This window comes from Agelaius phoeniceus, chromosome 1 (genome assembly GCF_051311805.1).
Source record: "Agelaius phoeniceus isolate bAgePho1 chromosome 1, bAgePho1.hap1, whole genome shotgun sequence".
Classification (NCBI taxonomy): domain Eukaryota; kingdom Metazoa; phylum Chordata; class Aves; order Passeriformes; family Icteridae; genus Agelaius; species Agelaius phoeniceus.
Window position 1 is genome coordinate 19,895,562 of NC_135265.1, and position 218,464 is coordinate 20,114,025.

The 218,464-nt window shown below is 35.8% G+C and overlaps 1 protein-coding gene across 1 annotated transcript; it reads right to left on the bottom strand.

Annotated features, from left to right (window-relative positions):
* Positions 1–324: 324 nt before the first annotated feature.
* On the bottom strand, positions 325–217,628 carry MALRD1 (MAM and LDL receptor class A domain containing 1). The gene is made up of 36 exons (XM_077191926.1): positions 217,613–217,628; positions 217,095–217,262; positions 213,376–213,533; positions 206,789–206,881; positions 204,419–204,626; positions 196,779–196,925; positions 193,789–193,898; positions 189,982–190,149; positions 187,914–188,034; positions 176,242–176,394; positions 175,986–176,091; positions 174,361–174,728; positions 172,491–172,903; positions 157,962–158,049; positions 155,068–155,244; positions 152,604–152,781; positions 142,397–142,553; positions 138,893–139,003; positions 137,810–138,023; positions 134,029–134,276; positions 131,181–131,478; positions 116,795–117,040; positions 114,998–115,155; positions 93,117–93,297; positions 79,199–79,324; positions 74,776–74,937; positions 72,205–72,362; positions 65,349–65,550; positions 50,200–50,478; positions 46,830–46,955; positions 44,742–44,808; positions 11,583–11,665; positions 11,400–11,490; positions 2,979–3,054; positions 1,280–1,336; positions 325–557 (listed from the first exon to the last, which is right to left on the bottom strand). The coding sequence occupies exons 1-36, from the start codon at positions 217,626–217,628 to the stop codon at positions 456–458; spliced, it is 5,814 nt and encodes a 1,937-aa protein (XP_077048041.1). The 3' UTR covers positions 325–455.
* Between the last annotated feature and the right edge of the window lie 836 nt (positions 217,629–218,464).

Consider the following 218,464-nt stretch of genomic DNA (forward strand, 5'->3'; position numbering starts at 1 on the left):
TTGATTTAGTTTGAAATGTTTCCAATTTTATAAAGACTTTTGCTTCTGCATCTTGGAACACTAAAAGAGTTGGTTAAAATCCCTTTCTAATGCAAAATTGCAGAAATATTTAAGTCATTGTTTCTCAAATAATGGACATAAAATTATGATTCCTAAACATAAAGAATCTGGATTAGATTAAATATTTTATTAACATACTAGAATTTGAACTGTATGAATGTAAAATGAATTCATAGTTATAATTATCAATCTCTTTCTGCACCAAGAGAAATGACAGAAGACTATATATAATTATGGTTTATATACTTATGTATGGATTGCAGTTTCAATATAAATTTACTTTCTAAACATAATTGTTTTAATATGAGTTATTCTGTAATGAGTTATTAATTCATATTGCAAATACTAGAGTATCATGACACAGTTCCAGATTAACTATTGATCCTGTGTTGTGTTTAAGTTTTCAAGGAGCTACATAATTTTTCCATGTCTTCTGCTGCTACACCATAGAGAGGATTCGGAAAAGAAGTAGCATTCACATTTTCATTAAACGGATACTAAAAGAAAAAAAGATAGAATTAAATTTAAAATCCAAGTGATTCAATTTTTTTTTTTAATTCACATACAAATAGCTATAGATTCATTATAGAAGTAACATATTAAAGAAAACTATAAGATCTTGAAACATTTTTAGACCAGACTTTCAGCTGAATAAAGTTAGCATAGATCCACCAAAACAATTACCTACCACATGCCCCTGATTAAGTAATTTAACCTACTTCTGCATCTGTTTCCTCCACTTTTCCCTTGTCTCCAGAGCCCTTGCTCCAATATACATTTAGCATTATTTCAGGCAATCTGTGTACAATAGTGTAACTGCAGTGGGTCACTACTTTTGGTACATGGCATTGTGATTTCCTTTTATTCAAGGAAATGGTTATAATTTCCTTGATTGAAAAATTATGAGAAAATAGATAATATGAACCTTTCCTTCAGGAAAGGATTTCAGTAATTCTAAACATTTTCTTCAGCATCTACCCAGACTGAAACTTACTGCATTAGTGTATGGTGTACCAAGTAGCTATGAAGAGCAACACTACTAGAATTGTTATTATGAGGTCCTTGCCAACCAATTCAGCCCCAGTCATCTTTTTCAGATTTCCAGACGTGCTAACAGTAGAAGTAAACCATTGACTTTAAGTGACATTTTTCCCTTTCCTCTGTGAATGAATTTCCTTTACTAGTCCAACACACATCCTAGAAATATATTATTACATACCTCATGCCATGGAGAAACACTGATTTGAACAGCAGATGAGATGGCATACCTAGGAGACTATAAAAAGAAAAAAAACTGCTTCAGAATATTTTTAGTGAGCTGAAAAGAATATATTCTGCCCTGTGGTGCCTGTGTAACGCACTCTATGGATCCAAAATTATGAGGCAGTATTATGAGCAAGAGTAGAGCTATGCTAAGCCCACATGACTTTAGTGTTCAGGAAGGTTCAGGAGAAGTGTTCTTTATGAAGCTCAGAGACTCCCACAAGGGCATAACTTGTGAGTATTCAGCTGGAGACAAGAGCTTTTGCTCACATTCTGTCATCTCTTTTGATTGATGATACACCATTCAGATTTAAGTCTCATCAGACTTGGAGAAAACTCATAATGCCTGTTTTCTTTTAAAAAGAAGAATTTGTGCAAACATGTATTTTCCCAGTCTTAGAGAAAATAGAGGAAGTTCTGGTACATGGCTGAACTTCAATCACAACGCCTGGGGCTGTCTTCCATGAAAATGTCTCTCCTGACTCTGTGCTTCTGTTTTTCAACTTGCTATTAAATGAAGCCTGTCAGGAATCTATTTTAACTAAAATAAAAATGTCCTGATGAATTGGACATGATTGTGATGGGAATATTTCCAACTTGGAGCTCTCACAAACTCCAACCTATAAGTGAATTCATTTGTTCTAATGTCTCTAAAATCAGGTGTAAGGACCTTTTTACAAAAAGTAAATGGCATGTCAGAGTTAATCCTATTCAAAGCTGCAGTGGAATCTTATATTATTGACTGTGCAAAGGACAAGCTTTATTTTCTATTTCAAATCAAGCCTAGCTTTTTCAATGCTAATAAGGGTAGTATCAAAATGAGGGCAGGAAGGATATTTAAAATTTTTTTGGCTTTTTTTTTTTTTATTCCAAGGGTATTTGTCTTTTTTTTTTAATTATAAACAAAATATCAGAGATACCTTCATTTAATTCAATAATTTATTTCTTGTCAAATGTAAGGCATGATTTTTAGTTATTCTAATTTGAGAATTAAATCTTGCCTTTAATTCTTTTGCTGTAATATGTTCACTTTTAAATATATATTTTATGCAAAAATTTCTTTGTTACTCTATCACTTTCTTAATTCTGATCAAGAAAGGGTACTAGGGCAATGTGTGGCCAATTGGTTCTTTAGTGTCAAGGTGAATTTTACAGTGATGGAAATTGTGATGTATGTTTAAGGTACTGGGGAAGACTAAAAACTCCTTTATTAAAGCTAAGTGAGTGTGCAAAGGCAACTTGGTTGCCGAATCATGCATTTTGTGCTTTTATTGTTTTTGATGTGTTTCCTTTGTTGTGTGTTAGCTTTGTTGGATGGTTTTTATTGGGTTTTTTTTGTTTGTTCTCTAGATACAAAAGGAGACGAGTCCCAGTGAGTTTATTCTATCTATGTGTGGGTAAATATTTAATCCAAAATACTTTTTTTCCTCCAAATCTTCAGCCTATATTCATGATAATTATAAACACTGAGATGTCAAAACTGAGCTGATTTCAACTATTACTATGTTTTGAAAATGCACTGGAACTGATCTGAGTATTGAGTTAATTTTTAATTGTCACTTATTAAATAGCATTCTCTCAGGGATTACATTCTTTTAATGGAAAACTATTTGAGGACCATTTCACATTTTTCTGAACAAATAGAGACAGCTTACCTTTACTTTCCCAGATGATCTAAGGTCTTTGTACAATGGATTGGCAAATGAAGAAATAGCAGTTTTCTGCACTTTCCTTGGGAAGTCAAACAAAAAAAAAAAGGAACAAAAACCACCATATCACACAGGTCATCAAAGAACCAAACAGATTAAAGTTCAAAAGACTTGAGTCCAAAAAAATAGGTGGCTATATATATTTACAACTGAGCTCTACTGAAATTAATGATATTAAACCAATATTCTGGATAAATAATGTCTAGGTTAAAATAATAATTTTTCATATCTTGCTTCAAAAATATATATGCTTCTGGATGTGCATAGAACTATTTAGTATTTATAAAATGCAGGTATAGTTCTATACATTAAATAAAACATGTGATTGCCTTAAAAGTTGCATTCCTATAATTTCTTTGCATGGGATGAAATCATGTTTTTCCTGTTTTTTGCTATCAGGCTAACAATTCAGTGATTAACATGGTCTTAGGCTCCAAGTTCAAGAGCACCTTAGTTATTTCATTGTTATAAGTACTCCACTTTTCCAATTAATTGGGAAAGAACTTGCATTTTGGGTCAAAATCATCAGCATCAGTTTCAAAGCTATACAAGCTTTTTCTACTCATATCTTTTTCTACAAAGGCAGGAATAAATATTCACTTAAGGTATTGAAATGCAAATTTTTCACTAATTAACACAATGCCTTAAACAATTTATAATAGATTATTAGGACAAATTTTTCTATTTATGGATCTTATGTCCATTACCTCATCTGTAGGTTTAAAGATATGCTTTCTTGATAGAGGTCTTCACATGTCCTATTTCTTTCTCAGAGCACTTATGACCTGTGCAGTTAATCACATTTATTCTGCAAAAGCAGAATGGGCATGGAACATGCTGCCTAGATCTAATTTTTTTTTTCCCTAATAGATGACGAGTTGTTAGTATTCCACATCGCTTGAAATCACAGAATCATGGACTCATTTATGTTGGAAGAGAACTCTAAGGTCACTGAGTCCAACATTGGACTGATCACCACCTCGTCAGCTGGACTAAGTGCCATGTCCAGCCCCTTCCACCTCCATTGGCTCTCTGTCCCATGCTTAACAACCCTTTTGGTGAAGAAATTCTTCCCGATGTCCAGCCTGAAGTCCCCCAGCACAGATTGAGGCCATGTCCTCTTGTCCTGTCACTTGTTCCTCAGAGAAGGGACTCACCCCCATCTGGCCACAATCTCCTACCTCAGGTAGTTATAGAGAGCAGTAAGGTCTTCCCTGACCCTTCTTTTCTCTTTTCAGGCAAAACACTTCCTGCTCCCTCTGTTGCTCCTCATAGGACTTAATTTCTACACCCTTCACCAGCTTTGTTGCTCTGGACTCTCTCCAGCACCTCAATGTCTTTGTTATAGTGAGATGCCCATCAAATAGTAGTATTGGAATCATCAAAACTGTTTCAATACCACATAAAAAGCAACAGATGTATTAGTTAAAATTACTGAAGAATGAAGCAGAAGCTAGTCTTTGCTTCTGAAATGATGCATTTAGGTTTTTTGGGTTTTATCCACAGTTTTTATCCCTTGTGTACATAGAAATCTGCATGTACAGTATTCTAAGACAAAAATTTAGGGAAAAAGCTTCCCATCAGTCTTGATGATGGAGAAATAGATAGTTCCGTTAAAAAGTGTTTCTGTTCCAAAGCTGCTTCTGCAGGTGGTTGAAGCTATGTCTCCCTAGAATCTGATAGACAGGCTCTGTGTTACTGGGGTAGGCAGGACTGAGGGGACAAGAGCAGCCACAGGAGCACAGCCCATAGAGATGTTGAGAAGGGAAGCTGTTCCTCAGTGGGAAACACAGAGGCGACACACTGCATGATTTCTGTTGCAAATAGGTAAAAACAGAATGGCTGCTTGGGAAGAAGACACAAGTAAGGCACAGAAATATTCTACCTTATGAATTAAATCAGTGCAAGAAGCTAAGTTTGGATTTTAGACTAAACCAGACATGTCTCCCTAAAATTTTTCACAAAAGACTGTCAGAAAATAATTGCTTCTAATGCCAGTCTCATAATTTATTTTGATTACTTGACACAACAATAGGGAGAGCTGAATATTTGAATCTGTTAATTTTTTCATTTGATGTAATCTTAACTGTAATAAATAATGATATTCTGATTCATTTAGTTTGCTTAGTGAAGCAGTGAAAGATTATTTATATGCCTACTAAGTGTACGTTTGCATCCCAGTCCTCCTGAATGAAGTCCAGAAAATGTGTACAAAATTTTTTTTTTACTCTAATATGAAAGCATGGCTCACAAAATCTAAGGCCAGAAACAAAATTAGATGAGAAGTTTTTAAGGAGTTTGGCTCTGCTTCTAAACTAGTGCCCAAAGGGCCAGAATTGCATGCCTTAATTTTGGTGCCTCGTTGAGACATCACAAACCAACTGTATGGCCTAAAAGCATGATATGGAATTAAGCAAATCAGTTCTCCTTAGAGCCAGTTGAGACACTTCCAAAGGGCAACACAGGTCACACAATTCTCAGTGTGAACCACCCTTACTGTGCCGGTAGCAAATGGTAAGGACAGGAATTGGTCTGATTCTCTTTCATCACTCCTTTAAACTTGAGCAGTTAGTGCAAGACACATACACAGCTGATTTGGGCAAGAACATGCTGAGTACTTAGGTCTGTCCTGAGGGCAGGAGGGTGCTGAACACAGATCTCCAGCTTCCTCTGCAAGGAGGAGAACTAACCGGAAGGATACTGTGCCAAACTGTGGGCACCAGAATGCTGGCCAAGTTCTTCAACAACACGTTTTTGGTTACTGTGCTTAGTGCTGAAATTGGTCCTGTCTATGTCTCAAGCAATAAAATTGAGTCCAGCAGATTTCAAGTGTCTTCTCCCTCTAGATCTGAATCATGAAAAGCATATGTATTGGTGACTGAATCTTAGGGATAATGGCAATTTTATGGCCCAAAATATGGGCACTGCTTGAATTTATGCACCAGAAACTTAGGTGGAAAATGAACTTTCAAAATTTCACTCCTGTTCTTACAAACATTTTTTTCAAAATTCAAAAGCCACCTTGAATATACTACCTTATATAACTTATGCTACACATACATACACCATACATAAATGCGTACATGCATACATATGAATATGTTTATACATTCTTATATATATGGTTATCCCTGTTTGTGAATGCAGCAAGCAATATTTTCTAAAGGATATCAATAGATAGCCTTAACATTTCTAAAATATTTTCAAATTACTTAAATGGCCTTAAAGAATTTGTAAGAGAAAATTTAATCACATGTTTACACAAGTGCTGTAATCTATCAATTGGATGAGGTAGCAACTGCAGTAAAAAAAGTAAAAAAAAAAAGTAAAAAAAAAAGTTAAAAATACTCAAATATGTGTGTAAGGTAGTTTAGAAAGAACTGGGTTTTCTAACATAACCAGAAATACCACAATAAGAATGGAGAGAATTAATCATCTTAGGTTGAGGTAACATTAGGCATAGCTTTACTAAGCTCATCTGCATTCCTTAGTAGCAAAAGCTACTGCCTTGTCAGAGGTTTCTCCACTACAATTTCACAAAGACAGGAAGAAGTTTTATGCTCCACAAAATACCCTCCACTGCATAAACAGACTGCTGAGTAACATCATTCTTGTTAATGGAAAATTTAAATATGTAGATTTCATTTTTTTGGATGCAAGAGCTCATAATTTTGTACTTTTCAATATGCCTTTAAAAGAAAAAAACAAATCTTTCATAGAGAACACAGATTCTTAGTAAATACAGTACTGGAGGAATGCTTATCTGATCCATAACAACAATGACAAAGTCCTAGTCAACCAAAGATTTAATTACAATTAAGCTACTAATTAAAATAATCCCTTAAAAGAATTTTTATAGGTGTGCTAAAACTGCAGTTCTTAACTAAAACTCAAGATCTTAATTTCCAAAGCATGTCTAAAATCTTTTCAACTAAATTTAGGTTTGCTGAAGTAAGCTATATTTTGCATATCCCATGAAAGAAATAGGAGGCATAATGCAAGGAGAGAAGACTTTCCAAAAGCTGCATCTAAAATAATGTACAGGCCACTTGGATGTTTGATTTGACTGTTAATATGCTGTAGGGGTTTCCTAAGTCTGTTCTTTGTATCTTTTGAGTCACTTTGGGGAAGTCATTTTTTTTAAATTAAATCACTCCTTTGCAACGTTCATCTTTGTGATCCTGAAGGCTACAGACTACAGACTGTCTGTGCCTCAGTGTGTTTCCTCCTGTTTCTGTGCAGTCCTTCCTATGTGTGGTGATCATCAGATGTAACATTTCAGAAAAACTGAAAACTTCTGAGAACAATACCATACAGAGGAATAAATGGATATGGATAGCAGCATTGTACTAGTACAACAATTCCCAACCAACATTTATGGCTAATGCTTCCAAATTTTGGTTTACTTTTCCCCATAAAACTGCGCATTTTTCTCCCATTATACACGAACTGTATCTGTCTCTGTTCCAGTTCACAAGCTGAAAACCATTCACTAAATGTCATTATGCTGTCATTCTGTTTATCTCTTTGGGATGTAGGAACAGAGGCACAGCCAGCAATGACCTCTGGCAGCCCCTCAGATCTGTTTGGAGAGCTTCCCTTGGAATATACCACCCGTTCCTTCACACCAGACCTCCAGAAGGGTATGGTCTGATTGCAGAAAGTCTGGCAACAGAAACTGGGAATCATCATAATTGTAAGTAAACCTTAACTATGTAGAAAGACTAAAGCACTGAGCTTGTTTACCCTGAAGAAAGCAGCCTGTAAGGAGGCACGACAACTGCCTTCAAGAAGAGAAAAAGCTTCCTGCAAGGAGGAAGGGAGTGATCTGTTATTGCCCATGGTGAATAGGAATAAAATTAAATGATAAACAGACATATCAGCAGTTGGAAAATAACTTTCTAACAGCAAACTTCTTTCTACCCAAGGTACCAATATAGCCCGAGGATGCCATCAAATTCATGTTGCTAGAGGTTTTTAAATGTGAACTCAGGAGTGATACAATAGAGTCTGTGATGTGGCAGGATGAAAAATGGCCTCTGTGGGCCCTTTCTTTCCATGATTTTCTATCATTTTAAAATGCTTTCTCATAAGACCTCAGTTTTTCACTCTTTTGCCTGTGTGGCAAGATACATTGTTATATGCTTTGGAAAATTTGATGTTCTGTGTTCATTAAGATTGACAGAACTGATAATAGCTATGGTGCATTGGCCTTGCAGTGGATGGCACAGTTCAGGAACAGGAAGGAAACAAACTGAAATGACCCAGGGACATTGACTGATTTGGAGGCAGTAGTAAAAAGGCATAGCTTGGCTGGACAGAAAGTCACTTACTTTTCATACTCTCACATTTCAAATTAGAGTGAAGCATTAGAAGGCAGCTGCAAAAAAATGGAAGCTAAAATGAAGCTTTGCTTCTATTTGGTCAACAAGGACAGATGTTACTGGTAGAATGGAGCAACTGGCAACCTTCCCTTCTGGATTAGGGAACATCATCTCCATAGTGCAAAATGGAATGAGAGAAACTCACAAGCTTCTCTGATTTGGGGCTTCTATACAAAGGTTTCACATATCCCCAGCTGGGGACTGGGAAGTATCTGACATATCTGAATGCTGTCATGGCAATGAAGTATGCTGCTGCCAAGCCATGTAAAGCTGCTTTTGTCCATTAGGAAGTAAACTTGCATGGTGACTTCCAGTAACTCCCACTCAGTAACAGGAGTGATTAAAGCCTGCAGATCAGAAATTAAATTCTGCAAAGGAGAAGGAGATAGAAAAGGGGAAGCAGGGCATCCATTCTGGGTTGAAGGGAAGGGTTAAAGCACTATTATTGTTTCTGGAGAAGAAGAAGAGGGACAAATGTGATTTAGGTTCTCACTGCTGTTAGTGACAAATTTTTAGCTGGCAATCACCTGAGGGCTACTCAGCCTATCCCTACTGCCTCCTACCTGGTTTTCTGATGAAAAAAATGAATTGTATTAGACTCTTAAGCTTCTCCAGCTCTTGTGCACATTCCTTTCCTGTACTATTTTCCCTGAGACTTAGATGGACCTACACAATATTTTAAGATGTCATGGGAGCTAACACCTATAATTCCTAATGTTCTCCTTTGGAGAACCATCTGCCAGTGCCTGCATGGGTGGGTCTATACAGAAAAGCAACAGGACACTAACAGAAATTACATAAAAATAGCAAGCAAAAGAATTTATCAAAAGGTAGTAAATATGGCCTCAAGCATGTGAAAGCTTCCCTAGAGTGACTCTAGTGCCTAATGACTTTATGAAAACAACATGGCTCAGGAGGGCTAAAAGCAGACACAAGTGAAAATTAGCTGTAGGAAACTATAATTTATGTGCCAGTAAAATCCTCTCATTCATCAAATCCCTTGAAAAAAATCAGGAGTAAAATCTCATGCCTCTGTGTGGTGCTGTCACATTGTACATTTTACAGACTTATGCAAACACAAGTCACTTCTTATTATAAGCCTTATCCTAAAGATCCAAACTTCAGTACATTAACATTGGCTGCATTTTGACTTGTCATTTCTGATTATTGATTAAGCAGTTCAGGAATAATTTGCCTTCATTTACTTCTATGTTTCCAGCTGTGATTTTTGTATACCAAACCACTAGGTGGTTGAAGAGGAAGAACCTGGATGAACTTATCTTCTCAAATTCAAAATTTCAGATTTCATTGTTTTCACAATTTCAAAAAAATTGCCATTTATTAGCTAATTTTTTTCTTAGCAAGATGCCTATAAAAGCATTTTCACTTACATGTTAAGTATACTGTGACTGAAAACAAGGAAAATAAAAAAAAATTATTTGTAATGTGGGCAAAATGATTTGACAATCTCAGTTTCTAATAGCCAAAATTTGTAGCCACAAAAATTTCCATCATTAAAACTTACCTTTCTCAAAGCTTTAATGAAAACAATCAAGACCAGAATAAGCTTTGTTTTGTAAGCTTGTCTAATCCTCTCTTTCACAGCTCTGGTACTCTGCATATCAGAGCTGTGGTATATTCTTACAGCCATACTAAGAAGATCCTTATTCATCCCTGTTTTATACCTAATAGGACCACATTGCTTAGCATCATATTGCAACAGGGTAGAAAAAAGACTGCTATCTTTTTTTTGGTAGCATAATAATTATAAGAAAAGAAAAAAAAAATCTTTAAGTATAGATTTATGGGTAAAAGAGTTGTGAATGGCAGTGCAGTAACCTTTGAGTAGACATTTATGAAAGAAAAACATAGAGGGAGTGTTGAATGAGAGTACAGAAGAAGTAGTGGAGGAAACAAGAATATTTTAAATTAAAACACTATCAAACATGTTTTGAGAAATTAAACTCTTTTTTCAAAGATAAATATTGAAATCACAAAAAGAAAAATGCAGCAGCTCTTACAATACAAGTAATCTTGCCCTTCTGAAGTGCTTTTCTGTATGTGTGCCTTGGCAGGTTGTATTAATGTGAATGAATTAAATCTTAAAGCCCCGGGAAATCAGATAAGGAAATGTTATTCCTGCTTTCAAGAAGAGGAAGGAGATGTAAGGAAAGCAGGTGAAGCTATGCACTCAATTAACAGAAGCTCAACCAATAAAGGTTTCTGCTTCAACATTTTGTTCTGTGTCCACAGACAGCTCTACCCTGTCAGGGGAGCACGCAGATAGGAGATGTCAGCAGCAATAATGTCAGGACAGCAGTCTGCACAGTTTAGTAGATACTTTGGGAGATAACAACATCCCCAAAGAGAGGGAAGTCTATAGCAGAGAACAAGTTTAAAGGAAAAGAGACAGCTTTGAAGATGAATTCTGGAGAAGAAAATGAAGGGTCTAACAGCACAAAAATGGACAAGGAAATGTGCAACAGGAATTGCTGAAAGGGAGGAAGGGACAGTGCTAGGTACTTGCTGGCAGAGAAGGATCTAGCAGAATAAGTTGAGAGGCAGAGAAGCAATACAAGGGTTAGAGTAAAATAAACAGGCTGGAGAGAAAAAGCAGAGATTATTGAAGGAGAGAAAAAACAGAGATTATCAGATGGATGACAGGAAGGGCTTGTAAATATATCTGTGAAATACTGAATTGTCAGTTGAAGGCATATCCTAAAAACCTCTAAAATTTATGATTTAAGAATACTCATACAATGCCACAATGAAAACATTCTAGGCAATCAAGCCATTGCTCATTGTTTCCAGACTGGGGCCCAGTAAGGTCAGCTTTTGTTGCAAAGTTACATTTTCTGCTTAGTGTTTCATATGAAGACAGACTGTGGGGAGATTCAAAACTGAAACCAATTAACCTGGGTAGTTGGCCATTGCTCTGTGCCACATTTGTGTCTGCTAAATGCAAAATAGAAGCTTTACTTACATTTCTGGCGCTTTCTTCTTTGAAAGAAAATACAAGGCAGCAGCTGTAATTTTAATCAGTAAGAAACCGATACCCAATCCAATCCAAATATCTGCAAAATCAGAGCAATCCAAGACAAAAATAAGTAAAATGAAAGACTCAAAGGATGAATTGAAAGATATTACTTTCTTTTTACAGACCTACCATTTTGTAGGGGACTTGAAGTTGGAGGCTGAAGAGGCTTAGCACTTATGTGGCAACGGTTTCCTTTCCATCCTTTTCCACATCTGTGAATAAAACAAGAATTTTTGAAGAAGGGAGGAGAAAGGATCATAAACAGTGATGAGCATGGAGGAAAGGCCAAAGTTTTGAGCACTTTTGCCAGTGACTAAAGCTTATCCAAGAATCACGAAGAGCAGCATCAAAGTTAACATAATGAAATCTAAGTGAGAAATACACAAAGCAAACTAAGAGAGAAAAAATAAAACTAAGTTCAAAGATTAGAATTGGCTTCCTTTTCCATAATGCCATCATATTGTTCTCTCACAGCAAAAGAAATGTCACCAATTTTCATGTATCCCCCATGTGAGAGTTAAATACATATCTGAGTTGAGGGACTGAGACCCTAATATAGAGAAAGACACACAATTAGAATATGAGAAATATCTTTTTCTCCTGTCACCTAATTTGTCCCTCTTGTTTTTCTATTTTTTGGTAAAATGGTACCTCTCCAACAAATACCTTGTCAAAACCAAAGCTACACTTGAATGTAAAATTATTCCAAAGTTTCTGTTTGCTAAAATTTGGTCTTGATTTGAAGTGAGCAAAATATAAAATATCTGACACAAGCTTTGCTGTTTTGATTTACACTTGCTGCTTAATGGTTAATCGAATTCAACAAAAAGGTCTATATCATTTGTCACTTTAATTTGCCTCAATTATGCTTTTGTCTACTTGCTTTTATTGTGGCCTTCTGTCTCCATGAGAATGAAGGGACCCTGGACACCTAGGTGAGACACATGCAATTTGGGGAATTTCAAAATGGCTACAACATAAAGGGTTGTTCGGGGGATGGCCACACACTGGCATCTTAATTTCAGGCACCCCACTTGGTGTTTGAACTCCATCCTGAGTGTATTGATGGAATGACTTCTACCAGCTTTCCAATTATATGCATGGCTGGTGATTTATGAGCTTCATAAATTTTAAACATTTTTTAGAAGTGTGTATCAGGAAGAAGTGATGGTAGTAGTCCAGTTTCAGTCCTACTAATGCCAAATGCATGGAAAATTCTTTTCACCTATTATTTCTTTCTTTACAGTTTCATAAACTATTAATGTGCGCTGGAATGCATATTGAGATGCTTGCTAACTCTAACATCAGTTTTTTTTCCATAGTCACCACTTTTTAAGATGTAATTTTTAAATTTTAGTTGCCTCTCCTTAAATATATAGCATGAAGCCTCACATATACACAATTAAATCTTTTTATTAAGCTTCTTTAATTTGAACATGTGAGCGAGGACTTCATGCTAGTTCCATAGTTTAGCACAAGGTATTGCCCACATGCCTTATCCTAGCAGCTGCACACTGAGGCATTTCAGAGGGACAGGAAGGCATTTCAGAGGCACAGGAGTACTTCATTTTCCCAGAAAATGACTTAGGAGTGCTGGATGTAGGAAGAGAAAGGGTGGGGTGACAGGAGCAGCAAAAATCTGTAGCTGCAATGATAATTAGAATCCTTAAAGGATCAGGGCATGCCAGAAACCCGATCAATATCCCAGTTTCAGATATGACAGGAAGGTGACTTCACCAAAGACCAAAAGAGACTGATGCACAATTTATTGCAATTCAGTGTATGGTTAAAAAATTCTGGGCAGAGACTATGCCAGAAGGGAAGTACCAACTTTAGTCAAATACAGTGGGCAGAGGGAGATTTTATTTAACCCATTTCCACCACAGATGGGTTTTCTGTGGTTAAAGGGTTACCTTATTCAAAGTTACTAATTGATATACTAATGAATCCTAGCTTTAGAAATTAGAGCCAGTGATATATTCTGACATGCTAACTCTAAAGAAAAAATGGTATTTCAGCTGACAGCTCTGGCTGAGCTGGAGACCCATTGTATTCAGTGACTGAAAATACCTGGTCTCTTCAATCCTCCTTCTTCAGCATACTACAAAAAATCATGTTATTCATAAGCTGCTCTTTTATGCAGACTGATGATCTTATAAAAATGTCAAATTGCAGCTGGGCTGACACCAAGCTCTGTGGATCTATGTAGAAACATTGCAATCTGCTGGTAATCACCCATCAAAAGAACTTTCTGATTGCTCTCAATTGTATAATTTCCTTTCTCCCTGTTTGCCAGATATTCTGTTGAACTAGATATGCTTTTAACCAAAATTGGCCTCTTTCTTGTCACTGCAGGACTTACTTGGCTGTAAAAGAAAGAATAAGAACACAGATTTGCAGCTGTGCACAAGCACTACTCAGAGTGGCAAGGAGAGGTGCCATTTGCTGGTTTGGAGGCACCAGGACATAATTCACCTCAGAGCTGGTAAAGAGGTAGTTCTAATAAAGCAGGTGTGTGTACAGGTAGGACTGTAGGAAAGTTCTACTACACAGAAATATCTAAATACATCTTCATATGCTGTGTTTCCATTTATTGATGGAGTATTTCCACGTATTCATGCTATGTTTGAATTGTGGGTAAAAAAGTTAAGCATCTTTTAGTTTATCTTCCTATACACACAGGTTTTGTGCTCAGCTACTAACTCCCTTGGCTTGGCCATTCATTCCTCTTCAAATCTCTGAATGCTACATGACACATACCACTTAGGATTCTGATGTCAGACTATCAAGGTGTAATTTTAGCCAGTGAAATGATTTTCCACTGTGTCCATCTAGGTTGCTACTGTAAGTATCACTGACATTGGCTGGGGAAAAAAGAAAAGTGTAAAAATGGATAAAGGTAGAGCAAAGATAATATCTCTGGAACTTGGCTACTTATAAGGAAAAATTCAAAAAACAAATTGATGGGAAAAATGTTGTAAAGCATGAAGCATGGGGACTATTTTATAGGGAGGGGGGGAAAGAAGGCAAGAAAAGATGAAGATAGTAAAAACAGCATAGCTAATCCTTAAAGACCAGGATGGGAAAGGAGTGCTAAACTACAACAACAAAAAAAAGAGTAAATAAGTTGGTTAAGTGCTCCCACATGTATCTTCACACATTAATTTATTTTTTATTTTTAAACTATGATAGGGAATCTTAGCCATCGTCTCTGCCACTGAAGTAAAACATTCGACTGTCAGAAAAATCTGTAATAATTTGGAGATTCATTCAACCCTTTATCAGATTTTTTTTTCATTACTAACAAAATTCCATCTTCTCAAGTAAAAAAAAAAAAAAAGACAAGGGAAAGTAAGAGTTACAGCTAGTTTGGAAGCCTGCAACTTTCAGTGAGTCTCCAAAAAAACTTGGGAAAATTGCTCATTAATAGCTCTCAGCTGATACAAATATTGCCTCCGGCTTTTAATGAAGCTAAGCTTTTCTGTTCCCAGAATAGAAGGAAACTTGTCTTAAATATTCAAAACAATCTTGTTTCATAAATGTCTTGCAAGATTTTTTCCCTTTATATCTATCATCTCTATAAACTCCAGCTGACTACAGTGATAACTGATGGAGAACTCACTCTGTAACTTGAGAGGAAAGGATAGAATGAGATTTCTGGCACCAATATCTGCCAATAACTTAGATTAGAGAAGAAGAGAAGATAAAAGCTCTAGACCATGAAGGTAAATAAAGTATAAATAGTTTTTATCAAACTACTCCAGTTATTTCTCTGTATTAGAAAGCTGAGGTGTACTTTCAAAACAAACAAATATTTAAGGCATAGTCTTCTTTAGGACAGCTGGAGGTTTTGCTAAGAAATGCAGAATAAAAATCTTTTACAGGTTTGAAAAGGCTATACCACTACATATTATTTTATATTTAACAAAATCCAAAAACTATTGTAGGCAAAAAACAACCGATCAAACTAGTTGGTTAGAAGCTATGCAAAACTTACATGAAAAAACACAGAACCTATCATCCTTAAGAAATGAGATACATGTACCCCCTTCTCTGAGTCTGACTGTCCATGGCCTTCTGCCTGCACAGTCCTTTGCAGCAGTGTTGTTGTGTGGGTGTTGAAAAGATGTTCTCCTCATCTAATGACATTTCCTGTAGGCTTCACACTCTGTCCAATGCATGAAGACTAGGCAGTTGATAAAAAACTGGAAGAGTCCCTCTTTTCATTGAGGAATAAAATAAAAATATTGGGGAAAAAAGGTGGCAAGGAAAATCATGGTATAAGTTTACAATGATTTTGAGGAGATCGATGAGGTTTCCCTAGGTGTTTGTACTGGGGGCACAGAATACACAATCCTTTGCTTTTGCAATCACAAAATAATAGTCTCAACCCTCAGACTTCATTTAACTGTTACTGCAAAATTGTATCAGTGAATAATAGTAATAATACCAGGCATCTTTATAGGAAATCAAGTCAAACTTCACCTTGGTACTGTGCAACCCTTGGGACAATTGAATTGAATTGAACTTTGATTAACAGCACCAGCTTAGAGCAGCCTTTGCATACACCCAAGAGATGACTCCCTTAAGTCCAGATGATGAAGGAGAACACTCTTAACTACCCATCCACTGCTGAGCATGGACTGTACTTCTAGGAGGCTGATAAGCTGCTTCTTCAAAGCCACAATTACTCTTCTCTCTAATGAGAGCAGCCAGGGATAGGCCAATGCTGTTGTGGTGTAAGGACCTTAAGGATTACAGATCAACCATGTCTTCTGGGCTATGTGTTAAATCTTCATTAGCAGGGTAATGGGAATTTTGAAGAGCTTCCTTAATAATCCTCTTCTGCTATTTTATTTTTAAGACAGACAATTCTGAAAAGACTGAATTTATCTCTTCAGCCATGAAGCTGAAATTCCACATTATTTATGTACAATTAATTTCCTTGGACTAATGACATCTTGACTAATTAGCAGAACCACATTTTATACAAGTCTTAAGCTTAACTGAAATACAGATATAGCCATGGCAATCCTTTTAGACAGGAAACTCCTCCTAGTTGAAACAGGAGGAGCAACAGAGAAAGACAGATGAAATAGCACTTGAATACCTCCATCCCAGTGCACATCCTAATCTATCCTGCCTGACAAAACGTCTTCTGCTATTAGCGAGTTCTTATAGAAAAGTCACCCTGGAAGGCAGAATGTTAGCCCTTCAGATTTGCTTCCAGGATTTCCAACTCATTAATCCCCATATACATACTGGTAATGCAGAGGAAAGAACTTAGCATTGCCTGTGTTGCTGCATCCTGTGCCTGCAGTTGTGGCTCATCTCACTCAGAATGAAAAATAAAACCCAGACAAGGTGTCTGTTGTTTTCGATGTTCAGTCAGGGCATTTTTAATTTACAAGAACATGTCTGGCCAATACACTGCTTCATTTCAGAATATCAAAACACACCTCCTTTTCCTATTTTTATCTGAAAAAATTGTTATACAGAAAATCTAATCTGTTATGCCTTGTGCATATTCAGAATGACCAAAAGCTATTCAGCCAACTATTCAGTGTTGGTATTAATAGTATGTAGACAAGGGCAGTAATGTGTGGATGATTGTAGCTATATATTCCTCTGAACATGACTGTACACTTTGCAATATCCTTTAGAGAATGTTCTTATGAATCTGCTCCAATGCAGTGAGACAGGACCTTCTGTGTGAGCTCACGTTTGCCATTGCCATGTTTCTGATGCATTTGCTGTTTATAATACATTACATGGGGAACATGTAATGTATTATAAACTCACATGAGTGCTGACATTGTCTGGGAGCTGTGTCATGTATGCCTACATGGTGGACAGCTGCTCCAGGAGTGGCGTTGGATGATACAGGGAAAAAAAAACCCACCCAAACCACAACTCCAGCTTCTTGTGGGAACAGAATGTACACCTCTTTGCTATATCAGTGTAGAAGTTTCTCTGTTCACAAGTTTTTGCCACCAATATTGTGCAAATAAAGCTTCACTAGACTCTTGATGGAAACAGCAAGCCTTCATTCCATTATGAAGGAAGAAGCAAACTCTACTGCAGCAAAGTAGTTTCTGCACACACACACACACACACCCACTCCAAAGATCCTCAGATGCTGTAAACTCCCACTAGCCCTGCAAGGAACAACAGAGGAGCAAGAGCTCCCCACAAATGGCCGTAAAACAAAGCTGACTAAACTTCTGAACAGAATTATATAGTGTGACTCTGTATGGTAACAGAGGCCTGGAATTTGAGGATGTAGATATGGCTTCTCTTCTAAAATCTGTTAAAATTCATAAGTGGCAAATACAAATGAATCAACATGAAGGAGAGCAATATAAGGTATAAACAGATTCTAAAAGAACTATAAATACTCTTTGAAAAGATCTATGTATCCTCATAGATTTTCAAGGAAAGTAATGGCTCACTTGGTATCATAAAAGCCTGCAGTATGCATAATGAGTAAGATAGAAGACTTTTGAGATTACAGTGATTAAAGTCATATGGCAGAGTCTGAAAAGATCAGATTTAATTTACACAGAAGATGAGTGGGAGCAGATATGCTGAAGGTAAACAAAATGATATATGGTAAATGGAAGAAAAATCATGTGTTGCTGTCTATCTTCTAGAAAATTCAATCAAACTGAAAGGAAATACATCTTAAACTAATAATAAGGGATCTATTTGTCATGCAATTGTTAGCTGACCTGAGGGAGTCCTTGCCCCACAGCAAGTCTTAAAAGCCAAGAACTTAATGATATGTAGTAGAGAGAGCTCCTTTAATCAGAGAATGAAACTCTTTAGTGATTGCAGAGTCCAATGTGAAAACTGATGGCAATTTGGAAGAAAATTCATACATTGGCATCATTATCTTTTATATGTATCTTTTCTCCAGTGTGTGCTGGGACCTACTCCCAGGTTCCTAGCATGACATGCTGATTACTCATTGCTCTTATAGCCACAATGGGAGGTTCTAATTACAGCATGAGTTGAATAGCAGAATTGTTATAAGGAAGGAATTGTTTTGCATAGAGATACACAATGAAACTATGGTAACCAGTTTAAAGGTTTAGAGTGGCACTTAATTCTTCTAGCATTAAGCACCTGAAAAGGGAGGTACCTAGAGACAGTTTGGACAAACTCAGACTAGGTGAAATAAAGAGACCAGTCTGGACTGGGTCCTTTACCTGTGTTTGTAACAGTGTCACAATGAATAATTCTGACTAAATAGGTATGTTTAGCTTTTTCACAGCCAGGCAAGGAGAACAAAACTTTAATATTTGCTATGAAATGTTGAAACAGAAAATAAGCAACTTCTGGTTTTAGAATAAGAGCATGAAGGTGAGATTTTTATCCTGGACAACTTGTGGATGACTTCCTGTTATAGGTGCAGGCAAACCCTTTATTACATGGGGAAGGATAAATTCTTCCTCTAATGCCTGCTATTTTGAACAGAGAGGTTGGAAAATTTCAGAGCAAATATTTCTTCACTTCATGAAAAGGCTTATATTTCATGGAGAATTTGAACTTAAATATTAAACAAATTCTGTCAGAACCTGAAACTTGCCTGATCTGCCTGATTTCTCACTGGCTCCTAACCTAAACACTTCAGAACAAAGTAAAATTTTGAAGTTATTCTGATGAGAATTACACTGATCTGAAAAAGAAATTACTTTATTGTTTCCATAAATTCTTTCTGTTTCAAACCAGTGCCTGATAATCTTGAATGACAGAGTTTTTTTCAGGGTGTTTAATCCCATCATAAGTAAATGCAGGCTTATATGGAAATTATTTGCTGTGTCATTTGCTTTTGTGCCTTTAGAGTTTGATGAAATAGGCCCCAGCAGAATTCATTGAAGGTTGGTATGTGACATGCACTGTGGTTTATGGCACAGATTTATTCAGCTACACCAAAGAAATAGAAGTACATCTTACAGCAGATGGCCAGACCTGAAATCCACCATTTAAACAATTACACTCTTTTTTATGCTAGCTTTCCTCACTTTCTTAAATAGTAGTTTTCTGATAACAGATTTTTCATTACTATATCACTGAGTTAAAAGTTCCCATGGGAAAAATTATGAAGTTACTCCTGGCACTGAAGAAACAATTTGGTGCTAAATTCAGCAGGTAAATGACTATTCACCTAGCTAGATAATAAACAAATTAAAAGTTTTAGGATTTCTTAAAGAAGGAAAAAAAAGTTTTTTTTTAAATTAAATTTTCTCTAGGACAAAACCAGTATTTCAACCTACTTAAAGGTGAAACCACCAGCAATCATGTTGTTTAATTCTAACCGATGCTGACGTGAGACATCCACACAACAGAAACAACTTGAACCAATGTAGCAGGAACACTGATCACTGATGACTGGAGGTAAGAGTCCAAACAAAGCTGAGTCCTGAGTTTCAGCCCGCTGCTTCCAGAGCTGTGCTTTACAATAAGTGACCCTCAGAATACGTGATTTTGTCCATAAAAGTCTTATCATTTTAAGCCTGGATATACCAGGCTTAGTCATGTTGTGAACGAGAATCAGATTATGGCACTCTGTGAACACCGGGCTGGCACCTTGTCTGCTGAGGGAAGTTTGGTGCAAGCACTGCAAGTGATGTGCTTAGCATATGGAGCTCATCACTAATGAGAAAAGGGACTAATCTGCCCCTTCTTTTGCTCTAAGGAACCTTGGAGATTGAAGCATTGCACATTACCATTTGCCATATGAAGAGAAGCTGCCCAAGATGTCTGTATCATTACAGCAGCAGCTAAAAAGTGAAAAAGGTCACTCCAGAGATACACCTTAGCTTAAATCAGCAGACAGAAAAGAAGCAGTCCTTCATGCCAGCCTTCCTATCCATCTTGTTTCTAGCTCTTTCTTCCTCCTTTTTTTCTCTTTGTCCAATCTTCCATGCCTTTCTTTCTTTGACCCTCTTATGTTTCTCTTCTATTCTTTCCCTCCTTCCCTTTTGCTCTTTGTGGAACATGCATTTGGAGCTGATCTTTGATTTGCTCTTGAAGAACACTTCAAGTAAGGGAAGAATATAGAGAGAAAGAGGGCAAGAAGATAAAGAGGTAGAGAGACAAAACCTCCAGGAAACACATTTTACATGTCTGTGTCTCAAATATAGACCTTAGCTGCAACTTTTAGAGGGCTGAATAGAGATTAAGGAATGACCTGACAGAAAGTCTGGCTGTGCAGCTGTATTGACAGCTGGTAGCAAAATTATTTTTCTTTCAAAACCAGCACTGATTTCATATTTAGGCAAGATTAGGAAATAGTGCAATAAATTATAGAAGAGACCTGTTCATTTCACAGAAGAAAGCTTTTTGCTTAAATTACAATGCTTTGATAGAACAGATAGGGTTCTCTATAAGTAGAAAGCCTGATAAAAGGTCTGAATATATTTACAGGGGCTGTCGTTCAGCACAGAGACCATCCTTTTATTGCCTTGCTTTTGCTAGATTATGGGTTGGGATTTTTGGGGTGTTTTGCATATTTTAAAAATTTCTGTTTGTTTACTTTGTTTGTTAGGTTGTTACTATTATTATTGGGTTTGTTTTGGCTGTTAATTTTTTGTTGTTTGTTTCTTTTGAGCTTTTTGGGGGGGTGTTTGTTTTTTTCTGTTTGTTTTTTAATGTTTGATCTTATTGCTTTTAATCAATAATACTAACTAACAGTACTACCTACTCACTACATTATTATCTGCACTATAGCTAAGTAAGAAATAATAGATATTTATTTCAGTCAGCTCATGTATCTGCTTTTCACTGCAGTTTACCCTCTGAATGGTTTTCACGTGAATGAATCTACAATGTCCAGGTGAAATTAAATAGTTATTTTAAAAGCTTATGCCATGGAAGTGTTTTGACAATATTAAACTACACACTTGGCACAAATAATATAAAAAAAGTTTAAAAGTTATTTTCTTTCTTTTTCTGCTGCCCCTTTTCAGCATTGGTTCAGTCATTTTATCAGCTGAAATGGTTGGCTTTTACCAGAGCCTGCCAACACCAGGCATTGCTCCTGGCAGGTGGATTGTTGTATATATTGGAGATTATAAATCATTTTGTCATTCTGAGACAGTCATAAATGTATCTGCTTGCATGGGGGACAACACTGTACAATAACATCTAATTCTGCTTCTCACTGCTGTACAAAGGAGGTGCAAAAGAACAGACTAAAATTACATCAACAAGAATACATTCTTTAAAATGTTTGGCTTCTATTTCAAATGTATGCTTATATAAAAAAGCAAAACAAAACAAAACAAAAAAAAAGACACAAAACTTCTCTTTTTCTTATCATCCGTGTACCAGAGAGACAGTGATTTACTCTCTGAATTGCACAAAAGTCAGAAAAGACTTAACTTCTGCAATGAGTTCTACACATGCCAGTGTGGCTCACAGAAAATAATGCAGGGATGTTGTGTCTGCATAATTTGCAGGTATTAGAGATGAATTTCATAGATGCTTAGGGAATTCTCTCTCTAGTTTCTTGTTATCAAGTTAAATTCATGAAATCTTCACAGGAATGACCTTTAAACAATTTATGAGAACCTAAGTCACTTTAGATGCAATAAAAATAATTTCATCACAACCTTCCTTCCAGCTCCACATTCTCTTAGCGTTGTTATGGTTACAGAGTCAAGACTTGAGAATTTAGGAGAAGCTGGAACTGAGGATTCCCTTGCAATTTCAATTCAAACCCTCAGGTATGCTTGTTCAAGCACCTATTTAATTGGAAGATCACAAATTTGCCATGCACCTCCCTCCCAAATTTAAAGCTTTAATTCTGGTATTCAGTGTTTATCACTGCAACATGATTATAATCACGGAATACTACAGAGGTAATTCACAATACCAATTAAAATTAAAAAAAGAGCCAACAGGAATTGTTATTACAAGTACACTGTTATTACAAATAGCTAAATCATCACTTCTGTTCTTAGCATTTAAACCTTCAAACTTCAGCACTTAATACTAATCTATTTGTTGCTATGAAGAGAAATTTGAACTCCAAGTGCATTCTTGAAACGTTTATTGAGGAGAATAGATAGGTCTAAATATGGCTTATTTGAATTAATTTAATAGAAGAGTTAATTTCAACTGTTAAATTGTTAATTTCAACCTGGAACTTTGATGAAGCAAAATCTTCCCTGTGATTCACGTGTCACATATTTGTAATAATATATGGTAAGCTATAGCCAATGACTGAAAAATTTCTAACAGCATTCCAGCATCCATTCAAGAAAGTCTCTTCTTGGTGACAGCCATGGAATATGCAGTACAGATGAAGAAATGAGAACTATTCCCCTGATGTTAGCACTACTGTGCAACGAATCACTGTACATAAAACAATTCAGAGCAGCCTTTATGCTCCTTTAGCATTTACTGCCAGGCAGAACAAAAGCCTAGTTAGCCTGCATTGCTGGTCAACAGCCCTAACAGACAGAGGCAGTATCCAAAAACCTTTGAGATCAAAGAATCCTTGCTATGTTCTGTTTTTCTACTGATGATTTTATGTTAGCAGTTGGGACAAGGTGGCAGGGAGCCATAGCAAACATTCTGTATCAATAAGGGGCAGATTTACATTTTGTAAAGCCACAGGACTGAGGTGTTTATATAAGCTGAAGCCAGCTTTTATATAGCTGAAAAAGAGATTTCATTAGCCCACTTCTCGTCATCTAAGGACATTGCAATTTTTCATCTATTTGGAATAAGAAGTGTGTATTTTTTTCTGCAGAGTTCCTAGCAGATGATATTTTTTTTACTGCTCTTGAAACAGCCTGTTACAAAGCTGGTACAATGCCCTACCTTTATTCTTCAACATCAAATAGCTGAAAACCATGACAAGATAACTTACTTTCACAAATACCTTCAAAGAAAGAGAATAAGAAATGTATATATTGATGCACATCAGTTCCTTTTTTTTGGAGTAAATAAATTAATAATATATTATATTGTTACATATATGTTCTCAAATATGACCTGAGGTAATCAACACTCTAATGTGTAAAATGAGACTGAACTTATTTGCAAATGAAAGTTTACTATATTTTGAGTGAGATTAGACATTGATCATTTTAAGTTCTTTTGCTATGGTTTATATTTTACTAGAAGGATTTTTTCACAGGTAAAACATCCAGTAAAAATGATTGGCTATGGTAGCAGCTGTGTCTGCAGGTGTTTTCCCATGCACAAGTACAAGAGGAGACATGCAGCTGCTATGAAGCAGCAGGAGTCTGAGTCTGCCTCTGCTTGTCTAAAAAGGTGGAAAGCAGAGGAAAACATCCTGCATGATGGACTTTGGTTGTGAGCCAATGTTTGGGACTGAATATTTTAAATATTTTTTTAATATACAGCACAAGAGTTAAAAACCGGCATTTTCATTATTTTAAAATTATATCTCGATTTAAGAATTTAATATCTTAAATATTAGATTAGATATTGTGATTCTTAGCAAATATAATAAAACTATATTTTGCCAACACCGGATTTAATAATGACTAGTTTTTAATGTGCTCCCACCCATTCATACTATTGCTTTATTTCCATTATTAACTAAACACATCCCTTGGTTATTTCAAAGGTCTGTGGAAGCCATGAGAGATAGTCAGGTCTACAGTCAGGTCTTTGTCCCCTTTCCCCCTCACATCTCTGACGGACAATGTGATTTGCCCTAAGACAAGAACAGCAGGTGGGTATTGCAGGAGGATCTGTCTGATGCCCCCCCAATGAATGATTCCAGCATGTTCAGGCTGTGGTGATTGTGGCTGACTTTGGTGCACATCAGCCTGCCAGTGTGTAAAACGCTGCTGGAGACCGGGCCAGCTGTGCTCAGGAGCTCCCAGGCATCCTCCAGGTGGTGGAGGGACTCACTTTTGAACAGGTGAGTAAAAGCACCAAGATCCAGTCAAATACAGAGATAAAATTCTAAAGAAACAATGTAGGTGTTTTGTTGTCTTTAAACTGTGCTTGCTTCACAGCCAGAGCCAAACCTGTCTGTTTCTCCATGGGGCTGCTTCCAGTATGACCCTTCAGACTTGCTTGTGTTACTCACTGCACTGCCAGTATTTAGAGACTGCATTGGCAATAAATGTAATCATAATCATTCACATAATCAGGATCATACTTCTTGTGCCTGACTGAGAGTCTCTTCTCTATTACTTTGGAACAAGGTCTTAAAAAAGTTTTAAAATCACTCAGAGTTCCATCAGTTTAGAAACACACCTACATATCACCACCAGAGAGATTTCTCTGCTACACTGCCTGATCTTTGCATGTCCTTCTCCAGAGCTCAACTAAGCCAAATAAGTACAGAAAAATCAGCTCTTTGCTCAGGCTGACCTCATGAAAAATTAAATTAATTGACTTGAAGGACAGTGAATAATTTCCATTTGAGAGTAAAAGCTATTTGAAATGGTTCAGAGAACAAATGTTGGCTCAGGTCTCAAGCATACACATGACCTGCCACCCATCTCCCCTGGCTTTTTAATAAACTCTGAAATGCTTTGGCAGAATAGAAAGCCAAAAAATGAACTCTAATCTTAAATGCATTAAAATAAACAAACAAACGAATAAATAAAATATAATTATTTGGTTTTCAGCTGCTTATAATAAGTAAGGTTTCTAAATGGCAGTACATAAAGTACCTTTTGGGATACTATACAGCAATTTTCAAAGTTTGATTTCCATATATATACATTTGTAACATTTTATAGATATATAGATTTTCTGCTTTAAGGCGTTGGTTATGGCAGACTTCCCTTATGAGGAATTCAATTCATGTTTTCTCAAATATCCAGAAGCAAAAGAAAAGTTTATAATCCTATTGGTATATAATCCCAAACATTGGAGCAGTTAGGATTTCTGAAGATGGAAGAGTAAAAGTCCTGTTCATCCATAAGAGTTTACAGATTACAATATTTTCTGAGCCTCTTCACTTGATTTAAATTGGAATTCCAACAAAAAAGTATTTTCCCTAATATTTTATATTTAGGAGAGAAGATAAATACCACATGAGTATTTTGCAGGATATTTTTACAGAAGATTTATGAAAAAAAAAGTGAGGAAGAAAGACCAATTTACCAACCAAATGCCAAAATAATGACTTGTTCTAAATACACATGAAAAAGAACACCCATATCCCTGGTTTCACACAACCTAAATATCAAAACATTAAAACTACAGCAAAACAAGATTGTAACAAAGAATAAAACTGAATCAGCTATGTTAAGGGTCACAAGAAAAATCCAAGAATTTTAAATATGTGAAATGTTCTCATAAAGATTATAGCAATGATTCTATGAACATTCAAAAATGGCAACTGCCATTCAAACACAGAACATGTACTTGAAGGACTGGGGGGGTTGTCACAAATTTCAAGCAGAGCTCAAAAAAAGTCAAGGTCAAGTGCTGTAGTTTATACAGGTCAATAAATGTCTAACTCTGTGAAGGACTGTTTAGAAACAAATTCAAAAGTAAAAGGAAAAATTAGATTCAGGGTATTATTAAAAACTCTTCAAGCCTAACACAAATCAATTGAAAAACGTTCTATTTCAAAGTATTTGCTTTTGGTAAGACATGAGCAAAAAGCCGCCTAATTTATGAAGTCAACACTGGTGTAAGGCTGGCTGGCTTTTTCACTTTACATTTACAGATGGAGAGAAGAATATTTTCATCAGCTGAAGAATTGGTTCTTTTATTGTTTTCATGTTACTTAATACTACAAACTTCTTTTAATGTTTAAGAATTAATAGAAAAACAAAAATCCTGTGGGGCCAACATATTGGCAAGAGTGAGGACAGGATTTGTTGCAGGCATATACATATTGTAGAACCTGTATGAACATCAGTGCAAACTGAAGGATCCTCTCAGTTTTATAAACTGAGAACTGAGTACTGGGTTTTTTTTATTTCACCACTGGAATTTTGTAGTACTTCAGACTATCAGTCTTTTCTTGAAGGTTAAGGGTTAACTTGAGATCTACACTTGGTGTTCATGCACTTGGCGGTCTTGTGAATAAACCTTTATGTGATTTTATTTATTTTTGAGGTTAATTATTTTTTCCTGAGCTTGTCCCTAAGCAGTTCCGTTCCAACTCTTCTTTTATTTCTTCCTAAAGAAAGAGACTTTGAGAACTTACTTTCCATGAGGATTCAATAAAAGCAGCCTTCCTGTTGCTCTGGTCACCCACACAGCAAAAAGGAAGTTAAACTGTTTGCTGACATATCTCTTATGGTTTGGGTCTGAGCCTTTTCTCTTGAGCCTGCTGCCAAAGTCTGACTTGCACAGACAATACTTTGTGGGTGGTGACTTCACTGGGAATCCAGAGCCAAGAATTGGAGAAATGTCCTGTGTGCCATATCTGTGGTGGTTAGGAAGGCATTACTGGATCCACACTTTTAAAGTTACAGCAAATGTACTTATTTTGTGGTAACCATGCAGTGGAAGAAAGCCGTTCTCTGGCCCCTAAACTCCAGCATAGCTATTCATAAGGAAGGTCAGTAAATGCAGTGTTTTTCTCATGACATTTCATAAACATAGGGTTTCAAAGTGAATGTGGATGGAAAGGCAAATAATCCTTCCATTCCTTATGATCTGCATATAATTGTGGTTTGCCTGAACTGGCTGAAAGCTCAGAGTATTTGGAAAGATTGGAGTTTAGAGAGCTAATCTATCTGCATCAATTCCTTACTTACCCTTGCTTTCTTTGGAAAATACAGATGAATTTTGATACATTCATTGATAACAGATATGTAAAATCTATCCCAGATCAAGATGTGGCATTTCTATTAATATCATTGATATTTTCCTACAAGGAATTTAGTTTACAGTCATCTCTAAGGAAGCAGAAATGAACACATAAACTAGCATTTACATAAAAGTGAGTAGAAATTAAAGACAGAAAGATACTGATTTCTGTTTAGGATATCTGATTTATTCCTGCATATAATATGAGACATTATGAGCATAACAGTAAAAGCCTTATTGAAAGTTGAGCACTGATTCCAGGCAGAATAAATCATTCCAGTTTTGCTTTAATACATGACTGAAAATAATATTGACTGAATATTCTTAACTAGAGTCTACTCACAAACAAGAGTACTTCACAAATAAAGTCCTGCAGAATCTATTCATCAAACTATTATGAACATTTGTCATTGCCTTATTCTGACACTAGACTTCCAGGAGCTTCAGTAACATTAAAAAATAAATAGCAAAAAAGTGTACTGATAATTAATGTGGTTTTCAAATTTTTTATCTAAGTACACAGGTGCTCTGCAAATAATGTATTATGTTTTCACAGTTATACAAAAGGGTTTATTTAGCAAAAAGTGTTTGAGAATCAGAAATCTCTAAGTTTCTATAAACTTAACATCCATTTAGGTACTTAAAATTTACTACTGCAGTTCCTGTGTTTGTTATTATATCTGGGTCTGATTTCATCAAGGCAAATAAAAATCCAAAGTCCCTCTTATGAAGAGCTTGAAACAAGCACTAACAGCTCTGGAGGAGAGCTAGCACTATTATAAGCTTGTTGCTGATGAAGTCGTAGATGAAAAGGATGAACTTTATTAATATTTAAATGATATTTCATCAAAAAGCCTCTTGAATGTAGGTGGGATATGGGTTTTAAAATTACTTGTATGTTTTGGAAGACTTTATGATAGGGAAGCTGCACATCTTAAGCTCAGAAATCCTCAATTCCAGACTTGCACAATTACTTTCAGGACTGCCAGGCTTCATAAATCTCTGTCTGAAATTGCTGCTTGAACTGTCCTAAAAATAACAACAGCAAAAAAATATTTCCATGTGGGTTCTTTGTTGAAGAAGAGTGAAATTGGTCATAAGGAATGCATACACTTGGCACTGCTTTGAATACTTAGCTTAAATAATTTTTTAAACTAAAAAAAAAAAAAAAAGTGGTTTACAGTTTCTCTGTGCTTCCTGTTTCACTAATGCTACATGTTCTGGTTTTGTGTAGCAATATTTTGGAACTGTGGGGGGGCTGCAGGGTTACTGTGAGAAGCTGCCAGAAGCTTCCCCTGTGTCTGACAGAAAATGCCAGCTGGCTCCAAGACCGACCTGCTGCTGGCAAAGCTGAGCCCAGCAGCAATTTTCCCAAAGTCAAGGTCTGTTTGCCTGTGATGGTGGCTGGTGAGTGATGTCTCCCTGTCCTCATCTCAACCCATGAGCCTTTCATTGCATTTTCTCTCCCCTGTCCAGCTGAGAAGGAGAGTGATAGAGCGGCTTTGGTGGGCATCTGGCATCCAGCCAGGGGCAGCTCACTACACTACACCATGATATCAGCCACAGGTAAGAGTCTTCTGGCACCTTTTGTGTTTTGGTAACATCAGAGAGGATGCTGTTATGGGATGTTGGATGGAAATACTTTGTATTGAGGACACACCACATTCACAAGAAGAAAAGTTGTTTATTCATATTTTGAACCTCTCCCCTCTGTCATGTAATGTATACGTGTCCCTGATACAGTGATAGCCCAGGCTTGTATGGAAAGAAACAGTCAAAGAATCAAGACAAATATTCTTCTTTTCTAAATATTCCAGAAGTTTTAACTTGGTTGGATGGGATATTTTCTGTCAAAAATAACTATGTAGACACCTCTCTGACTAGATAGCATTTTTTTGAATATTTATAAAATTTTTGCTATTCACCAGAAAACTTTAAAATGCTTTTATTCTAGTAAAAAAAAAGGATTCTTTACCTTGACAATTTAAGCAAGAATAACACTATGAGCAAGAAAAATACCACAGTAACACTAATAAAGACAGTGGAGTACTGGAGCATGTCCAGGGAAGGGCAATGAAGCTGTTGAAAGAGCACAAGTCTGATGAGGAGGGACGAAGGGAGCTGGGCGTGTTCAGCCTGGCAAAAAGGAGATTCAGGGGAGTCCTTATCACTCTCTAGAGCTGCCTGAAAAGAGATCATAGCCAAGTGAGGGCCGGGCTCTTCTCCCAAGTTAAAAAGTGATGGGACAAGAGGAAATGGCCTCAAATTGTACCAGGAGAGGCTTAAGTTGCATATTAGGAACAGATTTTTCACTGAAAGAGTGGTCAGACATTGGAACAGGTTGCTCACGAAAGTGGTGAAGTCACTGTTTCTAAAAATGCTCAAAAAATCATATGGATGGGGCATTTAGGGCTATGGTTGTGCAGAAACATGGTGGCACTGGTTTAATGGTTGGACTCAATGACCTCAGAGGTGTTTTCTAGTCTTAACATTTCTTTGATTCTGTTATTCTACTCTCACTTTCATTAATATGTCCTTGAGAGGAAAAGATGAAAGGAGAAAAAGTGATCAACCTTCTAACTAAACTTTAATTCCATCACGTAATATTTAGCAAAGTCTAAGCCAATTTGAATTTATAGAACTAGGGCAAAATCTGCCTGACTTTTTAAGAAATATAGTTAATATAATTTAAATTGAATGCAAATTGTTCTCTCAGTTCCAAGGAAAAAGAAGAAGCTATAAATGAATGAGATTAGCCCATTGTATTAACTAAGGTTTTGGTTGGGGTGGGGAGGTTGTTTGTTTGTAGTTTTGTTTGCAGTTTTGTTTGTTTGTTTTCTTTTTTCCCAAAGACCTTGTGAACTATAAAGTACATTCTTGTGCCTGCTAAAAGGGGGAAAGCTCAATTTTGATTAATATCGCAGCACATGTGTACTTCTGAAATATCAACATAACTTTGAGTCTTGCAATCTAGCCTGCCTTAAGAAGTGAATTGTACAGTTCACTGCTGTGCATTTTTTGTGACTACTTGTGCATTCTTCATAGATATAAGAAGATATGTTCAAATAAAGATAATCTTGAACATTTGCCAAATAATTTGTTCCATCTTTTGCATGCCAATATCAGCTGTGAAGACTTCATACTACTGGAACAATATAAGTAATTAAAAAACAAGGCTAAAGACTGAAGAAAAAAAAAAAGTAAAAGAAGCTCAAATGTCAAAGGCAGGATTTTTGTCCTACACTTTGATTCTCTGGATTTATGAGGAAAGCATATGCCTAATTCCTTCCTGAGCTCAGTCCTTGTTTCATGAACATTTGGAATGAAGTTATTTTGGAAGAGAAACCTGTCTTCTGTTCAGTTAGTACAAACAGTATTGTTTAATTGTAGTCTACACTCTGTGAAGAGTGCAGACCTGTTAAAACAATCTATTGCTGTTGTTCTGCACTGGGTAGGGAACAGGTTATACTCTCTGTTTGAGCAAGCAGTATCCAAACATATTCCAACTGTACTTGCTAAATAAGAAATTATAGATGGAATTGGAATAAATTATGAAGGCTAGGAAAGCAGGGTCAATATTTAACATTTGATGCAGTAAGGAAAAGGGAGCAGAGACAAAAAAAGGGATCCTCTCTGGGGCTGCTTTTGAAGACCATTGACCTAAAAGATTTGTAGTCATCCAAGCAAGGAGGGTCAATGCTGCATAAACTGAGATGCATGATGTTGACAATTTGGGCAAAAAATTTAGTGAGATATGTCAGGTAAGAATGCATATAAAATGAAAAAAACTGGAAAGAATGTGCAAAGTACAAATGCAACTTGTACCGTTAGAAGTTCAGAGTGCAGAATTGCAGAGAGTTCTGAATGATTAAAGAAAAGGGTTTCTGGAAGACTTTTTTACAAGACTAAAATTCAAGTGACATTGACCTACTAGTACATATAAGACTGTATACAGAAAGCTGATAGTGTTTCACCGTCTTTTTCAAATATACAATGTTTCTGCCATATAAATTGTTGAACAGACAGAAATAAAATATGGTAAGTTCCATTGTTTTGGTCACATTCTCACACTTATTAAAATCTTACTTTGACCTTACTCTTTGATAGGTTTCAATGAAAATACAAATAAATATACAATTTTTAAAAGTTAAGAAAGAGTAATTTGATAATATACCGACTTCTATATTATATTTAAATGTACAATTGTGTTGTATGTTCCCATCTTGAAATGAGGTGTTCATAGTTCTGTGGCAGTATGTTTTTTATAGATCAGAACAAAGCAATAGGTAAATCACCAACTCCTGGGCTTACAGAAACTTGTATCCTGCTGTCTGTAGTACCAGCATACTGAAAAGAATTTTAAGGGCAGTAAGTTTTAGAAGGATAGCTGTAGAAGCATTATATATGTGTGTGTGTACATATATATATTTAAAAGCTAAATGAGGTATACTTGCTATACTTGCTATACTGGCTATACTGGTATAATATAGTTTGTGGTATTGGCTATACAGCTGCATGTTCATTTTTAGCTTTCTTCTACTATCCTATGATCTCTCAGAAAAAAAATTTCTCAGCTACTTCCATTAAATACAACACTCTCAGTATGTATGTTTTTGTGCTGATCTTATTAGCAACAAAGAAAGTGGCTTTACTGATATCATAAGGGAATTTCATAAATGAAAAAATGTTTGATGACACCTATTAAAACACTAGAACTATAACAATGAGTAGCTGCTGTGTAGCCTCTTAAAATGCATTCTGTCAAATCATCTCACCTTAAACTCTAAAAGCCAGAGGCAGGAAGAAAATATTTGTGAATTTTTATGACTATGTAAACATACTCTACTTTTCACACACTAAAATATTAACGAGTTTTAGGAGACCTTTCTTCCATTTTACTAAGTTCCCAAAAAAGTTCACATGAATAAAATATTGATTTGCAAAAGATAAAGAATAAAGGATAAAGAAAAGCAAGGAAAATAAAAGCTTTTTTCCTCATGTGTTGAAGTCTCTTAATAACTCCTGACTTAAATTTTTAAATTTTTTTATAGACTACAATATAAATCAAACCATGCACTTTAATTTACCTGAAAATCAATAAAAATCAGTGGATTGCAAAAGAGTACTTAAAATCTGAAAATGAAGCAACCAGAGAAAAAATAACTATTTTTAGACTGGAATTCTGCTCTGTGAAGAGCAAGCACTGGCTCTATGTATTACTGCTTAAAAAATGTTTTGTTCAGCTCCTAGACATAAAAAGTTACACTATCAGTTGCTTGCATAGGAAACTCAAGCATGCAAGGACTGCATAACACAGGATCCATTTTCTAGGCAGTCAACTTGTTAGCTCCATTTTTCAACCCTAAGGAATTTTCTTCAATTTGCACAACTTTTGCCACCAAACTCAGTTGAGCAGACATTTCATCAGTGGAAAATGCAATAGTTAATAAGGATGAATGGCAAAAAGATTAAAGAAAGAAATTGGAAAGTTCTAAGTGGAAGCAAGAAACTCATGAAGCAATAAAAATAATTTTCTAATATCGTAAGTTAATGACCCAGTGCTCAAACATACTTAATCTTAGAATTTAGACAATCCTTACTGTATAATCTCACCTAGCACTTATATTAAAGAAGTTATTGTCACATATTGTTGCCTCCAATACTGTTTTCTCTTCCAACAAAGGCACTTGTTGAAGTTAGCCTAGGTACAATGCATGTGTTTATACACAACTGATATATTCCTGTATCCAAGGAATTTATACAGCTGCCAAGGTACCCTAAGTATGTACAGAACTAGAGTTAAAAATGGAGAAGAAACCTTGGGCTTGATGACAAGTCTTTCTCTCTGACCACAGAGAGAGTCCAGAGGGTGAGAAAAGTCACAGTTTAGTTCAGCATAGTTGGGAAGCCATATGATAATTTGTTATCTAGGTCTGCTAATACAAAAATATGCATACAGCAAATAAAATATCAAACATCCTGATGAATTAGTTTTCTCATGCCCAGGGAAACAACTTGTGGTGGGTTGACTCTGGCTGGGTTACAGGTGCACACCAAAGCCACTCTATCACTCCCCTCCACAAATGGACAGGGAGAGAAAATATAGCAAAAAGGTTCACAAGTTGAGATAAGGGCAGGGAGAGACCACTCACAAGTTACTGTCAAGGGCAAAACAGACTTATCTTGGGGAAATTAGTTGAGTTTATTAAAAATCAAAATCAGAGCAGAACAGTAGGATGTAAAAGAAATCTTAAAAACGCCTTTCCCAAACTCCACCCTCCTGGCCAGGCTCTTTCTCCTCCCCTTCTAGTGGTGCAGGGAGATGGGGAATGATCATATTATCAGCTCATCACAGGTTGTTTCTGGCATTGCTCAGGGAGAGAAGCCCTTCCCCTGCTCCACTGACGGGTCTTTCCTATTGGAGAAAATTCTCCACAACCTTCTCCAGCCTGGGTTCCCATGGGCTACAGCTCTCCAGGAGCTGCTCCAACATGGGTCCCTTTCTATGGGATGAAGTCCTTCAAGAACAGACTGCTCCAGAGTGGCTCCCCCATGGGATCAAACGTCCTGACAAAAGAGCTGCTCCAGAATGGGCTCCTCTTTCCATGGGTCTGCAGGTCCCTGGCAGGAGCCTGCTCCAGTGCAGAGTTCCCATGGGGTCACAGTCTTCTTTCAGGCTTTCACCTGCTCTGGTATGGGTTTCCTCCATGGGCTGCAGGTTGATCTCTGCATCCCCATGGATCTCCCTGGGCTGCAGGGGCACAGCTGCCTCACCAGGGTCTTCACCATGGGCTGCAGGGCAATCTCAGCTCTGGTCTGGAGTATCTCCTGCCCTTCCTTCTCCACTGATAACTGGGTGTCTGTAAAACTGTTGGTCTCACATATTCTCACTCCTCTCTTCTGTTCATGCAATTACATCTATGTAACAACTTTTTTATTCCTTTTAGATATGTTATCACAGAGGTGTTACCATCTTCTCTGGTCGGCTCAGCCTTGGCCAGTGGTGGATTTGTGCTGGAGTTGGCTGGCATTGGCTCTGTCAGACATGGGGGAATCTTCCAGCAGCTTTTCACTGAAGCCCCACCTGTAGTGCCCCTCCCAGCTACCAAAATCTGGTTGCACAAACTCAATACACAGTTCATTTAAACCCAAACCTTTCTCACCTCCATCATTTAACATCTAACAAACATAAGCTCAGCTTCAGTTTACTGAATTCTGAAGCCTAGCTTGATGACTGATGTTTTAGTGGGTTTTCATGGCAAGGTTTTGGTATCTGCTGAATGGAGCTACAGGGGTGGCTTCTGTGAAAGGTTGCCAGAAACTTCCCCCATGTTCAATGGAGCCAATGCCAGCTGGCTACCAGATGGACCTGGCACTGGCCAAAGCTGAGCACATAAGGAATGGTGGCTGCCCCTGGGATGAGCTAACTGCAACCCTCATTCCTCATCCCCCTGCTCTGACAGAGGAGAGAGGAAGAGAAAATGGGGAATCACAAAATCAATTAGGTTGGAAAACACCTCTGAGATCATCAAGTTTGACCTATAACCCAACACCACCATTTTAACTAGACCATGGCACTAAGTGCCCCTTCCAGTCTTAAACATGTAGAGGGGCACCGACTCCACCACCTCCCTGAGCAGGCCATCCCAATATCCAATCACTCCTTCTGTGAAGAATTTATTCCTAATGTTCAGCCTAAATCTCCCCTAGAACAGCATAAGACTGTGGTCCCTTGTCCTATTGCAGAGTTAACCTAGTTATCATGGAGTCAAGGTGAGTCTGGGAATAGGGGAGGGGTGGGGGATAGGCATTTTAAAATCTAGTTTTTATTTCTCATTGCCCTACTCAGATTTGATTGGTAATAAATTAAAATAATTTTCCAAAGTCAATTCTGGTTTGCCTGTGATGGTAATTGCTCAGTGACCTCTCCTGGTCCTTATCTCAATGCACAAACTTCTCATTATATTTTTTCTCCTCTGTCCAGCTGAGGAAGGGAGTGAGAGAGCGGCTTTGGTGGGCATCTGGCACCCAGCCAGGGTCAGCCCACCACAGACATTTATTCCTGCAGTAACTCTGGTGTAGAGATCCACAGTGTAATAATTCTTGCATGAGCCACATCACCTTGATGTACTCCAGAGGACATTTCAAAGTTCGTTTATATCTTACAATCCAATACATATTTTTAATGAAAAATATTTCTGTACATTGAAAATATGACTTTTGCACCAGATGCAGACAAAATTATTTTAGCTTAAAGGTATGTGTACTTTTTTATCCAAAGGACACACAAGTCTCTGTGTGGGAACAGCACATAGTTACTGCTTCCTGCTTAGAGATGTAGCCTAGTAGCTGATTAGAGCAATAGCAAACATGAAAAGCTCCTTCCAAGCATTGAGAAAAATCCTCAGTGTTTGTATGTGTTTAAAATTAAAGTGAGTGGAGCTTTCCAGATCAGTCAACGCTGGCAAGAAAAGTTCAAAAGTTCTTAATTTAGTAGAATTTGCTGTTTTTAGGAAATCCCTTAGCCACCTAGCAACCGCACAAAAGGTATAATTCTCTGAGACTTCAATTCTCCTGACTGAACAAGAGGGAAAATTGCAAACGTGCAAGATAGCTTGATGACATTGTGACACCAGTGTGTCTAGTGGGTCAGACTGAGTAGGCCAAATGTCAGGCTGTGGCTGGTACAGAATACAAGATGTATGTCTTTTCTACATGATTTACACACCAGCACAGAGCCTCAAATACAGACCTCCGCCATTCCCATCTTTCCTGGCATCCTCAGCCCAGACCCATCTGCATCAGAGCGCTCATTTTAGTCACACTTTAAATTCTTGTCAACATGCTTCATGATATGGATGTTTTCCAGAAGTGTGCCTTACAGCTTTTATGGCACATTCTGTGTTGGATTAGGTGTATCCAACTGGCAGCCTCCAGGTGCCTCCTACGGAGAGGACTCTAACACTGAGCTGATTGGCATTCTGGACAACAAAGTCTGATAGGCAGACATGCAGGTGTAATCTTAGGGAGTGAAAATACTGGTTTCCATTCCAAGTGCTGCTTCTTATTTGCACTTAAATCCAGGAAGACTGAATTTGAAAAAAGATCATAACTCAGTCTAAGTAAGACTATCTGAACCCAGACTTCTAAATTATTGTTTGACTTAATATAATCCAAAAATTTAGAGCAATATTGTGCCTATGAATAGATATAGCCAGATGTTTTTAAATTTCTGTCAACAAAAGACAGCCACATGAATGTGAAGTAGGAGTGGCTGGAGAACAAGAATTTTGCAATCCTTGTTTATACTTCCTCAATTGTTCCCTTTTTACTCTCTTTTGAAAAGTATTTATTATTCTACTACTATTCTTTCCTGTTTTGAACAAAATGGAACAAAAATGTTTTGATTTAAAACTTTCTATCCATGTTTTCTATTTTTGAGCATCTGGTATTTGTAGGAGTAGCCTTTCAGGGGACCCTCCATACTTTGGCAAACATCCAATATCTAACATTAATTAACATTCTCCCATAAAAAATATCTCATTACTCAAAATACATCCTCTCCTACACATACACTTCCCACATACTAAGCTTTTCCTTACTGAAGACAAACCTATGGCCTGAATTTTAAATGTAATAAAGTCGAGAGTTTTGTGTACAAGTCATCCTGAGGTAAAGGTTCATTGTACTTAGTAATAATAAAAATCCAGCTGTGGTTTCCTACACCTTGCAGTTTCCTCATTTTTCTTTGAACCTCTTGAAAGAATGAATTGAAAACCAAAAGAGAAATGTAGGATATTTATCAGAGAGGTTGAATCCTTTCGGCATCTTTAGCATTGCTGATCCAACCGTTGCTGATTTCTGAGGAGAAATTTTTTCGTTTAATCATTATTGTAGGTCCAAGTAATTTTCACTGTAGCTACTAAATTACACCCTTCTCAATTAGATTATAGTATCTTCAAATTAAAACATCAATTATTTTGTTCAGACATTAAATATAATTCTCTCTCTGATCTTGAGAGTTGCAATGACATTGATAATGTAGGAAAATCACCCTTTATAATAAAACATGCAGTTACTTTTATTCCCAAAGCTGTGTTAGCACCTTTCAACTCCAAAATTTTGCAAGAAAAGGTTGTACAAAGTGTTCATCAAGTTCTTAAACTTAAAATTGTCCCATAAATTCCTTGCTGATTTTCTTTACAGGTAAAAATCTCCCTCCTCAGCAAACATATCATGAAGAGGCAATTTGAAAATACATAGTTCACAGTTTGTTTTCCAAGATGACCTGTGGGCCATATTTAAAATAAGAACTTCCACTATGATTCTATCAATGGGTCATTCAAGCAAAACTTTTTTCATTTGTCACAGTCATATTTCACCCCGGGAAAACAGAGAAAGACTATAAGCTACTTAGTTTGTTTCCAGTTTTAAAAATATCTTGAAATTTGTTTTTCTGTAAAAAAAAGACCAAAACTGAAGAGTTAAATGTGGAAGTCTGATTTGCATTTGAATAAAATGTTAGAGATTTCTAAAAGACATGATCAGAAATGTGTTTTGAGACTATCCTTTGTGTCTCTTCAGTTGTATTTATTTATTTGACTCTAACATCTTGTTTTCAATCACGTGCAGTCAAACTTTAGCAGTTGTATAGGGACAACCTTGTTTTAGTTCTATAATAAGAAAACCAGAAAAAGTTTCCTTCTGAAATCATTGGATTAAGCAATCACCTGATTCAGACCACTCACAAGAGAGCTTCACAGCATATCCCTGCCTCACTGCAGAAGGTGGCAAACTGCCCTGTGTATTCAATTAGGTATAACTAAGATAAATATCAGGGTTTTTTTCCTCATTTCTAGAAGTTGCAAATGCATGAAGCAGCTGACTTCAGTGTGATAAAGAGCTGACCTCAGGATCATACTATTATCTGTAGAGGAAGAAGAAGAGCAACACTTGAAGTAAACTCCTTCTAAATACAAAAGATAGCCAGTGTATGCCATTGATAATTGCTCAATGGCAAGTTTCTCACTAGATAAAAATGATTCATCCAACTGTATTTACTTTGAAGTCAGTTGGTATAACTAAATGAAAAAAATCCCAACTTACTAAACAAATTTGACATATATTTTTCTAAATGAAGTAACAGTATTTTGTAAATTCTGATATATGAAGGATTCAAAATATTTTACATTTTTTTTGTGTTGAGAAATGATCACTGAACATCCTGTGAGCAGGCAATCAGCATGAGAAGCAAAAGTTGTTTCATCCCAACTACTGCAAAATAGACCAAATGCTAAGATTTTTGCAGCTGAGTTTCTGTCGCATTGCACCATAATCCCCCTGGGATTTTCCTTTGGAAAAGGCCATGAAGTTAAAAACGTGAAAAACTAAAAGGCAAGAGTATTGTTGTATCAAGCATCTTGATTTTGTGAAAAGTTTCCAAATAAGAAAGGATTAAGACTGACAAAAACTTTAGGAAACAGTTTTCTGTAAGCAAACATTTAAAATGCATTTCCATCAATATATTGTGTATTTTCTTTCATGACAAATTGTATCTAATTTGTTCTGGAGAATAGATGTATTAACTTGTCTTCCTATTCCTAATTTTACCCAATTCAGGTAACCTGAATTTGTTACTTAATTTGCATCAGCATCACTTTTCAAATGAGACTTGGGTAAAGGAAAGATATGAAAAAAACCCTTCTCTTTACCAGCTATATATGTTTGTAGATATGTCTTTGCTTCCCAAAATCCAAATCTTAGCATGACATTTGTTTTCAGTGTCTTATCTTTTTGACTACTCATCACGGTTTTTGTGATTCATGGCTGCATCCTTATTTCATTGCTCCTCTACGTACAATTGATTTTCATGACTACAACTTTCCTGAGTAGCATTATCAATTTACCCATGTCCCCCTTGTTCAGTAAACCTAAAAGAAAATTCTTAGGGAAGAAGTGAAATCAGTACCAATTTGCTTTGTTTGAACCATTAATAATCTGCAGTGAATCAGCAGCTGCTATGCCAGCAATCCTCCCTCTGAGGTGGGAGTTTCTGAGAGGAGCAGGAGAAAATGTAGCTGAAATGGAAACTGCTTTCTTCTCTTTTTATAAACTCTCTTTACTCATGAATTGGTGTTTCTGTATCATCAGTGTTAAACTTCATATTTCCATCAAATCACATTCCAGATGTTTCCAAACATTTTATTTTCTTAGGCTGGAATACTATTATCACTCAATTTTCCTGACATCCAGTGTGATATAAAAACAATCCTCTCACTTTTAGTTTTTAAAGATAACTACCACCGTCAGTCCTCAAAATCCAGTAACGCAGAACAAGTAAGAGTAGATCCAAGGTCAAACACATTTAGGGAAAAAAAAAGGAGAATCCTATGTTCCTCACTGAAAAATATTGTCCAGTGAGGATGTAGGATTCACCTCCTTTGCCGTATATGATACTTAACTGGAAAAGGTATCGAACAGTTTACCAAGACATTGTGTGATGCTGCATGCCACTTGCAGGGCTCCTCAAAAATTTATCATCCTTACTAGAAGCTGGTATTTTGAAAACAAAACCAGATTCTGAAAAAATGTTTCAACTACCAAAAACACTCCCTTTTTTTTTAATTTTGTAAAATACTGTTTGCTACTGTACTACTCATGATTAAATACTTTGTTTGCAATGTAAAACAGATAATTATGTTAACATAATAAGCTCATTGCAAAAAATGACAAGGAAAGAAGTAAAAAATAGAGGACCAATTAACCTGTAGCTCTTCTAAAAAGAATAGACAAGAATTCCACTTCTCTGAATAAATAGTTACCCTGTAAAACCAATTCTTTTTCTAAAAGAAACAAAAGAGAAAGTAATCTTTACTTTTATCACATAAAAGAAAAAAAAAATAATTCCATTTCTGTATTTTGGGCCAAATCAGCATTTAGATACACAACTACAAAGACAATAATATTTAATTTTCTATTTATAATGTCTCCTTGCAATTTCAATCTCCACAGCCCAGTTAGATGGATGTTACATATTCTGTGAATTTAAAAACTGTTCAATGAAGATTTATTTCTAATCTTTAATATTACTGTTTAATTAAGTGAATTAAACTATTACTAATTAAACAATTACTTTTTCTTTTTGCTGAAGGATAGAACCTTCTTACAGTTCAGACAAGAATAAAAGTGCTCTCATATGCTCTTTAGTGCTACTCAGTGTAACTACTCTGAAATTTGGTATATTATGCTGAAAATATTTGTGTAAAATAAAGGGAAATCAAGCATTATATTATGTCCTTTCCAACTTAAACAATTATATTTTTAGTAGGGCCTGCAGAAACAGAGCCAGGAATACTGGTTTTAACATGAAGAAGGGTAGATTCAGACTAGACATAAGAAAGAAATTTTTATATTTAACTTTGTGAAATGCTGGAATATATGGCCCAGAGATGTGGTAGATTCACAGTCAGGTTGGATGGGGTTCTGAGCAACCTGATCTAATTGAAAATGAAACTACTGATTGTAGGGGGGTTGGATTAGATTAACTTTACAGGTTCCTTCCAACCCAAACCATTTGATGATTTGATGATGATTTAATATTTATTATATGTGAAGTTAAGTAAATTTTGAATGTGCATATATAATATGACTTTTGTCTAGTTGGATGAGAATGAAAAGCATGTTTGAACAGTCTGGTTTGGTGTTTTGTTTTTTTTTCTGTTCTCAGTGTTTGTTTTTTTTTTCTTTCAATACTAGTACAATCTTTGAAGCCTCACCCTTCCACTTTAGTGTGTTAGAACACACTTTTCCCAGCTTGCTTGTTCTCCTCTACATTCCTCTCCTATCTTTCCAGGAGTCTGTGGTCTCAGTTTAAAGCAAAAACAAAACAAACACAAAGAAACATTGGACAAGCAGTTGGAGAAGGCATACATATAATCAAAGGAATTATTTTGAAATCGGAGGATGGAAATTGCAAGAATTCTAGTCATTATTACTCAAATTATCATGATTTGCTGGTGCAATCATAGTAGCTGATTGCCAGCACCAGCCACTTGGCTGCACATTGACTACAGAAGAGACCTCAGTCAGGACAAATAGGACTCACATTTTGTCAAATGAGAGTCACATTTGTCAAATGAGAGTGGCCATAGAATTTCAGATTAAAGCTCCATCTAGTTTGGCAGACAAAGAAAATACCCATGAAATAGAAAGTACAAGACAAATGTGTTCTATATGCACCCCAATTACTCTCCTGACCAAATGGCAGAAACAAGTGCAAGTGACTTTCAAAGCTAACTCAAAAATACAAATACCAAGCAGGAGCAGGACAGCCATCAAGCTGTGTTTTGTTCAAGTAGGAAGATAACCATCACCCAAGCACCAGTGCCCTGCATTTACTCACATACTCTTACTGAGAGCATCCACCAGAACTAAGCAGTCACATTCTCAAACACTGGGCATCCCACTGGTGTTATTGCAGTCATTATGCACCAGCCTGGAGAAGCTGTTTTCAGTAGCATGAACAAAAATTACAGCAATCTGATACATCAGCTTTCTTACCCACTCCAATATATACTCAAATTTTATCTTGTATCCATTGCTTTCATTTCCACCAGGCCTACAGACGTTTCTTCAGAGAGGGATGTCAGAGCTCACCTTCCACTGCTACTGATCCCTCTTAGTTACATCCTCTTGAAAGACAGGATGGTGCCCTAAGTATTAACTTTATATATATATATATATATATCTAAGCTACACAGGTTCACACATGTAAAAACATACAGCATCAAAGGAACTGGAGAAGCACTAAATGTATAAAATCTACTGTCTGCTTTCAGTCTCTTCAAATAGTTCACATGTTAGAGCTTTCTTTTGCCTAAGCAGCTACTGCAAATTCACTGTTCCCATGCTTGCAGGTTAAACTACTGGAAGAAGCATATGCAGTCAACTACTTCAACCCCACTGCATTAAAACCACAGAAAAACTCAGCTGTTATCACCAGCAAAAATGTTTTCCAGAAGGTCTATTCCTTTCTATCAGTGTAGCTCAAACTAACCTAAAATGAGCAGCAATTTTAGTTCTTATTGGGACTTGATGGAACAAATGAAGCTTTGAGAGCTGTCCACTCCAATTTTTTGTTAAACCAACATTCTCAGGGAGGTCTGAGAATTACTTATAAACTCCAGACTCAGGTTTTGTTTTATAGAAACTACAGCACAATCATCTCACATGGGGGAAGATCAGAATCCATTTTGCCAGATAAAATCATAAGAAAAGGATGTGTTAACAGATTTTCTCCTTTTCCACTGTGTCATTGAATAGTACCAGTCAAACCCAGGGACTTCCAAGAGCACTTTGATCCCCACACACTTGCCTCTGGGTGTCTAGGAAGACTCTGTCACTTCTGTGCAGGGCAGTATATGGACTCTGTTCTTTTCAAGAGTCTCCTTGTTGTGGAACAGGCTTTCTGCTCTCTTGAACACTCTGCTTTTTCTCCTGACCTATCCTGCAGTCTAGAAGAACAGTTGCTCTCAAGGGAGGAAGATATTTTGAGCTAAAATTATCATTTATATTTCAGGAGACTTAGACTAAAAACTGAGAACTAAAAGGTAAAGAAACAGCATATTTTTCATGAAAATTTCTATTTTCGTTCAGTTATTTTGGGATTTTGGGGAATTGTTTGTTTGTTTCTGGTTCTGTATTTGTGTTGTTTTCCCCCTGGGTATTGAAAACTAAATACTTCTACTTTTTAAATTATTTCAGGTATATTTTTGGAGGGTTTTTTTTTTGGTGTTTTTATGGTCTTGATGTGGAATTTCAAAAAGTCAAGCAGAAGTTTATCTTAGTAATGGTTAACTCTCCTGTTATTATATATATATAAGTAATTCCTTAAAAATATTATAAAGCCTTGAAAGGTATTGATATCAGACTCTTGCCATTTGTAGTTCTCCAGCCACTTCCCCTACAGGCAGTTTTCAGAAAGCCTATTGCAACATGCACTGGTGTTCTGGCATTCTTGAGTAGAGATGACCAATTTCCACAACACAAGCAAGTACAGCTTTTGAAGTTTTGTTAACCGCCCAGTTAAGGATTTTTAGGATTTTTTTTTTTCTGTGCCTCTGATTGCCTGTGCATTGCATCAGAATTAAATTTAATATGTTTCTTACTGAATGCTGAGGCAAACTACCCTACTTACTAGTTTAATTTACTGTTTTTATTCCAACTGTCTTTTATTTCTGTGGGTAAAAAAGATTTGCTAGTTTGGGTTACTTTCTCTTGCAAGTCTGAACAGAAATTCAATTCTCGTAATTCTCTTGTACACTTGAAATCTCAATTACCCCCCCAGAGCTTTGCCCCTACAAGCAATTTTATTTTTGATCAATGATATAATCTAAATATTACAAACTTCCTATTGCAAATCCCTTTATTTTTTGCTGACTTTTAATTCTTCAATCTTTCCCTATGGTTTTTTGTCACCTTTCTCTCTATGTGTTCAAAAAAATTTTGAAGCAGGCACCTTGATGAAATTCCAAGATTCTTGCCATTCTCTGTCAAGAGACTGTTGTTCTCTGCTCAATTATAGTGGACATTTTTGGGGAAATCTGCAGATGATTAACAGTTTTTTCTGAGACCCAAATTGAAATACCCTATATGAATATCCCCATATTTTCTATGTTATATATTACATTTCTTCATCCAATCAAGGATAAACCTGTCTTGAAAGACAAATCAGGCTTATTAATGTGCATCTCCTGGCAACCAGGAGACAAACCTTAGCATCTAATCTTGACTAAGATAGCTACTGTGATAAAACAGTTACTTCTTTAGTAATTTGGCAAACTCTGGCAAGCTCCACTGAAGCATGTGAAGGACAAAAGCATGATAACACATACCATCACTTCCTTTGCATGTAGAAATTCTCCTCTAATTTCCCAAAGGGAAACAGTGATGTCTTGTGTAAATGAGTTGCTTCAGATATCCTGAGACTCTTTCTAATGGCTCATACATTCTACACCAGAACTGCATACATTATTTTTTTAACCAGAGAGTATTTCCAGAAAAAAATGAAAGCATATTTTAAACCCCTTTTTTGGGGGGGATAAGTGGAAAAAGCCCTTTTTTTTTTCCAAATGCCTCACAGGAAGATGAAGATAAGTATGTGGCCTGCTGTAAAATCTCATGTGAGGTATACACCACCCTGCTGCAAATAAGGCACAGAAATATATGTTTTGAAATATTGCAATGAAACATGAGACAGAAAACTTAGGGTGTCAGGCCAACAGGTTATCTCATGAAATGAAAGATAGAAGTTACATAAAATTCTATCTGATAAATAACATTCTTCTCAAAATGTGGTTTAACTCACTAAGTGTAAATAAAAATTGTGTAGACATAGAGAGACTTTTTAAAATACACTTCTACCAAATATAATTTCAATCCCTGGGGAGCAAACCACCTGTTTCAACAGCAGCTTTCTCCAAGCTCAAGCACAAGTCAATTGCCAATGAAACTTACTGGCATAATGGAATGTCATCTTTGAGGATGCATTTTCCTCCATTTTTGCAGTATTCTTCAGGACAAGCTGCAAACATAAAGGTAAAAATTGTGATTTCCCCCTCTTTTTTACTACATTTGTCATTATCTGATTTTCAAAATGGCAAAATATTCACACCTGTCCTTTTGAGATCTTAGCACTTCCAAAACTTCTTTTTTTCAGATCTGGACTTGGTGATACAAATGTGAAGTCATAAGAATATTACAAGCAATGGAGTGGTCTTGAGCTTACTGAAATCCTGATGCTGCACTTGAATAAGCTACACATTTTTCTCAAATGAGATTTTCATCTGACCCCAGAAATAGAATTTTTGCCACTGACTTGATTTTCAAACAACTGGAATATATAAAATAAGACCCGAAAGAATTGATCTAATATTTAATTAGTACCTGTCTACATTATTAGTAATAGGTTGTAGGTGTATAGGGCTGGTGAACAGACACTCTTTGTGACCAACCCTTTTCTTAAAGATATTCAGAATTTTAACACTTAAATCATAAGAACGAGGGAAATCAGGCTTTAAAAGACAAAAGGTGTTGAAGTACTTAGTGATATTCTTTTAAAACCTCTTGATGTCCCTTAATTTGGATTTCCATGTCATCACCTTTAGTTTTACTGAAGCTTAGTTTTACATTGCTTCAGCAAGAAAAAGCTCAAAATCAAAAAAGAAAAAATCCCCTCAATCTTCTTCAGTATGAAAAGAACTGGTAATATACTAATTAAACCTAAAGAATTTTGAATATATGCAAAAGGAAATTGTTTATTGCAGCATATAGCAGTGCTATTCAGTGTAGACACCTCCAGTGTCAGGATTAAATTTTGAAAAGTGCATTACTTACTTAAAGGGTCTGCTTTCTAGAAAAAATAGTGGAAGATTTTAAATTACTGTTATGCATGTCTACTAGTTTATGTTCTATATTCTTTTATATTTAATTAATTTCAGTATAAATTTCTTTTAATTTGAAATAATTTTTATAAATCAATTTACCAAGTATGAATTCTCTCATCATTATAGAAGTGATATTTTTTAATGTTGAAATATGATTCCTTCTCTCACATGAGCAACCTGGGCTTATGAAGGTGTCCCTGCCCAAGTCAGGGGCATTGCAAATTTGTGATCTTTAAGGTCCCTTCCAACCCAAACCATTTCATGATGCTACGAGAGATAGTGAACACAATACTTGTGGTCAAATTTCACTCCCAAAGAAACTTGTTGATGCCTCCTACCAATAACTGTTTGTAAAAACTTTAATTTTTAAATAGACATTTAATATATTACAATGAATTATATCATTGCAATGCATATGTGTTGTGAATTTTATCACAAAACTCAGAAAAATTATAAAAAGAGAAAGTTAAATTCACAGTGAATTCAGCTTGAGCAAAGCTGGCAGAGTACTGTCAGCACAGAACTGGTCAAGAGTTTATATCTGTCTTGAGGAAGAGCTGCAGTACCTTTATGTAGTTGAAAGGGACATTTTGAATCTAGATTAAATTATTTATACCACCATAATCTATGTATTTTTTAGATTTTGTTAATAAAAATCTAATTCACATTGAATGTGTATTATTGTCCTCTACTTATTTTTCTCCACCATTTAACTACTACAAATCAAACCTGAATATTTTGTCAAATGCACTGTGTTAAAACAAATGCTATTTAGTTTATTTTCTGACCTGGGTTTGTAATACACTTGGAAAAAAACAAACAACAAACCCACAAATAAGCAAGCCTTTTACTCAACAGGCTAAATCAAGGGACGTCCTAAAAGTATACTACAAAGGGTTGGGGTTTTTTTGAGCAATATGTTTATATGGTAAGAAACACCCCTTATGAAGATGTTAAGATTTTAAGTATACTATTAATCTTTTTCTCTCTCTCCACTTTCATCTGGGTCATGCTTTCATCAGGAAAATTCTTGCCTAATATAATTTGACAAAGTTTTAGCAGAGGAACCTCAGTCAAGTTTGAGGACTGCCAAAACACACAGTAGGAAATAACTACACATTCTTTGTTTCAAATGATATTTTTATGCAGAACTAAATACCTGAACAGCCAGATTCATCAAGGCTGGAATCAATGCAGTCTACAACTCCATCACAACGCTGGGAGAGTGGTATGCATTGATTAGTTGACGCACATAACAAAGAACCATCGGAACAATCTTTAATGGCTGAAATGAAAAGTAACATGGTTGTTATTATCAGCTGTATTTTTTTTCTCATAGTTCAAAAACTAGCAGAAAACTTGATTCATACTGTAGGATGCAAACTTGCATCTGTGTGACCTCTCCAAGCTTTCATCTTCAAAGACATGCAACTTTACTACTGAGATGCTAAATAAGTAAACAAATACAGAGCACAGATGGTGCAGAAACCAAATTTTCCCATGTAATATTTGTGAAGGAGTGTATACTGCAAAATCCCAAAGAAAACCCATAAAAAAGGTATCAGCAAAGATAATTAACTCTCATTCAGAAACTAGTTTCAGAATGATGGAATCAATTTGTTTACACATAATTTTAACACATTACAGAGGGAACAGTCATAGCAACAGACCAAACCGTTGAAAATTTTGCAGTTAAGGACAATGACACCAAGTTATTGGTGCTGAGGTAAAGAATATAAAAACCACATGGAGGCACTAAAAGCAGTAAAGATATAAAAATAAAAATATCCAATTTTCATCTATATTTAATTTTCCAGGTGCAAATTAAATCAGTAGAAGGCATAATGATATCACAGCCACTTTGAAAGTATAAAAATTTTAATATTTCATAGGTATTTAACACTTACCAAAACTACAAGAGATTCATTTTGGTGCACTACAGAAAACTGAGAAATGACTTTTTATTCATTGCTATTAGCAATTCAATTAGGTGGAAAAGGATGTTGGTCTGTGGAAAACTAATGTATACATCCCACTGGTGTTAATATGTTTGGTTTACGCCCTTAGTATTGTCATCAGGCAAATAAAAGATTAAATAGGTGAGATAATATACCCTCCACTAAAACTGTCAACAAGAAGAGAGCCAGCGAAGTAGAACATCTTTAACTGAAAAATAGCTCCAGAATTTTTTTGTTAAATGCAGCAAGTAACAAACTCCACTTCATCAGTAGGTATAAAACAGTCTTAGCATAATGTGGTACAACCTGACTGCTATGTGAACTCTACAGGAAATTCTGTCTGCATAAATTCCTAAGTCATGAAGAAAAGCATTTCTGTGGTAGAAACTGTGTTTTTAGTAGGGACTTGACCAATGTTTTTTGTTTGGTTGGGGTTTTTTTGTCCTGGCCTCCTTCAGGGCTTTCTCCTTAATCTCTGCAAGATGCATTTTGACAACTAGTCTTTATCACAAAAGAAAACTTTTGCTGATGAATTCCTGAATTCAGAACCCAGAACATTTTAAGTTCTACACTTAAATAAAGTGTTTTGTTTAGCACTTAAATGAATAAAATTGCTATGGGACACAAAATGGAAAGTGTCAGTAAATTCCTAAACTGAAGTTTTCTAAAATGAGCAGGCAGATTTGATCTGCACCAAGGAAAAGAATACCCATTTAAAATCTAAAAAAATAAATCCCCACTTTCAATCTGTGCTATTATTAGAGTACACATAGGTTGGAGTTACTAGCACAACAATCAATTTTATAGATCATGCATAAATTTCAGTAAAAGAATGAAATTTCTGAGATTTTTGCTTTTTCTCTCTGACCTTCCTCAGCTGACAAACTTCTATGGGTTTTCACCTGTTAAAAGTAGGAAGCTAAAGATTAAACACTGTGCTCTCATGGCACACACAGCTGGATCTCAGCACCAGCTGTGACACTAATCAGCTTTCCACTGATTTAATTCCAAACTAGCACAAATCATTTTCTTTTTGCTTTGCCTTCTTCTCTGCTTTGCTTTGCTTCTCTGAATTATCTTCTTCAGTGAAGAAACAAGAATTACTGCTTCTGTATTTCTATCTTATACTATCAAGGCTTGCATGTTTATTTACTATGAACCAAATTTTGGAGTAACAATGAAGTACAGACTTGACTAATTTTCCTTCAGACTGAGATACCCAAAGTTCTGAAATATCTATGGAGAATATTTTTTTTGTTGAATAGACCAGGATTTAATTTCTTCTTAACACCTGGGTTTTGTTTTGAAGTCAAAGCAGTAAAATAAACAAAACAAAGGAGTATCGCAGTTGTTTAGGTAATACACAAAATCATGGAAATCTTTTGGCTTTCAAATTTTGAGGCTCCACATCAGCTTCTGTGGTGTGGAGTTGGAAGGCACATGTAGTAGAATACAGCATGGATGTCTCTACCATAGGACAGATTGAGGAGGAATAAAGGTCAAATGAAGATTACCCATGAGAGGTTTATTTGAAGAAAGGAACATGCAAAATTTCTGCATGTCTTTGAGGTATGTAGAATTTAACATCAAAGTTATCTCCAAAATCATGTCTTCTGCCAACAAAACCACAGAGTTCACTTCAAAACAAAAGACTTACAGAGATAGTCTGTCAAATCCATGCCAGTTTGGTAAACTACTTTGCTAAATTAAATGGCATGTGTAGTAGCCTACATTTATATTTGGTAGATTTGATAGAAAATAGTAAAGAACACGAATTTCTAATCCACTGGAAAATGATATTTTTTAACAATATTTTTCATTCTGATAAGGATGAGAAAAATGTTAAAAAAGTTTTAGGGCATGACCGGTTTAGGAAGAAAAGTGTTTATATGTAAAAAGCCTTTTTTTTTTTTTCTGTGTAGCTAATTATTTTCAAATTCCTGGAATGAAACATTTGGCCTCAGTTCACCTGCTAATATTGAAACATTTTTAAATGGCAGACACTTACTTTTGTGTCTATTTGTTTCAGATGCTTCTCCATGGCATCTCATGGCAGTTACATTTCAAAGCCTATTGACCTTGTGTTTTGTTTGTGAGCCCTTTTCCTTGCTTGGGGTGGAGATTGCTGCTATTTCATGAACAGACTTGATTTCAAAATCCTTGAAAGGTCAGGACTGCCTTAAATGTTACTGAGTAACAGAATTGCAGAAGCCTAACTTTTTGTCATATCATGATCAGAGGTTACAGAGGCAATGCAAATGCAGCTGACTGATTTAAGGAAAAAATGTGGAAATGATTGTAAATATTAACGGAAACGCAATTGAAGTTTTTTAAAACACTTGCTAAATTATAGCAAGGAAATTAATATGCATAGGCAAAATTATTTAGAAATGTAAACATCTCTGCCATAATGCATTATATGTGACACAAATAGGGGTTTATTTGACAAGGGAATGATGAATTTTACACTAAACTTCACTGTGTTGATCTTTTTCTTTTCTGGAACTCAGGGAAGAAAGTTTGGGCGGGCGAGTGACCATTGCCATGACCAGCACCATGGATTTCACTTACGGCAGCCAGCTTCATCCTCGCTGAGGCGGCAGTCGGGCACCCCATCGCACAGCAGGAGGGACGGCACACAGCCCTGGGAAGGACACAGGAACTCTGCTGCCTTGCAGGAGCCCGGGGACGTGCTGGTGGTGGGCATCTCCATGGGGCAGCTCATCTCATCGCTTCCATCGGGGCAATCTTCGACCCCGTCACAGCGCGCAGCGAGGGGCAAACACCGCGGCACGTACGCGCACGGGAACTCGCCACCGCTGCAGGTGGGAGGGTGGGGATCCGCTGATGCTACAGGAGGAAAGGAATGTTCAGGGATTCTTTCCCTAGATTCCCTAAGAATCTTCTTAGGGATTCTACTTCTTTCAGTAGTCATTCATACTGCCTTTGAGATAGACAGGAACTGCTGGGAATGCAGCTGATTTTGGTCACTCAAAGCTTTAAAACAAAGGAACCCAACTTTTATAAAAACACAGCTCCTAAGTGCAAAACACAGTATTAAAAACTAATATTGTCTTGTTTTGTCTAATATTAGCTCTATTGTTGCAGCAATTTGCTTCTAAATTTCAAGTTCAGCATTTATTTTGATCCTATTACTTCTTTTGCCATGTACACATAAAAGGGATAATATCAAAATATTAATAAACCTTGTCTGGAAAGCCTTAAAATAACCCTCAAGTTATAATATTAAGTTAAATTAAGAAAAATATTTTTATAAAGTAACAATAAAAACTTTTACTGATCTAGTTTATTATTACTCTGACTCTTTAGCGTAGCTTGATGTGAAAGAGAATTAAATTAAAGTACTAGGTAGTCTTCCAGGATACAAGTAAAGAAAAATGTGGTTTTTATTTTTGAACTTTAACAAATTCAGACAGCTGACAAAAAATAAATAAATTAAATAAATAAATAAAAAATATATTCCATGCTTACTTGCATTGTGGAAGAAGAAGATGATGGGGAAAGCTTTTTGTGATCATGAATATAAATAAATTGTCCCAGACACCTAAGTCTGTCTTTTTTTCCTATGAAAACCATTACAAGTGAATTTTATCAGCAGAAGCATAAGATCTATTTGGGGAAACTAATTTCTAAGGAGCTGGCTGTGCTAATGTTGTGTTCTTTATAGCATCAGCATCTCCCAGGGAAGCAATGTGATGGATTCCTGTACTTTTTATGTGCAGGGAAAAGAGAAAAATCTCCAGAATTTAGCTCCCTACTTTAAATCTTTCTAGGTCAATTTGCAGCAGCTGAGTAAAAAATATAATATGATCATTAGAGACAAGGTAAGACAAATTTATGTCACTTCCTCTGTAAAAAACAGCAGAAGTTTTGCTGTTGACTTGAGCTGAGGCAAAGGAGACAAGCACAAAAGTCATGGGTAGGTTTCATCTTGTCTTTTGAAATGCTGCAAGCATTGTTGTCTGGCCTCAGATGTCCAATGTTACTGCTGCATTAAGCATGACACTCTGTAAGGGAGTAGGTGGATTGTGGCATGATTCTATGACTTTTAATCCACTGGTCATTATCAGTATGTTTGTGTATTCTGCAATACCAGGCTGGGCTTTTACAGTGTGAGGGCTTTGTTAAAACACGCTCAGTTTCAAGGATACCACCATCATAAATAACAATAGCTTTTTGTACAAATGAATGAACTGTTAATGCATTCAGGTGAACAGCATACCAGCATTATTTTACCATCCAGTTGCTTGTGAAGCGGCTGTAAGGAGAAAGAGCTCAAAGTTCTATTTAATACAGACCCTCTATAGATTAGAAATTTTTGATTTTCAAGTTGACTTTATATCAGAAAATCATAATTGAATAGCTTCATACAATAGAACATGCCTAACAATATTTCATGCCCCTAATTAAATGAAATCTTTTCATTAGAAAAATGTATTTGATTCACTGGCTATAATGTAAACATAAAATTACAAAAATTATTATTGACTTGGTGAAAATAATAAGCTGGTGATATTTTGTACTGTTTATGTTCAGAATTAAGCCATGCATATCTCAAAGATGTGAACTTTTACATGGGATTGAAAAGATTGTGATTTCATATGTGTTTTATAAATGTGTTAGTCAAAATAATCTTAATAATAATCAAAATAATTTAAATAAAATTTAAAAGGCTTATGGAAGTTGGTTTTAGGTAGTTGATAATAGACATTCAGATCATATAGTGGATTGATTTTGTAGATTAAAAGTATTTTAGATTTTGCATTTTTTTCTACTTTGGTACCATACTTTACCAGATAATAATAGTAACCCATGAAAATGCTGAATTTTTTTGTTGTATAGAAACTATATATAAGGCCATGATCTTGCCAAGATACTGATGGAATGTCATTGGGAGAACATAATTCTCTCTCCACTGATACAGAACTAGTGCTGTCAAATCTTGCACAGTGGAGTAAAAAGAAAAAATTATTTTTATTTTTAGTTTGTCTTTGCTCTGGGAAAAAATAAAAAAGTATGATTATATTTGAAGGTACTTTTTTTTCTTTCTCCTATTTCTGACCCTTTTCTCACAGTGCCTAGGGGGCATTTAAGCAGTGAAAATGACTTAAGCTGCAGTCAGTTCTATGTTTATACACATTCTTTTGTCCTTGCATAGTCCTGTGTTAGCTTTTCTGTATTTGCTCTGATGCTATGGAAATTAACTCCACACAGATACAATATATTTGACTTTGCTGTGGTTGCCTGTTTATGTTGCAGGAGAGATTGCATTTATAATACATTTGTGAGCATTTCTGACCCAGTTTAATTTCCTGTTCTTGATATGCTTATTCACATGCTTCTACCCAAATTTGTTCTGTAAACTGAAATCCCCTCTTAAACTCAACATATCTTGAATGTGTTGTTTGTTATGGATCTGGCCTTGAGTTTAAAATTATTTTCAGACTTTTGTAACCCTGATCAGTTTAGCCTTATGAGCCCAATCATATAATGAGCTTAGGCATGTAAATAATCCTGTGCCAAATTCAGTATTTAGAGAAATGCTTGAATGCTCTTTTTGAATAGGGATGATTATTTTTCTGTTGTTATTATTATTAATATAATTTTCCATTCTCATTTTCTATTACTATTTTATATCATTATTCCCTCTGATTGTTAGAAAATTATTTTTAGGATGAAGTTCTTCCTGACTTGCATAGCAATTATATTAGAGTGTGCAATATTCACCAAGGGCAGCAAAGATGTGTCCAGGTTGAGTTAGGTGTAAGGTTAACCAGGGGTTTGTTTTATATTTGCACTACATTAAAAAAAAAAATCTAAACTCATACCCTGAAATAAGTAAAATCCTTTTAGATCAGAACAGTGCATGAGATGAGAATGTACTTCAAAGGTCATAGGAGTATCCCTTGCTAATTAACTCATGTGATATGTTAATTAGTTCACATGCATTTGGTTTCAGATACAATAGAAAAATTGTGCTCTGGTTGCCATTCTATAAGAGGTTGTTATTTCCATGGTCTGCCAAAACTCTACCCCAAAATTCAATCTATTTTCTTTACATAAAGTAGTTTATAAATGTTTTTCCTAATTACAAATTAAATGTGCCTGGTAAAAATTTTGAAAATTTATCAAAACAATAATTTGTACATAGCTAACAACTAAAAAAAGCTAATTAAGAATATGCAAATGTAGAAAATAATTAACTAATTCCAACTGAAATCTCCAGCAACATTAATGCAAAACTAATTACTTGTATTCAAAACTACTGTCTATGTAATTATTTATTTTAAGCTCATCATTGAAGTATCTGCTACTGACACATTTCCTTTTAAAAAGTGGGAATATTCATTCTGTTTTCTTGCCACTGTGAAGAATTAAACTAAGGTGTTAACACTACAATGTGGTTTGCAGTGGAAAATGAGCTGGCACTAATGAGAGACTCGTCAGAAACACCCTCCATGTGCTGACTCACACAGTAGTACACTCACACAATTTAGCAATAAAAACTAACTTTAAACTTAGCATATCTGTGAACCTAATATTTTCCTCTTGTATGTATATATGAAAGTCATTTAACCAGCAGAATCTGAAATGAAGGCTTTTCAATGCAAATTGGACCATTTGTGGCCCACACATCCTTTCTGTCACTTAATATTGTTTGATTCAACAATTGCCTAGTACTGGCATGCCAAGAAAATGTTTCCCTCACCTTTTCTCAAATGCAGAAAAGATGTTCCCAAGGCAGCACTCATCTCCTGAGTGCCGTGTGACTCTCATTTTCAGACCACATTCAGGAGTGCAGGAGACATTGTACAGGTAACTTTTTTCAAAAGCATTATCTGTTTGAAACTGTTTAAGGATTTAGAGATAAATCTACTGAAAATTATGAGTTCTAAGGAAGACAGTATAAAAGCCTTAGCTTTTTGTATCCAGGCTGCATGCTCACTGTAAAGCACGACAAAAAATTGTCAAGAATTCAGTATTTGCACACAGATGAAAAGCAAACTAAAAAAAAAAAAATCAGCAAAAATAACCTCTGCACTGCAAAGTACTGAGTCTGAATTTGGATTCACATGAAAAACAGCAGTAAATTGTTGATGTTCCATTATAGCTAAAGAAATCATGACTTTTCAAGTAGAAAGCTGAGTACATGTCCTTATTTACTTTACTTTGCACTCAGTGTTTTATTTTGCACTTATTTTTACCTTGCATATGGCAAATAACCAAAATTAAAGAAAGGGTTTAAAAATGTGCATATAACATCTACATCATAAAAAAGACATTTTAATTAGGTCCTAAAACCTGACATTTTAATTTGGTCCTATGTCTTTTGAAACTTACTCACACAGCTGTGCTGGTTGAGTTATAATCTATGGACCAGAAGTGCAACCTCACATGCACCTTCACACTTTTATGAGAAGTTAAGTAGCTGAGGTAGATATAAAAAAACCATAAAAATCAGACCAGTGTTTAAAGCAAATAGAATTTGGTATGTACTGCATACCAAATTTGGTATGTACTATTTGAACTGCAATTACTACAGATGGATGTATCTGAATTTCATTGTTGTCAGATCAAGTAGGTGCTTTTAAATACATTTTTATTGCAATGTGCTACCATCAAACCATGTTTACACTAAATAGAGCTCACGAGCTGATGATTTTGGAGAAAAGAGCCTTTACAATATGAAAAGTTTTAAGTCAATGAGTGCTCATTTTCAAGGACACAATTATATATTTGTGGGATATGGATTTGTTAAAGGCTTACTGCTCTTTGATGAGCATTTTTTGTACACTTATGTTTGCTGTATTATTGTCTTTGTCATCCATGGAGGGCATGATCCTGTTTCCTGACTGTAAAGCAAAGCTTCACAGGTTGGCACTGCAAATATTTTGCTCATGAATCACAGGCATTCAGTCACAGAAAACCATAGAACTGCTATTACCCAAATGCTAATATAAAATAAATGTTTGTATTACACAGTCATTACCACAGCAAGCAGCACACAAACATGCTTAATTTGAATGAAGCAACACCTCCAGGCTATCCTCCTTTTTTCTGCCTTTCCTCTTCAAATACAAAGATCTCTGGTGCAGAGTAGGTCTCCATTTATATTTATATATCACCTGTAACAGTGAATTTTAGTTAAGTCTAATGGAAATTGCCAATAAAGTCAACACCTGGGAGCATGAAATAAAGTGATCACCTATGCTGTTAGGGAGCATCACCTCAGGTCTATCAGAGCTTGCTCTAAAGTCCATTTAAGTAAATGGGATAACTCATATTGATTTTAATGGGCCTTGCATCAGACCCTTGAAAACCAACAACCTGTCTGATATATTTGCATAAGTAATTTGCCTAGTGAATGTAATAAAAACAGTGGACCTATTAACTGTAGCTAAAAGAGGTCAAAAATAACTCCCTCCCATAGATTTCATTAGAAAAGAGTATAAATTAATTACGGGCCCAATCCAGTGCATTAATTAATTTGAAATAAATGTCAGTCCTCGATTTCAGTTCAATAAACATTGGATCAGGGCATGAAATCAGCCCATTCAAGGTGGCTGCAAGGAAGCAAACGTTACAAACATTATTGGACTGAAACTATACAAATACTTTAACAATCTTTCCATGTGTTTTTATCTGTTACAATAAAGCTCCTGTGGTTTATTTCCAAGCTTGTAAAAAGACAAAAAAATAAGGGGCGGGGGGGGCAGGGGGGGAATGAGTCTGGCCAATTAAATGTTCAATCCTCTTCCCTTCATGAGAAGACAGAGATATAGGGCAGGGTGCTGGAAAGGATCCTGGAGACCCCATGACAAAGCCAGAATTAAAAAAAGGCAGAACATGGCCCAACGACTTCAGATTTCTGTATGTCTGCGCAGAATTTATTTTAAATGGTTACAGTTTGCTAACCTACAAACATAATAGAAAACAGACAGGTTTACTGCCAGTAAAGTCAAGCTATGATCTAGTTTTCACTCAGAGAACTAATTCTGGCAGGAACACACTACCTGTGACAGGAATATGGCAACGTTTGCCATATTTCTGCTAAGAATATTCTGACGATTGCTAGCTATACCTGCTAATGTCATGGATTTGTTGTTTTGTTTATTTATTAGGAGCAATGACAAACTGGAGAAGCTGTGAAATTTTAGTCTTTGACAAAATGAAGTGGATACAATTTCTGAGATAAATGTGAGCTGAAGAATTACTCCTATTGAGGAGATGAGTAGGTTTTACATAGGGAAGAGTTTGAAAATTTTCTGCTCTTTAAGATAGCATCATGAAACCATTTCATTCCAAATATTATTTCTCTCCTTCCCTCCAAGGAAATATGTTGATTTATATGAATGAAGTTAGCAAGGAAAAGTATAATCTGTGTGATTTGAAAGTTTTCTGCTGTAAACAGATGGGGTTTGGAGGTTCAATATTAATGAAAGTATTTTAATACACTATTAATAAATCTGAAGAATTTTAATTTCCCAAAAGGCATGAGCTTGCTTCAGAAGATTTCAGTATTCCGGACAAGTTATAAGAAGGCAGAGAGTAACTGAAAGTTTTGGACAAAGATAGTATAATTATTAATTTAAACACACAACACAATTGCATTTAGGGATTGCCAATAACTATCCTAGTTTATACAGTGCAATTATCTTATCCTAAAATTATTCCCAGTTCCTTTTCTGTGAAATCCACAAAAAGTTTTGGCTTTTGACACTGGCTAGGTCTGTGCACTGGAAGGTACAAGAGCAGGCTGAAGAAGCTCTCTAAGGTACTATGTTTGGATCAAAATTTTTAGTCTTTAAATATGCATAAATGCCTTATCTCTGCCAAGCAACACGGACCTAAAGCATATAGTGATTGGTTTCAGGGAAATGCTAATTGACTAAAGAACCTATTCACAAATTTCCCTGATATCTCCAGTTCTCTATTACTACTCATTCTGCTTTTCTCTTCCCCTCCTTTGTTTCTGTGAGCAGTGTCCCCCTACAACTTCTCTCATGAATCATCTCCTGCCCTTGAGGAAAGCAACTCCATGAGTTTCTTCTTTCTCCCTCCCTGTGGAAGAAACTCCATGTGAGAGAGATTTCTGCTTCACTGCAAGCATGAGCAGACAAGCTAACAGTGATTCCCCTGGCTCTGCAACATAAAGAAATCAGAAGTTAAGTCTCCTCTACAGAGTTTTTCCCCATGATCTAACACTATAGTATTAGCAGTTCAGGCAGTTAACCCTTCCAGTATTTCCAGCACTTGGGCTCTGGGAGTTTCAGAGAAGGATCATAGACTGTCTAAGGTTTTGTCAGATGAGTCCTGTTCTGCTGGAGAATTTTCTGTGTTGTTTCATGCTCGGGCACACATGGGCACACTTTCACACACACACAGACACACAGGTTCACACACATGGACATACATATGGACACATGGACACATACACCTGCTCGCCCCTCAACAAGATTCTCTCTGCACTACACAGCTATTTTTTTGCACAAAGCTCAAAGAAACACCGGCTCCACCTTTTGGGTTGTTGTCTCTTAATTAGATAAAAATGTCATTTATGCTTTTCTTTTTGTGCTGGAGAGCATATAAAATTCTTTGCAAATGGCTGTCTTCTGAGCTGTTTAATTTGACGATCTCTGTCATGGGTAACCCAAACTGTCATTGTACTTCATATTGATCTCTTATTGTCTCTTTAAACCCCAGCACATCCAGAACCAGAATTGTGGGGCAGGTGGGACATACTGGTCCCTTTAAGGCCAGGGCAGCCAAGCTGACTCCCTTCTTTGCTTGGTGGAGTTTGCTGAAGATGGATGCTGCCCTTTCGAAAGGGCTTCTTTGGTATCTGGGCTTGCCACTGTAGCAAGTTGGAAGAGCAGCATTTTGCAATTAGAAACCATCTTTAGAGTGAATCTTGCAAATTCCATAGGCAGTGAAGCTTGAGCTGGTCCCATGGGGCTGGCTCCCCCTGTGTCAGCACCAACACAGTGGACACAGCAGTGGGTCAGGACATGAGCACCAGCAGAGTGCAGTGGACGGCAGGAGGAAGCGGAGGGTGGCAGAGCTGACCCCACACATGCTGGCAGTTCTTCATCTGCCACTAGGACAGCTCTGTAAGCTGCCACCTTCCCAGGAAGGTTCTTTTTGGGCATCACCATTTCTCCCTTGGCCTCCCAGACCATGGGCCACCTGGGGAGCATCATGTTGGGAAGAGAGCTGGCACCATTTTCCCTCTGTCTTTCAAGATACACAGGAACCATCTTGGGAAGGGTATGTCTGGCATTTTGGGTCTCTCTTTGCTCCTGTGGTATTCCTGAGATTTAGCAACTTTGTCTCTAGTGGTTATTTATTGGGGTTTTTTTCTTTTGCCTTTTGCTATTCCACTTGTAGGTAAATGGTATTTTTTCACTTATATCTACTAATGTTCATTCCTTATTTGTGGAAAGGGATTGGTTAAGATTAAGGGGATATAACTCATTTTAGAGTCTACTATTTAAATTGTCCTAATTCAAGACAGCTTGTCTCTAGTCTGTCATTTTAGGGTCTGCACAGGGGAATAATTTTGGCCATTTCATATTTTGCTTTTTAGGTCAATCCAGGATTTTTTTATTTTTTTGAGTCTGAAAACAATAATGGTTTGGACATTTCCAAACAACTAATCAAAATTACAGAAGCACTTTTTTTTTTTTATTCCATCTTCTTTTTACTTGTCAAGTAGATGACATTATGCAATAAGAAGTAGTTATGAAGGTAGTTATCAAATACTTTTCAAATATTTGGACACCATAGCTATATGTTGTTTAGAAAAACTCTTCATCAAGATAAGAAATTCTGCAGTCAAAGATACATCTGAAAAACATACACAGAGAACCAAAAATATTCAATTATGTCTCATCTCTGTGTTGGAAAAAGAAAAGAGAGCTCTGAGAAAAATAGTATTCAATAACGTGGTTAAAGATTATGTCTTTACATATAAACACACAGACTGATTTGAAGCAAATGGAAATCTGTGGCAGGAAAAGCAGCAGAGGTTTATAAACAATTAGGATTCGAAGAGTGTGTTTCATGAAGTGGGGATAAAATAGGGAGGAAAAATCTCAATATGTGGTTGAGCACTGGAACAGCTCCCAAGGGCAGTGGTGACAGCACCAGCCTCACAGAGCCCAAGGAGCATTTGGGCAATGCTGTTGGGCACATTGGGGATGGTTGGGGATGTTCTCTTGGGGACTCTTGGGGATGGCTCTGTGCAGAACAAGGAACTGAACTCAATAACCCTTGTGGGTTCCTTCCTACTCAGGATATTCTGTCATTCTATGAATATATATTGTGAGAAACAAATTATAACTAGGTAACACGTTATGACATTAGTATTTCCACACATATGTACTTTTTCTCTATGGTTTCTTATCTAAAATCACAAGGGGATTCATTTCTAAAGAAATGCTATTCCCATTTTTTTTCCTGAAAATTAGATACCTTCAAGATACCACATATCATCTAAAATTATAGTATTTTAGACTACTGATTTTAGAATACTGATTTTGAAAACCTTGACTCATTATCAGGTGATTATCTACATAGATTTTTATTTTACCACTTTCTCTCTTTCCACTATCTAGCTATTCAGAAATTGTTTTCAAAGTCACTATTCTTTTACTAAGTTATTAAATGAAAAAGTATTCGATTCTATCTTCATTCTGCTATGTTCCAATTATAAACAGTCATAAATAGAGTTTAAATGAGATGCCAGTTATAATGTTCATTTCCTTCCACCTTGAACAAAGAGAATGGCCTATAGCTCTGGTCCTTTGGACACCTTCCTTCTCATCTTGATGCTTGAAACTGTACCTATCACAAATTTTTGGTATGACTGCATAAATTCTGCTATTGTTTGGAAGTCAATGTAAATTATTTCACTCTGAAGGAACTTCAGAAGTGGGTCTATAGCATGCATCTATTGTGAGATTTGAAAATGCTTTATGGAGATATCTTAAGAAAATCCTGCCCACCACACAAAAGACTGAATCACCAAGGCTGAAATAAAGATTTCATATTTTTCAAGGCCTAAATGAGAAAGCACTAAAGCTTTTCTATTCATGAATGTAAGACTAGATTCATATAAGCAGCAGCAGCATATAATTTAATTTCTGAATATTAAAAATTTCCCTGATGTTAAAAGGAGAACAGATAAGTTCAAAGGGAAAGAAAGAACTTGAGGATCATTATTCCAAGACTACACATGGCTCAGGAAGACTGAATTACAAATGGCTGCCAATGGGAAATAAAACAGTAAGCATAGTTCCCCTTTTCTTATACTCTTTCCCTGACATCCAGAACTGTTGAGACAGTTTATATTTCTAGATGTACTTTTTCTTGCTGTGGCTGACCAGAAATTCTGAGTATATCTATCTTAAATTTGATTGAATAAAATTTCCTTTGTCACAAAGTTTTTGGAATATAGTTTCTTCTAGAAAACTAAGGAAAGGTGATCTAAAGGGATGGATGTTGCTATGTCTCATTCTCTATGATTTCTTATGATGGTTCAAATAAATTCCAAATTAACTTCTTCAAGGTTAGGTTTTAGGGTACTGGGATGCCTTTGTACACATTTTTAAAAATACCCTTGGGCTTAAATGTAAAGCTAAAACCTGTCTTATAATTCACAGATTCTGATTTGTTTCTTCTATTTGTTTTTTCACAGCAAGTGAAAGCTTCCCCAGTATAAGGATTATGCACAACCTTTACAGAAGGTTTAGTTTGTGCTTTGCTACACAGCAATGGGGAGACTTGGAAGAATTATGATATTTCAAAGCAAATGTTTCACCTAAGTGAGAGCTGCCAGCAATCACTGAAAATTTTACTCTACTTCAGGTCCTAAGAGGTAAATCTGACCCTTTTGTTGGTAACCTGTGTGGTGAAGTCAAGAATTATGACAAGATCAGAAAAAAGCCTCGACCCATAGCATCTGGGAAATGGCACTTCCTATATTCCCAATTCCACCACGGTGAGATGACACGGTGTTAGAGATGCCATGTCCTGTCTGTGCTGAATGTTCTGCACTATTTGAATTGCCCTTTTATCTCCAGTGTATCCTTACATAATAATATGTTCTACTGGAGACAAATCTTTCAGGTGAAAGGAAAGCTGCAGGGGGATGTGGTGGGAAATTTATAACAATGACAGTCCTTTCTCATGTGCTAAGTTTATAGGGTAAAGAGACATTTTTTGAAAAATATTTTATAAAGAAAGGAATATATGAAAAAAACCTCAGAAGTAAAAAGGATTTCAAAGTAAAATGATCAAAGTTGATAAAAAGTGGTTCACAAAACAGAAGAAAAGAAAGAAAATACTTCCGATACTGTGACCAGCTACGGGAAATAAACTATGCAGCAAAAATAAACTAAAAACAGTAATTAAGAAAGAGAGAATGATAAGGAAAGGTGAAGTAGAAGAATAGACACAGAAGCACATCCAGATTAATTTTATTCAAATTAATTATTTCAGTGAGCAATATTAGTACTGAACTGGTGATAAGCATGACTGATGGTGAAAAAGCAAATACTGTTTTCTCAAATACACTGGAGCCTCAGGCACCACATGATATTTGTACTTGTCTTTATACCCAAAATTCATCCCAAATATTAATTTCGAAGTATCAACACTATTCTTTTTGAATAAACCAAAATTACTTTAGCAATTAGTTAAAACAGTACAATTTAGAGGTATAAATTCCCAAGACTTGCAGCTAAATAGGGCCTAGCAGGTAACTTGACTGCATAAAAGAGCTGGAGCATCATTCAGTGCTGACTTTATACTGAGATTTACCTTCTTCCACTAGATCTCCACAAGCACAAATATTTCACTTGGGTGATCGCTGGGAGACATAACAAAATATATTTACTATTTATTTGTTTCTTGAGAATCCTGCTCCAATATGTAGAAGTGCCATTTAACTGAATTACAGCAAATTTTTCCATCTGGTTTATTTCTCTAGAATGAGTGGGAAAATATAGTATTCTGATTTTTATAAGCAGAATAGAGTTTTTTTATTAGGCATCTTTGGATTAATGCTAGGATATAAATTAGGTGTAGCAATAATTTTTAGAATTTCTGTAATGCCTCCTATTTCAGCTCAACTAGAAAATACTATGAGAAAGACATTAATGAACATAAAATCCGATTCAATACCTTGAAATTTCTGTTCCATCTGAAACAAGAAATAGAAATGTTTTGTAACTTATATTTTGAAAAAATTAAGACATAATAAAGTTTTGTGTTTTTTTAAATCAAGCTGTTATTTACAAATTTGAAGAAGATAGTTACAACTAATTAACAATTAAATTCTTTGGTCCCTAGGATGTAAAATAAGATCTTCACATAACTTCATTAGCAGAAAGTTATGAACCTTGAAAAGTGGTGCGACTATATCTCATTTAGCAGCTAATTCTGAACTACATCCAGTGCCACTGGCAGCTCCCTCTGCATTAGCATCAGCTGAAAGCTACTTCTGCAGTATCCTAGCTCGACCTAGCACTACCTTGACAACACCTTGCTTAAGTGTTCAGAAATATTCTTGGATATCTAAGAATTGTCATGGCTAATATGGACTGATTACTTAAAAGCATAAAGCCCACAACTGAATTAGAGCTGCTGGCAATGCTTTATTACTTAGAGCTCGCAACCTGCTAAATTGTGATTGCCTCCATTTAGAACATGTTGCCGCTTGAAACTCAAAGTAATTAAAGGCAAGCTGAAATATAATAATACAGAGAGAGGAAAAGAGATCTGCAGTAGTACAACTATCTTCTGAAAAGTGGAACACTACACAAAACCTGCACTGCAGGTAATACACTTTTCTTTTAGCTAGGTCTTTGAATAAACATAATGAGCAACAATCATAGCAGGACTGACAGTGGATTAGGTAAACTTTCCCACTGATTCTGTTACAGAAAAATGTTCTTGTTCAAATATCTACAGGACAGTGCTTTTATACTATTGCAAGGTAATATCTTCAAATTTTAGCATCTGAATATTTAAGCACCTCTCTAGCAACAACAGTTAGTAAAAAACAGCACCTCCTCCTAAGTAGCTCTTTGTCAAGAACAGTATCAAAAATTCAGCAGTAGGTTCTTTTTTTTTCCTAAATTGATGTGGTTTATTGTATTACATGGATTTTATGTATTTCTCTTGCCTCTTCACAAGCTCTACCAGACAAGCAAGGATTATTAAGGTAGGGCTCTTCCAAGGACAGTATGAAGCCAATCTTAAGTAATAGCACCTAGATATAGTTTTTTGTCTGGAGAGAAGATTATCTATCAAGTTGCAATTTATGCATGTAGATAAGGCATGAGTTTTTGACTTATTCAACAAACTGTAAGTAACCAATATAGCTCCGACAAATTTTCTTCAGGCCAAATTTATGATATATCACATTTATAAGAGCAACAGATTGTAATACAAGTTAGATACTTTGAAGTATTCTACAACTGGAAAATCTTTGGAGAAAAATAATGTAATTAGAAAATGTTGCTCTATTGAAATGAATTTATTTCTGTAGTTGTGATTATTTCAGAATTACAGGTACTTAAAATATATAATTTGAAAATTTTCCTATTATGCTATACTATGCATGAAACTGCCTATGTAATCCTTAAGATATGGCTAAAAAAGGTGATTAACGTAATATGGGTAGAACAAATGCCTGTTTATGCACATAGTCTGCAGCTCATTGAATTACATTCCAAAATATTATTTGCCTGAGCCTATTTAGAGAAAATAAACAAAACTCTCATTGAGCTCGAGACTGAACAAATGTCACCCATGTGAACATATTATTTCACTTGAAGCTTTAATCAGCATGTGTTTAATTCCTCCAGAAGGTGCTTATCACAATGAAAATAATAATAGAAATAGTTTCTTGAACAGCATGGCAACCAGGTCATACACAGGCTGTCCTATCTGAACAACAAGAGATATATTAATAAAAAAGAAAGCTTATCAAAGAAGAATTTTCTAACCTTCATATTGGCTTTTATTTAACAATAATAATTCCCAATTGTCCCTTAGTCATTAATTTCTGCTGACATTTCTATCACAATCTGTATTTGCATGTATACTGTTGCTTTTCTTCTAATATGGTATCATATGCTACATTTCATTTTCAGAGTAAACCACTGCTTTTCTCACAGAAACAAACAGGGCATTTTAAGACATTAGAATTATTTTTCTACATAGATCAAATACTTGTGTAGCAGAAGTGAGATTTTAAGTACTCAAAGAAAATATTAGCGAGGGAAATGTGGTACACATTTGTATTTTATGAAGAGCTCAAAGATAAAAAAAACCTAACAACTTTCTTTGAAAATAATTGTGAACTACTTTGATACTCATAAAAGTCTTTGATCCCAAATTAATATCTTCTCTGACTTTTTTCATACAGGAGAAAACCAATATAGTGGAATGGCAGTAGATTCCTCTCAACTGTGGTTCAGCTCCTCCATGCCAGTAATATTCTAAATTTCTATAATTATTTGTATGTTCAACTTCTAGCTAAAACACAAAACTGTCATCTATAAACTATGAGAAAAAAAAAAAAAAGTCAGATTTTGTGACTGTGAAATACACTGAAATACAAAATGCCACAATTTTCCTTGCCCTCTGAAAAGAGAGCATGTATGATATATAGTTGTGTAATAGCATACCTCCATCAATGCATTCTGGGGTGAAAGAAATATCATCAAGAGCAAATTCTGTGGGTTGACTCCACCCCACTTCAGCTTCGAAGGCAACTCTGAAAAGGCTGTTACTGGAGAGAACTACACTTCCATACATCCATTTGTTTTCTTCATTTCTACTAGAAGACCACATAAGGATATCCATTCCATGTTCTTCAACTGTGTAGACCTGTTGATGACAGAACCCAAGAGATGCAAATGAATCAGCATTAAGGAACAGGAGGGCAGCTTGGGGGAGTAACACAGCCCAAGTGCAGCAGTGCACCTCCTGTTTGGGCAGTACTAACCCTCCTAGATGTGGTTCAGATCCACTTCATATTGGTGATGACCAAATGTTACTGAGTACTTTTGCTAATGCTAGTTCAGCTTCAAATATAAAGCTACTGTGAAAAGAAAAAAAAAAAACCAAAAAAAACCCAAAAAAACCCAGCTAACCCAATCACTAATTGAAAAATCTACAAAGAGTCTCAGTCTGACATACAGAAGATAATGAGTAAAGACTTAACCCCAAATTCATTTAGAAATTGAAGAAAGACTGAGTAGGATCTTGAGCTATCCTTTCATGTCTAAATGGTGACCTCTTTATGGTTAGACTGAGTGAAGATTTTAGAGGTATAAATAAAAGACTTGGCAACTAGGGATTTAAGTCTGTCATCTGGTACTAGCCATTTATAGTATGGAGTTTGAGACATTCACAGAAAGTTATTGCAAACATATTCAGCAAATGTATGAATAAAAATACATAAATATTTAAATACTGAAAGCAAAAAGTATAGCAACAAATGAAGTCCCAATTAACCAACAACTAGTGAATTTATGCCAAGAACATGAAACTGGAAAATACAGAGGTATTTGCTTTTCCCACTCAGGTGTTATAAAATCGTCATACAATCTGACCGGTTAAAAAAATGAAAAAGAACTGCAGAAAAGAAAGTAAGCATATTCTAACCATTCGTGATGATAATTATTTCTTTAAGGGACTGAATATTATTATCAATATCCATCCTCTTCTCATCACTTTCAGAAATATAATTCTCTTAAACTAATTTTCCAGTGACCTTTAGGTTCATGATGCCAACTGAATTCCCCAGCTTAATAAGGGAACAGAAACCCTAAGGCCCAAGAAAGTCATGAACTTGAACCCATGCTAATTATCTGTGTAGTTCAGTAAGTTTGATTCTCCCAGTCCACCTCGTGGTACAAATAAGCTAAAAACCCAAATGGGACCCTAAATCCCACATAATTTGTAGAAATTGATGTGTTGATTAAAATATCTCTGATGCCTGAAAACTCTTGCAAGTTATTTTAATTTTGGAGTAAGGGAGGAAGAAAGGATACTGACACAAAGTAACTCAAATCAGGACCAAATTTTGTCAAGCTTGATCTTTGGTCACAGGACTGTGTAACAGCAATATCTTGTCACTGTCCTAAAAGCACACCTCTTGCAGGGCTAAAAGGACAGGTGTTGAGAAGAAATAGATGGTTCAACCCATAAAATAAAATTAAAAACTGTGTGTAACGGTTTTTCACATTACCAGGCTTTGAGGTCTTAGTAAGTTGAAATCCTTGATTAGAGAAACCCTTTATGTGAGGTTAGGACAGTGTTAAAGACCTGTGTGTGTCTCTGGAACCATTCACTATTTCACCAATCATGAAATAAGATAATCTTGATGATCTGGAATTTTGCAGCATATAACAATATTAGCATGGCTTTAGCTATAAGCAGTGATATTTACTTTTGGAAGGTAAATATTGAGGTAATATCCCTTTCAGTATATCTCATTGTTGAGTCTTACAGCTGCACAAATAGCTATTGGGGAAGTGGGAAGAATCCAAAACATTTGAAGACAATGCTAGCATCTTTCTTACAGGATACTTAAAGATTGTCTCATTGTTTAAAGCCAGATTTTTTTTTTTTTCCAATTCTTTTGGTCAGGTTAGTAGGAGAATTTTCTCATACTAAAAGTTTCAAGGCACAATAATTGTTTGAACAGGTCTGTCTATGTATAAAGAAATTTCATTGTGTCCATACAAAGTCTGGTCTCAGGTGCAGCAAGGACCCACTCTGTGCACATTCAGATCAACTCTGCAGCTCAAGCTCAGTACCAACAATAAACCAGTCAGGAATCCTGCTGTGTGCTCACTGGCCAGTGGGCCTGGAATGGCAGCAGATCAAACTGGGTCCTAAGTATGACATTTTGATGACATCAGCTCCTGTTCACATGGATGCAAAGTCATCTTACATGCCTTGTCTTTCTTTCCTTGAGATTTAACTTACACTTACCACACAGTAAGGGTATGCAGATATGTAATTACTAATGGATTAATTAACATGTTATGGCAATTTCTGTGACTCTGTCCTCAGTTAGACTAAATTTTAAACCTGGTGTACGACAATCACATAGGTAATTGAGGAAACTGACATCATTTCGTGTAAATCTCTAAACTGGTACATTGGAAATCTCAGTTGAGCGAGAACAGTCCTGTTTCATTTGTCATGTACCTTCCTGGGGTAACGCTTCAATCTCATTACTTGCCAAAGTACTCCTGAATACTTGAGTTCTCCAAACCTTTTTCTATCCACAACTATGCCAGGAAAGGGTTTGTGTTCTTAAATGTCATCTAAAAAAAGTTAGATGAAATTTCTAAAAGAATAACACATAACTGAAAATGCATGCTAAGTCAAATGAGATTAAAGGAGAGTTCAGAAAAATGAGAAGCCCAAGGACTCTGTTCCTTTAGCAGGGGATACAGGTCTTATTTTCTCTGAGGTTGTGCCCGGTGAAAGTGAAGAAACATAATAATATATCTTCTCTCCTGGGGCTACCCATGCCACTCAGTGTTTGAGCATCTTCTGGATCAGGAAGTACATCAGGTGTATACAAGACTTTTGCTGGCCTTTTGCAGCACATGAAAGGTCAAGCAAATTTTCATGGATAAGATCTCCCTAGATCCCTATAAGGGTACAACTCTGTGGTGCTTAATATCTCCAGCACTACCTTCCTGCACAGCATCCTATCTAAAGTGTGCAAGCTAGCCTGGTAGTGAAAACAATTTAAGATGTGCAGGAGAAAAAAGCTGGCAAGATGAATCCCACTGTATGGTATGTAATGGAAGAAAAGCAACCACCAAATACCAAACAAGTAAAAAAAACCCCAAAAACCACAAAACCCTCAAAACAACCAAACAAGAAGTTGCAGCAAAATCCCATTGAACAACTCTGTATTTATGTGTCGGATAAGATTGTTCTGCAGCCTAATCCTGATCTAGCTGATCCACGGAGAACAACATTCTTTAGAAAATCCTATTTACTGCCTTAAAGTCATGACTTAGTTCTAATTCAGTTTGAATGCTGGAAAGTACTACATTCCACCTGAATTGCCAAATAAATAAGAAACCAATGCAGGTCTGAAGAGTGCATAATAAGAGACGTATTCTCCCACCATTGACAACTTAGAGTCTTTAATTGCCAGCTGAGGAAACAGGAAAATCTTGAGAAAGAGAACCTGTATTTTCACTTCATTATGCACCAGAGACTCGTGTCAGCTGAGGAAAATGTCCATTGACTCCAGTGAATAATGATGCTAGGTTTTCTGCTTTACATCTTTAAGACTATGCTTTTGAACTCTTCATGTGCTCAGCAGTCATCATCATGTCTTCCTTGGACCGAAGTCTCACCAGAGACAGACTGAAATTGTTTTTAAGTCCACAAATCAGATTACAAAATTGAATCATATTCCATTGTCCCAATAGAGAAGCACTTAAAAAATTACTTACCTCTTTTCTCTATTCCTCTAAACCTCTGTTTGAAGTAATAAAAGTTTTGCCTAAACATTAGTTTAAAGTAATACAATACTTAGGTTTTTAAGTAAAAGTGATCTGTCTTATACCAAAATTTATTATAAATCAGTTCTTTTAGTATCAACAAATATGAAGGCAGAAAACTGATATATTACCTATATACATATTAGCTATCACATCAGGAATTAATTTCAGTTTTAATTCTCCACTGTATGAGTATGGCAGACTCCTGAGGTAAATGGACAAAGAAGCACAATAAACACTGAGTGTTTTCAGTCTAACTGACATATGATCAATAGAATTTCCATTGGGAAGAAACAGATGTGAAAACCACATTCATTTTTTGCTGAAACTGCTCTCCTACACCATTAAATTCAACAAAGTAGTCATAAGAATGCAAAGCGAAATGTGAGGGTTTTAAATTTACATTTGCAGCATAATGCAGCAACATTTGTTTGTATTAAGAGGCATTTTTGTCCAGAAGATATTGATTGATATATTAGACCAGGCTGGTATTTAGTGCTGGAAAACTCCCCTTTCAAATACTCTTACCAAATGCTTCCAAGGAAAGCTAGTGGGTTTGTTCTTAGTCATTACAAAGCATTTTTCTTCTCCTGTTGATTAATGATTGGTTGAAGTCCTGAAGCAGGAGTATTCAGATTTCTTTTAAATAGCATCCATTCTATGTTAATGCAAGAGTTGCTCTAAACATTGTATCTTTCTAAAAATAATAATAATAGCCCAGACTTTTGGTTTCCCTATGAACAAATTACAGTTTATGACAATGGAATTGTGAAATTGAAATGTGCATTGTGAATACAGAATAGAAGCATTTCAAGTTCCTTTTTCCTTTTCCTCACTGACTAGTTCCTTTTCTGAGTAAGAATGGGATTGTTCCTGTAACTTTCCACTATTTTGTGTAGTTCTACCACGTCTATTCCCTATACCATTACAATGTTCATTTTAGTCTTTCTTTTACTGATTCCTTGTATGCCATTTTAATCACACATCTTAGTATGTCCTTAGTATGCCCTGTATCTGCAGTCCTTTTATTTTTTTTTAATTCAGACTCAACCAGACAGCTGTCTTTTAGATAAGAACTATATCAGCTTTTGTACTGGTGTTATAATATTCTGGCACATTATTCAAACTTCCTACTACAGTTTGACTTCTTTCACCTCGAGTGCAAACTGAAAAAAAAAAAAACCTTCACAGAGCTGTTGTTTCAGAAGTTTTGGGCTGTTGATTTTATTGCTTTTCTTTTTTGGTTTTTTTTTAGGCTTTTTCCTTTTTCACTTGAATGGGTACAGTTAATTTATATTCTTGATTTAATAACAGCAACAGTTGATACTGAATAGCTTATTAGTTTGATAGAATAGTGCAAAATGTCCACAGAGGTAAATTGATTCTGTGATGAGGTGATATTCCTTGCTGAGTGCCTCAATCTGTTGTGAATATATTTCTATGTAAGAATACCTGTAGCAAAGCCATAAACAGGGAACTTTATTTGTATGTGGGAGTAAGACAATACTTTATGAAATGGAGGCAATTAGAGGAAATTAAACTAGTCTTCTTAAAAAGAAAAAGTCCAATTAAAAAGCAGGCTCTGGCTGTCTGCCTGCTAACTCACACATAGGCCACACACATCTACTTATTCACAAATGCTAAGTGTTCTGTGATGCTTGAAAACATTCAAAAGCTCCTTCAAAGGATCTCATCATCAATCTTGCATGCTGTAAGGTCCAGGATACTTGAATTTAAACATAGTTAATCATAGATAATCTCACAGTATTTCAGCTATCAACAGGTCAAAAAAGGAATTTATGTTTGCTTTTTACTGCTGCTTATACAAACCTCATGAAATACAGCTTTTTTTTATCCATAAGTAAATTTACAGCAATACTCAGAGTAATAAACTAGGTGCTAGAGATAAAATTGATATGCAAATCCCATCCTGAAAAAAATTACTAATAAAAAGAAAACAAAAAGAAAAAAGGTGGAATGAAGGATAACAATATCCTTGGGCTGGATGTAAGGAGAAGATAGTGGAAAGTTTACCCGTGGCACAAGTTGCCCCTAGAGGCTGAGTAGTCTCCATTTATGGACAATTTCAAGACTGGGTAAATTCCTGAGCCACCCAGCATCATCTTGTAGCTGACTCAGCTTGGAGCAAGGGGTTGGACTAGAGACCACCTGAGGCCCTTCCAGCCTAATTGCACTACAATCCCATGGAACAGTGCTATGATTATCTTTTCCAGTGGAGAACAGTGTGGTAAAAAGTTCCTGACTTAATTCAATGTCCAAGACTACAAAAATATTCTTGTTCACTTTTAACATGGACTAAAATATATTCTGTACTGACTAAAAAAGTTAAAATTACCTGTATTTTCAAAATTTTAACAAACCCCACAGACAGGAGTTTTTCTCAGGTCACTTAAAAAGGAGCTGTGCAGCATATTTATACAGTGAGTCACATGAAGTGACCTGTTTGCCAAGGGGTCACATCCCTGCTTGGACTGTTACTGGATTACTCAAAAACCAAAAGTGTACTTGTTAAGGATGCTTGGGGAACAGCAAGATGACAGTTTCATGGAAACTTGGGCTATAATTGTTAATAGAGTTAAATACCTTATTTCCAATTGTTTTAAAAAAATACCTTTCACACACAGTTGCATTAATATTTTTAAAACATATAATTTTAACCACTAAACATTAGAAATTTCTCTATTTTATGTTAGAGTGAATTTTGCAGAGAACTGTGCTACTATTGGGTAGGTTTTAGTATGCTAGTCACATGTGCAGTGTTTATTCTTACACATATAGTGAAAGGACTTCAAGTGGAACGAAAACTAAAGCAAAACTGTGACTTGATCTTGTCAGGAGAAGATTTGTCTAACAGCAGTAAGTTGTGATGAAGTTTTGTTAATATAAATTCCTGAGATTTTGCTAATCCTAGACACAAAAATGCAAATAGTACTAAAGCAAGTATTGTTATGCCATAATGGGGTAGAAGGACTTTTACCTTTAAGACTCCTGTTTGCCTTGAGGGAAACATCCAGAACCAGAAGCGAACTCTGCAGACCCCAAGACTAGGTGGGAAGAATTTTGTGGTAGTTATCCTTGCTCTGTTTCCTTCCTTCTGGGTGGATGAGTTGACATACAAAAATCTCTGTCCTTTACCTTAAAAACAAAACAAAACAAATTTAGGGTTTCTCAATAATATTTTATGCTTTGCTTTAAATTGTAAGCATTTTTATAAACACAGATGCTACTATTTTTTTTTCTTTTTGCCACATACATGTATACCGTACCATATTGTACGGCGATCTTCCTTGCTAATGCTTTGTGTATTTCACAGAATTTCAGAATAGCTTGGCTTGGAAGGGCCGTTAAAAGTCATCTAGTTCCAGCTCCATGCCATGGGCAGGGATGCCACCCCTGCATCAGGCTTCTCAGAACACATGCAGGCTGGCCCTGAACACTTCCAAGGATGGGGCATCCACAGCTTCCACACAAATTTTCTCCAGTGTCTCACTGCATTCTGAATAAAGAATTTCCTTGTAATTTCCTAATTTCTAATCTAAGTCTCTCCTGTCTCAGTATAAAAAGATGTCACTTGTCCTAGATGTCCCTTGTGCTAAACAGAATCATAGAATAACCTGACTTGGAAGGGAAGCACAAGGATCATCAAAGCCCAACTCCTGGCCCTGCACAGGACACCCCAAGAGTCACACCCTGTGCTGAGAGCACTGTCCAAATGTATCTTGAGCTCTGTCAGGCTGGTGCTGTGACCACTTCCCTGGGGAGCTGTTCCAGAGCCCAACCACCCTCTGGGTGAGGAACCTTCTCCTAATATCCAACCTAAACCTGATGGACTGATGGATATTTCCAAGTATTACAGGCTGTAGGCGATTCTGACAAACAGTTCCTCTGTAGCTAATGTGAATATATCTTGCCTGGGTAATTTAAAAGTAAATTACAAATCTGGATAATTTTGTAAACACTTTGCTCTAATTTTGTTTTCCTTTCGCTTATTAACTGTGTTTTTCTTACAATTGCTGGGTAATTTCACAGAAACAAAGAACTAATTAAATGAGAGAAACTGAAATAGAAAAACACACAAAATCTCCTTAAAAAGCCAGGGGCTAGTAGTTGTTTTGTTATCTCATTGCATCAAAGTAACAGCAAGGAAGCAAGTCAAACTACTTATTTGCAAGAAACAGCTTGCCTGGAACAGCTGCAGTAGTTTCTACCTCTACCTTGTCTGTTTTGTCCCTTTCCAAGAGGAATGTAAATTCCAGATTTACAGCCTGCGACATAAAGTGGTAGGAATGTCTGCAAAAACTGTGATTTGTGGTAGATAAGCAGTTCCCTCATGATCAGGTGAGCAGTTCCTGCAGCAGGTGCAGAATAAAGGAAAAGGGAGGATAAACAAGTTGGACAGAAGTTGGCTACAGCCACCCATGATAAGGTGTCTCTATTGATTTTGAAAAGATAAATTTAAAAAAAAAAGAGTCAAAACCTGGAGACGATGCTGCTCACAAACTCAAGAGAAAAACAGTAAAAATATTGATACTTCTGGATTGGATATTAACTATACTTTGCTGATTAGATGGAAATTAGGATAGAGATTCTAACTATCAAAGCTTCTGAAAACAAAGTTAATTACTTCTCAAATAGAGATTAGTACATTTGTGATGGAAATTAATGTCCCACCCAGATATATTGTATAATATAAAGAATATTTATTTAAATATTCATTTAATATTTATTATTTAAATACTTATTTAATATTTATGTAATACAATATCTAATTATGCTCACTACATAACACAGATTATTGTAATTGCCTATCAATTTATTTCATTCTCCTGACAATCAACAGGCATCGTGGTAGCAGTTTGTCAGGAATATCTTGAGATGAACTTCTATAATAACATTTCTGGCAAGCCAATGTCAGGGAGGTAAGTTAAATCAAGGCAGGAGCCTCAGGCATTTCACACACAGCCCCACACTTTGCTCCTCATCCTGCATATGGTTGAATGTTTTTATGAAATTCATTAGGAATGGGAGCACACTTCAGGAAAAGTAGATTATTTAAAATATTGACAAGGAGAAGAGTATTACTCTAGCCAGTTAAATTTCATCAGAGAATTCATCTTTTAATGTCAGAAAATGACATTACGTATCTGAAATTTGTTATTGGAGTTGAATAGAAAGGAATAGTACCATTTCAGTTGGATGAGACCTAAAATGATCATCTAGTCCAACTGGCTTATCAGTTCAGGGCTGCCCAAGATAAAGCATTTTGTTAAGGGCATTGTCCAAATGCCTCCTAAACACTGAAAGGCTGGGGGCACTCAACACCTCTAGGAAGCCTGTTCCAGTGTTTGGCCTCCCCACCTATAAAGAAATACTTCCTTCTGTCCAGTCTGAGCCTTTCCTGGCACAGTTTTGAACCATTCCCATGTATCAGCTGATCACACTGAGATGTGCTGCTATCTTGGCACTGATCCACATTTTTTGTAGGTTTTATTTAAAATTCTGTGAATATTTCATTTTCCCAGAAGTGATGCAGTACACATGTCAATACCTGGTGTGTGGTCAGTATGAGGATGTGTTTGCCCTGTGACAGCATTGTTGCTAATATTCCAGTCAAAATCATCACTAGTGTCTTGTGTTAATCCACATACAGTTGTCCACTCTTGATCTTGTGTTTCAAAGTTACAGCTTCCAGGAATGCTTGTGTAGTAACCTGAAAATACAGCAAAAAGTCAATTATCATCTCATCTCTACATAAAGGTGCTATAGTGTGCACACTAAAAATGGAAATGAAAAGGACTCTGTATGGCTAACACTGTGATTCCCTGAATTTCATGCATGGACATAAATAATATGTGATAGTTAATGAGGAAAGGAAAAGCTGATTCTTCACTTTTAGAGCAGGTATAAACTTTATTACAGATGAATGCCCATGGCAAACCAATGACTTCACCAAATTTAGTTCTTATCCAAGGTAAATGGAAAGAATGATTTCCAGACAATTAGCTAGAAAAACTGGACTGCCCTTCCACAGTGGCATTTTTCATAAGGACATGTTGGCCTTGTGAACATTATGTCTGATGGCAGCTTTATGATGAGGGATATGTTCTAGTGATTAGGACACTGACTAAATTTAGGAGGTCTGAATTAAACTGCTCACTTCTAACTCTGCTGCTTCAGGTTACTTTGGAAAAGTAGTTAATCAACAAAATGATATAAATAGGGTGTCAGATGAATCAAATAGCACCACAATCTCTTCTGTTGGCTCCAATACATCTTTTCCTTCATTATAAAGCAGAGGCAGCTACACAATTGCTGAGTGTGACTGTGGACAACACCTGTGAGGAGACTTCAGAAAAATGTTACAAACTATTAAACATCACAATCAGCCAAGCATTTTAGGTACAAGTCTGACTGTGACTATTCAGAATGGGTTTGAGGATTTAGACTATGTTCCTTTATCTAGAAATATTCTGCAATATTCAAATAAAAGTATTTATGTATCATTGTCTGTGTATAAAGGATATAGATAAAAATTGCAGATTTAATTTCCTCCTTTTAATCTGTTTGGTTTTTTTCCTATTTTCTACTTTGATGCTAAAAGAAAAACTGAGGCCATTCTTTATGAAAATATCTTTATCATAAAACTGCTTATGACCAAGGTCTGCACACACCCTGTAACCCTGTGGACTTTTGTTCTCTGTAAAAAAAAAAAGTGTCACCTTAGTTAAATGCATAAAACAAATATCTTAAAAGATGTATAGTTTTGATCCAATATAGGTTATTCACTGGATCAAAATCCTGTATGCTAGGGGGAGAATTAGCACTGTAATGTAGTTACTGCACTGCAAGGACTGAAGTGTCTCTCCTAAGCACAGATCTGCATTGGCAGTGTATTACAAACACCATGTAAGCCTAATAAAGGCCTAACTCCAACAATAACCTCACACAGAGGAAGAACAAAGGGAACCCATTATTTAAAAAAAAGAAAATACATTTTCTTGTGTATCTCTAACAAAATCAAAGTCCAAATCCATTTAGGATCTACACTAGTCACAATAGAATACCTGACCATTTTTTTACCCTAATGTGTTAGCAGTGCATTCAGAAGGCAATTATTAATAAATATTTATGAACAGTACTTACTGGGTTGACAAAGTCATGTGACCCATCTGCACCTGCTGGCTGATTTTTTTTGTGGGTAAGCATACACCCTATTTAGAAGCCAGTAGAAGAAAATTGCTCCATTTATTGGAAAAATTGCTTTTATTTCAATAATTCAAGCACTCCTCTAGTTGGTTCATCAACACTGAGGTTTGCTATTAATCAAATCTGTCTGTACAGTTGGCTGCAATTCATAAAAATTGAAACAGCTTTCAGGTGTGGTTTTTTCACCTCAGTACTTCCAGCAGCATATCGAAAGAGAATCAAAATTTTGCAAGATTGCCTGACTGGACTGAATGAAACATAGAGTAAGTAATTACCATGAGTTTATTAAAAAAAAAGTCCACCAGCCTACGTGGATGCAGTTCATTTTGTACAGGTTCTGTTGTAAATCCTGCATACAGGAATTGCTGCTGAGTAGATTATGGTCCATTTACTTCTTTGGAATTACACTTGTATAAAACTATAGTAGAATGTGAAATAAGCTCAGACCTTGAGCTCAGTGCAAAGGAGAAAACTGCAGACAAATGTGGCCATAACCAGTTGTGATGGGACAGGTTAGGCTATGAAGAGATTTCTCTGTGCCTGTTGTACTTTCTTTTCTGATTAAGCAGGTCCTGTTGTCTTTCCATTTAAAAAATCATGTTTCCATATCTAGGAGGCATTATGTGCCCTTTAATGTTGTTTATTCCCATCTATAAGATATATGCTCAGGGAAAAAGTGTATTTAAATATAAGGCATCATTTGTTGGGACTAAAATAGAGCAGAAAGGGAAATATACCTAGGGCTTATCTGAGTATTCTGAATGCCAGATTACTGTATATCTGCATTACACTTCCATAGAAACAGCAAGACTAAAGACTGATGAAAATATTTTGATGTATATACAGCCTTTCCATCAACAATAAAAGAATATTTCAGTCTATTTCTATGAAGAGAATATCAACAATTATTTTTTTCTTCCCTTGGAAAAGCTTTTCTTCAGTATAGCAAAGACAGTTTCTTTACTGTGATTCAAGATAATTTATGGCCTGAAATGTTCCAATCTATTATCTGACTAAGAAAAGAGTCCTTCCAGAAAACACAGAACAACACCCTCCCCCAGGAAGCTACTATATTCTCTAACAATATTTAGAGAACAAATCAAGTGTCTCCATAGTTTTCTGAATATCTTTACTCAACAGTTCACTTTAGACAGTAATTTAATTTAGTGTTTATCTGTTAGATCTGGAAAATGTTACAAGGGTGAGTTTACAGAGTATTTTGCTGCACTTACTTTGCCTAAGTCCTGAAAAAGTACTAAATCTTTATACAAGAAATACAGGTTAGCTGCTTAAAATCTATCTTGGACTCTACTTCTAAAAGCCTAGTATTCTTAAGTTATCATTCAATGTAAATTCATTTCCATTAATATGATTCACAAAGTTCACTGCAACACAAAGTACTACAAGAGGTAGAGATCGGAAATAGTGACACTATATTCAGCTTTTGTACTTCAGAACTGCTATTTTATTTTATGAAAGGGAGAAACTCCAAGTTAAATCTCCTATAGTTAGTGAGATTCAGACTCCTAGAATCTCCTATAGTGAGATATAGACATCTTAGCATCTTTTTTAGTAAGTATGTAAGTCTGTAGCCTGGTAAAAACATTATAATGTGCATTGTCCAATAAAGGGTCATTACTTTTGTAATCCTGTCCACTCGAGCATGTAGAAACCCCATGCAAGAAAAAAGGCCCTTGATTTTCAAAGGATCACAAAATATTGCCTTATTTCAGTGAAATACTTTCACTTCCAAAAAGGGTGAACATTGAATTGATGTGTGGATTCATTTACTCTATCTAGCAAGTTTACTTTTGAGCATACCTGCATTATGGCAGAATTTGACCCTCCAGCTCAAAGACTAACATTTGGACTCATTACTGAGCTGCATATGTGGACTACTTAATCTTCCTGCTCCAAATATCCAGTCCAGACTGTAATTGTAAATAAACAAAAATATGGAGCAGGAACAAAGGCACAATGCTTTACTGCTTCTGAGTTTCAGGCCTGAATTGGAAAGCCCATTAACTTGATCCAGATTTTCAAATGGAGCTGTGTCCTTCCATCTCAATCAGCCCCAGCAAAGAATGCCTTCAGACAAATTGTGTCTCAGTATTCATTAGGACTTAGGCAAAGATAAACAGACTCAATTTTTTTCCAACTGTTCTGTAATAGAGAAATGACAGTAAAATATTTTCATAGCTCTGAGGTAGAAGCAAGATCAAACAATGAAACTGTACTCACACTACTCAGATCACAAAGGCAAAATTCATTTGACAGGAAAGTCAAGTTTATTTTTAAGTATTCACCTTTTTATGGCACAATCATTCCTAAATGTTATTATACATAAGTTTTGCTTGCTTAGCTTTTCCATTCAACATTGATATTTCCTTTCAAAACCTTTTTCCATTAATAAACAAGCTTATTTTTTTTTCTCAGAGTTAATTTTTATTGTAACTCATTGATTTAATTCCTCAAGTATGTTTTTAATCCCTAAGCTGGTTTTGGCCTTGGTGTCAGGGGTTTTTTTGAGTATTTAACCTTTGGTTCTAGTTAGTTATACTTTTGCAAGTAAACCGTTCTTGAATACTTTTGCAGCAAATATCTCTAAGGATGTGAAAATATCAGAACTTTTTACCTGGGGACAAGGCAATCTGCTTGCGATCATCTTCTAAGTGAATCATCTTTATGAACTCACCTTAACTATACTACAGAATTTAAAGCTATAATTTTAATTGAAGATTAGATTAACACACAGAGATACTTACTGCAGTCAGCTTCATCTGATAGGTCTTCACAGTCTGGTTTATAGTCACAGATGAACTGAGACTCTATGCACTTATTCCCACACACAAAATCAGTGAGAGCAGGGCATTCTCTGGGATTCTCTCCAACTGAAACCAACAAGACACTTAAATCAATATTGCAATTAGATCAAAGGATGTTCTTTTTAATTTTTTAACTATTATACATCATGGCTTCAGGGTTTTACTGCTTCCAACAGATGTTATTTGGTCTCACTCTTTAAATGTTTTAATTATATATTTCTAGACTACTGCATTTGCCTTGCCCAAAGCTTCAAAAGTAGGATGTTTTGGCTGGAAGAAAATTGAATCCAGCATCAACATAACTGTTTCCCTGGTATATTTGTTGTAGACATTTATAAAAAAAAGGATTCTGTGAGCTGTTGAAAAGCAGACAGGCAAAAGGTTTTATTCTGCTCATAATTATATTTTTTTGAAAATAACATTTTAAACCAAAAAATTACTGTTATACACATTTGCATAATAAATAAACTTTTAGAGCCTTTATAAGACGTTTACCCTTTTTTTTGGTAGAGTTTAGACAAACTGCTGCTCTGATTGTGTGAACTGCTGAGAAATTTCTCTTAGGGTATGTAATATGCAAATCTGTTTTACAAAAATTTGAGTTCATCTCTGAAGGTGACTGAAAATCATCTCATAAAATGAGTGTAACTTAGTAGCTTGCACATAAAACATTGGGTTCAAGTCCAGAGTACTGAGAATCAGCCATCCCTAGACTCTAAGCCTAAAAACGAACTTACCTAAGTTATTTTTTAGTTCAGTGCACTGTATGCATAATTTCAGCCAACAGTAATTGAAACAGTTCTGATAACCCTAAATGCAACACTTCAAAAACACTCTGATAACCTTAGATTACCTTTCAGTCTATAGCTTCAAGTTCTGCAAAAAGATATTTAGGAGAATTTATTTTGACTGTATTCATTGTAATGTGTTTAATTTTTCCCTTTAAACGTAACTAAAATGTGACATATTGTTAAACACAGTCTGATCAGAACACCATGATATTTGCCTTTGTACAAGCCCATATTTCCAGAGGAATAGTTGTTGTTGTCTGGGTATTAATCTCCTCAAATAGTGGTACTTACTGAATTTTACAGACTGAGGAACTGCATTCTCATTGAAGCGGAATAGGAAAAGAGAACTAAACTTTTGGTTTAGTTTCAACATATACTCGAAGTAATATTAAACAGAGTGACAATACAGCAATAAAATGCAATCCATACATTTTAAATGGATAGTACAAAAAAGAAGAAATAAATCACTGCTAACGTTGGTTACTTGCAGAACCTCAATACCTAAATTTTCAGCTTTGAAATACAGAAGCCCATGTGCACTGACACACAGAAAAAAATCTTTCCAAACTGATATCTGTCTTGTTATTTTGTCTTTTAATTTTTGACTGTCAGTTTGATCTGATTAGTCACTGCAAACAAATTGCCATGAATGCCTTAAATAAATGAAAATCCATTGCTGCTTTTTACAGGCAATCCACATGGCAGAGAGCCATTAGCAGAGGAGCAGACTCCTGAGAAAAAAACTGACTGAGGCATTTGTGATGGTTAAGGCAGTTTTCACACCTCTCCAAAATGATGTGATAAAACCTGATTGAAGGTACCACCAAGAATTCATTAGTATGGCTCATCCTAAATTCTGGAAAGACACAAAATAGTTGAGGTTGGCAGAGATCTCACAAGACCTCTCTAGCCCAACCCACTGCTTCAGCCACCTCTAATACAGCAAGTTGGGAGGGACCACGTGCAGTTGGGTTTTGGATAATATCAATAGATGGAGCCTCTACAACCTCTTTGGACAACTACTTGTGCTGGGTGATCCTCACAGTAAAGTGGTTTATTGTGTTCACATGAAATTTCTTGGATTTTGAATTTGTGCCCATTGCCTTCTGTCAGTAGGCACTTTTGAGAAGAGTCTAAAACCCCTTTTTCCACTCTCTCCCTCTGCACTGGAAATGATGCACTGGAAAATTAAACTACTTCCTTAAGCCATTATTCAATGGCTTAAATAATGACAGAAATTAGGTAATTGCAGATCCATTAGCATACAGTGATTTTCACTGCATATGAAAGGATTCCATTATCACCATACAGGGGAGTGACTTTTGAAAATCCATGGCTTTGTGACTGATCATATTGCACAGCATTTCCTTATGTTATGTGATGTTATGTTACTCTATCATTTATATTTAGCACTAAATTACAGTTGTTTTTTTTAAAAAAAAAAGCAACTTTATAGTACTTCAAACATACCATAAACCAGCCTTTAATAATGTTATCCTAAAATAAAATGTGTGATGCCAACAGAGATAATGAAATTTTTTGTCTCAACAGATGTGAATGTCATGAACACAAATTTACATATCTATGAATTTTATCCTTTTGGAGTAAGACCTTTTTTATATGTCATTTTTAGGGGTATCAGGTTACATTTATGATAATTATGGTTTTTCTGCTACAATCATTGGCAGACAGAAATAAAATCCCTCTTTAAATTAACATGCTGGCATTAGCATTGCACAGGGTAACCAAACATAAATATAAATACCTCTACTTGGAATTATGGCATAAAAAATCAACTTTCCATAGTACATTCATTCTGGCCAAAACTCCTACCCCAGCTAAGAATTAAATCAAAACAAGAAATACAATGCAACTTGACCATAAAATGCAAGTTCAGTGTCAGCAAATCCAAAGCTAAAGACAAGTCCACACAGAAGTTGTAGCTTAGAAGTTTCATTTTTACAAGACATTCTTCAAATATAATAAAAGAAAAATCAATTTTATCATAAAAAAATACACTGAAGAACATATGGGAAAATATGTTAGAAACTACTTTGAACAAAGAAAAAGAGATACATTTAAAATATTATCTTGCCCATTTTTGCCCTCAAAATTAGAAGGTTGCCAAAATCCGAGTTTGTATCTATCAGTACTGAATTTGGAGAACAGTAACCTACCATCACTCCAGAGAGATTTAGTATAAAGCAAAACAATGTCTCCTAATGAACAGCTTTATTTTTAAGCTGGTTTTGGTTTTGGTTTTTTAATAAGAACAGAAGCTCCAACTAAATTTACTGATTTCCAGCACTCTTGGACATTTCTTGGACTAATTACTTTTTTTTGCATTATGTTATGGTCTTCTCCAGTTGCTCAGTCCAAAAATCTGTGGGATCTGAATAGTATATAAGATATGTTGCAAGTGAAAAGACCATAACCCATTCCTTTCCCAGAAAAAAAAAACATTATAGGCAACAAAAAATCACCCCAAACCAAAATAAAATAATATAGAATATAAAACACAAGTACAGATAAGAATTGAATAGCTTGTGGTTACAACCAACCTTCAGAGCAGCATAGAAATAACTATATTAGCAACAATCAATAGAGTAATTAAAACAGTTATTTTCTCGTAGATCAAAATTATCTGGGAGCAGCACATATACCCTTATAAATCACTTTTTTTCCATTACATTAAATACTTGGTGATTAGATTTTTATTAATTGAAAAAACAAAAACCAAAAAACAAACCCCAAAACCAAATAACAACAAAACCAATCTATTGCTATGGTATGGAAAATTTGAAATGTTTTATTGTGCCCATTTATTTGGTTTTCCCCGCAGAATTGCAGCCTTTCCAAACCAGGACACCACAAGAAACTAACGCAAGACATATTTTAGATGTAGCCAATGACTGCATGTTATGCAAATCCCTTCACCAAATGGAATGGCAGGACTTGAGAAGGAAAAAGCATATACAGGATATCACTTTTCAGTTAAGTACAATTTTGTATTCATGCAGCAAGGAGCCACATAATCTTCTAAGTAGTTTTTAAGAGGCCAATAGAGCTAGCTTGGCTTCTGGATCACTAAACCCTAAAAATAAGCATATTAATGATTGTTCCCACAGAACTTGCATTTACATACACTTGCTTTCCTTTCTACATATTTTGTTCTGGACAGTGCAATTCTCAGAATAGCAGCAGAGATCTTCCCTAGTAAGGATACTTCTCTGTGTGTTTGTATACATGCAGAAAGCACACAAGTGCGCATCATGCATACCACAAATAAATTGTCATAAGCTGGCAGCTATCTTTATCTTATATCCATTTCCAGTATATGTTATCTATGGAAGACTAACCCATATAATAGAGACAGAATTTATAGACATGACAAGATTCATTTGGAGATAGCTGATAAATAAAGTATTATTAACTGAGACTTTTTTTTCCCAATTACCAGGAAAGGCCTGACTAGGAAAGAACTCACAAAACCATTCTTTCCTTTAAGTTTGCAACTAGAGGACAGCAACAGGTCAGTGACTATTTCTCTGACTCTCTGAGTACAAGAGCTTACTTGTACCAATGTTTTGTAAGATGTACACATTCCTGTGATATCCATTTCATCTAAAATCACAGAAAGAGCCAGACAGGTCGAATATCAGTCCTATAGGCTATAGATCTTTATTGTTTGAAACAAAATGGATAAGGCCAAAAATATCTAAGTTTAATATATAGCACTAAATATCATAGATTTGGTGACACAGAGTAAATGTTTAAAAGACTTAACATGAAAGAAGCGATTGATCACACAGGAAGAGATGCTCTAGCATTACAGCACTAAAGACATAGGTTGTAGGAAGTTGTGTTTGGCCAACGCTTTGTGCTTTTGAAAGGCACAGGGTGAATTCCAAATTATTATGGTTCCTAAAGGCAGCAGTGAATAGGACCTTGAGCTGTTTTGGAAAGCAGGGTGTGCCTCAAGTTCAAGTGCACTGGGCTGCTGTTTAACAAGAGTCTCACTTCTGCTCTTCAAGAGAAACACCTGCACTCACTCAACAGTACAACACCACCATGTCAGCAGCATGAAATGAAACATAACATTAAATGTAAGCTAAATTGAAATCAGCCTTTTCTCCCACCATTTGTCTTTTTAGAAATTATGGTCCTTCCTGAGTAGAAATGCTTTAAAATTTAAGTTGAAAATTTGCCTTTCTATTTTTGTTGTTTAAATTGTATTGTTTAGTGGGAGTACTTAAACCACCTCTCTCCCCTCTTTCACAAGACTTGAGATATAGGAATTATCAAACATATTGTTGAAAATGTTATTTAATTAAAGGAAATTTAATTTGCAAGTTTCACCCTTTGTTTAAAGTGGAATTTATGAAATACACAGTCCCAGAAGGTTTCATTAGTCAACTGTTGTCTGAGATTTAGAAATTATGAAATGCAATTTTCATCAAGTTTTTTCATTTGCTGCCTGAATTGCTCAGTACTCTTCATGCATGATTTTTTTCAGAATATTAGAATTGTATTAGCAAACTTATCAATAATGCTTCTCTCCATGGATGACCTAGTAAATCTATTGCAAGGAAAACTAGATGCAGATGTTTCTGCTCAAGCAAACTACATGTAATTTCAAATAAAGTTCTTTTATAATTTTAAAACTATAGAGAAGTCTCCTCATGGAACAGATCACGCAAAAGGCCAGATTTAATTCAAAGATATGTTTTGACTCCAACATAAACAGTAGGTCTAACAAATTATATCGACTCTTAGGAGAGACTCTGACCTACGGACACAAAATTTGGCCAAAGGACTTCCCAAAGCTGTTCAAAGCAAGCAGTAGCATGCCTAAGGCCCCCGATAACCTGGAAGAATAAAAAATTTATTCACAGTTCTGGGAATGCAGAACTGCCTCTGGCTCAAGCAATACAAAAGATAAGAAAATTCTCTTTAACTTCTAGTGCTGATATCATGGAGTATATAAATCCACAGGAGACAAGGACAGAAGCTTTTATGGATAAAGACTGAAAGACCAGCTTTGGTATACAGTGTATCAGCAGCATAAGGATCTCATACTCATGGTACTCTTATATAGGGATCCACCATACTTTGCTTCATACCAAAGGACACATGAGGGAGAAGCATTGAGGCCTGAGCAATGAGGGTCTGGTTGTTTTAGGCTTTATCTCTTTGGAATCTGCAAGTGGTAAAAGAAAGGGAGAAGTGGAAATAAGGCAAAAAATCATGAGATGCTTTTGCAGAAAATCCTATTTCCCAGTAATTATGAACATGTTCAACCAGATAAAAGTATCTCCTGAAACAATCTGACATGAGATCTCTACTTCTTGGTCCTTTTCCCCCTCCCTGTCTGTCCTCTATCCTAATTCCAGTGTAGAGTTACATTGCACCTCAGAAAGTTCAGATGAATAGATTATTTTTAGAGCTTTTCAATCATATCTACGCTGAAATTGACTGTCAAACTATTGTTTCCACTGTGATGCAGAATCAATCAAAATTACTCAATCACAGCACTCTCCAGTTATCACAGATCTCTTAGAAGCATTTGATATGAATATTTTATTTTTTTAACATGAACTTGTCCTAAAGTTGTCCACAGGGGCTGTTGTGACAGACCAATGGAGTAGAGCACATAGCACAAGCTGCAATTATCTGCAAGTAGGAGACTCTTCCTCAGCTGAGTGCTCTCACTGTCTCTGCAGCATTGCCCTGAGATGTGAAATTCATCTTGGGTGTCACCTTGCACGGAGGTGTATGATGGGTTACATGCAGTTTGGCTGTACTGGAAGGGTGCTTACTTTCTAGAGTCATTTTACGTGAAAATGAACTCAGCCTGGGACAGGGGTCATTCTTCTAGTACCACCTTTACAGAGAAAGATTGTATACTAAAAAAAAAAAAAAATTGAAAGCCCATTCACCTCAACTCTATATATTTTAGTAGCCAAAAAAATCCTTCTCTTTTGACCTGTTTGAAATAGGTAGAGTCAAAAAAATCTACCACTGGATATGAAGAGTAAGCAATATGTGAAGTAAATGTCAAAATGATGGGATTTTAATTTTAGGCTGAAAGTCCTAGTTTACAGCCATGTGCTAGCAAACCAAAATATCTTTGGAGTCAGCAACTCTTCTTCAAAAGTTTCCCATGAGATAAACAGAAAACTAAAATGCCACTGAGGTCTCTTCGTGAAAAATGAGGCAAAAGTTATTTCTTGTTTCTCATATTCAAAATCTGTGGCATTACTTATAAATCTCTGAGAGCTGCAAAAAGGTGGTGAAGAAACCTTTTGGTTAAGCTCATGCATTTTTTACATAAGCACAAACAGAAATCCTAGTTTACAGATATGCCAATGGCTTGTGAACAATGCAGTAAAATCAAGACAATTCTGTGGTTTTCAAGCTGACGCCATATTTCCCTTTATTCCATTTTAATTTTTTTTTTCAAAGAAGGTTGTCTTCCCCAAATTCAGACTGTAAAAATTAATTTTGTAAAAATTAATTTATATTTTTCAAACATTTCTAGAAAGTCTTAATATTCAATGCAGTTTAAGCATTTTTGCATAACAGGACTTCTGCAGGAATTCATGCAGGAATTCCTGTCTTTCCCAAGTGTAACTGGCAACTCTGGCAAGCTGGGCTGAGGGAATTTCCTCCACATCTCTCCTTGGCATGCTGCCTTCCTCACTGAGTCCTTCCTACAAGGGCATGCAGAAGGAAATCCTCTGAAAGGCATCTGTGGCTGATCTTCACATTGCCAAAAGGGAGATTTTTTTCTTGTCTAGAACCAAATTGTGCATATCTGTACCCTCTGCTGAGTGCAATGTGATCTGAGTTCAGTAAATTTTCCCTCAAGTGATAAAGTATGTTCATGTTAATATATGTTACACTAAGCCAAGTTAAGTTAATGATACCAAAATTTCTAGACATCTCAAAATGAGAAGTCTAGAGATAAAATTTCTTTCTCTGTAATGAAGAAGATTCAGTATCTTGCAGAATATTTTAAATTGATAGCTCACAATGGAATCAGAGATTAATTTCCTTGTAAAGGCAAAATCCAAATATAAGACTAACAAAAACTTTATCATTGATTTCAGCGCATTTACTGAGAAGTTTTAGCCAGGTCGTGTGATTCCAGTGCCCCATGTCAGAATACCCTGACATTGACCTATTTATAAAAACAGGAGAAAGTCATCATGAATCATTAAAATATTTGAAGGGGGAAAAAAAAGAAAATTTAAAAAAACTGGGCATACATTCTGTCTGAACATCAGTGAATATCCTTAGTGACTAATTTAGGTCTGGCAGCTTTCTCTGTCTGAATTCCCTTTCCTCTCACTTCAGGGCCAGATTTGTACTGAATACTTCTATTATCAGAATTTGAACTTCTCTCAAGTATTTGAGAAGAAGGAATTAAATTCTCCACTAAATATAAAGCGTTGCATGATACATAGCTGAGGATTCAAAGGAAACACTGGCTTGTTTTAAAAACAAAAAAAGCTGGCCTACATACACAAACACTAGGATGTTTTAGTGATTGTCCCTCTGATCTGCAAAGCTAGGATGGAATTCTAATAAGAAAGTATTTTTCTACCAAGACTTTCAAAGCTTCTTGTTTATAAAAGCATGGAAGTAAAATTGTTCAAAGGATTTCAGTACCTTCACCTATGGTCTTTGCCATAAACAGTAGGTGAGAAGGAATACAAATATGTGAGGAGGAATACAAATATATGAGGAGAAAAGGAAAGAAAAATTTTACCATTAGGAAAACAAGCTTTATTATATTTTAAGGAAAATTTCTGTTCAGCTCAATTTGGTGAAGCAATTTCCTATTAATTGATTTTATATATTTTACTTTTCTTTCTTTTAAAAATAAAATATAATTGTAAATTTAGAAGAAAAGGTTGTGGAGTCTGATTCCAAACAGTTAACTGACAAAGATCACTGGAGCTGTAAGCGTTCTGTCTTATTCCTGGATCTCTATGGCACTGAATTCCCAGACTATGAAAAATTATATAAATCAACTGAACAGCAAAATGTTATAGAAATTTCTTTCAAATTTTAATTCAGAATATAATTCTCTTATTTTCATTCATCTTCCCTTGTTAGTTTTTCAGGTGGTGCCCTGGAATGCCAAAATCAGTATGTATGATGTGGCTGAGTCATGTGCATGTCCATGCTTATATTTGCTGTTGTGTTTCTGAGAGGACAAAATTCCTTTTCTTTACATTACAGATGCACAAAAATCAGACTTCTGGTAACAGCATGACTGAGAAATTGTGCTCTTGATTCACTATTATTTGACAGTGAGCCATCAGCTGGCAAAGCAGATCAATAGTGCTTGAAGTGTTCCTTAATGATAGCAGACTACATTATCATGAAATTCAATGACATAAGTGTAAAAAATAAATTTATCATTAGGGATTATTCTGCATGACCCTCATAGATATTTTATCTTTTATTAAGGCAAAAATGGAGACACTTTTTTTCCAGCCTGCAAATAACCTCATGCATGGTCAAAGTCAATTATTAAAAAGCACAAGAAATTATGACAGTAAAGCCCATTCAGGTCACATGGTCTCAATAAAGTTGTATAAAGAATTATTGTACAAGTAAGTGAAAAAAACCCCAAAACAAAACAGTACATCAGCTAATTTAAGAATAACTTTTTTCTATCTGTGATTTAATTTCACTATTTTTCATTTTTTAAAATTTAATCTGTAAAGTAAAATGTATCAGATTTGGAATTTAACCTATTTTTGTTACCAGAACATTCTTACCCTCTCAAAACCAACTCTTTTATATCTTTTTTTCATTCTATTCTTGACAATATATCCTAGAGCTCATATTTCCAATAAACCCACAGCTTCTTCTTGTCCTTCACTTCCATAGAAATTAGTGAGACTTGAAAATGAGCCTTGAAGGAAAGGGCTTCAGAAGCTGAGATCATAATAAAGTCATTTGTAGTATTCTACTGATAAAGAAGCTGTTGACAAATTAATTTTTAAAAGGAAATAGTGAAAAGATTCTCTGTAATCAGTTGAAAATCCTCATTGAAAATGAACTATGTAAATCACAGCTATGTAAGTGAAGAGCAAAGAATGCAGCTCGGTGCAGATACTCTTATGATGTATACAGCTTATAACACACTGTATGGAAGCAAGCTGAAGGAAAATACATGTAATAAAATAAGTATTTAGATATATTAAACAATGGTATAAATGTTGAATATTACCATACTGCAGAAAACCAATCTAATATTCACATGTAAAATATCACATGGGCTGCCTCTCTCTTCCCTTTTCACTGTCTCAACTTGAGTACATAATTGTGGCAAAGAGGCAATTATTTCATTGTGCTGACTGTAAACCATGTTCCAGGAATACCATTCAGCAGCTTCCAAAAGGACAGTCTGTGAGGAGGAGGCTATCCCAAAATATTTAAAAGCTCCAGAATTGCTTTTACTCTGGTTTTCACCACTAAATGCTGTCTGCTGAGAAGCAGCTAAAAATTAGAATTTTTCCCCCATGCAATTTAAGGCATTCTCATTTCAACTCTATTCTGTTTATTTTAAACCTGTTTTCAAGTTTTAATTATTTTCAATCTCCTAGTTTTTTCTGTGCATGTGATATTCCACTGTTTATGTAATTAACACATCCAGAATACCCATAATGTGTAAGATTTTAGTTTAAGAAAACAGGACCAAGTAGAAAATACAAATGTGGCTTCAGCTGCCCTAAAGGACCCTTGTCATACGTCTAGCCCAGCAATTCTACAGCTCCAAACACAGAGCATGGGTAACTGCTGTAAATCAAGTCAATTTGTTGATCAGAAACCCCTGTTCCCCATTTGCTTTGTATGCTGCTCTTCTTTTTGAGTTTGGCCACAGTAAGATTGTGTTTGCTGACTTTTAGCTTTTTTACAACAGACACAATAAAACTGTGAACTCTGTGCTGCAAAAAGTACAATCTGTACATGACATGCTTTCTCTATCCTGAATGCCCCAGGCTTGGGTCAGGTGGGAAATGTTATTTTTGAGAAACTGGCAAAATGTATTTTGTCTGTTTGTTCTACACAGGTAAAGAATCAATAACAACAAGAATGAGAAAGGTCAGACCAGGCACTTCAAGTCGTCATGCCAACAGGAAGGTCAGCATACCAAAAGCCTTGAGAAAATTAAGCAAGCAGGTATCAACTTGTGGAGTAGAAGGCAAAAAATCATATGCAGAGTGCAGAGCTGATGTGAAAGGCACTAAATGATTCCCTTTTAATGTTGGTTTGAGGCTAAGTGTCCTCATCCAGATAAGAAAATCAGGGGGTAGAGGTGAGGTGAAGCGTGATAGGGTATTGGTTGATTTTTTTAGTTTTTGGTTGTTTTGCTTATTTTACAGGCATGCATGTTCACAGATGCACGCAGATACAGCTGAAAAGAGAACAAATGATAGCCCTGTGGTCCTGCTGGGAAGAAAAGGCATAAGCATAAACACATTCCCACAGGATACATAATCCTAAACCCTAGTGATAACTACCAGAGATGCTGTAAGGAAATGATTCCTGAGTGTATAAAGACAGTACCCTATTAGAGTGCAAAAGCTATGACCATGCAAGTTACAACTCTATAAAGGATCAGCCTCTTGGGTCTCCAACTTTCCTAAATCAATCTTTAAAAATTTTTTATTGCAAACTATGTTTTAATTGTACATATCAAACTTCTATGAGAAAAGCCTTCTCTGAATCATCTGTCTTTAATTTTCTGCAAAATACACAGGAATATGACTGTGCTGAAGCTGTAGGGGATAGCAGTTGGAGCAGTTGGTGCAACTGCTTTCCCAACAGAGCTTCTTCCTGAAGCAGTGCTGTAAAACAAATAGTTGCTATAAAGTAATAAACCAAGTTACTTCCTGAACTGTTTCACTGCAAAGGTATTTTAATGCAAGACGTGTTATAAAACACTGTTAACATTCAGATTTGTGGGGTCATAGACTAAAACCAAATATAAATTTCAGCAATCTTAACATTTTAAGAGATTAAGGATCCTTCACCTGACAGCTTTCCAAATCCTTATTGAAACAATTTCCTTCCTTGCAATGACAGCTCTGGAATATTCCCAGTTATGCTTATATGATGTCATTTTTCAGGATGTTATATAATATGTGGACTTAAGAGTAAGAAAAAATATTTTTACACTATATTAAGAGATGCTGATACCATCTTTATTAACAGAGATATTACTTCTTCCTTAAGAAGATAAAATCTACTATTTTCATTTGCTGAATACCTTCATGAATCTGACTGTGAAATGAAGTGTCTAGTTTGTTGTAGCTCCAAAACAGAACAGAATCCCAGAAATGTGATTTAACTAGACCCCACTGGTATGAATTAATACACGTGAACACAACTGGCAACAAATTGCAAGAGAGACCTGTCGCAGACATCTTTCATGAAAAATCCTTTCTTAGGATTTTTCCTTGTGAGAAGCTGCAGTTTCAGCAACCAAAAGTAAACAATGGTTATCTGCTGCTGTGGAATGCAACAGGTAGAGCATGATTGGTCTCCTGTGGATGTTTTGATTTACTGACCACTCATAGCAGAGCTGGCTCTTGCTCTGTCTGAGACACAGATCTTTGTTATTCATTCTTGTCTATTCTTAGCTTAGCTAGCTTCTGAAGAAACCTTTTCCTTTCTATTTCTTTTTAGTATAGTCTTAATGTAACATATATCATAAAATAATAAATCAAGCCTTCTGATCATGGAGTCAACATTCTCGTCTCTTCTTCATCCTGAAAATCCTTGTGACCATGGTCACAGAGACCAACATTCACTTTGTTATTCAAGATGATGGATATTGATTAACCTTCTCCTACCAGGGCATCCTTACTTATCTACCTTTATTTTTTGGAGAACAATCACATGCACAGAAATGAGGACAATGAAACACCTCAAAAAAAAAAAAACCAAGGGGGTCAGTAATGCTCACATGCTTCATAGAGCTTTTAAGAGTACATCTGCCTTAGAGTTTTGTCAAAGTGCAATTTTGAAGAAGGTTCCAGACTGTATCACATTTCCATTCTTTGATTCATACAACAATTTCTGAATGCAAACCCTTCAGTTTTTAGATGAAACTAGAACAAGAAGTTCATTTTTCATACTTCAGTTGATGATGGGTACCCAGTATATGGCAGGAGATTAAAGCTTGCTCAAACAACTACCACAAAACTCATACAGTGTTGATATGTGGCATCAGCACCTTGTTTAACAACATCACTTATGTTGTGTCACACTGTTTCCTACAAGGTTAAAAACCACATAGTTTCCTGCTTTCCTGACAGAACCCATGATCTACATACTCAGCATTTATCTTCTTGGTTTTAGGGGTTTCTTTTGTTACTGTTTGTCTGGGGGTCTGTTGGGGATTTTTTGGTGGGTGGTTTTTTTTTTTTTTGGTTGTTGTTGTTGCAGTTGTTGCTGTTGCTTTTGTTGTTTTTAATAAGGGCAAACTGTTCAACTGTTCTTATTTTAGCCTATGTCCACAGAGATACAAATTAAATAGAATGTTCTCTGAAGGAGTCAAAAGTTTTATTTTGCTGACCTTAACACTTCAACTGAGCTGGGAAAAACAATATTGATAAAGGTTCATTTGTAGTCTTCACTTATTCTTATGGCAAGAGACTTTATAATAAAACACAGAGGCCACAGGTTTCACATAATATAATCTGACACAATTTATACGAAATTGTTATATACAGCATCACAGACTCAACAACTTACCAATAGATTAAAGGAAAGTCAAAATTACTCAAAACAAAATAAAGGAAACAAAACCTTAGTAATTTCTTGGATTTATCTGCCATAATTCAATGTGAGAACACCACACTAATGTATGTGCAGAAAAGAGTATCAAAATTAAAAGAGCAGAAACGATTTATTCATAACTGATTTTTTGAGCAGTGAAAATATTATGATAACAGTAAAATTATGATGTATTTAAAAATGAACAAGAAGTTCCTACATCTCATGTAGCATCCCTCTAGAAATTTTCCTCTTGAACTTACTTGTGGTGCAGTTGTGGAACTCTATGTCATCTATTGCTGCTCCTCCTCCCAGGTGTCCGGTACGAACGCCTTCAAAGATAATTTCAAAATTCCTTAGCTTCCCCAAGTGTATCTTGACTTTCTTCCACTCGTCACCATGAGTTCCTGATTCACTCCATATTTTCACAGTGCCATCATCAGTCTGAAATTTGAATAAATTATATATAGTAAGATACATGTACATATGGATTATCAAATCCAAGTTTTGGGGAAAAAACCCAAACCAAACAAAACAAAAAAGAAGACTTGAAGACAGCCAAGCAGTTGTGTTGAGAATCAGCAAACAGATTCCTTGCTAGGATAATAGGAAAGGCAGTGAAATTAGATGAGTGCTGTGCAAATAATGACCATCAGTAGCAGGTAAAATCTCAGTAGAGAAATTACTTTGTGTGTGATTGAACCACAAAACCATCCATTTTGTTAGAGTCGTATTTAACTTTATACAAAACTGTTCTTTGTTTTTAGAATATATTACTGGATGAAAGGCTTACTCTACCATTTTAAATTGTATCCATCTATCTTTCAAAAGTTGTGACAATGGTGATAAAGGGAGGAAAAGCTAAGAAATATGTGATAACCATAGATGTAGAATAGCTTATTTGAAGGTAAATAAGAATACTCTGGCTCACAAGTACACTAATATATTTTAAAGCTTTTATTTAGACCTTTTATCATACTATCTATCTGGCAAGTCAGAAGTAAACATGCTGCATTTTATAATAGCAGTGCTGGAATGCAGATGCACCAATTTTCCTTGCCATAGAGGATTGATGCATATATACAATGACATCAAAAGGAAATATTTGCCTGAGTTTTGTATATGTCTAAATCTTTTTTTCTTTGTGACTGTCTGAATAACCATCTAAACTGTAAATGAGAATTTTTTCCTACTCTTTTCTTAGCAAAAGCCATTAGCACTCCAGCTGGGGTTAAGAAAAACACTGAGAGATGCATCAAGCAGCTAAATGTAATGCAGAACAAAGGTTCTAAGACTGTTGTACACGAACAAGCAAAATCTAAGGAAAATAGAGACAGCAGTAAAATACACAGGGAAGAAAATTAATTACATTTCTTTATCCATGGTGAACCTGTTAGATCAGATTTATGTTAATGTCTTATGCATATTTATGATGAGAAAATGAATCTTGGTGCTGTAGATATTGTATTCTGAATAAGAAAGTGCAGACAAGCATGCACACAAATATTACATTAGTTTGTGAATCAGGGAACTCACAGAATTGTTGATATCTTTTAGAAGGAGGTCCTTAGACCTAACAAAGCATAGAGACACTTGAAGTGCTGCTTGGCAAGGCTGCTCTTGAAAATCATAATGAACAGTTGAGGAACTTTTGAAAACAATGGCAACTTTACTTTAAAATGCTAAACAGGAAAGAAAAAAAGAGGGATGAATTTCCATAACTTCATGTCAAGTCATAGATATCCAGCTGAATAACTCTATTTCTGCACATAACTAATGATGTTCAATCAGTGGTGATAGCAGCCCTAAGTCATGAGATCTGAGCATACAAGGACCTACAGATGCAAGTTTAGGCGTTGCTTCATCAGTTATGTCTCATTTGTTTAAAGCCAATGACACAGTTCATTAAAGTGAAAATAATATAACAAGACCTTAGTAGTGCTTTGTACTACTAATTCCAGAGTTGATGACAATTGTTAATGAGGTTCTTAATGAGTTTCTCCCAGTGAGACTCCTAACTCTATGTGCCATCACATCAGCAGTCCATTCTTTTAACAGACATAGCATCATAGGTCATCTCAAGTTGAAGAGGACCCATGATGATTTTCAAATCCGACTTCTTGCTTCTTGCAGAAGTACTTAAAATTAAGCCATGACCAAGATCATCACCCAGATGTTCCTAGAACTCAGAGATGCTTCTTGCTGTCATCACCTCCCTGCTGAGCCTGCTCCAGGAACCAACGACCCTCCCAGTGAAGAAGCCCCTTTTGGGCCTATAATCAGTGCAATTGAGGGGGACTGGAATTAGCATGAGTGTAAGACCTTGTGTAAAACATTTCAGTATAGAAACACAGCTTAGAGGGCTCTATATTAACACTGAGCTCAAAAAGGGTAAATACAGTAAATAAAGCTGTTTTCAAAAGTGGTAAAACAGAGTGGCAAATTTATTTTGAACTTATTCCTATTATTCCTGTTCATCAATAACTTATTTCAATAGCTCAGCTATGTCTATTCCATTGATTCTGATATTTTTCAACAGCCTCCAGGCAAATATTTCTTATTATTGGGGTAGTTTGTTCAGTCTGCAAACAACTTTCACCTATTCATGACATGAATAAAATGGATGGTTATGATGAGTTACATTTGGCCTGTTGTATCTCCAACATGGAATACAACACCAAACCTTAGAAAAGGTGCACTTTTAAACATTTTATCCATTTGTTGTATATGAATCCTCTTCTGTCTGCACTTGACAGCTGTTTGGAATACAAATAATTTTCATTAATATTTTTCATAATAAATCACTGATTAATTTTAAAAAAGTAGCTCAGCATTAGTGGTGAATTTAGGAAACTTAAAATGAAGTAGATTAAAATAATGCTGAATGACAAGGGACTTGCCTTACATTCATGCATTTGAGCATGATAGAAAAATTCAAAACTTTTTTCTATCTGAACATTAAACCCCAAATCTATTAGAAAATTAGATGTATCTAAGATTGAATATATGGAGATACACAGAGATAAGTATTTATATAAAATCTGGAGGTGTTAAATGTTATACAGTTATCCAGAGTATGAGGCTCATGTCTGCTGCTAGCTAGATTTTGATTGATCTCACATTTACTTATATTTAATTACATGACATTCTGTTCAGACTAACATTGTGTTTATCACATTGATTTTTGAGTAAAGGATGCTACAAGTAAGAAGTGATGGGGATCACACATTTCTTTAGAAATAACTACATAAAAATGTTGTAGCAATCAATTTGTATATGGTATCATAGCCATAACGTATCAAATCTTTATGCAATTTTAGGCACTGGGGCATTTTTTATACAGCAAGACAATGAAATATTTTTTGTTAAAAAGAATTTTTCTGGATGGAAACTTTATGGCAGCCTCCTTGTACTTCACAAACTACTGAATACGAGTACACAAATAAAATGCAAAAGAGACATCTCTCTTCTTGTCTGGGTTCCACAGACAAAAGGAGTTCCTACACCACAGCAGAGCTTCATAAAGCATGACAGGCTGATTTTTCACTTGCCCAGCTACAGCACTACATACCAGAATGTAAAGCATCCTCACCCAAGAATAACTGCATGAAGGCTGTTCTAATGCAGAGTGCAAAGTCCCTTCAAAGTCATAAGCCCTGCACATTGTCTGCATCAAACATCCAAGGGGAGGTGAGAAAGGAAGAGACAAGCAGTAAACTTGGCTTTCCTCCTCTCCCCAGGCCCAGGGAGTGAAGCTGGCTTGGCCCAGGGCTGTGAGATATACATTTCTGGATACGTGCTTGGCATGAGAGGATCATTGCTTTGCAGATTCCATTTAATGAATTATTGTTTTGTTTTCTGCATTCTTCAACCTTTTAATCTGTCTTGTGCTTTGGCATTTTCTTTCATATCTTTGGAATGTGTTTGCTTCTAAAACAAATACAAATATGGCCTGAGGTGGATAGAAAAATTATTCTGTGCTTTGACCTGCCCATCGCATCCAGAAATCCTTCGATCTCTTTCACTCTTGTACACATACATTAATGTAAAGGAGAGATATGTGAAAGAGATATATGACAAGTAGAAATATGCTCAGTGTAGAGGAGGCTGGAGGTCACAGTGTCACCTTTTCTCTGCTTTTCAGAGGTTATTCTTTTGCTGAGACCTACTTGTATTGAGTGTAGATTTCTCTTCAGCCTGGGCTGGTTGGTGACAAAAGGCCCAGCTGACCTCTGTGCTCCAACTGGTAGACAAAAAGTGGATCTGTGGGTTGACTCTGCTGGCTGTTGGTCAGGGCAGGAATCTCATTTTCCTGCTACTCCTCCAGAGTTTAGCTGCATGTAGTCTTTATGCAGACAGAAATGGTTAAAGGGAATTATTTGTTGGTCATACTATAAGTTTTACTGGATGACTGGACCACAGGATGCAATGGAACACATCCTAGATTTGCATGAGCGTTTCTTCTTTAGACTTACTGCTTCCCAGTATATGGTTTACTATTTATTAGTGCAGACTATCACCAGGCAATACTACTACAAAAAAGCTCCAGAAATTTCCCCAGAACATAATCTTTAGAACCTATTTTGTAATTCTGCACTTTTTAATTCCCTACACTCAACCTGGGAAATTCCAAGAGTTCAATGTTATTTCCAGAGCAAGTAAAAAAAATTGTCACTTCCCAAAAATACACACTAAGACTGCTAAAAGCAGTGTTTTTATTTAAGGCTCTGGAAAGTTATAATTAATTGCACATCACTGCCCTCTGTGGGTTGAACATAGTGAAAGGTCAGGCTCAGGTGAGGAGCCATCATTAAGGAAAACTTGACAGTAAAGGGCATTGATTTGCACAGTGGGCCCTAGACTTCCATTATGGCACATTATGCTGAGTCATAAACACTCAGAAAATGGCAGAATTAGTTCTAAGAAGGCCAAAACCTGATTAGATCTGCAGGTCTGTATGCCCAGCCCTATTGGAAAATTAATATTCATATTCAGAGGATTTTTATCTGCTTTCTGATGGTCTGAGGGGAATTATTTTTTAATGATTTCATTCCATTGCAATTCAGAATCTTCCTCATGCTTGTCTTCATTTGAAGGACAATCTAAAGTGTTTACAGCCTCTCTTTTGAGCACTTCAAGGGGGAAGGTACAATTTACTTGGCTCAATATTCTCCTTAATTCACCTGGGGATAGTAAGAATAAAGGAGAGGAAGGATTTATTTTTTTCTTAGAATTCCTTTTATTTTCTAGCTGAGTCTAATATTTTTTCTATCCATCAGAGACCACCATTATTCTCAAGGCTACATTTCTAACAGAGTCAGAACAATATTAGGAACTGACTCCAAAGCATGCACAAGGAGTATGTGATTTTCCATTACAAGATGTTGCAAAGAAACTTCCTGTGAATACACTTACTTTCTGAGCAATACAGTAAGTATTCCAGATGCAATTATAAAGATTTTTCTAGGAGGCAACCTTCTTAGTTGCATCTGCAATGAAACAGAAATGAAACACAGATTTTGTTCTTGATCTGCACCTCTCCTTCTATTCATATTCCAAGCTGGGTTCAAAATATTTTCCTGGTTCATTCCCATCAGACATTTATTTCAGCAGAGCAACAGGAAATGAATCAGAGCTTACCAAATGGATGGAGGCAATGAAAACATTTCTTAAATATTCCTGGACTCCTCAAACCAAATATACTTGAGGGCTTTTTAATCAGAGACAGAACATTTTCAAAAGATTCATAAAAAAATAATTTAATGTTTGTTATTAATACCTTTAAAATACTTTCCAGATTAACTGTATCAAAAGACTCCCCTTTCTAGATCATCTTTCAGACTTTTTAGAGAAGTAAAACACTTTTTACCTGCTTCTATAAAAAATTAGGAAAAACATCTCTGCTTTCAGTTTGCTTTGAAAACAGTATCTTCCTGAAAAGCTTTGATGATCCAGAATCTTTTAAACATGATATATGTTATCCAAAGCACAGAAAAATAGCATAGAATGAGCATAATGTGACTTTAACTGTCACTGCTCTTTTCTCTAGTTTTGGATGCATTGTTATCCCTCTGTTTTACAAGAGTATTTCAGGAGGGCAGTGTACTTTTCAGGTATTTATTCTTTGTTTAGGACGAAATGTATTTTCATGGTGTGCAAATGAATTAACAAACCTGGTTTTAATGCATTTTTATTTTCCTTGGTGTGATAACATTATTAAAGTCTTTTCAAGTAGTTTAAAAATTACGTACTCCATGATGAGCTGCATTCCTTCCCTGCTTCTTCCTTTTCTCAGCAAGGAGTGGAGAGCAGTCCTGAGTGCTACACGCACATCAAAGGAACAGGAGGTAGTAGGAAGAAAAGTCACACTTTTCTTTACTTGTCCATAATTTAAAGACCTTGTCCATGAATTTGTATTTTCCCAAGTCACAGAACAATTAATATCTTTGCTGACACTTCTAAAATCATCTATATACTTATTTCAGTTTCATTGCTTGAGAGTGAGTCCTATTTGGAGAAGGTTCCAAGCACTTTCCTTCTAGATTTGGGCTGATGCTACCTCTGCACACAGAATACTTGCCTAAAGATCTCACTTCCTAAGCTTTAGTCTCTCATAAGTAGCTTGAAAAAAAAGTACATTACAATACAATAAAACTGAAAACTGATGCTGTATAGCAAAATCTCTTAAAAAAGAGAAAAAATATTATTTAGTCTCCTTCATCTGATGTCATATTCACAGTATGAGAAATTCCATTTTTTTTCATTTCTCACTTATTTTCTCTTAAAATTTTCTAAAACACGGTTCTACTTGAAAACAGTAAATTAACCATACAGAGTTTGATCTTATATTTCATTCAAGCAAACAAAAGCTCTACATGAGCTAAATGGTCAGGAGAATCAAATTATCAAACTTATTTAAATGAATCAAAAAAATGCACTGAAGCCGATATTTGTTCATCCAAGACTTAAAATTCAAGCTAATATTTTCCTTCTGATCCTCTTCCCTATTTTCTTTGTTTCCTTGTTTCTTCTTTTCTCTCTTCTATCTTTCCTTCACAGTAACACAAAGAAAAATGAGAGCAGCCCACAAGGCCATGAAGATACGAGTTATGAGCGAGCACGGCATCCTCTGGCACACCTGTCAGTCTGACAACAATTCCATACCAACAGCTCCCTTAAACAACCCAGCTACCTTATTTTAGAGAAAGGCACATACTTGGCATTTTATGGGCAAGGTTGATATGCAAACAAGCCAAACAAAACATTTGTACATGTTGTCATTAATAATGTAGGAAAATCCGGGCACAGTAGTTGTTATTTATTACTCTGCCCTTAGCTAACGTTTTGAAAATGTGTCGCTCCTATTAAATAATTCTTGTAGTTAGTATTGCCACTACATTTAGAAAATTGCTGCTAATTATCTGAATGTTGAAGCTCTGCATTAAACACATAATTCCAAAATTATTGACTCTTCCTAGATTAGCTCTGAGACAAACAGAAACTATTTCAATGTAGGAAGTGCTTTTAAACTCAAAATTTATCTTCCATCACTAAGCTGAAGGATGCTGCAACATGCTCACTATGCATTCTGAATTTTTCAGCAAATTGAGATAGCAGAAGTGAAGAAATAACATCAAAAGAACAGGCAAGAAAACTGCAAGAATCTACAAAGTAATGTTTCGAAAAGGCAAGGACAAATTAGGGACAAGTATACAACAGGATGATTTTTACTTTAGGAATGTGGTACTGATGAGCTTACTCAAGCTTCAGTGACTTAAATAAGAATTCATGATGCTCAGCAATGAAAAGAATTCATTAAAAATCCAAAATATTCAGTGTTATATTATGGTAGGAACCAGGCAAGCCATTTAGTATGTCTCTGCCTTCAATAAAAAAACACTTAAAGAGTAAACACGAAGCTGATCAAATGACATATTGGAGAAATTATTTTATCCAGGCAACATATACATGCTACCTATGTACATCAGCATGCATGAAAATTTGGCTCCATTCTTAAGGACAACTTACAAAAATCACACAAAAAATTTAATTCTCACAATGCAGTATAGTAAGAAGGAAAACAGCAAGATGAAACAGTGACATTTCAGCTTTCAAGCCTTTTATTAGAGTCTGTGTGTATTAGTCTCAGTAGGTTTTCATAATAAGAGTTAATGACAAAACCCATCCAGCCAACCCTTTAATTTCCTCCTTTGTGTAAAGTTTTAAGATGATTTTCCTTCTCTGAAATATCTTTCCCCCAATTTTCATTTCCTAAATTATCATCACTATAATAAAGGACTACACATTTCAGCAAAAAACCCCCCCATGCATGCTAATGAAAAAAGCTAGATAAATAAGTGTACCACAGATTAAATTCCTTTTTTAAAAATGCACCTGTTTTGTTTGGAAATTTCGACTCTCAGTGAATTCCTCCAGAGCATCAAAAGGCATCAACCCCTCACCCTGCCATGGGTGCCAGCATTTGCAATATTTCTAGAAGTAAAATTCTGAAATAGTAAGACTCTTATTTTTTAATTGCTCAAAGTGATGCATTGAGAAAAGAATTTAAAAGATGCTTTGATAAAAAGGGATTGGAAATTCACCTGGAGACAGCAGTTAGTTTCAAGCAGGTATACATTGCAAGGAAAGACAATTAAATTGCTCATTAAAAAAGGAAAAAGTTACACTTCAAACCCACTTATTTTGGAAATCTGTAATGGGAAGGCAAGAATAATTTGTTGTTTTTCCTTAAATTAGTCTGTGTATTTCACTTTCTTATAACTTTGATTTATCCTGTCACAACTATTAAATCTAATAGATATCATTATAGCCAGCTTTCATTTATAGCCAAGCAAACTTTTCTGACATTTGCATCCTTTTACATTCCCATGGTAGTATTTCTATCAAATATACTTTTATGTGCTTAGGCTCTTAAAAAATATATCTTCATTTCATATGTTATCCTTACCAATTAGAAGAGAGAAATAAAACAACTCACTGTAAAAGAGGATTCATTAGGTACTTTGTACTACTTCATCCTCTCCTCATTTCCTAGCCCTCCCAGCCCTTCTTTCTCCTCAAGTGCATATATTTCTTCTAAATTTCCTGTCATGATCCACCTTTATTTGATTTTGGGTTTTAGATAGCTTAAGGGATATAATTTTGATTGCTTGGATGAAATTTTTTTTTCCTCTCAGTTCTGTTGCTAAGGCTTAGTAATAGTAAGCATTAAAGTCCCTTTATAAGACCATTAGCATTTCAAGCAACTTAGTTCTGTTTTGTCTCAAACCCTGTTACACCTTTGTTTTAATCACATTTTACAGATCTCTTTGGAATGTTCACATCTCTAAGTTGAGACAACTACAATTTTGTGGAAAAGCGCAGCTTTCAAGCTTGTTACAAAATTTCCTAAGATTCTGGACAACTATTACAACCATCCATAGTGCCAAACAGGGCCAGTGTGCTAAATGCTGTGCAATGATAGATTCCATGGATTAAAAAAATAACCTTACTTCTATGCACTACCTACACAAATGCAGAGCATATAGAGTAATAGATGTAACAGAACATTTTATGAATCAAGACCATAAAGTATTTTGCAGACATGAGGAAACCTCAAATCTGTCATGTTTTTCCTCCTATAGGGAGTATTTTGAATACCATACTGAAAGGTGGGAGGCAGAAGTCACTTTCTAAATTTCAGTTCTTTTTATGCATGTTTAACCTCTTTTTTTTTTTCTTTCCTTTTTTTTTTTCCCATTCATTTTTTTCTTTATCAGTTTGGATATGGACTGAGAGAAGGAATACAAGTATCTGAGTAGGAGGTGCATACCCCTAATAACTCTAGAAGCAGTGGTGACATCCATGACAGGAAGGAGGATGGCAGAGCACAGCCCCCTGAGTGCCTGGGGAAGTTCTGTGCTTACAGCCAGCCACAGTGAAACTGGGACTTGGGTAAAACTCTCACCTCAGCTCTGCAGAGCAGACCAGACACTGCCAGGGAGAGCTTGTCCAGGATGCCTTTGGGAGAAAAAGGATAGTGGAGGACCTTTCCTTTCACATGTCATGGATCAAAGTACAGTTTGAGTGACACAGTGGGCAGGCAGGACACAAGCTGTGCTGGCAGGACAACTTCTCTGCCCTGACACTTTGACAGATGCTTGCTGAGGTCAGAAGCATTCTATGCACGGTGTCACAGTGTTTACATGATCAGTTCCACGAAGTGGGAATTATGGAATCAACCTGTGTGAAAGTCCACTCAGCTCTTCGAAATGTGAAGATTTGTGCATGAAGAACTAAAGAATTATCACTATAGCAGCCTTGTAAAATAAAAGCCCCAAGGCAAACCCAATTCAGCTGAGCAAAGTATCTGGAACCTTCCAGAGATTCTGTTTGTTTTAGTCAGTATTTGAATTTGGCAATTCACCTCTAATAACTCTTTGATTCTCTGTATAATACTGAGTAGAAGAAGTAGGAAAACATATATTTACAGAAATTCTGGTGAGAGAAAAAGAAAAAAAAATCGATAAAATAAAGAAAAAAGAAGTACATATCTCTGATGTAAAAAAAAGTATTTAGGAAAAGTAAGGTTCTTTCATATATGACAATTTCATTAAAAGATTAGTAATAATTTTAAGACTGACAATAGTAATTTTTAATTCTTGTACACTGTCATTAAAACCTATAGGGTTTCAATAAATTTTTAATCTGTCACTTCTTCAAAGTGAGAGATCTGCAGGACAAGGATTGACATGAATATTCCTTAATAATCATCAAAGTGCATCATATGCTTTTTCAGATGTATGATAGAGTGATTAACATCAATCAGGTGTCATTCCTACTTTGATGCAGTGGGATGTTCTCTGGGATATAACTGTACTTCTTTCTTTGTGACATCTACTATACAGCCTATTTGTATTCTATTAGAATATTTTCAATTCAATTGTAGCTTTTGGGCTTGTAGAAACATAGAACAGATCCTCTGGGATATTAGATTAACTGGACAGCCTCAGGGGACCCAAAACACTGAGGCTGAAAAAAATAGTAAGTTCTTTATATAGTCAAAACTCAATTAAGAATGTTAAGCTTCACTGTATTGATCCTGGATAAATGAGACATCTTTAAGAGAAGTGTTTAAGTACTGTCTCTATAACATCTAATGGATACAGCTATTTATCTCAGAGAATTCCAAGGAACCAGGTATTTAATTTTTTAATCTGCAGTTATGAACTATATTCCCTAAAAATTGAGGGCTCTTATAACTGACAGATAGTCCTGTAATAAAACACTTCTCTATCCAATGGCCACCACCCAGTATGTTGAAGGAAAAATGAAGTTATAAATATGTACATATACATAGCATGGTAGGGATGTACAAGACAAAATTTGCAGACAGATTCACGAGATCTTGGTATCTGCATTGCCAGCAGCAATATTAAAAATTTAAGTATATGGCAACATTTACTGAAATATTCCAAATTCAAATATTTATCCAGCATTCCTGACGGTGCCCAGTACTGCTCACTGAAAGGTATTATATACACTTACAAGGCTACAGGAAGCTGTAGGGAAAGTAACAGCCACCTTTCCTCTTAGAGATGTTTGCTCTACAATGAGACAAATCATACTTAAAATTCCATTTGACATGGGGAGTAAAACAAAGAGAGATTAAGTGATTGCAGCAGTGGTTGCTCTGTGGACATCTATGACTTTAAGTAATAGGAATTTGTCCCACCCAGACTGGGACAAATTGCATTTTAAAATCTAGTCCTGTGACCTTAACATATTTCATAGGAAAAAACTCTCCCTGCTGTAGAAAGTACAGAGATCTCTTTCTAAGAAGTCTTTCCTCTGGTAACAGACATAATTTTCCAGGAAAAGGCAAAATGATTGATCTAAAAACAAACACGGGAACACATGTCAGCCACACTCCAATATATATAAAAGAATTTTTATCATCTTTTAAAACAAATACATAGAAGATTAAGGTAGAATAGGAAATTCTGTGGCACTTCTTTCTCTTCCATTATTATTTTTTTCTTTTTCAATCAAAATCCCTCAGAGATCCTTCATTTTTTTTTCCCCAGTGCAGCAACTATTACATTACCCACTTCTGCTTTATCGTTTCAGTAGCTGCGGTAACCTCAGTTCTCTGGTTCTACTTCACTTTTTCCTTAGATCTTGCAGACAGTGCAGAAGTTCTGTCTGTGTTTTCTAAATGGATTTATTCCCTGAAGCAAATAAGCACAGAGCTAATTATCAGAAGAGTATAAACCTTTTACTGTGCACTGAGGAAATATTGCAACATTTAAAAAGGCAAATCAAGAAAAATATAGCCACTAAGTGACAAAGCAACCCAAGAAAAAGAAAACTCCAAGGGATTTGTGGAAGAATGTACCTTCCCTACCACTTCTACAGTAGAAATTCAATCTCATCATGTCAGCTTGGAAAGGGATATTTCAGGATGATGATTAAGAAGTTTCTATAGCAGTGGCATCTTCTGCATAAAATCTGTAGCAGTTAAATTGGCATACTCAGAAAAATAAATTATATGCTTTAGGATATTTTGTTATCATTTACCAACATGCCTACTTTGGTCCTGCCACATTGTAATCTGTACCTTTTTTCTCATATGACCACATCTTTTGTGGATATTATTTATAAAACCATTCAGGTTTTCAACTACATGCAGTGAAAATTCTCTTGTCAAACTCTTTAATATTGCTCTTTTCTAGACACGTGGTGTTTTTGAAAGGATCTTACTGCACTTTTTTTGTCAAAAAAATCTCAGATCTAACCTGAATAAACACCTCATTTCTCTGTGCCACAAATCTTGGTACAACTGGGAAGGAGAGGACTGCAATTTTTATAGATATTAAATTCCAGAGAAACTGACTTTAACAAACTACACTTTTAACTATGGAAAAGTCTAAGATTAATTAATGTGCTGCTAGTGAGTCAGGGGAAGATTTTCATTAGCTCCAAATTCCTATCCATAGCCCACATACAATTCCTTTCCATAGCCCACACACTCAGACTGGGAAAAGAAAAAAAAGCAGAACTCTCTTTTAGTAACTTTTGAAGAATAGAGCCAGTATATAAAGTGTTAAAGAGATGAAAACCAACTTAAATAATTTTTGACTGCTAATAAACTCTTTGCTAACATACTCATTCTAAGCTCCCATTGAACACAATTCTGAACTGAATCACACTGTCAAAATGCTCAGAATAATGTTGTGCACTGCAGAATCCTTCATGTCTAATGATATTTCCATGCCATAAATAACAAGAGTCTTCTAGTGTTCGCTGATCAATGAAATGAATTAGATGCCTCATGTATCAAAATTTAAATAGTACCTCTTCTGGATCACATTGGAAATTCTGATTTAAAGAAATTTTTCTTCCATGCAGATCAAACTAAATTAAACTGGAAAACAGTAATATACTAGAGCTGTGCTATTCAGTGGAAAGCGTGAAAGGCAGCAGCGAGTTTCTGAGGGGAAGACCAAATAACATCTAAATATAGGCTGAAGATTTTAAAGGCATGAATGGCAGAGTAGCTTTATCATCCTGTCACTTAAAAGAAGAAGCACTTTATTCAGATGCCTAAATGAGATGGTATAAATGTACAGAAAACAAGGGTAAGCAAACTATTTAAAACCTGAAAGATGGTTCACATTTGTGCCTTGATTTATTGATTCAGCCAAATAAAGACTGAGTGCCTGGGCACCTGTAATTTCAAACAAAACACAGCTTCTAATAAACTGAGAAGTTAAGAACAAAGTTATACAAATGCATTAGCCTAATTTTCCACTGTGGTTTCATATGACCTTTCCATAACCTCTGTCTCTTCTTGCATTTCAGTGAAAGAGAAACTGACATTCATAAAATTGGATGTCAAATAATAATGTAAATTATTAATAATAAAACAGCATCCTCGGTATAGAACCTTATCTTAGCATTATAGTAAGAAAAGTGGGGTGACATGGTTTAGAGAAAAGAGACAATTCTGAAAGGAAATAAAAATAAGGTTACCTGCACTTTCTTATTCACCACCTTTCAATTGTTTTCTTTATCTAAGTTAGAATTAAAATAAGTTTAAAATATGTAATTGTATTTACATTCAATGACTGCTATGCAACAAACAAGAATGCTTTCCATTACACTTTTTTTTTTCTCTCTTGTATGAATTTGAAAATTAAGAAAAAATGTTTGGCTCATAGTTTTCATTTAGCATGAAAATCTGAGAAGCATGCACATCATGTTTTGTTAGATACAGTCTCAAAGGCTTAGTGCTGTTTGTTTGTTTGGTAGGTTGTGGGTTTTTGGGTATGCTCACTCTCTTCAGAAAACAAGACCCCAATTCTGCTAAGAAAATGCTCATATTTTGACGACACCCACTTATTCCTGGTTCACATTACAGCCCAGCATTGCAGCTAAATGTTAAACAACTCTCATTATTTTTTAATTCCATAAGATTTGTACTTTTAATAAAGATTTATTTATTAAAAAAACAAGCAAACAAAAACCACACAAATAAAAGCTCCACCAACTTTCCATATCTAAACAATGGAAGCCAAAGAAAAACTAGGATCACAGATAGATTAAGGCCCTCTACAAATCAGGTATATGGGAGCCAAGAAATGCAATTTTTAGTGTTCATCTTCTACTTGTAGTCCTCCTGCTGAAGGCAAAATCAAATATACCCTGCAGACCACACAGTTACACCCACATATTCCAGACTTAATGCAAGTAGTCTGTAACCCCTGATTTTAGTAATATTACTGTGTCATCTCTCACGACTACAGTAATTTAAACAGAAAATCATGTTAACATAGTTTATTCAGTTTTAAAATCAGTTTAAAATTCCTTATTTGAGCTCCCTGATATTTTTTAATCGCAGATATGGCCTGGTAAATCTTGCAGAAACAAATTACAAAAGAATGAGGACATGGAGAAGTGCTGAGGGAAGCTGGAAACCTGAGGAAACTGAAAAGAAAGACCTACTGGAAGAATTTGAGTCTACAAAAAGGAGAAACTGCTGTGAATGGACTATGGGATTTCCACAAGTGGGCAGGAAATTAATCTCTGAGCTGCAATGACCCTTTCACCAGCAAGCACCGTGAAGTTACTGAGTTGTGGAAGGTTTTGTTTGCATAGTAAGATGGTGGGAAGAGACTGGTGTCTCTCAAAGCTCCCCCTGCATTGACACTGTTAATCTCTGCTGCAAATAATACCTGCTCTCTGCAATGTCCTTGCATGTTAGTGTGTGCAATGATAAGACAATTCTACCTAATGCTATGGGGTCAACCTACAAACAAATACATTTAGAGATTATTGCAAATGTAAATATGCATACTTAAAAATTCCTAGTCTGACTCTCACAGGAAATTACCAGAATCAGATCCTCCCATAATTGTGAAATAAATCATGGCAAATACAGAAACACAAGTGGTTTGGGGTGGTTTTGAGGTTTTTTGTTTGTTTGGATTTTTGTTGTTTGTTTTTGTTTATGGTTTTGGTTTTTTTTGTTTTGTTTTGGGGTGGTTTATTTAGTTCGTTGTTGTTGTTTTTCTTTTTGTTGTTGTGGTTTTTTTCTTTTTTTTGGTTGGTTTGGTTTGTTTTTTCTTCCTGAAGCTAATGAGAATTCAAAGCTGAAGGTCATAAAAAGAAAAAAATCTACAAGGATAAAAATTAGACTCTTCTGTTAAGGACCCTTATTGATTAATCAAAGTAATTTTAAGCACACTACAACTTGGTACTGCAAGCCTGCCAAAGATCAAGGACTATCTTGATCTTCATGACACTAAAACTTATCTGAGAATTAAAAAATAAAGGTTGCATTAAAGGAATACAAAACCTGCAAAAGATTAATGTTCTGCACCATGAGTGCTAGTGCTACATCTGATCTTGATGAAGTTTCACAGTATAACACCTGCCCAGTTCAGGATTTATTTGAAAAAAAAGAAGGACGCTTTTCTCAGTGGAAGACCAAAGAGGCTTTGGGATGTAAAAAGCCATGAGAAAGGAAAAAAAAAAAAAAGAAAGATCTTCCACCTTTGCTGAGGTCAAAAGGAGCTCTTAAAAATGTTCAGATTTTTCCTTAGAACATTTATAAGAAATTTAGAGAGTTTTTTCTAAGTGTGGTTGTTGATCAGGAAAATTAGATACTGTCTTGGAATTTTACATCTGATCAATGTTTTATGCTTTGTAAAAGGTATCAGCAGGCACAAGGTTACATCTTGCATTATTTATTATCCCAAAAAAAAAAAAAAGGTTAATTAAATTTCTGAGTTCTTTAGAAGAGAAGGTGTGGAAAATGCTCAAAGCCCAAGGCTATACCTCAGAGGCTATTGTTCAGACAAAGTCCTATGCCTGTTTCACAGTTATTATAAAAAGATTTGATTTTGATGTCTGTTGCTGCAGTAAAAATTATTAAACAGCAGCTCTGAGATCCTTCAAAGAACTCTGCCCTGAGACCCATTTAAATCACAACTTTCACTCCTAAATGTGTGCCCTGAAAAGTGCTGGAAAAATGCAAAATATGTCTGCCAGCAAAGATCCCAGAGTCACTTCAAAGTCTCATATGCTAAAAAGCAGCAACGTGATAGCACTCTCTGAGATTATAAAATGACAAATCAATAAAGTAAATCACTCCCAGAGATCTCTAACCTGAGGAATGGGTCCAGTGGAACAACACGAGGGAGCTGGGCAGTCTGGAGGAGACTGAAAGTGCATTTGTTATCTAGGCCACATTATGTAACTTGGTGAGGTAGAAATCAGGAGGGTGGCACCAGCTCTGGGACACACGGCTTGGGACTCCAGGTGCAATGTCACAAGCTATTGCTGAGTTGCTGCAATGACTCTGCGTGCATCCCTCTGCCTGGTTTTATAACCATTCACTGCCCTACATGGCAGGGACACGCCCTAGTCACACTAACCTTATGCTCTTCATCGTCCTCACCTCCTAAGTGAGGAAAAAGCCAAGTTCTCAAAGAATTTTAAGGAAAAAAATCCTAAAACTTCAAATATGAACAATTTCACTTACATCTGTTTCTAGAATAACAATGATTGCAGGTAAAAAGTCCTCCGATAAACCTCTCATCTTCACATTAAAGATGCCAAAATACAAGGGTAATTCTTTAATTTGTCACTATAGCACAATAGTTCTATTGTCATTATATTGCAAGGGTTCCATATTTTTAGAGTTTTGTACCTCCTTGATGGTTCTTATAGGCAGCTCCTCTAGGCACTGACTCTTCCTTGTCCTCACAGCAGCCAACTGAGTCCAGTTCCCCTCAACCACCCAATCCACTCTTTTATAACACTCTTCCTATTGGCTACAGCTGTGGCCTGTTAAAATCAGGCCTGCTCCTAATCCTTAATAATTGGCTCAGCTGCAACTCTTCAGGGGGTTAGATTACTTTCTATGTTATATATTCTATATATTCTGTTCCCCTACATTAACTCTTTTTTAAAATAATTTCTTCCTTTAAAGGATGTTCAAATATATTATTCTTTCTCATCAACTCTTTGGAATGAATGCTTACATCTGGTTGCAGTATAGGAATACAACTAATTATATTCTCCAGTAACTGACAATAAGAAGATTGAAATAACTTCCTAATGTATTCATCTGGGAAAATAAAACACACTGACTGGTATCTGCATTCACTTACATTTTTGCATAATTGTTTGTACCTTCTATGCAAACTCTTTTTGAAAAATTATGCTTTCAATGAAAACTGATTTATTTCTATTTAATCAGTCTCTCATTCTCAATTTGCTTGGAAATATGCTTATGCCATTGGGTCAAAATCAGGCCTAAAACAACACTGTTTGAAAAAATGTCTAAAAAGATAAAAAGTGCTGTTTGAGATTCAGAAAATACAAATAAAAATTTTTCTTGCCCTGGGAAGTAAAAATGCCATAAAAGTTACTCTTGTCAAGTAATGCTCTATTTCACTGTATCTCCACTGATTTCCTTCAGAACTCTTGGGACTAATATTCTGTTATTCTCTCTCATTAGTCAGATGACATTTCATTGACTCAACTACAAGTTTTAATAACGTTTCACAGATCAGTAATGGGAGTAAATAGTTTAAAACTGTGTCCTTTTCCTGGTTGTAGATACTAATTAAATAAAGACCATTACCACTATGCAGCTATATGGAGCTAAATACTAGGAAAATTTACTCTTTGCTATTAGCTTTAAAGAATTTTGCTAATATCTTATTTTTTTCTACAAGATAAACCTTATATCAATGTTTATTAAATCTACAGATAGTCTACATTTTTTTGGAGCATGATTTCAGCAAACTCTTAAGTAAAGCATTCAAGCAAATCTTTGAAAACTTAATTTTTTCCTCTAGTTTTATGGAGGTCAAGTAATCTGCTTTCAGGATACCTGAACCCAATGCAGTCTCTAACTTCTACATTAATGTGAGGGATCGATTGTTTTTCATGCAGTCAGTGAGAAGAATCAATGTAGAAATACACATTCTTTTATGCTGTGAGGAAGAATAAGCAGTTTCCTTAAGCCTTATTCTTGAGTGACTTCCCATAGAAGTAGGGTCAATTATATTGATTTGTGAAAATGTGATTTTAAGCTACTTGATCCAACAAATACAAATGTCCAGAATATACCAGCTGGCATCTGCAAAACCTCTGCTGCATATTTTCACATCCACAGCCTGGGATGGTAAAATTTAACTCCATTAAAACTAACAGGGAATTAGAAAATCCACTGTGACTCATCTCTACCCTTGCTGTGGCACCTGCTAAGCCACACATTTCTACAGGACCAAGCCTCTCCTCTCTACATTGGGCTGGTTAAAAGCAATAACAAGGCCAGGGGAACAACTGGGGGGGCTCCCAGATTTGCTGAGGAGCAGCAGCCAGGGAAAGGGTCTGTGCTGCAGCAGCCAGGTATAATTGTTATATATTATTATTTTTCATCTGTTCTGCAGCAGGCAGGTAAGGGGTCTGTGCTGCAGCAGCCAGGTATAATTGTTATATATTATTATTTTTCATCTGTTCTGCAGCAGGCAGGTAAGGGGTCTGTGCTGCAGCATCCCTGAGCAGCTGCATGCTGGAGGCTGGATGCTGGCTCCAGCTGCCTGCTGCCCTGGCCAGCTTAGGCTGCTGCTGCCACAGAATAAATGAGCCCTGGCTTTACTTGCCACGACCTGGTCAGGACTTATTGTTTTCCTGAATGTCCTTGTGTCTTTACTCATTTTTAACTGGATGGAATTAATTAAATGCCTGGGCAAGGTCCACTGGAACTTCCTAATGAGATCCTGTGTGTATTGGCCTTGTTATTGTCAGCAGAGGGAGTTACTAATGACAGGTTTCACCTTCCTTATTCATCTGCATATTTGTTTTTGGAGGCTTGTTACAAGTCTTTGAGAGAATCTTCCCCTCACTGAACTAGATCCTAAATTATCTTCTTAAATTAAAATGTCTATATGCAAAAGCAATTGACATCAATACCACAAAAGTTATTTTCAACAAATGGTTTTATCCTTTGTTGCTGATTTCCTTCTGCTTCTTTTTTTTTAATTGCAGGGACAGCTTAAGTGGCAGTAGAAAGCTTATTTTAGATCAACAGAATAATGAAATATATTATCCCTTTCACCTAATAATTCTTGCTTGGCTCTCTATAAACATGTTTAAAAATACACAGTTTCTTCTGACTCATAAAATAAACTGAATGCTGATGAAGTGCCCCACCATCAACACTAAAACAGGCACAGTGAACATGCTGCACCTGAACTTTGAAATGTCTCCTGCAATGGATGGGATTCTCTTGTAACTGCCACAGTCAAGACTAGAATGTCTCAAAATCTCACTGGAAAAAGTTTTGATTAGTTGTATCTAGATCTCTTTGGGGAATATTCTGTTTGCTTTTGCACTGCTATCAAAAACCTTGTAATTTGAATTCAGATGGATGGTGAGTGGATATCTCAGCTGCACTGAATACCTGCACTGTCAATATCTTTTGTTCACGTAAATGTTGAAGGGGTCAATTTGAAGAATACTCTACATTTGCAGCTAGTTCAACAGCCCATTACTTTGACAGGATTATTATTATTCCATATACAGATGGTTTTCTTCAAAGAATATGTAGTACAATTTCAAGTGAAAAAAAAATCAAAACATAGAGAAAAAAATCAAAACAACAGTAACTTCAGAGAAATTCCATTAGGAAAATGTATTGATTTTCTCCAGCTGCAAACTTTAACAAAAGAGGTTCATGCTTGGCTATAGTACCCTTTTATGATCTTTTAGTTTTATTTCTGGTTGTTTATCTCATAATCTGAGATAAAACTTCAGTAGTATGATAGATAATATTCTTCAACTTCCTGAAAGTGGACAAGCAATACATATATTAAGAAATGACACTGATGCATACCATGAGCCATGATTTTTCTAAAAATGTTTTTTTACCTTTTCTTACCATTTTTGTTCCACTGTCATAATTCTGGAAGAAGAGAAATTTTTATATTGTTCATCACTTTTCCATTGCTTATACAGTCTTCACTCTCAGTTAAACTTTGGATGGATGGAATGATTTCAGCCAGAGACAGTTTGCTAAGTTTTTAACTTGAGATGGTAATTACCTTCCCAGATCATCTTAACATTTTTTATTTTCAGCTAATCACTACCTAGAGATCTGATTTCACTGACATTACTTTAAATCAAGGGATACTCAATCTGGATGGAAATATCAAGGTATTGCAGTTTGAACCAGCAGGAGAAGCTTCAGTATGACTTCCCATTACTATGTGTTGTTTAATTAGATTATATTCCTTCAGACACTGCTAAATAGAAACTCCAATTAAAATATGGGCTTATGGGTCCTTATAACAGCATAACAGGTGAAGTTAAGTTGATCTGCAAAAAATCCCAGGTACAATGATGGAATAATTTTGCCTCCTTTACAAATTTGAACCTTTCTGGGAAAAAGAGCTGTATAAAACATCTCAATAAATATACTGTTACTTGATGAGTGGTCTGTTGTTATTTGTAGGTGTTTGGACTAATTAATGAAAGAAATCTCTTGATGCCTATCAAAGGCAATGAGCCCATTGTCAATGAACCTATTGTTTTTTATATTTCAGGCAGTCATATCCTAGGTTGTATCTCTAGGTACCAAATCTATTGAAGCCTTTTATCTTCAGGCCTTTAAATTATTTTTATATTATCCAGAATAATCCAGATAAATAATTTTTAGTAATTTGTTTTCAAGGAAAAACTGTAATTTATCATTTAAAGTTAAGTCAGCCAACATATGCATTGGAAATAAAACAAACTTTAATGCAGTTCACCAAGACATAATTAGAGATATTGTAGGAAGGGAAGTTAACAGACCCATGGCAAATAAATTGCACCATGATTTATACTTGAATGACCAGAAGAGATGCACAGATACAAGTAAGCACAAACACATATTTGGTCACTGTGTCCGAAGAAAGTTGATTATTAATTTCTACATAAGAATTAATTTCTATTCTGAACCATATTATGATTTTAAAAAGGTTTTTACAAGCAATGAATCCCTTTTAATGAACAGCAAAGCAACGGCCAATTTTTTACAATGTCTAGGTTTTCACTTGCAAATTAATAATCAGACATTATTTTTAAATAATTTTTTGGTCATCTCACATTTAGTGAAGAAACAATATTTCTAAATAAAATTGATTATACTCTGTACCCATTTATATAAAAAATATTTAATGCAGTCATATTTTTGCATTTTATTCTCACTTTGTACATGTTGGTAAATTTTTTTGTGTGTCATCCCATAAGCACAATAGAGCTGTAGACCAATAAATACCAATAAGGATGTCAGCAAAATATGAAAATAGCCTCACATGGAAAAAATCAAAGGGAAATATGTGAATATGTGAAGAGGGGAAAATAAAAAGAGGACTTGAAAAGATTTTCTTTGGCTTTTCAGATGGCTTTTCTTGGAAGAGAAATGCTAAAAGCATTAGGAGGCTGGAGTAATAAAAACCAGCACAGAACCAGGAGGTGTGTGGGAGCTCTCCAGTCTGCCAGCTAAACAACAGAACATCACAGTGCTGAGCACAAACACCCTTACAGGTATAATATATTCAAAAGAAAAGGGTTTTTTTGTTACCTTAATCAGAACCTGAAGGTGTCCCATGGCTTTTGATGACTTGAAGTACCAGAAGCTGATCATACAACTCCCACTTGATTCTTTCCATATGGAACTCTTCACATGGGCTTTTTCATTTATTAGGCTTATTGCAGTGGCCTCAAGATATAGGAAATGTCCTGAAATTAAATGATGTATTACTGAAAAAATGTTTTAGGTTTTCAAATTAGATTCCAAAACTCAGGAAAGTAAATGCAGAGACATATGAAGAACACTTCCCTCATAAGTCTCATACTAGTCAACCTCAGCTCAGGAGAAAAAATGACCAGTCCTTGTGCACTGATTATATCAGGAATAAACTGGTGGTACCAGCTTAAGATTTGGGTGGACTTGTGTAGAAGACTGGGGACTCTTCCATGTTTTCTGGGTACTTGGATTACACGTCCCTGCTGAACTGCAGTAGCTTCAATTCTGACAGTACATCACACAATAGCCACATCATGATAAATTTCAGGATAAAGTCTCCTGAAAGGTAATCTTCACAATAGGAAGTCACACTATATAAAAACTTTTGGAACAGGAAAAAAAAATTATGCATATATAAATCACTAGGTATCCCTAATGGTTCATATTTCCTTTGGTCATTTTTACTCTGTTCAAATATTAATGAACGTATAAATTATTTAGTCAGATGAAATTGCAAAATTAGATGCCTAGAGTTAGTATTTTTCAACACTGATATGGTCCTTGAGTCTTCCATCTTTATTTTTAATCAGAAGCATAAAAAATTCTCCCAAATTTTCAAATTAATTTTTTTCCTTTGTACAAATAAGAAATGTGTATCTGACATAAACATAAATGTATTATAAATAACAAGAAAATTGTAATTGCACATCTACTAATGTTTGTATATGAATTAGGCAAAAAAAAATTAGTTCACTAGATAATGCAGAAACAAATGGGTTCATTCTAATTTTGACACTTCCCTGGCTCAGATACAACCATAGATGTTTGCCATGGTGTTATCTGAAATCTGAAATCTGAAATCTGAGGTCTGAAATCTGAGGTCAAGCATATATTTAACAAGTGTAGTGGTGTATTTGTGATAATACTTTAAAAATATATATTACTGACAATTCAAATGACTTTTTTTCCTACATATTTTGACGTTTATTGGGTTTTGTCCTTCAGCAGTTTGTGTAAACATTCAGTGACTGCTATCATGTCTTTGTGCAACTCTGCTGTGAATATTTCAATTTAAGGTCAGTTCTGAGCTCAGCTTTGGTAACATCTTTGTCTTAGCTATAGGACCTTCAAAGGCAAAGTATGAAGGCACAGAGCTTGTAGCAGAGCAAGAGCAGATAACTGAGTGCTTTGGCCAAAACAAACCAGGACATGCACTAACAAAGGAGATTTGTTTCTTTAAATTTACTTATTTAACATTACCTAAAATTAAAGTATGAATAGTTACTATGGGAAAGTGTAGAGGTTCCTGAAAATGACCTCAGGCTCTGGAGGAGTGGGACCCAGTGGATCTCAGAGCTGAGCTAACTCACCTTTGCAAATTGCAGCCAGACCAAATGCCTCTCTCCAGACAGATATCAAATTATCTTGCCTGACTCATATAAAAACAACTAAGATTCAATTTCCCTACATTAAAATTATTGTACAATGGTAATTCATATTTTTATATTGTAATACATCTTGTTCATTAAAAATGACACCCTGATTAGAGATTTTAGAACTCCCCTGCTGCCTGTGGAGATATGAGACATTTTGTGAAGACAATTATCCCTTACTTGTGAACTAACAACCTACCAGTTCCATTTCCAAGCGTGTGGTCCCCAGGAGGTCTGAGACTTTGAGGCGAGCTGACCCCGAGCACCCAGTGAAAATTGTCAGCCAGGGAATTTTGCCAGCCACATCTGCCATTCTCAAAGGTGCAGGAAGTTCCACATTCACTCTCGTCTGTATTATCCCCACAGTTGTCTTCAAAATCACAGCTTTGTTCTGCTCTGTAACACTTGCCATTCTGGCACTGCCTATGGCCATGTGAGCAGGAGCCTGAAAAGAGAAGAATGAGGGTGTCCTGGTGAATCACAGTGCCGTGCATCCCAGCAAGGTTACTGGAAGGTTACATTTCAGAGAGCTTAATATTTAGGAGGAGGAGGGTGGTCCAGAGCAGTTTTATTAAAAGCCTTTGGTTCCCCTGAAGTACCAATCCATTATCAGTTTATTTCTTTTGTATTTTGTCAAGTGATTGCCTAAATAAATGACTGTTTCCCTTGTAAAGCCTCAGAGGGCAAGCTCCAGCCAGGCATTCCATCACTAACAAAGCTTTCTAGTCTGACTTAATTGCTGGCATTCTCCTTTCATGTGGTGTTGGATTGAATCATTTTATCTTAGCTGCAAAGTTGAGCCTACTTAGGAGCCCTAATTTGGAAGAAAAAACTTTTCTGTTTTAACTACAGAGGTTTGCCTTTTAATGGATTTTTTTATGAGTTCAGTAGGTTGACGGTGTCCTTTTTGTGCAGTCTTCCTGCAGTTATTGAGGGATAATTCTACTATTGTACAGCCTAAAGTTTGTAGGACTCAGACACAGGATCTATTTCCAAGTTTCATGTTTTCATTTCAGATCAGTTTCTGCAGGACTCTGAATAAAACTCAGCAACTTCAGTACATTCTGTAATCAAGAGGCGAAACACAACATTCTGAAATTGACCCCTTCCCATTTACTCTTTACATTCTCCTGTGCCAGAAATAAATGAAGAATAATTGTAATTAAAAATAGGAGTATGAATATATGAGCTCAATGGACAAAATTAGAATATGTACATGTCCAAAAGTTGCAGAAGTAGGGAGAATCTGAGTTAATTGATAATGAAAATCACATGGTGCTAAAATTGTATTAATTGTAATAATTTAATTTTTAAATAATTAATTGTAAAACAGTATTAATTTAAAGGAGCTAAATGACATTCACATAAGGCTGGATTTTATCAAGAGGTCTGAAAAACAGATTTATTCGTAGAAAGAGGATAAGAAATGGGGTATTCAGTTGTCATGTTGGCAACCTCCATCCCATGGCATTTGTTTCGGCCAGACTCTAAATTACAAATACTCCAAACTGAAAGAACATTGTTAGAACACTTGTTTTTGTTAAAGTGAAAATAGGTCACTTTATTTCTAGATATCAGCTAAAGAAAACAAGCATTACCATCTCCTCTTCAAGTTAAAATCCTCCTAATGCAATTCTTATTAAAATAAATTTAAAATACAAATACATATTGGAATATGATAGAAATATACACCAAGATTTCCAGGGAAATTATGAAATTTTAAGTACTGATTTCTTAGCAACATAAAAATATGTATCAGGTTTGCAACAATATCAGGCAAAGATCTCCAAATCTGGAGACAAGAAAAATGGGTGATCTCTGACCAGGAGAAAAAGACTTGTTTGAAATTCAAAGCTAAAAGTTTATAAAAGCATCTGTGAGAATTTCATTAGTACACAATCTCTGAAAATGGTCCTGGTCAAAAGAATGGTGAAATAGCATCAATGAATCAGTCAGTGATCATCAAAAACTCCTATCAATCTTCTTCAGAATTTCAGTCATCTCTGTTGTATCCCAATGAGTGACAGAGATTTATTATAAAATTGCTGCCTAATTTAGGTGACATATGTTTTTAGGAGCTAGTTATTATAATCCTACCTTTCTTTTAAGTGATTGAAGTGAGAATTTAGCAAAACATTTATTTTGTCAACAAACTAGGAATTTAAATTTCAGAATGAAATTCATGCCTTAAAATATTTTCCCTTGCAGGTCAGTGATCAATAATTTCAATAACTATTGAATTTTGAGGTCCCTTTGTAGCATTGTTTTCAATTTCAGGTTAAAAAAAAAGCAGAGTTGAAAAGTGGAAGTCTTTGTTTCCTGAGGAAAAACAAAAAAATCTGTCTTGAATCCTGGCATGAATGAATCTTTCCAAGCATGTGTAATGAATGATATTACACTGCCTGAGTCTGTAACGTGACTTGCTTCTGGATGTCCTTCCTAGTATAGCTTCTCTTTAAATGTCATTTCTAAGGCTTTAAAACTGTAGGGGAAAAAAAAAAACTTCACCAAACAAACAACCTTCCCTCCTCCCAGAAAAAAAAACAAAAAAAAAAAAAAAAAAAAAAAAACAAAAAAAACCAAAAAAACCCAGGAAAAATAATTTTTTAGAGCTTTCTTTCTTCCCTACTTTTTCTTAATCTTAATGGTTCAAACACTCTGTTCTATAGATTTCTGTGGGTATGAGAGAGGTATTTAATTGAGAGGAATTTCTCCTTAACAAGGTTCAGTAAATCTTTCCTCCAATCAGTGTTTCTTGAAGATTATTTATGGGTAGAATTTTTGTCCTATGTGGTAGCTACATAGACACAACTAGGCTCCAGTAGAGCCTTAGGGGCTGTTAGAGCCCCTTTCAGATAAATATCTTTTATCTTATCGTTATATGTATCCTTCAGATAAATAATCTTTGAATTGAGGAGGGTGTATACAATAGAGAAAAACAGCTGCACCAGTTAATAATCCCCTTGTTCATATACCCTGAGCAAAATCAACAGGTAAAACATTTATATTTTTAAACATGCTTTAGGAGAAGGATTAATCTCCTTATTTTATAAGGATGTTTTTCTTGAATGTATTTTGAAAAAAAATAAATTTACCTGCAAACATCAAGAGGGAAAACAAATTTTTCTTGAGGACAACCTGTCTTATTATTGAAAACTGAGGCAAAGAGGGTCTCAAATACTCAGCCTTTTTCCTCATTTTTTTCTCATATTTCCCCCTGCACCCAATAAGGAATGGATGTTTTCCTTGCCACTCCTTTTGCTATTAATATAAAAATATTTTTATTATCCTTTCCAGAAGTGGCCAGATAATGTTCTAATTAGGATTATTATAAAGTTGTTAAATTTAATAAGTTGTTAACCTTCTTAAACTTATTATATTTAATAGCATCAGCATCGATGTTTTCCAAACCAAAGTTAAATCAAATGAATGAGATAGTTTACAATTATTGGAATTACCCATCAATGGGTGCAAAAATCTAGAGCTGCTTCAAAATATTTTCAGAAGATTTTATTTACATTCACATGGCTAGAAGCATACCTTCTTCTAAATCAAAGCTAGAGCTCCTGTAGAACCATAGTCTGGTATAAAGGCCAGAGTAATTAATCAGCAGACTAAGAGTGTGACATCCCAGGGATAGGAGCTCTCTGGATAATTTAGATCTCTGAGTTTTTCACTGTAAAAATTACTCCATTATCCTTCTTGCTCTGAGTTGACATTACTGTATGACTGAAATCTATGTGTCCTTAAAAAAATAATTTGTTAACAAGAACATCTTTCCTCTAGTATCTCACTACTATAGCCCAAGGACACAGAGAAAAGTGCTTTCATCACTGTTGATGATGCATGGTAATAGTGACTTGTCAATGTAGGAATGTGAAAAATGCATCTCATTTCAAAAGCAGAACTTTAGAAATTAAAATAATTCTGAAAGACTTTCAGATGTTGGGGGTGTCAGGAAAAAAAAAGATTTAAAAAGTATTAGAGTATATCAGCCTTTTTTGTTTTGAAGGAAAAAGGCTTTATTTTCTTGAATTGAGTGCAAACATTTGGTTTTGTAAACCTTGCAGGTACTTTGACATATTGATTTGCATTCTGAACAACTGAAAATTAGAAAAACAACAGCTTGAGTTCATTTGCACAAGGGACTCTTGGAAGAAACTGTTAACTGTCAAAGTTACTGCCACAACAAAGAGCAGGTGAAAGCTCCAACAACCAAAACTTTCTCAACCAATTTCTTATCTTGACCATTCCCACACATAAACACAAGAGAATTCTTTTGCAGTAATCAGATCTGGTAAAATTCAACCTCAGAACCAAAAAGAACCAAAAACATAAACAGCAAGGTAGGATATTGCTATTCAATACAATAGTCCATGAAAGAGCACTGAAGAGACTTCTTTGTTTTGTTTGTTTGTACTTTGTTATTAGAAAAGTATTGATTTTTATCAGTCACTCAATACTCTTTAAGGCACATTCAATCTGTGACACATTCAATAGGTCATAACCTGGTGCTTTGCTTTATTTAAGATTACCAGAAATTCTGACCTGAAGGCAAGAGGGGCTACTCAGTGTAAAAGGTCTTTCTATTATACATCCACAAGATGTTCTCCAGAAAATGATATTTTCATCAACATGTTAGACACTATGAGGTGGTTCATTCACATCCTGAATTTGACATATAACTCTTCAATATTCAAAGGGAAAGATAACAAAAAATGCATCTATTATCAGCTGGGGATCTCTACTATTTATGAATGTCAACCTCTTCCCTTAAAGCATTAGTAATATTCAACAATACAAATGTAAACTACAAATGAAATTGTTCTGGAGAATTTTCACTTGTGAACAGATGAAAAGCGAGAAAGAGCTGAAAGAAACATAACCTGCTCAGAATTTCTATAGAAAATTACAACATTTAAGCAGAGCTATATTAAAACTTTTCAGACATATGTGAATAAGGGTCAGGTGTAGGAGAAACGAAAACTGCCCAAAACTGATTAAATTGAATGTCATGACCCCTGTGAATCCTCATCTGTCATTACTCAGGAATAAATTTCAGGATTACTGTATTTACCACCTTCATCTGAAGAGTATGTGATGATTAAAAGATTTCATTGATGTCTTGAACAGCCTTCTGCACACATTTAAGCCTGCACTGAAGAGGTCAACAGGAAAATGAAAAATGCCTTATGCTCGATGGAGGAGAAAGATATCAACAAACTCCTTAATCACACAGTATCTTGTAGAAATGTAGCTTCAATTATGTTAAGCTTTTCCCTTCCTCTGAGTTACATGTTTTTTCTCAGACACTGAAAGAAAAAGACTAAAATTTTACCTATAAAGGCAGCAAAAGTGCTTTGAGGTGACATTCTGAAACAACTCTGAAAGAATTATTCTTGGCACTGTTATGCCAAAAATATTGTTACACTGTCTCCTAGTGCCCATAAGGAATTCTGTTCCTTATCTTTTTTCCAGCCAGGATGAACAATTAAGACAAAATTATTTTTTTATTCTTGTCATTTAATGTTAATCCAATCAATTACAGTCATTTATTCCTGAAATCATTATTAGCTTTATTAACTGCACCGTCATTCAGCACATCTTCACATTTACCAGCACACTTTGAGGTAAACAAGTAGTAGCACATGTGCTTAGCAAGTGACTGAACATGGAAAGAGCAGAACAGCTCATGGTTAGAAAAACAACCTTGATGAAATTGCTTGATGCCACTCCACAGGATTTCCACAGAGCTTACCATGTAAGTTCTGCCATTCAGCTTTCCTCTGCTTGGAAAGGAAGCTAAGGGAAATACAGAGATAAGTACCAACAGTCCTGAAACCCAGAAAACGACACTACCTAAACCCCTCATACCTACCTAGCCCAAAACTTCATCTTTAAGTCCAATTGAAGCTGAGTAATTTCTAACACAATATTCTTTTGAAGATTTGACAAATTCCTTGATCTACTGCTTGTCATCAGAGTGGATCTCATGAGCAAAGTGGATATTGTTGACAGGAGAACTGCCAAAGCCTCAACTCTGGACCTGAGGAGAGCTGACCTCAGACTGCTCAGGGAATTAGTTATTAAGGTTTCCTGGGAAACTGTTTTTGCAAGTGCTGGGGTCCATCAGTGCTGGTCACTTTTTAAACATCATCTCCAAATAATGGCACAGAAGCAGGCAATTCCCAAATGTCAGAACTCAAGCAGGTGAAGCAGAAAGCCATCTTGGTGGGACAGGAATCTTCCCTTGGAAAAAAGGGCAAAAAGAAGGTATATGGCCAGCAGCAGTGGGAAAAGTCATGCCACCTGCCCTTGACGTGGGAAAAGAGATGCTGCTTTGCACTGTAGGGAAAAAAATTGTGTGGCAAAGGCTCAGCTGAGCAGAGCTGTGGATGGACAATAAAAAGAGTTTCTTCAAATATATTAACGGCAATTGACCCACTACAGGGCAAGGATGGTCTCCTCACAAACAGGGACAGGGACAAGGCAGAGGTGTTTAACACATTCATTACCTCTTGTCCTCAACATGCATGATGGACCAAGAGGCTGATCTGATTTTAAGCAAAAAATTATTTTGGTCCTTCCACAGGCAAGAATGCTTATCAAATTTTGACAGTTAACAGTTTTTATACACCTTATTTGTGCATTAACTTTGCTTATCCTAACACTAAAGAGGATCCAGGCACATCTAGGGATAGTTAGGTACCTTGTGAAAGCTAAAATAGCATTTTACTTGGAAGTCATATTCTGTTGAAAAACTTGAAAACAAAAAAAATCAGAGAATGAAAATGAACTGTGCATTGAGTTGCCTGAAATCTTTCATGATGTAAAGCATGAAGTATAAACTGAACTTTCAAATAAAGTTTACAAACATCTTGTTCAAAATAATGTTTTTCTTTGTCTACAGTACATTATATTGAAAATGTAAAAACTTACCTAGTAATGTAAAATACAGTCCAAAGTGACTATTGATAAGCATGTACTTAAAAACCATTCTAGTTAGATCATGTTTCCTACAGTTAAAGAAGGAGAATAAATAACCACACTTGTCTTCAGTCTTAACCACATCTGGAAATTTTGTTCCAGGATGTCATTTGTCGTTTACATTTGTATTGTTGAATAATCCTACTGCTTTAAGGGAAGAGGTTGACATTCATAAATAGTAGAGATCCCCAGCTGATAATAGATGTATTTTTTGTTATCTTTCCCTTTGAATATTGAAGAGTTATATGTCAAATTCAGGATGTGACTGAACCACATCCTCATAGTGTCTAACATGTTGATGAAAATACCATTTTCTGGAGAACATCTGAGGTCTTGTGGATGTATAATAGAAAGACTTTTTACTGCTTATTCTATGTGTTTTACATGCCTTTTTTTGCCAGAGAAAGGGTTCTCAACATAGTTTTTTCATACTTTCAGTTCTGGAACCAGTGTTTCTCAGAAAATTCAAATGCCCAGCAAAGGTGTACTGCATGAAGAAAAAATAGGACTAGATTCTGTGAAATATAAATTTTTTTCAGATCACTTTTGCTGCTGCAATACTTAGTAGTAGAAACATCCTATATTTCTAGGACTCCTCTGTACTGTGACATAATTTCTCTACTTTTAGATGTGTAAGAAAAAGAAAAGTCATTACAGACAAGTAAGAGCAACTTTTTATCTAGTTCTTGGAATGCAGAGCAGAATTAGAGCTTTCATGCTCTCAGCTCACCCAAGGGAAGGCCAGCTCTGAATCTGCAATATGTAACACATAGAGAATGTCTCATAATGAGAGCTAATAATGACAGTAGCACTGGTGGTCCTAAGAAAGCTCACATTTTACTTAGTTCTCCCAGTAGAGAGAAAATGAAAGAGAAGGGCTCTTCAAGAGGGTTTTCCTTTATAAATATAGTACCAGAAATTCCTCTTCCAATTTTTGGTGCAATTTGGTTATAAAAGCTATTCCCAGACCCCAGCTACTCATTGCCAAAAGGAATTACCAGCTCATACTATGAATGTAGATATAGATACCTGACCTCACCTGCTGCTCAGAAACTCTCATCAAACTGCCAGCACTGAAATTCTTTTCTCCTGACCTTATACTTATTTGGATGCCTGCTCTGGGACACCTTTCTCAGAAATAAGTCCATGGAGACCCAAGAGCTAAAGAAAGTTTTGAAGATGTTAAACAGTTTTGTGAAACAGAAAAACAAGGGCTGACAATGCCCTACCTCCAAGGACCTTAGATGACATTAATCATGTTCTGAGATGACATTAATCACATTCTGTCTGCCAGTTTCTAGAGTTGTAATCAGTTGTGGGCCCAATTCAGGCTGTCCTCACATCTGACTACTGATCCAAAGAATTTGTGGGCTTTAATTTCACTGTCTGAGAATAACTAGGGAAAAATTTTATTTTTTGGACATAAAATTATAATAAAGTAGGGGAAATATCTTAAAATTATATGTACTTTACTGTATATTCAAATGTGGTGGTTGGTTAGGGACTGAAACGTGTCCTAAATCTCCAGAGAACAGTGGAAAAAAAATTTTTAACTCCCCTAAATTACAACCCATTCTAAATTTTTGCCATTATTTTCTAAATTAGACCAGTAAAATAATTTTCCTTTTTAGTTTAGCAAATGGGCACATTGCTTTCAAAACATTATACAATCTGGTAAGGTTAGAACTCGAAATAAAAGGAGATAGATCAGAGTCCAAGCTACAGACCAGCAAAAAGAATCAGAAGAAACTGTGGAATTAAAAAGGTGGTGCAGGATATTTCCTGTTAAATTGATAAAGTACAGTGATAAAGTAAAATCTGTGTAAAGTTAGACCCATTTGGAATTTAGTTGGAGAAAGCTCAATAGAATTAGAAAATAGAATTAGAAAATACACTACCAAAACCTGGGCTATATATTTTCTCCTTCACAGTCAATAAAAAGGATAATTTTTATAATAACAGGTGGACAATTTATGTAGAAATTGAATTCAAGTAACCTGCAGTCATGACTACTTCATGTTCAAATGTAGTAGCTTTATACCAAGCTCCCAAAGCAATCTACATATTCTACAGTATTTCCACCACTTTTCTGGAAAATATGGAAGGAATTGTATAATGTACCAGAAAGGAGAGAGAAAAAATTAAAGGCATAGATTTCTTGGTTTTAAAATACCATAATGATAAACCTTTTGTATTATTGTATAATGAAAATGAAAGTTGCCCCTTGTGTGAAATTTCATTCTAGATGTTATCTGAGAATATGTTCAGGCACCAATGGATAAAAGAAAGTTCACAATCTGCTGTATGTAATTAAGGCAACTACATGGACAGATTCAATCTCTGAAAGAAATGTTGAGTTCTCTTTATAGGCTTGTTTTTGTTTGGGGTTTTTTGTTGGGGGTCCTTGTTTAATTGGTTGATTGGTTTTTCTTAAGCTTTTGTTGCTGCTTTGGGGCTACTTGTTTATTTTTATTTGGTTTCAGGTTTGTTTTTATTTCTTTGTCTTCCCAGAACTGGTTTTAAAATTTTTTAGAAATACTACTTTATTCATTTCACATCCTGTTCTCTCAGTCAATTGTCAATGCTGGCTGTTTTAAATGAAGCTATAAATGCTTTGTTATTTGATTAGTTCTGCATAAAGAGATTTTTTTCCTCTTTTCAGTAGATCACATTATGCACTGAAGCATAAAATTTTATTATTCTTGTAATTATATATAAGTTACAAAAACTGCCAAAGTTATTTCTATTTATGTGTCTGTAAACTTTTATAGATCAAATTATAACTGCAAAAGAGCGATAGAAGCAATATCCTTTGGCCTTTAGAGTATACTCTAGAGTTTTGAGCTATATTTCAAATGAAAATATTTTTGGCAAATCTGATTTCCTGGTTATTCTATTACTTTGCATATATTTATTTTAATTATGTTGCTGACCGAATTCTATATATTTTAATTTTTTTTGTGAAAGAGAAATTTGTACTAAAAGGATTTAAAAATCAGTATGGCACAAAAAAACCCAAAAGAAAACTATCAACTAAAACAAAAAAATCCCAAAGAAAGAGCAAAGAAACAACAAGACTGTAATCCTAATCCTTTACTTTTAAAAGACATGGGAAGTGCATGAGTGATGAGTCAAGAAAATTTTCCAGTGATATAAAGGTATTCAGGGTGATAAAAGCTAGGAATAAATATGAATAATAGGACAAGTTTTTTGTGAAAATGAATGTGCTTAATGGGACTGTACCCAGTGATAGTTATGAACTAAAAAACCTTTCTGGCATCAGCTGCCATTGCAGGACATTCACTTTCTCATAATTCCTGTAACATCCAGCCCCCACAGGTGCATCAGTTATTTTATACAACTGCAATGGAGATAAACAGTCACAATTTAGCAAATTAATTGAACCTTGAGTGACTGGTGATGAAATGTGATATTATTGAGTTACAGAGAATAACACAGTCCATCTTTCACAGGTTCTGGAATCCTATCAGTACCACTCTTAAAGAGTGACACAGCACAGTACAGAAACAGTTCAAGAACACAAAAGCCCAATGTTCAAAAAGGACAAAACAATCAAGGTTTTAGGATTCATCAGGAAAGAGAGAAAAAAGAACCATTTTGTTACAGTATCATTCCTCAGGTCACTCATTTCCAAAATGCTCTACACAGACCTGATTTTACAGTCCCAAAAGAGTATAGTGGATTATTTTTTAAGTCAGAAAGGAAAACATAAGGAATAGCTTCCATGTAAGAAATAAGTTGAAACTCCTTCAGTGTATAATGTTGCTTAAGGATGATTTCATAGAGAGAAATATGCAGTAACTGTGTTTGACTGTTGATCATTTTCAGTAAAAGAGGGTAAAAACAGAGTCGCTTTCTCTGCAAGTGGCAGAACTGTTCAACTTGCTACACAAAATGAGAAGTGGGCTATACTTCTGAAAGTATTTCTAGGGAAACTAGGCTCTATACAGAAGGTAAATACATTAAGGTTTGCTACATATCCAAAGCCACATTTGGTTCACAAGGTCTCCTAAAAAGGAAATATTAGGAACATTAAGAGGAAGTACCATATATGTTCATTCTCTCACTGACAGCAGTAGAGAGGATATCAAGGGAAATGGACCTTGATGTGATTCTCTGTTAATATTCCTATGTTCTCAAAATTCTCAAAGACATGTTCCACACTTTGGTGAATTGTTTTTAATTTGCTGAAAATAACTGTCTTCTCTACAAAGCTGAAGTCAGCAGATACCAGTTCCCTAGTCTCTGGAATAACTTTTCTCTATTGTAGCCTGCTAATCTGATCAGGCAGCCCTTGGCAGCTGTTGTATTCCCAGGTGAATGGAAGGAGACATGAGCAGAAACTCTGATGGAGGGATCTGCAATTTTTATAGTCAGTAACAACACTGCAGGAGGGAAGGGATAGAAAGAAGATAGGAAAACCAAGTTTAGAGATCATGAAAATTGTTGTCAAATCCATGCTGTCTCATTTGTAAACAACTGTAAGTATAAAATACTATTCATGCATAATTATTCCACCATTAATCTCCATGGCTGCAATGAGACAGCCTAACTCACCATGGTATTTACCACAGGCTGCAGGGGAATCTCCTGCTCCTTCTTCCCTTACCTTGGTGCCAGCAAAGGCACCTTCTCTTGCATATTCTCACTCCTCTCTCTGACTGCAAATGCTTTTGTGCAACAACTTTTCCCTTTCTTTAATCTGTTATCGCAGGGATGCTGCCACCATCACTGGTGGGCTCAACCCTGGCCTGCTGGGCCCATCCTGAAGCCAGCTGGAATTGGTTCTGTCTGACAGGAGAGAAACTTCTGGCACCTTCTCACAGAAGTCACCCCTGTAGCTCCCTGCCACCAAAACCTTGCCAGACAAACCAAACACAGAAACAACTGCAACTTTCACGAGGTTCAGTGTGGCCAGGGTCTCTTCCTGGGCTGATGTGGACACAGGCAGCCTTTTACACAAGGCAGAACCTAACTGAAAAATCTTACCACACTGCACAGACACAGCAACAAGCACAATAGCATTGTTAAAACAAAATTTCCTTTGCATTTTCCTCTACACAGTACCATTGTGACACAGAGCAAAAATTGATGTTCATACAATGAAAATTTGATAAGGGCCAGCCTAAAATGATATTTATTGTTTCTCAGGCCCAGCAATTTAAGCGGCTCTCAGTGGCTTTGCAGTTCAGCATTGTTGTTGCTAAGCAGCATATTGAGAACAATCTACAGTATCCTGTAGTTTACAGGAAATTACAATGCAAGCTTTCAAAATTATTTTTTCTCGTGGTCCAGTGTTTACTTCCTGTCTTTAACATTACTGCATCTTTGGCTGAAAGAAACAGCCACCTTAGAATATATTTTTTTGTTAGTGTGCAGAATTTCGAGGTGTTTATATAGAATCAGGGAAAAATTCTTCTGAACAGTGAGCCGGTGTCACAGATGGGAACATTCAGTGATTCTGTTCAATTTCATCTTTACACTGCATTCATTGCCCTATGACTCTATGCACAGAAATAACAAGCACAGACTCCTTAGCATACTTGTCTCCCACAGTGATATGGCTCAATAAGACTCAGAAGAATCTCCTTTGATACGTGCATTACAAATATTATCTAAAACAAATAAAAAATTGAAAAGTAATTGTATTAGAGTAGATCTCAAAAACTATGAGTTTATCTCTTCAAGAAAAAACATTTTTATTTTCATAGGAAATATATTCCCTAGCTGAAGACAAGAAGGAGACAGATCTTTGCTGCATGATCTTCTTTATCCTCAGAAACTTCCAGAAAATTGATCAATGGATAGAAGTGTTTTACTTTTGGTTAAACTTTCAATTGTTTCTACATAAAACCAGATAAGTCTAGGGCAGCTGATTTTTGCAGCTGATCATCATAGCTATTTTTGCTAGTTCTATTTTAAAAAGTTGCATTACAGAGCACTTTTCACAACATCCAGCATGCATTTTTCCACAGTTCAGAACATTTCTATGGGCAGAAACAGACCCACAAGCAGTGATGCAATGTACAGATACCACTGCTAAGCAGCAGCTGTAAGTTGAACCCCTCAGTGGGTGATGTAAATTCTTATCCTGAACAAGTAAAATTTGTCAATATAAAAAATATGGTCTGTTGTAAGGATGAATTTAAACCATTGCCTTAAATTGTTGTGAACCTCTGAAGTTCACAAAGTACATCTTATATGAGCTACAGAAGAAATCAGTCTCTGGAGGCTCTTTCCTGAGATTTTAGTATCTTTTTTATTATAAAACATAAAAGTGTTCTGGAACATCCTTTACCATCAAAGCCAAAGCTTTTAAAGCTTCTAACATTGCCACAGGGACTTGCATCTCCCATTAAGAGGATAGAGTCTGAATACAACAAAAATAAAGAATCAGAAAGCTTGGCTAGTGTTCCTCCTGGGGTAACGTTCATATAAAGCTGAACTTCAAAATACAAACCTCATTTGCAATAAATTTCCATGACTGGCTTGGCAGAAGTAGGAAGCCAATAGTACTAGAACTGGCACCTTATCAGAGAGATGTCTGGAAAATTTTGCCCATATCTTTCCTGTTTATCTTGTGCTCAAAGTTCAGTGCAATTTCTTGGGTTTCGTGTAGCCTCATCAGTGTTATTTCCCAATGCCTGAGCAGGGCTTAATGACATCCTAAAGGGGAAGGCTATTCATTAGCAGCAGTAACAAAGCAAAGTTGCTCACATAAATTAATGATCCATTCTCGTGGTAGTCCTTGACACTGGGAAATATTAACTTTGTTTTATTGATCAGAAAGACAGAGACGTGAGATAAAATGACTTTCTGCAGCCATGCAGGAAATTTGTAGTAGACCCAGGAACAAAATGCATCTACTAAATTCCACTTCAGGGGGTTACATTTCAGTAGCTCTGTGATAAATGTGGAAGGAGGAGAAAGCTTAGTCCTATTCTGTCAAAAAGAGTCTCTCCTTCATCATTTGTGTCCAAGCAAATACTGCTAACCTACAGCAGCAGTGCTTTCATGAGTAGCTCTTACCTTGGGGTAATTGGGGTTATTAGGATCCATCCCCATCCATAATGTATAATTTCTGGTAAATGTTTTCTGAGTTTTATTTCCCTAGTGCAGTAAGTGAGGATGGTGCAAATAATTGCACTGATGTTGGCACAATACCACACAGGCAGAAGATGGATATGGTGCCTAACCAGTCTTAGTAGCAATTCCTACTAGCCAAAAACCATTTAAGTCTGCTGGCCTTATTGCAAACTGTCCCACTCAGTTCTTTATTCTACAACAACTCTATTTATAACTTTTGATAAATAAATCCTGCTGAATTAAGCACAATATTGGCTAAGTGTACACGGCTGGACAAGAAGCTTTGCAGATTCACAACAGTTGAATCAATACCCAAACAACTCTTTCATAAAATTATTTTATTAGAATTTCATGGGCTACCTAAAAGTGTTAAAATTTCTGAATTTCTTTAGCAAGATATGCATACTATTTCTCTTTTGAAGGAGAAACAAAGAAATTAAAATAATGCTGCTATTCCTTCTTTCCAAATTTACATAGACATATGAACATACCTGTTGGAGGTACCTTTGTGGGTTCTGCTGGTAAAAACTCCTGGGATGGTAAACACTCTCTGGAAAATGTGAGGTCATCAAGTGCTATGCCATCTTTGGGACCTTCTCCAGCTATCCCTTCAAAGACAACTTGAAAATCTTCCTCTCCATCTCCAGACAGGGTCAGTGCCGTGCGCTGCCAGAAATTTCCCTGGTTTCCAGTAAGATTAAGGAGAATTTTTTCATGTTTCAATGTAGTTCTCTGGTAGATAATCAATGATCCAATGTGAGCTCCATACATATGATAATAGAAAATTATCTGTTGGCAAAAACAAGAGCATAAAGTATGCAATAGGTGACTTCAGTCAAATTCTGCTATTGTATTGACTCTAATTCTTAAACTGAGCATTACTAATAGCATTCAGAATAGTCATTAATTTTACTGATTGAAAAATAATTTAATCAAAAGGCAACAGAACAACTTACTATTTGCAATTCTTTAACTATTCCATAAGCCAAACTCCAAAAACAGCATTAACATATTCAGCAGCAGATCTTGCAACCCTTTGAATGATTCTTGCATTTAAATGTGAAAGAACTAAAATATTTTTAAGGAAACAGAGGAATGGAGTAGTGCTATTTACAATACAGGAAGCAACTTCAGTTTACTGAAAAATTTTCCGGTTAAAAATGTGTTTATGTAGGCTATAGAATGTGCAAATAGAAAATAATTCAATCAGTAATGGGAGCAAAAATTTTATATGGTCATATGCAAAAATAACCCAAAGAAACCTAAAATATATAAGAGGTACTTGGATTACAAAACAGTTATTTATTTATTTTTAGTAAAAATGAGGAAAATTTTAAATACAAAAGACCAAATACATACATAAAGAGATCACTGTGAAAATTCATCACATTTAACTGCACTCCCTTGTTTCTGAAAATCTTGTATATAGACAAAATATTTTTATTCATTTATGTCCCTTTACAGTTACTGATCTTTATTTGTTTTCTATGCATAAAACTCATCCAGTTGATGTAAATGTTCATTTTCCAATGATTTGAAATGGTCTAAGATCCCATACTAAATCTGTTATAATATCATGAAGCATTTTCTTCTCAAATAACACATTGGAAGGAGTAAAATACTTCAGGGGACTCTCTGATCTTATGAGAAAAGGTTTTGGATCTTGACATATTTTCTTGCATTCATACAATATATGAATTCCTATTTCCTATACCAATAATTGCACTTCCTTTGGATATTTGTCTGTGTGTAAGTTTCAGAACTGCTCAAAACCTACAAAAAGTAAAATATCATAAATATGACTGACTGTTTCAGGCCACATAATGAATGTCAAGAGTTTGGTCTGCATAATGTGCATAAAACTGTTTGTTTTTGTAAATAATTTTGTATGTGATAAAAGCAACAGTTTCCCATAATTAAATTTCAAGCACTTAATTGCCTTTAATATGTGATACATAACAGTACAGATGTCAACATGTCATTCTCAGTTATTCTGCATTTCTTTATGTATGTTTTATGCTTCATAGAAGTCAAAAAATGGAAAAGTTATTTTTAGAGCATAAAACCAGGTAATGCAGAGAAAGAGATACTCATAAATACGATGCTGGAAGCAAAAGGTCGAGTTCTCCATGTTTGTGCAAGCAGAATATTTTTAGTATATGTATTTTAGGCAATAGAAAAATTTGTTTCCAAATAGAAACAAATTTTAGGCAATAGAAAAATTTGTTTCCAATAGAAAAACATGTTTCCAATTTTGAAGATAATTTTATAATGGCTAGGTTAAATTTTGCCACTGAATATCATAATTATTCAAGTTTTCTTTTGAATCATAAATCAAGTCCTTTATGCTTAATACTTCCTGATCTTAAGTCAGGAAAGATAAAGAATTTACAGACTTTTCAGAGAGAAGTGTTTCAGTAAAATGAACTGGTTAGAAATCTCAAACATAAGCAGAACTCTTTCCAAGTTACAGATAAACTGCTCAGGAATATTCCTCAGGAATAGGATGAGATAAATGAAACTAGAGGCTCATGACTGGACATTTTGCACAGAAAGGTCACCTGCATAGCCAATAAACTGTTTAGGACTATTTCAGTCCAGGACCACCTTCATTTGATGAGCACAGTTCTGTGATCACACAAACAGCTAATTTCAAAAGCTTTTTTAAAAATGGCTTCATAAAAATTATCCTCTTGAGAGGCCTACTTTTTAGATGTATAAAGGTAAACCTGTAGTTTCAAAATAAGGCATAGCTAAAGTATCTGGGACAGTATATTTTCAGCAAAGACTATAAAAGTTGTATCAAAACCAGGAAACTTTTTATTCCAGGTTTGCAAAGAAATATTCAAGCTGAAGTCACCAGAATGTGCTGTAATATTTTGGAAGATCAAGGCTTACACTTCTCCGTTTTCGAGAGAAGAGCTGGTAACAAAGACTTCTGTTACACATCCTTCCTTTTGCAGTTATATTCTTTTAAAAGCAATTCTTACTGCACTTATACACACTTTCTCCATAAAATCAGCAACCATTAAATAGTTGTTTGTTACTTTGGATGAGTTGCATAAGACATTGTAAATCAGACACTGCATTTATTGGCAGCTTCATCTGAATCTCACGGAGTAGTTGTTTACTTCCAGAATAACTCTTCTCCTGCAGCAAGATTTTTCTTATGGTTAAAATGAAATAAGATCTGATCCTGACTTCTCTACAAAAGGATGGTTTGGTTTTTTTTTCTCAAGAATTATTTCAGTAATCATCTTTAATCATTTTACGAGTACGTTCATGGTGCAATCAAGAAATCAAATTCTTCATTCCTGCTACTACCACAACCTCACATACCTTGCAGTTTTTATTCTTTCTGCTTAAGACAGGACTAGAAATCCTAGCTTTCTGTCCTGGTAGCTGAAAAAATGAACTCTTTATAAAAATATAATGACCAGATGGTTCTTGCAGTGTATGATCAGTAGCTGGTCCAGTGCCAAGTTTTGCAGTACTGCTAGTTCTGAGGTGCCAGTTGAAATTATCATTTTCATCTTGCTTCCATCCACAAAGGTCAAACTCAAAACTGCAATGCCCAATGGATGTACCTGAAATATATTTGCCACACATGAAAAGAGATTTATTTTCAAGTAGTTAATTAAGTACATATAGTACAACCTAGTACTCCAATCTATGGGGAAAAAAAGCTTCACTATAAAAAAATAATATCCATGTATCTCATTAAAAAGAGGATTTTGAATAAACCTACTTGCATATATATGAGGAGGATCCAGTGCATTTTATTACAGTCAACAAGATTCTTTGGTATAAATGTAACCAAATTTGATTAACAATTTTAGCTCCTTAGGATCTTAACTGCCCCCCCCCCCCCCCCATAGGGCATCCAAGACGTGCAGAAAACCAGCCTCCTTCTGAAGAAACATGTTAAGATCAGGTGAGAACAGGAAGAAATGCCTCTATCTAGCAAACAGACACATCCAAATGAAAGTATTGAGCACCATAAAAACACAGCTTCTATATAGACAGATACAGACAAAACATAAATGTGGGTGTGATAATCTTGAGCCAAATCGCACCCAAAGTTACTTTTGCACAAATCCTCGATTCACTTGTATTTCCTTAGCCAACACAGAAACATAGATAAATTATGTTGGTGGTGGATTGTCTCCAAAGAAGGGTAAGGGCCTGGGGCACAGGTCTGAAGAGGAGCAGGCGAGGGGGCTGGGGGTGTTTGGAAAAAAGGAGGGTCGGGGTGATGGTATTGCTCCTGACAACTACTGGAAGGGATGTTATAGCAAGGTGGGGCTCAGTGTCCTCTCTCGAGTAATGAGTGATAGGAGAAGAAGAAAGGACCTCAAGTTGCACCAGCAGAGGCTAAGATTGGATACTAGGAAAAATTTTTCATGGAAAGGATCGTTAAGCATTGGAACAGGCTGCCCAGGGAAGTGGTTGAGTCACCATCCCTGGAGGTCTTTAGAAGCCACATAAATGTCCCACTTAGGGACATGGTTTGGTGGTGAAATTGGTAATGCTAATAGTGGGATTTAATGATCCTAAAGGTCTTTTCCAACATATATGATTCTATGATTGTCTACATATCTCCTTAAGTGGTACTTAAGGCCTAGAAAAGAAGAAAGCTGTCATAATTTTGGTTGATTTTTATATGAAACACCATGTATATTCTTTATAAATTTTTGAATCTTGAATGTCAAAACAGCCAGCATAGTGAGTAAACTGTCCACATAAATTAAGTCAATTTCATCATTCTAGAAGCTTAATTTCTCTATATTTTTCTCTCTATACATCTATAAGTTCATTATAATGATTACCAAGTAAGAGTAAAATTTCTGAAATAAGCTGAAATTTCAGCAGCGACTTCAAGAACTTTTTGACTGTGCCCAGAATATTCTTGCTATTATTGCTGAAAAGGAAAGTGCCTTGAAGACAAATTTGGAATCTGTATGTATTATTTTGTAGGACAATATCAGAAATTACAAAATATCTCTTCCAAAATGTAATCCAAATCTGAGCCTCTTCTGAGGCCTGATAAAGTTCAGCCACTTGGAAGTAGTTTTATTTAACTGAAAGGTACTCAGAAGCATCAGTAGCCAGGCTAAGGATCTAAACTTCATGGAATCTACACATGGACCAAAACAGGAAAGACAGCTATCTCAAAAATTTCAGGCTGAAATCAGATAAAATATTTTTTTCTTTGAATTTTAATCTCTGAATGTCATAAAGTAAAAACGTTAGAAACTTTTTCTTTGAAGTATAAGCTGCTTAGCAATACTAGCTTCCCTTTTACCTCTGTCTGCAAATACAGTGCCATCTGAAGCAACAATTAAAACCAACCCAGACTGGATGTGTGAAATTATATGATTATTTCTTATGAAAATCACAGATTGTAGATTAACTCAATTGAATGCAAACTGCCCATAAAATTTTTCCTAATTATATTTTTCAACTGATTTAGCTACTTAATATTTCAAGACCATTCTTAAAGAAATTCCTTCCATTATTTACGGATTCCATCTTGAGCCAATAGAATGCTTACAACTGACCCTTTCATTTTAAAGACATGTTTTCAAGAATCAAGACCTTAAGGCATGGGCACTCATATCCCTGCTAATGCTGTACATAGTAGGTATTACCTAATCTAAGTTTAGATGTCCTTGTAGGATCTCTATTGTCAACAAAGAGAAATATTCATATCTACAAGACAACTTCTTTAATCTAACTCAAACAACTGATTTTAAGTTGCATGAAATTCAGCCTGAAAACAAGTCCTCCACTGATGAAAAAGAAAATTTAGGCAGCCTGCTTAGAAGCTCAAGTTACTGTAGATGATTGTGCACTTGCACATTTAATGACTCCTGTGCTTGTAAAGCTCTATAATGATTCACTGTAAAGCTTACAATTAAAATGCAGTTAAAATTTTTAAAAACGGTTTTGCAATTTTTTTTCCTTACTTAAAAGTAATAATAAAAAAACATATAGAGGAAAGTAGTCACTGTATGGGACTGTTTCAATTAATCTCTTCTAATTGGAAATTGGAATAAAATCCTTATTATAGTGGTTGCAAAACTAAATCCCATCAGTTTATTTGAACCATTTTTCCCTTAATGCTTCAATTTATATTTTTCTAATGATATTTCATGGGAAACACAGACAATGCAGAACTGCCCCACCCAAAAAAAACCCCAAACAAACAAACAAACAAACCATTAATATTTTAAAAAATTCAGAAAACAAAAGTCAAAGTTTGAGAATATTTTTTAAGAGAGTAATTGCAACTTGAAATACTCTTCATTTTTAGTTGCAGAAAATCTGAGCTGGTCCCTGTATAGGTTAGTGATGTTCTATTCCTGGATTGGAAATCATTGAGTAGTTTGATAGCGTGAAAATAATTTGCAAAACATGGTTCCTTTGCCATGTACCTTAGCATTCATAGGATATCAGCATACTTTTTCTTCAAAGAATTGTATTCACTGAGAATTTGATAAACTGAATTAATATTCTCAGTGAAAATGAGGTAACTGTTAATATGGCACCAATCAATGGAGATTTGATTGTGTGAGGATTTCCCACATTTGTAGTAGTAGAAGAAGGAAGTGTTAATACCACATATTGTGATTCAGAAGGAGCCATTTGATATGAAACATCATTCTTTGAATCAGATACTACATATGCTGCTTCTTGATATGTCTTGTAAAACCAAAATTGTACAATATTCAGATTAAAATAATTTGCTGAGACCTGACAACCCTTGAAATATCTAAGGAGGTAGGCTCCTCATCTCCCAAAGGTATTATGCTTGAATTTTTTTCAGCTTTAATACATTCTTTTCATATGGAAAACAGGATAATTTTATTCTGCTTTTAAAGACAGCTGCTTTCTGAGTTATTTTAAGAATTCCATTAGAAGCTCTTTGTATTTTGTATCCTGGATTTTAAATTAAATAATAATAATTAAAAATCCTTAAAAGCCAATGAACAGAATTAAATTATTACCTTCTTGTTTGCTTTTTTAGCTGATGAGTGGCCAAGAATATTTGAGTATTAAAAATTCACAGCAGGCAGAGTTATTTATGATAATTATATTAAAAAACTACCATACTTACTGCAAATACTAGGGCTTTCATCTGAGTTATCTTCACAGTCATTTACAAAATCACACAGATTATTCTTTGGGATGCAGTATTTGTTGGCACACATGAATTCCTCTGATGTGCAAGGTTTGCCTGAGATTAGCAGAGGGGAACAATCTTCAAAGGTAATATCATCCACTGCCACGTCTCCCATGTAACTGACACCACGTTTTGCCCTGAAAATAACCTAATAAAAATTACAGAGCTATTACAGTAAGCCACTGATAAGATAGAGAAAAGCTTATACACACAACATGAAAAGAACAGAGGCTGATGGTCCTCACAAATCTTTTAATGTGAAGTGGTCAGTCCTTACTGTCAAATTATAATTCTACGAAATCTTGTACTAGAGTTGGTACAGATCTGTCGTTGTAGTTATTGAAGGACCAGCTGCTAACATTACCAGGCACACCAAAAAGAGGAAATTAATCATGCCACTCAGATACCACTCCTCACTCATCCTGAGCTAATGGCAAGGGTTCTTCCTACTTCTGCAAAGAAAGTCTGAAAAAGACTAGTCTGCCATTCATCATTTAATTCCCATGAATGTAAAAAGAATTTTAAAATTTCATTAAAATTCCAAGACAGAAGTACCAGGAAATGTAACTTTTTAAAAAATCTGTTACTGACTATCCTTGGGGATTTTTGTTTTTTTCCATAAGTCTGCAACTAAGCAAGTATCTCTAAGAGGTTTGGGAATCTGCTCTGATTTCAAAGCAAACATCATGCTCAAGATTCTTTTTCCAAAATCCAGATGTTTTTTCTTACTGCACACTAAGGAGAAAGAAGTAGAATATTTTAAGTTGAGGATTCGAGGATAGATGGGATTCTCAGTCTTAAAAATGGATATCAGTCTGAGATAAAAGAGGAATGGGAAATCTCCAAAAACATGAGTCCAGCTCAGATAATTAATCAGATAGCTGAAGAGATGATTTCTTCTGTGTGGCAGAAGAGATACATGCATGGTGTGAAAAGGAAAATGAGAAGGTGAAGAATGCTTAATATAGAAGTACTAACAGCCAGCTCTCTAGGAGCACATCACATTGGAAGACACACCTGAAAATTTGAACGAATTCCTAAGAACACTTCTGCTCTGTTCCACTGAGGACCTTGGCTGCCAGTTTGACTCCACAGTTTAGAAGTCTTGTTACTGCTTTTATAGAGTACCTAAAAAAGAAAATAACTTTAGATCACAAAAAAAATATTTCCATTACCAACTCACTTAGGAGTCCTACAATTGCATACGAGAGTACAATATTATCTTGTACACCTAATCTCTATCCCACCATTACAATTCACAGAACCATAGAATATCTGGAATTGGAAGGGGCCATCAAATCCAGGTCCCTACCCCTTGCAGGACCACCCAAAGCTGAATCATATGCCTGGGACTGCTGAGGAGCTCCTTGCCCTCTGCCAGCTTTGGTGCTGTGCCTGCTGCCCTGGGGATCCTACTGCAGTGCCCAGCCACCCTCGGGGTGAGGAACCTTTGCCTAGTGTCCAACCTGATCCACATGGATATGTCATTATAAATGACTATACAAAGAAAATAATGTTTTAAGATTTTCTGACCTCCTCATAAACATATGACACCCACAGCCTTAATTGGACTAATGAATCTCATTCATTTATCCAGAGTGGCTAGCAGTGAATAAAAATTGTTCATTAGTGGGTTGTGATTCAGTTGTACAACACAGAAACAGGGTTAACAAGACTTGCTGAAAAGTATATTTGTTCATGCATACAATTAACTGCTCTTTCAGGATGGATTTGTCCTGATTCTTATGAAACATTTTGTTTCTTCTAAAAATAATTTTTTTCTTTTTTTTTAAAGACAAAATTTAATTTTTTGAGCAATGAAAGATTGTAAAAGCCCATGTCCTTAAAAATAGCAGACTGGGGAATGATGACACACTTCAACATGAGCAGAGAGTTCTAAATATTCTTTGGTCCAATCTCTTGGGCATCCAAATTCAACTGAGCTGACAATAACAAGATGTGTGTTTGATAAGGTGTGTCAAGCTCTGTCTCCAGCCAGTACTAGCAGAGCTAAACATCCATTCACCAATTGCCTGAGCTACTTCTGCTTACAAGGATTTACTGCTATGCTGTGTAATCTTCTTAGGGCAGCCCAGGCATTTTTTAACATAATGAAAAAACCTTTTTTTTTGTTTTAAATTTATGCAGTCCCATGAATGTATATGATATTGCAAAACAGGTAAGTTCTGCCAAGCAAACAGCAAATCCTCACACTAAAGAGCTTTCATTTTAGGGGGGAAAAAGAACAGATAATATATTAAATTGGATAGAAAAACAAGTGACTTCTGACTTTACAGACTGGAAGATCTGCCCTAGAAGACATGAATGTAAAATGAAAATAAATAAATTATTGAGAAAGGGATTACAGACATTATTTGAAAGAATAAAGAGTGCTGAATAAGAAAGTATCTCTTTTTAATCTCAAATGCAAATAATATAGTTATATGAAGGTATGTGTGTGACTGTAGACACACATGTACATGTTTTTAAGACTGTAAATTATCTACTCTATTATATATCCAATTCCTGCATCATAAATTCGTATTTTCTATCATATAATGAAAAAAGGTTAAAACTTTAGGGTAAAACATGGCCATTAATTTATGTGCTATTAAAACAATGCTTCTCTGTACCTTAATGCACTTTGAACATCTATACATTCAATTACATTGCAAAAAAGCACATCTTATACTTTGGTAGAATTACCCATGCCAAGTCAAAGTACAGAAACTAAATAAAAAAGGTTCCAATAAATAATAAAATTGAGGTTGCTCAGGAAAGTTACAGCAATTCAGTATTTAAGAAAGTAATAGAAACACAGGAAGGTAACCATTCATGCAAATGGCAGGAAAATCTTCAGCAATCTTACATGATATTTGATGGCATGGGTGCAGAAAAAAAAGTGGAAGTCTTGAGGGAAGATATGGATAAAAGGTCTTGTAAGCACAGAAAATATTCCCATTCCTACAATACTTAGAGCCTTCTTAATATAAATAATGAGAAATCACCTAAATAATTTTATATTCTGAGTTTTACCCATTATTAATCATTAACCATTATTAAATGATTAATCAAGCAATTGAAACTAAGTGATTATTAACAGTGTGCAAAGGTTTCATGATTTTCCTTTGGTACATCTTAAAATGAAGTAAGTTTGAGGTGAGGGAGGATCAGTTAAAGAATAGAGGGAAATTGTGATCAGTGTTTAAACTGAGAAAAGAAAAGATCTATACTATACACATTTGCTTTTTGTGCTGGTAATACTGGGCACAGCTCCTTAGAATTGCTGTTGATTTCTACAAAACATTTTTTGAACATAATTCCAACTAACATGAGTTCTTACACTGTAAAGGAGCCTGCACCCTGGAGTATGCAAAGAAGTCCCAAAGCACATTAATTGGTCCCAAGCCTTAAAACAGAGGATGAACCATCTTTATCCTCTGATTTCCCACTGATTCTGATTAACTAATATTTGACCATTTTCCAAGCAACCTAGCAAGATCTTTACCTAGTTGGGAGAAATTTACCAATACTTTAAAAAATTGTTTAGGAAGAAATCCAAGAAATCATAGAACGTGCTTCCACTAAATATTTAGCCAGTTGCATGTATGGTGTGTAGTTCACCACATCCCACATCATATTTCTAATGTCAACACAAATATTAATTTTGTTTTCAAAACAGCTGAATTCTGTCACCTTTTGTTATAATTTGTATATTTAAATCCTCACGCATTGCCCACATTCAGTATGATACTGAGTGCACATGTGACTGGATAACTTATATGAGTGTTTTTTTCACTCCATTCCTGATGCTGTAGGTATTTTATAACATTCCTGGGAAATCACATTATAAGCCCACTGCTGTGTGGTATAAATAACTGTTTAGAACCATGTTGTTGTTTTATTCATTTCTGTCTGCAGTGAGTTATTTGATCTACAAGCTGCTAATGAGTTACATTTCCTTTATGGAAGTGCTTTTATTTAAACCAGAATAAGGAAAAAAGGTACGGGAAAGCAAATTTGTCGCTAATATGCCACAGAAATAGTTCAATGCTGCTTACATGAATACAAATAATCTCTGAAAGTGATATGTTCAGCTTTTCAAGGTATAAGCACTTTCTACAAGATTTTATGTTGAATTTTGATGTAATTACTTCTTTTTCCCATGCTCCCACATTGGCCAAAGACCTTGATGTCCAAATATCTATTGCTCCTTTTCAGTGTCAAATGGTACTGTGTGATACAAAACATTTTCTTGTATTGAATTTCCAACCATGGCATGTCTATAACCATCACAATTTTTGCTTGTTGTAGGAATTTCTAATTTATAATTTCTCCAGTATTTGAAATAATTCTTCCTTCATATCATAACATGTTGAGAGCAGTAGAGTGCTAGCAATTGTTAATTTTCGTTTATTAGCAGCCTGGGCTTTAATGAAACTAAAAGAGAACACATAAATTTCTTCAGAGCAATTTCATGCAGAAAAACAAAACAAAACAAAACAAAGAGCATCTCCATACCTCCAGAGAACCTATTGTTGAACCATTCATGTGGTTCCAGAATATGATTTTGCATCTGGGCCCTGTAAGGAAGATGACTGGGGTAGCAATGTCAGCTGTGTCACCAAATTCTCCATTTGAGCTGTCTGCAAAGAGATACCAGCCTTCTTCAGTGCACCTGCACAGAGAAAAAGGGTTATAACTTATTAAAACAAAACATTTCATCATAATTAATTTAAGATTGCAATATTTCCTTAGATAGCATTTGCTGTCTGGGTATCTGGATGCATCTGGATGCATCTTAGTATGTAGCCAGAATTCAAAAAAACCCCTTGCAAATGCAGATAGTATTTTAATATCAGAGATTGGCAAAAAAAAAAAAAAAAAAAGAGCTGATGTGAACCCACAGAATCATGTAGAATCACGTACATTGTAGATGTGGGCTAGAGGGACTCTGGCTTTCCCTGCTACCCTCTTTCCTGGGAGAATTCAGAGGGTTTGATCCTGGCTTAATGTCAGGAAAACCCAAGATATTGGATGACATTTTACCTCCTGTGCTACCAGGAAAGATGAGGTCTCTTTGAAGTAAGCATCAGATTCTGAGTGTACAGAGATACCAGCAGTGCAGCTTTAGTGTTTTGGGTAAAGATTTAGCCCCTAAAAACCTTACTTTCCAAAATAAAACACAGCTGTTGACCAAAGATAAATTTCTCTCCAGCAGAAGTGCTTCATGCTCAGTACTTCTCAAAAGAATCTTTCCCAACAAGTGCTTATGAAGCTAACGACAGAACCTATGCTTTTAAATAGGTGCTGCTATTTGGTTTTCTTTTCCTTTTGATTTTTCTGATTGGCCAAGTTCTGAGCAACCACTCTGTAAAGCTGAATCACTACAGCTGTGAGAAGACAATGACTCTAGCCAGCAAGCATGGCCAAGAGAAACACAAGATGCTCAAAGGCCTCATGACATCACACTCTTCACAGACTGAAAATCCTGCCTAATGAGAAGAGTAAAGAATTTGCTGGTACAGGGTCAGAAACAGGCCTTCAAAAATCCTCACAAATCAGAGACTTTTTTCAGCTAGACTACTGCTTCTACCTAGTCATGTGTCACACCAGAAACAAACAAAGAACAAAAACAACCAACCAACCAAATAATCAAAAAGGCAACATTTTAATGGTACAGATCTTCATTTTGCATAGATCAGATATGTTACATGTGAGATCACTGAAAACGGCTCACAAACGTAGCAGGGACCAAAGTTAATCTGGGCAAAATCCTAGGGGGAAGGAAGAGTTAGAATTTGTGGAAATCAGGATCTTCTCCACAATCTTTTTTTCCTTTTCATGAAAAGGCAGATAAGAGAATTGCTGCTGATGCTTTTGTTTTATCACTGAATCCTGGCAACTCAGACATCTTTATAATTACTGCATGCATTTGCTTAATCCTTTAGCCTAAGTATTAAAACATTCTCCAAATAAACTGACTATAACTAATAGCTGAAAACTTTGAAAACTCATAATTACAGATCTTTCAAGAAATATGCATTTGGACAACTCATTTATTTCCCTCCTTTCTGCTGAAGAAAGCTGTTATTTCAAGGTAGCAATTTTTCTTTTTTGCCTTGGTGCTGAGTATTCTACCAGAGTCTTGCTTGGAGGTAAAAGAGGGTCAGGCTCTCTTAAGGTTTGCAAAAATACTGAAAAATTCAGAACTTACTCTGCTTCTGGGAACTCATGCTTTCAATGACCCAAGGGTGTTGGCACTGTATTTACAACAGAATTCAAAAGGACTTGCAAGAAGCAGAATGATAAAAAGCTTTAAAAGCTCTGAAGAACAACAGCACTTACAGATCTCAAAGCTCCCAGAGTATTCAGTATTATATCCATGCCTCTCAGTGAGATTAGTTTGTAACAGTGGCAGGGTACAATCAGTTCTATGATGAAATTCAGTCATCCATCTCTTGTTGGTATGTTCTGTCAGACATAGTCAGGCCAAAGATCACATCTATGCCCAGATACTACTGTCCCATAGTGCAGCCTAAGACAAGCGTCCTTGCAAATTTTTGACTTTGTTTCAGTGTTTGCTATAATATCACATTTAAAACTAGTACACCAGATGAAAGTCCCCTGCATGAAACACTTCACAGTGCTAGCCATTAAACACAGATGTGGTATGTGATTACAGGAAGATTAAGGTTATGTGGGCAAGTAATGGGAAATGGGAGGGATCAGAAGGGGATGGGTAAGTATGTGTAGAGCATCCTTGTTGACTTTCACTCCTATCATGGACATTTTTACACTTAGGACTACAAGACTAATGTACTTGTGACCTATAAATGTTTAAAAGAAAAGCTTCATTCTAGTGAAAATTAACTTGCTTCATGTTTGCTCACAGAACAAAGTAATTTCTCTGTCTTGAATTCTTAAGCTGCCTGGTAGAGAAGCCTGCATGGAATTTCCAGGGAGGTGCATGATCTACAGGGGGAAGAGTTTGGAAAAAGTAATAAGTAATCATTCTGCTTTCAGAGAGTTCAAATTAGCTGGAGGGTCCATATCTTCTGTGGATGCAATCTTTTTAGCAGAGCCAATTAATGTACATGCAATCATCTGCTCAGTGTGTCAAGTTCTGACTTTGAAAATAAAGGATTTCTTAGCTGGCCCACTTTTATTTTAGCCTAGTAAAAATATACAGTGACAAGATATTCCAAAGCTACCATAAATGTAATTTAACAGCTTCTCTTACTCTGCCAGATGATGTTCTTGTTTTCACCCCCAACCTTTGTTTTTTAAGTGATCTTCAGAGAAGACAACTTTCTTCATTCTGAGAGTTAATTAGTCCCATCCTTAAATTAATTTCTTTCCTATTCCATAAAAAGACTCCCTTGAGTTGTTTTTTGGATTTTTTTAAGTGAGACCTCAAGAGGTTGATGATAACAAGTGTAAAACATGGTATTTTTCAACATCTGTAATAGTGAATAAATCTAGCTTTCAGCAGATATCTTATGTAAGGGCTGAAATTCAGCAGGATACAGCCAGGCTCCCCTGCCTGTAGCTGCAAGAGCTCAGGCCAATTTACAAGACAAACCCATGGAAAACCTATTACTTGGCAGCTACAGTAAGTGTCATTAAAATCTTGATATTTACCCTCTGAAAATAATTAATTTTACCTCTGTACTACAAGCATTCCCTATACAAAGACATTCCTGTGCCAGTCCAAAAATCCTAATTAATTTCAGAGGGAAATTCACAACATTTTAATGGATATAAAATTTTCAACATAAGCAACTGACCTATATTTGCATACTTGTCTCAGTTAATAGCTTAATATTTCAAATATCTTTTGAACAGTAGTTGGCAAAGAATGGACATTTATAGAAGAATCTTCATTCTATTTTCCCCTTCAAGGCATTCCAGAGAACACAGTGAACTGAATATAATAATTAGGGAAAGATTAGGTGGGCTAAGAAAAGAAGACCTATCAAAAAATTAGTCCCATCTTAAATCTGGCAGCATTATCAAGTCATGTCTCATGCTGTGAATAACACATTTCACAGTTCTAATTGTCTATTGTTGCAATGTCTGAAAGGGGATCAAAACTTATTCAGATGTACTTTCTTGCACAGCAAGTTCAAGCTCTTATTTAATGAATTTTTGGACATCTCTCTGTTTTTAAAGTGGAAATTCATCTGTGTATCCTCCACCAATTGCTTGAGAATCCCTGATTAAACACTTAAATGGAATTTTAAAAATACCCATTACTCATGCTTTTTCTTTGGGGCTGAAAACTAAACTTGATCAGAAAACAAACAACTCCCTTTTACTAAAAAGTTCTGATTTCCTTCCAAATTTCAGCAATAACAAGAAAAAAAAATGAAGAGAAGACATAAACTGGAGAGAGATATTTTAGTTTTCTTAGAGTTGTAAGTATCCCAATGATCAGCTAAATCACCATCCTAAATTTCAAAATTCAGAAAGCAGCAGCCTTCAAATGCAGGAAAATTTTCCATTTTTCCTGATTATATATATCCATAAACACTGTACACTATCTATATAGCAAACCAGAGCCCCACACCTATTGCACCTATTATGCACTGAAAATATTATTCTTCAGTTTTCCAGCACCATCTGTCTGGGATCTGCCCAGGTGAGTGACCTGCTATTAGAACAGATGGGTTTCTGTATAGAGAAAAAAAAAAATAGTGGTCAAGAAAACCCAGTAGGGCACTAGATGACCTTCAAAAGAAGCACTCTCTTGACCAAAGGGAAAGGATTGTGGAATACTGGACACATCAGGAAATTGTGGACCATCAAAGCTCAAGCTGATGGTTTGAATCAGTCAAGACAGTGGCTTCAGTTTTCATTTTCCACATCCTCTGAATCCTTTATCAGGGTACAGGGGCTATGGGAGATCACTGCCTTCTGTAGCTTCTTTCCCTCAAAGCATGAGTAACCAGAAGGCAGAAGTTTTCCTAAAGTTAATGCATTTGCAGTTTTTTTGTTTTAAATTAGCTACAATTTCCTAGCTGAAAAACCTTTCATCAGATTTCTGAGAAAAAAAAATAGTCAATAAGGTGTTATAGTCTAACTTTTAATTCCTAAAAAACATATTTATGAGAAAATATTAATGGTTTTGCCATTTTTTTCTTGCACTTCCATCAGAACATAGCATTGATATTTTAATGCCTTATATACTTGACACGACACAAGGTGGTGGCAAACTGTGATACTTCGACCTTTGCATCATGCTAACTTCATTTTCTGTTGACTCCTATTAATTCTTGTTTCTTAGTGTCAAAACCAGATGATATGACAGTTCTGGTAAAATGTAAGACTATATGTAAAGAAAACTTGTTATATTTTCTAGCAACAAAAGTTGCAATAAAAAGATTTAGCATACAAAATTCATTATGATATTCCAAAGGAAACAGGCAAAGACACAATGACAAGTTAATCTTTATGTATTGATATAGAGCCCTAGGTAACCTCAATATTAAGTGTAAAATGGGGAAGCCATGTACATAACGTACCTTTTACTTGAAATTTGCCTGTAAGGAGGGAAACTGCTGAAAGGTGGGTTGAAAAAACTTAGAAATATTACAAAATATTACAGAAAGTATTACAGAAATAGATATATGTATAAAGAACAAGCCTTCTGTTAAAAAAAAATGAAAAGACAAACCCTAATATTTCCCTCAATATTGCATCTGCCTGGAGAAATCTCAAAAAATGCTGCAACAATTCAGAAGTGAAAGATAATTTAATATTCAAGCACTCATTCAAGAAGAAATTTATCACCTCCTTTTTGGGCTGGATAAGAGTTTCTCAATGCACTGCCCATTGTGCTGGTCAGCTCAGCCAGAGGGCCACAGGTGGTGTAGGAAGGAGAGGGACTTGTGATGGGCAGGGCCAAGGTTTTAGTTAAGGTGTACAGTGACTGTGAACGTGAAAGAAATGTGGTGGAGCAGATATCTTTAGGAAACATGAGAAGATTTATGATGAGAAAGATGGAGAATGAAAAAAAATACCTTGTTTCTTTCATATCTGTACTTGTTAGATATTCAATGTCTGCACCAGAAATTCTTTCACTGTTTATCCTTCTGCAGATAACACAGGATGGGCTATTATAGGTCAGAACATGGGAACAAAACCTTCACAGACCTCTTGCAGTTTGGCATATAATATATTCATAGACTTGAAAAAAATTTCTTCCCTGAATAAAGATTATTGCATCTGTGAGGATATTTTTTTCAGAAAAAGGACTATATTCAAAATTAAAATGCTATAAAATGTGTAATTTCCAATATTATTAAAGGAAGATAAGAACTCCAATAATTTAATTAATTCTGTGTATCAGAGAAAGATTTTCTTGGCTGAACACTTCCAACTTAAATTCTTCTAGGTCTTAAATAGTCAGCAACTGAAATCTGTAGCTAACAACTATAAGAAAAAAAAAGAAAGGAAGGCTTTCCTTGAATTAAATTTCAGCATTTCTGCATAGATTAAAAATTTAAAAGAGAATTGAGAGCAAACAGTCATTAGGAATGCAGATTTTCAGTTACAGCCATATGTGTCATATTAATTTCCAACTGGTTATTCCAAAAAAGAGTAAATTCTCTTGTTATGATTTGAAACTTTTTTTCCTAGTAACCTCCCACATCCATTAGCACTTAATATTAAGGCCTAATAAATTCAGAAACAAAACATGTAAAATGGTTGACATGCCATAATAAAGCCCATAGAACTATTTCCTGTTGCAGAAGACAACCTCTACTTCTGTTCACAGCTGCCTGTAAAATGCAGGCCAACTGACCAAGTTCTTTGCACAGTGCTAGAGAAAAAAAAAATCTATCTTGAGCATCTAAACTTTATCACATGATTGAGGTTCAATAGTTATTTCAAACTGAATGGAACCAAAGGTGTTTAACAAGTCATACTGACAGCTGTAATTGGACACTGACATCACAAAGTTGCTCAAAAGAAAACCACCAGAGAAATGATTCCTTTTCCAATATGAGAAGGAATTCTTGTATTAAATAAAGCTGCAGAATATTTATTTATTGGATCCTAAAAGTCAAAATTCCAAACGAAAATTTCTATCTGTGACCATGCTTCAATTCTATCACAGAAAACTTTGATGCTTTGTTTTACATAATAAATATGAAATCCAGGAAGAAAATGAAGCAAATGTAAGCAAAGTTTTACATACACAAAATGATTAAATTATTCATAGTTTAATTTATTTTCATTATGAGTTTAACCCCATGTTCTCGCATCCTAACATAAGAAGTGAAAAACACTTTGGGTATATTCTCTTTCTTCGTACAAAATTAAGTTTGATTAAATTATGATTGCTTGCAATGAAATAATTTGACATCATCTGGCAAATAATTTCTTGCCATTAGCTTACTCTTAAAAGCAGTTGGTATTTATGTTGGACACATAAGGAAAAACAACCCAACAAACCAAAAAATCCAAGGAAAAAAGAAAAACCACCCACACAATACTTTATAATTTTTTTCTCCTCTTTTAAAGTTTATAGACTCTCAAATTTAAAACATGTCTTGACTGCTGAGCTCAAACATATTACTTAAAACCTTTAATTTTCCTAAATTTCCTGAATTCTGATAATGATTGTCTGAAAAGAAGACACAGATAATGACAGATGTATTAAAAATATGTTTATCAGAGGAACTATTTACACAGCAATAATTATCATGTCAGCTTCATTTTACCTCTGCATCCATTTTTGTTTTGATTTATTAGATTTGATGCATGAATTTTCATATCAATTAAGTGACTACAAAGTTTTTAATTAACAGTGGTACCCAAATATCATTAATAATGTCAGAGAATTTGCAACATCACTAACCAGATGTTTAAAATGGAAATAAACTAATAGACATCCATTTGCTGGTGTCAATTTAATACTTGTTTAAGCCTACACAAACTGATACTTTTACTGTTGTGGCTTTTAGAAACATAACTGCAATAGAGAATTCCATTTGCTAAGTATAGAAGCACATCACAGGAGCTCACACTCAAGTATGAATAGTGGTCTTTTGAGTGCACAGTGCCAATGTCACCCAGCCCTTTGCACAACACATAACAGACTTTTTCTAGCTCAAGCCAGGGACTGTATAGCTCAAGCCAGGCTCCAATGGCAGACTCCCATAATGGCTTCTATTCCTACAGCCTTTGGTTTCTATATACATATACAAGCTGTTCCCTCTATTTCCAAAGTAATTACTTTCACTTAATTAATGTAATTATAGCTTCAAAGACCCACACCTTCACCTCACAATTCAGCAGCCTACCTGTGGCTAGCCCAGGTACTCATTCTGGGGAAGCAGATGGTTTGACTACAAGTATTCACAGGTATTTTTACTGAAAGGACTCATTGTAAGCTGCACTGCCAACTACTCTTGCATCAGAATGAATCCAAACATTTCTATACATAGTCCTGCGTATTTTATTTTAATTTGCAAACATACAGGATTACAGTAACACAGCTTCCCTCATCTAACTAGTGGAAATTTGGGGGAAATGGATGAGAAAATAAAACGAAATGTTGCAGGGTTTTAATTCAACAAAACTGCTGCTCTGGATCTCCTGTGGTAATTTGGAAGCATCTATCTTCTGTACTTCTCTATAGACCAATAAAGAAAGGGAAGGGGGAAACCACAGAACCAAACTGCATCTCATGTGAAACATCACAAGAGCAATACATTACAGAGTTGCCTGAAAACTGCAATCTCTATGGATCATTTGCTTTCTCTTTTCATCAGTTCTTTTCAATGTACTGTTAGTTGCATTAAACCTTGAAAATATGTTGAAAAGCAGTAATGCAGTTCCATGTATCACTGTGCCAAGGTAAAGCTGTGCTGGAAAGGTTGTGGGAGGATTTACTAAGTACACATACAGGGCTGGTATTGGTTAATATACACCAAATAAAGAGCAGTCAATGAAAGATTTGACAGCTAATTTATTCTAAACAGTTGCTCTTTTTTATGGGATACAATTCCTTTTCATATCTAATGTAGAGACCTAGAAACAGCTTGACAGCCTTGTAATTCTTTGCTAGTGTTGAATGATTTTTTTTTGGGCTTGGTATTGCTGTTTTGGGATCTTTGTAAAAATACAGTAATTTTAATGAAGTACACAGTGACACTAACATATTGAACTCACACTTTAATAGCAATAGAAATTCAGGCTGATTAAATGCAAAATAATGTAATTTTAAACTAGTAGCAATTAGCAAATATTTTGTTGAAGTGGCCTTAATTTAAAGACCATCTTTGCACTCAATGGTCTATTGTCACAGAAACTAAACATACATGTCACTAGAACGAGGCAAATATTTTTCTGTTCAGAGTAATTACACTGTACAGAAATTTTCTTATTAATGAAGTTGTATAGCATTTAAAATTGATTGCACTCAATACATTTTCTAGTTACCTGTAGGGATTTTTTTTATCAATAGCTCTTACTGTTACTTTTAACTGGAATACATTGGATTAAGGCATTTTTTTGAAACACACTTCTTACTTAATTAAAAAAATCAAAAAACCCCAAACATGTAAAACCAAATGTTCATGCAGAAAAACTTATTTTTGCTCCTCCAAATAAATAAAGGAGTGTCTTCATAGGAGCTAGTAACTATCTTAAGCAATCTACCCAGAATGCAACATTAATTTACAAATCTTCACTGAGAGAATAGAAATATTTTACATTTTAATATGAACTTATATCATTACCTAGATAAATGGTAAAATAAAAAAAACTGGTAAAAAAATACCAGCTAAACTGAAGTTGGTTCTAACTACAGTTATTTTGAACTGCATTAGTTAAATATTAAATGAGTTCAGAATTCACAGGACATTTTGTGTTAACTTGTACAGCCCACCCTTGGGCAAAACTGCTGGGATAAGAGCAATAGCTAACAATAGCAATAACAAAATTGGAAGCAATAGCTAACAACTAACAATAACTAGTAAGGTAGAAAAGTGACCATAAATTTTCTGTGTGAATAAAGACTGAGAAGGTATTCACCTCAAACTGATCAAGAGCACATCCACAATGAACTAAATTAAGCAGTGCCAAATTAATTACAAAGCCAGCTTTCAAAAGAGAAGTCAGTTTGAAAAGAAGTGTAAAAGTAGGATGAAAATTTGTAATAGCAGGAATTGATAATGCAGTGCAAAGAGCAGTGGCCAACAACTGGTTTTGACGTGCCAGAGGTCATCTTGCTGGTGCCACAACCACTGCAGAGACCAGAGAGAGCACCAGTGCCCCTGGGTGCTGCCAGCAGCCTGCAGCCAACTGCTGGGCTGGCAGTTTGGGGTGCTGGAATGAGGATAATGCTGGAGCAGCCATGGCTTCCAAACTTGCATTCCCATAAGGGGCAACATGCTTGTACTCCATATATCCTCGTGAGCATTTCTCTGGATGGGGAGGTGCTCAAACTTTTGGGAGTTACTTATAGAAAGATGTTTCAAAATTTTTACCTGCTTATTAATGATTTTTTAATTTTGATTAATCTGTAGTATTGATCTGGCATACCTACTTCACCTATTGTCAAGTCAATTACATGTCATTAATAAATCAGTAAACTGCTTCAATATTGTAAATGCAGCAGTTTTTCCCCTTGAAAATCTACACATTCTACACAATCCACAATTAAGATCACACATTCTAGAAGAGACTCAAGCACCTGAAAAACTGTACTCACGTAGTATGATCGGTTAATGGGCAGTGCTGCTCTTCCTCAGGGTAGAGATTTGCTCCTCTTCCAAGCTGCCACTTGAATGTCTTTGTGATAAATATGGAATAGTTTCCTGACATCTGTTCCAAGGCTGGTTGATACCATCCACACAAGTCTTTATCTTCAAAGTCACAGACTTCCATAACTTTAGAGATCAAGAGTGATTACTCGTGTTTAGACAAAAATTGAAAATCATTAACTCATGTTACAACCCAAAAGCAGCATGGAAATAAAAAGGATTCGATTTATAGTATCTGTGAATACTGACACATTACTAACATGCAAAGTTTTTTTCCTTTCAGATGAAACATGGATTTTATGTTTTCTCCTCTACAAAACAGATTCTAATTTTGAGAATGTATCGATTCCTTTGCACCTCAGTATCTACCTTCATATGAGTTCTGACCAGATTTCAGGTAATTCTAATAATCTGTCATGTAATATACATGGAAATTCCTATAAAATTAATCAGCCAAGAATCCGTGAGCTGCTGTATGGCTCTGTCTCCAGTCCTGTAGACTGATGACATTAGGAAATCATTGTACATTGTCTACAAAGTCCATGACCATAAGTGTAAAAAAAAAACCAAAACCAAATTCCCAGACCAGATTTCAAGCAGTCCTCACAAAACTTGAAAGTTACATAAAAATGCCTCTATTTGGTATTGGTATCAAATACTCTATTGTTGTCTTACTAAAAAATCATGCAGCTGCCTTCCAAAGAGTTTTTGCTTCCTAAACATCAAAGTGAGCTCACTGCTAACCCTACTTAGGGTAAAGAAACCAATTTTATTTTCCATTTCTGCTGTGAATATTTATTCTCCAGCACATTGTCTAAGTTGAGTCTAGTCACTCTCCAGAACTTTGGAACAGATTATTACACTTAAGTGACTGCAGTGAGACTTGTGCAAGGGAAACAAGAATTTATTTTAACTCATAAACCCATAAAAAATGCTGCATCAAGAAATCATGGTTTGTTGGTAGAATGTGCCTGATGTTTCCTTCCTTGAAGGCTAAAAATGGTAGACTAAAGAGAGAGTGAGTTTTGATTTATAGGTTGTATAGCCTCACTAAGGAGCAAACTGCAGCCAGTGTGATCTCATGGGTTGCCCATATGAAGATTTGTGATGTTTCCTGAGAATAATGAGTTGCATTAAATGCGTATTCCTCTTTTTAACATGCTCTGTAAACATTATACTTAAAGTGCCTCTGAGAAAGATAACACCTTCCTGTGATCATATTTCTGTTTCAGTCTGGACATTTTTAAGTCCTAGTTCAGCATTGTCATTTAAGTGATAAATTCCCATCTTAGTGATAAGAGACCTCAGATAGAGCAAATATGTAAAGGTGCATCCTCCACAGTATTTATCTTGCTTAGAATAAAAAGATGTTTTGTAAGATAATGTTTTGAGGGGAGAAATATTCAGAGGGCTCTGCATTTATGTTTCAGGGCAAGATTTCAATGGCTGGTGTTTTTTCACACTATAGGAAACTACTGTGGCACTTAAACATCAGATTCATCTCTTCCAGTTATTCCCACATAGGGAATAGACATAGGGAGAGAATGATATTTATTCTCACTGAGCCCTCAGCCCTGAGAGAGGTGATTGAATTCCCTTCACAATGTGTAATGAATTCAGAGTTTCATTTTCAGTGACAATAGTTTTGCTTGCAAAGGCTGAAGAGGTCACTGTCCCTAGATGTCTGTCCCCCTCATTAACTGGCTTTGGTAATTTCAAGTACTGTTCTTTGACGCAAGAGGAAGTAATTAACAGCTTCTAAAATGCTACAGTGTGAACTGCTGCAACTCAGAAGCAATCAACAATTGTCTTAGATCTGTATGGGTGTCATGTGTGGATCTTGTCCATTGTCCCTCTTACATTTTTCCATTAGGCTATCAGAGCTTTACAGGCTTGAACTTATTTCTTTGTGGAGTAGGCTGAATTTCACAATTATTGCTGACGCTGAAACAATTTTTATATTAAAAAATCCCAACAACCACCCAACCAAACAAAACCCATACTCATTGAAGTAGTTAAGAAGTGGATACTCATCTCCCAGACATCCACCCCAAAGATGAAACTCTAAAGTTTTTCTCTCTTCCAGTCTGGACTAGTGAACATTTTAAGAAAATATGCTTACTTAAGCTGTCATGTATTCCAAATCATTAGGGAACTGAGGATTCCTTCCCCTACCACATTTCAGTAGTAACTTGAAATGTAGAGCCTGAATCAGAAGGCAGAAAGTGCATTACATCACACATATTTAATATTAACATATTAAAATATTACTATGTTTCTGGGGAAAATCACATTAAAAATAGCATCTAGGTGCTAATACCAAATTGCATAGATAAGATGGAGCTGCTAAAGCAATGTGTTTAAGACCCACAATCTAGTGAGGTAGCAAAGAACATGATTTGATCCACTCACCACAAGCTGATTCATCAGACTTATCAGGGCAGTCAGGTCTGAAATCACACTTCTGGATCATCTGGATGCAGTGGCCAGAGGCTCGACAGACAAACTCCTCCTCTGTGCAGTTGTTCATGGGGAGTGTGGCAGGAACTGAAGTTCCTGAAGTAGTTGTAGAAATAGTAGGCAAGTCTCCTTTGAAAAAGGAGCCAAAAGGATGTTGAGCACCTGGACTAAGGCATTCCAGCTCCAGAATTATTTCTCCCTTTGCCACTGCCCCCCTCTTCCAGGATATGGCTTTACTGGAATCAATCCTGGACAGCTGAATGACTGAAATGCTGTTCAGCAGGAGCTGAATTGAAGCTTTCCCCAGTGGAAAGCACTGGTTTTCTCACACCATCCATACAATCTTTGACACTTGCAAGATTTACACCTCTTGCCAGTCTTTCAAATTTGGATTAACCCAGTAAATAATTTCAAAAAACTGGTGCCAACACTCACACAGCAATCACAGAAACTGATTTTCCCTGTGCACCAAGGCTAACAGATCATTCAGATGATAATGGGTTCTTCAACATGTTGATTACTACAAGGGACTGTGGAAATTACTATGTAACCTTCTTACCTTGTAAATTTATTGCTGAAAAAAATTATTTTCTCATTAGAGAAATTATTCTGAGGTCACCAATTTGTTCCACGACCTCCTTTATATTTCATTCAAACTCATTAGCACTTCTTTCAAATAATTTTGTCCTCCTATTCTTTACTATGCACCTTTCTTCAAGCCTACTCTCTTTTCTTGAAAACCTTTGCTATTCTTGTCCAAAAAATGAATTTCCATTATAAAACTCCTTTTTAAAATTTAATAATTTATGAAATTATTAGCTGTATTGCACAATGCACCTGAGCAATACACCTGAGTTAATTAAAATGTACATGTGAAGACTTTTCATATTTTTTGTCTGGGATAGAAAGGATTTTTGGTTTTAATCCCTGACAGCTGGAGCACTAATACTGATAATAAATTACCCATTTCTATTTTATAGGGTAGAAAGCAAATCTATGAAATTAAATAAATTATTTTCCAGTCAAATGAATGATACTCTCAAAATGTCCTAACACTCAAACAAAAGACTTAAGGGAAGGAATGTTTTGAAGTAAGACTTGTATGAATTGATAAATTTATCTACAACTCAGATTAACAGCAAGAACCTTATTGATCAGAAATTTTAAAATACAAATGGCATATTTAAGGTTCTGCTACTGATACACTGAAATGGAAGAAGAAATTTAAGAAAATTTGAATAACCATAGCCTTCACAACACCTGAAAAGAAAGGAGGATCTGATACTTCCTCTATTTTGAAACAATTTATTTTCTATACTTTATTGAATACCATTTTGTCCAGAGCAAGCATCACTGAATAGCCTTTGGTCAAGGCATTCAAATGCTGTGCTGAAGCAGTACACTCAAGGTTCAAAAGATTCAACATCTTTCATGCTACTTATGAGAGACTTTACCACCAAGCTGTCAAGCCCATCTCTCCCTGTCAGTATTTGGTCACTTAAAGTGGACCTAGAGCAATTGGGCAGTGCTTGATTCCGGTGTGCAGGGATAGGGGAACCCTGCTTTTTCAACCTGATCCTACTGGTGCTAAATATGGTGGAATATGCCATAGCTGTTGTCTATTTTGCAGGCTATTCCCACAGTCTCTTTGACTGGTCTTTTTGCTGTTGGAATATTTTTATGGCATGGAGGAGATAAAACAAGAACACGACCCTCCCTAGGCTGTCTCAAAAATTGCTCTCAATTTTAAAAATATACAGAACACAAAACCTGATTCTTGTCCTCCATTATACTTCAGTATTTTCAATTTATCTTTCCACACACAATGAGGATTTTTTCTTAGTTATGAACTTTGAGATTCTGACCCTCTATGTCTAGTTTTAAAGTTTTCTTCATAACTAATTTGAAATTATTTATGGATTTTCTGATTAGTTATTTTAAGATTTTATTTCTTGCATATAAGGCACAATCCATTAACTGAGTATTTACAAAAATCCTTCACATCCAAAATGTTATAATAACTGCTTTACCCTGTATAAATATGGTAAAAGACCAGATAATTATGTGCAAAAGAAATACCATACACATTCGATATTCCTTGTAGGACTAATTATATCTGTAAGAAATTTTTGGAGTAGCAGAACAAAATGCATCTACACTAGGGTGTTTTAGAGTAAGTGCTAGGATACTAATATTCAGACACTGTTTTAATTGTTTGCTGCTCTACAGCCCTGTCATGGCTTTAGAGCAACTGTCACACCATATATAACCCTGCACTGCCTGCTGCAGCCAACAGTAGCCAACTTAAAATCTATTCTGTGGTGAGCTCCACATCCTGAATCGGGTGTCTTGAATACATGTTTAAGATATAATATTTTACAATTCTGTAGAGATTGTTCTACCCTTGGTAACAATGCTTTTTTGACATCAGGTTGCTCTATCACCTGAACTATTTGTGTGCCCTCATGTTACATGAGAGCAATTGGCACAGTAAGTAATTAAGAATTATTAGGGGGAGGTGTAAAGCTGTACCAAACTGAATTGGCAGAATGAAAGTTCAGTTCCTTTACACACAGCTAAGTTTCTTTTACCTTCTAGGAGTCAAGATCTAAAAGAGTATGGAAGCCGCACTTTTCTTACTAAGGACCTCTTTTGGACCTTACATGCACAGCAGAACCTATTTTGTTCTGATGCCTGGATATGAGAATCTGAGAAGCAGGGAAATGAGTCTGGATTTCCTGACTCACATTTTTTAAACCTCATTTTTGCTTTTCTAGTAGCAATATTAACAAATGAATCAGCAATGAATCAGCTCACAGCTTGGAGACGTGCATTTCAACTCTTACCATTGTAAAGAGTACAGCCCAGAAAAGACACATCATCAAGTCCAATGTCTCCGGTGAAACCATCTCCTACTATACCTTTCACCAAAATCTAGGAAAACAAGGATTACAAAAGCATTTTTCAGTGTATAGTAGACTTCCACTTCTCATTAAATATTTCTTATTAATTGATAGAGGAGTCATTTGCCATGTTTCTCACTTAAAATGAGATTAAATTTATTCTGGGGGATATAGTATATTTAATGACAATTTACAAAAGTGACCAATTATTATCAGGTTTCACTGGTGGTCACATTAATCATAGTGAACCATAACAGAATGATTGGCTTCACAATGGTGTAAATTCACTGAAACATCATTGTGATATAAAATGATGGCAAGACATTATCATAAGTGGCATATTATGATCACCTCCTTTGGTACTTATTGCAATAACATTAATCATGCTTAAATATAGTACCATTCATGTAAAAAAAATCATAGACTCATACAAATTTCAGTATGATGAAAACAATTAGGCAGGTAAGAAATGAGCTATGGAACCTTTTAAAGAAAAATATTCTACTGCTTCATTAGACTTGTCAATGCTGTATTTGCTTCATTATTTTCTACTGCCAGGGAATAGGAGAAGTTGGTGTTTGTGAAATACTCTCTGGAAGACTAAATAAACCTCCTCTCTTCTGTCTGTGGCTGAGTGATAAATATCTAGCAGGTGATTAGTGAAAGATTTGATAAGAGTATTCTTAGTTTAACTAAATAATAAACCCCAATTTATAAAAATAATAAAGCCTTCTCAAATTACACACTTTGAAAAAAGATATTTTTGCTGATCCAACAGAGTTCAAAAACTGTTATTTCTTTGCCATTGTTTTAAATCCTTATTTTACATGCTACACACACATTCAGTTTCAGAAATGCAGTATAAAATTTCTAATGTTTTTTTTCCAGTTTTTTTTCTCACTTAAGTAAAAAATTCCTACACATTAATGAAGGATAAATAGTGGCAAAAATATGATGGTTCTGCTTCAGAGTACTGTTAGTTCTACTATTTTTGTTGTAATTTATTTATAAAAAAGGTTATATTGAACAAGAACCATTTTTCATATGATATGCACAGAGACCTTTTAAACATTACACTTGAAATTTATTATCCTGTAACAGGAGGGAAAAATACTTAAATGAGGCAAGGAATGGTCTTAACCCTGTAAAAGTAAAAGAATAATATCAGTCTAAATATGTTAACACTGACAAATTTGTTTCTGCTGTTTTGAAGTTGCCTGTGAATTGTAGATTTACTACTGATGCTGACATCACCAGAGTAAATAAAAATGATTACATTTCATTTATATATTATGTCCATTAAACAAAATAAATGAGTATGCCAGAAGAAGACAGGTAAATGTCCCCTACTATGGATATGCTCCAGATGGGCCATTTTAGCACAAAATATATTTCATGTGAACGACAACAATAAATGACAGCAATGCTTTTTATTGCTCTCACAGCAGTATGGGATTCTTACTTTCCCCTCAGGATACCCACAAATATTCTTTACAATATTGCCCCAGGCTTTTGGGTATTTTAGATTAAAATGGGGACAGTGCTACTGGACTGGTAGCAATAAAATAGTTAGGAATAGGAAAATAGTTAGACATAGGAAACAGGACAAACAAAAACATCTACTATTTGGAAAAGCCATGCTAGGAAATTTATTATTCCAAAATGACAAATCTCCTTCCACTGTAAACACACAGCAGTTTAAATATAATTTTCAATTTGTTTTCAAAGTATGAATTATTATCTACCTACAATTAATTACTTAATAATTAGCTCAAATTTAGAAAAAGAGACAGTGAGCTTATTTAATTACACAGCTATTTCTAAGACAAACCCAAATACCCTCGCAACTGCAGTGATTTTCCATGGGATTGGATTGTGCACTTGTGGATGTCTCTGTGGGATGTGCAAGGAGCTTCAGTCTCCAAATCTGCCTGTGCCCATGTCCCCAATCCTGACAGACACACGGGCTGAGGACATCCTTATACAACATCTTCCACCCACGTTTCCTTTAAGAGAGATGCACTTTTGCACCTTAAGCAGGAATACGTTTTTAAAAGGATTAAAAATATTCAAAGTTAGAAATGACAGGACACAGTTCTCTAGGAGGAATTTAATTCAGAATACCCTTATACTGATTATCATTATGATTGTGTTGTTTAAAATCTCCCCATCCACATTATTTTTCTTATATTTATCTAAGCACCTGGGGAGTCTGATACTTTGAAATATAGCATGAACTCATTGGCAATACAAAAAAATTAATAGTGGCATAGTTATACACTTAAAACTGAAGCTAAGACCAATTTCTGAGTTTAGAGCCTCAATACATAGTCTCTCTGCAGCTGTGGTTAAACTTTGACCACTTTAATTAATTTGGCAGACGTAATTCTGAAAACTTCATAAGATATTATAAAGCAACCTCTAGGAAATTCATCTGCTGTGAAACTCATTTCACATCACATTTGTTACTTGAATGAGAATAAATAGCTCCCAATTTCATGTTTTCGGAAGTCTAAGATCCAGACTCAATGAAATCTTTAAAGGTATCTAAAGTACTTGACATAAAGAAAAGAGGGGGAAAAACCCAATTCCATGGAAGCAAACTGCATTAGAATGACACTCCGTATACACAAAAAAATGATCCCTTAAGATTTTGAACAAAATAGGCTTTTGAATAGTGAAGTGATGTCATGACAAGTCTTAATAGAGGAATTACAATGGAGAATATTGTTCTGTACAAATGCTCAATTTTTACAGTGATGCTCATCTCTGTCAATAGCCAATTCCCACTGAAGGTTACCAAAGTAAAATCTTAATTTCTATACAAGCATAGTTTAAGATAGAATAGAATTAATTTCAAAAACTGTGGTGTATTCAAAATTCTGAAGGTTTTCAAATGTCTAGAAAATAGTGATATTAGTTCTAATGTATTCAACTTGTAATTTAGACAAACAGTAATTCAGTTTTATCACAGGACGTGTCAACAGGGTTATTCAGAGATTTGTATTTCTAGTTAGAGCATGGTAATTTAGATTAGGTTTCTATGATGATTTCTGGCAAGAAAGCATTTGATTTGGTTTGAATAGGAAAGAACAGCCACACAAAAAACTTACAAAACATTTTTCCATAAAAAATTTTGTTGCAACTTACTAAAAGTAAAGTCCTCCACATTTCACTGCATACCTCTGAAGTAAACTACCCCTATGTTTTAATGCTAGGGATGAATAAAGAAAATTGTATAATAACTTTTCATCAAAAAAGCAATAAATTTCTTATGAGGTGATGGAACTTTTGTAATTAAAGACAAAGGACAAGCCAGAGAATCAAGCTTCAAGGCTTCATTTTTGTTAAAATATTTTCATCCAATGATCAAAGTCATGTCATAAGTCTTCACTGTAGAATAATTTTTTCAAGAACGCATGAGCATATTCCTGTAATAATTTCTCAAGAAGTACACTAAAAGGGAAACTATTTCCAAGAAAACACAATTCTTTCAGAAAAGGTTTTATTCAAAAAAAAGAGAAATTTAGAATTGATCTTGAGTTTTTGAGTAGTTAGTAATTCACATCAAATAAGATATTGACTGATTTGCTGAGTCCAAGCATGGTGATTTATTCCTCCTTGGCTCTGTTTCTCTGCTTCTTCAGCTGCCATCAAAGGAGTAGGCAGTGTGGACTTGAGATTATTCCCTCAATCTCTCATTTAGGTGTCCACCAGTTGCATTCTGTTTATGTGGCACTGACCTGTTCCTCTGTACCTTCTGCAAAACAGTTTGTCTTAGGAAAAAAATAAAAAAGGATGCCTGGGTTGTCACAGTCTGTTCCAGATTTCCCTCTCTTGGCAGGAATGATTTAGGCAATCAGAGCTGTTATGTGCTGCATGGAACCCAATCACAAGTGGAGACCTGCCATCAGCTTCTGGAGAGATTATCAACACTGGGTCTCCACATCACTTAAATCATACCCACTGAAAAGCTCAAGATCACACTGCCCTTCTGCAAAGCTCATCAGCCCCTTTCTTTCACCACCATTGAAAATGCTTTAGAAATTAATGCCTCAAGACTTCAAAAGTTGAAATAAAGTCCTTTCACACAGGTGTCCAAATGAATTGTTACCAGCATTCTTAAGGTTACACACATCAAATATGAAAAATCTTGTGTCCAATATTTGATGTTTTACAGTGCTTGGTTTACAAGATACTGAAAAACACTAGTTCTAGTTCAGTAAAGCACTTTATCATGCTTTGCTATAAGCTTGTGAACCCTCATGCTGATTTATGATGTTTTTCACAGCATTTCTCTAAAGTGCAGGGATGAATCACATTTCTATCCTGTTTTAGACTATTCAGTAATATTGAAGGAATTAATAACTACATATTCTGGGAGCCTTTACTTTCCTGTATTAAGGTCACAAAACTTCATTCAAGAGAAAAGATCCTGTTGTCACTCTGTAATATTAGCACTGGAAGAATTATTGTAGAAGTACTACATCGTCAGGGCCTAAAAATTTCTGATATTTAGCATGCCCATCTGAGAAACATCTATATAGCAATTATAATTATGAAACTATATTTAAACCACCCAAAGTTCATGATTAGTTTTGACTTAATCTACAAGGATATACAAAGTCTGTTTTCTTTTCTCCCAAACACAGTTTTCCTCAGATTTTATATGTAAATAAATAAAACAAACAAACAAACAAAAAACCAGGATTCTGGCTGAGTTACTATATCAAATACCTGGGACTTATGGTCCTGAAAAAAGTGTCCCACATTGACCAGGATGACTTGTTATGACCTGAGTATTTCTGTCCCTCCCTTTTGTACAGTAGAGCATACCAAGATATAAAGGGCTCCAGAAAAACATCTTCCCATCTCTGTCTAGGGAAGTCTGCACTGGGCTGAACAACTAGACTTTATCTGATCCATGCAGTGCTTACTGCAAAGGCAATTCTTCCATGCTGAGATAAGGAGCATCCTAAGAGGAGGCACTCACTGCTTCCTTTTCAATGCTTGTGAATGCACTTGTGGTAATAAACAGTCAATTATCTGTTCAGCAGCAAATGTTAATGAGCAAAGGGATCACTATTAGACCTTCTGCCTAACGATGTGGACCTTTCCTGACCCAAAGGATTTTTCCTGACTTAGTTATATAGAGTTGCTGCTCCTACATCCATGCATATGGCCTTAACCTCCCAAAGTAAGGAAACAATAACATAGAGATATCACCAGAACATGTGGGTTGACATAAAATCCTGTCTTCATTACAGTTAATGAGAGTTTTGACATATACTTCAGTGGGAGTAGATTTCTACATTGTTTCTTAATTCTGCTATAAGCATACTCAATAAACAGAAAGATTGCAAAAAATATTTTTAAAACTCTCTGCTTGATATAAGGCAATTTCCTTCCTCTATGAAAAAAAATTATTTAAATCTTCAACAAAGTACAGCTTTCCTGTGATCTTCTTGTTATATTTTCAAAGATATTGATATTCCTGTTATATTTTCTAGATCCAGTTAAGCCATGAGATAAAAGTCACTAACATTTTCCTTCTCCTTGAAAAGTCATCCAAGTCTTATTTTCCTGTTGAGCAGTTGCTGAGAAGTAGTATAATAACATCAATAGGAAATGTGAAACAGTACTCTTAATTTTCAGGGAAACATAACTCCTCTCTTACATGATGCCCCTTTAATGCAAATGGCTTAACAGTTTATCAGTGGGCTGTGGGTTCTGAAAGATGGTGAAAACTTTTCATTACTTCAGGTTTTCCATATTTAAAACATGGGCAGAACTTGACAGTTCAGTAGAGAATAGTAAGGCTATTTTTACTTTATGTGATTTCCATTGAGCAGCCTGCATGTAAATATGGACAAAAAAGGTAAAAAGCATTCACCCCGGCCCCCTTCTTTTCTCCCCTTTGAAGAAAAATTGCAAGGAAATGACAAACACGAAATTAAGAATATAATTGTCACTGCAAAAGATATTACTAAAGGTAGATTAGAAATTCTCGTTCCTTGTCCCCTATGTGCATGTTGTGACTTGATGACATCATGACAAGTTTTCCACAGCATATCAATAAAACAATAGCACAAAGAATAAATTGTTTCTATTGTTAGAGTGGATTATCTCTTTAGTATTCTGATAGCACTGAACAAAAGGCCACTATCTTTCCCTAAGACTTGAACTAAGCCCACAAAATTTACTCTGAAGGTTTGTACAATGTATTTTCCTGATTCCTCATGTGATTATCCTGTTTTCACAGTTTTCTATGTTGAGAAATCCATTTATCAAAAATGGCAAAACCATTGTTTAGGAAGGACTTTTTTACAAACTCACACTAGTTATTTTTCAGATACACGGCATTGTACCACACACATTTTCGCATGAAAATTGTCTGTATTTCACTTCACACTATAGGTATTGAATAGTCTTCACTATCAACACAAAGTTCACCACCAACCACAAAGTCTTAAGGTTGTTTTTCACCCCTTCCCACAAGTGCCTTGGTTCCCATGTTGTCCCCTTTATGTGTATATTGTTTCTGACCTAGATTGTGGACTACTTAGGAAACCTGAGCATGAATTGCCCAAGCTAGAGCCTATACAAGCTCTGCATTAAGTATGAACATGAGGTTGACATGAGATACATCATGTTTTGTTCCTGGCCCTCTACGGCCCCTTGAGGCTGGTTGTGATGATGGGGCCTGGTGGAGAGCTTATTAGGACCTACAAGTGCAAGAATTAGAGCTGCCATACCAAAAGGCATTGTCACTTCAACAGGACAGACTTGGACTAATCCACACGATTTAGCCTGACAGAGCAACCTCTGGCACAGTCCAGATACCCTGAAACTGTCTCTGCACATTGCACCTGCAAGGACACATTCTAAAAAGGCATGAGCGTTAAATACAGGTAAGACAACAATTTTTTTGGGTTTGAGTATGTGGTTACTGTTTTTGGTCAGTCAGTTGGTTGGTTGGTCTTTTTCCTTTTTTCTTTAAATAACTTGAGAGATTGTGTAGGCTTTGCCCTGGGCTTAATATAAAAAGTGTGGCCAGCCAGATAAGGGGAGTGATTCTGCCACTCTGTCCACCATGGTGAACCCCCACCTGGAATACCACATCCAGCTCTGGATTCCTCAGCATAAGAACCTCATGTACCAGTAAGAGTAGGTCTAGGGTAGGGCCACAAAAACTGGTCAGAGCATTGGAACACCTCTGCTATGGAAAGATTTGAATTTAGAGAAAGGAAGGATATGTGGAGACCTTATGGCAGCATTTCAATACTTAAAGCTGGCTCATAAGAGAAATGAAGAGAGACTTTTTTCCAAGACTTATACTGACAGGACAAGGGGCAATGATTTTAAATTGAAAGAGAAGAGATTTAGATTGGACACGAAGAAAGACATTTTTTACAATGATGGTGAGAAGTGTGCTGGTCAGGTTGGATGAGAATTTAAGTAACTTTTTATCTGGTGCAAGATGTCTCTTCCCATTCCAGTGCATTTGGATATTTATAGGTCCATATTAGCCAATTAATAAAAACTTGCTCCAGAGCCAACTACATACAAACCTGTGTAGGTCTGCCTGAAACTACAGACTGTACAGTGCCACAGTGAAAACAAAATGAGAATAATTACTGTAAAGAGACTAGAAACCAACAGCACAATGTAAATGTAAAAAACACAGAGTATTGTGCAATACGCAAAGAGGTATCAGGGATGGAAGAAGGCAACATACAGATCAGAAACAAAGAAGAATATTCAGGAAAAGACCTACTGAGATGCAGCAAATGTGTCTAGATATCCATTTATTTGAAATACTATTGGAGGAGCATGGTGGAACAAAAGCAAATGGTAACATTTAAAGGACAGGGGGAAAAAATAAGAAAAAAGAGAATTCCTGAATATTAATCTCAGCAGATTATTAGGGGAAGTTCAAAGGAGAAGAGTAGGAGAAGGAAGATGAGGAGTGATAAATTGAAAATTGAAACTGAAGCTGTTTTTTGAGTGGAAATCCATGCTCTCTAAATCTTTGTGTGGAAATTACTAGCAGAGAATGGATCAAAAGCAATAACATACAAATGATCACAAGTAGGTATTAGACACATAATAAATGTCTTAGAGAAGTCCTTGATAAGTTCAGAGCTGCTTGAACACCAGATTTTAATGAAAAATATGTATCTGACCAACTAAACATTAACAAACTCCTACTGGTATGTCAAAACACACTGAAATGAGGCCCTGAAGAAGGAAGCAGGTAGACAATCAAATCAAGGCAGAAGGCTAACAACACTTGACAAAAACAAACCTGGTTCAACAAGGGCAAAAGTGATTGCAGAAAATCTGAAATCACAGGCAGAATATCAAAAAGAGTGAGCCTCCCAAGGCACCAAGAGCTCTGTGCAGCAGAGTGCCTCACAGTGTGAGCACAGATGTGCAGTGGCAAAGGTGGCTGTCCACAGCTCAGTGTGTGTCACCATGGATGGCATCACCCCAGCAATGCCACGTCCCAGAACACAGGGCTTCCACCACCCAGGCTCTTAGCAGTGTATGGCAGGTGGAAGGCTGTAGCCTCATTATTGTGCTTCTAGTCCTTAAGTGACTTTGCTTCTGATAATTTTCCAAGTTACTTATTGACTTAATTTGCATTTTCTTGTACACAAAGCATGTGTACAAGACTTGTACATATATGTGTGTATACGCAAAACATGTATACAAACTTGTGTACAAAACATTCATCACCAATGAGCTGTAAAACAGGCCTGTGGCATTCACATTCTCTGAAAAAGTTCCTTCGTCCAGGATTTTTCTCCTGGGAAGCTGAGAAGCCTCAGAGAAAAGGAAAACAATCCTTATCTCATTTGCTTCTCCTCTGTTTTGCTCACGTGGAACGTGTTTGGAGATTGTTTACCCACAGGTGATTGTTTCATTGGATTCTGGTGTGAGGTGCTATGACTCTTTGGCCAATCAGGGTCTCTGTGTCGAGACTCTGGAAAGAGTCACGAGTTTTCATTATTATCTTTTTAGCATTGAGTAAGTATCCTTTCTGTATTCTTTGGTAGAGTTTATTATAGTATTTTTAATATAAAATAGTATCATAAAGTAATAAATTGGCCTCCTGAGAACATGGAGTCAGATTAATCATTTCTTCCTTCATCTGAGGGCAACGCAAATACAATACAAATCATCCTAAAGTACTATTTCCTTTTCCTTGGATTGTGTTACATTATGATTTCATACAATACCTCTATTGACTCTATTCAGAAGAATCACTAATGATCTTTCTCTATGAAGCTTTTTTAACACTGTTGATTAGATGTTTCTCTGCTAAAACTCAAGCAACCTTCTTTCTGAAAGGAACACACTTTACCCAAGTGCTCTAGAAAGGGTCAAACATTTCCAATTTTTTTTTCCCAGTTCAATGTTCCAAAATTAAGGGTAAATACACAATTACTTTGATTTGTTTTCTTTCTTCCTGTGCCTTCCACACTAGGAAATAATACTTCTCTTTGGGATAATAAAGAGTAATGCACACTCTTCCAGAGAAGTTGCAGGCAAAGAAGTTTGGTTAAGTTTGATTAGCTACATGCTCTGGAATTCACCAGTATAAGTCCAGAATTTTAACCTGATGCTTATCAATTAATGACTAGAGAAGACTGAAAAATTCACACAAGTCTACAAAGCTATCATTGTTATAAACCCTATTAAAATATTCTCTCTGAGGGGCTGTAAAATTGGATACAAGATCTAAAATTTGTAATTTCCATAGTTCTAAAGCTTGTTATATAGGAAATGAAATTGTATTTATTCTTACATAAAAGATATTATAGCTAACAAAGAAGACTAGTGAGTCATTATCTTGTCTTAAATTGGTAAAAAGGGTATTTAGTTTACTATAAGTCCCCCTGTACTATTCATTTATGAAATATAATTATCACCACTAAAAATGCATGAAACAAAAACACTACATTCTGAAACCTCAAAAATTGCCACTGAGGACACTTTTTTGTTTGAAACAGAACCCCAAATCACTGTAAAAATAGTTTTTAAACTGGAATTCCACCCATTTACCTTTAGAATTCTGAGGTTTTCATTACAGAAATGGCTGGTGGGGTGAGGGTGTTGATCAATCTTCCCATTCCTCAGAAAAGTAATTGCAAGAAACACAAGAATGGCAGAAATAACTGAAGGGTGATTTTTGTGAAGCCACTTATTACAGAGCAGATCATCAGAACCCCCAAAGAACAGCTGCTATCTCATCTCCCTGAGGAGTGAAAAGGAAGAGTGTGAAAAAGCAGAACAGCCTGTGTGACTGTACCCTAACCAGCTTAGTACCTTATGTATGACTTTCAGCACTTGCTATCTCTCTTGACAAGATGAATGACAAGAGCCTGGATGTAAAAGATGCATGTTCACTACATATGTATTTGATATGAAACTGATACGTCACTCATAACAAAAACATAATACAAGTACTTGTATATTAAAAAAAAATAGCACAACAGATAAAAAGAATAGTTGGAGAAAGAATGTTGTTTTATATTTGTGTTCACAGGACATAGTCCTATTCTATATTCATAGAAAATGTATAATTCTAATTTTCAATCAATATTCCATTACTTTTTAAGCTAATACTTAATTAATAAAAAGATTAAAATTATTATAGTGTATTTTTGGGTTACTTTTCTTAACCACTTGTAAAGAGGAAATTGTCAAATGCATTTTATATCTACTTAATTGCAACGTTATTTTGCATTATTTATTTTCTTCTGATTTTGGTCCTTATTTTTCACACTTCAATGGAGAAACTTTTATATTTGAAGGGACAATTAAGGTTTTATATATGATACTTAGAATACTAAACTTTTTAGTAATGAAACCAAATATAGCAGTAATGGTTAACCATGGACTTAAACAATGTACTTCATTTTTAAATTTCATAAGAGCCAATGAAGAAAAATGGAAAACTGACCTTTATAAAATCATCATAAAATTATGATAGACTCACTAATGTACTACTTACACTTTGCAGTATCAAAGATGTATAACCATCTTTGTTTACAGAGATAAATGTATAATCTCCATGAGCAAAAAGGGAATAACTGTATTGGGGTCAAGACAACTATTCTTTTTTTAATAATATGTTCTACAATATAGTAAAGTTGCCCTAGGTCTCTTAAGACAGACATGATAGGTATGTGATTTCTATCATGACAAAAAGGAGACTACAGCGCCCAAGAGGATTGAGATATAGAATTTTTCCATTTTTCACATATCATCATTTCCTTTTCTGTTTCATCAGAAATATGAAAAAAATAAAGCAAGCTAAGAGAGTAAAATTTTTTAAAATGTTAAAATAGAACCTTTGCACCTTCTTCTGAGCAGTAAGTATTTCAGATATGATTATTCCAAAGAAGATAAAAGCAAACACTATTCATCATCAATATGACAGAATTTTGTTTTACTACCGTTTCAAGCATTTATCTAAAGAAAAGACAGGTAAGTACACTTCTCAGGATGAAAATAAATGCAGAACAAGTAAGGAGACAAGGACACTTGACAGTGGGTTTTTTTTTTCAGTTGAAACAAGTATCCTGTAGAATTAAAAGGAATAGTTGATAAGAAATTAATTTTTAACTTGAATTTTTCCAATTAAAAAGTTTGTATAATTTCTTGCAGATAATATCATTTGCAGAGGAAGAGAAACTCTAGATCAATAAAGCTGCAAAATTTTTATAAGCATGTGTATTTGGGACTATTTTTAATACTTGTCAGTAGTAGTAGTTGACAGAGGCGCTTAATTTTGTCTTAGAAAACTGCATTTCTTTTGTTTAAATAGCTTTTGCTCTGAATTTACCTTTTCCTCCTCTAGCTACTCCCATTGTTCTCAATGATGTCACAAGTAACACTTTGGAGTAAAACATCTGATGGAATAGCAACAAATGTCACCATGGTTTAATGGCAGCCAGAACAAAGCTTTCTTGACAAAATTAAGATTCTGAGGCTTATTGGGAGTGGGTGTGAGCCAAGGGAGTCTGCTCTTGCCTATGGGTTTCTGCCAGGGCATTCAATTAAAAGGCCTAGAGTTTCATACCTATAGAGTTCAAAACTTTCAAAAGAGAATTTGACTTTCAAGAGGTTCTCAAATGCCTTTTTTTTCTGCTTTGAATTTTTGGCTGACAATTCCTCCTTTTCCTAGGAGTTGGTGTATAGGCACAATTGTTCATATACTCTCAAAGCTGGCTTCTCATGCTTAGCAAATAAACTGAAAATGTGATTTGGAGGGATTTATTATTTATAGTGATTATTTCTCTGTCTGGGGTCAACAAAAGATCTATTTACATAGGGAGGAAAGAAGAAGAGGACACATCTCAGATCTATGATTATGTCACACATTTAGAAAAGAAAATGCAAAATGAAGGTCTGACTGACAAAGACTTGGACTATCTTTGGTCCTAGAGTCTAATATTTTCTATTCACTAGGAATCTCTGAAAATCCTGTAAGAGCTGACAAGATGGTCTGGTTAGAGACAGAGATTATGAAGCCAAGATTTGTATTTTGACCAGAAAATTATTTAAAAGCTCTATCTTTATTTAGACTAGTTAGTTTTTAGACTTTCATGAAAAAAAAAAAAAATCCACTTTTAAACACTTCATTTGAAGCATTGAGGAGACCTACAATACTTTAAGCATGTAATGTGAAAGCAGTGAAACCCTAAATTTATGGGATATTGGGAACACAGTATAGTAAATATAGAAGCTACAGCTTTAATACTGTTACACAGCCTGGAGACAGCCTGGAGACAGCCTAAAATGCAACTGAGAGGCTGTTCCAATACACATTTCAGTAGAAATACTTCAAATATATTGTATTTAAATACTATGCACTTAAAAGAAAGTTTGGAAAGAGAAAGAAAGATTAGAAAGCAATCAGCACTTGGCAACACAGTAGAAAGGGAACACAACTTGCTCTCTTCAAAACTCCTGAGTTTTGAAGTGTTGTAGATTGTGACACAGCAAACTCCATTATAAGATACACAATACACAATGAACATCAGATCTTGATCTCTTTCTTCAGAATAATCAAACTTACACCTCACACCCCTCAAAAATGACTAAGAGAAATCAAAATTGATCAAAATAATATCTTTGAAATTCCCTGCACAGAACTATGAAAGTATAAGAGAAAACCCTATAACACTAACGTGTGAAAAACATTTCAGTTACTGAATAGACCTTCCCAACTCTCAGGAGGTCAAATACAGGACAGGGAGGTTTATAGCTCTTCAGATAAACCACTAAACAGGGAAGGGGAAAGGGGAAGGGGGAAAGAGGGAAGGGGGAAAAAGGAAAGGGAGAAAGGGGAAAGGGGAAGGGGGAAAGGGGAGGGAAGGGGAGGGGAAGGGAAGGGAAGGGAAGGGAAGGGAAGGGAAGGGAAGGGAAGGGAAGGGAAGGGAAGGGAAGGGAAGGGAAGGGAAGGGAAGGGAAGGGAAGGGAAGGGAAGGGAAGGGAAGGGAAGGGAAGGGAAGGGAAGGGAAGGGAAGGGAAGGGAAGGGAAGGGAAGGGAAGGGAAGGGGCTTTGATAGCATTATGTTTATATGCCTTTATATTTTTACAAAAGATCTTGACAGAAAATGAACACGCTCCTTCCGTGTGCCTCTTTGCATCCACAGTATTATTAATGCCTTTTCTTCCAAAGAGGATATAATTTCTCTTTACTTAAAAGTAGTGTTTTTGGAAATAATAATGAACACTCTAAAGAAAAAAATGCACTATATCAGGTTTAAAAGGAAGGTGGAAGATGTTTCTTTTTTATAATATGGTGTGGGGGAAAGGAGAATGGTAATTTTAGGACCAGTTGACAATCAAGTGAACTAATGTCTCCTCTAATAACCCTGCAGAATATCCCAACTGGAATAAAAAGACCACACATAATCAAAGATAAATAATATATACAATATTTAAAAGAGGAAAATATAAGTCAAGATTTATAGCTGTAACTTACTTTAATGATATATTTCTCTAAGAAATTTTTGACTCTTAGTCTGACCTGGCAGCCAAACATTTTGTATTGATATATTTTCAGGTATTATATAATTTAAAAATTAATTTGTAATTCTTTAAAAGTTAGGCAAATCAGAGGATATTCTTTTGAACAGAATTAATGAATCAAACTATTTCGTAGTAGATTTGGATAAGATTTTTTTCACCAAATCCTTGAAAAAAAAAACTAGTATCCATTTTAAAAAACACATATTCAAAATATTAAAATTAAGTGGTTTAGGGGGAAAAGTCAATATAACACAAGAACAAAAAATATTTTACATATTTCCTCAAAAAATCCTACAAACATATTTTGAAGCAAAAGTGATCAGACAGTTACAAATAGCTTTGAGATTATGCAGTTATTTATACACTGTCAGTGTTTTATGAAGCAGGAAATAAACACTTCAAAACTTAGAAGGATCATACCTGAAATGGCTTAGAACTGCTGATGAGGAGTGTCTGTCTGATCCATCTGTTTCCTTGATTTCCAAACTTGTACCACAACAGCCATCCCTTAGCATTGCTCACAGTTCTTTGGAAGACCGACAGCTTATAAACTTCTTTTCCAAACATATGATAATGGAAGCGGAAAGCGCAGGTTCCATAGCCAGAAGGGTTGAAGAGAGGACTGAGGAGAACTGCTTTATCCTGGAACTGGCGTGGCTCAGAGGACTCCAGGTACAGGTAGTGTCCTCTGGCTGTGCCTGTCGTGTGATCCTTCAATGGGCCTGTGTTAACTGTGGGGGTTGGACCCTGTATTCTGATCCAGTCAAAGTCATCCTCTACATCCTGCTCCCAATTGCACAGCCCATTTTCAAAGTCACACTGCAGGTCAGGGTCTGAAATGTAAAGAGAACAGACTGTCAAAAATAAAAAAGCAATATCAAAAGGGGATGGGGCTTTAATATTTTTTCTTATCCTTGCAAATATTTATTTCCAATATATATCTGTCAAATTGTACTTAATTTATTGAGTAAACAGAACTGGGAGTAAAATTATCCATGTTATTAATTTTATGTATTATTAAAATTAAAGACTGTAAACTTCTTTAACTGAAACAGGTCAAAGGAGTTAAAACTGAGGTTAATTGAATGAAATAAACCACATCATACTGTCTAGTAAGTATATGTGATAAATGATCTAATGTATTTTTGCTTGGCAGATGTAGTCCTAAAAACACATTGGGGTTCAGATCTTTATTATCCTCAATAATATTAACACAATAATTTTACCAAGGCTAAATCAAAGACTTTATAACACAACTGCATTTTTTTATTTGACACCAAGGCAAAATGTATTGATTACTTCTAATATAAAACAATAAAATGTGTCAGAGGTGGTGAGCTTGCATTCCAACTTTGTATCTGCTTTAATAAGCAGTAAGTGACATTATAGTATTTTTTTTTAAATAAAGCTGTTGCGTTTAATGGTGTTTAAAACTGCAACTCAAACCTTATCATAGACCTCAAAATGAGTTATAAAAAAGCTAGGCATTTCACAAGTAGAAAAACTAAGATAAGCTGGAATGCCTTCACTTTCTTTTAAATTTACAGCAGTTTTAAGTTGCTATTCAGCAATTATTGCTGCAGACTGATATCACCTCGAGCATGTAAGGTGCCCCCCATTCTCAAACTGATTGTGATTTGCATAATTCAGTTACCTCAGGAAGTGATAATGCAAATGCTAGTTAATTTTATTTTATACTAATGTTCTTGAGTTCTTAAAATTGATGAATGCATGCTTCAGGGGAAAAACCATCAACAGCACCCTTCAGCACTCAAGGTGAATGTCAAAAATGGGAACGACTCATAGCTTTCCTCAGTACTTTCAAGTGCTTCCTTTGAAGGGGACAAACAGGTTCAGCATGACTCCTATCTTTAGTATAGATATTTTAACTTTTTTTTGATAGGAAGAGTGTAGGTCCTAAGAAGAGGTAGGATATACACTCCTCTCAGTCCATCAGTATGTATCAGTATGTCTGTACTTGTGTCAGTAAAATCAAAGATAGCACCTTGACTTTACATCCTCCCTTTTAAAATAAACTTGTGACGAATGTTCACGTTTTACACAAGATAAAGAAATAGGGTGGCTTTGGATAAAGGAGATAGAATTCCATTTACCCTCAGTTTAACTCATCATATGCATTTAAGTTTAAAATTATCATTCTGGTCTATTTCTAACTATACTGAGTGGAATCATTACTGGCTGCAGCAATTCTGTGCTCTTTCAGCCCAGGGGTGAATTGGCAGGTCAATTTGTGTGTGGTGTTCAGTAAGCAATAGTGGAAAGTACTCACCACAGCTGTCTTCATCTGATCCATCCCCACAGTCATCCACAAGATCACACACCAATAAACTGTCAATACAAGCTTTTGTGTCTCTGCACCAGAAGTGATTTGGACCTTCACAACTTAATGCTGGAGGCGGGAGAGCACAGTTTTCAAACCTAATATCATCAATCGCTGAGATGCCCTCATAAACACCCAGACTGATTTTATCAAGAGAAAATTGGAAAGGATGTGGAAGGCGTCCAAGCTGAATGACTGCCTTCAGCCACTGATTTCCCTCGCTGTAGTATGTCCTCCAAAGGACTGTAGGATGCTTCAGCCCATCCACAAGCAATTGCAGCTCTGCTGCCCCAACTGACTCTCCGTAATTGTAATACCTAAAATGATATAAATAAGAATGTTAAGTGGGCAAATGAAGAAAATGGACCACATCAGTTACAATGACCTCTATCTTTTCTGCTATATCTCTGAGATATATAGGAAGTCCAGAGGGCCTGTAAGTCAATCTATTTTCTGAATGATGGTAGGATAGGCTGCTATATCAGTCTAGGCCTGGTCTCAAGAACTGAAGATTTTGAGAGAAGAAGCATACTTCATTAAATTGAAACCCAGAACTGAAGAGTCACATTTGCTTTTATATTCAGAAACAAACACTGCTCACTCAGATGCATAATCTCTTTTTATAAATTTAATTCAGTACATGATTGTAAAGTTTCAAGAAGGAAAAACAGAACACCTGCTGAATGCATAAGTATGCTCTCTATCTACGTTAGTTTTTGTTAACATGTTGCCTTCTAAGCCTTCAGCATTTAAAACTGACAAATACTTGGGTTGGCAACTGTACAACAAAACTGGGAGCAGAAGCACATATACAACCAACTTGTAATATCCAACTTCAAGACATGAATCTGGTATAAAAAGACAGTTCCACTTCCTATGGCAGATGTATTTGACATCACTGAGATAAACTGCACTTAATTGTTATTAAGGTCAGGCCAAACATTTATTTAAACAGTGACACCAATTTGGCCTTAGTAAACAAATTATCAAAGCTATATTTTTTCTGTCTATCTTTGACAAGTTTGCACAAAGACTGAGACAAGTCAATTACTGAAAATGTTTGCTTCGGTTTGATTGTTGGTTTTAGTTGTGGGGTTTTGTTGGTTTGGTTTTTTCTATGTATGTGAAAAATAAATGGAAGCAAAAAACCAATTCTCACACTGAAACTTGTGCTTAATAATAATGACATCTAATTTTGGATACTCAAGGTGACTCAAGAACCTATTAGATTTTTCAGTGATTCACGTTTTCAAATTATTAACCAAAGAACAAAGAATTAACCAAAGAATTGTTAGCAAAAGGACTGTGGTATTTGCCCATGTATATACAGGCATAATCCTTTACTATAATTTTGCTCAGAGCCTGACAACAAAGTCAAGTCCTGTTTCACTTCTTTTCTGCAAGTGTTTCATATTACATCTGTATTGTTCACAGTGAAGACTATATGCTGACAGAATAAAATGAAATAAATACTTCAGAGAAAGATGTATCTATTTCAAACTATAATCTCAATTTCAGTCCAAGAGAAGCAATGTGAGGTAATCCAGGAATTTTAAATGTAAAGTATTTCATACCAAAAAGACAGTGTGCAATTTGATCCTGTTTGCCTGAATTTTGGGCTTCGTAGCCGAGCTATTTGTGAAATACTGTTGCTGGTCTTCAGAATGAACATAAAATGACCTGTTAAAAGAAAACAAAAAGCAACTTTTCAGCTCAAGAAATAAAGGGTTTATAAAGGTTTTTACAGCACTCATGGCCATCACTGGAAATCTGGCTAGGAAGCAGGTTTATCTATTCCACTTCTCAGTTTCTAGGCCTGGCTTGTCTTACCTTCAGATTTGTTATAGGTGTGATCCCGTGGAGGAGCTTGCTTCTGAAATGCAGGTGGAAGAGCATTCCTGGAGCTTCTTACCCAGTCAAATTCATCTGCATCTATAGCTTCAAACCAGCCACAGCTCTCTCTTTCAAAGTCACATACAGCAGCTGGAATAAAGAAAGAGACGTTTCATTTCTATATACAACATTACCAAAAAAGCTCTGCAGTATGAAAAGTAAATAAAATGTTTCTAATATGTCATGAATATTCTAGAAGTAAGTGTAGGAAAGGGGGGTGGAGAGGCAGAGTGGCTTTGTACCAGACATGAGGTACTTGCTTAGTAAGAGCTGAGTAAAAGAGCAGCCGCAGAGGAGCAGCCGAGCCATGGCTATGTGCACTGCTCTCAGTGAAACTGATCCTTCTCTCTTGGGGGGCTTCAGCCAAAGCACTCTCAGAGCAGGTGAGGAGGTGCTGAAAATAAACCTCACAGTCCTCCTGGTACAGAGCAAGAACACTGGGCACACAAAGCAGCCACAAACCTTCCGCAAGATCTGTTTTGTTGTGGGAGCCAGAAATTAAATCCCTTTTTTCCTAAATGCCAGCAAGTATGTTAATGATAACAAAATCCTCCCTCTGTTCATAACTGGAATGAAGTTAAATATCAGGCATTAGTGAGAAACTATGATATTGGTAATCTCTGCAACACAAACTACTGAAGTGAAAAAGATCTAAAAAGCATATTCAGCTGCATTCTTCAATTCTTCAATTTAAAAAGCAGTGATATTTTAGAAAATGTATATATTACAAACACAGGGGGGAAAAAAGAGTGGAAGAGTGTAATTTATGAATGAGTGTAAATTAACATAGAATCATGGAATCGTCTGGCTTGGAAGGGACCTTAAAGATCTTTTAGTTCCAGCCCCCTTGCCATAGGCAGGGACAGCTCCCCCTAGACCAGGCTGCTCAGAGCCCCATCCAGCCTGGCCTGGAAAACCTCCAGGGATGGGCTATTCACAGCTTTTCTGGGCAACCTGGTCCAGTGACTCACAACTCCCACAGTGAGGAATTCCTTTTCATCAGATTTTCTCTCTGGTATTTTAAAAAAATTTTCATTAAATCACAGAATTATATTTTTTTTTTATTCCTGCAAATTTAACAGGCTTTAAATGGAAAATAATAGGGGAATTAAAGACTTTAAGAAGTAATTTATTAATCATATACATAGAATAAATAAAGCAAATATTCAGGCATGACTGTCAGAATTCTGCCATTATTTTATAATTCTTATCACAGCTTTCAGTCATCATATTATGCTATGGCAGAGTATGGCATGTAGAATATGCACATATCAGAATCATATAAGTCCCCTGAAGAATAAGATTACATTAGTGTTTATTTATGGAAAACATGGGAGGTTTTTTCCATTTGTTGTGTTTGATTTTGTTTGTTTTCCTCTTTAGAAACTATGTTACACTAGTTATACATATTTTTTAGAAATAATTAAAAATTACTAATGAGGTACATTAGTAATATTGATAGCTATAGCTTCTAAAAAGAAAAGAGTTTGTAAATTATTGACATTTAAAAGTCCACATTTAGCTTCAAAAAAAATCTACAAATATGGAAGAACAAATAATGTTTAAGAGATCCAATAAAATAAATGTTTTCTCTGCATATGGTGTATGTGGGTCAGAAATGCCTATGATAAAATGATACAAATCAAATGTGACTAAAAAACAGAAGAAAGGAATTTTTTGACAGAAAGTTTTGATAGAATAAAATGAAGACAAAATATATCTGCAAATATTCAAGGACCTAAGCATGAGAGAAATTACTGAAAATCCCCAGAGAGAATATCATGAGAAAGGAATATGGACAGCTATTTTGATTTGCTTTTTACTCAACTGAAGAAACCATCACATATTCCCAGGAGAACAGCCACAAAGTATGTGACAGACCTTGGACACAGATGGTTACACCAAATGAGGCAAATAAACAAGATAAAACTGTAAAGTCTGAGCCCAGACTTCTTGCATCTGTAACTTGTAACACAGACAAAACAGAGAAGAAAGGATTCACTAGACCATTTAGCTTAAGCATGGATGAGTACAGTGAGATAAAATAACCCTGAAACCTTCAACTAAATCTCAAACCAGCTATTTAACACCTAGGGAAAATACAAGAATACAGAAAGCTGGTAGAGCCTGGGTGAAATGCACTTGAATCTTGATGCTTGATAACACTTCAATTATCTAATTGTCTTGTCCCATAACTTCTTTGACTGGCAGTTTAATTTCACATAGATTATTCAGAAAAAAAGTCTCTCGATTGGGTACTTCTGTTCTTTCTCTCACAGTGAACTCCACAGTCTAATCTGCCTTCTCTCTGAAGACTTTTGGTTTAGCTTTTCTCCTATTTGCTCCTATTTGCTTTTCTTCCTTTTTTTTTTTTTGTTCTCACATACTGTGTATATACTCTAATCTCAAGTGTGCCTATGCACTCTGCCAGGCTGTCTGCTCTTCATGTGCTGATGAATTTATTGCTAGTGTTTCTTAAACTTGTTTTGTCATCCTTATTATGTTTTTACATTTAACCTAGCAAAATATGTCATCTTTTCTATATTTTTAAATTAGAAAATACTTCAACCATTTGTTTGATGCTGTTTAACTCCTAGTGGTATCCAAATGTATGAATTCATTTTTCTTTGCTGCTCCTTTCAGCATCGTTTCTAACAAGCTCCCTCCCTAGTCAGGACAGAATCAGAGATCCTGTGAGCGTCACATTTCAGAGTGGTTGGCTTTGGGGATGCTTTGAGCAAGCTCCCTTTACACCTTCAACAGATTCAGTTTTCTCTGAGCTGACTTGTTACCGTAAAACCTCAGATTTCTTTCTGATTTTGGGCTCTTATGCAAAGTACTTTTCCCTTTCTGTTTCGAGAAGTTTTATTCCAAGGCCTTCACAAATCAGATGTGCAGTTTCTCTGTTAGCTGAGTGATGCCTAACATGAATTTAATAAACAGTCTTGCTCAGAACAGTATTTTAAAAACAATTGTTTAAGATATTAGCATTTCTTCAAGAATGGAAGTTCATCAGTCTCTACAATCCCCAAAATCTCTGCTTGTCTTTCAGCCCATGTAAGTTTATACAGAATGCATCATAAATAAAAAAATCCAGGTGAAGAGATAGCATCGTCATTACTGGCTTATAATATTTTCCTTTATTTAAAAAATGTTTCTAAACCTTCAATTATCCTAATAAACTTTAAAGTAATTTTCAAACAGTAATTATAAGATAAATTTAGGAATTTATTGCAAATTGACAAAATTTGCAATGAATGGCAAAAATAAAATTATCATCAGTTCTAGGAACCAGTTTAACTCTGGACACAGTCATCTTAGACTATTATAACACTCTTTATAGTACAAACACACCTGTCTTCTCATTTTTATGTTTTCTATCCCAGCTACTATTTACTAATTCCATTATATACACTCTATCAAACAACACCATAATTTGCTGGTGCACTGGCCTAATTTCTACAGTGACAAACTGAATAGAGAACAGTTTAAAAAAATAACTGCAAAAGTTCATCAGCAAGAAGCATTGCTAAACTGAACAAACAATCAAAAAAACAAAAGACAAAAAGCAAGTCACCACTTGAAGATCAAACATATCTGATCTTTACAAAGTCCAAGGCAAAATTCCCCCTTCCCTCACTTTTCACCTCCAAATATTAATTGCTACTATTTTGAATAAACAGAACCAAAAAATCCACACTTAAACATAAAGGTTTAAAACAAATAGATGTGGTAGTCTTCTCTACAGATGGCTACAGGAACAAAGTACTCCAGAATATTTTCTTTTGCTAAATTCTGTTGGGAAATCCATTCCAATAGCCATGAAATTGCAATAGACTTCTTTGTGATTTCAGTCATGTGGGCTTTTTAGTACTAGACAGACATGAATTGTACATAACACAAAAGTGTACATCACTTGTGAAATGAGAAATAGCTTTGCCTGTAAGGAAGGAAAAACATGCAGATTAAAAAGGTTTTGTTATAAATAAACCTCGTGACATCACTGTGCACCTACATTTTTAATAGGTAACTGCACAAAATACCTCCTAATTTAGTTGTAGGACTTAGAAAGATTGAGATTTTTACAGAGGGAAAACATTTCTTAAATAAATTCTATAAAACTGAAGGGAAAGTTCTTTTTACTGAACTATGCAAAAATAAGGTCCAGTGGTCACTATTCAGGTCTTCTTGTTATTCACCCTGTTTTCTCTGCCACCAAAGCCCAATCAATATTTTTTATCAAAGTGCATAATTTGCTCGAAACCAAATGAGTAACTATGAAATGAGACATAGGTTCTGCCCAAAAAATACTATGTAGATATTTGCTGAAAGAAGTAGACAAGTTAGACTCATGACTTCTGGGTTCTATAGAAATTCTAAAAGTGTGTGTGGTCTCTGTTGGAAAAATGTCCTTGCTCTTTCCTAAATGCTTTTCTTTTCCGCAGCTTATTTCCTGTTTTACCTATTACACAACTGCTCTTCTGTGACCCCTTTTCTCAGTCCCACTATCACTGGAAAACTGGAAATCCTCACACTCTTACCTCATTTCCCCAAGCAGCTCCCTGATCCAGGTCCTCTCATGCAGTCTCAGCTCCTGTCACTTAATGGCCACATATGATACCGATCCCTCCCAAAATATCACATATTGTTTATTCCCATTCTCTCCTTGTTTTATTCTCTCTCACCAGAAATTTGGTCTTCCATTATTTTTCTCTCTCCTGAAACTTTGCTCAGCTGCTCCCAGTTCTCCCCCCAGAGCAGCCAAGGTCCCTCCTGCCCCGGCTTCCTCCAGCCCCTGGTATCTTCTCTCCTACACCAGCAAGCTGAAGCAATGCAGCCTTTGCAGCCCATTTCTTATCCACTGTCAAAGGTATTTTCCTTCCTCTGTAGATGGGATTTCAGTCCCATCCCTTCCCCATTTAACTTTCATGAGCTGATTCTTATGCAGTTATCTAGGCACTTCCAGTATTAGGTACCTTCTCCAATTTACAACCTGCAATCTTTTCACTCCTTGAACTTAAGCCCATCTCTCTGATCTGGCTGCTGTTTCACCTTTAAGAATTACTTATTTGCCTGGCAGAAACAGAGTAGCAAGCATATGAGACAGACATTTTGGTATGCAAGATTTGACTCTAAAAATGAGATTTAGGAAGAGTTACTGTATAATTAGAGCAGAAGTGGGAAATATACAGAATGTTTCTTATAATACTGAGGAGATTTTTATTGCTTATATGAAGGTAGCCATTGGAAACCAAATAATATTTATCTTTAAACAATTATGCCACTAAAGTAGGTTTTAAGAACCAATACGTGCATCCTTCTCTTTACTTGCCTTCTAACTCAAATTAAGGTACATAAAACTGTGTACAAAAATATAGATTATGTCCAGCTTATGAATTACTTCATTTAAGGCTAGCCTTAGCATGCTTGTGCTGCCCTAAATTGTACACCATAGAATAATAACTATTAAATGCATCTTTCATTTAGACATAAACACAAAACAATACCATGTGTTTATGTGTGCTGGTTTGGGCTGAGGTGTAGTTAATTTTCTTCACAGTAGCTGAAAAAGGGCTATATTTTGGATTTGTGCTGGAAACAGTGTTGATTATTCAGGGATATTTTAATTATTGCTGAGCAATGTTTATATAGAGCCAAGGCCTTTCCTGCTGCTCACACTGCCCCACTAGCAAGGGAGGGAATGCACAAAAAGCTGTGAGGAGACACATCCAGGAAGGCTGATCCCAACACCACCAGGATAGTCTACATCCTGTGGTGTCATGCTCAGCAGTAGACCAGGGGCGATGTTCTGAGCGGTGGTGTTGATCTTCCCAAGTCACCATAATGTGTAATGGGGCCCTGCTCCCCTGGGGATGGCTGAACACCTGTCTGCCCACAGGGTGAATGAAATCCTTGTTGTGCTTTGCTTGTGTGCATGGCTTTGGCTTTCCCTATCAAACTGTCTTTATCTCGACCCATGAGTTTTCTCACCTTTACTCATCTGATTCTCTCTCCCATCCCACCAGGGGAGTGAGTCAGCAGCTACATGGGGCTGAGCTGGGGGTTCAGCCATGGCAGTCTTTTCTGGCACATGGGGCTTGAAGGGTTTGACATAATGAAAAGTGTGATTGGAATGTGTTGGATCAAATTTATAGCTTGTATTGATTTTTAGATATTAATTGGCACACTCCTGTGCTTGCCATGGGGCTGCTTTCCTGACTGTTCATTAGAGCCTGGTGCTCTCTATTGGCTGCTTCTTGCTTTCACTGCTTGCTGACTGCTTATCTCCTTACTCTGCTGTGCCTGGAGCATTTTGATAAGAACACAGGTGATGAGCCTGCTGGCGCATGGCCAGGTCACTGCTGCTGCTGGGACTCCAGTGTGGATTCAAATCAAGGGGACTGGGACCTGTGGATGAGGCCACATGGGACTGGGACTCCCTGGGGTGCCTGTGGCTGAAAACAGGCCCATGCCAGAGCAGGTACCTCTTGAAGCACCTGTGGCCATGGTTATATCTGTGTGGCAGCAGGTGTAACTCTGAAGGGTAAATCCATGCTGGAGAAAGTACACCTCAAAGGATCTCTGGCTGTGGGTGAGTCAGTGCTGCAGCAGGTGTGCCTCAATACATCAGTGGCTCTGAACGAGGTCAGAACCTCAAAGCATGTGACCATGGATAGACCTCTAAAAAAATTCTGTATTTCATATAAATGTAAATTACTTCTTATTTATTTTATATAGAAACCCATATAATTATTCCTGATAATCCACACCATAAGTAGACAGAAAAAAAAAAGAACAGACACATAAGACAGAACATAAGGGAGAAATTAGCAAAGGGCAGACAGATTATCAAGAATATATTTATGTTAACAGATTGCTTTTCAACCTGATCTTATCCTTATTCCAGCAACATAATTTTAGGGTGCAAAAGTGAGCATTTCAACAACACCAAATGCATAGGATGTAGACCACAGAAGTCATGCTACACATTCATCTTCCAGAGCACAAGCAAACAATGTGATAGGTGTGTTAGGTCACTGCTGTAAATCTGCAGTTTGAAAAAGGCTGTCACATTTCTCCTTTGCTTTAATGCGTGGAAGTCAAGTATAAAAAGTATAAAAGCTTTATGGCCATAGTAAATTCTTCATCTGTAGAAGAAAAGTTGTGATCTAATAGTCAGGGGTTGCAGCACTCAAGAGAGAAAATATTTTGTCAGTCCCAGAAGGGATAATCTTCAACTGAATTCTTGCAGGTCTGACAGAAAAAAAGGTACTAATTTGAGTGGAAGTGAAAACCAAGAGATATCTCAAGTATTGATATTGAGAGTTAAAAAAAATTGTATGAAGATCTGGCTTATTCAGTGGGTGTAGTGGACCCAAGCATCTAACTAAATAATCTTGCTGGAATTTAAGATTATAAGATTTAAATGGAACATATTTTGAAAGACATTTTAAGCGCATGTAATATCTTTGCCTGGTTCTCATACAAAGAGAAAAACATTAACAAGATCAAGGTGCATGTAATCACTATTAGATGGAACACCATGGGAAAAAATCTTAATATTGATGAAAACAACAATGTAGTTGGAAGAGGTGAACAAAAATCTGTGCATAGCCAAGTTCAGAAATAAGGAAAATTGAGAAATAAAATGCTTGCATCCAAGAGCAGGAACTGCAAAGAAAATATAGAAAATAATGATGCACTACAGAAGCACGAAGATGATGAAATACTATTTGAAAAAAATTAAAAGAGCTATTCTAGTGCTGCAGACTACCAGATTAATGTGCTGAAAGGCAAGTTTATTGCTTGGAAACAGTCAGCTTGCCAAACTGCTTGCAGTGTCCTTTGTGTACCTACATTCTGCTTCCCACATTACAAGCTGTACTGCTAGCACACATTGAGCCAGCTCAGCAGTAACAATGATTTATAAGTCAGCAATATACTTAGAGCAAAGATCACCATAAATATAATGGTTCCAAAGTTTAACCTTTAGCATGGCATTGTTAATGCATTGTCTTGACAAATGCGACTTGGGTATAATAAAAGAGTCTTCAGACATATAATTAGAGGAAAAAGAAAAAAATCAGTTGCCATATAGGCTACTTGTAATTAAGGCTGGTCTAGGAACACCTAGCTGGACATTTGTCTTCAACCAAAGGTACAATGTTGAAATGGAAACAAAGGCTGAATAGTTAAATGGAAATATAAATGGCCTCAAAAACCAGATCCTAATTTTCTTGATTAAAAGCTACCACTTCACTGCTATCCCAGTGCAGTGAAAGTTGCATGCAGCTAAATCTATTTAGAACATTTTTTAATTAAACTATTGATTTAAAAGTGTTATTTTGTCAGAGAACAAATAACCTTTACCTGAATTTAAAAAGGGTAATGTTAGAAAAATCCAGACTATCATAACCCAATGCTGCATAAGGTATGTAATCATAACTAAAGTAGAAAAAACATCAAGTGAATTAAAAATGGAGTGTTTTAATATGAGTAATATGAACAGAGAAGGAGTAAAGAAATAAAAACTCTTCTCAGTTGTGCCCAGTGAAAGGAGAAGAAGCAACAGACACTTGTTTTACCACAAGGGTGATCAAACACTGGGACAGGGTGTCCTGGCAGGCTGGGTAGTCTCCATTCTCATAGGTATTCACAACCTAACTCTGTCAAGCTCAGGGCATTCAGCTCTGGTGTCTCTGCTTCAAGCAGGGTGGTGTTTAACCACTAAGTAATCTTCAAATATGACTTCCAGCCTCAGCTGTGCTACAATAACATCAGAATTTTCTTTACTCTGGCCCACAAGAGGAAAGATATTCTGCTTAGTGAACACTCAATAGTAATTTCTGATTTTAGCTAGGCAAACTGCTATCTACTAAAACAAAATGCAGTTTTATATGTCAAACTTCTGTATATTTTGGATAGTAGTCTTTCTAAACACTTAAAACCCTCAATATTAGTGCTCTAGCTGAAGAAGATTCAATGCTAAAATTGAAGAAAAATTGCATAGAAGCTGTAATTATTTGATTTACCTGCTAATAGTCAAATAGATCTTTGTTTATCTGAGCAACAACTCTCAAATCTCCAAATAAAAACCATAAAATATGAACAGTGAAATTGGATTATATTAGCGCCTCTAAAGAAGTTTATGTTTTTAGATGCGTAACAGGGCACAGAAAATAATTTGAGGATCTTGTCTACCATATTTCTGTCATTTGTGTTGAATGTGCTAGAAAGCATCATGCTCTATTTTAAAAAAGAAAACTTGCATTAAATAAGGCTCATGGCAATTCTTTTGAAAATGCATCACAAGTTCTACAGCAAAGCTGGTGGTTTAAAGCAAGAGACTCATTTTCAAAAGTGCAAAGTATAACTGTGATTTCTTATGCAAAGCAGGAAACTGAATGAATCAAAAAGACTTTTGAAGCCGCATATTAGAGACCCTGAAACAGTTCCAAGCTCCCTGCTGACTGTACAGTGGAGAGGGATTCTGAGATGCATCACCTCCCTCGACTTTCCCACGTGTTTATTTCCATGCAGGGAAAGCCCAGGCATGTGGCCCTGACAGGAGTCACAGCTCATCCAAACAGAGGACGCTGACTCTGCTTAAATTGTATCTGTGACCAGGCTCATGGTACAGCTGTGGTACCACCCTGGCATCTTCACATCAGAAGTATATAAAACATACAATTTGAATGCAAGTCTGTGGCCAGTGCATTAGAATTATAAAATAAAATACTACTTTTTAAGGAGCATCTTCTACTAAATAATTAATCAAAATCTTTTTTCTGGTTTTAATTCTAAGAGAGAATAGTTGCTACAGAAACTAAAAGGGGAAAAAATCACAGAACAGAATCAAAGTGAAGTAACTATTTCTCAAGAGCTTTTACTTTTAATTAAATTTCAAGATTTATGAGGTCATGAAAGCATTGAAAATAGGACAAAGGAACATAGTCACAGGAGCTTAACAACATAGATTTCAAAGATTTCACTTACGGCATTTGGTTTCATCGTGGTTATTTGGGCAGTCAGGCTTAAAATCACAAAATTTATCAGGCGAAATACATTGCCCATTCCCACATGAAAAAAATCCCTCTGGACAGTAAAAAGATGAAGCATTAGCACCTGCAGATTCTCTTTCCCCTTTAAAAATCAGAAAAAGACATGTAAGTAAACCCACAAGTATATAAATTATAAGAAGTGCTTTTCATCTCCTTTTAATATAGCAACGTGCTCAGCACAAGGAACAGATCAGCACCTATGCAGTGTACCAGGTTATATCACAGCTGATCTCAATGTCTGATGGCCTTAAACTAACTCTTACTCTCCACAATATTCAAACTTTCATGTGAAAAGTTATCAAATACACTTTGGTGTTACAGAGCCAGGCTCCTGCTCAGAGGCCAGGGGCTGGTATGGCTCTCTCCTCTTTCCCTGGGAGCCAGGTGCAGGTTTTACACCAAACCTTTCTGCTGTAGCCGTGCTCTCTCTCTGCTCAGGTCACAATGCAAGGTGCAAGAAGCCAAAATTGGGTGCTGCACCATTACTAGCCTGTACCTCAACTTACACACTAGAAAACACCCCAAATTTCAATGAATGGGGAAGCAAAAAGCCAGGGTCTGCTGGTTTTTATTCAGTAGATTTCTGGAAAGTGAGAGGAATGATGAGCAGCTTTTTATTTTCTTTGTTTACCTGAATTTTTAAATACTCATATTTCTATCCGGAAAGGGATTAAAAAAAAAAATGACTCCCTTGTAAAGACAATATCTTTGTGATTAATGGGTAAATGAGGGAGTTGTAAGGAAAATAATTAAAGCAAATAAATGTTTCTCTAAATGCCTCAACCCCACTGTATATAGGGATCAGAGAAGCCTTAAAAACACAACACTGAAGTTCTATATTATGCCTTTAAATTTTTTGGATATTAAATTCAGATACCTAATGGCTGTAACTCATCAACATCACCCCTGACTTCCCATGTGCCCATGCCATTTTTGCAAAGCAGCTGTTAGCATCAAGAGGACCACAAGCAGCAGTCTGACAGGTTACGTTGTTTTATATTTCCATCCATTGGCTCTTCAAGACTACAGAGTGTGAGTACAAAGATGAGTTTGGTGGGCGTTCATTATATGTCAGATATTTAGCAGTAATGATGGGAGAAGCCTTTTGCCCTAAAGACAAAGCAGCCGAATTTGCTCTTTAGCGCAAAATTTAGGATTCTTTGCTTCTGCCTCTGCATCCAAACATGAATGCGAGCAGGTACTACATAGTGAGTGGTACCAGGAAATTCCCACCAGAGCTCACTTTGCAGAGTTAGTGCAAACTTCTTATAGCAGCTAATGTGTTACACAAGGATGAAAGCCTGCATTATAGAGCCATAGAATGGTTTGGATTGGGAAGGACCTTAAAGATCATCTAGTCTGCCATGGGCAGAGTCACAGACCCATCCAACACAGCCTGGAACGCTTCCAGGGAGACGACTGATTACAGCATACGGACTTTTTTCTCAGATTATCCTCTACTTTATAAAAAGTAACTTCAAGTTGTCAATAAAAGAAGTTATATATAGCAGACATTGGGGAAAAGGTATTGAAAACCATGAAACTTGCCTTCACTTTCCTGGCTGACTCCTGGTAGTGGCCTATTCACAACTACACATTCCCCTGCTATACTGATATCATCAATAGCAACAGTAGCATTTTTTGTTAGAATAGTACCTCGCAAGATAATCTGTAAAGACAGGAAAAAAAGTTAATTCATTAATGGTGGCATGATAAAAAGACATAAACACACACACATATTTATTTATATATTACTTTATAATTTATGACATCTGCATAAATAGAACTCTGAACATCAGCCAGGAAAAACTACAACTGAGATTTGGCCGGGTCAGAAATTTGCTCCTCCACTGTCAAAGCCATAACTACTTTTACCTAGGGAAAGTTATGCAACCCAGATGACCTTGCTTCAATCAAAACTGGTTAAAGTCATCACTACTGAATGAATGGTCTTCCTGCTGGAACACATAAAAATTATATCTTCTTAAATTAGCTATTCAAATATGATGATTTATACCACCATTTAATTGTGTTCATCTATACTGTGCCTGATGAAGTTAGCAATGTGGGGACAGATTGTAGGGATAATATAGGGATAAATGTAGGGATAGCTTGAAGTACCTGCACTGTCAGCCTCACCTCTGTGTCTGGGCAGATCTTGGAACAGATCCTCCTACAAGTTATGCTAAGGCACATGGAGGACAGGGAGGTGGCTTGAGACAGCCAGCATGGCTTCAACAAGGGCAATTCCTGCCTGACCAACCCAGTGGGCCTCTATGATGAAGTGACTGCATCAGTGAAGGGTTATGGCTCCCATACCTGGACTTCTGTAAAGTCTTTGTCGTGGCCCCCACAACATCCTGCTCTTCAAATTGGAGAGAGATGGATTTAATGGAGGGACTGTTAGGTGGATAAAGAATTGGTTGCATGGTCACATCCAGAGGGTGGTGGTCAACTGCTCAGAGTCCTGGCGAACATCAGTGAGAAGTGATGCCCCTCAGGGGTCCATATTTGGACCAGTGTCATTTAATATCTTTATTAATGTGATCAAGTGCACCCTCAAAAAGTTTGCAGTGGTTGTACCAAGCTGAGTGGTGCAGCTGACATGGCAGAAGGACAGGATGCCATCCAGAGGGACCTGGACAAGCTTGAGAAGTGGCCCATGGGAATCTCATGGGGTTCAACAAGACCAAGTGCAAGGTGCTGCCCCTGGGCTGGGGCAGCCCCCAGTATCCATCCAGGCTGGGGATGAAGGGATTGAGAGCAGCCCTGCCCAGAGGGACCTGGGGGTGCTGGTGGAGGAGAGGCTGGACCTGACCCAGCCATGGGCACTCACAGCCCAGAGAGCCAAACCTGCACTGGGCTGCACCAAAAGCAGTGTCAGCAGCAGGGCAGGGAGGGGATTCTGCCCCTCCAATCTGCCCTACTGAGAGCCCAGAGTATTGTGTCAGGCTCTGGGGTCCCCAGCACCTCTTGGAGTGAGTGTAGAAGAGATCACCAAGTTGATCAGAGGGATGCAGCACCTCTCCTGCGAGGAAAGGCTGAGAGAATTGGGTTTATTCAGCCTCAAAATGAGAAGGCTCTGGAATGACCTAATTGCAGCCTTCAGCACCTGAAGGAAGCCTACAAGAAGATGGAGAGGGACTACTTATGAGGTCATGTAGTAACAGGACAAGTGGAATGGATTCAAACTTAAAAAGAATGGGTTTGGATATCGGGAAGAAATCCGTTACTTTGAGGGTGGTGAGGCACTGGAATGTTACCCAGGAAATTTGTGGATGCCCCATCCCTGGAAGTGTTCAAGGCCAGGCTGGATGGAGCTTTGACCAACCTGGTCAAAAGAAAGGTGTCCTTGCCAATGGGGGTTGAAACTAAATAATCTTTAGGGTCCCTTGATATTTGTTACTAAAAGTTATTCTAATGCTTAGAACACTGAAACAATGGCTATGCTCTTGAATAGATGGATCTGTGGAAAAACTTGAATTAATTTTTTTTTTAATATGACCATTAAAGAATAGAAAGTCTCTTTTTATATTTCATCATTAAAAGTAAATTAATTCTAAAGGCCAAAGTAAAATATCTTTTTGAAAGCAATGTAAATGTGATATACAGTTACCTGAAAAGGTAATTTCTCAGCCACACTTCCTACAGGTATATCAACTTTTTTCCAGTTCATCTCAGGCAATCCTGAAATTTCATGTAATTTTTCCAAACTTCCATTTAATGTCGTCCTCTTAAAGACAGAAAGCTGGGAATCTTGAGATAACCAGTACCAAAATCTAACCTGTTGAAAGATTTTTTTAATGAAAAGCTTTAAAAAATATATAATCAGTCTGCAATAAATTCAGTACCAAGTAATATATGTACATCATAACAAAGGAAGACATGATGGGTCTAAGCACAGACTTGGCACAAAAGATGGGGATGTTTGAAATCACAGAATGTTGAGGAGCAGTACCATGTCAAATGACAAAACTATATTTAAAACTAAAGCTCATTTTTACAATTTACTTTTAACTTCTATGTATCAACTGATGCAGACTGAATGATATTACTTCCCTTAATTTCTTTATCATAGTAAGCACTTAGAGACTTCTCAAAGATTATTTTTTTTACAAATGCTGAATATATGACAGTTTCATGGGCATGTTAATCTCAGAAGAGCAGTCACTGAGATTCTTGTATGAAGGAAACCTTATGATCTGTTATTTCCAAAATCAACATAAATGAATACAGAAGACAGATTTTTAAAATCTGTTAATCTCCTGAAACAAGCAGATTGACCAATATACAAGAGGAAAATACAAAAACTGTATGGGTGAGACTGCTTTTAAGGCAGAAAAGATAAGAAAACAGTGAGAATCACAGTTCACTCCCCTGCAATACAGAATAATTTAATAAATTTAATTTATTTTTTGTACTGATACATTATTTTTTTAATAATACCCAGGCAAAAATTCAGCTGAGAACTGAGGGAAAGAAATTAGATTTTCAGAGACTAATTTTTTTCTTTCCCCCTGAGTCCTTCCTGCTTCTCTACACAGAGATGAAAATTTCTTCAACTGCAGTATCCTTCTCTGCAAAAGCCTTGATATTGATAATACTTGTCTCTTCATGAAAGTAAAACAAGACCTGGATCAGTCATGCAGAAATATTCCTGTTAAAACACACTGCTACTTTTTAATATCATCTAGCTTCAGGTCTGGCAGACTTCATCTCTCAACATTTAATTTTACCACCTCTCATGAAAATCATGTCTTATATAAAATAGTCTTGATCCTTATTAATAAATTGAAATACTTTCATGTAACTCATTCCCCCAGCAAAAAAGCTTAAGAAATAGAAAGTAGCAGGTATACAAGCACTTTCCAAAGTGAGGTGTTGGAAGAATTACACTCTAAAAAATTTAGATGGCTTTGTCTTTCAAACAAATTTATGTTTTCATTAAGTAAGAAATAATGTTACCTTCCTTCTTTATGTCTATATGTCCTCCTATATGATGACTATTGTGGGCATTAAAGAGCCATAAACACAGAGCTGGGACTAGAAATTTGCTTCTACAAGTGCAAAACCTTGAGCTAAATGAAGATGTTTCTTAGCTTACATCTACAAAAAGACCCAGCTACAAGAAGCTGCAGAAAGAAGTTACTTCTAAGCTTCAATTAACCAGAAAGGAACAATATAAATCTGTTACCCTTCAACTCAAATATTTTTTTTTATCTACCAGAGCTAAAGAACTTGTAAAGCTAGTAATAAACATGGATCTCTTTGTGTAGATCCTTTTGTCCTCTCAGTGGGATATCCAACAGAGGGCATCATCTCACATTAATAGGCAGAGAGCATAACACATCCTACTGAGCAACCCCTACTCGTTGCTCTTTCCCAGAAATAAAAGTCTGCAGGGATAATGTGGCAGAAAGCCAAACTTCCTGTCCTCAAAAACACTCTCTGACAGACACGTACCGTTAGGTAAGAACTTGCTCTAGCTTTTGTTGGATCTAAGAATTTTAAATACATTCAACACATGCATACTTATAATAAAACTTGTTTCTTTTCTGACTTTGAAGTCAAGAAAAAATATGTGCATCCCCACTGCATCTGTGTTTAGTTTGAACGCAGACCAAACTCTGCAATAGATCTTACTAGAATAATTCATTGATTCAATATCAGTGGTGCCCAGTTTGCCTTAAGGGTTTCTAAGATAAATTAATCTGAATCTGAAAGGTGCTTATCTCCTCAGCATCAAAGTCAACAAAAGTGAGATGGAGCTGTCTAAACAAATGTGCTGTGAATACAAAGGCTGTTGGGTGTCCCAGGAGTAGTGCACACACACTGGGCTTCTGTGGGATGGTTCAGGACTTCTGAGTTCCCTGCAGCAGCATTCCACTTGAGTTTATCCTGCATCTATTTTATTTCTGACCTTCTACAACACCAAGAAGTCATGTGAAGATTAAGAACTGAGAGATTGCCTTAAGGGATTGCAAGGAACTGTTCTTGAATTGTTTCAGAGGCTTCTGCTCCTCAGCTGCAAGTGGCAGCTGTTCAGCTGAGATCTGGTAACTCACTGATGTGTGTAGTCCAAGTGAGCTGCAGTTTCAAGTAAAACAGATTTAGCTAAGCTAGCACTTGTTTCTGGTCCCTCCGATGAGATAAAACCTAAGAAGCCTAGATCCTGCTGGAATAAAATTCTGCTATTGTTGGGACTTCTAAGTGCATCTCCTTATTTTATGACTTTTTCTCTTTTTTGTTTGAGAAAAGTTTTCTCAAGTGGAATTAACAGTTTCTGTTCTACATTGAGTCTTAAAAGTTAAGCAATCATTCTAAATTTCATTTTGTTTCTTTAAAGCCTCTTTTTTTCACAGAACATAATAAAATTATTTTGGCAAGCTTTCTCTGTCTTTTCCTTTTCTTCTCTCTGACTTTTTAAATGAAAAGGGATTATACAGTATCAGAAGAAAACCACATCATAACTACACAACTTAACTTCTCTCAAGTATGGCATAAGCATTGAAAAGTTACAGAACAGAAAACAAATTTAAAAAAAGCCCTTAGGAAAAAATAAATAAAAAGAAAAAAAAAGTTATAAAACTGAACCATGTCTATTAATGTTATTCAGTGGCCAAAAGGACACACAAAAACACAGCTGTGAATGTAGTGAATTGTTGCTGTTCATATTTATTTCTTCAAGTTTTGTTTTAAAAATACAGAATTTTATTGAAAATTAAAACCACCTAGTTATAAAACTATTTTCATTTTTCATCTAATATTTTTCTATCTTTTGTCCCTCCTGCTTAATTTTTTCCTGGTACCTGTCTTGTTTTTCAGCTCAACCACTATCCTGGCTGGTTGCTTTTGCATTCCACTGCAGAGCCACAAGACATCTCACAAAAAAAACATATTTCAAAGTAACTCCCAAGTACTGCACTGATCAGCTTAAAAAGCATCCTCCTCAAAACATGAATTAAAATTTAGTGCATGTCTGAAGAATGGTAGCTAGTTCTCTCTGGTCACACCAACACAGCTGATGTGCATAGTGACTTCAAACCATAGATGTCCTATTATAGAGCCCTGGTTATGTGACTTTCCTGCCTGCAGACAACAGAGTGGCTGCTTGATAGAGCCCTGTTATCATTGTCCAGATACTTTTGCCAAAGTACACAAAAGCCTGGAGCATGTCCTGAAATCTGAGTCACCTGCTGGGTGCTTTGAGAAAGAATAGTAATAATCAGATATAAAAATTTGGTAGCAAAACAGTAAAAATTACCTTCATCTCTGTCCTCCCAAAGCATTAGTCTTTAACTGCTTCCACTGGTATTGAAATAGAGCCCTCAGCAGCAGCACTTAGAGCATGAGGAATACACCTGACCTGCATCAGCTGAGGGACAGGTCACAAACATGGGGACACTTCATATCAAACTGTTACCTGGCAGCAGGAGAGCCCAGGGGTGAGCTTGACAAGGAAAGGACTTCCCAGGTGAGACATGGCCATCTTTGTGCTCCTCTGATGTGATCCACTGAAGTAAATAAATGATCCTGTAAACAAATTTTATTTTGAAGTATGAGAAATATGTCATGTTCCAATGGCAAATGGCTACCTGAGAGAGGTAACTATATGCTTCATGAGACACATAAAGTTTATTCATAGATCAAAACAATCTAAACTGCTTTGCCATCAGTTCAGTCTCTGTGGATAATGAGGAGGGTGTCATAACAGGCTGTGACGAGCAATATCTATGTGGGTAAAGACAAAACAGAATTGCCAAATGCTCCTGGCTCTTCCCTCGTGTAAAATCATCATGACTGGTTCCAAAGACAAGGAGAGAGGGAGAAGGAAATAAAACTTTTTGGGCAGCCATTGCTAAGACTACCCTGTCACGGTGCCTGCGAGTACATAAACCCAAGGAAGTGACTACAGAGCCCCTTGAAGGCAGTGCAGGTGCTGCTTCTCTGAGAGCATTACTGTGCAGATATCCACTGGAAGTATTTTTTATCTCTCTGCTCTCTTCAAGCAAAAGCTTTAAGATCTCCAACCTTAAAACTCTACAAGTATTACCCATCACCTTCACACATTGCCCGTCCACTCTCTGCACGGACTGGGGAGAGCAGAGGAGCTGCAACACAGAGAGCCCTGGAGATCAAGCAACAGAGACCTCAGCCAAGATCCCTAAAGGACACATTTTAATTGGCTTAAATATTGTTTCAAACAGAATTTAAACCAGAAATTATTTCCTTTAGGGTACAGTATTCACTGTCAGCACAGCCCAGCCACTTTTAAGCATGCTAACAATGTTGCAGACCACAGGAGCCAATGGAATAAGCTGTATTTTCTCATGGGGTCCACAGACTTGACATTGTTGTCTGTGCTAGTGGGGATGAAAGCTTAATTAAAGATCTAATCTGAACTCTGGCAAATGCACTGCATTTGGATTTGAACTACAGCAGATGTGCTTCAGACAAAGGTAGGGAAGGATAAACATTTTCAAGGGGCCCTAAAGCAGCATATTTTGAATGCCGTCAGTGCTGCCTTTGCTGAATACTGAGACTTTTTCATGAAAGTCTATGCAAAACAACACTAAAGGCTCAGTCTTTTTTGAGCATTTATATTACACATATTGCCTTACATCTTGGAAAATCAGCTATTGTGCTGCCACAGTCATACTCCTTAGCCACTTATTTCCCATGGATCTGTAATGAAGCCGAGGGTTAGGTCCAGCCCCACGTGAATAATGGCATTGCTTTAGCAAGGTTGGCACAAAGAGGGGACCATTCCAGCTCCCTGTACAAACTGGAATGCTGCATTCCACAGCATGAGGGAAGCTCCCCTCATTGGAATGCAAGGGTACTTCAAAGGACCCTCTTTAATTTGCAGCTGAGCCTCTACTTAGCCTTGTTAAGATCTTCATTAATCAAAATTTGCTACTGCCCTCCCCAGGAGAGAAGGGAGATGACCACTCTGCAGTACCGAAAGGAACATTTGCAACCTGAAGGATGGTGATTTAATGTTCACAAAAACTTACTCAGATTCTGGAATCCTAATTCTGAAGTCATGGCTGTAGCAGGCACAATGATAGATTGGTACAAAACCAGCTCAGAAATACTTTTCAGCTAATTTACACAGAGAATGCAACATTACTGGGCTTGAGAAGTGGGGCATAGTAACCTCCAAATCTGCTTGAGGCTTCAACCTGCAGCAACTGAAACAAGCTTGTAAAAATTCAGGTGTCACAGCAACTGAAGTGAAGCAGCACATAGCTCCACATGGGTGCTGTTAATGTGATGCTAAGGCTGCCAGCAGCCTTCCTTCTGACCACATTACCCCTCAGATCTCATCAGCACCTAGAGCAAAGACACAGATCAGTGCACCCACCCTTCTGGAGCTTTGAGAGTTGGAAACCTGTAACACAGCAGTGTTTACGTAAAGTGCTGTAATGTGGACCCAGTCCCACTCTACAGAGAAAATAAAATGAAAGATCAAACAGCTGCTGAGAAAAGTGAGCAGCAACTTTGTTGCACTTCATCACATGAGGACCACAGATAAAATATGACTGTTCATTTAGAATTATTCTATAGCAGGCACACACATGCTTTGCCCACTACTGTCGCTCAGGTGACTTTTAATCCTGAGGTTCCTATACCTGAGGAGGAGTACTTAAATTCCACATTTCTTGAACATGAGCATGGAAGAGAATCATGGAGGTCTGGCTGCAGATAATATACATAATTAATTAAATATAAATTAAAGGGGCTCTGGACCCAGATTTTATCTTCACTAGAAGCAGCGCAATAGATACATTTTAATAAAATTAAAGTCACAGAATACTTGTCAATATTATTTGACAATGAAAAACATGCTTAGTAGTTTTATTTTTATGGAGTGTGCCATAATAACATTTTTACTTTGGAAAAATATTTTTAACAGTCCCCTTCTGGAATAAAATGGTTTTCCAGCTGAATACATTGTATGGCAAGTATAGGCTGAAGGAAGGACAACTCTTTAAAGGAAATTATACTCCCTCTATTTTTCCCAGACAATATGGATTAATTTAACTGCAAAAAGCTGCTTGTCCAAATAATGCTTCCAAGAGTGGCCCCTATGTGAATATTGGGTAAACAATGGTTATGATAGGCACAAACAAAGTCAGCTGTCAGTTCAAAGGTCAGTATCTCAAAAAAACTGCATTGAGTCTCATACCTCACTGATTGTGCCAGCCAAAAATAAGGGTTACAAAGACAGAGTAACTAGATCACAGCTAAAAAACATTATCTCCAACGGACTGGCTTTCTGTAGCACATTACCTGTGTTATTTACATACTGTGTGGCATCCATTTCAAACCAGTTTTTATTATCAGCCTGTGACCATTTACAAATAGGAATTTTCATGACAGAAGGAGAAAAATAATAATAAGTCTCACCATGGCCCATATTATTTGTATGACCTCTGCCAGGGAGTTCTCTGTCCCAGGGAGCCTGTCCTTTCATTATGCTCCAGTCAGCATCACCTTTGCTCAGTGGCTTCCATCCACAAAGGTCAGTCTCAAAATCACATAAGGTATAATTAGCTGTGGTAAGAACAACAACAAGAGAGGATCAATAAGTTGAACTTGATGCAACAGTTTAATGCCACAACTCTGACTGTTTTGTACTTAGATGTACTTAGAGAGTTGAAAAAGCAAAAATATGTTGCAGGTTATTCAGAGGGATAATTAGTTCTAGAATACAGGTAAGAGGTTGGGCAGGCCCTTCCTTTTTTAATCAAACTCAGAACCATGAAACAAACTACCTGTAAGAGAATAAACATAGTAAAGAACTGTACATAGATTGCTGACATATTATAAAATAATATTAAATATGTTTTAAAGAAGAATTGCACTAGTAATTTAGCTATGAACGTGTGAGAAAAATCAGATGCATTTAGGGCTTAAAATATATGGAAAGCAAAGATGAATTAAGCTTTCATTTAATTTATTTTTGAAAATGAGATTTAAATTTATCAATTATTCAGATTGCCTAGAAATTTTTATTGCAAAGTGAAAGACGATTTTCTCAGTTGGTATGGATTAGACCAATTTAAATTGTATAAAAATTTCACACACTCCTACATTGATTGAGTACAAATAATTATTTTGATAGGAAAGTTTTATACCCAGAGTTTTCTTTCCTGGTTCAGAACAGCTTCCCCAGGCGCTATACTTAACTCCTGGGGTCACTTATTGCAATTGCAACCATTATTTTAGAACTGTATTTGTCACTTGCTGCTCCCACAGCACATTTATCTGATCATATCAGCCTCAGAAAAGATCATACGTATTACTCCAATTTTCAGATTGTACAAAACCAAAATTAAATGCATCTTTCTTTAAGCACCATTGTAGCAAAGCTAAATAGTAAAAGTTCCCCAGTACTATAGAGGTTATTTGAGCAGCTAAATCTTAAGGTAGAAAATAAACCACAAATATCAGTGTCTTTTATCTGGGTTCACCATATACATTAAAATTTGATGGTGCATAGTTTTCTGCTTAGTGCAGCATATTTAGTTTAAAATGAAACTTGGTTAACTTATTTGATTAAATTTTCATGATTTTCACAAGGTATCTTTTTAATTAGACTTCAATTGCTAGTACATTAAGGTTGAATATGCAAATTGATATCCAAGACTAAGCTGTTTTGGTAATTAATACTATATCCAGACATTTTGCTTTCCTTAGCTAAGCAGTCTTGAGAGAACCAATGTGACACAAAAAGACAAACATTCTTTGCTTAAATATCTCTGTCTCCTGGCCTCCCTAAACCCTACAAAAGGTCTTCTGCATAAACAGCTGACTGTAGTGCCTGCACAGGAATATCCAAAAAGACATCCATAAATGACCCTGTAGGCACCAAAGAAAATTAGTTAAAATAATTGTTTAAATATGAAACTGAGATCAAGATAGTACTAATAACTATTATGTTACAGCTCTAAATGGTATTTAGCATGGAAACATTTTTTAAATTAATGTTGTCTTTTAACTGAAGGCATTTGGGACCTCAAGATTTGTTATGCTGATAAAAACAACAGCTTTTGTATGGTCAGAGCCCATCACTGCCCTTGCTGTTCAATAGGATGAAAGGTGTGGTGAAATCAGCATTTCTTACATTGGTAGCCTGTAGTACAATTCCTTCTAACCCTATAGATATAGAAAGAAATGTATAAATATCCCTTTTTAGGGTGAATATATAAGCAGTGGGGAAAAAAAAAGAAATGCATACATAGCAAAACATGATCCCAAATGAAATTTGTTTTGTCCAGTCATTTTTTCAAACTTTATTCAAGTCTGAACACAATTATAAAGGCAGGAAGAACATTCATGGTAGTGCACTTTGGGGTGTTTTTTGGTTGATGTTCATGGTTGGGTTTGGTTTTTGTTGCTGATGATGGTTGATTTGTTTTTTTTTTTCTTTTGGGTAGTGAAGAGGAAATAGGATATGGTAATGCTCACCACACTTTAGATGCTAAATGGTTTTTATTCCACCTTTCACTTGAAATTTAAAGCTCTAAACAAACGCCCAGTTATGCAGAAACACTGACCAGAGTCAATTACCAAACCCAAGTGTTGCCCCTATGCAGTATCTGGAAGTGATACTTCAATTTAAAAGTGTAAATATGTTGTAGAACAGCTTGCCTTCAACTGTGAGTGAAATGCACTTGTCCAAATTAACAGTCAAACTTAAACTTTATCCCTGCTTAATTCTAAAAATTTAAGGGGTGCTTGTACATGTTTAATCAAGCTTGAAAGAAAAGTTCTGTGCTTTGGCCAAAACCCAAATCCAAGTAAGAGAGTTTTTCAGTGTGTTTCTTCATTCCTCAAACATTAATCAACCTTAAGAAATGTGCCTTTCCTATCAAACATTCAGCATTTTTATCTGAACCTTCAAGGGATTATAGATAATCTTTCTCTATCCATAGTTGGAAAATAAGTGACAGCCTATAGTTTTTGACTAGTCATGCTGCAGTTAAGTTTGACGTAAAACTCTTTTCTGATATATTTTATCCCTTCCTTCTGGAATTCTCAGCACCAGAGCTTATGTTTTATATTTCACTAGGAAGATTTCAATGGACTCCAACTGCAGATACGTTTTTGACATTTTGAGTGGAAAATAAGTCAGTTCTCTATTTTAGACCTTTATCTTTATAATTTAACAAAACAGAAATGAAAATAGAAAGGAAAGAACGATTTGCTTTCATTTTAACAGTAAGAAAAATTTGAATTTTTCTTTTATTAAATTTATGTAAATATATCAGTATGGCTTAATTAGTGAAGGAGTAAACTATTACACCATTTCTACAAAGTCCAATGATGCAGCCAGGAAAAAAAATCTTGTTCCCCAAAAACCTTTTGAGTTTCAAGAATAAGCATAGGTTACTAAAGCCATTAAATACACTGAAAATATTTTTCAATGAATACAAGCAGTTTTCAACATATTAAAAAGAAAAAAAAAAACCAACAGCAACAGCAAAAACAAAAAACAACAACCAGAAAACCCCCAACCAAAAGTCCAGGGAAAAAAGCACATATTTAAAGAGTACTAGGAGGTGAAATGGGAATGTTTTTTTCTTTGACTATCTTATTCTATCTATTCCATCTCCTCATGATCCTCCCAGGGTAAAAAAAAGCAGTTCTGTTAACTAGGCTGTTTTATTGCTTCATCTTTGCTGGCCTGCAAGTGCATGAAGGTTTTCAATCCTGCTCTGAGAGCTCAACCAAATGAACACGAATGGGGACACTCAGAGCTGGTCCCTCCATCAGGTTGGTGTTTCCCTGAACAACAGTAGAGAATGAGAGTACTCTCCTCATTCAGTATGGCAGCACCAAAGTGGTTTTGGAATTTGGGGTAATAGCTATCATTATGAACAGAAACCAAAGAACCTCTTTGTCATTAATATTTTGTCATTTCTGTCTAACATTTAATGTCATTTTGTGAAAGTGAAGGGCTACACATATACCTTCTTTCTGAGTGCCTGTGCACTTTCCCTATTGGTGTGTGATTAAGTTTATTTACCTAGAATTTGTTAAAGGATTCATACAGAAATATCCCAGATGGCCACAGACCATCCAGCCTGACCTTCCTCATGTCATAAGTCATTAGACAGATGACTCATAACTCTCACAGGTGAGGTGGCCTCACATCATTCTGAAATGGCTCAGTTCCCTGGCTTAGGGTTAAGAGAGTGTAAGAGAATCTCGTGTCCACCCTTGGTCTGCAGAGATCAGGTTTGCTTGGAGCTGCTCTGGTGAAACACAAAGGCAGTGCTGCACAGTGCTGGTCAGCAGCAAAGTCTGTGAAAATACCATGGGTGTAGCTTCTTGCTCTCCACATGCAAATACGAGATCAATGAACAGAGACTGAAAATTTCAGACAAATTCAGTGTCACAGAAAATGTACAAATGTTTAGTAAAAGTAATGTTTCAGACTAAGTGCTCTTTCCACTTCGGTGTTGAATGATAATAAAAATATTTGCGTCTGTGCTCACCTGCTGTGGAAGGTTGCAAGGATTTGCAATTGTAAATTGCTGTACTGTAAATGAAATGCTGTAAAAGCTACATGCCTTTAAAATTATACAGGTTTCCTTCATTCTACGTATTCCATATTCATAAATTATACAAATCCTATGAAAAGCTGAGAATATTTAAGGTAATACCAGAGGTGTTGAATTAAAAGCAGAAGCAGTAAAGGCGGCTGATTTAAGAAAGCTTCTAATTAAGCTAAATGGAAGTGATCCTCTTTCAGAAATACCTGTTGGATGACCCCACCCCACAATAATTTTGAATTTACATGGATGCTGATGAGCAGATAATTTCCAGAAAAACTACTGCATCAAAGTGTGATATTACTTGAAAATAGCAAGTGCTTCCTAGACTTGTTTCCAAGCTGCAAGGTGTGCTAGCAACTGATTCATTTGTATTTTTGGGTTTATAAGTGTTGTGAGGTTATGTATAAATCATGTAAAATAATGATAAGTTTAGTGTTTGAAATATTAGTTATTTGACACAGTATTTAGTACAAAACTTTCTTTATATTGGGTAGGAAATAAAGAAAAGGCATCAGCATGAAAGGGATCTTTATAGTCCTTTAAATTATCCAAGTCCTGCTTCTCACTTTCTGTTCAAATATATTAACTAGGTTTTCATAATTTGTTATCATTCACTGAAATAAAAAATTTAGAAGTGATCACAAATAAGAGGTGTCAGAAAAGACAATGAAAATGTAGAATTTAATAGAAAAATCTGTACTTTCATGTACTTTCATAACTCCATTAGATTCATAGATTTTAACAACTCAAATAAAGATGGTTACTCATATGCATAAGTGTTTCCTAGACAATTTCCTACTTTTTGAGACTTAAGTCTCCTGGACTTAGATATATATTTATATAAATGAGCAGAGATTAAACAGAAAGATTAGGAAGAGCAAAATATTTATGTTTGTTCTTGTAATAAATTCTGTTATTATAACACAACTCATGTCAAATCAACATGACCAAAAAGTAACATTATTTTTAAATTCCTTATTATAATGAAACAAAGAAATTCTTAAAGGAGGGGAATCCTTCACATTAAGTACCAGCTGTCTGCCATTGTTTTTGCTCAATAAGAGATCTGTCAGCTCTTTCAGGACCTGAGAACACTTCAACAAAGGAAACTACTGAGCATGTGTCCAAGATGCTAAAAGACCTAATAAAGGCTAAAACATGCATCACTGTACCAAATAGGAAATTTTACTGAAAATCCATATGAATAAATATAGTCAACTCTAAACATCATGGAGGACAATATCAAGATCTTGTGGAAAATTGATATAATGGGAATAAAAGTACAAAGGACAAAAAAATTTTTTTTTTCTTTATGCCCTTTTTCCTCAATACTATAGAAAGTGTCTAAAGGATTAATCTTCTAAGCTGATCAAACTGCTGAGTAGCTATATTCCATTAGGGCTGTCTTTCCTGAAAAAGGAGTGTGGGAAGCATGCAAGACAATATTATCCATTGAAATGGGCCAACTTTAACAATAGTTATTGCTGTTTTAAAGATGGCACTTTTTTGTGTGCTCTTTCTTCTCAGCCAGTAGTCAGAGAAATAAGCAACTACTTTAGTACATTTACTTCAGGAAAGAACCTTTTCCCACCCTCTTTTTGGGGGATGAATATACTTTTGTGCATTGCTCCAATGAAATAATACTTCTTCAAACTGTGAATATCTCAACACATAGTTAAGCAAACAATCCCTATTCCTCAGTTTCAACTGAGTGTCATATTTTCTTTAATTTGAAGAGACTTAGTGGAGAATCAGCACCAGTAGAAAAACCAAAGTTAATTGCAGAAGCAGCAGCAGACAATGGAGAACTAGGCAGAGATTTTGAAGAACATTTTGCACTGATTGTGGCTCTCATCATTCCTTGTCCCAACATCATAACTCTGGAGATTCCACAAAGGACAGTGTTGAGACCATTGGGTCATTGTGACATTTCCTTCTTGTGACAAATCTCCATTTTTCTGACCCATCAACATCACCACGACAGAGGAAATATTCCCAAAAATTCTGCTGTGATCTTTAAAAGACTGACTAGATCTAGGTAATTTTTAATCTTTTGGTTACCTTTTGGCTTTTGTCTGAGGCACAGGCCTGTAAGTGTTTGGAGTTACCTTCAGTTTCATCTTGTGTAGTATGATTAGAAGCTCCCTTCAACTGCAACAAATATTTTTCATGATCTTTTGAAACGTAAAAATTATTTTTTTTATTTCCAGTTGCTCTGCACCACAATTCTTTTTAATTGCTATGAAGTAGGATGGCTAAATTGCTGAGAAATAAAGTCCAGCTTTGAAAATACAATTCACTTTCATTCCATTCCTCCCAAAGAACTTACAAGGACTCTCCACATTCTTACCCATGGAGGTAGGACAGACACAGAGACACAGACACAGCATAGGGTCAAGCCTTGTAAAAATCAAAAAAGAGCTCTCAGAGAGGGAGCCCTTACAGACTTTCATTCAGTTTAGATTCTACCCAGAGATAAAACAATATATACTTTCCTATTTAAAATGTTATTTCAGCATTTGCACATATTACTTGTTTCAGAGATAGTTCCCACATGGTTATTTAAGTAATTGAAAAAAATTAAGTATTCTGACTGTGAGTTAAAAAAATGGCTTGCAGTCACAAATATTTCCTGAAGTCTCATCAAGGAATTAGAAAATAAAATATTATCAGTGTTTTTAATCCTGCTACCTTGAGCAATACACAAAATTTTAATTGGCACCTCCCAGCAGCAATATATATCATCACTGGTATCTTAAATATGTGTACATTTTTTAGGTTAAACACATATTTAAGTGTTACTACCACAGGCAAACATACATACTTATGCATGCCCTATAGTATTAATTTTAGAAGTGATAGGGTCCCTAAAGACGTTTTCACTTGGAGATCTAAAATTATTCAGAATTATTACAGACATTTTTCAGTAATTTTTATTATTTTCTTTTTAGTCTTGATTGTACAGTAGAAACCATGGTTTCTAAACAAACTTACCTTCAGCTGCAAATATAATGAAGATGCAGCTTCTGAACTACATTTTTGTGGTGATTTGCATCATAGTGCAAATATAATGTCACTTAATGCATTTTCTGACAGTAATTCACAAAAAGTCCAAATTAGAAAACTGTTCAGAGAACAAATCCCAAGGCAGATTTCATTCCCTTGCAAATTAGGGTTATAAAAGTGGTATACAGGGAATATATTTAAGCAAAAACACAGTAAATGTTGTATTTTAGCAGATTATTAAATAAATTACCAGCTGTATCAAAAACATGATGATGAGGCCAGACAGAGGAACACAAAGCAACGGAACGAAGAAAATGCTATGAACATTTTCTCTAACCTGTATGTCATTAAATATTTTGGGGAAAAGAAGTCATAGGAATTTAATATATTTTCTCTAGGGATTTGTTGAAGGGAAACGTTTAGGTTTCCCAGCACTCCTCAGCAGGCTGTCCCCCTAAAGCAGTGGGGTTCACTCACAGCAGGTGGCTGGGTCCTGGTCGCTGCCGCCAGGGCAGTCCCGGTGAGAGTCACAGGCTGATCCGGGGGCCACGGGCTGCCCATCCCTGCAGGGAGAGTCTTCCCAGGAGCACAGACCTGCTGGCTCTGATGGTGCAGCATCCAGGAGCTGGATGCTACTCAGGCAGATGAAACCTGCCCTCCTCTGGAGTTCTCCTTTAAACACGAGCTGTCAATAAAATATTTGCGTTAACAAACAGCGGAGTGAAATAGGTTTTTATTTACACAAAAAAAGTTCTAGGTGTAAAAAGTGCTTCATAATTTCCATTGCAAAACTCTGATACATTTCAAACCAGAATCTGAAATTTTGTATGCCTATCTCGGGTTGAAATTATGGAAAATTTTAAGCTGAAGTTTGATGAATTCCAAGACTGAAGTTAAAAAGAAAAAAGTATATTTAAAAGAAAAATTCCTAGTCTCATAAACCTTTAGCTAAAAATTAGTAATGCCCCTGTGCTTTAGAAAGGTGTCCTGAAATTTAATATCCTAAAGACTCAATCTTCCTTTCTGAAGTGTCTTCAAAAGCTCATTTTGCAGATCCTCAAGAGAAAATTTCAATTTATAGGTGTGTAAATTGGGCTGGGGACTGTCCTCAGACACCAGTTGGCATAGCAGAGTTTAACAATTGATAATTGTTTCATCACATAAAACAAAATACATGCAGCCAGTCTCTGCTGTGGGGTTGGTCCCTGCCTGCTTGCAGTCCTGGAACTGTTCTGGGCACTGGATTGGAGGTAGCTGATTTGCTTAGGTCAAACCTTTCTCGAACCATGCCAATGTTTTAATTATTTGGACAATCACGCACCAATCCTGGGCCTGTGCCTTCCCACTGCTTATTTTACTGCTCTTGACATGGACAGAGATTCAAGGAGCATTTCTCTCTCTGACAGAGTTCCCTTGCTCTGAGCAGATTTAGCACTAGCTGATTTATAGCAATGAAATTCCAGAAGAGCATCTGTTGCTCCTGGGCACGGTGCAGCCCAGCTCTGCTGGCTCTCAAAGCAATGAAATTATCCCATTTGTGCTCTCAAGGTTTCTTTTACCTGAGTTAGAGCAGTAAGCAGGAGGAAGAAAGCTTGGATTAATCAAAAAGATTAGGATGGCAATAAAAGAAAGCACTGAGAAAAAAGACCAGGAGTTGGAAGAATAAATAAAAATGGATTTGTGGGTTTTCCCAGGCTGGGACATGACCAAAGTGTGAGTCTCAGAAAGTAGTTACGTGCAAGGGTCAGAAAGGACTGTGTTAGAGTATCTGACAAAACAGAAGGAAAGTAGAACAGATCTGATTTGAGGCATAAACAGAGGGGTCTAGCACACTCCCTAAAGCCTGGGAATTAGGTTGGGGTGAAATCAAGAGGCATTTTTCTTTCTAAAACATGAATTATATAGGTCATTGTCTTCCACTAGAGAAAATTTCTTCAAAATGACAAAAGTCATCTAATGCTTCCATGCTCTCTCTACTTTTTTTCAAAAAAAAGAATGCTGTGCTGAAAATATGAAATAAGCACAAATTTAAAAATAGTATGTTTCCTTCCCTAAGTGTAAGGGATCCTTGCAGTTTTTGTACAAGAATACACAGTTTGGGCTTCCTATCCATATATTTACAACCTAAACAGATGCTTATTTAATTTTAGATACTACAGATAACTTAATTACACATCTACTTGTTTATTCAAAATTGTGCTCATGGGAAAAGGAGACACAGGCAACAGCACACACTTAGAACCTACTAACTTACTGAAATGCATTCATTCTAACATCTGTCAAAACATCAATTCCTGCAGTGGGCTTACTTTTTGTCCTTTTAGCTGATTGCTGAAACAGTACAAGATGATGTTTACTTACAGAACTACAAAAAAATTGTAAATGGAAAGTTACTTAAAATGGAAATGTGGAAATTAATATAAAAATTAAGTAGCTGCAATTTAGCACTTATCTCTGTGTCTGAAATTTCAAGAAGGTATCTTCCCAAATAGTGGTTTCCATAATTTCACTGAAGTTCCACAAAGATCATTAACATCATATCACTTAACAGTATATATACATTAAATGAGTTGGCAATTCCTGAGTTGGACTCAGATAACTAATTAGAGTCAGATAAGATTTGTATTTATTTTCTTGCATATTACTCAAATGCAGCAGCTTCTGTATGTCATGTTTGTGTAGAAGTTTTCTTGAGGTACAACCAGAGATTTACTCATATTGAAGAAATGAAAAAATAGCAAGACATTCAATATACACACAATTTTAACAAATTTTTACGCTTCCTAGATTATTTACAAACAACAAAGGATCTTCAAAAATTGAGCACAAGCCTTTTTCATTCATTACCTTTATATTTTCTAGCCCTGTTGGTAGCTCTATATTCACTTTGACCCATTCCTTCTTAGTCATGATGTTGCTTTCCCACAAGACATGCTCTTCCTGCAAAATGCAGAAAACAATGTAATAAAGATAATTTTTGTTCCTCCAGAAGCTATTGAGGCCATCTTTTCATCTCCCAGCCAAACAGTCACCATATAAAAAGTTACTCTATGTGAAAAAATACAGCTTCTCATATTCATTTGCAATCTTTGCACTGAGGTCTGTTGAAGAGAGGGGAAATAACACATGTTCATTGTGACTAAACAGACTAATAATATAATTATCAGGATTTGAGTTGGTAGAATTAACATTAATTAATATGCAAAATAAGCCATGTTATTGCTGAATTTAACAATATGTTTCCATGGTGTTCTCTACATAAGGTTCCTTTTCATAAATAACTGCTTATATTATGTTGTGTAATTAATTAGATTTAGTTCTCTTAGAACAGAAGCTTGAGTCTGCCAGAATTACCCAGTCAATTGTGCTAATTTTTTTTTTTTTTAAATCTGTAAAGCAAGCACACAGAGTAACACCTAACAACTTTTACTCATGATCTGAATTACCTCAATCCTCCCTTTTTAATTCCACCTCCTAAGGGTAACAGGAAGAGTGCTACATATGGTAAAGCTCCCTTTATGCAAGCCCTTTTGATTCAATAATCTGGCAGAAGTATCTCACACTCGCTCTGCTTCTGGTCATGATCCCGCTTGGAACATACTGAGGCATAAAGGAGAGAAGGAAGAAATTTGAACTTTATATACCCACAAAAAATCTTTTCAAGAAGCAGTTGCAAAATAGAGCAAAACCAAAAAGACAGAAAAAACCCGCAGGAAAAGTTTAGGCTATACATACAAACTCACTATTAAAAATATCAAATATTGAGACTCCTTTTAGGAAGCTGCAAAGTATTGGTCGTACCTTTTCCACAAAGGATATTACAGAATTAGTGGCAGTTCAGAAAAAGATGCAAAGTGGGATAAGAGAAATGGAGAGTCTCTTGTATGACAAGAAATTGAAAGTATAAAAACAATTTATCTTACAGGAGATTAATAAAAGGAGTTATGATAGGCATGTGAAATGTTATCAGTATATAGACAAGGACAGTTATCTTTTTTCCTGTTTTATAATATAAAAGAGAGGAGAAATGTGCTGTCTACTGCTTGATAGGCTGTGAGCTATCAAGCAGAAGAACATTGAAATGATTTGTGATGTACAGACAATTAGTGCTCTTTTCTTACCATGGCCATTCTGATATATTAGCAAAGCTGGAAGATTAAATCCCCATCGAACATGTGTTCAAAGATCACAAAAAAAAAGAAAAGAAAAGAAATTTTGGATAACTGCAAGACAAGGCCAAGGCAACACACTAATTTCAAACACTCAGTGATAGAAGAGATCAAATTGGATAAAGCACGTGGCATACTTGATTTCAGAAATAAAAGTCAACTGCGAGTTTCTACCTTAGTATAGGATGTATTCGTTCAATTCTTTACATGACATATTCAGCAAAAGTCTTTCAATATTGAGAACACCTCATTCTGTGTAAAACTTGCTTCATTTTACTAAATAATTCAGTTTCCAAAGGAAATCTTTCAGCCTAATCATATCTTAGGCACATATGATACACAGAAAAGGATGATGTACTTGGAACCATACTGCAAGAAAGGTTAAAACCTTCCTGTTTTAAAACCTTAAACCATAGCCTGTGGTTAAATTTTTGCTTTTATTTAACATGCTCCCTCCCCACCTGCATGTACAAACCCTTCAAACACATTTGTATATCTTTTGGGAAGCACTGTATTTGCTGAGTATTTGACTGGATGCACCCTGATACTGTAATTTTGTTCACATTCAGATAACAGCTTGTAAACCCAGCCCGTGGCCATTTTTCTCCCAAGCTAGCTTTACTAAAGCAGTAGTAAATAGCTTGTAGCAATAAACTTGAGTTTTCTGTACAGTAGCCAGACCTTCTGCGACTTTTATTTACACTGAAAGCTGTAAATCTCCTCAGATGAAAGAGTATTTAAGCAGATTTTACCCTGTGATTTTATACAGCTCTAAAAAGTCAAAAATATCATTTCCCTTCTTCACAGTACTTGTAGTGTTCACCCTGCTTGTCCTATTCTTCCACCTCTTTGCTACAAATGGGTTAACCCCTCTAGCACATTCCTTGTGTCACTAGCCTTCTTCCAAAATATGGAAGGTGTTGTTTTTCCAGTACTTTCCTTCAAGATTTATTTTGGTGATGCAGGGGAGCTGTTGCTCAAGACAACTTTACACTATTCCCCTTACTGTGATATATTACTATCAATAAACAACCTTTTGTAAAGCTAAAATGGGCAAGAATTGTTCCTTTTCCCCACAATGTTTTTTTTTCTGACATAATGCCACTCAGATTTGAAGGATGGAAGAGAAATCACAACTTTTTATAAAGGTCTCCATCTATAAAATATTTTTATCATTTTTTTGACATTTCTCTTTCGATACATGCACTGCTGTGCAACTGCACCCATTATTTTGTCCCTACTTCTCTTTCCAGAGAGTAATTTGCAACAAAAGCTTATTTTTCCCCCCACAATGATTAATCAACTTTACCTTCTGCAGAGGAGTGTACTCACATGACTTTTGCAAGTGTTGTTGAACACACAGAAAAATTTTAGTGCATTAGGATATAAATATACTTGCATGTATAAGCATTAGTTGAAATCATCTTTTATTGCCTAATTTCTGGATCTTTTAAAGCCATAAAAGATGTAAAGATTAAGGCAATAAAAGGAAAAAAATAAGCCCATTATTTAAAGGGAGTAACAAAAAAGTAATGAACAGCAAGTGATAGACTCAACATGATATTATTTGGTTTCCATTTTTACTGAAAATATTAAAGTTTATCTGTCAGCTAACAGACTAATTTTGCTAATTGAATGTGCAAACTGGGGAATGAGATACTGGAAAGCAGAGCCATGGAAAGGCACCTGGTCCATGGCAAGTTGAACCAGAGCCAGCAGTGCCCTGGCAGCCAGGAGGGCCAACCCTGTCCTGGGGGGCATCAGGGACAGCATGGCCAGCAGGGCAAGGGAGGGATTGTCCTGCTCTGCTCTGAGCTGGGGCGGCCTCACCCCAATGGCTGGGGGCAGGTCTGGGTGCCACAATGTAAAAAGACATTTAACTGTTAGAGTGTCCAAAGGAGGGCCATGAGGATGGTGAAGGGCATTGAGGGGAAGCCTGTGAGGAGCAGCAGAGGTCTCTTGGGTTGTTCACCTTGGAGGAGACTAAGGGAGAACATGATTGAAGTCTACAACTTCCTCAGGAGGGGAAGAGGAGGGTCAGGCACTGATCTCTTCTTTATGGTGACCAGTGACAGGACCTGAGGGAATGGCCTGAGGTTGTGTCAGGGGAGGTTTAGGTTGGATATTAGGAATAGATTCTCCACCCAGAGGGTGGTGGGGCACTGGAACAGCTCCCCAGGGAAGCGGTCACAGCGCCAAACCTGACAGTTCCAGAAGCATTTAGACAATGCTCTCAGGCATGTGGCGTGACACTTGGGGTGTCCTGTGCAGGGACAGGAGTTGGATTTTAATGATGCTAGTGTGTACCTTCCACCTCAGGACATTCCATGATTCTGTGAATATTTTATGTTAGTAGAACAGTTAATATTGCTAAATGGAAATTCAAATATGGACTAGAATAGACAAATAATGTTAAAAAACACATATAAGCCAGAAGTACTGAAACTGGAATGGAATCACCTTTTCAAGTAAAGGTTGCATACTGGAAGAAATATTTTAATATCAACAAGCTCTGAGAACTGAGGAGAATGTGTAGGAAATCAGACAATCGGGAGAACAAAGAACATATATGGCAGCTAAGGGATAAACACAGAATATGCAATTATAGCCAAGATGCTGAACAACTCTTAAGACACTAGAACAAATTTCTAGCAACCTTGTAAGCAGCTAGAGAATTAGAAACTGAGGAACCTTTATTAGCTGATTCTGAAGAGGAGCAAGGTGTATTTAGCTGTGTAGTTTGTTTGATTTCTTTAAATCATAAACAGACTTGAAAAAATAGTTATTTTACTTCATTAAGGTTTTTAAACAATCTCATAAACCACATGCTTTAAAAAAATTGTGGTGATTTGGTGCAATGAAATTACTGTAAAATGTGTGTGCAATAAAAATGTGAGCTTATTTCAAAGAGGAGATGTCAATAGTTTTCTATTAAACTAAAAGAAAATTATAATAAAGTTGTGCAGAGGTCTGTTCCAGAACCTGATATAATTATAGTGCTGACTAACTCACTGGAGAGTGTAGAGAGTCAGATGAAAAGTAAATTTTAAAACAATATGAAAATACTATAGTGGGAGGAATTACAAGCACTGTGAAGGACAACATTGGCATTGAAAATCATCTCAGTATACAGAAACCAGTTTCCAAACCAATAAGGCAGAGTTCAAAGATATATGAGTCACAATAAAGAAAGAAAAATCAAATAGTCAAATGCAGTAGTGCTTAATGAAGAGCAGTTTGGCAAGCCAGCAAGAAAAGAGGAAAAGCTGCAGATTATCATGGACTGCATAGGAAATATAAGTAAACAACAGATCTTCTGAGTGATACCGCAATGTCTATATTAGAAAATATGTTCACTCATCTTTGCTCTCTCTCTTGAAAGAGTGAGGAAGGCCAGGGATAAATTTATAACATCTGTGTCACTTGCCTCTAAGAACAGTACTGAAGCTGTACATTGGGTATAATCCAGTCTCCAGGGGTGTTGGGCCTGTCAGTGCTGAGATTTAGCAAGAGTTATTTAAAGACAAGAGGCTTTGATCAATAAATATAGTGATAGGATGTTCAGGAAACTGCAAGGTACACAAAATAAAGAGGCTGTTTTGAATGACAGCTTCCAGGACAGCAGCCCTGTTGTCTTCCAGGGTCAGAATAAGCACTCAGCCCTCACTTCTGGTACTTACTATTGGCTAGTTTTGAAGATTCATTTGTCTTTCTAAAACAACCTAATGATTCAGTAGCAAAATGTGAAAAAGCCAACTCTCCCTTCATTTCATTTTAAGAAGTCTTAAACATGAGTGTGTATGTTGTTTTATTTTTCCTGAAGCTACCAGCAGAAGCTTATGGTCGTGAAGATTTTTCTGGCAAATTTTGCAGTATGAGTGATTCACATCATCTTTAAATAAGTCTCTGTGCAATAAATACACTTCTGATTGAAGGAGAAATTCAATAACTAAAACATAAAAGGGCTAAGAGAATCTGTGGAAACAGAGGGGACTGATGTAATAAATGCCAGAAAACGTTCTTCTAATGAGCATGTAAGGACCAGTTTATCAATTAATTCAATCTAGGCTCCTAGCTCTATGGGAACTCAAATGTCATATGTCAGTTTTCTTATGGTTTTCATTTACATAATTTGCTCTGTTTTCAAGGAAAAACAACTCTTGAATTGGGTCCATTGATGCTACTTAGGTGAACTGCTGAAATCAATATTCCTATTCTGTCTCAAGGTTGCTGAGAGTGTCATACCTGGGGATTTATTGGCAAGTACTATGGCACAAAAATCCGTGTATTCTGACCAGAACACTGATTATGTTACAATTCCCTGACACAGTCATAGAAAAATACAACTACTGGCTTTTATAAATGAAACATGAGCAAAAGCCTGGAGTTGTTTTCATGAATATTCAAAGACACAATCAGAAAGAAATAACTTGTTTTTATTACCTGTCCTAATTTTAGGACCTTTTGGTTGTGTTATACTTTGAGATTTTTAGCTTCTAATATTTGTGAATGAAGTGGATCTAAAATTTAAATATGTATATTGTTGGGTGATAAGAATTCACCTCCAGCATCAAGATATGAGAGCCATTAACTGAATGAGACCGGCTCTACTGATCTTGTTTTCATGAAGTAGCAGTGCAAAGCATCAATACTAACCTATCAAACCAGACTTCCAAAAGAGAACATCCTAATAGTAAAAAGTCTCACAAGGTAGGGGAGGTAAGAAAGATGGAAATAGTTACCAATGCTCAACTGACATTTGTGTTTCATTCTGGCAGGGCTCTTTTATCTACTAATTGGTAGAAGAATAGAAAAATTACTCCTCTAACACTTGGACAAAACAAAGCAGGTGTTTAATCAAGAACTTTCCAGCTATCCTGAATCAACAACTTTTTTAATATGTCTCCATAGACAAAAGCACCTATTTTCTTAATTCCATAACAGTAAGAAGGCTAGAAAAGCTGTTACTATAGATTTCCCCCCCGAAATCTGCAATTGATCTAATTCTGTAATAGCTGGGTTTGTCCTTGAAGCCTTATTGCAGAACATTCGTCCATCAAATCAGTTCATAGGTGAGATGGTGAACACCCAGGTTTTGCAACTGCACAGACCAGTGGAATTACTGGAAAACCAGTAACCAAGTTAGTTTTTGCACAAACTGACTCAGAGGACAGGCATGCAGCAGCAGGTGTATCTTGCATTTTGTCTGGTAACACCTGGGCTGCCACACCTTTACCTTTTGGAAATGAACACTTTTCTACTCACCTGGTTCATAAGCAGTACTGCCTTGAGAACACTGCTATCTGCCATGGAGTAATGAAACTGGAAATGGCAATTCTTGCTGGAGCAATTACACGTGGAGCTGTTTAGATGGGCCCTTTCATATAATGCCTTGTTATTAGCTTCTAAACACTCAAAATGGCCTGAAGAAAAAAGGAAAGGACAAAAATGTCACTTCTTCACAATTTTTTTTTTCCTCAGTTGTTAAAAATAAGAACTACTCTCATGTAATTCCACTAAAGACCCATTCCAGCAAGAATGAAATCTGATCATCATGCTGATGATGTGACTTGGATATCATCTATTTCCTATTAAATAGATAAATATATATATATATATCTATATCTTTATTTTACTCACAGATAGCCCCAGCAACCATGAATTGCATCAGTTGATAGTATCTCAAAGTTTTAATTTGCGTGCTTAAACCTGTGAGTCCCAGCTCAGCCTCCTCATATTTACAGCCATTCAACATCTAATGACAAATATATGTGGAAACTGGGCTTTCTTCCCACTGTTGTTTTCAGGAAATATGCTTTTCACAGCAATGCTTAAAGAACAGCCAAGGAAATAAAGGTCATCTGCACTACTGCTGCAAGAAGCAGTCACATCTCCACCATGTAATCAAGGTCTTTACTCCTCAGACAGAACTTCTGCAACAAAACATTGGAAGCATATTGTCTTTCCATGTGAAGTAGAAAAGCAATTTATGCTCTGCTTGACCTACTGGCCCTTATAAAAGCATTTCTACAGAGATCTAAGGAGTTCTCCATCCCCTCAACAGTGTCTATTAGTTTTTGGAAATAAAAAGGCTAAATATTTTTTACTAAATATATCAGCTCCTTCTTCTGCTTCCTGAGTCACTGAATATTTTGCTGCCTTCTGCAGCAACTATTAAAATAATAAACAAGGTCTGATTAAAGGTTTTAGGTCTGCAGTTTCTATTTTTATTTCTCTAAATAAAACTTATCTCAAATACAAATGGTACACAATCTCAAGGTGAAGGAAGAAAGTGTCATTTCACAAGAAAAATGCTCATTTTCATAAAGGACCATGTTCTTTTCCTTTTGTTGTTGCCTGTTTACTCTTGTGTTATGCAATGGTTTACACTGTAATATATTCTTGAAATTTCCTTGGAGTTAAGCTTATAGCTTCATGCCACAACAACTAACCTTTATATGGGAAAATATTGTAGATTAAACCCAGATTTCTTTCACAGACATGAACAAAGCATCTACACGTCTGTGACTGCTATCTTGTGCATAAAAGAAATGTGCAATACTAGAAGATATGCTACCAGTTGTTTATCTAACTTCAGAGTTCTCTGATGCCATTTTAAACCAATCAATATTAGTATCTGAGCCCAGTGATAATTAAGATTATTTCCTCTCTTTCCTTTCAAGTACTTGAGTCTTTAAAAGCAGGGCAAAGAGGAGTTGACACGATTTTTTGACAAGAAAGCAAGTGCTGTGCTCTAGATAAACCAAAGTCCTATGGAGCATCCAGAATGAGTCTGTATCCAAAATAACATGCTTACTCTACTTTAGGGAATGCATTTTGTGCAAGTCTTGTGATTGCTTCTGCTTAATCCAATGTAAGAAACATAAACTATGGGAACTATGATGGCATATATGAAATATACATGATAAAATAAAAACAACAAAAAAAAGTACTTTCTAAACTGTATTATTGGGAATATAAAACCTGTGTAAGAACTTTTTACATTAGAGAAATGAAGAGGAAAAATTACAGATAAATTGCCTACAATACAAAACCAGAGAAACAAAGCAATAAAGAAACAAAGGAAAAAAGGTCTTCCAATGACAGAAAGCATTTTATTAAACTTAGGGATACCAACAAGGGAGGATCATTCAAAGGCTGTAAGAAATCTTTTCTTTATAAATATAATTGTTTAGACCTCTTCCTTATAATTTTATTTTTTTAACTCTCTTCTATTTATAGAATAAATCTTTGATCAAAATCATAACATAAATCTTAGTCAAGCGCTATTTGCATTGCAAGTTTGAGCCCTTAAGCGTGGTATTTTTGCAGTTTGCATACCATGTCTTTACTTTATAGAATTTTTTTTATTTTCAACCTCTTAATTTATGTCTCAACACATCTGCATGAATAGAAATACTGAATTTATTGAGAGGTCAGCAATCACAGTTCAGATTTCTCAATACTTTTCAATATTAGTGATTAAATTCTTTATATTATATTCTTTTAAATATTAGTGAGTTTAATTCTTTGTGTTGTTTTGATGCTTGTTTCTTCACACATTTTCAGTTTTCTTTACAACTTAGAAGCACAGGAGTTTCCCTGGGGAAGTTCAGCCTACTCAGCTGCCTGTGCATATCCATACAACCATGCCCAAGTACCTCTTCAGGAAATATTTCCAAATATGTTCTCTTTCCATAGACAGTGCTTGTAATACATTCCTGTAAAAGCCCTTACAGAATTTCAATATCTTTTGTGTTCTCAAGATTGCCCTAAAAGGAAAATCCATACCCATTACCAGCCCTTAAGATGTCATGTTAAGGTGTGGCACAGATACAATGACTTTCAGGGAGGTTTTTCAAATAAAATCAAATGAAAAGCGTCTTTTTTCTTAAATACTCTAGTGGAAATTGGAAGATGATATGATGATATGAGTCTTCTCTTCACATTTAAGAAGAAAAAAATCTGCTTTACGCTCTTCATTATGCATAACTGCAAAAATTAGTTTTAACATAGTGTATACACAGGCACTTTTCAGCTATTCAATAATAATTTGACTTATGGCTACTAGAATGTAGTGAAATGCATGCTAATTTTTTTTAAAATAAAACCAATATCTAACATTCATTCAGCTTCTATCAATGAGATGTGCTCCATTTCTGTGGGTTCAAAGTTCAAGCAGTAATCTCCACAATATCAGTTCTTCAAAGCTGCACCACAGACTGTCCTATTACAACTAGCAGTACTTGACTCCTCTGAAGGCAGTCTCAGTACACAAGGCAAACACTTAGCAGGCAAGACAATTCCATCTCACAATAGAACACTCAGAGATTTACATCATTAAGCTTTCAAAAACCTTTCCCATAAACCCATTGAGACATAATACACAGTGACTTCAAAAACAAGTGGTCTTTTCTCCTTAAAATTGCATCTGGACTAACTTTATTGATTTTAAAGGTAGGACATTATTTCCTAGAATAATTGTTTCTTTACATTTGCCCTAATAAAAGGTTTAAAATGAAGTTCCAGACTGTATGCTCAAGCAGAATAGTACTACACAAGTCAAACTGCCAAGTATCAAAATCAAAACAAAACAGAAAAACACACATACAAAGGCTGGGGATATAGATGAATTTGATTTGATTTAATTTCATTTCACCAAATCATTGCACGGATCTCATAAAAAGAATAAACTGGATAATAAAACAGCTATTAGTTTATATTAGAATTCTTATGTTAAAATATTTCATTAATACCTGGAAAAAAATCATTAATTCTTAAAATAATATATTTTATGTCTTACCAGAAGGAATGCTCACGATGTCTTTATTAAACAGCCAAAACAAAACCTAAATTACGTACAAAATACATACAAGTACTTTTTGTAGTTTTGTTCTGTTTTGGCATCGAGGCACCGTCTTGCCATAAAAAGCACTATATTCTTCATGACAGCTAGTAATTTAGAGTTAAATTAAATCCCCCACCTTCAGTATTGTTGCTGGAATCCTCCAGGAAGGAACAGGAGGCAGTCTTGTGCCCAGCTTGCAGCCATGCCCCCTGAGCAGGCTCAGCTGCCTGGTCTGAGTGCCACTCACACAGGCCAAGCTCAAAAATGGAAATCTGTGGTACTAAAAGACAAAGAAAAACAATCACTTCTTAAGAAGTCATTCCTTATGAGACTATTCCCCATTAGAAATCTATGCTTATTAAACTCCTTGGCAACATTTCTGCTTCTTCAAAAGGTTGCTTCAAAAGCCCTGTGTATCCCTGATTGCTGCCCTGTACTTCAGCCTGCCATCTTTAAATACTCTAAGAAATCATTCCCTCAAGACAGATGCTTCTTGGAAAGCAATGGAGTGCTATTTATGTTAGCCAGTCATCACAACCTTCATGAATTCAATTCTGCAGAGAGAGTTGCCAGGTAACATAAAAACTGACATGCAATAATAAGAAATACCTATTTACTTTTCTAGGTGATAGCTACAGAAAAATCACTTTTAACAGGTTAAACTCCGCATCTCCACAATACTTGTAAGAGAATACTTCTTTTTAGAGACAGAAAGGTTCTGAGTGCATTACCACATATTTTAGAGGGCTTTTAACAGTATGCCTGACTAATCTAGCTGCCTCAGGATTTCAAGCAGGATTGCACCATGACAATGGAAGTTCCACTTCTTAATGTTATTGCAGAGGAAAGGTAATCTCCTGGTTAAGTCACATTATTAAATAGCAGTCAGAATATCTCAGAGAAAACACAGAGATTCCTAACTGTATGAAGAAAACAGTTTAAGGTTAATTCACATAGATGTTACTGTCTCCTTCATCTGAGAGAGATTGTATTATTCACATTACTGACACTTCAGTGAAATGGGCTGACCAGGCAGTGCTGCAAACATTTCATTTCTTCCTTGTTCTAGTCCTCAATAAATGTGTTCTGTTTTCAAACCATGTGTATTGTGTGAGAAAGAGCTTGTCAAAACCTTGCTTCCCACGGAAAATGCAAAATTCCACAAAGGTCTGGAAAAGGATGGATTTTGTCAAATTTCAACACACAAAAAAATTTGCAAACTCTTTCAAAAGGAATCAAGATCTTTTCCTAACACTTTTGAAGCATTGATACAAAACATTTTGAGTCATTCTGTGGGGTTCTTCCTTTAATTTGTTTTTATATCTTTTTGAGGGGTTTTTTGTTTTGTCAAAATACTCATTTTCTAGCTCTTAATGCCACAGCATGTCAGACAACAGTAAGATTAGTATTTTGGATTTTCTGACTCCCATCCCTGTAGCAGTTCATCTCAAATACCTGCTTCTGTAATATTAAAGGCTACATCTCTGCGGGATTAGAATTAACTAA

Bases quoted from the DNA above. Each gene is read 5' to 3' on its own strand.
- MALRD1 (XM_077191926.1), bottom strand. The intron at 204,627-206,788 runs GTAATGAATGAA...TTTTATTGACAG, and splicing joins CAGGGCTAGAAAATATAAAG to CTCGTGTTTAAAGGAGAACT. The intron at 138,024-138,892 runs GTGTGTCTTCCA...AATTTTTATTAG, and splicing joins GAATTCGTTCAAATTTTCAG to GTTATTTTCAGGGCAAAACG.